Source organism: Schistocerca gregaria, chromosome 1, assembly GCF_023897955.1.
Source record: "Schistocerca gregaria isolate iqSchGreg1 chromosome 1, iqSchGreg1.2, whole genome shotgun sequence".
NCBI classification, from domain to species: Eukaryota; Metazoa; Arthropoda; class Insecta; order Orthoptera; family Acrididae; genus Schistocerca; species Schistocerca gregaria.
Window position 1 is genome coordinate 62474591 of NC_064920.1, and position 288358 is coordinate 62762948.

General features: G+C 42.9%; 1 protein-coding gene across 1 annotated transcript; it reads left to right on the top strand.

Moving 5' to 3' along the window:
* The first annotated feature begins 41412 nt into the window (after positions 1 to 41412).
* LOC126361403 (glypican-5-like) lies at positions 41413 to 210436 on the top strand. Its single transcript, XM_050007832.1, has 5 exons — positions 41413 to 41432; positions 41514 to 41808; positions 169770 to 169878; positions 183245 to 183407; positions 209538 to 210436. Exons 1-4 carry the CDS (start codon positions 41413 to 41415, stop codon positions 183394 to 183396), a joined length of 576 nt encoding a protein of 191 aa, XP_049863789.1. The 3' UTR covers positions 183397 to 183407; positions 209538 to 210436.
* Positions 210437 to 288358: the final 77922 nt, after the last annotated feature.

Consider the following 288358-nt stretch of genomic DNA (forward strand, 5'->3'; position numbering starts at 1 on the left):
TCTGCCATTTGCAGTTATTCGAGTATCATACTTGTCCATCTCCTTCTTCCCTTCTTGGTGTCCTGCCTCTCTCTCCGCCCTTTTCAGTTATTCCAGTGTCATACTAGTCCATCTCCTACTTCCCTTCTTGCTGTCCTGCCTCTCTCTCTGCCATTTGCAGTTATACCAATATCATACTAGTCCATCTCCTTCTTCCCTTCTTGCTGTCCTTCCTCTCTCTCTGCCATTTGCAGTTATTCCAGTATCGTACTAGTACATCTCCTTCTTCCCTTCTTGCTGTCCTGCCCCTCTCTCTGCCATTTGCAGTTATTCCAGTATCATACTAGTCCATCTCCTTCTTCCCTTCTTGCTGTCTTGCGTCTCTCTCTGCCATTTGCAGTTATTCCAGTATCATACTAGACCATCTCCTTCTTCCCTTCTTGGTGTCCTGCCTCTCTCTCCGCCCTTTTCAGTTATTCCAGTGTCTTACTAGTCCATCTCCTACTTCCCTTCTTGTTCTCCTGCCTCTCTCTCAGCCTTTTGCAGTCATTCCAGTATCATACTAGTCCATCTCCTTCTTCCTTTCTTGTTGTCCTGCATCTATCTCTGTCATTTGCAGTTATTCCAGTACTGTACTAGTCCTCCTCCTTCTTCCCTTCTTGCTCTCCTGCCTCTCTCTCTGCCATTTTCAGTTATTGCAGTATCATACAGGTCCACCTCCTTCTTCCCTTCTTGCTGTCCTGCCCGTCCCTCTGCCATTTGCAGTTATTCTAGTATCATACTAATCCATTTCCTTCTTCCCCTCTCTGAGTCCTGCCTCTCTCTCCGCCATTTTCAGTTATTCCAGTGTCATACTAGTCCATCTCCTTCTTCCCTTCTTGCTGTCCTGCCTCTCTCTCTGCCATTTGCAGTTATTCCAGTATCATACAAATCCATCTCCTTCTTCCCTTCTTGCTATCCTGCCTCTCTCTCTGCCATTTTGAGTTATCCAGTATCATATTAGTCCATCTGCTTCTTCCCTTCTTGGTCTTCTGACTCTCTCTCTCTGCCATTTGCAGTGATTCCAGTATCATACTAGTCCATCTCCTTTGTCACTTCTTGGAGTCCTACCACTCTCTACGCCATTTGCGGTTATTCCAGTATCAAACTAGCCTATCTCCTTCTTCCTTGTTGCTGTCCTTTCACTCTCTCTGCCATTTGCCGTTATTCCAGTATCATACTAGTCCATCTCCTTCTTCCCTTCTTGCTGTCCTGCCTCTCTCTCTGCCATTTACAGTTAATCCAGTATCTTACTACTCCATCTCCTTCTTCCCTTCTTGCTGTTCTGCCGGTCTGTCTGCCTTTTGCAGTTATTCCAGTATCATACAAATCCATCTCCTTCTTCCCTTCTTGCTGTTCTGCCTGCCTGTCTGCCATTTGCAGTTATTCCAGTATCATATTAGTCCATCTCCTTCTTCCCTTCTTGCTCTCCTGCCTCTCTCTTTGCCATTTGCAGTTATTCCAGTATCATACTAGTCCATCTCCTTCTTCCCTTCTTGCTGTCCTGCCTCTCTCTCTGCCATTTACAGTTAATCCCGTATAAGACTAGTCCATCTCCTTCTTCCCTTCTTGCTATCATGCCTCTCTCTCTGCCATTTGTAGTTATTCCAGTACCATACTAGTCCATCTCCTTCCTCCCTTTCTTCTGTTCAGCCTCCCTCTCTCTGCCATTTGCAGTTATTCCAGTATCATACTAGTCCATCTCCTTCTTCCCTTTATGCTGTCCTGTCTCTCTCTTCGTCAATCTTCAGTTATTCCAGTGTCATACTAGTCCATCTTCTACTACCCTTCTTGCTTTCCTGCCTCTCTCTCTGCCATTTGCAGTTATTGTAGTATCATACTAGTCCACCTCCTTCTTCCCTTCTTGCTGTCCTGCCTCTCTCTCTGCCATTTACAGTTAATCCAGTATAAGGCTAGTCCATCTCCTTCTTCCCTTCTTGCTATCATGCTTCACTCTCTGCCATCTGCAGTTATTCCAGTATCATAATAGTCCATCTCCTTCTTCCCTTCTTGCTGTCCTGCCTCTCACTCTGCCATTAGCATATATTCCAGTATCATACTAGTCCATCTCCTTCATCCCTCCTTGTTGTCTTGCCTCTCTCTGGCTGCCATTTGCATTTATTCCAGTATCGTACAAGTCCACCTCCTTCTTCCATTTTTGCTGTTCTGCCTCTCTCTCTGCCGTTTGCAGTTATTCCAATATCTTAGTAGTCCACCTCCTTCTTCACTTCTGGCTGTCCTGCCTCTCTCTCTGTCATTTTTTAGTTATTCCAGTATCATACTAGTCCATCTCCTTCTTCCTTTCTTGTTCTTCTGCCTCTATCTCTGACATTTGCAGTTATTCCAGTATCATACTAGTCCATCTCCTTCTTCCCTTCTTGCTGTTCTGCCCCTCTCTCTGCCATTTGCAGTTATTCCAATATCTTACTAGTCCATCTCCTTCTTACCTCCTTGCTGTCCTGCCTCTCTCACAGCCATTTTTAGTTATTCCACTATCATACTAGTCCATCTCCTTCTTCCCTTCTTGCTGTCTTGCCTCTCTCTCTGTCATTTGCAGTTATTCCAGTATCATACTAGTCTTTCTCCTTCTTCCCTTCTTGCTGTCCCGCCTCTCTCTCCGCCATTTGCAGATATTCCACTATCATACTAGTCCATCTCCTTCTTCAATTCTTGCAGTCCTGCCTCTCTCTGTGTCATTTGCAGTTATTCCAGTATCATACTAGTCCATCTCCTTCTTCCCTTCTTGCTGTACTGCCACTTTTTGCCATTTGCAGCTATTCCAGTGTCGTACTAGTCCACCTCCATCTTCCCCTCTTGCCTACCTGCCACTCACTCTTCCATTTGCAGTTATTCCAGTATCATACTACTCCATCACCTTCATCCCTTCTTGCTGTCCTGCCTCTATCTCTGCCTATTTCAGTTATTCCAGTATCATGCTAGTCAATCTCCTTCTTCCATCCTTGCTGTCCTGCCTCTCTCTCCGCCATTTGCAGTTATTCCAGTGTAATATTAGACCATCTCCTTCTTCCATTCTTGCTTTCCTGCCTCTCTGTCCGCCATTTGCAGTTATTCCAGTGTCATACTAGTCCACCTAGCTCTTCCCTTCTTGCTGTCCTGGAACTCTCTCTGCAATTTTCAGTTATTCCCACATCATACTAGTCCACCTCCTTCTTTCCTTCTGGCTGTCCTGCCTCTCTCTCCTCCATTTGTAGTTTTTCCTGTATCATACAAGTCCATCTCCTTCCTCCCTTCTTGCTGTCCTGGCCCTCTCTCTGCAATTTTCAGTTATTCCCACATCATACTAGTCCACCTCCTTCTCCCCTTCTTGCTGTCCTGCCTCTCTCTCCTCCATTTTCGGTTTTTCCTGTATCATACTAGTCCATCTCCTTCTTTCCTTCTTGCTGTTCTGCCTGTCTGTCTGCCATTTGCAGTTATTCCAGTATCATACTAGTCCATCTCCTTCTTCCCTTCTTGCTGTCTTGCCTCGATCTGTCTGCCATTTGCAGTTATTCCAGTATCTTACTACTCCATCTCCTTCTTCCCTTCTTGCTGTTCTGCCGGTCTGTCTGCCATTTGCAGTTATTCCAGTGTCATACTATTCCATCTCCTTCTTCCCTTCTTGCTGTCCTGCCTCTCCCTCTGCCATTTGCAGTTATTCCAGTATCATACTAGTCCATCTCCTTCTTCCCTACTTGCTGTCTTGCCTCTCTCTGTCTGCCATTTGCAGTTATTCCACAATCTTACTCCTCCATCTCCTTCTTCAATTCTTGCTGTTCTGCCTGTCTGTCTGCCATTTGCAGTTATTCCAGTATCATACTAGGACATCTCCTTCTTCCCTTCTTGCTGTCCTGTATCTCTCTATGCCATTTGCAGTTATTCCAGTGTCATACTAGTCCATCTCCTTCATCCCTCCTTGCTGTCCTGCCTCTCTCAGAGCCATTTTCAGTTATTCCACTATCATACTAGTCCATCTACTTCTTCCCTTCTTGCTGTCCTGCCTCTCTCTGTCTGCCATTTGCCGTTATTCCAGTATCTTACTACTCCATCTCCTTCTTCCCTTCTTGCTGTTCTGCCTGTCTGTCTGCCATTTGCAGTTATTCCAGTATCATACTAGGCCATCTCCTTCTTCCCTACTTGCTGTCCTGAATCTCTCTATGCTATTTGCAGTTATTCCAGTGTCATACTAGTCCATCTCCTTCCTCCCATCTTGCTGTCCTGCCTCCCTCTCCTGAATTTGAAGGTTTTTCCAGTGTCATGCTAGTCCATCTCCTTCTTCCCTCCTTGCTGTCCTGCCTCTCTCACAGCCATTTTCAGTTATTCCACTATCATACTAGTCCATCTCCTTCTACCCTTCTTGCTGCCCTGCCTCTCTCTCTGTCATTTGCAGTTATTCCTGTATCATACTAGTCCATCTCCTTCTTCCATCCTTGCTGTCCTGCCGCTCTCTCCGCCATTTGCAGTTATTCCAGTGTAATACTAGTCCATCTCCTTCTTCCCTTCTTGCTTTCCTGCCTCTCTCTCCGCCATATGCAGTTATTCCAGTGTCATACTAGTCCACCTAGCTCTTCCCTTCTAGCTGTCCTTTCCCTATCTCTGCAATTTTCAGTTATTCCCACATCATACTAGTCCACCTCTTTCTTCCATTCTTGCTGTCCTGCCTCTCTCTCCTCCATTTGCAGTTTTACTTGTATCATACTAGTCCATCTCCTTCTTCCCTTCTTGCTGTCCTGCCTCTCTCTCTGCCATTTGCTGTTATTCCAGTATTGTACAAGTCCATCTCCTTCTTCCCCTCTTGCAGACCTGCACCTCTCTCTTCCATTTGCAGTTATTCCAGTATCATTCTAGTCCATCTCCTTCTTCCCTTCTTGCTGTCCTGCCTCTCCCTCTGCCATTTGCAGTTATTCCAGTATCATACTAGTCCATTTCCTTCTTCCCTTTATGCTATCCTGTCTCTCTGCCATTTGCAGTTATTCCATTATTATACTAGTCCATCTCCTTCTTCAATTCTTGCTGTCTTGGATCTCTGTCTGCCATTTGCAGTTATTCCAGTATCATACTTCTCCAGCTCCTTCTTCTCTTCTTGCTGTTCTGCCTCTCTCTCTGCCGTTTGCAGTTATTTGAGTATCACAGTAGTCCATCTCCTTCTTCTCTTCCTGTTGTCCTGCCTCTCTCTCTGTCATTTTTTAGTTATTCCAGTATTATATTAGTCTATCTCCTTCTTCCTTTCTTGTTGTCCTGCCTCTATCACTGACATTTGCAGTTATTCCAGTACTGCACTAGTCCACCTCCTTCTTCCCTTCGTACTCTCCTGCCTCTCTCTCTGCCAATGGCAGTTATTCCAGTATCATACTAGTCCATCTCCTTCTTCCCTTCTTGCTGTCCTGCCTCTCTCTGTCTGCCATTTGCAGTTATTCCAGTATATTACTACTCCATCTCTTTCTTCCCTTCTTGCTGTTCTGCTTGTCTGTCTGCCATTTGCAGTTACTCCAGTATCATACTAGGCCATGTCCTTTTTCCCTTCTTGCTGTCCTGAATCTCTCTATGCCACTTGCAGTTATTCCAGTGTAATACTAGTCCATCTCCTTCCTCCCTTCTTGCTGTCCTCCCTCCCTCTCCTCCATTTGAGGATATTCCAGTGTCATACTAGTCCATCTCCTTCTTCCCTCATTGCTGTGTTGCCTCTCTCACAGCCATTTTCAGTTATTCCACTATCATACTAGTCCATCTCCTTCTTCCCTTCTTGCTGTCCTGCCTCTCTGTCTGTCATTTGCAGTTATTCCAGTCTCATACTAGTCCAACTCCTTCTTCACTTCTTGCTTTCCCGCCTCTCTCTCCGCCATTTGCAGATATTTCACTATCATACTAATCCATCTCCTTCTACCCTTCTTGCTGCCCTGCCTCTCTCTCTGTCATTTGCAGTTATTCCAGTATCATACTAGTCCATCTCCTTCTTCCCTTCTTGCTGTACTGCCTCTCTTTGCCATTTGCAGCTATTCCAGTATCGTACTAGTCCATCTCCTTCTTCCCCTCTTGCCGACCTGCCACTCTCTCTTCAATTTGCAGTTATTCAAGTATCATACTAGGCCATCTCCTTCTTCCATCCTTGCTGTCCTGCCTCTCTCTCCGCCATTTGCTGTTATTCCAGTGTAATACTAGTCCATCTCCTTCTTCACTTCTTGCTGGTCTGCCTCTCTCTCTGCCATTTGCAGTTATTCCAATATCGTACGAGTCCATCTCCTTCTTACCCTCTAGCAGTCCTGCCCCTCTCTCTTCCATTTGCAGTTATTCCAGTATCATACTAGTCCATCTCCTTCTTCCCTTCCTGCTGTCCTGCCTCTCTCTATGCAATTTGCAGTTATCCAGTGTCATACTAGTCCATCTCCTTCTTCCCTTCTTGCTTTCCTGCCTCTCTCTCCGCAATTTTCAGTTATTCCAATGCAATACCAGTCCATCTCCTTCTTCCCATTATGCTGTCTTGCCTCTCTCTCCGCCATTTTCAGGTATTCCGGGGTCATACTACTCCACCTCCTTCCTCCCTTCTTAATGTCCTTCCTCTCTCTCCGCCATTTTCAGTTATTCCAGTGTCATACTACTCCATCTCCATCTTTCCTTCTTGGTGTCCTGCCTCACTCTCCGCCATTTGCAGTTATTCCAATGTCATACTAGTCCATCTACTTCCTCCCTTCTTAGTGTCCTGCCTCTCTCTCTGCAATATTCAGTTATTCCCACATAATTCTAGTCCATCTCCTTCTTCCCTTCTTCCTGTCCTACTTTTCTCTCTTCCATTTGCAGTTATTCCAGTACCATACTAGTCCATCTCCTTCTCCCCTCCTTGCTGTCCAGCCTCTCTCTCTGCCATTTGCAGTTATTCCGGTATCATACTAGTGCATCTCCTTCTTCCCTTCTTGCTGTACTGCCTGTCTCTCTGCCATTTGCTGTTATTCCACTATGATACTAGTCATTCTCCTTCTTCCCTTCTTGCTGGCCTGATACTCCATCTGCCTTTTTCAGTTACTCCAGTATCATATTAGTCCATCTCCTTCTTCCCTTTTTGCTGTCCTGCCCCTCTCTCTGCCATTTGCAGTTGTTCCAGTATCATACTAGTCCATCTCCTTCTTCCTTTTGTGGGGCGGCGGAGAAGTTGTCGACTGAGTTGTTTGAATGTTCATTTCACGTAACAGACTATTGCCGATGCAACATATGTGGGACGGCGAAGAAGTCGTTGTTTAATGTTGAATGAAAGTTGAACATTGCCACCTTAAATCACGCGAGCCTGGCAACTAATTTGGTGGCCAGTCAGAAAGCGAAGGTAAACTTACTGACCTTAGTTCCCAGTCTGCATTGCCACATTCCTGTACAGCCCAGCTAAACGAAAAATATCCATAGTTCTTCACGGGGTTAGGGCTGCTTCAATAAAATTTAAAGTTCCAAACAAGATTTTATTATCTTAAAGGCTCACACAAATTACTCGAAACTTCTGAAAATGCTAAAGACATTAAATATTGTTAATTCAGCCAATCGTTTAATAGTTCAGAGGCGACTTCTACAGCAAGTTCCTCCCGAATAGTTCATTACTCTAACTAACGGTGCTCTATTAATAGTTCGCAATAATGTTAAAAAAAAAGATTAATGCTCGCCTTAAAAGTGGAGTTAGTCACCACTTGCCACGCGGAATTATACTTCACACGGACGGCACAATAACAGTTTGTTACCGAAGTCTAAACGATCCAGGACGGTGTACAGTCCTCGCGATTTTCAATGTCCGTTTACATTGCTAAGTACGCGCATGTCACAGCCCGCTATGACGTCACCCGAGGCGAGGCGCGATCGGACGTTAAGCTCGCGTGGACTAAGCGTTGGTCTAATGCGGAGTGAGCTTACTACTGCCTCTGCCGCTCTTTTTATATAGCTCCGGCGCGTACCGCCAAGAGAGCATCTGTTCTTTCCGTTCCTATGCAGATGCCTGCAGCCTCCAAATGATCGCTATCTCAGGCACATAATCTTAAATATCACATTTAATAATAGCTTTACAAACTTCTCAATTTTTGTATACATACATCTGAGCAGTACAGAAGCACGCAGAAAATCTCAGCCCGCTAAAATTAAAACTTTACTCTCTAGAATTTTTACAATGGAACTAACAGTAGATTGTTACCTCTAAACCATAGATTTATCAAGACTTGTATCAGCTGTTAATTATGCTACAAGACTAAAACTTGGTGTAGCTTAGTTAATTGTCCTATCTGATCATTGTTCTTAAAGAATTTGTTTTATCTTTAAAATTTAAAGTACTTAATCTATAATGCTTATGTACATTTTACTCACAAAAGTAGTTTTTACTAAATTACTAAAAAAACTAGAAGAGGTAACTGATTGTGGTATTTCCATTATTATTATTAGGGTGAACTGAAGCATCCTACCAATTTTCAATATTGTAGCTCTATTATTTCGCGCCTCTGATTTTTCCGAAAAACGCGGATTCTGGAGTCAATTTTAGTTTTATGGTTTTGGAAACCAGCACCACTCATTAATGACTTCTTACTGCACCTTCTCACCAAATTTTGGTTTCCTAGCGTCATTATTTAGCGCCTCCTATTTTTCTTTCAAAACGTGAATTTTACGTAAACTACTAATTTTATAACATTAAGATTTGTTACCTGAAACATTATTACATAGAACTATACTTTAACAAAGTTTTACACACAAATCTTAATTTTTACTTTTATGTTAAATGTGGTGCAATACTATATGCAGGCGCGTTACGATGACGTGACGCTACTAGCAGTGAACTAGGGTAAGTCCCGTGCACTCGCTCGCCTCTGTATCTTATACATGATACAGCGCTTGCTTTGCTTCATCACCCCCTTTTTAATTTTCGTGAAAATCTATTTTTGAACAAAATTAAATTTCTAAAAGAACGAACAAGCGATGGATTACTTTAGTATACCTCTTTCAACTTAAGTTGCTTCTTCTTAGGAAATTCCTTATTACTACATACACAAAATAACCATACTCATATACACATAGAAAACCTAGTACAGAAGACATTCACAAATTATTTACATACATTTACATGGAAATATAAATTTTTCAATGGTTACAAAATAGTTATTTTTTTTTCTTTAAAATCAGTCTCTTCCTGAAAAAGAAAATACACACGACTTTTATCACTGCAACGCACTCACATTTTTCTTTTACTATAATACTCGGCACTGTGGTGGGTGTCCTATTGTAACACTCATTTAATTTCACTGATTGACAAAATTGTGGGAGGAAATTGTATTCACTGTGGTTTGCGTCTCTACTTCCAATCTCCCTACCGCTTGTTGTCAGTCATTCATGCAGCCTGCATGTCCCTGAGAAACAGACAATACAGTCTAAGTTTCTGTTTTCAACTTATATCTAAGGTAGGACAAAGTACATTTTATAGTTTATATTCTGGCACTATTTTACTAATTGTGAAGTTGTCAGAAAGACATTTAGCACTATGTCGTATCTGATACAATAGCTCCTACTTTCTTCTTTCATAAATAATCTTTTAGGTTCCTAAATAGTGAAAATTCTTTTAGCAAATTAATATATTAAGATCTTGCTTCAACTTAGAAAATTGAGTAACCTTTTAGTTTTAATGTACTCTGGCTTAATTATCGTATGGATTAGTTCATCAAAGAAGTCATTTGCTGACCAGCACTTTGCTTTATTGTATGAATTACTAAAGAAATTAGTTATTTTCAGTATACCGATTCCAAATTTCTGCATTTTCCAATATTTGTGTGTTTCTGTTGTCTGTTTAACTATTTATTTGCCTCAAGCAAGATTTAGCGTTTTTCACCATTTCACGAGACGTGAGGGAATTATTCTTTAATCCTACATCATTTACTTCAATTTACTTACTTCACTTCTTCACCTTATTCATTTTCTCCCTTTTCTTCCAGATTCAAAATACTTCATTTCTCCACTTCTTTCTCCCTTTTCCTTTTGTCAGCCTATTGACGTCCTGTTTCTATATATTTGGTGCGATCCTCACACCACTTCCACACATCTCCATTTATTTAATTCTAAAACGCCATTGCTTGCCTCTATGAGCATTACCTTCTTACGCTGTTTTCCTTCAGACAACCTTATTTCTAGCAACATACTACCTTCTGCATAATCTCATGGATTATTCATATTCATACCGTACTTCGTATACTGCAAAGTGTCTCTCTTAGTTGTAGTTTCTAACCCTTTACAATTACATGAAATATTTTAATTTATTTATTTTAGCCATGTTTGCCTCTTATTGGTACTCAGACTTTTGTTTTGCCATTCACTAGGTAGATCCTTACTAAGAATACTTAAAACCTAATAGCATATATACAACATGAAGAAATATGTGATTCTTACCTGTTATGATAGACCAGAAGAAGGGAATGAAACTTGAAAAGGAAATAAAGTTTCACCCAGCTGGGACTGCACGGTACGCCAAACCGTGTATCCGCCAAAGAGTGGCAGACTCCCTACAGTAATTAATTACCGTTAATTTTAAATTCATTTAGATCCACAATATTTCTTAGACGTAGTTCTCTCTTACTCTTTGGATATTCCAAACGATAGGCATTTGCATGAGGTTTACTTACTATTCTAAATGGTCCATGATATACATGCATAAACTTTTTAGTTTCTGCAGAAATTTTCTTTGATTTTTCTTTTGTTTTGACCAGCACTAGCTCACCAATTTTAAAACTAGTGGGGGAAGCCCTTGCATCATGTATTGGATAAGGCTTCTTAAAAAATACCTTCCCTGGCTTGATATTCAAATGGCATTCATAACCTTTAACTTCACCAGGTGCGTTTGAGAATACATTACTATGCTTAGTTAACACACTCTTTAACTCTGATCTTTGTTCGTCAGCAATTTGCTTTGTTGATTGTACCTTTTCCTCTATTTCCTTTAGGATGTGTCTCTCTTCCACCTTAGCACTTTCCTCATTCTCACTGAAAACCAAATTTTCCTGCAAGTATCCTTTATTCTTTATTACTCTAATAGGCAGTTCCCAAGTTTCATTACTACCGTCTATATGACTTCCTATAAAAGACTCTCTTATCACTTTAGAGTCAGGTAAAGTTAAAATTAAGTTGTTCTGATCAAAATTGATCTTTCCCTGGTACTTTGATAAGAAATCAGTACCAATCAACATATCAACACTTAAGCCTAGCACAATCAAACAAGGATGATCTATTACTACGTCATTTATGCCAATGGGTATCAAAGCTTCGTGTTGAACTGGTCTAGAGACTTTTCCAGTAGCACCTATAATCTTTAAGCCACTTACTTTCATAACTGTTAACTTCTCTTTATTGGGTATGGTGTCAAAAAATGTTTGTGATAAAGCACTTGCTTCACTGCCACTGTCAAGCAGACAACGCACAGTGACTCCTGATATGTTTACTTTGATAACAGGGTGAGTTATTTTACATTGAACAGGTTGCTCACACACCTCGTCTAATAAATCTCGTTCTATGTTCTTCCAGCTAAAGTAATTCTGATCAGTTGCAATTACATTTACATTTACATCCTGGGGCTCATCATGCTCTATAATCTTAGCTGCTTTCTCTAATCTGTCCACTAACTTTAAATCGAAGCATCTGACGACTTTTTCTACTTTTGTTTGCTGCACATCAGCCAAACTATCCTCTACCTCTGAGCAACTGCGTCCCTGCGCAATATTGCTGTTCATAAGAATGTCGTCACCTTCAACCATTTGTGGCACGTTTACACAGCTACTAGATTCTTTCACCTCGTTACTATTTCTACCCCCTTCATTCATCATTTCCTCCTCTCTAAAGTTTTGCAGTACTGATTCTACTTCTGCTACTTCTACTTCAGCTTTTAGATTGCCATTTTCATCGAAGATGTAAGCTTTTACTTCATCATTATTCCCATCAGACTCAAACCCATTATCTATTTCTTCCCCATTATCTACCTTGAGTTCCTGTTCTTCCTTGACCCATTTTTCTAGTGTATCCAAAATACTATCCACTATTTTGTGAGAGTGGCTTAACACATCACTGGTATTATCTGTATTTATTTCGTCATCCATGTTGTCTGTCTGTGTATGTTGGCTGATTGTCTGTGTTTCCGTTACTGGCTGTGTTACTGTTACCGCCTGGTGAGCGCCAGTTTCCTCATAGACGGGATTTAGTTTCCCACACGCGGCCTGTTGTGTTCATCTGTGACACCACTAGATATAGTAGCATCATGACTCCCTTCTTGTCTTAATGGCATAGTATTTACTTCTCCACTTTCGTCATAGTAGTTGTTACGAAAGCGTGGTGAGTATCTACCCCCTCTTCCTCTGCCACGGCTTTGGTTTCGATAGTTTGTTCTGGTGTGCCTAACTTCCATATTTCTAACGTTCACGTTTCCATTATTTTGTACGTGATTGTTAGAAGATTTGTTATTCTGCTGCACCTGCTCCTCAGCAGCAGCTACTCTTTCCACTCTTTCCAGATATTCAATAAATTTGTCTATATTATCTCTAGGGGCGGAAATGATCCTCTTCTGCCAGTACCACGGCAGCTTACCTTCTAAACCCATAATGATCATATCTGGCTTCATCTTTTCTGTCAAATGTGACAGTCTTGAAACCCACTTCCTAGCGAAATCCTTTACTGATTCACGCCCTGGGAAAAACTTCTTACCACTCCAGAATTCCCTTAACACATCATTTTGTTTGTTATGTGACCAGTATTCGTTGAGAAATGCATACTTAAATTCAGACAAAGTTTTACATTTGATCATTACATCCGCTGACCATCGCAAAGCATCACCTGACAAATGACTTCTTATAAATGAAATTTTTTCTCTTTCTGACCAAGTGTTGGGGAGAACATCCTCAAAGTCATTCCAAAATTCAAGAGGGTGAATGTACTTATCAGGATCAAAGCGCAAAAACTGTCGACACCCTATAAAAGCGGCGTCAACTGAAGTCACATGCTGTACAGTAGAATGACTAGAATTAACAGAGGTTACTCTATTTTCTAGGTTAGCAATGTTAGTATTTAATTCCTCTACTTGTGACTCTACTGCTTCTATCCTGGCAGAACATCTTTGTTCCACTGCACCACGAATTTCGGTACAGGTTTCTTTTACTTTCTCAATGTTTTTCTGACAAGTATCTACTTTAATTTGTACCTCTTTAACTTTGTCAGAGCAAAGTTTGGACTCGTTGCTCAATCTTTCGGACAACCTCACTTCCAAAAGTTCATCTGCCTCTTGATAATTTTTTTGAATTTGATCTATTTCACATTTGAAAGTACTATGCATTTTAGTTAACTGTTGCCCTACTTTTACTTGAATGTCATGATGAATAGCATCTATCTTATAATTCAAACTATTCCATTTTGATTGCAGTTCTTCTTTTAGTTCTTTATTACTATTTTCAATTTTAGCCTCAATTTTATTTTGGTTTGATTCGAGTTTGGCAAACAGTATTTGCATCCAATCCGGAGCTTCTACCTTGATACTTTGTATCTCTTGACTTGACTGAGCTGGAGATATATTGAGCTCAGTTTCACTACCTGACAAAGTTAGCAACTCTACTGGCTCCCTTTTGACTTCTATTTCACTTATTGATTGCATCCCTGCACTCTCATTTAAATTAAAGTCATAATTTACTGGTGACAAATTACGTTCTAGTTCAATATTTGAGGGATTAATGGAACCATCCTCATTAAACTTAATTCCTGATCCTGAGGATTCTTGGTCAGAGACCGGTTCCCTTCTGAAATGTACACTACTTTCCATATCTTTTAGTTTGTTAGCAGCAGTTAATAAATATTTTAAAAGTCTTTGACTTAACTTAAATGCTTGATTTCGACGAATGATGTCGTCGCGGTGTACCAGCAATCGTGATGCGACGCGTCGCGACGTATTGAAGGCAGCAGCAGCAGCTGTAGCGTCGAGTACCGCCACAGGAATCGCCTACTGCAATAGCTCCAGGGGGGGGGGCAGCAAGGCACCGTTGACCGCTCGGCGCAGCCGGCAGCTGTCTCGCAGATCAGCGCAGCTCCGCGATGACGCACCGTCTTCCTTTAGTCTCAGCGCCGTCGGCAGCCGCGATCCAGCATCGTCGCCTTCCTCACCATCGTCACTAACCAACGTACAGAGGTAGACACTTATTGTTAATACACTACACCCGCCTTTACTGGTAACACTGTTCCCACACTAGTTCAATTCAGTGTCCTGTTATTGCCTACCGAGTTCGTTAATTTATACCAATCGCTTTCACACATCGAGCACTTTTATTTGCCTTTAATTCAGTTTTCCCGGCCGATAAGCACCATATGTGGGGCGGCGAAGAAGTTGTCGACTGAGTTGTTTGAATGTTCATTTCACGTAACAGACTATTGCCGATGCAACATATGTGGGACGGCGAAGAAGTCGTTGTTTAATGTTGAATGAAAGTTGAACATTGCCACCTTAAATCACGCGAGCCTGGCAACTAATTTGGTGGCCAGTCAGAAAGCGAAGGGAAACTTACTGACCTTAGTTCCCAGTCTGCACGGCCACATTCCTGTACAGCCCAGCTAAACGAAAAATATCCATAGTTCTTCACGGGGTTAGGGCTGCTTCAATAAAATTTAAAGTTCCAAACAAGATTTTATTATCTTAAAGGCTCACACAAATTACTCGAAACTTCTGAAAATGCTAAAGACATTAAATATTGTTAATTCAGCCAATCGTTTAATAGTTCAGAGGCGACATCTACAGCAAGTTCCTCCCGAATAGTTCATTACTCTAACTAACGGTGCTCTATTAATAGTTCGCAATAATGTTAAAAAAAATTAATGCTCGCCTTAAAAGTGGAGTTAGTCACCACTTGCCACGCGGAATTATACTTCACACGGACGGCACAATAACAGTTTGTTACCGAAGTCTAAACGATCCAGGACGGTGTACAGTCCTCGCGATTTTCAATGTCCGTTTACATTGCTAAGTACGCGAATGTCACAGCCCACTATGACGTCACCCGAGGCGAGGCGCGATCGGACGTTAAGCTCGCGTTGACTAGGCGTTGGTCTAATGCGGAGTGAGCTTACTACTGCCTCTGCCGCTCTTTTTATATAGCTCCGGCGCGTACCGCCAAGAGAGCATCTGTTCTTTCCGTTCCTATGCAGATGCCTGCAGCCTCCAAATGATCGCTATCTCAGGCACATAATCTTAAATATCACATTTAATAATAGCTTTACAAACTTCTCAATTTTTGTATACATACATCTGAGCAGTACAGAAGCACGTAGAAAATCTCAGCCCGCTAAAATTAAAACTTTACTCTCTAGAATTTTTACAATGGAACTAACGGTAGATGGTTACCTCTGAACCATAGCTTCATCAAGACTTGTATCAGCTGTTAATTATGCTACAAGACTAAAACTTGGTGTAGCTTTGTTAATTGTCCTATCTGATCATTGGTCTTAAAGAATTTGTTTTATCATAAAAATTTAAAGTACTTAATCTATAATGCTTATGTACATTTTACTCACAAAAGTAGTTTTTACTAACTTACTAAAAAAACTAGAAGAGGTAACTGATTGTGGTATTTCCATTATTATTATTAGGGTGAACTGAAGCATCCTACCAATTTTCAATATTGTAGCTCTATTATTTCGCGCCTCTGATTTTTCCGAAAAACGCGGATTCTGGAGTCAATTTTAGTTTTATGGTTTTGGAAACCAGCACCACTCATTAATGACTTCTTACTGCACCTTCTCACCAAATGTTGGCTTCCTAGCGTCATTATTTAGCGCCTCCTATATTTCTTTCAAAACGTGAATTTTACGTAAACTACTAATTTTATAACATTAAGATTTGTTACCTGAAACATTATTACATAGAACTATACTTTAACAAAGTTTTACACACAAATCTTAATTTTTACTTTTATGTTAAATGTGGTGCAATACTATATGCAGGCGCGTTACGATGACGTGACGCTACTAGCAGTGAACTAGGGTAAGTCCCGTGCACTCGCTCGCCTCTGTATCTTATACATGATACAGCACTTGCTTTGCTTCACCTTCTTGGTGTCCTGCCTCTCTCTCCGCCCTTTTCAGTTATTCCAGTGTCATACTAGTCCATCTCCTTCTTCCCTTCTTGCTGTCCTGCCGCTCTCTCTGTCATTTGCAGTTATTCCAGTATCATACTAGTCCATCTCCTTCTTCCCTTCTTGCTGTACTGCCTCTCTTTGCCATTTGCAGCTATTCCAATATCGTACTAGTCCATCTCCTTCTTCCCTTCTTGCTTTCCTGCCTCTCTCTCCGCCATTTTCATTTATTCCAGTGCAATACCAGTCCATCTCCTTCTTCCCATTATGCTGCCCTGCCTCTCTCTCCGCCATTTTCAGGTATTCCAGGGTCATACTACTCCACCTCCTTCTTCCCTTCTTAATGTCCTTGCTCTCTCTCCGCCATTTTCAGTTATTCCAGTGTCATACTACTCCACCTCCTTCTTTCCTTCTTGGTCTCCTGCCTCTCTCTCCGCCATTTGCAATTATTCCAATGTCATACTAGTCCATCTACTTCCTCCCTTCTTAGTGTCCTGCCTCTCTCTCTGCAATATTCAGTTATTCCCACATAATTCTAGTCCATCTCCTTCTTCCCTTCTTCCTGTCCTGCCTCTCTCTCTTCCATTTGCAGTTATTCCATTATCATACTAGTCAATCTCCTTCTTCCCTTCTTGCTGTCTTGCTTCTCTCTCTGTCTTTTGCAGTTATTCCAGTGTCATACTAGTGCATCTCCTTCTTCCCTTCTTGCTTGTCTGCCTCTCTCTCCGCCATTTTCAGTTTTTCCAGTGTCATACTAGTCCATCTCCTTCTTCCATCCTTGCTGTCCTGCCTCTCTCACCGCCATTTTCAGTTATTCCTGTTTCATACTACTCCACCTCCTTCTAACATTCTTATTGTCGTGCCTCTCTCTCCGCCATTTGCAGTTATTCCAGTATCATACTAGTCCACCTCCTTCTTCCCTCCTTGCAGTCCAGCCACTCTCTCTGATATTTGCAGTTATTCCAGTGTCATACTAGTCCACCTCCATCTTCCCTTCTTGCTTTCCTGCCTCTCTCTCCGCCATTTTCAGTCATACCAGTGTCATACTAGTCCATCTCCATCTACCCTTCTTGCTGTCCTGTCTCTATCAACGCACTTTGCAGTTATTCCAGTATCATACTAGTCCATCTCCTTGTCCCCTCCTTGCTGTCCAGCCTCTCTCTCTGCCATTTGCAGTTATTCCAGTATCATACTAGTGCATCTCCTTCTTCCCTTCTTGCTGTCCAGCCAGTCTGTCTGCCATTTGCTGTTATTCCACTATGATACTAGTCATTCTCATTCTTCCCTTCTTGCTGGCCTGATACTCCATCTGCCATTTTCAGTTACTCCAGTATCATATTAGTCCATCTCCTTCTTCCCTTCTTGCTGTCCTCAATCTCTCTCTGTCATTTGCAGTTATTTCAGTACCATACTAGTCCATTTCCTTCTTTCCTTCTAGCTGTACTGCCTCTCTTTGCCATTTGCAGCTATTCCAGTATCGTACTAGGCCATCTCCTTCTTCCCCTCTTGCCGACCTGCCACTCTCTCTACCATTTGCAGTTATTCCAGTACCATACTAGTCAATCTCCTTCTTCCCTTCTTGCTGCCCTGCCTCTATCTCTGCCATTTGCAGTTATTCCAGTATCATACTAGTCCATCTCCCTATTCACTTCTTGCTGTCCTGCCTCTCTCTCTGCCATTTGCAGTTATTCCAGTATCATGCTAGTCCATCTCCTTCTTCCCTTCTTGCTGTCCTGACTCACTCTCTGCCATTTGCAGTTATTCCAGTATCAAACTAGTACATTTTCTTCACCCCTTCTCGCTTTCCTGCCTCCCTCTCTGCCATTTGCAGTTATTCCACTTTCATACTAGTCCACCTCCTTCTTCCCTTCTTGCTGTCTTGCCCCTCTCTCTGCCATTTGCAATTGTTCTAGTATCATACTAGTCCATCTCCTTCTTCCCTTCTTGTAGTCCTGCCTCTCTCTCCGCCATTTTCAGTTATTCCAGTGTCATACTAGTCCATCTCCTTCTTCCCTTCTTGGAGTCCTGCCTCTCTCTCCGCCATTTTCAGTTATTCCAATGTCATACTAGTCCATCTCCTTCTTCCCTTCTTGCTGTCCTGCCTCTCTCTCTGCCATTTGCAGTTATTCCAGTATCATACAAATCCATCTCCTTCTTCCCTTCTTGCTGTCCTGCCTCTCTCTCTGACTTTTACAGTTAATCCAATATCAGACTAGTCCATCCCCTTATTCCATTCTTGCTATCATGCCTCTCTCTCTGCCATTTGTAGTTATTCCAGTACCATACTAGTCCATCTCCTTCTTCCCTTTCTTCTGTTCAGCCTCTCTCTCACTGCCATTTGCAGTTATTCCAGTATCATACTTGTCCATCTCCTTCTTCCGTTTACGCTGTCCTGTCTCTGTCTGTCTGCCATTTTCAGTTATTCCAGTATCTTACTACTCCATCTCCTTCTTCCCTTCTTGCTGTTCTGCCTGTCTCTCTGCCATTTGCAGTTATTCCAGTATCATACTAGTTCATATCCTTCTTCCCTTCTTGCTGTCCTGCCTCTCTCTCTGCAACTTTCAGTTATTCCCACATCATCCTAGTCCATCTCCTTCTTCCCTTCTTGGAGGCCTGCCTCTCTCTCCGCCATTTTCAGTTATTCCAGTGTCATACTAGTCCATCTCCTTCTTCCCTTCTTGCTGTCTTGCCTCTCTCTCTGCCATTTGCAGTTATTCCAGTATCTTACTACTCCATCTCCTTCTTCCCTTCTTGCTATCCTGCCTCTCCCTCTGCCATTTTCAGTTATTCCAGTATCATACTAGTCCAACTGCTTCTTCCTTTCTTGCTGTTCTGACTCTCTCTCTGCCATTTGCAGTGATTCCAGTATCATACTAGTCCATCTCCTTCGTCTCTTCTTGGAGTCCTACCACTCTCTACGCCATTTGCCGTTATTCCAGTATCAAACTAGTATATCTCCTACTTACCTTCTTGCTGTCCTTCCACTCTCTCTGCCATTTGCAGTTATTCCAGTATCCTACTAGTCCATCTCCTTCTTCCCTTCTTGCTGTCCTGCCTCTCTCTCTGCCATTTACACTTAATCCAGTATCAGACTAGTCCATCACCTTCTTCCCTTCTTGCTATCATGCCTCTCTCTCTGCCATTTGTAGTTACTCCAGTACCATACTAGTCCATCTCCTTCTTCCCTTTCTTCTGTTCAGCCTCCCAATCTCTGCCATTTGCAGTTGTTCCAGTATCATACTAGTCCATCTCCTTCTTCCCTTTATGATGTCCTGTCTCTCTCTTCGCCAATCTTCAGTTATTCCAGTGTCATACTAGTCCATCTCCTTCTTCCCTTTCTTCTGTTCAGCCTCCCTCTCACTGCCATTTGCAGTTATTCCAGTATCATACTAGTCCATCTCCTTCTTCCGTTTACGCTGTCCTGTCTCTGTCTGTCTGCCATTTTCAGTTATTCCAGTATCTTACTACTCCATCTCCTTCTTCACTTCTGGCTGTCCTGCTTCTCTCTCTGTCATTTTTTAGTTATTCCAGTATCATACTAGTCCATCTCCTTCTTCCTTTCTTGTTGTTCTGCCTCTATCTCTGACATTTGCAGTTATTCCAGTACTGTACTAGTCCACCTACTTCTTCCCTCCTTGCTCTCCTGCCTCTCCCTCTTCCTTTTGCAGGTTTTTCCAGTATCATACTAGTCCATCTACTTCTTCCCTCCTTGCTGTCCTGCCTCTATCACCGCCATTTTCAGTTATTCCAGTGTCATACTAGTCCATCTCCTTCTTCCCTTCTTGGAGTCCTGCCTCTCACTCCGCCATTTTCAGTTATTCCAGTGTCATACTAGTCCATCTCCTTCTTCCCTTCTTGCTGTCCTGCCTCTCTCTCTGCCATTTGCAGTTATTCCAGTATCATACAAATCCATCTCCTTCTTCCCTTCTTGCTGTCCTGCCTCTCTCTCTGCCATTTACAGTTAATCCAATATCAGACTAGTCCATCTCCTTATTCCCTTCTTGCTATCATGCCTCTCTCTCTGCCATTTGTAGTTATTCCAGTACCATACTAGTCCATCTCCTTCTTCCCTTTCTTCTGTTCAGCCTCCCTCTCACTGCCATTTGCAGTTATTCCAGTATCATACTAGTCCATCTCCTTCTTCCGTTTACGCTGTCCTTTCTCTGTCTGTCTGCCATTTTCAGTTATTCCAGTATCTTACTACTCCATCTCCTTCTTCCCTTCTTGCTGTTCTACCTGTCTCTCTGCCATTTGCAGTTATTCCAGTATCATACTAGTCCATCTCCTTCTTCCCTTCTTGCTGTCCTGCCTCTCTCTCTGCAATTTTCAGTTATTCCCACATCATACTAGTCCATCTCCTACTTCCCATCTTGGAGGCCTGCCTCTCTCTCCGCCATTTTCAGTTATTCCAGTGTCATTCTAGTCCATCTCCTTCTTCCCTTCTTGCTGTCTTGCCTCTCTCTCTGCCATTTGCAGTTATTCCAGTATCATACAAATCCATCTCCTTCTTCCCTTCTTGCTATCCTGCCTCTCTCTCTGCCATTTTCAGTTATTCCAGTATCATACTAGTCCAACTGCTTCTTCCTTTCTTGCTGTTCTGACTCTCTCTCTGCCATTTGCAGTGATTCCAGTATCATACTAGTCCATCTCCTTCGTCCCTTCTTGGAGTCCTACCACTCTCTACGCCATTTGCCGTTATTCCAGTAGCAAAATAGTCTATCTCCTTCTTACCTTCTTGCTGTCCTTCCACTCTCTCTGCCATTTGCAGTTATTCCAGTATCATACTAGTCCATCTCCTTCTTCTCTTCTTGCTGTCCTGCCTCTCTCTCTGCCATTTACACTTAATCCAGTATCAGACTAGTCCATCACCTTCTTCCCTTCTTGCTATCATGCCTCTCTCTCTGCCATTTGTAGTTATTCCAGTACCATACTAGTCCATCTCCTTCTTCCCTTTCTTCTGATCAGCCTCCCACTCTCTGCCATTTGCAGTTGTTCCAGTATCATACTAGTCCATCTCCTTCTTCCCTTTATGCTGTCCTGTCTCTCTCTTCGCCAATCTTCAGTTATTCCAGTGTCATACTAGTCCATCTTCTTCTACGCTTCTTGCTTTCCTGCCTCTCTCTCTGCCATTTGCAGTTATTGCAGTATCATACTAGTCCACCTCCTTCTTCTCTTCTGGCTGTTCTGCCTCTCTCTCTCTGTCATTTGCAGTTATTCCAGTATCATACTAGTCCATCTCCTTCTTCCCTTCTTGCTGTCCTGCCTCTCTCTCTGCCATTTGCAGTTCTTCCAGTATCATAGTAGTCCATCTCCTTCTTCACTTCTGGCTGTCCTGCTTCTCTCTCTGTCATTTTTTAGTTATTCCAGTATCATACTAGTCCATCTCCTTCTTCCGTTTGTGCTGTCCTGTCTCTGTCTGTCTGCCATTTGCAGTTATTCCAGTTACTTACTACTCCATCTACTTCTTCCTTCTTGCTGTTCTGCCTGTCTCTCTGCCATTTGCAGTTATTCCAATATCATACTAGTCCATCTCCTTCTTCCCTTCTTGCTGTCCTGCCTCTCTCTCTGCCATTTACAGTTATTCTAATACCATACAAATCCATCTCCTTCTTCCCTTCTTGCTATCCTGCCTCTCTCTCTGCCATTTTCAGTTATTCCAGAATCATACTAGTCCAACTGCTTCTTCCCTTCTTGCTGTTCTGACTCTCTCTTTGCCATTTGCAGTGATTCCAGTATCATACTAGTCCATCTCCTTCATCCCTTCTTGGAGTCCTACCACTCTCTACGCCATTTGCCGTTATTCCAGTATCAAACTAGTCTATCTCCTTCTTCCTTGTTGCTGTCCTTCCACTCTCTCTGCCATTTGCAGTTATTCCAGTATCTTACTAGTCCATCTCCTTCATCCCTTCTTGCTGTCTTGCCTCTCTCTGTCTGCCATTTGCATTTATTCCAGTATCGAACTAGAGATCTCCTTCTTCCATGCTTGCTGTTCTGCCTCTCTCTCTGCCGTTTGCTGTTATTCCAGTATCATAGTAGTCCATCTCCTTCTTCACTTCTGGCTGTACTGCCTCTCTCTCTGTCATTTTTTAATTATTCCAGTATCATACTAGTCCATCTCCTTCTTCCTTTCTTGTTCTTCTTCCTCTATCTCTGACATTTGCAGTTATTCCAGTACTCTACTAGTCCACCTCCTTCCCTTCCTGCTCTCCTGCCTCTCCCTCTTTTATTTGAAGGTTTTTCCAGTATCATACTAGTCCATCTCCTTCTTCCCTTCTTGCTGTCCTGCCTCTCTCTCTGTCATTTGCAGTTATTCCAGTATCATACTTGTCCATCTCCTTCTTCCCTTCTTGCTGTCCTGCCTCTCTCTCTGCAATTTTCAGTTATTCCCACACCATACTAGTCCATATCCTTATTCCCTTCTTGCTGTCCTGCGTCTCTCTCCTCCATTTGCAGATATTCCATTATCATACTAGTCCATCTCCTTCTTCCATTCTTGCTGTCCTGCCTCTCTCACTGCCATTAGCAGTTATTCCAGTATCGTACGAGTGCATCTTCTTCTTCTCCTCTTGCAGTCCTCCCACTCTCTCTTATATTTGCAGTTATTCCAGTATCATACAAGTCCATCTCCTTCTTCCCTTCTTGCGGTCCTGCTTCTCCCTCTGTCATTTGCAGTTATTCCAGTGTCATACTAGTCCATCTCCTTCTTCCCTTCTTACTTTCCTGCCTCTTTCTCCGCCATTTTCAGATATTCCAGTGTCATATTAGTCCATTTCCATTTTACCTTCTTGCTGTCCTGCCTCTCTCTCCTCTATATGCAGTTATTCCAGTACCATACTAGACCAACTCCTTCTTCCCTCCTTGCTGTCCAGCCTCTCTCTCTACCATTTGGAGTTATTCCAGTATCATACTAGTCCATCTCCTTCTTACCTTCTTGCTGTCCTGCCTGTCTGTCTGCCATTTGCTGTTATTCCACTATCATACTAGTCCATCCCCTTCTTCCCTTCTTGCTGTCCTGCCTCTCCATCTGCCATTTTCAATTATTCCAGTATCATACTAGTCCACCTCCTTCTTCCCTTCCTGCTCTCCTGCCTCTCGCTCTTCCATTTGAAGGTTTTTCCAGTATCATACTAGTCCATCTACTTCTTCCCTCCTTGCTGTCCTGCCTCTATCACCGCCATTTTCAGTTATTCCAGTATCATACTAGTCCATCTCCTTCTTCCCTTATTGCTGTCCTGCCTCTCTCTCTGCCATTTGCAGTTATTCCAGTATCATACTAGTCCATCTCCTTCATCACTTCTTGCTGTCTTGCCTCTCTCTGTCTGCCATTTGCATTTGTTCTAGTATCGTACTAGTCCATCTCCTTCTTCCATTCTTGCTGTTCTGCCTCTCTCTCTGCCGTTTGCAGTTATTCCAGTATCATAGTAGTCCATCTCCTTCTTCACTTCTGGCTGTCCTGCCTCTCTCTCTGTCATTTTATAGTTATTCCAGTATCATACTAGTCCATATCCTTCTTCCTTTCTTGTTGTCCTGCCTCTATCTCTGACATTTGCAGTTATTCCAGTACTGTACTAGTAAATCTCCTTCTTCCCTTCTTGCTCTCCTGCCTCTCCCTCTTCCATTTGAAGGTTTTCCAGTGTCATACTAGTCCATCTTTTTCTTCCCTTCTTGCTGTCCCGCCTCTCTCTCCGCCATTTGCAGTTATTCCACTATCATACTAGTCCATCTCGTTCTTCCCTTCTTGCTGTCCTGCCTCTCTCTCTCTGTCATTTGCAGTTATTCCAGTATCATACTAGTCCATCTCCTTCTTCCCTTCTTGCTGTCCTGCCTCTCTCTCCGCTATTTGCAGTTATTCCAGTATCATACTAGTCAATCTCCTTCTTCCCTTTATGCTGTCCTGTCTCTCTCTTCGCCAATCTTCAGTTATTCCAGTGTCATACCAATCCACCTTCTTCTTCCCTTCTTGCTGTCCTGCCTCTCTCTCTAAAATTTTCAGTTATTCCCACATCATACTAGTCCATTTCCTTCTTCCCTTTTTGCTGTCCTGCGTCTCTCTCCTCCATTTGCAGTTATTCCAGGATCAAACTACTCCATCTCCTTCTTCCCTTGTTGCTGTCCTGCCTTTCTTTGCCATTTGCAGTTATTCCAGTATCATACTAGTCCACCACCTTCTTCCCTCCTTGCTGTCCAGCCTCTCTCTCTGCCATATGCAGTTATTCCAGTATCATACTAGTCCATCTCCTTCTTCCCTTCTTGCTGTCCCTCCTCTCTCTCCGTCATTTGCAGTTATTCCACGGTCATACTAGTCCATCTCCTTCTTCCTTTCTTGTTGACCTGCCTCTATCTCTGACATTTGCAGTTATTCCAGTACTGTACTAGTCCACCACCTTCTTCCCTTCTTGCTCTCCTGTCTCTCCCTCTTCTATTTGAAGGTTTTTCCACTATCATACTAGTCCATCTCTTTCTTTCCTCCTTGCTGTCCTGCCTCTACCACCACCATTTTCAGTTATTCCAGTGTCATACTAGTCCATCTCCTTCTTCCCTTCTTGCTGTCCTGCCTCTCTCTCCGTCATTTGCAGTTATTCCACTATCATACTAGTCCATCTCCTTATTCCCTTCTTGCTGTCCTGCCTCTCTCTCTGTCATTTGCAGTTATTCCAGTATCATACTAGTCCATCTCCTACTTAATTTCCAGGTCTTCTGCCTCTCTCTGCCATTTGCAGTTATTCCAGTATCATACTAGTCCATCTCCTTCTTCTCATTATTCTGTCCTGCCTCTCTGTCCACCAATCTTCAGTTATTCCAGTTTCATACTGGTCCATCTTCCTCTTCCCTTCTTGCTGTCCTTCCTCTCTCTCTGCCATTTGCAGTTATTCCAGTATCAAAGTAGTCCTTCTCCTTCTTCCCTTCAGGCTGTCCTGCCTCTCTCTCCGTCATTTGCAGTTTTTCCAGTATCATACTAGTCCATCTCCTTCTTACCTTCTTGCTGTACTGCGTCTCTTTTGCCATTTGCAGTTATTCAAGTATCGTACCAGTCCATCTCCTTCTCCCCCTCATGCCGTCCTGCCTCTCTGTCTTCCATTTGCAGTTATTCCAGTATCATACTAGTCCATCTCCTTCTTCCCTTCTTGCTGTACTGCCTCTCTCTCCGCCATTTGCAGTTATTCCACTATAATACTAGTCCATCTCCTTCTTCCTTTCTTGTTGTCCTGCCTCTATCTCTGACATTTGCAGTTATTCCAGTACTGTACTAGTCCACATCCTTCTTCCCTTCTTGCTCTCCTGTCTCTCCCTCTTCCATTTGAAGGTTTTTCCAGTATCATACTAGTCCTTCTCCTTCGTTCCTCCTTGCTGTCCTGCCTCTATCACCGCCATTTTCAGTTATTCCAGTGTCATACTAGTCCATCTCCTTCTTCCCTTCTTGCTATCCTGCCTCTCTCTCTGCCATTTGCTGTTATTCCAGTGTCATACTAGTCCATCTGCCTCTTCCATTCTTGCCGTCCTGCCCCTCTCTCTGCCATTTGCGGTTATTCCAGTATAATACTAGTCCATCTCCTTCTTCCCTTCTTGCTGTCCTGCCTCTCTCTCTGTCACTTGCAGTTATTCCAGTATCATACTACTCCATCTCTTTCTTCTTTTCTTGCAGTCGTACCTCTCTCTCTGCCATTTGCAGCTATTCCAGTATCATACTAGTCCATCTCCTTCTTCCCTTCTTGCTGACCTGCCCCTCTCTCTGCCATTTGCAGTTATTCCAGTATCATACTAGTCAATCTCCTTCTTCCCTTTATGCTGTCCTGTCTCTCTCTTCGTAAATCTTCAGTTATTCCAGTGTCATACTAGTCCATCTCCTTCTTCCCCTCCTGCTGTCCTGCCTCTCTCTCTGTCATTTGCAGTCATTCCAGTATCATACTAGTCCATCTCCTTCTTCCCTTGTTGCAGTCCTGCCTTTCTCTCTCTGCCCTTTGCAGTTATTCCAGTACCTTACTAGTCCATCTCCTTCCTCCATTCTTGCTGTCTTGCCTCTCTCTCTCTCTGCCATTTGCAGTTATTCCAGTATCATACTAGTCCATCTCCTTCTTCATTTCCAGGTCTTCAGCCTCTCTCTGCCATTTGCAGTTATTCCAGTATCATACTAGTCCATCTCCTTCTTCCCATTATTCTGTCCTGCCTCTCTCTCCACCAATCGTCAGTTATTCCAGTTTCATACTGGTCCATCTTCCTCTTCCCTTCTTGCTGTCCTGCCTCTCTCTCTGCCATTTGCAGTTATTCCAGTATCATAGTAGTTCTTCTCCTTCTTCTCTTCAGGCTGTCCTGCCTCTCTCTCTGTCGTTTGCAGTTTTTCCAGTATCATACTAGTCCATCTCCTTCTTCCCTTCTTGCTGTACTGCGCCTCTTTTGCCATTTGCAGTTATTCCAGTATCGTACCAGTCCACCTCCTTCTCCCCCTCATGCCGTCCTGCCTCTCTGTCTTCCATTTGCACTTATTCCAGTATCATACTAGTCCATCTCCTTCTTCCCTTCTTGCTGTCCTGCCTCTCTCTCCGCCATTTTCAGTTATTCCAGTGTCATACTAGTCCATCTCCTTCTTTCTTTCTTGCTGTCCTGCCTGTCTCTCTGCCATTTGCAATTATTCCAGTATCATACTAGTCCATCTGCTTCTTCCCTTCTTGATGTCCTGCCTCTCACTCTGCCATTTGCAGTTATTCCAGTATCATACTAGTCCATCTCCTTCTTCCCTTCTTGATGTCCTACCTCTCTCTACGCCATTCGCCGTTATTCCAGTATCAAACTAGTCCATCTCCTTCTTCTTTCTTGCTGTCCTGCCACTATCTCTGCCATTTGCAGTTATTCCAGTATCATACTAGTCCAATTCCTTCTTCCCTTCTTGTTGTCCTGCCTCTCTCTCTGCCATTTGCAGTTATTCCAATTTCTACTAGTCCATCTCTTTCTTCCCTTCTTGTTGTCCTGCCACTCTCTCTCTCCCATTTGCAGTTAATCCAGTACCATTCTATTCCATCTCCTTCTTCCCTTCTTGCTGTCCTGCCTCTCTCTTTGCCCTTTGCAGTTATTCTAGTACCATTCTATTCCATCTCCTTCTTCCCTTCTTGCTGTCCTTCCTCTCTTCTTGACATTTGCAGTTATTCCAGTATCATACAAGTCCATCTCCTTCTTCCCTTCTTGCTGTCCTGAATCTCTCTATGCCATTTGCAGTTATTCCAGTGTCATACTAGTCCATCTCCTTCTACCCCTCTTGCTGTCCTGCCTTTCTCTCTGCCATTTGCAGTTATTGCAGTATCGTACGAGTCCATCTCCTTTTTACCCTCTTGCAGTCCTGCCTCTCTCTCTTATATTTGTAGTTACTCCAGTATCATACTAGTCCATCTCCTTCTTCCCTTCCAGCTGTTCTGCCTCTCTGCTATTTGCAGTTATTCCAGTATCATACTAGTCCATTTCCTTCTTCCCATTATTCTGTCCTGCCTCTCTCTCCACCAAGCTTCAGTTATTCCAGTATCATACTAGTCAATCTCCTTCTTCCCTTTATGCTCTCCTGTCTCTCTCTTCGCCAATCTTCAGTTATTCCAGTGTCATACTAGTCCATCTCCTTCTTCCCCTCCTGCTGTCCTGCCTCTCTCTCTGTCATTTGCAGTCATTCCAGTATCATACTAGTCCATCTCCTTCTTCCCTTGTTGCAGTCCTGCCTTTCTCACTCTGCCCTTTGCAGTTATTCCAGTATCATACTAGTCCATCTCCTTCCTCCCTTCTTGCTGTCTTCCCTCTCTCGATCTCTGCCATTTGCAGTTATTCCAGTATCATACTAGTCCATCTCCTTCTTCATTTCCAGGTCTTCAGCCTCTCTCTGCCATCTGCAGTTATTCCAGTATCATAATAGTCCATCTCCTTCTTCCCATTATTCTGTCCTGCCTCTCTCTCCACCAATCTTCAGTTATTCCAGTTTCATACTGGTCCATCTTCCTCTTCCCTTCTTGCTGTCCTGCCTCTCTCTCTGCCATTTGCAGTTATTCCTGTATCATAGTAGTCCTTCTTCTTCTTCTCTTCAGGCTGTCCTGCCTCTCTCTCTGTCATTTGCAGTTTTTCCAGTATCATACTAGTCCATCTCCTTCTTCCCTTCTTGCTGTACTGCGCCTCTTTTGCCATTTGCAGTTATTCCAGTATCGTACCAGTCCATCTCCTTCTCCCCCTCATGCCGTCCTGCCTCTCTGTCTTCCATTTGCAGTTATTCCAGTATCATACTAGTCCATCTCCTTCTTCCCTTCTTGCTTTCCTGCCTCTCTCTCCGCCATTTTCAGTTATTCCAGTGTCATACTAGTCCATCTCCTTCTTCCTTTCTTGCTGTCCTGCCTCTCTCTCTGCCATTTGCAGTTATTCCTTATCATATTAGTCCATCTCCTTCTTCCCTTCTTGCTATCCTGCCTCTCTCTCTGCATTTGCAATTATTCCAGTATCATACTAGTCCATCTGCTTCTTCCCTTCTTGATGTCCTGCCTCTCTCTCTGCCATTTGCAGTTATTCCAGTATCATACTAGTCCATCTCCTTCTTCCCTTCTTGATGTCCTACCTCTCTCTACGCCATTCGCCGTTATTCCAGTATCAAACTAGTCCATCTCCTTCTTCTTTCTTGCTGTCCTGCCACTATCTCTGCCATTTGCAGTTATTACTGTATCATACTAGTCCAATTCCTTCTTCCCTTCTTGCTGTCCTGCCTCTCTCCCTGCCATTTGCAGTTATTCCAATTTCTACTAGTCCAGCTCTTTCTTCCCTTCTTGTTGTCCTGCCACTCTCTCTCTCCCATTTGCAGTTAATCCAGTACCATTCTATTCCATCTCCTTCTTCCCTTCTTGCTGTCCTGCCTCTCTCTTTGCCCTTTGCAGTTATTCCAGTACCATTCTATTCCATCTCCTTCTTCCCTTCTTGCTGTCCTTCCTCTCTACTTGCCATTTGCAGATATTCCAGTATCATACAAGTCCATCTCCTTCTTCCCTTCTTGCTGTCCTGAATCTCTCTATGCCATTTGCAGTTATTCCAGTGTCATACTAGTCCATCTTCTTCTACCCTTCTTGCTGTCCTGCCTTTCTCTCTGCCATTTGCAGTTATTGCAGTATCGTACGAGTCCATCTCCTTTTTACCCTCTTGCAGTCCTGCCTCTCTCTCTTATATTTGTAGTTATTCCAGTATCATACTAGTCCATCTCCTTCTTCCCTTCCAGCTGTTCTGCCTCTCTCTGCTATTTGCAGTTATTCCAGTATCATACTAGTCCATTTCCTTCTTCCCTTTATTCTGTCCTGCCTCTCTCTCCACCAAGCTTCAGTTATTCCAGTATCATACCAGTCCATCTCCTTCTCCCCCTCATGCCGTCCTGCCTCTCTGTCTTCCATTTGCAGTTATTCCAGTATCATACTAGTCCATCTCCTTCTTCCCTTCTTGCTATCCTGCCTCTCTCTCTGCCATTTGCTGTTATTCCAGTGTCATACTAGTCCATCTGCCTCTTCCGTTCTTGCCGTCCTGCCCCTCTCTCTGCCATTTGCAGTTATTCCAGTATAATACTAGTCCATCTCCTTCTTCCCTTCTTGCTGTCCTGCCTCTCTCTCTGTCACTTGCAGTTATTCCAGTATCATACTAGTCCATCTCTTTCTTCCCTTCTTGCAGTCCTACCTCTCTTTCTGCCATTTGCAGCTATTCCAGTATCATACTAGTCCATCTCTTTCTTCCCTTCTTGCTGTCCTACCTCTCTCTCTGCCATTTGCAGCTATTCCAGTATCATACTAGTCCATCTCCTTCTTCCCTTCTTGCTGTTCTGCCTCTCTCTCTTCCCATTTCTTCCTCCACTTCTCTCTGTCCATCTGTTGCTCTACCTCAGTCTACCTGCTTCATCCCCTGTATCGAATCAACTCCTAAAGAAACTTTTGTAATTTTTCTTCTTCTGCAGAAAACTGAAATTAAGTGTTGATTCGTTATCCTAATGTAGAAAAAATTTGTTAGCCATGTGAATTGTGTAAACGTCTTTCAGTGTGGTATTATTTTCTGTAATTGTATTTTCTAGTGCGGAGTTTGGAGAGCACCCCAGCTCCTAGCGAGCATGGAAAATCACTTGATGACAACACTCAACAAGCTAGTAGATGGCACCTTAAGCTATCGGAAAAAGACTTGGAAAGTAACTCAGAAATATTAACACAATGGGAATATTATTTTATATTTTTTCTAGTAATGTCTGATGGACAGATATTAACTGCAACACATCTGTTTTGTGCAGGTAGGCAGATGCTTTCAGGTGTGGATTATATAACTGTCACATTAAGAAGTCATAGTTGCAAAATACTGACACGAATTTTTTACAGACGAATGGAAAATCTGGTAAAAGTCGACCTCTGGGAAGATGAGCTTGGGTTCGAGGGAAATGTAGGAAGACGCGAGGTAGCACTGACCCTATGTGTTAGAAGATGCATTAAAGAAATGCCAACATACGTTTATAGTATTTGTACATTAAGAGAAAGTTTTTGATCATTTTGACTGTAATAAACTCTGAAATTCTGATGGTACCAGAGGCGAAGTACAGGGAACGATCGGTTATATATAACTTGTACAGAAGCGATACTGTAGCCGAGCGGAAAGATATGAAAGAGAAGGAGCAGCTGAGAACGGAGTGACGCAGGGCAGTAGCCTCACCCGAAGTGGCGTTGACAGAAGACTTTAGGGGTACGATGAGCAGAAAGAAGAACTTAGCATCACAAGAAGAGTCATTCCATGCTTCTTCCAGGTCCTTTGGCGTATTTTGAGAAGACAAGATGCCAATTAATAAATGATCGTCTTCCAAGGCAAAATCGAAGTCAGGGGACCACAAGAAGGAGCAGCAAGTAGATGGTAGAATCAAGCGAAGATGATAACCTGCCTATATGACTTGACTGAAAAATGAAGAGCGACCTCTGCGTAATTTAAAGAAATTTTTTATAGGCAACATTGTGTTGAAAAATGTTTTCAGTGATTGAAGGTGACAGGCTTTCGTGTAGAAAGCAGTCATTAAAAACTGTATTGAACGTGATCTTGATTATAAAATATCCTTAAACCTTCTTATTTCTTCGCATTATACTAATAAGTGCTGAAGTTCGGTGTGGATGGAGAAGTTTAGTCGAAGAAATGAATGATGAAATGAGATCACGACCACCATCATCCACGAGCAAACCGACTAATGAAGATGAGCTTAACTGGCGACTGTGGAAGGTAGAGTATTCAACTACAAAAACAAAATTAAATTTGAGGGACAGGAAGATAAACATTAGGAAAGACAAGGAGCAGGGGAGGGAGAAGGGCTGGAGACGCCTTGTCCTGGCTGTTGAAACAGACAGAAGGGTGGTTGGGGACTTTTACGAAATGCTTTAGCGCACGTCATCGGCTGGTCGGTGCGTGGTGGAGACCTGACACTGACAGACACAAGGGTTGCACGAAAATATGGAAACACTGCGAGAAATGCGCACTTGAGCATAAAGGCAGACGCTAGGCAAGCCTGCTGGCGGCGGTATTGTATTTGACCACGAACGGCACCTGTGCTGTACTCTCAATAATTTGCAAGTGTCAGTCCTGTAGTTATGAGTGCGCTATGTCGAAGCTAAGTGAATTTAATCGTGAGAAAATTATTGGTGCTCGTATCGTAACCATGATAGCCGAAGTGCTTACTGTTGCAAGAGACACTGTATTGACGATTTATATCGCATAGGAGAAATCGAAAAAAAACATGATCTCCACTAAGTCACAACCCGGACGAAAGCGTAGCCTGCGTTGAACGATCGTGACAGACGATCAGCGACGAGAAACTTCCTGCCAGATTAAAACCGTGTGCCGGAGCGAGACTAATACTCGGGACCTTTGCCTTTCGCGGGCAAGTTGGCTCAAATGGCTCTGAGCACCATGAGACTTAACTTCTGAGGTCATCAGTCCCCTAGAACCTAGAACTACTTAAACCTAACTAAACTAAGGACATCACAAACATCCATGCCCGAGACAGGATTCGACACTTTGACCGTAGCGGTCTAGCGGTTCCAGACTGGAGCGCCTAGAACCACTCGGCCACTCTGGCCGGCCGCGGGCAAATGCTCTATCATCTGAGCTACCCAAGCACGAAACACCCCCGTCCTTACAGCTTTAATTCCGCCAGTACCTCGTCTACTGCTTTCCAAACTCCACATAATTTTCCTGCGAACCTTGCAGAACTATCACTCCTGGAAGAAAGGAACTAATACTATTTCTGAAAGGCCGCAATAACCTCTCTTCCAAGAGTGCTAGTTCTACAAGGATCGCAGGAGAGCTTCTGTGAAGTTTGGAAAGTAGGAGACGAGGTACTGGCGGAAGTAAAGTTGTGAGGACGGGGCGTGAGTCGTGCTTGAGTAGCTCAGATGGTAGAGCACTTGCCCGCGAAATGCAAAGGTTCCGAGTTCGAGGCTCGGTCCGGCACACGGTTTTAATCCGCCATGAAGTTTCAGCGCACACTCCGCTGCACAGTGAAAATCTCATTCTGGGTCAGCGAATAGGAGGGAAACAAAAATAAAAGGACGACAGCTGCAGAAGTCACTGGAGAACTAAATGCCGCACTCACGACTCCTGTAAGCACCAAAAGAACACGAAGGGAGCTGCATAAGCTGCGAACTGCAAGGCGAGCTGGAATCCCAAATCCACACATCAACTGCCCATAACAGGAAAGCATGTCACAGAAGTCATAAAACCACGACGAAGGAGCGATCAAACAAAGTCATTTGGTCGGAGGAACCTTGTTTCACACTATTTCCAACTTCTGGCCAAGTCTACGCTCGGTGTACGCCGTCCCAGGTCTATGATGCAGGCTGCTCTTGGCCAAAAGTGAAGTATGGCGGGCGGCGGCGAGGGGGAAGGGTGTTCGGTGATTACTGGGGCAGTCTTGTCGTGGCATTCCTTGGATCCCACGGTGACTTTCCAAGGTCGCATTCCTGTCAAATATTATGTGACCATTATGGCCGATAGGTGCATCCCAACGCACAGTACTTGATCCCCACTGGTGGTGACGTTCTCTCACCTCGCACCGGTTTTGTGAGCACCAGGAGAATTTCCCGCATCTTTCCTGGCCACCACAGTCATCAGATCTCAGCATTACTGAGCCCATATGGCCTGCTTGGAAGACAATGGTGTGTGATCACTGTCCACCATGATCACCATCTGAACTTGCCACTGCTCCGCAAGGCCTGTCGGAGTGGCCGTGCGGTTCTAGGCGCTTCAGTCTGGAACCGCGTGACCGCTACGGTCCGGGTTCGAATCCTGCGTCGGGCATGGATGTGGGTGATGTCCTTAGGCTAGTTAGGTTTAATTAGTTTTAAGTTCTAGGTGACTGATGACCTCAGAAATTAAGTCGCATAGTGCTCAGAGCCATTTGAACCATTTTGAACTACTCCGCAGGAAGAATGGTATCAGCTTTCCGTAAAAACCATCAAGACTTCCAATGCAACAACATCTGGAAGAATATCAACGATTGCTGTTGCCTAACAACTTAAGGGTAAAGCGGTACTATTTCGTCAACAGAAAATTCCCAACGAACTGAAAACTATACGAAGTCTGTTCAAAAAATTCCGGAACTTCGGCCACAAAATTTTTCCACGTTTACCTTTTACTTATTGTGCGTGTTTTCCTTCGAAATACCCTCCTCTACGATTGATACACCTCTCCCAACGCCGTTTCTTGATCCAGAAGCAGTCTCAATACGCCTCTTGTTGGATCGCGCAAAGTGACGTCTGCGAATTTTCTTGTATCTCATCTATCGTCCCAGATATTCGTCCCTTCAACGAAGTCTTCAACTCTGGAAATAAAAAAAAGTCCGCAGGGGCCTGGTCTGGAGAGCATGGAGGATGAGGCAGGACAGTGATTTCGTTTATTCTGCAAGTGTCGCGCGTGACTCATGAGCCGTGAGACGAACTTGACGTCAGCAGCATGTCATGAGATCCTGACGCTGCATCTTGGAAGATGCAGCGTCAGGATCTCATGACATGATCGAACCGGAATGTAACATTCTTCTGCAATCTCTCGGACAGTCAGTCTTCGATTGGCACAATTTCGTTGACGCTCCTCACACGACCGTCGGCAGTACATGTCGAAGGGCGTGCTGAATAAGGGTAATTTTTAACTTCCGTCCTGCCATTTTTAAACCGCGTTAACCATCCGTAACACCGAGCACTGCTAAATCAAATGGTTCAGAGCACTATGGGACTTAACTCCTAAGGTCATTAGTCCCCTACAACTTAGAACTACTTAAACCTAACTAACCTAAGGACATCACACACATCCATGCCCGAGGCAGGATTCGAACCTGCGACCGCAGCGGTCACGCGGTTCCAGATTGTAGCGCATAGAACCGCTCGGCCACCCCGGCCGCCACTGCTTAGTCACTCATCGTCTTAGGATTCTTGCATCATTTAGTGTGTGTCTGTAAAAATTTTCTTGAGTTCAAGTATAATGCAGATGCGTTGCTCCTCTACCTCTGCCAGCTCAACATTCGCAAACTGGGCGACACAACGTTCTACTCAATACAGCACTGAACAACAAGTAACAGATATACAACAATGATACTTCCGGCAGTTACACATTTAACACAGGCTTGTGCAGAGATGCCAATCGCATTTCACTCTAACACACCGCTGGCGCGAAATTACGAATGTTCTGAAACTTTTAGAAAGATCTCGTATTTCGTTCGTATGGCACATTCTCCGCTGTGTACCGCCTGGAACTAGATGACACCGAACAAAACCTATTTGTTTGTGGAAATGCAAACAACGTAGGTCTATGACTTGTCCATCTGAATTAAATTAGGAGGTATGCAAAGAACACGGAAAAGCAGGAAAATACAGAGGGACTAACCACATCCAGACGAAGAAACTTTCCCGAAAAGGAACAAAATGTTATCAATTACGTAATGGAACATACGATATTTTACATATTCTCAAAAACGGAGAAGAGTGAACAAGATTTCAGGTGGCACATGACTACTGATATGCAGCACCACGAACTACAATAAATGAGATATTATTATAAGAAATATGGATTCTTCCTTAACATAACTGTTGCGGATTCTACGCAAATGTCACCTATGAATTTACTCAACTGGAAATTTCTCACAGATCTCCGCTTGAAGACATAAAGATGAATATATTGTAACGTAAATAACTATTTATAAAATTCGTTTCGTTTTCTGATACGATTTCCTTTGTGATGTGATTTTATTAACTTTAACATTAAACTTTCATACAGTGTACCTGGTGCGTCACACGAGGCAGCATCATAGGGTAGAGTCCGCGCTTATGTTTTAACAGGTTTCACAGGGATGTTTATGGCGTTACATCTCACATCGTCTAAGTAAATTTGTAGGAGACCTATTGACCATACTAACACAAAAATCTGGGCAAGGAGGCTATGCAAACTGACCGCTGCATCATCCTCTCCTGATAGCTTTAAGTATGTCGGCAGAGGTACGGAGACGGGACAGTACAACACTCCCTCAAACATTACTATCAGCTGTTCAAAAGTGCATGTGGTATTACTTCTTCGCGTAGCGCCTCAGTTGTCAGTTATTCACACTGGAATGAGTGGACAGTGTTCTGGATGATGATGATGTTTGGTTTGTGAGGCACACAACGGCACGGTTATCAGCGCCCGTACAAATTTCCAACCTTTGCTCAGTCCAAACTCGCCACTTTCGCGAATGATGATGAAATGAAGCTGACAACACCAACACCCAGTCATCTCGAGGTAGGTGAAAATCCCTCACCCCACAGTTCTGAAAATGCCACCGAGGAAATAAACGCCCAGTCATCTCGAGGCAGGTGAAAATCCCTCATCCCACAGTTCTGGAAATGCCACCGAGGAAATAGGATTCAAACATATATCACTCTCAATGCTGTCATACTGACCACTTTTGTGGAGGCAAACGCAGGCCACATTCTGCACTCCTGCACTCTGCACTTCTGCTTCATTCTGCATTGTAAATGAGTATAGAATCTGCTGGTGACAGTAGTATCATCGGCGAGGAATGATTCCAAAATGGCAATCACTGATTGATACATAGCCACACATTGAATTGGCGCCATTTTTTGATGTACTATATTGTTTTTTACAGTAGTGGTTTGGAAGTCGTTGGTACTGCCATGCTGTAGTTAGCAAACTGTTTTCGTTAAGACAGGTACGTCACGCTAGCTAAAGTTTAATCTATATAGTTACGTTACATGTAAAAACCACGATTACCTGACAAATATGGTCACAGTAATTTAATTGTTCCTGTGCTGCCATAAGTAATCCTGTTCTTGTGACATAGAGATACGTGGCACTGCTGCACGTGTACTGCTCCTAGCGCTGCAATGCAGTGCTCTATCTAATGCAGGGACCATCTGCTGTAAGGGGTTGCAGTAACTGAAGTGCACCTCTGCTGCCACTCGCAGCCCACATACTGTGCCAGATGGTACTTTAGTGCTGTGTGTGTGTCCTACTACTTCTGGTATCATAGGCTGCAGCGGCTCAGTTAACTACCTTAGGCCATACATAAGTCTACGACACTTCTGCTCTCACAAGTGTGAAATGTCAGTGGACGCTCCAGGATAAAGGAACTACTAAACGGGGATGGAAAGGTGCAGGCCATTTATCACAAGTCGTTTGTTACTTCACAAGAGTCCAATAATATTTTATAGCATAGATAAATCTTATAATTCAGCTGCCTGGCAAAAAACACATTTCGTCTGAATTCTCTTATTACACCTTATCACCATAAACATTTTTCAAACATACATTAAAAATGGAAACTCTTCAATTCGTATTTAAAGATAAACAACACACAAATAGGTTCAAAATAAATAAATAGAAAAATGAATTTTTTATACCAGTTGCCAAGATTGAAAACATATATCATCAACCAGAGATTTTTTCTGAATTCTCTTACTGCACCTTACCACTATAAATATAGATTCTTCAAGCATACATTAAAAATACGAACTCTTCAATTCAGATTTACATGTAAACAGCACACAAATAGGTTCAATATAAATAAATTTTTTGTATCAGTGGCCAAAGTGAATGACGTAATTCGGAAAACGCACTTGCTCAATCAGGGAAGGATCTTGGGAATACTCAAGACACTGACGTGAAAAATAATAAAATACCATTTAACAATTGAGCACTACATCACTATTAAAACTATTACGTACAAAAACCGCAGAAGGGGCAGGTACGACAGTCATGGTCTCAGTAAGGTTGTTTAGAATAACAACACTCAAAGAAATACTATGGTAATCACATTTGGAACAATAAATATTAATTTTCGTGGGAAGACAAAATCTCACCAGAGTTATAAGACACAATTTCCCAAAAGAGCCAATATTCACTGGCCACAAGCGTCTGATTACCACCGCCGTAAGAACCTTTATAATCGTTCCATCACTCAGGGAAGGAACAACTTCCAGTACAAATCAGTTTCGACCTCAGTGTCAGTAACACACGACACGGCCTGGAAGACGTGACAGTTAATTTCAGGCACAGCTGACAAATAAGCAGACATTGAAGAATTTGTATTTAAACTAAGTTATGAGACAAATGTGGCGCTCAGTTTCAAACAGAGGCACCAAACGATAAATTCAATTCTTCAGACAGAGTGATGGACAACGGTAGGCAATCCAGCTTAGCGGGAGCATCTTGAACACGGCAGCACATGCGGCAATCAAGTAACGAGTACCTTACTCCTAAGGACAGAGCAGATGGTATAAAAAATGAACACCACTCCAACACCCATACCAGCGACTACACCTCCTTAATGCAGGGTAAGTTGGTTGCATCGACATTAGGCCCAAGTATTGCCGGCCAACACAACTCCAGCGACGACCGGCCGCTTAAACAACCGTGCGCCCCATAAGCTCCGTTAACAGCCCACCATACGTCACACGTGGCTGCTATCTCTCTGACGCCCTGACTGCGACCGAATGACCACCCAAGAGGTCAATAAGTTGCCCAAGGAACTGTAACCAAGACTCAACTAACAGGCCGCCGAAGCGCCACCTGGCGACTGACTACACAGAGACGGATGGCTCCAGTAAGGCAAAGACGTAAAACAGCTTCACAGCTCCGGCATATATGCCATACAGGTCATAGGACAGTGCTGCTGAAATGATTCAGTGTACTGTGTGACTACCTCCAGTTTCAGTTACTACATAGAACTGTCGCGCTGCCTACTCAACATGTTGGACACCTGCCTCAGGCTGCTGCAACTGAATAACACCTGTGTTGCTCATGCCGTACTGCTCAGAGTACCATACACTGTGCTGACACTGCGCTGCATCACTCTGTTGCATATCGGATCATCCCGCTGTAACTAAAATCTCCTATACAGTGTGCATAGCTGGACTGCACTGCTGCACATGTCACACTCCACATACTAGCTCCATGTGCTGTGCAGCTGCTGTAATGCTGTCACAGGCGGAGTAGCACCAGGCATCATGTCACGTGCTGCAGAAATCGAAGTGTTAGGTCTACCATATGCTTTGTTGACACCATACTGCCTGATGTGCTACTCTGCTACTTGAGACTGATGTATCTGAACGTCACCCCTGTTACTGCAGTTGCGGCGAAGCGGGGTTTTGTCGTCGTCTCTCGTTCGTTCTGTCTCATCTTAATTGTCCACCTACCTCAGTACGGCTTCACTCTGCAGCAGTGGCAGCAGGCCGTGTAAAGCAGCGTTGATGAAACCACGACCTAACACCTACTACACAGTGGATGCGTAATTTAAGTTGCAGACCAGTTCCAATAAGTTCATTTTAACCAATTTCGGGTGGTGGGGAAAATGCAGTTTTCCTGTAGTAAGCCTTCGGAACTTCTAGTAAATTGGTTTTTATTCTTATAGAAGCTATCAAGTCCAAATCTACTTTTATAACTGCTCTTTCATTTCAAGTACGAAGCTTGGCGAGCGACTCTCTCTATGGTCGCAGGTTCGAATCCTGCCTCGGGCATGGATGTGTGTGATATCATTAGGCTAGTTAGGTTTAAGTAGTTCTAAGTTCTAGGGGACTGATGACCTCGGAAGTTGAGGCCCATAGTGCTCAGAGACATTTGAACCATTTTTGAATCTCTCTATGCCACCCCATTCTCTGCCTACCTAACTTTCTGCGCGCAGGAACAGCTTAGTTCTAATTGGCCAATAGTCTTAATGACCAATCAGAATGATCCTTTTAGAGCACTCTCGCGGCAAATCTTGCCTGAGCCAATCGCTAATCAGAAAAATCATTTACTTCATTCCAGTGCCTATTTCTAATATAATGTTTAATAAAATAGACCGAAATACAAAATGATCTTTAAATTAATTTTAAAACTTATTCCACTTCGGACTTCTATTCTGCCTGCTTTCTTACAAAAGCAAGCACTCATCGACGTAAGTCATCACCTTCGTGGTTAAAACACCATTTTCCCACTGTTAAATATCATAAGCTTTTCGTAAAATAGTATTAAGTTTTTTTCGTATGTCCCACAGACCCTCTCTCATTCATTCCCATGTATTTACACAACAAAGTAATAAGCAGATAATAATTTTGAATGATTTTTACACTACGAAATTGCAGCATAATTAAAGTTTTGAAAAGATAAATTCCAGTTAAGTGATTTTGTAAATTGAGAACTCGGATTATGACTTTACATGATAATAAAAAACAAACTGCTGTTGTTCCTAACTGAGTTTTGAAACATAAGTGTCGGGTTTTTGGACATTTAAGTAATTTATTAAATCTCCAGAAATGTTGTTGTTGTGGTCTTCAGTGCTGAGACTGGTTTGATGCAGCTCTCCATACTACTCTATCCTGTACAAGCTTAGAGTATTCATCTCTTGGTCTCCTATGATTTTTACCCTCCACGCTGCCCTCCAGTTCTAAATTGGTGATCCCTAGATGCCTCAGACCATGTCCTACCAACCGATCGCTTCTTCTAGTCAAGTTGTGCCACAAACTCCTCTTCTCCCCAATTCTATTCAATACCTTCTCATTAGTTATGTGATTTTTCCCATCTAATCTTCAGCATTCTTCTGTAGCACCACATTTCGAAAGCTTCTATTCTCTTCTTATCCAAACTATTTATCGTCCACGTTTCAATTCCATACATGGCTATACTCCATACAAATACTTTCAGAAACGACTTCCTGCCACTTCAATCAATACTCGATGTTAACAAATCTCTGTTCTTCAGAAACGCTTTCCTTTCCATTGGCAGTCTACATTTTATATCCTCTCTAATTCGACCATCATCAGTCTTTTTGCTCCCCAAACAGCAAAATTGATCTATTACTTTAAGTGTCTCATTTCGTAAAGTAATTCCGTCAGCATCACCCTATTTAATTCGACTACATTCCAATATCCTCGTTTTTGTTTTTGATGATGTTCATCTTATATCCTCCTTTCAAGACACTGTCCATTGCGTTCAACTGCTCTTCGAAGTCCGTTGCTGCCTCTGACAGTACTATAAGAGATAAAAATCTGAAATTTTAACAGACTCTTTTACTTAATAACAAAAGATGGTATACCAAGTTTGAGCAAAATCGGATGATAATTACTATAGTTTATTTATATTCGTAGAGGGTATGAATTTACGTTCCTATTGGATGTCACTGGAGACCGCTCTCATGGCCGACAGCGTCAGCTGCGGTGTCAGTCATAGCGGAAAGGAAATCCTTGCAGCCACTGTGATACACGGCTGCGTGGTATATTGTACTGAGCCGGCCATGGTGGCCGAGCGGTTCTAGGCGGTACAGTCTGGAACCGCGCGACCGCTACGGTCGCAAGTTCGAACCCTGCCTCGTGCATGGATGTGTGTGATGTCCTTAGGTTAGTTAGGTTTAAGTAGTTCTAAGTTCTAGGGGACTGATGACCTCAGATGTTAAGTCCCATAGTGCTCAGACTCATTTGAACCATTTATACCGTAGTGAGTGTTATCCCGTAATAACTTGCTATGTTACATATTGGAGCTAGCATCTTGCCAGTCTTCGGTGCTGTGTGTGTCCTATTATTCATGATAGCGCACGCTGAATAATTCTAAATTGGGTGAATGTACTACATTGCTGATTCAGATTGAAGTAATAAATAGCATCCCTGCTGCCAATGGTGAAGTAGCGGCCCAGGCACAGTGCCACATCCTGTTTGCACTGCTCCATGCTGTGATGAGGTTGCACTGGCTCAATGTGCAGTAAGACCTGTCCCAGACCACTGTAACTAAGCACAACACCTGCTGTGTTATGAGAGGTGGAGAAGTGGCCGACGTGCTGTGACATATGGCGCTGCTGCATATGCGGTACTGCTCGCGCTACCACATGCTGTAACGATGTTGCCCTGTCTGTTCAGACTGAACACCGTTTCTTCTGTGTCGGCACAGGTGGGGCGGCGGCCACGCGGCGCTGGTGCGCATGTCTCACTCCTGGCGCTGCCGCGGGCTCCATAGGCGCGTCCGCCCCTGCGCCGGGCTCTGCCTGAACGTGCTGCGCGGCTGCCTGACGCAGCGCGCCGCCGAGCTGGACCTGCCGTGGAACGGCTACGTCGAGGCGGCCGAGAGGCTGCTCGCCGCCGTCCAGGGCCGCGCCGCCCTCGACGACGTGCTGTGCGCGCTCGACGCACGCATCGCTGAGGCGGCCGCGGCCGCCGTCGAGCGGAGCGCCACTCTGCAGCCACAGGTGCGCTGTCATTTGTCCTTTTCATATTGCTGTTGCATTAATCACGTACAAGCAGTGCCTAACACTTACAAGGATTGTATATTATGGTGTGCGTACTGTAAGAGCTGCGGTACACACACCATCAGAGTATCAGACTTGCGCTCTAACGAAGTAGGCGAGTGTCAGCAATATGTCTCGTGGTCTTACCGTGGCGTGTTTATCTTCTACCGTTAGGTCAGACGATAAAAATGCCACTTGGACGCTTAGAGTAGCACATTGACAGTGACCAACTTTCACACATATTTATTAAAATAATATCAAACATAGACATTACATAACTTGATCCTGGATGTTGTTTACAATTCACAATCTGAAGTTCCTTTGGGCTTGGTAAGTTAATCTTATTCTCACATAAATCTGATACTTGACAAAGTGTCTATACATTTCTCTTCATGGCTATGTACAGGAATACGATAATCTTATTAGGCGCAGACTGAAACTTGACTACAGACTGGTACAGACTGATGTAGACTGGTGCAGACCAATGCAGACTGACTAATCGGAGGTCTGTACACTCGTTATAATACCTCGCGCGTTCAGATATCACGGCGCGAGTGTGATCCGCGAGCAGTAAAACTTCTACGTTATCAGCAATCTCATTGGCTGCGTTACGTATTAATACGCGGATCGGCGGACGCAGAATTTGGTCCGTCTCTAAGTGCGTCCGTCTCTAGTGCTGAGACGGACGAGCGCTGCTCCTGCGCTGTTGTGTTTAATGGGGCGCGCTCGAGTGGGAAAGTTGTGTACGAGCTGACTACGCGGAACTATGTACACAACACATATGCAATATAATAAAGAAAGAAACTCTCAAGGATGATCAGAGTAGTTTCCTTTTTCAGAAGAACTGATGATACAACTTATGTGGCGCGCTGGGTAGCCGAGCGGTTGCAGGCGCTTTGCCACTGTTCGCGCAGCTCCGCGGCGCCCCCCCCCCCCCCCTCCCCCACCGCCGGAGGTTCGAGTCCTCGAACGGGAATGTGTGTGTGTGTGTGTGTGTGTGTGTGTGCGTGTGTGTGTGTTGTCAGCGAAAGTTAGTTTTAAGTTGGATTAAGTATTGTGTAAGCCTAGGGATCGATGACCTCAGCAGTTTCGTCCCATAGGAACTTACCACAAATTTCCAAATTTTATCAGTTAGGTCGACAAAAGATCACGATTAATGTATTCTCTTTAGCCTATTTCCGCCAAGTCTTGTCTGCACGCTGTCAAATAAGATAACAGTCAACAGAAACCGGCGAGGATCAAGAGGTTAGTCGTGAAAATACTGTTCACAGAAATGGACTCGTCATATTGACAAGAATGTGAGGTGATGTCTCGCAGGAGACATTAAAAATGGCCCAAGCCCCGCGGATTTTCATACTATGTTTTCTTCTGGGAACTTCTGACAGTCAACTCAGTCTCAGAGTCTATTCAGGGAAGTTTACACAATGATTCGATGCTTGTAGTCCTTTCACCGAGCTTGATATAGGTATGTTATAAATGTAGTGTTGACACGCCCTGCTAAACCCACAGCACAGGACAAGTAGTAGGAATTGTGGAAGGGGGCCAGAATGAGCGGCTGTCAATTACACTCCACACATAACACTTTCTTTAGTTGTCCAAAGATTACAGGGCAACTTCTAAGCTTGACTATCGACAGAAAACGTCTTTAATTCACAAACGGCTGGAAGCCCATGAGTTAAATACAACTGCTATAAATATTTCTTTTGAGACAGAAGGCTCTATGCTTTAACCTTAAATAGTATTTAATGCCAAGGTATGTAAGGCTCTGAGCACTATGGGACTCAACTGCTGTGGTCATCACTCCCCTAGAACTTAGAACTACTTAAACGTAACTAACCTAAGGACATCACACACATCCATGCCCGAGGCAGGAGTCGAACCTGCGACCGTAGCGGTCGCGCGGTTCCAGACTGAAGCGCCCAGGTACGACTCCTGCTTCGGGCATAGATGTGTATGATGTTCTGAGGTTAGCTAGGTTGACGTATTTCTAAGTTCTAGGGGACTGATGACCTCAGATGTTAATTACCACGCTTTCCACGCCCGGGTTCCCGGGTTCGATTCCCGGCGGGGTGAGGGATTTTCTCTGCCTCGTGTTGACTGGGTGTTGTGTAATGTCCTTAGGTTAGTTAGGTTTAAGTAGTTCTACGTTCTAGGGGACTGATGACCATAGATGTTAAGTCCCATAGTGCTCAGAGCCATTTGAACCATTTGTTAATTCCCTTAGTGTTCAGAGCCATTTGAACCATTTTTTTTAATTTCATCTCTCAAAGCTACCCATTCTTCCTCTACTGTATTTCTTTCCCCCATTCTTGTCAATCGTTCCCTAATGGTCGCCCTGAAACTCTCTACAACCTCTGGTTCTGTCAGTTTATCCAGGTCCCATTTCCTCAAATTCCAACATTTTTGCAGTTTCCCCAGTTTTAATCTACGGTTCATAACTAATAGATTGTGGTCAGAGTCCACATCTGCCCCTGGAAATTTCTTAGACATTTAGGAACCAGCTTTTCAATTGTGTCTTGCCATTATGTAATCTATCTGAAATCTTCCAGTATCTCCAGGTTTCTTCCATGTATACAGCCTTCTTTCATGATTCTTTAACCAAGTGTTAGCTATAATTAAGTTATGCAAAATTCTACCAGACGGCTTCCTCTTTCATTACTTACCCCTATTCCATATTCACCTACTACGTTTCCTTCTATTGCTTTTCCTACGATCGAATTCCAGTCACCCATGACTATTAAATTTTCATCTCCATTCACTATGTGAATAATTTCTTTATGCCATCAGACATCTCTTCGTCATCTGCAGAGCTAGTTGTCATATAAACTTGTACTACTGTGGTGGGCGTGGGCTTTGTATCTATCTTGGTCACAATAATGCGTTCACTCTGCTGTTTGTAGTAGCTTACCCACATTCCTATTTTTTTATTCATCATTAAACCTACTCCTTTCATTACCCCTATTTGATTTTGTATTTATAACCCTGTGGTCACCTGGCCAGAAGTCTTGTTCCTCATGCCACAAAACATCACCTATTCCCATTATATCTAACTTTAATCTATTTCCCTTTTTAAGTTTTCTAACCTACCTGCTCCGACACGTAGAACGCCAGTTTTCTATCTCCTGATAACAATGTCCTGCTGAGTTGTCGCCGCTCGAATGGGGGACTTTTTTACCTCCGGAATATTTTACCCAAGAGGACGCCATCTTCATTTAACCATACAGTAAAGCGGCATATCCTCGGGAAAAATTACGGCTGTAGTTTCCCCTGGCTTTCAGCCGTTCGCAGTACCGCAACAGCAAAGCCGTTTGTTTGGTGTTACAGGGCCAGATCAGTCAATCATAGTGACTGTTGCCCCTGCAACTACTGAAAAGGCTGCTGCCCCTCTTCAGGAACCACACGTTTGTCTGGCCTCTCAACACCTACGTTAGGGCTATCTGTATCGCTGAGGCACGCAAACCTCCCCACCAATGGCAAGGTCCATTGTTCATTGGGGGGGGGGGGGGGGGGGTTAATACTTGATAACTAAGATCCTCAAAACTTAAAGTGGCTGAAGGCTGATGCTTTAAAACAATACAATAAATTTTCAACAAGGAGAAGGTCCAATTTAGAAAAACTTACGTTCAAAATGGCTGAAGTCCTTTGATTTTAAAAACACAATTACAAACATACAAATTCCAACCATGGGCTGTGAGTCATCACAAAAAAAAGTTAAACGCCAACTAGAGAGGCAGATAGGCAACAGCGCTCAGATGTTTCCAGGGGGCTCGGTGTACCCTTGAAATCTTAACGTTCGCTTAGGTGAGACAAGAAGTCGGCCCCAACTATACTCGATCCGCCGGCAACACAACCAAGAGACAGTCAGGGACCCACCACGGACAAGACGACTTCTTAACCACCGACCATTAAACGAGAATTCCAAATCCAAAACGTTACAGAGATAGCCCCCCACAACCGAAAATACATTAAGCTGTCAAAAACTACACACCATGTTGGACAGCGACAATACATAAGGAAAGAACACTTCCTGAATTTACGTCAGCGACCAGGGCAGGTAACCGGAGCACTAACGGCCACAAGGCGTAAAATTCCGCTGGTGCAGTTGAATTTCAAACCGACAAATGTAGTTAATTCCACCAGATGGAGGTTAAATTTTCACCGACTCGACCACATGCTGTTGCTCCTAGGAATACCGCCAACAGCAAACCACCAACCAAGGAAGGGTACAACGTGAACAGACGTAGCTTCGGCAATTAAATCACCACTCAACTTTAATGTCCTGGGTCGGTGAGCCACGAACCGCGTAGAACTCGGAACAGCCCCCACCTGCTCCAACACTGCATAGACACAGCCAGCGGGCCCAGCCGACTGCGCTGCGCGGAGACTTGTTTGCTGACCCGCTCCAACAGACCAAATGGATGCAAACCGCCAAGCCTGAACTATAAACACCAGATTGAAGATGGTATACGGTGCAAATATGGATACACACCACTGCTGCCACACGTAGAAAGAGGAAGAACCGCAGCATAACCACAATAACCGCAGGAAACCAAACGCAGAATAACATCCAAGTTTTAAAGCAAAGCATAAGCTGGGGCCAGCACGGCTCAAGTGTCTTTGTAGCCATGAAATAGAATTTAATCTTTAGAATGAGTGACTCAGATATGAGCTGGACAATCGGGAGTTCGGGAAAACGGGAAACACCGGGCCCACAAATCAACAGGTTATTATTTCATGCAAATAACAATTTAATTATAAGTTAAAATGTAACTTAATATCAAAGAAATAAATACTGCAATTTAAATCTTAAGGCCACTTTTTAAATGAAATGTAACGTACTTTAGTAATAATAAAAATAATAATAGCTGAGGTGAAATTTGCAATTTAAATCTTAAGGCCACAGTTTGGAGAAATATGACTACAAGGTCATTCTTTTCAGACTGCTGCAATCAAACGAAGCCACACTTAACTCTTTGCCATCCGCACGTCTCATACAAATTTATTCGCATGGCCCCGGCAGCGCTAATTTGGATTACTTGGCTTGTCGGCGGCCGCTTCTCACCTTTCCGTTGATGACAAGCTTGGAACACACTGACTTTTGCGCGCTTTAATTTTCCCGGAAATCCTCTATTTTGCCGTATAGTTCCACAAACACGAATTTTCTTTTCAAGTAACTTCTCTGCAACTTGAGGTGATGCCACATTTCATCAGAAGATGTCAATAGTTCCATCACTGTTTTTGCTAAACGCTGTCTAGCGCTGGAATATTTCTTAAATGATGAAATGTATCCCGTACTCGATTCAGACAGCATCCAAATGAGTATGCCGTATGTCGTAGTTTTCGATGGACTGTAGACTTTAAAATTTAACCGTCCACGCCACGGTATCATTCCTTCGTTGAATGAGATGTTTTACTTAGTTTCAACTTTTTCGAAAAATAATCAATTACGAATTGCACCTTGAAAACCGGTCGGCATTATCCGGTTTAGTGTTATTGGAAAAATGTAAAAAGCATAATATTTGTCTGAATCGGTTGCAGGACATAGTTTTGCGAAATATCGATGTGTCTGTGAACCGATTCGTTGACCAATAATAATCGATCATTTTTTTTTTTTTTTTTTTTACAGTTCGCGTAAGGATAGCAAGTCCAAACCATATTCTGTGTTCGGGTCCCGTAACGTCGACAAATTTGGCATTTTTTAATCCAATTTCCTTCCATTGCAATTTTGACTGTAGTACTTGTTGGTTTCGTTGCTGATATATTCAAATAGATCGTTGCCAAAATGTAATTCTACGATATGCTCGACGCTCTGTCTCTGGGAAACATGTTTGTACCCAGAGATCCTTCAAATTTATTATTAGTCCTCAGTAAATCAGTATGACCACACTGCACTGTCTTCTTCGTAGCGTTCGCCAAATTCTTCTTGCAAGTATTTCACCATCTTCCGATAATTCTGCTTTGCCTTTTTTTTTTATCCAATGTCTTCTTCCTAATCGGCCAAAGTCGTCCGGAACATCAGACAAGACGTCCGCTCACACATCGTAAATCATCGTATCGTCTCTTTCGTCTGCCGTAATGAAAGGGCACAAGTACTTATACAAATAATACACTTGTTGATGTGTGTAACTTATTGTTACCTAAACAATACATCAACAGAATGCTAAAGATACTAAAGTGCTGTCGCCGGCCACTGCGCGATACTGCTCTCGCGACACCACTGTAGTGTTGCCGGCACTGACCAATAGTATGCAGTCGACACCGCTGTGGCGTCGCAGGCTGTTTACCGCTATTTCGCGCACGACAGCACTGTGGTCTCGCAGTCTCGTGAAGGCGGAAAGCCTCGCTCGCGGGGTGGAATCTGAGCTAACTATTTGTAGTATCGTTCCCAGAACCGATCGCAGTCCTCTGGTTTGGAGCCGAGTGAAAGGCTTAAACCAGAGGCTCAGACGATTCTGCGGAGATGTGGGTTCCAAATTTCTCGAACTCCGCTTCGGGTGGAGATATATAGGGTCCCCCTGAAGAGGGAAAGCGGCTACAAGTGTAGCGGAATATGTGTGGAGTGCACAGTGCCTTTCTTAGGTTAGAGAATTCCCTTCCTAGGCCTGACAAGACGCCTCCTGAGACGCGACAAGGTAGCAGTAGGCAAAACGCAACACGGAATGACAATATTAATGTGGTAATAGTAAACTGCAGGAGCGTCTATAGAAAGGTCCCAGAACTGCTCTCATTAATAAACGGTCACAATGCCCACATAGTAATAAGGACGGAAAGTTGGCAGAAACCAGATGTAAACTGTAATGAAATTCTAAACTCACATTGGAATGTATACCACAGAGGCAGGCTGGACAGTGAAGGGGGAGACGTGTTTATAGCGATAAGAAGTGCAATAGTATCGAAGGAAATTGACGGAGATCAGAAATGTGAAATAATTTGGATGAAGGTGACGGTTAAAGCAGGCTCAAACACGGTTATTGGATGTCTCTATAGGTCCCCCGGCTCAGCAGCTGTTGTGGCTGAGCACCTGAAGGAAAAATTTGAAAATATTTCGAGTAGTTTTCCCGACCATATTATAGTTTTGGGTGGAGATATGAATTTACCAGATATAGACTGGCAGACTCAAACGTTTATAACGGGTGGCAGGAACAATGAATACAGTGAAATTTTTTAAGTGCATTTTCTGAAAACTACCTTGAGCAGTTAAACAGAGAAACGACTCGTGGCGATAAGTTATTAGACCTTCCGGTGACAAACAGACCCGAACTATTTGAAACAGTTATCGCAGCACAGGGAACCAGCGATCATAAAACGGTTACAGCATCGGTGATTTCAGCAGTAAATAGAAATATTAAAGAAAAGGTAGGAAGATTTTTCTGTTTAGCACAAGTGACAAAAAGCAGATTTCAGAGTACTTGACGGCTCAACACAAAAGTTTTGTGTCAAGTACAGATAGTGCTGAGGATCATTGGACAAAGTTCAAAAGCATCGTACAATATGCATTAGATGAGTATGTGCCAATAGAGATTGTAAGGGATGGAAAAGAGCCACCGTGGCACAACAATCGAGTTAGAAAACTGCTACGGAAGCAAGGGGAAATTCACTGCAAACATAAACATAGCCAAAGCATTGCAGACAAGCAAAAATTACGCGAAGCGAAATGTAGTGTGTGGAGGGCTATGCGAGAGGCGTTCAACGAATTCGAAAGTGAAGTTCTGTGTACTGACTTGGCAGAAAAGCCTAAGAAAATTTTGGTCTCATGTCAAAGCGGTAGGTGGATCAAAACAAAATGTCGTGACACTCTGTGACCAAAATGGTACTGAAACAGAGGATAACAGACTAAAGACCGAAATACTAAAAGTCTTTTTCCGTCTGGAACCGAGCGACAGCTACGGTCGCAGGTTCGAATCCTACCTCGGGCATGGATGTGTGTGATGTCCTTAGGTTAGTTAGGTTTAATTACTTATACGTTCTAGGTGACTGATGACCTCAGAAGTTAAGTCGCTTAGTGATCAGAGCCATTTGAACCATTTTTTTCTCTTTTTCCAAAGCTGTTTCACAGACGAAGACTGCACTGTAGTTCCTTCTCTAGATTCTCCCACAGATGACAAAATCGCTCCAAAGACAAAAGGCCGCTGGACCTGATGGGATACCAGTTCGATTTTACACAGAGTACGGGAAGGAACGTGCCCCCTTCTGGCAGCGGCGTACCGTAGGAAATCTAGAAGAGCGTAGCGTTTCAAACGATTGGAAAAGGGTACAGAAGGTCATACCCGTTTTCAAGAAAGGACGACGAACAGATGTGCAGAAGTATAGACCTATATCTCTAACGTCGATCAGTTGTAGAATTTTGGAACACGTTTATGTTCGAGTATAATGACTTTTCTGGAGACTAGAAACCTACTCTGTAGGAAACAGCATGGGTTTCGGAAAAGGCGATCGTGTGAAACCCAGCTCGCGCTATTCGTCCACGAGACTCAAGGGGCCATAGACACGGGTACCCAGGTAGATGTCATGTTTCTTGACTTCCGCAAGGCCTTTGATACAGTTCCAAACAGTCGTTTAATGAACAAAGTAAGAGCATATGGACTATCAGACCAATTGTGTGATTGGATTGAAGAGTTCCTAGAAAACAGAAAGCAGCATGTCATTCTCAATGGAGAGAAGTCTTCCGAAGTAAGACTGATTTCAGGGGAGTGTCGTAGTGCTATTCACAACACATATAAATGACCTTATGGATAACACCGGAAGTTCAATGAGGCTTTTTGCGGATGATGCTGTAGTGTATCGAGAGGTTGTAACAATGGAAAATTGTACTGAAATGCAGGAGGATCTGCAATGAATTGACACATCGTGCAGGGAATGGCAATTGTATCTCAATGTAGAGAATTGTAATGTGCTGCGAATACATAGAAAGAAAGATCCTTTATCATTTAGCTAAAATATAGCAATTGGAAGCAGTTAATTCCATAAATTATCTGGGAGTACGCCTTAGGAGTGATTTAAAATGGAATGATCATATAAAGTTGATCGTCGGTAAAGCAGTTGCCAGACTGAGATCATTGGAAGAATCCTAAGGAAATGCAGTCCGAAAACAAAGGAAGTGGGTTATAGTACACTTGTTAGCCCACTGCTTGAATACTGCTCATCGGTGTGGGATCCGTACCAGATAGGGTTGATAGAAGAGATAGAGAAGATCCAACGGAGAGAAGCGCGCTTCGTTACACGATTATTTAGTAATGGCGAAAGCGCTACGCAGATGATAAACTCCATTAGAAGACTTTTCAGGACGCTCAGTAGTTCGGTACGGGCTTTTGTTGAAGTTTCGAGAACATACCTTCACCGAGGAGTCAAGCAGTATATTGCTCCCTCCTACGTATATTTCGCGAAGAGACCATGAGGATAAAACCAGAGAGATTAGAGCCCACACAGAGGCGTACCGACAATCTTTCTCTCCACGAACAATACCAGACTGGAATAGAAGAGAGACCCGATAGTGGTACTCAAGGTATCCTCCGCCACTCACCGTCAGGTGCCTTGCGGAGTATTGATGTAGACGTAAAAGTAAGAAGGATATCAAAAGCAGACTAGCAATGTCAAAAGGCGAACTCCTGGCCAATTCAAGTCTACTAGCTTCAAACATAGGCCTTAATTTGAGGAAGAAATTTCTGAGAACAACCACTCCTGGAAATTGAAATAAGAACACCGTGAATTCATTGTCCCAGGAAGGGGAAACTTTATTGACACATTCCTGGGGTCAGATACATCGCATGATCACACTGACAGAACCACAGGCACAAAGACACAGGCAACAGAGCATGCACAATGTCGGCACTAGTACAGCAATGCAAGCTGCTATTCTCTCATGGAGACGATCGTAGAGATGCTGGATGTAGTCCTGTGGAACGGCTTGCAATGCCATTTCCACCTGGCGCCTCAGTTGGACCAGCGTTCGTGCTGGACGTGCAGACCGCGTGAGACGACGCTTCATCCAGTCCCAAACATGCTCAATGGGGGACAGATCCGGAGATCTTGCTGGCCAGGGTAGTTGACTTACACCTCCTAGAGCACGTTGGGTGGCACGGGATACATGCGGACGTGCATTGTCCTGTTGGAACAGCAAGTCCCCTTGCCGGTCTAGGAATGGTAGAACGATGGGTTCGATGACGGTTTGGATGTACCGTGCACTATTCAGTGTCCCCTCGACGATCACCAGAGGTGTACGGCCAGTGTAGGAGATCGCTCCCCACACCATGATGCCGGGTGTTGGCCCTGTGTGCCTTGGTCATATGCAGTCCTGATTGTGGCGCTCACATGCACGGCGCCAAACACGCATACGACCATCATTGGCACCAAGGCAGAAGCGACTCTCATCGCTGAAGACAACGCGTCTCCATTCGTCCCTCCATTCACGCCTGTCGCGACACCACTGGAGGCGGGCTGCACGATGTTGGGGCGTGAGCGGAAGACGGCCTAACGGTGTGCGGGACCGTAGCCCAGCTTCATGGAGACGGTTGCGAATGGTCCTCGCCGATACCCCAGGAGCAACAGTGTCCCTAATTTGCTGGGAAGTGGCGGTGCGGTCCCCTGCGGCACTGCGTAGGATCCTACGGTCTTGGCGTGCACCCGTGCGCCGCTGCGGTCCGGTCCCAGGTCGACGGGCACGTGCACCTTCCGCCGACCACTGGCGACAACATCGATGTACTGTGGAGACCTCACGCCCCACGTGTTGAGCGATTCGGTGGTACGTCCACCCGGCCTCCCGCATGCCCACTATACGCCCTCGCTCAAAGTCCGTCAACTGCACATACGGTTCACGTCCACGCTGTCGCGGCATGCTACCAGTGTTAAAGACTGCGATGGAGCTCCGTATGCGACGGCAAACTGGCTGACACTGACGGCGGCGGTGCACAAATGCTGCGCAGCTAGCGCCATTCGACGGCCAACACCGCGGTTCCTGGTGTGTCCGCTGTGCCGTGCGTGTGATCATTGCTTGTACAGCCCTCTCGCAGTGTCCGGAGCAAGTATGGTGGGTCTGACGCACCGGTGTCAATGTGTTCTTTTTTCCATTTCCAGCAGTGTACGTATGGAGTATGACACTGTATGGTAGTGAAACATGGATTGTGGGTAAACCGGAATAGGAGAGAATCGAAGCATTTGAGATGTGGTGCTACAGCTGACTGTTGAAAACTAGGTGGAATGAGGAGGTTTTGCGCAGAATCGCAGAGGAAAGGAATACGTGGGAAACACTGACAATGAGAAGGCACAGGATGATACGACATCTGTTAAGATATAAGGGCATGACTTCCATGGTACCAGAGGGAGCTGCAGATGGCAAAAACTGTTGAGGAAGACAGCGATTGGAATACATCCAGTGTGGTGTGCGTACTGTAAGACCTTCAGTACACACGCCATCAGATTATTTGACGTGTCGCTCTAACAAAGTAGGCGAGTGTCAGCAATATGTCCCGTGGTGTTATCGTACAGTGTTTATCTTCTGCCGTTACGTCAGACGATAGTAATGCCACTTGCACGATTAGAGTAGCAGATTGACGGTGACCAATTTTAAACAGAACTTGATTAATTTTCACACACATTTATTAAAGTAATAACAAGCATTAAAATTACTTAACTTGGTTCTGGATGCTATTCACAACTGACAGTCTGAAGTTCGTTTTGTCTTGGTACATTAATCTTATTCTCACATATATCTCTGATACCTGACAATAGTGTCTATCCATTATCTTCATGGCTATGTACAGGAATATGGTAATCTTAATAGGCGCAGACTGAAACTTGACTATAGATTGGTACAGACAAATGTAGAGCTCGTACAGACTAATGCAGACTGGTACAGACCGGTGCAGACAAATGTAGACTGACTAATCGGGGGTCTGTACACTCGTTATAATACCTCGTGCGTTCATGTATCACTGTGCGAGTGTGATCCGTGAAGAGAAAAGGTTCTATGTTAGCAGCAATCTCATTGGCTGCGTCACATACTAATACGCGGATCGGCGGAAGCAGAATTTGGTCTGTCTCTATGGCAGCGCCATCTCGTAGTGTGGAGACGGACGAGCGCTGCGCCCTCGCTGTTGTGCTTAGCGGGGCGCGCTCTAGTGGGAAAGTTGTGTACGCTCTGATTACGTGGAACTATGTACACAACACGCAGAAAATAATTGATGACGCAGGTTTCAAGTGCTTCTCTGATATGAAGAGTTTGGCACAGGAGAGGAATTTGAAGCATGCCGCATCAAACCAGTCAGAACACCAATGACTCCCAAAAAACCAAAAAAGTCGAAATTATAAAAATATAAAACATAAAAGGATAAGCCCTAACTCGAACAATAAAGGAAAATAAAGAGTATGAGGAAACTGTAAATCCTAAATATAACTCATAATAAAGCTGATCTAGCAACTAAAATATAAAAAAGTACATAAACACTAGCGTGTAGTGGAGTCAGTACAAGAAGTTCCCTGGTAGCGTGGCGTTGACGGTTGCAAGTGAACAAGAATAGCCGTTTGTGTAACTTAACAACTCTGTGGCGTTGCCAACACAGGCGTTTACAAAATCGCGTTACGTGACTGGTTGAGGAACGCGCATGAAGCTGCGACACTCAGCCCGCTGCAACTATCAGGAACCAATTTAGGCTGACTCTGCTGCACCAGTTCCCTGTCGCTAACGTCACGGAAGCACCCCATGGGCTCCCTACCATTGGCCAGCTTTCATGCGACCATTCGTTGGTTTTAAGCCTGTCTTTTGGTTTGAGACACACTAACACATTTAGATTCAATTTTTCTTAATCTAGGACGAATTTTTATGTCTATTCCATTTAGATTTAAGCAACACACAATAAAATAAAGGTTTGCATTCTAACTTCACACTACAGTGTCTTCACAGGGGACACTTCCGCCATTTAGGTTCGTCCACGTGGCCTCGCCTGTAGCAGACATTTCCACGACCATATTGGGGAATGAAAACTTTGCCGAAATTTCGGGCGACTTGTGGCAGAGTATTACACAGTATTGCTCTTGTCTTCGACTATACTTTACCAGGCATACATACATTTGTAACAGTTTCACATTTTTATCGATGTTTCTTGTTTTTGTACATGTAAACTGGTTACCTATTCTTAACTTTCGTGTGTGTCTGTATGGCAACGTGAACCTGAACAACGCAAATCGTGTGCTTACGTCAACACTATTTAAAAGTGTTGCAAAATCCATTTAAAATGGTATAGATGTACTGCAATTAATTTACACTGAAAATAATTAGACTACGTGAAACTGTACATTAAATAGGCTATCCTGAGAAATTGTGTACTGTACAGTGCAGTGAACAGTGCTACAATGCGTGACGTCACAGTGCTTATGTTACAGTTCCAACACACAAAACTATCAGAATAAAGATTCTACATAAAATTACAAACCACACTCTGAAAGAATAACTATCCAAAATACTTCTGTGAAAATTTCGTGGAAATTTATGTTCCAAAAGTGACTAAATAAAATGGTACACACACGCTTTTATGACACTGCACTGTAAGTAAAAGATTGTCTGAGAAAGTAAATGAGATCTGAAGTAAACTTTACTGAACTGAACCTGATAATAATTTTCAAAGGCAAATATTGAATGTGAACATATTTACTGCTTCCTGACTGGTATTAAACTGCACCTAATAAATTTTGATGACTTAGCTAGTGGTAACGACAACTCGGTACCACTCGACAGTGGTGAACATTAAAGCGGTTTGAGCCGCCATGTCATGGATTGTGCGGCCGCTCCCGCCGGAGGTTCGAGTCCTCCCTCGAGCATGGGTGCATGTGTGTGTTGTTCTTAGCATAAGTTAGTTTAAAGTAGTGTGTAAGGGACCGATGACCACAGCAGTTGGTCCCTTAGGAATTCACACACATTTGAATTTTTTTTTTCAATATTAAAATACAGCGCAGCGGCAAACCAACGAAAGAAAAAACTTCACAAGTGCAATGTATGGAGAAGCAACTATGCTATGCACATCGTGCTTTATGTTTTGAGCAACTGTATTCCTTTAAATGCAGTGCTTTTACAAACAACTACAACAGTAAACTTTCGTCAGGAGACTGTGAAAGAAGCTCAACTTACTAAGAGAAAATAGCCTAGAATTCAAAATTGTGTTATGAATCTCATTCCTTAAGAATTACAACCATCTTAACAAAAATCACTTAAGACTCTGCCACAAAAAAGGGCCAATAAAATAGTAAAAGAATGTAGAATTTATGACTCTGAGTCCAAGTTACGTGAGCAGATAATTTTGTTTAATCCTGTCTCGGTAATAAAACTAACAGACCAGAACCAATAAAAAACATGCAAAAAAATTTGCCTTTCTCCAACTCGCGTTAAATTACGCGCGAGCAAGCATTGCTGCGACAACCATACGTGAGTACCTTCACACTTCTCAAATCAGTCTTCACAAAATCATGTTTCCAAAAAGCAACATCCTCTGCATTTTCATCTCTGTGTTTTGCTAGTTGTTTCCAGGCCGCTAAACTCTCTCACTTACTTCTCACTGAATGATATACTGGCAACGAAAAAAGCTACTGACACTCAAAGATCACATTGCTTGTACTCAGTACCTCTGTGCCGTAACATATCGACTACTGAAGACTTCTCGTTGAAAATATCCCGTGTACAAATATGAAGTATGACACATCGAATAAAAAGAGAGCTCAAGTCATTTTCATTTCCCGTACCAGTTAGTCACGTTAAATACTCCAGAAGAAATGGACAAACTGAGTGATAACCGCCAAGTATTTAAATCCAACTTGAAAGGTTCCCTCGTGGCACATTCCCATTCTGTACAGGAGTTCACAGAAATGGCTGAGAACGTCTCTCTGCAGTGAGTTTTTTCTTCGTATACTCTCTCTCGATCATCGGCATTTTATAAGCTGACTCGTCCATAACGAAGGAGCTGTGACTCCCACAGTCCCACGGAACCCGGCACATAAACAAATAAGATGAATGAATGTATAGTGATCGCTAAGCCATAGTTTTCCTCCCCCTATTCGCTTGCGCTATGTTTACAGTTCAGCAATTCACAGTCTATATTTACAATCCGCGTTCCACGGTACGGCGAGTGGTGGAGGGTGTCTCGTACCAGTACTTGTCGTTTCCCCTCCTGTTGACTCGCAAACAGAGCGAGGGAAAAACGACTGCCTGTACACCTCCCTGTCTTCGTGATCCTTACGCGCGATGTATGTTGACGACAGTAGAATCGTTCTGCAGTCACCTTCAAATGCCGGCTCTCTAAATTTTCTCAATAGCGCTTCTCGAAAATGAAACATCCCCTTAGAAAAATTAATGAATTACTGTGCTGATAAACCCCTTACGTTATTTGATTTTCAAACAGCTGAGCAAAACTGAACGTACTCAGATATTTCTCTCTTTAGTTATTCTGATCATCACTAAAGTGACACAAATATTTTTAGCGCAACGCAGTTTGACTTTCCATAATCCCTACAAAAGAAGGGCCCTGACTATCTCTAACCTATACCTTTCATTAACCGCTTACCTCACAAAAATCTTCGTTACTAGAACTACTGCAATAGAGCTAGCGCCAATACTGCCAGCTAAATAAAGGATTCTAACTACTGAAGGCAATAACTACTGATAGGCACAGTTAGCAAATGAAAGATTTTTATAGAGAACTAACAATGTATTTACCTTAATAGTTTTCAAAAGTCATTATATATATATATATATATATATATATATATATATATATATATATATATATATATATATATATCAATTCACGGCATCCAGTCTTACAAATTTCGTTTTTATGACGGAACGGACACATGCCCAGATCGTCCACTATCAGAACTCCGCCATCTCTCTCCCCACATCCACCACTGCTCGCGACTCACCTCAACAGGTTCACATCCAACTGCCCAACACAACAATAGCGAATATTCCAACAATGCCAACCAGCCACAGACTGCACACAGCACAGCCAGTGATTTTCATACAGAGCGCTACGTGGCGTTACCAACATAAAAACCTAAACAGCCAACTTACAAAAAGAACGTCGCCTTCCCTCCGGGGATTCCCACCTGAGTTCCCGAAGCATCTCCGTATCACTTAACGCGTTGCTCGAACCTACCGGTAACAAATCTAGCCGCCCGCCTCTCAATTGCTTCGATGTCCTCCTGCAATCCGACCTGGTACGCATCCCAAACACTGGAACAGTACTCAAGAGCAGGTTGCACAACCGTCCTATATGCGGTCTCCCTTACAAGTGAACCACTCTTTCCTAAAATTCTCCCAACGAACCGAAATGGACCATTTGCCTTCCTATCACAGTTTTCACGTGCTCGTTCCACATCATATCTCTTTGCAACCTTATAGCCAGACGTTTCAACGACTTGAGTACGTCAAGCAGAACACTAGTAATAATATATCCGATAATTAAAGGTCTGTTCTGCCCACTCATTTGCATTAACAAACATTTTTCCAGATTTAGAGCTAGCTGCCATTCATCAACCAACTGGAAATTTTGCCTAGATCGTCTTGTATCTTCCTACAGTCACTCAACTTCGAGAAATTACCGCACACCACGGCATCGTCAGCAAACAACCGCAGATTGCTGCTGCCCCCCCCCCCCCCTCCCCACCATCAGGCCGACAAATCATTTACGTATACAGAGAACAACAGCGGTCCTACCACACTTCCCTGGGACATTCCTAAGTCGTCGAACCACCCACATATCTGTGAACTTATTCAATAGGCTCATACCTCCCTCAACAGCCTTCAATGGGTCACCGTGTCAAATGATTTACGGAAATATAGAAATATGGAATCTGCCTCTTGCCCTTCATCTTCCTCAGAGTATCATGTGAGAGGAGGGCAAGCTGAGTTTCGCACGAGCAATGCTTTCTAAAACCATGCTGATCCCTGGGCATAAGGTTCTTAGTCTCATGATTACCTTGTTACATTCGAACTGAGAATATGTTCAAGGATTCTGCAGCAAACAGAAATTAAGGGTATTGGTCTGTAACTTGGCGGGACCGTACTTATATCTTTCTTTTATACTGGGGTCATCTGCTCTTTTTTCCAATTATATCTATAAGTGTCCCACAATACTGTAATGAGTAGGAAGGAGCTAATACCATTCTTACTGAGAGAGAGAGAGCGAAACATGTATTGCTACAAAGAATCTGCATGTCGGGATACGGGTTCCTCTACAGGCTGTTACAATAGGCATGAAGTTTAGTAAACTTTTTTCGTGAAAGTGACAGAGAGACGGGATTCCGCAGTCACAGATCGTTGCTTCGCCTGGACGGCGGGACGCGGCTGTGATCTCTGCGGCTGCTCTGTCTATCACGGCCGCCGCAGTTGGCCCGCTGTGCACCCGCGCGGGGAAAAGGACAAAAGAGGGCAGAATTAGGGAACAAACGAGCCATTGTTCCAGATTTAAAACAGCTCGTCCCTTCAAATAACATAAATTCAGTGTTCGGCATTGTGGGAGCGGCGCGGCACGGAGAGAGAGAGAGAGAGAGAGAGAGAGAGAGAGAGAGAGAGCTATGTGCGTGCGCGGGGTGGAGGAGCGGTAGTGGGGCAGGGGAATGCGACAGCGCACTAGGAATCTCGTCGTAAATAGAAATGGCCGGACACAAAAGAGTGGCGCCCTGGGTTCCGTGCGTCCTTCCCTCGCGTTGCCACGCCCTCTGCCGGCGACCGTCTTTTCTGTACGTTTCGCGGCTGACGTTAAGCAATCCTTCGTAATATGGATCTCAGCTTTGCTACATTTCGTAAATTAAAATCCACAAATCTTTATTCACTAAACTGTTATACCAGTGTTTATAAGTTTGTTCTGCAGTTTTCTTTATTATTGCTTTCGTTACAATTAATTAATTTGATCCACATAAATGTTTTGTTATTTCTCTATTCTTGATTCATTGGACTTGCAGTGCGATTTTCCCCTCTCAGCTTCGAAAATAAAGGTATTTATTTCTTCAAAATAAAATTGAGTCGTCGATTGCACAACGCGGTTACCTTATAGTACTTTATCGGTTTCGCAGATTAATCTGTCATCTTCGGAAGTCTACAAAATTTAAGAAAACACGAATCATCAGAACGCTGCCTTACGTGTATGTAAGGTACAAGAAACGTATTGAGTACACCGATAAGCAGACATCAAAATCAAGGAAGCATAATGATATTAAAATGTGTATGCCATTATTATAACTAAAGAATTAAGCTGGTGTGCATAAAAATGTAGGTAAGGCATATAATAAAGAAGTTATACAGTAGATAAAAAGGCTCAAGCGCTCATGAAGTGTCAGTACGGAGTTTACGTTAAGAGGTCCTACTCAAAGGCTGGTATAGAACCTTATTTATTAAAGGTTGATGGTATAGCGCCTGCCCACTCCACTTTCCACTACCCTGGAGACTTTTAGAAGCACCAGGTGAATCAACTGAACGCAAATTCGGTGTCAGCGAATGGAGAACGTAGAGGGTCACAATTATTGAACTATATGAAATAAAATCCTCATACCTCCTGAACAGTTTGCGTTAGGATATTCAACCTGCACTGTTGGCGGCGGGGCATCATAGGAATTAGTGTAGTTTGGTTTAAATAGTTCTAAGTTCTATGGGACTCATGACCACAGCTGTTGAGTCCCATAGTGCTCAGAGCCATTTGAACCATTTTTTGCAAAAACTTTCTGCTTTCGCTATTTAGTGGGAGATGTTATCGACAAAATGTTTCTAAAAGGCCTGAAATTATTTCTGAAGTTTATTGGAAGCCGTTAAGTGCTCACGTTCCCAAATACCAGTTGATTATAATCTGAGTAACTTATTCTCCGCTGGACCCACAGTTTGTACAAAGCCATAATGTGACAATTTCTTTACAATTGCTTATTTCTTATTGATAACATACGTTCACCACAAGCTTGTTCCGTTATGTGTCATGATGTAATGACGTCCATAAATCACCTTGCAACGTAAGTTCTTTTATGTACCAATTATGATTTGCCTCTCTGCGCGCCGTTTGCTAGGCAGCTTTAAGACATATACGAGGTTTCATTAAAAAAATTTTCTACGCTCATTTTTTACTTATTGTGCATGGTCTCCTTCGAAATACTCTTCTTCGCAATTGACACACCGCTCCCAAAGCGATTTGCACTTCCGGAAGCAGTCTTGGTACGCGTCTTGCTGGATCGAGCGAAGCCCAGCCTGAAAATTTCCTTTTATCTCGTCTCCCCTTTCAATGGGGTATTCAACTTTGGGAATACAATAAAGTCCACAGGAGCCAGGTCTGTAGAGAACGAATGGTGCGTCAACACAGTGGTTCCGTTTTTTGTACAACAGTCACGCACCAAGAAGTGTGAATGAATCCCTTGGCATGAATCCATGACGCTCTAATCCTTCAAAGTTAAAGAAAACTCTCAGCATTGCTTTGACTTAATTTGACGAACTCTTTGTTCTTGGAGAACCCAGTGACAAGATTGAGCCTTGGTTTCAACATCGTAACCATAGACGCACGTCTCATCACCAGTTATGGTTCTCTTAACGAAAATCTAATTCTAATTTGTGCGATCCAAAATCTTTTCACAGCTTCGAAGTGAAGGTCTTTCTGACCTTGACTTATGAGCCGTGGGACGAAGCTGTGTCAGGATTTCATGACATGATCCAGCTCAAATATTACATTCTTCTACAATCTCTCGGACAGCCAGCCTTCGATTGACATGCACAATTTCGTTGACATTCCTGGCATGAGCGTAGTCGGTAGACGTCAAAGAGGGTCCTGAACGAGGGTCCTTTAACTTCCATCCGGCCATTTTAACCAGTGTGAACCAGTCGTGACACTGAGTACTGCTTAAGCACTCATCATCGTAGGCTTCTCGCATCATTTAGTGTGTGTCTGTAAATGTTGCCCTGAGTTTCACGCAAAGTTTACAGCAGACGCGTTGCTCCACTAACTGTGCCATCTCGAAACCCGCAAACTGTGCGACAACGTTCAACTCAATACAGCACTGAACAATAACTAACAGACATGAAACAATGAAACTTCCAGCAGTTACATATTAAACACAGGCTGGTGCAAGAATGCCCCGCGCATTTCGCCAATGGGGAGAAATTATGAATGTTCCGGATATTTTTGAACAGACCTCGTACACTATTTCTCATTATAATATTTGATTTGTTGTGTTAAAGTCCGCCTCTATAGCTCAGTGGTATGCGGAGGATCTGGGTTCGATTTCTGGTACTGCCAGTGAAGTTTCCTCAATGGGAGAACTGGCGACGGGTGGACTCAGCCAACTGAGGGGTGACCTGACCTGATAGTAGCGCCTCCAAGGTGAAGAAAACCGTCAAGACCGTAAGCATGTAATAGTAGTTGTGGGGAAGGCGGATAGTCGTCTTCGGTTCACTGGTAGAATTTTGGGAAGATGTGGTTCATTTGTAAAGGAGACCGCTTATAAAACACTAATACGACCTATTCTTGAGTAGTGTTCTAGCGTTTGGGATCCCTATCATGTCGGATTGGAGGGCATAGAAGCAATTCAGAAGCGGGGTGCTAGATTTGTTACTGGTAGATTTGATCATCATGCGAGTGTTACGGATATGCTTAGGGAACTCGGGTGGGAGTCTCTAGAGGAAAGGAGGCATTCTTTTCGTGAATAGCTACTGAGGAAATTTAGAGAACCAGCATTTGAGGCTGACGGCAGTTCAGTTTTACTGCCGGCAACTTACATTTCGCGGAGAGACTACAAAGATAAGATAAGAGAGAGTAGGCCTTCTACAAAGGCATATAGGCAGTCATTTTTCCCTCGTTCTGTTTGGGAGTGGAACAGGGAGATAAGATGCTAGTTGTGGTACGAGGTACCCACCGCCACGCACCGTATGGTCGATTGCGGAGTATGTATGTAGATGTAGATGTAGAGAGCGGCGCGCTGGCCCCACGCTCCTCTGTACCGCATACAAGTAAGGCCACTGACAGAATGTCATCGATTCGCCCTTGTAGGCCAGAAAGCAGAGCATAACGAGGAAAATTTACTCGCAGTGTCTTTGTCTCACACGTGTTGCCTTACGCTAGGGTGCGCTACCGTGCTGATACAATGACTTGTGGAAAAAAGCGTTCCTGAAAATGGCTCGCCTGCCCAGAGACTTGGATTGGATTCATCCAATGAAACATCTTCGTGTGGAGTCATAACTTTGACTGTGCTCTAGATCCCAGCGTCCAACATCACTACCTCCACCGGTTTCGGCACTCGAGGGAGAACAGGCTGCCATGGGCAGACATTCAGACACCTCACTGAAAGTGTTCCCAGCAAAGTTTAAGCCGTCATAAAAGCGAAAGGGGGACGCACACCATATTAATGCTCTAACTGAAGGGAAGTCGTCGAGTAAGACAGAAGTGATTTCTGGCAATGCCCATGGTAGTGTTATAGGCCCACTGCTGTTCCTTGTCTGTATAAACTGTTGTGGTTGGCAGGAGTGCCAACACCGTGTTACTAGAGGGGGCCGATGGGCACGCGTTTTAGCTCACGCAGGCTGGCGTGTGGTCTGGAACAGGACAAGGAAATTAGAATTTAGAAACTACGGACGTAGCTGGTGGAATACTTAACTTTAATCCATTAATGACGAACGTCGCTCTTGATGGTAGATGATCACAATATCAATAGTAACTGGTAATGGCGCCTTGCTAGGTCGTAGCAAATACCGTAGCTGAAGGCGATGCTAACTATCGTCTCGGCACATAAGAGCGTATATTATCAGTGAACCATCGGTAGCATAGTCGGCTGTACAACTGGGGCGAGTGCTAGGAAGTCTCTCTAGACCTGCCGTGTGGCGGCGCTCGGTCTGCAATCACTGATAGTGGCGACACGCCGGTCCGACGTATACTACCGGACCGCGGTCGATTTAAAGGCTACCACCTAGCAAGTGTGGTGTCTGGCGGTGACACCACATAAACGATTTAGGAGACAATCTGAGCAGCCGTCTGAGGTTTTTTGCAGATGATTAAGTCGTTTATGGTTTGTTAAAATCGTCAGAACAAAACAGATTGCTAAACGTATTAGAAAAGGTATCTGTATGGTGCGAAAATTGGCAATTCACCCTAAGTAATGAAAAGTATTAGGTCCTACTTGTTATTGATAAAAGGAGTCTATTAAACTTCGGCTACACGATAACTCAATCGCATATAAAGGCCTTAATTTAACTAATACCTTGGAATTACGACTGCAAACAACTTAAATTGGAAAGAACAGATAGAAAATATCGTGGGAAAGGCAAACCAAAGACTGCCTTTCATTGGCAGGACACTTAGAAAATGTAACAGATCTATTAACGGGACTGCCAACACTACCCTTGGCCTTCCTCGTTTGGAGTACTGCTGAGCGGTGTGGGATCCTTACCATATAGGATTAGCGGAGTACATGGAGAATGTTCAAAGAAGAGCGGCACGTTTTGTGTTATCGAGAAATAGGGGAGAGAGTGTCAAGGATACAATACACGATTTGGGGTGGGCACCGTTAACACAAAGTCGTTTCTCATTGCGGCAGGCTCTTCTAACGAAACTTCATTCACCAGATCTCTCCTCCGAATGCGAAAACATTTTGTTAACGCCGACCTATATAGAGAGAAACGATCATCGCAATAAAATAAGGGGAATCAGAGCTCGCAACGAAAGATATGGATGTTCGTTTTTGCGGCGCGCTATTCGAGAGTGAAGTAACAGAGAATTATTGTGAAGGTGGTTCGATGAACTCTGTTCCAGGCACTTCAGTGTGGTTTGCGGAGCATGCATTTAGATATACATGTAGATGTATAAGTGTCCAGAAAACTTTTCGTCGGATAATGTACAACCGCTATTCTCCGAGTCACTTCCCACATCGGAATGGTGGGGTGTTTCACTCCAGTTCCCATCCTTCGTGTGTTTAACTGAACAGTGACAGGGTATCAGCAAAGGCAAGGAAAAAGAGGAAGGGAACGGAGCTCCTGATTTTAGAAACGATGGGAGTATCAAGTTGTATTTGATAACAGAGTTAAACATTTTCAGACATTCTGGCACCAGCAGAATGTGCTTGTATGCAAAAGTGTTTTCTAAATTGAAACTGTATGTCAAACCTGACTCATTTATCCATAATTAATCCTCACAGCGTCAATTTCGCAAGTACCTACCTTCCTTCGTTCGGAGGACCATTTCTGTATCCTTCTGTTTGATTTTTGTTCGTGTGAGAATTAGCGTCGCTGAGAAATGCTTTAATCATAATCTAGGCTTTGTTTCTAGGACGAATGTTTCACTCTACAACGACGTGTACACTCTTTTCAAACTTTCTGACAGACAATCTGTGTGCTGACCGCGATGTGAACCCAGCAAACCTCTCACCAGCTGAGCAATCCAGGCCCAACTCACGAACCGCCCTCACAATTTTAATTCTGCCAACGTATTCCTCCTACTTCACAAGCTCCACAGAAAGTACAGACGTCGGACTTTTGTACACTAGTGGCCAGGGCACCAACTTTACACATTAATTCCCTTTGTTTTATATGCGCAGCGGGAGGACGTTTGTGGGTAAGAATTCTGTTTCCATGACCGCAGCTCGTGGTCGTGCGGTAGCGTTCTCGCTTCCCACGCCCGGGTTCCCGGGTTCGATTCCCGGCGGGGTCAGGGATTTTCTCTACCTCGTGATGACTGGGTGTTGTGTGCTGTCCTTAGGTTAGTTAGGTTTAAGTAGTTCTACGTTCTAGGGGACTGATGACCATAGTGCTCAGAGCCATTTGAACCATTTGTTCCCACCGCCATTCGCGGCAATACTCGGCTTGACAGTAAAATCTTCCGTGCTGTTAAGCTGCGTCGTCTTCTCCTTCAGACTTCCTCAGTGCTCGGAATTTCGATCCCCGGACTGGGATTTTCAGATCCCACAGACGCGACTGCCGTTTTGCGTCCGCCTGCAGTCGAATAGCGAACGCCTCGATTTCCTCTTTCCGTAAGTTCGCTGAACAATAACATCCGTGTTGATTCCGCTACCTTTCGGCTGGCGGCGCTTAGGTACCGCATTCCACCGTCGCGCAGACAGATCAGTCAGTTTTGCAAATAGTCAGTGCGCTGTGTGTGAGCGGTGGAGGTTGATGTAACGACAAGTGAAAAGGGCAAGTTACTGTTAGTGACATACTGTTCAAACTTTTGTTTCCATAAGCCGCTCGTCGATGGCGTTGATAGATACAAGTGTACGGTTTGCTGTTAAATCACAGTCGTCAAAAGGGATGACACGTGTGTATTAAACCGGCAGAGAGTCGATAATATCGTGAAGAGAAAGGCTGAAAACAATTTGTGCTAGCGCCCCTCTAAACTTAGATGCCTCGAGTTAGCTAATGATGATATTGACAAAAATATTAATGCCACTCGATTATAGACACTTCCGAAGTTATCTAGCAAATTAGAGAATCCGTGAAGCACCCGTGAGAAATGTTTCCACAAATAAAGGAAAGAAAATATTTTATTTGTGAATAATCCTCAAAGAATATTATGGATTTCTCATGATAAAACAATTTGTATTTTCTGAAAGCGCGAAAGCTTTTTTTTTACAAACTGGGCCTTTAAGAGTTGCCCTTAGCTTTTCCACCAAATGTGTACAAATCATGGGCTAAATGAAAACGATTATTTCGCATCGTTTTTTTAATTCCAAACAGGAAAAAAATACATCTAAGGAAGATTTGTCCTTAGTTTAAAAATAACACCAATACCCACTTTATGTATGTTGATTTTGAGATGATAATTCACCAGGCAATTACTACGTTTAGCCCCAAACCAATATAAGCGGCTGTAGATTTCATCTCAGGCATATAAGTTATTTTAAATCAAAAGAATCTAAATCAGAATATTGTTGAAAACTTTTTTGGACTGTCTCTCCTGCCCCATGACCAAACTGAAGATTGCTTACTCCAAGACCTAATGTCCCGCAAACCTATCAATGAACATCTGGATGACTTTTTTGAATATTGGCATCATACAGATATTCTTGCAGGTAGCGACTTTCCAGCCTTTATGTGGGTCGACTTTAGTAGTAGTTCTCAGTGGACTACTAACTGCTCTGAGGAATTCCACGCTGAAATGGATGCTCAATTTTACTCTTTCCAGGCCAATATACTCCATCGGTGAGACATTAAACAGTTGCTCAGACTCAGACTTACGTTAAAACGAGACGCGAGAAGAAAACTACTCCCAAAAACGTGTGGGACAAAAAACATCGTATCAATACCTTCAAACATGTTCTCTCCCACCTATTTAATTTTGTTACTTATGATTGATAACTGCAACTTTGCTTGTAGTGTACTTACATTACGATAATATCATAAAGCCAAACATTTTTAACTATACATACTGCATCTAGACAGTCTGAGACGTGGCGCAAATCGTCAGGTCGCCCCACGCCCACATCTTTGGAACGTGGGCCGGGAGGCTTGGGAAGCCACGAGATATAGACATGCCATGAGATGGGTGACGTCAGCTTTGTCAAGGAGTGGTGGCAGTGAGGCGTTTGCAAACAACAGTTCTGAATTGGGCGTGTGTGCTGCATCCTATAGTTTGTTGCCGATTTGTCTTCTAAGCACGCGGGGCGTGTTTCCAAAGAGGTTGTAGGGACCAAAGATCTGAAACTTCGGGCTGATGCTAGAACAGAAACATCTATCCTAACCATAGCGACAGACAGCAAATATTGAATAGTGATATGGTTGAGGAATCCGATTCTGAGATCTGTAAAGAAAACGCTTCAGCGTTTGTTGTTGATAATTCTTCCGGGTTATGTGGCCGTGGTCCATGAAATTCTTCTATTCCTAACGTTTCGTCCAGTACTACGTTGGACATCTTCAGAGGTATGGCTGGTCCTGTCGACTCTGAAGATGTCCAACGTAGTATTGGACGCAACATTAGGAATAGAAGAATTCCATGGACCACGCCCACATAACCCGGAAGAATTATCAACAACAGTACCATCTGGTCGTGAAAGCCTTCATTGTATGCTTCAGCGTTTGTATACGTCAGCCGCGTTAGGCAGAGATCAACAGAAGTCACACTTTGTAAAAGTAAATTATTTTACAGACAAAATTCATGAAAATATTGTTTGGCTACTCAATGGTGTACTGAAGAAGATTGTCCAGCCGAAATTGGTATTACCACAGCAAAATTTACGCGCGTTTCGACTGTAACAAACTGTATTATTTTTCATTTGTTTCAAAGTTCCTAACTGTCTCATACAGATTTTGAGTTAAAAACATGCCAGTGTACTGCCGCAACGAAATGGACAATTTTGATGTGCTTTTAGGTACTAACGAACTTGCCTCAGGCATGGATGTGTGTGATGTACTTAGGTTAGTTAGGTTTACTAGTTCTACGTTATGGGGGACTGATGACCTTAAAAGTTAAGTCCCATAGTGCTCAGAGCTATTTGAACAATTTTTTTTTACTAACGAACTTTCTTCGATGTCCTAGACATCTCTATCAAAAGACAAATAGAGACAGGACTATTAATTTCGGGATAATAATTTTGAAATGAGACTTTTTCGAAATTAACATATTGTTATCTTACTCCATCCCTAAAATATTAATGTTGAGATAATAGCTGTTGTGAAAGATGAATGGATACTGTTCGTGTAGGAAACAACTGATAACGATTTGGAAGAGTATACGTACGGTATGCAAGAGAAAATCTTAGAAAGGTTTTTAACTGGAGTGATTTTGGACTGATACGTAGACAAAAGAGTTGTCAAACTGTGATTTCATTTCATTTAACTGCGCTGGACCGAAAACGTGCAGGTTTTTGCGGAATAACTGGCTAAAGAATACTAGACAAAGAGCAATACCACAATAGAGACGTGCTGTTCTTTGATCTTTACCTTCTTTGTCTGCCTCTTCAGGTGGATTGTGCTACGTTTCCATGAAAGCGGGTAGGAACTGGAACTCGCTAACTCAGCAGAAAAAGTTTGGTTAACGATTAAACGTCAGTTACTGAAAGTGTTATTTATTTTCTTTTCCCGTTACTACTTGCATCAAAGGACAACGTAATTGACCGTTACCTGAAGTCCGTTCGTGTTTCGGACAGCTTTTTCGCGAAAAGTACTCGTACCAGGCGCTTGTGTAACAAGTCTTTAACTATGTAAGTGCATGTTCTCATCTCCAATCGTAATTGTGTTTTATTTTGTTTGGCTTTCGGAGTGTAATGGCCGATTAGCTAGATAAAAGGTACTAAACACACATTGATTGATGACATTGTATCAGAATATATATATATATATATATATATATATATATATATATATATATATATATATATATATATATATAAGTTTAAAATGTGTGTGTGTGTTTTTTTTAAATGGCTCTGAGCACTATGGGACTTAACTGCTGAGGTCATCAGTCCTACACACATCCAAGCCGGAGCCAGGATTCGAACCTGCGGCCGTAGCGGTCGCACGGTTCCACACTGTAGCGCCTAGAACCTCTCGGCCACCCCGCCCCTCTGTGTTTTTCAGTCTGTTGTTGATTGACGTATAATTAAAGTATCGAACAATAGTTTTGGTTAATTTAAAGGATAAGATAGAGGAACGATATAAGAATATTAACGACTGCTAATGGTGTTGTGGAAGAAATATCCACTGGGGTGACGAAAGTTGTGGGATAAAGATATGCACATATACAGATGGTTACAGTATCGCTTACAAAACCTATAAAAGGGCAGTGCATTGGCGGAGCTATCATTTGTACTCAGGAGATTCACATGAAAATGGTTCCGACGTGATTATGGTCGTACGACGGAACTTAACAGACTTTGAACGCGGAATGGTGTTTTCATAGGACATGCAGTTTCGAAAATAATCAGATTTCAATATTTTGCACATGGTAGGCGTTAGCTCTCACCACGGATAAAAACTGTGGCCGACGGCCTTCACCTAACGACCGAAAGCAGCGGCGTTTGCGTAGTGGTGTCAGTATTAACAGACAAGCAGCACTGCGTGAAGTAATCGACGCCGTACGTCTCCATTAGGACAATGCAGCGAAATTCAGCATTTATGGTCTATGGGAGTACATGACCGACGCGATTCCCTTTGCTAACAGCACGACATCGCCTGCAGCGCCTCTCCTGGGCTCGTGACCATATCGAATGGAGCCCAAACGATTGGAAAATCGTAGCCTAGTGAGATGAGTCCCGGTAAAAGCTGATGGTTGGGTTCTAGTTTGGGACAGACCCCTCAAAGCCACGGACCCAAGTCGTCAAAAAGGAACTGCGCAAGCTGGTGGTGGCTCCATAACGGTGTGGGCCGTGCTTACGTGGAACTGACTGGGACCTGTGGTCAAATGGTTCATATGGACATCACATACATCTATGCCCGAGGCAGGATTCGAACCTGCGACCTTAGCGGGCTCGGCTCCAGACTGTAGCGCCCAGAACCGTACGGCCACTCCGGCCGGCACCTGTGCTCAAAATGTGCCGATAATTGACTTGAACGGTTATGTTAAGGTACTTGGACCCCATTAGCAGCCGTCCATGGACTTCATGTTCCCAAACAACGATTTAATTATTATGGATGGCACTGCTTCATGTCGCCGAGCCACAACTGTTGGCAATTGTGATGAGCATTCTGGAAAATTCGAGCGAATGATTAAGCCACCCGGATCGCCAGAAATGAGTCTTATCGAATATTTACGGGACATAATGGAGAGGTCAGTTCGCGCATAAAATCCTGCAGCGGCATCATTTTCGGAATTATGGACGGCTATTGAGGCAGCATGGCTCCAGATAGTTTCAGTTGACTGCTGACGACTCGTTCAGTCCACGCCACGTGGAGCTGCTGCACTACTCCAGGCAAAAGGAGGTCCGACACGATATCAGGTAGTGTCACGTGACTTTTGTCACCTCGGTGTGGGTGTACAAACACACGGCCGTAACAACTTGCAAAACGTCTTAAAAAGGCATTTCACCGCGAGTGATTCTGAACTGATATGTAACAAAAGAGAAGTGTTTTAGAGGGTAGAGAGGGTAGAGCGACTACGATAATTGTTCTAGCACAACACATCTGCGAAATAGAACGAAAAGGTGTAGGAACAATATCGATGTAAATGTTTGATGCTACAGTTGATCGTACATATAAAATACGTATTAGCATGGACCGACTTACGATTGTACGTACTTGATCAACTTATTGGCACTGTGTCATTACGGCTGGACGCGACATTCATTTGGTCTACATGCCACAAGAATTCCTCGGACAGTTTGTGTGCAGGTTAGACATTTTGTCCACAAAAATCATACCGTGCCACCTACTTCATGTTTGGAATACATTTGTGGCTGCCGTGCCATTTCACTACTATATTGTGGTGCACATGTTTTCAGTACTGCAAGAGAGCTGACTCTGTAAGAAACCCACAACACCCACTCTCTTGTGGCCGCCACTCATGATGGACAATTAGAGTGGAATCTTATAGTGGAACGACAAGTGCGACTAACTTTTTGAAGTCTCGTCGTATCATTCATTGAGTGACTGAGATACGTTCCAGTCCTCTTGCCATTGTTGAAAAGCATTCATAATGATCAGACGGTGCAATTCAGAGGGTGAAAGTAATGGTCGATATATGTTTCGAATTTTGTGGTTTCTTGGAAAAGAATATCTTCTTCTTCATCATGAGTGATACGACATTGAGATCTTACCCACAGGAATTCAATCGTCTGATTTTTGAATTTCACGCTGGATGTGCTGTCAAATGATAGCTTGTTTTCAAATTCCACTTCTTATGCCTTAGGGGTTATAAGACTGACTTCGAATCAGACAGAATGAGGACCTTGGAAATGTGAGGGAACTTACATATTTTAATACATATAGTAAGACAACAGTTTCCACAGAAAAATAATCTAAGTTTCTTTATGCAACTGAAACATTTTGAAGACATGCATTGGTATAAAAAGAAAAGCACAGCCCATATTTTATCCCTCCGAGAATTCGAAGCCATTGGAATACATGTGTAAAAAAAATAAAATAAAAAAAATAAACGATAATTCGTAGTTTGCTTGCTACAGTACATTGCGTCAGAAATGTGGATTTGATATTAGTTATGAGTTGTTTAAACGTACACGTACTCCTTGGGAGACTAATTATGCATATCTCCAAACGCAGTGCCGTAGGCGAGGGATGTTTCTTGTATTCTTCGCAGAACCACATCAGTACAGTAATGGAGTATTCTGAATCCATCGGGTAATTCTTAAGGTCTTGGAGAGTACCAGCCACAAGTGTGTGTGTGTGTGTGTGTGTGTGTGTGTGTGTGTGTGTGTGTGTGTGTTTGTGTGTAAGGTGAGGGGGGTGCCCTCGTCTACACCTTTAATGAGTCGAGTGAATATGTGAATACCGCGTTGCTAACTGTGTGTTGGTGAGTTGCAATGATACAAATAGTTCAAATGGCTCCGAGCACTATGGGACTTAACCTCTGAGGTTCAAATGGCTCTGATCACTATGCGACTTAGCTTTTGAGGTCATCAGTCCTCTAGAACTTAGAACTACTTAAACCTAACTAACCTAAGGACATCACACACATCCATGCCCGAGGCAGGATTCGAACCTGCCACGGTAGCGCGGTTCCCGACTGTAGCACCTAGAACCGCTCGGCCATCTCGGCCGGCTGCAATGATACCTTAGAACTTCAAGGCGCTGTAGGGGACGCCTAGGAGAACGGAGTGATCGCAGAAACCCATACCTGGAATTCTCACCTGATGACACTACAGTGCATCTAAACCACTTCTTTCCTGCATTTTGGTACGGCACTGCTTGTGAAAGTTTCAAATCCCGATCCAATACAAAAGTCTTACTTTTCGTATACAATAATCACATTACACACTACGCTCATAGTAACAGAATTCATTCTAAGGAGAAACCGAATGAGTTTGTACTGTTTTAAAGAGAGTGACTGAAGGCTTTAAGTTCTATCCTGCCTTCCTGATTTAGGTTATCTGTTGTTTCCCCAAATAGTTCAGCCAAGCACCGTAATGGTTTCTACTGAAAGATCGCGGTTGATAACCAATTTCATTCTTGTCACAATGGACTCGTAAGTAGGTACGTGCCTTTATCTCTAAATTGGATTGTTTTCAGAATGAAATTTTCACTCTGCTGTGGAGTTAGCGCTGATTTTGAAACTTGAACTTGGGTTGAAAACTTCCTGGCAGATGAAAACTGTGTGCCCGAACGAGACTCGAACTCGGGACCTTTGCCTTTCGCGGGCAAGTGCTCTACCATCTGAGCTACCGAAGCAGGACTCACGCCCAGTACTCACAGCTGTACTTCTGCCAGTATCTCGTCTGGCACATGTGAAATATCCTTGTAAATGAGAAAACAACCGGGGAATTCGCTTTTCAAGTATTATCGTAGCAAGTGTTCGATCTCATTTTCAAGATTATGCCTACCGTACGGCTACCAGCTCTCTTACAACATCAAAGGTAGACATGTCTGCATGTTCGCTACAGCTCACGGTAGGCTGAATGATGTTACGACGCGTGCACTCCATACGAATGCTGGCGGCAAGTACTTTGGAAAACATCATGTTACTGTTTTTTATTCGTAACAGGAAGTACTATAGTGGTAGTGGCTTTCTCTTTAATTTTGTTTTGTGGTACCTTGGGATTCCTTTCATTTTATTTTAATTTTCACGAGTGCTTATACTTTTTTCTTACTTGCGTATTTGAGATAAAATTCTGCAAGACCCAGTGGCGTAAAGGGCAGTAAATGCTATGTAGGCGGCGAAAGAACTTTCTCTCCCTCTAGCAGCAGATCGCTCGAAAAGCGAATAGTTCGAAGCGAATGGAAAACGACGCAGGTAACAAAACCAAAGAAGTTACTTGCATCTCACGTATCACAAACAGTACACATTTCAGACCTAATTCAGACCGCAACGTACGTATTTTCAGATGTGTTTACTTCCACGACGTTATCATGCACAATGGCCAGCCTACGTTCCGCTGGCGCTAGATTGTTACTTACGTATCGGGTAGGAGTTGCTGCGCTGGCTGTTGCGTTTGCAGGCAAGCTGCCGAGGCGGGCCGACCCAGAAGAGGTAGCGCTGCAGCTTGTTGATCTGATAAAACGCTGCGTTCGCGTGCCGACCGAGCCGTTATCTGCGGAATATACTGCTAAACGGCTGGCGACATCCCTCCTCAGCCGTTGTCATTCGTGACACTGAGCTTAATTTTGGCGTTGAAGTCATTAGTAACGGCCAACAGCCCTGATCCACTTTTGCTGAAATAAAAAAATACATAAAATTTAAGTAGTGAAGAAGCGATTCGTAAAGTAATTAAATAGTGTAGATGAAATGCATCAGGGACAAATACGGCTCAGAACTCTATCTAAAATTTCGCTTGCTGTAGCATTTCTAAATCGATTAACACGAACTGAAGGGTAAAAAACGGAGGAGCTGGGAGGGAAAGGGCTAGATCCGTGGTTGCTAAACTTAGAAGTTTTTAAATCCTCCCATGAGATACCAAAAAAAGTTGGACAGAAATAAGAACTTACTTTCTTTTAAAAAAAAAGTGCGATTGTTTATGGCCTGTAAACTTATACGTCTAATATATATGAAATGAAATTGAATTAAATATTATTTCCAAGACTATCACATAATGTTTCAATCTTCTAAAAGTGCAATTTTGATTAATTCACCACCTTCGTATGGTTTCTTATTCTGTGCAATAATTTTTGAAGCTTGGAATTACGCCTCAGTTGCTACATTATTCTTGTACAGTACTTTTAAAAAGTTGATTGTTGAGCCGCAAGTTTGGATTGTACCCTTGACGCAGAATACAGTGGGAAATCCTTTCCAATCAAATGGTTCAAATGGCTCTGAGCACTATGGGACTAAACATCTGTGGTCATCAGTCCCTAGAACTTAGAACTACTACCTAACGACATCACACACATCCATGCCCGAGGCAGGATTCGAACCTGCGACCGTAGCGGTCGCGCGGTTCCAGACTGAAGCGCCTAGAACCGCACGGCCACACAGGCCGGCTCCTTTTCAATCCCTGAGTGAAGGCGGGTTTGTAGAGACGTTCAATATTCCCTTTCTTCCCAACTGATACACTTGAATGACACACTAAACAAACACATCTGTCGTTCACCTGTGACAACTTTTTTGCTTTTTGCTTGAACACGCCATCATTAAAGAAAAAGGAAGCTTAGTATTAATGTTTAAATCAAACAATCCACGTTAGCAAATATCTTATATCCGCACGAAAAATATAACGTGCACGAGTGTGCAATGAGGTACGAGGCTGACACTGTAGTGTTCTTGATTGAAAATGGCAGTTGCGTGCGAGAAACAAGCAGTTGTTCCCATGAGCGCCGTCAAAGCTCAGTGGAACAATCAACATTGGCCAACCTGAGCGTTACCGGGGTCTACTGAAAAGGTCCCCGCGAGCTTCTAGGGGCTCGCGATCGACTGTTTGCCAGAGGAACTACCATACTTTTTATATCAAAAAAACTAGCACCGGAAAACTAAAACTTACACAAATTTATGGATGTAAAGGTTCATAATTGAGGCAATGAATGGTCACATGTCAAAATGACACCAGGAACTTAAAACAACGTGATTAAAGCAGGAAAAATACGCCAGGAGCCTGTCCCTGTCCTCTGGCAACAAGGCTGCACACTGCGTAGCAGCTTGGGGATATGCCCCACTAAATGGTAACAGGAATACAGAAATACAAGTCGCTGGGGAATGAAATAAATAGGAAGTGCAGGGAAGCTAAGACGAAATGGCTGCAGGAAAAATGTGAAGACATCCAAAAAGATATGATTGTCGGAAGGACAGACTCAGCATACAGGAAAGTCAAAACAACCTTTGGTGACATTAAAAGCAACGGTGGTAACATTAAGAGTGCAACGGGAATTCCACTATTAAATGCAGAGGAGAGAGCAGATAGGTGGAAAGATTACATTGAAAGCCTCTATGAGGGTGAAGATTTTTCTGATGTGATAGAAGAAGAAACAGGAGTCGATTTAGAAGAGATAGGTGATCCAGTATTAGAATCGGAATTTAAAAGAGCTTTGGAGGACTTACGGTAAAATAAGGCAGAAGGGATAGATAACATTCCATCAGCATTTCTAAAATCATTAGGGGAAGTGGCAACAAAACGACTATTCACTTTGGTGTGTAGAATATATGAGTCTGGCGACATACCATCTGACTTTCGGAAAAGCATCATCCACACAATTCCGAACATGGCAAGAGCTGACAAGTGCGAGAATTATCGCACAATCAGCTTAACAGCTCATGCATCGAAGCTGCTTACAAGAATAATATACAGAAGAATGGAAAAGAAAATTGAGAATGCGCTAGGTGACGATCAGTTTGGCTTTAGGAAAAGTAAAGGCACTAGAGAGGCAATTCTGACGTTACGCCTAATAATGGAAGCAAGGATTTGTCGACCTGGAAAAAGCGTTCGACATTATAAAATGGTGCAAGCTGTTCGAGGTACTGAAAAAAGTAGGGGTATGCTATAGGGAGAGACGGGTCATATACAATATAGAACAGCGAGAAACATAACATCAGGATTGATGGTCACGAAGTCAATGAAGTGAAGGAATTCTGCTACCTAGGCAGTAAAATAACCAATGACGGACGGAGCAAGGAGGACATCAAAAGCAGACTGGCTTGGCAAAAAAGGCATTTCTGGCCAAGAGAAGTCTACTAATATCAAATACCGGCCTTAATTTGAGGAAGAAATTTCTGAGGATGTACGTCTGGAGTACAGCATTGTATGGTAGTGAAACATGGACTGTGGGAAAACCGGAACAGAAGAGAATCGAATCATTTGAGATGTGGTGCTATAGCCGAATGTTGAAAATTAGGTGGACTGATAAGGTAAGGAATGAGGAGGTTCTACGCAGAATCGGAGAGGAAAGGAATATGTGGAAAACACTGATAAGGAGAAGGGACAGGATGATAGGACATCTGCTAAGACATGAGGGAATGACTTCCATGGTACTAGAGGGAGCTGTAGAGGGCAAAAACTGTAGAGGAAGACAGAGATTGGAATACATCCAGCAAATAATTGAGGACGTAGGTTGCAAGTGCTACTCTGAGATGAAGAGGTTAGCACAGGAAAGGAATTCATGGAGGGCCGCATCAAACCAGTCAGTAGACTGATGACTAAAAAAAAAAATGGTAACACTCGCAGACAGTCTCATTCAACACTAGTAATAAACCAGTTACAGAATAAACGGCATGAAATCAAACAACTTCATAAACAAAGTTAATCGAGATTATATATAAACCGATAATCTATACTAATATAAATGCAGAAGTGTGTTTGTTCGAATGGTTCTAATGGCTCTGAGCACTATGGGACTTAACTTCGGAGGTCATCAGTCCCCTAGAACTTAGAACTACTTAAACCTAACTAACCTAAGGACATCACACACATCCATCCCCGAGGCAGGATTCGAACCTGCGAACTTAGCGGTCTCTTGGTTCCAGACTGTAGCGCCTAGAACCGCTCGGGCACTCCGGCCGGCGAAGTGTGTTTGTCTCTTACCTTTCCACGGCTGAATCATTGACCCGATTTAATGAAATTTTGCTGTGTAGATAGTTTGAACACTGAGGAAGAACACTGTTGCTTTAGAAAGCTTGTAGTACAAGATTTGAAAGAATATTACGCGCATTAGAAAAAAAAATATTACTCCTTGAAAAAGCTGTTCACTATTTGCGACTTTATAATTCATGTCAAAATGCTTTTGTTGGTTTATATGTTCTACGTAATACGAATCAAAGTAATGAATACAATGCTTCACAGCCCGCAATCTGTTTAATCCATACTACTTACTGGTATTACAATAACGTCCAGAAAAAAAATAGAACACTTTTAACGGCTAGAGATAAGTCGTTCATATTCACAGTACATGTACATTAGTATCTTCTGCAGAAATGATTAGGATTTCAGTCACCTCGGTTCAGCGTGCGTCGTATTGCCTAGCAGACTCAAGTCTGCAACACTTTCGCCATCATGGATGGCGATAGAGGCAGCATGGCTCAGTACATCCGCAGGGGACTTCCAGCGATTTGACTTGACAGCACGTCGAGTTGTTGCACTACGTCAGGTGAAAGGAGGTTCGACACTAGGTTACGAGATATTCAGTGACTTCCGTTTCATCACTGTATAAAGCGAATAAATATGCACCTCCTGCGGAAAATCGCCATTCCAACAGACTTCCCGCACTCGGCAGTTTTTCTGGAAAGAAATGTTAAATACGTATAGTTAATTAGAGTTGTTCATACCACGATAATCAAGGGCAGAGGTTCAAAATTATCAGAGAGAATTACATGGGTGATACGCAGTACTGGTCCACTCTCCAGGCAAGTACACTACTAGCCATTAGAATTGCTACACGAGGAAGATATCCAGATAACAAACGGGTATTGATTGGACAAATATATTATACTAGAACTGACATGTGATTACATTTACACGCAGTTTGGGTGCATAGATCCTGAGAAATCAATACCCAGAACAACCACCTCTGGCCTTGGGCAATGAGTCAGAGATTGGATGGCGTGTACAGGTACAGCTGCCCATGCAGCTTCAACAGGAAACCACAGTTCATCATGGATAGTGACTGGCATATTGCGACGAGCCAGTTGCTCGGCCACCATTGACCAGACGTTTTCAGTTGGTGAGAGATCCGGAGAATGTGCTGGCCAGGGTAGCAGTCGAACATTATCTGTACCCAGAAAGGGCCGTACAGGGCCTGCAACGTGCAGTCGTGCATTATCCTGCTGAAATGTAGGGTTTCGCAGGGATCGAATGAAGGGTAGAGCCACGGGTCGTAACACATCTGAAATGTAACATCCACGGTTCAAAGTTCCGTCAATGTGAACAAGAGGTGACCGAGAGGTAACCAATGGCACCCCATACCATCACGCAGGGTGATACGCCAGTATGGCGATGGCGAATATATGCTTCCAATTTGCGTTCACCGCGATGTCGCCAAACACGGATGCGACCATCATGATGCTGTAAACAGAACCTGGATTCATCCGAAAAAATGACGTTTCCAATCGTGCACCCAGGTTCGTCGTTAAGTAGACCATCGCAGGCGCTCCTGTCTTTGATGCAGCGTCTAGGGTAACCGCAGCCAAGGTCTCCGAGATGATAGTCCATGCTGCTGCAAACGTCGTTGAACTGCTGGTGCAAATGGTTGTAGTCTTGCAAACGTCCCCATCTGTTGACTCAGGGATCGAGACGTGGCTGCACGATCCGTTACAGCCATGGGAATAAGATGCCTGTCATCTCGACTGCTAGTGATACGAGGCCGTTGGGATCCAGCATGGCGTTCTGTATTACCCTTGTGGACCCAGCGATTTCATATTCTGCTAACAGTCATTTGATCTTGACCGACGCGAGCAGCGATGTCGCGATACGATAAATCGCAATCGCGATAGGCTACAATCCGACCTTTATGAAAGTGGGAAACGTGATGGTAAGCATTTCTCCTCCTTACACGAGGCATAACAACAACGTTTCACCAGGCAAAGCCGGTCACCTGCTGTTTGTTATGAGAAATCGGTTGGAAAGTTCCCTCAGGTCAGCACGTTGTCGGTGTGAATGCTCTGAAAAGCTTTGCACATCACAGCATCTTCTTCCAGTCGGTTAAATTTCGTGTCTGTAGCACGTCGTCTTCTTGGTGTAGGAATTTTAATGGCCAGTAGTGTACTCCTGTGTCGCTGCAGACAGTCTAGTACTAATAAAGACTGCGTTGTAGGTTTTACTCTTACCAGTACACGACGCAAGCCTCGTATGGAACGCTGGAAGTGTGTAGACTCCTCAGCACAGACGAAATATTTGTGGGACGCTCTGGCTGGTTGAGCTCTAACGGAGCGCGCTTCGAGGTTGTCACAGAGTGGCCTGGTCCCTGCGACCCTCTCGTTCCCGCCGCCTCCCTGCTGCTGCCCCTGCGTGCCTAATGCGATTACCGACCCCGGCTTACACGGCCTCAGCCGGGGCCGCTGCCGCATCTGGCGGCCGGCCACACGAGCGCACTCCGGACGAGTAGCCTCTCATCTGCTGCTGCTGCTGCTGCCGCTGCCGCTGTGCTCGGTATCTACAGACGCAAGTGGCGCAAAGGCACGCACTGAGAAACACTGTACCCGGGGCACCGCCAGCGACACAAAGTGGTACAGCTTTTCCCGCTGTCACTGTCCTGCTTAACACGACGTGAAAACTCTTCAGTTTTCTAAGCCTTTCTTCATCTCTTGGCACCAAGGACTGAATTAATTATTATAAGTATATTGTATTTAACTTTGTTAGGCAGCATTGACCATACGACCAGTAATAACTCCAACAGCACAGACCTAATATAACCAATCACTTTAAGTGAGGTGACGAAAGAAACGTATTATCATGAATAGTAAAACAGTGTCAGTACTTTGATTTTCTTCTTGTGATTGCATGCAACCGGTAACAAGAATCATCAGTGCTGATTCGGCAGGGAACGGAGGGCGTCTACATCACTTTCAACGTGAGGTGTTTGAGAAAGTGCACGTACGTTGTTGATACATGAGAAGTCCGTCTTTTAGGTTTTCTGGAACTCTTACACTTGCACCCTGTTACCGACTTACCAACACCTGTCTCAGAAGTTACTCGTTGGTGTTTCCGCAGAAAACGTTGTAGATAGGGCAACGACAGCTATGACTAGTCATCTTGGGTATCAATAACAGCTTTAGCTGTATTTTAGTCCTTTATTATTGGATCATTATCAGTTTCGTGACACCTTCAGCTGAAGATGTGACAAAAACAGTAGAGAGCAAAAGTTCGGAACCTTTTTATCCAATATTCGTTTTCCTTCACAACAAGACTCCAGTAAAAAGCGATACTTCATAGAATAAAACAGTCGGATTCCATTATAGTGGATGGGTCATAAACAAATCGTACCATAGTGGTCCATTTGTAAGGGAAAAATAAATAAAAACTATCAATACCTAATTTTGGACCAGAATGAAAAACCAAGAAGTGATTGCCCCAAAATGTGGGTTTTAGTGCCACGAAACCGGTAATGATTCCATAATAAAGGACGAAATACAGCTGAAACGGTTATTAATGCCCCAAATCATTGCTGTTTCGTTCGCAGTAACAGTGGCCACTTGCGCAGTTACCAATAGCAGTCACAAAATAACCGGAAGGGTCTCCTAGAACACTTTATACACTGTAGTTTCCGCAACATTGTCAGGTTACTGTTTGTGTCACATACATCATATGTTCAATATAAAGCCAGTGGATGGTTCAAAGATCCTTCTAAATATACACTCTGAGACAAAAAACGACTCACGACGAAGGAGTCATCGGAATGAGACGAAAATCGGTAGCTGAGATGCAGATGTACAGACAAAGTAAAGATTACAATTTCAGAAAAACTCGATAATTTATTCAAGAAAAAGAGCTTTACAAATTCAGGAAGTCATCAACACGTTGGCCCACGTCCCGTCCTTACGCAAACGGCTATTCGACTTGGAGTTGTTGGATGTCCTCCTGAAGGATGTAGTGCCGGATTTTGTCCAATTGGCGCATTAGATCGTGAAAATTCCAACCCGTGACGATCCTTATGTTCGCAGTTGGGAGAGATCAGGCGAACTTCCTGAACAAAGTTGGGCAAGCGCGAAGACAAGTAATCGATATTCTCGCCGTGTTTGGTCAGGCATTACCTTGCTCAAATGTAAGCCAAGGATGGCTTGCCATGAAACACAACAAAACGGGGCGTAGAATATCGCTGTGCTCTAAAGGAACCGTGGGTGACAACCAAAGGGGTCCTGCTATGAAAAGAACTGACACACCAGACCATCACTCCTGGTTATCGGGTTGTATGGCGGGCAATAGTTGAGTTGTGGACACGTCTTCGGCTTGAAGTGTCATATACTGGAGTGGAGTTGTCTTCAGTCGTGAATCCCGCTTCGAACTGAGCCTAGATTGCCAGTGAAGACATATCTGGAGACGAACGGACTGACTGGCGTCCGCCTTGCGCCCGGATGGCCAGGAGTGATGGTCTGAGGTACCATCTCTTTTCATAGCAGGATCACTTGGTAGCCATCGGCGATTCCGCAACAGCACGGCGATACATCGACGATATTCTGTGTCCTGTTTTGTTGTCTTTCATGGCAAGCCATCCTAGGTTTACATGTCAGCAAGATACTGCCTGCCCGCACACGGCGGGTGCTCTCTGGTGCTTGTGTTCGTGCTTGCCAAAGCCTGCCTCGGCCAGCAACGTCGTTGGATCTCTCCCCGACTGAGAACGTTTGTATCATTATGAGCAGGGCCCTCCAACAAGCTCGGGAGTTTACCATCTAAAGCACCAGACGGACGGAATTTGGCACGGTATCTCTCAGGAAGACATCCAACAACTCTGTCAGTCAATGCTTGCTCGAGGCTTAGATATGGACCAATGCATAATTGATTCCCACAATTTATCAAGCTCTTTTTCTTGAATTAACCATCCACTTTTTCTGAAATTGTAATAATTTGTTTGTACATGTGCGTCGTATCTATCTATTTTCGTCACAGTTGGATAACTTCTTCTTAGTGCGTCATTTTTCTCGAATGTTAAGTGTGGGAAATAAATTTAACATTATGGTGAATTACTATTTACTTAAGTCTAAACAGTAAGTGACAACTTGTAAGACGACTTCATTTAACTTCCCAATATTGCGGTACTGGTCCGCAGAAACTATCACAAAATCCATTTAATGTGTTATGACAGGAAGTTCTATCTTACAGGACATTCTAAAATGTCATGAAGGAAGATCGGCCACTACATTCTTAGTTAACAGAATATAAATTACAAAGTCAATCTTTCGCCACATATACGAATAACATAGCGGATAACGTGATGAGGCTTTTAGCAGATGACGCTGTTGTGTGCAACAAAGTCGCAACGGTAGGAAACTGTAACGATGTGCAGGAAGGGAGGCGTGCGCATGATCGACGCCTGGCAGATACACAACAAACTGAAAGTGATGTGGTTGGCAGGAGAGCCATCACAGGGTTACTAAAGGAGGCCGAAATGCACGCGTTTTAGCTCACAAAGGCTGGCGTGAGGTCTGGAATATGACAAGGGAATTAGAGTTGATAAAAACGGACGTAGCTGGTGGAATACTTAACTTTAATCCATTAATGACGAACGTCGCTCTTGACATTACATGATTCACAGTATCAATAGAAACTGAATATGGCGCCTTGCTAGGTCGTAGCAAATAACGTAGCTGAAGGCTATGCTAACTATCGTCTCGGCAAATGAGAGCGTAGAAGTCAGTGAACCATCGGTAGCAAAGTCGGCTGTACAACTGGGGCGAGTGCTAGGAAGTCTCTCTAGACCTGCCGTGTGGCGGCGCTCGGTCTGCAATCACTGATAGTGGCGACACGCGGGTCCGACGTATAGTAATGGACCGCGGCCGATTTAAAGGCTACCACCTAGCAAGTGTGGTGTCTGGCGGTGACACCACAGAAAGTCTATAGGTTTGTATCGAATGCTTGTTCAATATTATGAAATAAATGAAAAAGTTGTAAAGTATATTATGGAACACTACAAATATTGTGCAGCGTGTGGCCATTACTGAGCAGTACTCTGCCACTTGCTTACAAGATTCATTTTCGTTCATAAAACTTTCAGAGGCCCCATATTTCGTTTTGGTATCTTTTATTATTATTACACTAGTTGGGAAATGTGCAAAAAATTAAGAAATTAAATAGGTTCGAATGACTCATGTAGGTGAACTGTCTCTTTGCTAGTATTTAAAATCAATTTTACCTTGTTTATATATATATATATATATATATATATATATATATATATATATATATATATATGAAATTTTCTTCTTTTATTTACCAGTGTATAAGTAAGAGTGATTTTTTTTTTCATTATTGGAGCATAAAGTGTTGGGTTGTATTCGGTTCTGCGAGGGTAAAGACAAAGGCTTTACTGATATTCCTCAGCCTTTTAAAAACGTCATTAAGTTAATTCGCGAGGAACAACATATTCCTATTTGAACTGCATATTAATTTTATTCTTTTCTGGCAGTCACTAGTCAAAGAGTTCCTTTAACTTATTGGGTAATTTTTCCTTATTTAACTTATGTAAGCCCTTTTTATTACAGTTTCTTATATACGTTTTACTACATTAGTTTTTTATATCGCGATGTGTGCTAGATGGTTACCAAATTTCACATTGTTCTTTACAATGTTCTTTGTATTCTGTTATTAAAATTCTTTCGTATGTAAGTTTAGCTGCGATTTTATTGTCTTTGATTTTTATTGGTACATTAGAGATTCTTCATTTCATAAATTAACTCCCTCAGTGTCACTATTTATTTTTCTTCAGCTCTAGGTTTTTTTGCTTCTTATTTTGGAGAAAATTCTTTTTCGATATTGCTGAGGTTGAATCTGTATATAAGACACAGAACAGCGAAAACTTTTACTAGGTTTAGGTAACATCAATGTGAATGAAAACGAAAGGACGAGAAAGCTAATGTGTGTTAATTACTGGTCAGTACATGCAAAGAAAGGTATCGAACATCTCTGAGGGAAGTTCTTATAAGGAAATTCTAATGCGACGGTTGTCCGTAAATTAAGGTCTCCAATGCTTTTTCACCTAGTAAACATCATTTTCTTGCAAAACCAATTACAGATTTTGAAAGACTGGACTGCTAGCTATTTTTCAACGTAGCCTCGTCACGATAGATGCACTTTTGGATACACTCCGAAAGCTTTTTCATACCCTCGTCGTACCAGTCTCACGCCGACTCTTGCAGGAAGAAATGGATGCCTTCTGCTCTTCGTTGCTTGAGAATATTATTTCCCGCCGTCAGTGGCAGCCAAATCAGGGCTGTGTGGAGGATGGTCAATGATTTTGCACCCAAATTTGCCAATGAGGTCTGTCGTTGGGCGGGTGACGTAAGGGCGGGCGTTGTCATGGTGCAAAGGAACTCCCTTTGTCAGCCGGCACTTGCTTTTGTTCTGTATAGCCCGCCGTAGCTTTGTTAGTGTCCCGCAGTCCCCTGCCACGTTAATTGCTGTACCTCTTCCCAGGTAGTCGGCCAGCAGAACGCATTTCCTCTTCCAGAGTATCGGATCCTTCACCTCACCCCTCGGCGGCGTTTGCTTGAATTTCCTCACATTTGGAGAACCGAAATTGTTCCTTAAGCTCTGGCGTGAAGTAGTGGACCAGAGTCTAATTCACGGTTGCAACTGAATCCATCCTCTTCCCCGTAACGGAGCAGAAAATTGCGTGCACTTTCCATGGAATCTTTTACGAATTTCCAGTCACCAACTTTCTCTTCCGAATGCGAAAATATTTTGCTGACGCCGACTTCTATAGGGAGGAACGATAACCAAGATAAAATCAGGGAAATCAGAGCTCATAGGCAAACGTATAGGTGTTCATTCTACCCGCGCGCTATACGAGATTGGAATAACAGAGAACTGTGAAGGTGGTTCGATAAACCCTCTGTCAAGTTCTTAAATGTAATTTGCAGAGTATCCATGTAGATGTAGATGTAGATGTGCTTCTTTTTGTGTTCATCAGTGAGCATCCGGTGACACCCACCTGGCGCACGCCTTGTGGTACTTCAAACTGTCCGCGAAAACCTTGTCGTAGGAAGTCTTAAAGACGTCCTCTGTCAGTTCGCCAATCTCTCGCACAGTCACACGCCGGTCCGGAATCAAAACTTCTTCAGCTTCCGTCACTGTCTCGTTCGAAACTGATGGACCCCTGTGGCCGGCCTTGTCGTGCTCATTTGCCCAGCCGTCTGCCAACTCCCCACACCATTTACGCACTTGTTTCACGTCTGTATACTTTTCTCCATACACACTTGTTAACTCGCGATGGATTTCAGTTGGAGTCGACCCCTTAAACCGCAGAAACTTTATCACAGAACGCAATCCACACTTGGTGGAAGCGTTGATCTTTCCCTTCCATGGGAAGCCGCCATCCGGATGGTTTCCGGCACACGCAGCTGTTTACCGATCGCAGCAGTGCTGAGCCAGGGGTGCCTCCAAACGGCGCCCAGAGACATTGCTCAGACGCTGGCCGAGCATTTTGCTCAAACTACTGCCAATGCAAGCCAGGATTCCGGGTTTTGTCGCTACCGTGCAAGTGTAGAGAGGAAAAAGTTGTACATCAGGTCCAACGGTTCTGAGGCCTACAACTTCCCTTTCTTTGTGTGGGAGCTAGAATCGGCTCTGGCTGAGGCTGCTGACACTGCATCCGGTCACGACAACATCCGGTGTTGCATGCTTCGTCATTTTCCAGCAGCGTCCCTGGAAATCCTCCTCGACTGTTTTAATCTAATATGGCAGGCAGGTAACTTCTCCAACTCGTGGAGGGAGGCAATTCTGATCCCTCTGCTCAAACCAGGAAAGGACCGCGCGTGTCCAAGTAGTAATCGGAGCATAGCCCTAACGAGCTGTATAGCAAATACCCTGGAACAGATGGTTAACCGTCGTCTGGTCTGGCTTTTGGAGACCAGGCAACTTCTTAGCCGCTCTCAGTGTGGATTCCGTAAATATCGGTCCACGGTTGATAAGCTGGCCCTCCTAGAGGCGGTTATTCAGCAGGCTTTCCACCATCAGCATCACTGTATCGTCATATTCTTTGATAACAGTAAGGCATATGATACTACTTGGAGACTGTATTCTTGCACAACTGCATGAATGGTTCTTTCGTGGGCACCTCCCCATTTTCATTCGGTCTTTGCTGTCTCAGTGGATTTTTCGGACCCAAGTTGGTAACACACAGTCTGGTCGGTTTGAACTGGAGAATGGTGTCCCTCAGAGCAGTGTTTTAAGTGTTACCCTTTTTGCCATAGCCATCAACAGTATAACGTCTACAGTGAGGAGTCCAGAACAGTGCTTCTTATACGTGAGCGACTTTGCTGTTTTCTGTTCCTGTGAACCGTCAGTTGCAGCTAACAGTGCGGCGGTTAGAGGAGTGGGCTGCAAAGAGGGGTTTTCAGTTTTCTGCCGAAAAGTCTATTTGTGTTCATTTTAATCGTTCTCGTCGACCTTTTAACCATCCGGCGGCAGCTCCTACTGGTGCGCCAGGCTTGTAAGTTTCTCGCAGCTCCAACCCCGCCTGCTCACCATATAGTTCCTCATCCGCCTCCGGACCGTCTTTTCCCCCACCATCCCCAGACTACGTTGCCGTTTGGAATCGGTGTGCAATGTGTGCTACAGTCCCTCGGTGTGGAGTCTGTACACCCCAAATCCACGGTTTTAACCACCTGCCACCCTGTTTACTGGAGAGTCCCAGTGTGATTTTAGGTCTGGTGCGGTACAGGAGAGATAGCACTCCTGCTTCCGTTTTTCATGGGGTCTTTTCTGCCGTTTTATCTGATCACCACGACCATGTAGCTGTTTCTACGGATGGGTCTAAGCAGGGTGACTCTGTTGGTTGCTATGTAGTCTTCCTGGATAGTGTCCTCGTCAGACTGACTCCCGAATTTACCACCTTTGACGCAGAATTGTATGCCATCTTGCGGGCACTGGAGAAGATGAGACTTTGTCCCAGTGTTCGATTTCTCGTCTGTTCAGATTCTTTGAGCGCCCTTTACTATCCCCATCGTTTGTACCCAGAAGATAAGGGAACCCAGACTATCCACGGCGCCCTCCTTCAACTACATCGATTGGGGAAGGAGGTGTCATTTTGCTGGAAACCAGGGCATGCGGGAATTCTGAGGAATTGAAGGACTGATCAAGAAGCCAAGGAGGCGTGTCGTGACGGTCAGGTCTTTTAGTGTGCCATCCCACTGCATGCCCTCACCTCGCTGTTGAGGTATAAAGTCCTGTGTCGTTGGGAACATGAGTGGCTAGAAGTGACCGACAACAAACCCCATGTGATCAAGCCCATAACTCGTTCCAGCCACGTCGACGGGACGAGGTCATTCTTACTCGTCTTCGCATCGGCTACAGCTATGAGGCATGGATTTTTACTCTGGCTAGACGACCCTCCGATGTGTTGTGCTTGTGTCGTGCAGATCACGGTGCACCACGTTTTATTGGACTGCATTTTATTTGCTGACAAGCGGACTGCAGCGGATTTGCCGGCGGATCTGCAGTCTATTTTATGCAATGCTCAAACGAATGTAGTTCGGATTTTGAAGTTCTGAGAATTGTCCCACATTTTAACAAGATTTCGGGGAGATGTTTTTAACGTGTCAACGGGGTGGGTGGCTCATCCAAATTTTTTCGTGAGTGGTCAGCCAGTTTCATTTCCCTGTGCTGTTCTTGTATCTCTTTTATGGTTTTTTTCCTCTTTTTTACTTTCTTGATTGACCCTTGGTTTTAGTGCACTAGAGAATACCGGTGCGGTAGTCATTGTGCGGTCGTTTCGTGTGCATGCGTGTACGACAGTTTTCATTCTTATCCGCATTCGTTTGTTTTCATTGGTGTCAGAGCGCTAGTAACCTCGCCGTTGGGCGCCCGTGAGATCCCAAACCACACACACACACACACACACACACACACACACACACACTCCATCGTTAACGGCTGTCTCGCCAAGAATGAGCGCCTCAGAGAGAAGGGGACTGGCAACAGTAGTGGAGAGGTTTGGGAAGCAAAGAACACAGTGTTGTTGTCAGATTTAAGCTAGCTCGGTCCTGCCCGACCGGAGCTCGTTGGAGACCTTACTTTACGGACAGCCCTCGTGTACGCGAGTTTTTGACACTCTTTTGCTAATTTTCCTTCCATTGTTTTTTTCCGAGAGTAATGTAAAGAAACTATGAAACAGCATCAACCACTTGAGCGTCAAACCTTTCGAAACGCAGTAAATGATACTCCATTTTAGTGTAGTTCAGTAACAGTGTATAATACCGATCCTCTAGGGGCCACTTCAGCCGGTGTGCCCTGACAGTGCAGCTACCGGCCCCGTGGGCCAGACACTCTCTCTCTCCTGGCCGCCCTGCTGCGGTGGCACTCGTCGGCTGCGGCTGTGCCCCGGCGTGCTATAGACACAGGCCCGGTGGCTGCGGTGCCCCTCCAGAGGAGGGCGTGTTAAGCGCGACCTGCGCACAAAGGCGCCGGCCGCCCTGTCCGCCTCTAACGCGACCGTTTTGTCTGCGCCCACGTCCGGCGAACAATCTCTTTGGGTGCAGCGCGACTCGACACGGCTTCTATCCACAGCAGGGCCCGACAGACGTTCCCAGCGACCACTACAGCTCTCGGCGTGTCCGCGAAACGAGGCCGCACTGTACAGCGATCCTCCGTACACACACAAACTGACTCACTGACAGAGTTCGGCTTTCCGCAAACGTTCGTTGTCTGTACACACAAAGCGCGTTTCAAAAAGATTCACCCGTTTTCAACAAGATTATATTTTCAACATGAATGAAGATAGGAACTTTCCAAAGAATCCTGATACAAAGATATATCATTTAGATGACAATCAGTTTGGCTTTTCGTAAGGTAAACTATACCATTAATAAGGCACGTCTGCAAAATACTGACACGAATTCTTTACAGACGAGTGGAGAAACTGGTGGAAGCCGGCCTCGGGGAAGATCAGTTTGGATTCCGTAGAAAAGTCGGAAAACGTGAGGCAATACTGACCCTACGACTAATATTAGAAGCTAGGTTAAGTAAAGGTAAACCTACGTTTCTAGCATGTGTAGACTTAGAGAAAGCTTTTGACAATGTTGACTGGAATACTATCTTTCATACTCTAAAAGTAGCAGCTGTAAAATACAGGGAGCGAAAGGCTATTTACAATTTATACAGAAACCAGATGGCACTTGTAAGAGTTGAGGGGCATGAAAGGGAAGCAGTGGTCGAGAAATGAGTGAGACAGGGCTGTAGCCGATCCCAGATGTTATTCAATCTGTATATTGAGCAAGCAGTAAAGGAAAGAAAACAAAAGATCGGAGTAGGTATTAAAATCCATGGAGAACAAATAAAAACTCTGAGGTTCGCTGATGACATTGTAATTCTGTCAGAGACAGCAGAGGACTTGGAAGAGCAGTTGAACGGAATTGACAGTGTCTTGAAATGGGGATATAAGATGAACATCAACAAAAGCAAAAAGAGGATAATGGAATGTAGTCGAATTTAAGTCAGGTGATTCTGAGGATATTAGATTAGAAAATCGGACGCTTAAAGTAGTAAATGAGTTTTGCTATTTGAGCAGCAAAATAACTCACTATGGTCGAAATAGAGAGGATATAAAATGTAGACTGGCAATGGCAAGGAAAGCGTTTCTGAAGAAGAGAAATTTGTTAACATCGAGTATAGATTTAAGTCTCAGGAAGTCATTTCTGAAAGTATTTGTATGGACTGTAGCCATGGAAGAAAGTCAAACGTGGACGATAAATAGTTTAGACAAGAAGTGCTACAGGAGGATGCTGAAGATTAGATGGGTAGATCACATAACTAATCAGGAGGTATCGAATAGCATTGGGGAGAAGAGAAATTTGTGGCGCAACCTGAATTGAAAAGGGATCGGTTGGTAGGACATATTTTGAGGCATCAGGGGATCACCAATTTAGTATAGGAGGTCAGCGTGGAGGGTAAAAATGGTAGAGGGAGATCAAGACATGAATACACTAAACAGATTCAGAAGGATGTAGGTTGCAGTAGGTACTGGGAGATGAAGAAGCTTGCACAGCGTAGAGTACCATGGAGAGCTTCATCAAACCTGTCTCTGGGCTGAAGACCACGATAACAACAAGGTAAAGGCACCAGACAGGCAGTTTTGACCAAATGCTTGGTAATAGTAACAAGACTAAGGAAAATCTAGAGACGCTCATAGGATTTGTGGACAATGTAAAGTGGGCCAAGATCTTTCAAAAATTCTGAGAAAAAAAGTGTTACCTATGGGGGAAGACGTATGTACAATATGTACAAGAACAAAAAGGTATAAAATAAGAATCGAAGACCAAGAATGAAATCCACAGTTTAAAAAAGGGTGTAAGACAGTCTTCCTCCTCTATTGTTTAATCTGTACATCGACAGAGCAGTGACGAAAATACAAGAATGATTCAAGAACAGAATTAAAATTGATGGTGAAGGGATGTGAATGATAAGGTCCGCTGATGACTTTGCTATCATCAGTAAAAGTGTGGAACAACTGTTGAAAGGAATGTACAGTAATGGTACAGGATATGGACTGAGGGCAACCGCGCGGCCTCTCCCGGCGGAGGTTCGAGTTCTCCCTCGGACATGGGTGTGTGTGTTGTTCTTAGCATAGGTTAGTTTAAGTTAGTTTACGTAGTGTGTAAGTCTAGGGACCGATGACCTCTGCAGTTTGGTCCCTTAAGAACTCACGTACATTTGAAAATTTTTTAGGGTAACCAGAAGAATTACTAGGAGTAGCACAAATCAGGCTAACCATAAAGCTAAAATCCTAGGGTTTATTTTCAGCATTAAAGTTTCCACAAAAATAAACAGGAAGTGAACAATAAATGAATAATGTATTGTCAACTGTTGTTAACAACTGGCTGGTGGAAGTGGCCGTGCGGTTCTAGGCGCTACAGTCTGGAGCCGAGCGACCGCTACAGTCGCAGGTTCACATCCTGCCTCGGGCATGGATGTGTGTGATGTCCTTACGTTAGTTGGGTTTAATTAGTTCTAAGTTCTAGCCGACTGATGACCTCAGAAGTTAAGTCGCATAGTGCTCAGAGCCATTTGAACAATTTTTGAGGAGGAGGAGGAGTAAAGGGTAAAGGAGGACATGGAGTGAAGGAAGAGGAGATGGACATATAAACAAAAACTTTTTCCGTCGGTCAACAAGCTGTTCACCTTCTCGGCGGTAGAAGTCAAGTTTTCAAGTCCACGTTATTACTGAGCGAAACAGTACGCAACGCATTCGAGAAAGATCAGAACAGATGGAAATCCGAAAGCGCCAAGTTGGAACAGTCTGGTGGATGTGTCAGCATGTCCGAGTCAAGCGTTTCAGTGGTTTCCTTGGGGATGTGAGGGTGTTGTCATATTGTAGAAGACGCCATGTCGCCGATCAGGTCGTTGTTCCTGGATAGTGTTATTGAGTCGATGCGTTTGTTGAATGTAAAGTTACGCATTCACGGTTTGGTTCCGTTCAAGCAATTCGTGCTCGATCATACACATCTTTGAAGTCGAAATTGCCGTCTTTTAATCGATTAACCAATTCTGAATCGTCCTAAGTGGCAATGCTTCTTCGTCATACGCTTCCCAAATCTCTTGGCACCTCGATTAAACGCAAAAAGCAGAAAGCATCGAAAAAGTGTCAACCTACACTCCATTTTAATGACCTGGAAAAGAACAGAAAGCATACCACCATCAGAAACAAAACACGCTGTTTTATACAGCACTTAATTCTGTACTGAATAACATAAAACGCAATGCCATAACATTTTATTCCTCACGCAATTTTTTCGCATAAAAAAGCAGAGAGACTTATGGGCCATCCCAATAGCTGAAGTTAGGGAACTCTGGTTCCTTGGAAGCAAAATACGTATGACGAACTAACCAAGGAGGACAAAAAAGTAAAATAGCAAAGTTGGAGAGGGTATTCGTGGCCAAAAGCAGTCTGTTAGTTTGAGCCATGGTCATTATTTAAGGAAGAACTTTCTGGGAATGTACCTGTGCTACACATCCTTGTGTGGAAGTGAATCATGGACTGTTGTGATACCGGAACCGAAGAGAATCTAAGCGTCTGTGTACTACAGAGGGCTCATGTGGGCTGATAAGGAATGAGGAGGTTCTCTGGAGTATAGGTGAGTGGTGGAATATGTGGAGAACACTGACTAGAAAAAGGGACAGGGTGATAGGACATACTTTAAAGCATCAGCTTCCGAACCGTAGAGAGTAAAAACTGCAGGGTAAGACAGAGAATCGAATATACCAAACAAATAATTGAGGACGTTGGGTGTAAATGCTACTTTCGCATCAAACCAGTCAGAGGACAGACGAAAAAAAAATTACATGCATACCCACATACACTTGTCGTACTTTCTGCAACTTCGCTTTGGACCAAAATTTTCCTTTACCGATCATAGATATTCAATGTGCTTTCCACCAGCTGTACAACAAATGGCCTTAGAGTGTCACACTACTTCTAGCATTCTGGAGTTGTTATATTTCATTGGTGGCCAGTGATGAAGTACTGATGTGCTACAGCATGCTGTAAATAACACTTTAAAATTATGCCAATGCGAACTGGAAATAGCACTAAAATTACGCTATTTGATTTAAAATGCGAACGAAATGGACGAAAACATGTTTTGCAGTTCTCTCGATGCAGTAACTAGAAACCACAGTGTCGGGTACCGAAATGATTTCAGCTGTGCTATGATCCAGAGAAGAGAGACAGCTGTCTTTGTGCGACTGCACAAGCTCTGTGTGACGTCATACCTGCCGGTACTAACTGTGCTACAATCCTCACAGTGCCACTGAAATAACACAGGTCTAGCAATATCTCCACCACACCACCTGAGCTCTAACCAAGCGACTAATGAAAAGTCAGAACTGGGAGGCCAAACGATAAGCGCTGTGTTTCACCCATGTATAGATTTTTATAGTGAATGCCGTTTTTGGCGCATAGAAGTTTTATCACAAACACGTACGATTTCTTACAATTAAGTGTCAGTTAATGATGCTTCAGCAATGTAAGCCTTCGGGAGATATTAACATGCATAATAATGCTGTTAAGTATTGTTAAATATTGCGTGTCTTCAGCGTGGACGTGAGGTTAGGAGACGTAGGGTTACAGAACAGAAAGAAGTAGTTTTACATTGTGTTGTATGAAATTATCACTTTTTCTCATCCTTCACGTTCGTAACAGATTCTGGGAGCAGCAACGGCATTTCTATTCTTCCTTGTCACATATATTTGACCGTTTCATCTGAAAATGTTGAGAATCCAGAGTCTGTGGCTAGACAGAATAATTGAGAAGTATATGGTAGCCTACGTTGGCAGTTTGAGCTACAAAGTTATAGATACTCATAAATTCGGAGGCAGAAAACAACGATGTATGAGTTCTACTTTTTATTTAATACGTTTTTTGTGCACTTCTTTTCTGTTTATTTTTTTAGTAGTGTACCACACTGGCTAAATTTTGCATGCAGCGTCAGTGTTGTATTTATTGTTATTGCTATGAAGCGTCACAATTCGTCCCAAGTTGTTGGAAGGTGAGGCATACAGACAGCGTCCTTCACAACACAAAAATTACGACATACGGTGAGATCAGGCAACATTAGAGATAAATGGTGCAATGAGGATCTGTGCACCCCTTTATGCTGTGAGGCAGTGAAGAGTCGCATCTCAACGAAAATCACGCGAGCAGTGATTTCACGTCAGAGCAGCACTTGCAACGTACTTCCTCAGTTATTTGCTGGACGTATTCCGACCTCTGTCTTCCTATACTGTTTTTACAATGTACAGCTCCCTCTAGTAAACTGGAAGCTATTCCCTGATAGTTTCGCAGATGTCCTATCACCGTGTCCCTTCTTCGTTTCAGTGTTTTGCACAGATTCTTCTCCTCTCCGATTCTGCGCACCACCTCCTCATTCCTTACTCTATCAGTGTACCTAATTTTCAACGTTCGTCAAATGCTTCGATTCTCTTCGGTTCCGGTTTTCTCACAGTTCACGTTTCACTAACATACTATGCTGTCCTCCAGGCATACATTCTCAAAAAAATTATCCTCAATCAAATTAGGTGCTATGGTTGATACTAGTAGACTTCTCTTGGCCAGGGAGTCCCTTTCTGCCAGTCCGTCCGTCACTGGTTATTTTGCTGCCTAGGAAGTAATATTCCTTAACGTCACTTACGTCGGGAGCATCAATTCTGATGTTAAGTTTCCGCTGTTCTCGTTTCTGCTACTTCTCTTTATTTTCGTCTTTTTCGATTTACTCTCAATCTATATTCAGTGCTCTTTAGACTATTCATTCGATTCAGCAGAACTAGTAATTGTTCATCACTTTCACTGAGGATAGATATATCATCAACAAATCGTATCTTTGATATCCTTTCAGTTTGAATTTTAACTCCACTCCTAAAGCTTCCTTTTATTTCTCTCATTGCTTCTTCGTCTTGTCGATGAATAGTAGGGCGAAAGACTGCATCCCTGAATGAAATTTTCAATGTGCATCAGAGGGTGCGCTGATATGAAACTTCCTGGCAGATTAAAACTGTTTGCCGGACTCAGACTCGAACTCGGGACCTTTGCCTTTCGCGGGCAAGTACACTTGCACGCGGAAGGCTGAGTTCCCGACTTCGAGTCTCGGTCCCGCACACAGTTTTAATCTGCCAGGAAGTGACTACATCTCTTTCTTACGTCATTTTTAATCTGAGCACTTCGTTTTTGGTCTTCCATTTTTACTATTCGCTCTTGGCGCATGTACGTGTTGTGTATTTCCAGTCTATCCAAGTATTTTACCCCTAAGTGCCTCAGAACGTCTAACATCTTATATCATTTTGCACTGTCGAGCGCTTTTTGCAGGTCAACAAATCCAAAGAACGTGTCTTGATTTTTCTTCAGTCTTGCTTCCAATTTTATCCGCAACGTCACAACAACCTCTCTGGTGCCTTTATCTTTCCTTAAATACAAACTGACTGTCATCTAACACATCCTCAGTTTTCTTTTCTATTCTCTTGTATATTATTCTTGTCAACAACTTGGATTCGTGATTATGCAATAATTCTTACACTCGTAGGCTCTTTCAATCTTCGGAATTGTGTGAACGATGTTTTTCTGAAAGTCACGTGATATATCATCAGACTTGTACATTCTACACAACAACGTAAATAGTAATTTTGTTGCCAATTCCACCAATGCTTTTAGAAATTCTGATTGAATGTTATCTGTCCCTTCTGCCTTATTCGATCTCAAATCTTCAAAAGTTCCTTTAAATTGTGATTCTAATACTGGATAACCTGTCTCTTCTAAATCGACTCTTGATTCTTCTTCTATCCCGTCATCTATCCCATAGTGAGACTTTCAATGTGCTATTTTAACATATCCGCTCACTCCTTTCCATTTATAAGTGGAATTCCCATTGCGCTCTTAATGTTACCATACTACCCTTGCTTTTAATTTCACCGAAGATAGGCCTTCCTGTATGGTGAGTCGGCCCTTCTATTAATTTATTTTTCGATTTCTTCACATTTTTCATGTATCCATTTCATCTTAGCTTCCCTACAAATCCTATTCATTTCATTTTTCAGCGATATGTATTTGTATTCCTGAATTTCCCCTGAACATTTTTGTACTTCCTTGTTTCTTCTTTGTACCTACGTTTCTTTTCCAACTTCTGTGATTGCCTTGATTGAGTTGTCCATTCCTCTTCAGCTGGACTGACTACTGAGCTATTCGTCACTGTAGTACCTATAGCCCCAGAGACCTTGAAGCGTATCTCTTCATTACTTAGTACTTCCGCATCCAATTTCTTTGCTTAATGATTCTTCCTGAGTAATCTATTAACCTTCAGCCTACTCACCATCACTACTAAATTGTTTCATGATTCTATATCTGCTCCTGGGTACGCCTTACAATTCCGTATCTGATTTCCAAAGCTCTGTCTGACCATGATATAATGTACCTGAAATCTTCCCGTATCTCCCGGCCTTTATCAAATATACTTCCTCCTCTAGGGATTCTTGAACAGAGTATTTGCTACAACTAGCTGAAATTTATAATAGAAGTCAAATTATTCACTATTATCATCCGAATGTTATTGCAGAACTAAATACTCTTTCACGTCTCACATTCCTAGTACCAAGCCCATATTCCCATGTAATCCTTTCTTCTGCTCCTTTCCCTACCACCACATTCCAATCCCCCATGACTATTAGATTTTCGTCTCCCTTCCCTACTGAATTACCCGTTCGATATCCTCACATACTTTCTGCACCTCTTCATACTCAGCATGCAACGTCGGAATGTATACCTCAACCATCGTTGTCGTTGTTGGTTTGCTGTCGATTCTGATGAGAAAAACAGTATCAGCGAACTGTTCTCAGTAACACACACTCTGCACCACCTTCCCATTCATAACGAATCCTACTCCTGTTATACCATTTTCTGCTGCGGTTACTATTACCCTATACTCATCTGACCGGTAATCCTCCTTTCCATTTCACTTAGCTGTACCTAGATTGAGCTTTAGCATTTATTGTTTCAGATTTTCTAGCTTTGCTACCATGTTGAAATTTCTAATATTCGATGCTTCGACTCGTGGGACCTTATTCTTTCGTTGGTTACTCGATATTTATCTCATGGTCACCTTCCCCTTGGCAGACCCCTGCCGTAGTGCGGAATGGGGGACTATTTCGTAATCTTTTGCTAATGGAGAGATGATCACGACACTTTTCAATTACAGATCAAATGACCTGTGGATACAGATTATGTGTCTTTGATGTAGTGTTTCCCACTGCCCTCTGCGTCCTCATGCCGTTGAACATCGCTGATTCTTCCCCCTTTAGGGACAGTTTCCCAGCCCAGTGGCAAGAGAGTGCCCTGAACCGCTGTCCACTCCTCCGCCCTCTATGACGAGGGGGTCCAAGTCCTCTCTCACAGCCATGAAGTGTTCTTTCTTTTTTTTTTTTACCGTGCTTAAAATTGCTCGCATTAAAATGTGTCAGCTCTTAGCTGTAATGAATATGAGATTAAGTTTTGCCTGTTGAGCACTTACAACGGCTGCAGTGAGTAAGGAGACTGCACAGTTTGGCGGCAGTGAGAATTACTACGATGTCTATAAAGTTGCAATGCTATGTTGAGCTTCGACTCACTACTGGTTAGTACACTTCTTGGTGACTGTCTTTTCTGTTTTGGCTCTGCCAAGTAGAGTAAATTAAAAGCAGTAGCTTTATAGTGGCATGACGAACTTGTACTGTGTCTGTCAACCGAAAAATTAACAACGTAACGATTGTGTCTGAACATGAGCAACTCTGTGATACCCGTCACATAACCTTGTTACTGCAATGTGTAATTTATATCATAGCAGCATATTATCTGCTCTCATGCATGCATAAAGCAGCAACATTATGTGGCAGAGAGAGTCCCCTTCTTACGTTCCTCCTGAACATGGAAACAAAATTCTCTTTCTGCTTCCTTCACACCTCACTTTCCACTGAAGTTGAACCATAACTTAGCACCGACATCTTATATCGGCTTCTGTTAGTATCTACAGAGTGGGACGATGGAGCTTGAGATCACGAAAACGAAAAATCAAAAGAAAAAGAACATAGTTCAAACCTGATAGTGATTACCAAAAACTAGAACGCTTTTATGGCTTCAGAATTCAGAACGTCTCAGAGTTTAATCTGTAGTGATGTAACAGCAGTGTACACATAGGCATTGCGTGCTCTCAAATAAAATGGTGAAAGGATGTGAGGTGTTGGCCCTCAAGTACGCATCCACAGACTCAACATTGCAGTATTAAAAGTTTCGGCTGGTTTCGTTGTCTAGAGGCTGGGATGCGTAGTTTCCGCTTTACATGTCAAATACTGCTGAGTCTACCGTATACAATATGAATATACACATGAACCGAATGGTCGAAGAGTCCTATTACTCGGCAATCGCGAATGTAACGTAGAAATTTATAAATAAAAGAGTGCAATAAACAAAATCTGCAGGTACTATCTTAACGACTTTACATGATGAGTACAATAGTAGAAGTAATTTTGAGAAGGTGGTATATTTCTGCAAAACACTTATTGGTGTTGATCGTCCAGCAATTAAATAGAATGTCAGTTGAATATCAGGGAAACCATAGATTCCCACTGCACCTAATTAGTTATGAACTACCACATAGCTTGCGAGATATTCACTTCTAAACGCATACTATATCGTCACTGTAGAAACCGCGGAAATCTCACAAGTTAACAAGTCCGCATTCCGAAGTATTTATAGCTCTCGCGACCACGCGCAAACTGCTCCACACTCCAAGTCTCTCTCGCGACTGTACCTGTGACACGCCATTGTGTCCAGCACCTCTCGTGTCCTGTGCAGTGCTGCCCACAACTCCCCTCTCCTCACTCCACTTCGGTAGTCGCCTGCTGTAGTAACGAGCGCTGTGTTTGGCTAGAGCACTCCCGCCATGTCTTCAAGCCAATGCACACTCACAAACAAAGAAACATATTCGAAATACTGGATTTAATTTAAATAACTTGATATTAAGTGAATATTTCTACGGCTAGACCATAAACACGCTCTAACATACATTTTTAAATACATAAACAAATTAAATAAACATATATCAAAGGAATACAAGGTAGGCCTAATGTCTCTATGCTTTCTATAACACAGTAAATATTTAACCAATTTCTTCATGAATGGTATGTATCTGATATAAACAAAGACAGAGACGAATAAATATATTTATAAGCATGCTGCTACCGTATTTTCGTGTAACTGTGGGTTATTTATGGCCTGATGCTATCGATAGTAATCAGCCACTTTGCCCTCCAATAATTCATGTACTATTCAAGTTATATGCCTATAATTTATACTAATTTAGGTTTACACTAATAGCTTTCTAAAGAGATGTCGCTCGATACAATCGGGTGAACCGTTTAGATTTTGGGAATTCGTTGCTGGATGTTACTTGTATACATTACTGGCTATTCAAATTGCTACACCAAGAGGAAATGCAAATGATAAACGGGCATTCAATGGAAAATATATTATACTAGAACTGACATGTCATTACATTTTCAGACAATTTGCGTGCATAGATCCTGAGAAATCAGTATCCAGAACAACCACCTCTGGCCGTAAAAACGGCCTTGATACGCCTGGGCATAGAGTCAACCAGAGCTTGGATGGCGTATAAGGTACAGCTGCCCATGCAGCTTCAACACGATACCATAGTTCATCAATAGTAGTGACTGGTGTATTGTGACCAACCAGTTGCTCGGACACCATTGACCACACGCTTTCAGTTAGTGAGATATCTGGAGAATGTGCTGGTCAGGGCAGCAGTCGAACATTTTCTGTGTCCAGAAAGGCCCGTACAGGACCTGCAACATGCGGTCGTGCATTATCCTGCTGAAATGTAGGGTTTCGCAGGAATCGAATGAAGGGTAGAGTCACGGATCGTAACACATATGAAATGTATCGTCCACTGTTCAAAGTGCCGTCAATGCGAACAAGAGGTGACCGAGACGTGTAATTAATGGCACCTCATACCACAACGACGGGTGATACGCCAGTATGACGATGACGAATACACGCTTCCAATGTGCGTTCACCGCGATGTCGCCATACACGGATACGGCCATCATGATGCTGTAAACAGAACCTGGATTCATCTGAAAAAATGACGTTTTGCCATTCGTGCACCCAGGTTCCTCGTTAAGTACACCATCGCATGCGCTCCTATCAGTGATGCAGCGTCAAGGGTAACTGGAGCCATGGTCTCCGAGCTGATAGTCCATGCTGCTGCAAACGTCGTGGAACTGTTCTTGCAGATGGTTGTTGTCTTGCAAACGTCCCCATCTGTTCACTCTGGGATCGAGACGTGGCTGCACAATCCGTTACAGCCACGCGGTTAAGATGGCTGTCACCTCGACTGCAGGTGATACGAGGCCAATGGGATCCAGCACAGCGTTTCGTATTACCCTCCTGAATCCACCGATTCCATATTCTGCTAACAGTCCTTGGATCTCGACCAACACGAGCAGCAATGTCGCGATACGATAAACCACAATTGCGATAGGCTACAATCCGAGCTTTATCAAATTCCGAAAGTTGATGGTACACATTTCTCCTCCTTACACGAGGCATCACAACAACGTTTCACCAGGCAACGCCGCTCAACTGCTGTGTGTGTATGAGAAATCGGTTGGATACTTTCCTCATGTCAGCACGTTGTATGAGTCGCCAACTGCCCCAACCTTGTGTGAATGCTCTGTGAAGCTAATCATTTGCATATCACAGCATCTTCTTCCAGTAGGTTGAATTTCGCGCCTGTAGCACGTCATCTCCGTGGTGTAGCAATTTTAAAGGCCAGTAGTGTAATTTATTGTCAGATACTAAACTTTAAGGTAATACAGATATTGAAAATCTGATTACACTGTCAGAATCTCCATGCATGGTAATGTACATGTTTCTTTTTTAGGTATAATGATTCCTCTGGCTACTATTAATTTCTATACAAACTGTGAAATGTCTGCCATTAAGGTTTCACAAAGTCCGCCGTCTTTGGCAGTGCCGGCATGTCTCCTTCATCGATACAGTGTCACCATTGAATTCCCAGCCACGCGGCTGGATCATACGCTCGGGCTACCCCTGAAGCTCGGATAATCTGCACCACGTGGTTGCTGCCGGACGGCGGCCCGCCTAGGGGCCCAGCACGGCCACGCCAATTCCGAACTTAAAAAATATTTTCAGGGCGCCACAACTCGCCCGTTACCTCACAGCATGCACAACAGGAAGCATTAGGGGGTCTTGCCTCCTGCTCCCTCCCCTCGAAACTGGGCTACAGAATTTTCATTCATATATTGTGGATAACAGCGAAGTCTCTGTGATATGTTTTCTGTGCCAGCTATTCAGTTTGTCTCTTATGGCATGATATGTCTCGAAACTGTACAGCTCATTTGTATAAAAAAACTGGAATCATAAAGCCCCCCCCCCCCCCAACCCACCGCCTCCTGCAAAAATTTCTGTGAGTGCTCATGAACATACCTGATACATAGGTTGAACCTATTTCCAATGGCATAGCAATATATGAAGGTGTCATTGGTCAAATACTGGGAGCGAAAGGCTATTTACAATTTGTACAGAAACCAGATGGCAGTTATGAAAGTCGAGGGACACGAAAGGGAAGCAGCGGTTGGGAAGGGAGTGAGACACGGTTGTAGCCTCTCCCTGATGTTATTCAATCTGTATATTGAGCAAGCAGTGAAGGAAACAAAACAAAAATTTGGATTAGGTATTAAAATCCATGGAGAAGAAATAAAAACTTTAAGGTTAAGGCCGATGACAGTGTACTTCTGTCAGAGACTCCAAAGGACTTGGAAGATCAGTTGATCGGAATGGATAGTGTCTTGAAAGGAGGATATAATACGAACATCAACAAAAGCAAAACGAGGATAATCGAATGTAGTCGACTTAAATCGAGTGATCCTGCGGAATTAGATTAGGAAATGAGACACTTAAAGTAGTAATGGAATTTTGCTATTTGGGGAGCAAAATAACTGATGATGCTCGAAGTAGAGAGGATATAAAATATAGACTGGCAATGGCAACGAAAGCGTTTCTGAAGAAGAGAAATTTTTTAACATCGAGTATACATTTAAGTGTCAGGAAGTCGTTTCTGAAAGTATTTGTATGGAGTGTAGCCATGTATGGAAGTGAAACATGGACGATAAATAGTTTAGACAAAAAGAGAATAGAATTCGAAATGTGGTGGTACAGAAGAATGCTGAAGATTAGGTGGGTAGATCACATAACTAATGATGAGGTATTGAATAGAATTGGGGAGAAGAGAACTTTGTGGCACAACTAGACTAGAAGAAGGGATCAGTTGGTAGGACATGTTTTGAGGCATCAAGGGATACCAATTTAGTATTTGAGGACAGCATGAAGGGTAAAAATGGTAGAGGGAGACCAAGAGATGAATACACTAAGTAGATTCAGAAGGATGTAGGTTGCAGTAGGTACTGGGAGATGAAGAAGCTTGCACAGAATAGAGTAGCATGGAGAGCTGCATCAAACCAGTCTTAGGACTTACGACCACAACAACAACAACAGCAGCATATGGGGACTGTGTCATAGGGTTACTGACCAATCACTGAGCGTATGTTTGTTTACTTGTAGGTTAAACAAAAATACGATTATAGTCTGTGGTAGTTTTAAAACATTTCGTCACACTGATAGCAAGAAGGAAGTTACAGTACTTTGCGTGGCAATTCGTGTTGTTTGACAATAAATAAGGCTTTAGAATCATCCATTCAGTATTAAGGGTAGGGGTTAACACTTTTACGCCATAGTCTGCTTCTTTAAGACTGGAAATGTGACTGTACAAAACACAGAATGAATTTCGCAAACAAATGGAAAACGTTTCATTACTCAATTATGGAGATGTAATTATCATACCCACGAGGCTTGCTATATGGGGGAAGGGAGAAGGCACAGAGAAGTCATCCTGTAGTTTGGTATGTACCAAATACATAATGTTGCTTTTGATTCATATTTCGCTTCTGTAATAGTTCTAAAGGATTGCCCATCCTTTCCTGATAGTCACACCTGCAAATTATGCCTTAAAATATACATCTTTGAGAGTAATGTCAAACTGTGATCATCCAGAAAACAGCAAAAATTAATAACATGGCGAAGGAAACTGAAAACTACTTAAACCGGCGAAATAACGTAATTCAAGAATGCCGTCTGTATTGAAACGTCCCCTTTCAAAAATTATTACAAGACTGTGCTTAAACTGACACACAATAGTTTTTAGCGCAACACAATCTGACTTCCAAAAATCCCTACGAAAGAATGGCCCTGACTAACATTAACCTATACGTTTCACAAATCACTTACCTCACAAAATTCTTCGTTACTCAATACAGCGAGCGCCACTACTGCCAGCTAAATAAAAGATTAAACTACAGAAGGCACTAACTACTGATAGGTATAGTTAGCAAATGAAAGATTTTAATAGAGAACAAACAATGTATTTACCTTAATAGTCATAATATATATATCAATTCGTGACACCAATTCTTACAAATTTCAAAACTCCGCCATCTCTCTCCCCACGTCCACCACTGCTGGCGGCTCACCACCAACTGCACAACACTACGCGCTGTTAACATCCAGCTGCCCAACATTACAATGGCAGACAACAATGCAGACCAGCCACAGACTGCACAGGGCATAGCCAGTGATTTTTATACAGAGCGCTACGTGGCGGCGGCGTTACCAATAAAAAAACTAAACAGCCTACTTACATAGCCCCCTTGCTCCCCACAAAAAAATTACAAATTGTTTTGGGCAGTGGCCAATACAGATTTGAAATTTTTTTTCATAATTACAATGACAAAGAAATGAAATGCACACACTTATCGATACAATGTTGGTCAAAAGCTAAAATTTTCTCACAGTCCATAAAGACAGTCCTGATCATTCATCAAAGTAAAATTGCAGTGTTTTTCTCAAAGTCTGAGTAGTAAAAGAAAATGCACACAGAAGTAGTGGATTTCCATGCAGTCTTGAAGAAGTAGTGTTGTCCTTTCAACGGAAAGACAGTGCTGACTCTTGACATGCAGACAGGTAATGGACCACAGCAGAGTCAGTCGACGTTGAAGACTATCGGTAGGTAGGTCGTCACAGAGCAGACCCACTGTAGTCCTGGTAGAAATTACTATTGGGGGGCCACCAGAGGTGCAGACCCACTGCAGTCCTTGTAGAAATAATGGTATTGGTGGGTCATCAAAGGTGTAGACCCACTGCAATCCTTGTAGAGATAGCCAGCAGCCATCTGTTTGACTGTGCAGGCGCACAATCACCATTGAAGAGTCTTGCGGATAATATAGCAAGTCCACTTGTGCACTCTCAAAAATTGTTTTTGAAATGTCCTTACAACCAGCAATGCTGTTAACCAGTCCCTTACTGAATTATTAACACACGTGCAAACACTATCAGCCCCTTCTTCTCACGTATTGTCCATATACTATGACCAACAGAAACGTGTGTAGTGAAATGTAATTTACAAGTTACTTAACTTGATGAACTGGTGTCAATTACAATATTATAACATAAGAATACAATAACAAAGGTACAAAATACATCTTTAAAGAACATAACAATACATACAATATTTGCAGTAGTACAGGCTTTACAAAAGAATCGAAATAGCAAATACATCAGTGTTACAAAAATTACGACATAAGTACATACATAAAGGATCAGAATAACTTTTGAAACATCAACTTCACACATGAGCATCAAAACAAAACAGAATAAATAATGTGTAAATATCTTTACAAAGTAAATACCATGTTATTAATGCAAGTTGTATTTGAGGATAACAGTATTCCTCATCATAGTGAATGTAGCTTAGTATTAGAAAAATTCTGCAACATAAGTCTTATCAGGTAAACATATAAAGACAGGAAGAACATAAATACACAAGGGTACGCAAACATAGTGGGATAACACAAGGAAAGGGCATGGTTTGTTTTACTGCAGTATTTTGCAAACAAAACTTTCTTTACTTCTCGGAGATCTCCCTTTGTTGTGCATTATTTCCAAAAAGTCCTATCTATACCTGCTCCCTGTACTTTTCTCATATAACCTCTCGCTGCATTTCTTCAAATCCATCGCAACTCATTCTCTTATATAGGCTACCCCCTCTTAAGCTGACTTAAATCTACTGAGCTCAGATGCTTAACTAAGGGACGAGGCAATGCAGCGGCACAAAACAATTAATACAAACAGCAATGACAAAAAAATGCAAGTAAGCATAACGAGCAGCAATAAATGTAATAATTTATATCTAAACATGACTAACCCACAAACAGAAAAAATAGTACACTGAAGACAACAACGCAGATAAGGGAAATGTATATTCACATCTTAATGCCTGTGTAATTAAAATGGTGCACCACTACTTATTCAATGAAATAAATTACCAAGTACTTGAAAAGAAAATTATGTATGCAGTTCCTGTGAACGGCAATGTCTTGTTGTGCTCCCTCATTTTTTTGGAAGTATATCACGAAGTTATTCTTTACTGGGTCTGTAGGCATAAAGTATTTATATTAGTACATCTATAAAATTTTACTTTAAGCAATGCTGCAGGGCAGCTAGAAACTAGATATTCAACAAAGTAGGCAAAGCAAGCGTGAAACGTCATTCAGAATACTGGCAAGTGATCTTTCAAAGAACACAAATTCTGGTCATATGTAAAGGCTGTTAGTGGCACCACAATTAGTGTTCAGTCCATCATGAATGAGAAAGGAACTTAAATTGAAGGGATCAAAGCAAAAGCTGAAACGTCATTCGCTAGCCATAAGGCATTACATAATGCAGTAAACAGTCCTCCAACAAGCAAGACAATAGACGTGAAATGTTTCTCATCATTTCATGTCAGTAAATATCATAAATTAAGAGCTCCACAGTGTAATCATATGTTTTCAAGTTTGGGCGTGTCGTATTTGCGATGCTTTCTATAAAGGAATTAATGTCAATAGCGAGGATAATGGCCTTTTTTTTTACCTGTGTCTCTGAAAGGCACACACTAATGGCTTTCTTTTTGTCAGGTGGCTGTTGCGCAGCTGGATGCCCACGACGCATTATGTGCAGGTGGTCACTTAACTGTCTTGTCGAAATATTTACGACACCAGTTTCCGCTACAGTGGCAGTCTCATATAAAAAAATTCACAGGTCAAGAATTTGCGTTACACATCAGTAGAAACAAAATCCTATTGATATAACAGTGTCCAAAAAATTTTCGTCGGCATTGTAATACATTCACGCATTTACATACATTTCATAACTCTTAAAGTACGATTCATGGTTTCCAACAACCTTTTTCACAAACTAGGGTCCCTAACCTCTACTCATTATTTCTTACCTTATTCATTGACACTTCTTCAATATTCCATCATAACACATAAGTAGCATAATCAAATAACTCATATAGCATCAGCTTCTTGACCATAAACATACCACAATAGCATAATACACATAGTCATCGTAATAATAACATCATAACAGATCAGTCAAATCTCAATCGTCGTAGCTTCCTCCAATAATTTCAAAACCTAAAAAAAATTCTCTCGTTATGTCAAGTGTCATCTGCCTCAAACGTACTTTAAAAATCATGATCTCATACCAAATATGTCATTCAAAGCTCCTATAGTATCACAATGGTTCTGAAAAAATATGAACAGTTCACAAAGTACAGACAAAATACAATTTCGTAAGTGTGAAGTTATCCAACTGTGTAATTCGTAAACATCTGTCACTGATGTAGTAAAATGAATGTTTGTCTCTCCCAGTTAAATAATCAGATAGCTGTGTAATTAATGTGTTAGAGAAATACCGGACCAATGTGTAAAGTTGTATAAGCAAATACCATATTACCTAGGGCTCTTTGTGCTTGCCACACACATGGTACACGATGTAGGCGTGTACCCCCCTGAGGATTAATGTAATTATATTCTCAGGTGTTACAGATTACAGCAATGGAATGAAATGTATCACGGAAAACCTTTGTATCATTGAACTTCAAATATCTTCAAAAATAAATGTTTTAAGTACAAAATTAGTCAGTCAAATACGCGTACTGTAGCACTAAACTGTGCGTTTTGTTGTAAGTTAATCTCTGTGGAAGTGTCGTAGTTATCGTCCTCCGAAAGCTAAGTTCTACAGAAGTCAATGTACTGACCTCATGATAAACAAAAGTGAAATGCTTTGCGTATAGATATCGTAGTTACTACGCTTATTGCTGTGATGAAGTAAGTACTGTACTGTAACCTATTGTTGTGCTACAGAGAAGGCTGTCTCATTGTAGCTGTACCACAGTTACTACTAAAACATGTTTTCCTTTCCAGAAGAATTCAGAAAAACTGTGCAGATATAAAACAGATACACCGCAAAAGCACAATGTAAATTATCACACATTAGTAGCGTCGTGATAAAATCGTGTAGCAGCCAAATAAACCAAATACTAAGCCATCTTTAATCGCACATTAAGCACTTCAAATAAAGAATGTCTTTACAACTAAACCAAAATGTTGCATTGAAACCTCATTAACAGTATATATGTTCTAAGTATGCCAGCCTTATAGTTGTTACGTAATCGTGCAACTAACAAGTAAGAATGTACACGCACAATAACACTGTGATGTCTGTTCACTATAACAAAGCATTCGTAATTTCTGTTTAAATAAGTTATCTTGGTTCTTGACTGGATATTTAACTTCAAACATGGTTGCATGTTAACAGATTCTAAGTCTGACAAATTGTACTAGTAGTGTGAAGTGAAAAATTTTATGGCAAAGACAAAGTTAAAAGGCAGATTATATTTCAATAAACGGTTTTACATGTGAAATGAGGTGTAAACCTTTACTCTTCCTAGAACGCAGAGTTTCAACTTGAACGCAATTATCATGCGTTATATGTCGGTAAAGAATACTAGAATTTCTCCCAAGGTTAGCGTCTATGTTATTTTTCTCTGAGCCAGCCGGCGCACGCGGTTGCCTGCGGTGCGAGTCATTGTCTGTCTCTTTGTTGGCGCGCGCCGTTATTGGGATTAGGAGACCTAACATCAACAAATTCACCTTGCCGAGAGGGCCCAGCTCTGTTTGAATCCCGCCAGTTCTGATGAAATTCCGGTCGGTCGTTATGATTATATCGTCTGTCGTCATGTCGGTAGTTTCTGTAGTTTCTTTCTTGTCGGTTAAGTGGTGGAGACTTTCTCCCTGAATAGTAACTGCGTGCTGGACCGTTGCGTCTTAAGTTATTCTGTCTCCCTTGATAATAATTATATTGGTTTCCATATTGTCTGTTTCTATGGTTGTCTCTGTTACATTCATTACTTTGGAAAAACGATCTTTCTCTGTTACTATTATTATTCCAACGGTTGTCATACGGCTGGTGTCTGTTTTGGTCACGATTTGTGTTGTGAGAATAGCCTTGTAGTGTCCAATTATTGTTTCTGTCTTCAAGGAATTGTGACGGATGTGAACTGTAGTGATTGTTTTCCTGTTTTCGCATCCCACGACTGCCTGTGTCAATTTCTAATTCTTGTAAGAGTCCCTGAAAAGCTTCAATGTCGTCTTTGCAACGCCCTGCCAAAATAATATTCCTTAAATGTTTGGGCAATTTCATTATGCAAATGCGGATGAGTTCTGAAAGGCTATATGGGTTTGAAAGATATTGATTCTTAAATTCAGATTGTTCAAAGTGTTTCATCATGATGATGCTATGTTTTACTCGGTCTTGTGCAGCTTGAGACCAATATGCTGAGAGGAAGGCATGATAAAATTCTCCTTCACTGTGGCAATCGTGAATGACCGATCGCATTCTTACAGCTGGGTCATTCTCCAAGTAGCCACACATAAATTCTAATCTGTGCTCTAATGACCAGTTGGGAGGAAAAAAGAATGAGAGAATTGATTGAGCCACGCTTGTGGATGAATGTCGTTGCCAGAATTCTTAAATATTTTGAATTTACGTGCAGTAATGAACAGCTTATAGTTAAAATCATCGTGTCGGCGAGTAGCACATCGGTCATTGTCACGTCGTGTCGGCGGTTCCATCTCAAAATTCGGTGCACCTTGCCAATTTCTTTCACAATTTCCGAAATGCCCTGTGTTATTATTTTGTGGTTTTTCCGTATTTCTAAGTCCCTCTTCCCTTGTTGGAGCGCGAGTGTCCTCTGAAATACGTAATTGTTGTATTACCTGTGTCAGCTGATCTTGCACTTCCCGGATTTCTCTTTGGTGTTGTGTATTAATTTGATTCTGATCTTGTTTGAATTTCCTAATTTTTTCGCACTCTTCTGTATCATTCAGATCATCATCTACCTTTGTAGATAAGTTAGTGAACTGATCTGAAAGTTCGGCTACTTTCTCCGATTGTGAACACATTCCTCAGTGTGTTTTTCTGAACCAAGTTTCAGAGTGTCCATTTGTGTTGAAATCGAATCTACTGTGACCTTTAAGTTTTCCTGAGTTCTTGCAAGTTGCGTAACCGAATCGGTGGATGCAACTGAGAGCATTTTAGCTTGCAAGGTGTCGTGATTTTCACGAACAATAGTTTGCAGTTCTTTTATGGCTGCTTCATGATTCTGTAATGCATTTTCATGCCGCGAAAAAATAGGTTGAAAATGCTCACAAATTTGTGTTTTTACGTCATTGCAGATTTTTTGGCATTTCGATTCAATGTTATGTAACTCAGTAGTTAAATCGTCACGTGTTTGTTCAAGTGTGCTCTCGAACTTCCGAAGATTTTGTTCCATTGTGTCTAACTGTTGCTGTGTTTGTCTCTGGTGTTGTTCCATTGTGTCTAACTGTTGCTGTGTTTGTCTCTGGTGTTGTTCCATTGTGTCCAACTTTTGAAGATTTTGTTCCATTCCGTCTAACTTCTGAAGCTTTTGTCCCATTTGTTGCATTAATTGTAATAACAGTGCACTGGTGTCTGAAACATATTCCTTAGAGCTATTCGGCAATGCATTTCAACCGGCAATATTCGCAGTTTCAAAAAACAGAAAATGTGTCCTGACTTATTTGAGAAAACGGTGAGGACGCAAAACCTGAATCTACAGTATTTGCAAGAATGTGTCCTCTCATTTCGGAATCCTGAGGCGAGCTGTTGCCGACTGATCGATCGATAATTGTTACCTGTTCAGTACTTGTTTCACTGTCTACACCACTGTTTGCAGCCCGCTCCATTTCCCTATGTACAATTACCAAGTTACTACATTGAACATTAGTTAATTCATTCCTCGGTGGCGCTAACACACTGCTTTCGTCTTCACTGTCATATCTCAGTTTACTTTGGAGCCTAGTATTACGTTTTTCACACGCCTTTATTGTCACAATATTTCACACGACAACACAGAAAAGCACAATTTGAAGAGCAAAAATAAGGGAACACATTAACGTAGCACTGAAAATAATATGTAGTCAATTGCAAGCGCAGCTGCGAAATACTTGGTGAACTCTACATGCATGCCACAACTGTTGCACTGAACAACAATGAAAGACTACAACTACAAAGGAGATTCTCTCTACAATTACGCGCTAGCAATAAACAAAAGCTACACTAACCACACAAACTACAAGAAAAAATCAGAAGATTCCAGTGAGGTATCCTTGGCTAAGGGTCGACATATGAAACGTCCCCTTTGAAAAATTGTTACAAGACTGTGCTTAAACTGACACACAATAATTTTTAGCGCAACGCAATCTGACTTCCAAAAATCCCTACGAAAGAATGGCCATGACTAACATTAACCTATACGTTTCACAAATCACTTACCTCACAAAAATCTTCGTTACTCAAGCTACTGCAATATAGCGAGCGCCACTACTGCCAGCTAAATAAAAGATTCAAACTACGGAAGGCACTAACTACTGATAGGTATAGTTAGCAAATGAAAGATTTTAATAGAGAACAAACAATGTATTTACCTTAATAGTCATAATATATATATCAATTCGTGACACCAATTCTTACAAATTTCAAAACTCCACCATCTCTCTCCCCACGTCCACCACTGCTGGCGGCTCACCTCCAACTGCGCAATGCTACGCGCTGTTAACATTCAGCTGCCCAACACTACAATGGCAGACAACAATGCGAACCAGCCACAGACTGCACATGGCACAGCCAGTGATTTTTATACAGAGCGCTACGTGGCGGCGGCGTTACCACTAAAAAAAACCTAAACAGCCTACTTACAGTATTTCTATTATAAGTCAAGAGTAGTAAAGCTTGTTCAGTGGAATGTTATGGAGGAAATCTCCCACAATGTTGTCATTTGCAGCTCGTGTTGTGATCTCACCACTTAGGGACCGAAATGATGGAAGGAAGTAGCAACTGCAAATTTGTGGAAAGGTCTTAAGGTACCAAACTGTTTAGACAATCGGTCCCTAAGCTGACACACTACTTACTCTAACTTAAACTAACCTACGCTATGGCCAACACACACACCCATGCGAGAGCGACGACTGAAACCTCTGGCGGGGCAGCAGCGCGGACCGTCACAAGACGCCCCAGACCGCGTGGCTACCCGGCTTGGTGTAAGTAAAAATGTTTCGTGAAAGCACGTTAACGCTTGGTTCATGTTCACATCTGGTACTTCCTTGTATCTGTGAATACGAAATTAAATTAATGAAACAGCTCAAGGTCAACCAAATCACTGCGTAATGGCTAGCACAATACCACTTACAATTAGTGTCACTTCGTGTAGATTGGCGAGCACGATGACAAGGGTCACGAAAGATACCGAATTCTGTCGATGACTTCTTGATTGTACTAGGGGGTATTGCCTCAAGAAACGTTGGTCGAGCTGTATGGTACGGTTACATTACGTGAATGCGGTTGGCAATGAAGTACAAGGTAAGAGGCAGCAAGGTTAGTTGACGTAAACATTACCGTATGATGCGGATCAGTTGCTTAGAGTGTGAAAGGAATGGGAAATGTACGGTATATGTACACTACTTTCCCTTAGCTAGGGACGCTTTCCGTTTTCAAATTTAAAAAGAAGAGGAAATTACGTGTGCACTTTGCCACGGCAATGACACTTTTCAATTTAAAGCCAAAAAACTTCAAAATAGTAGTGTCAGTCATGGTAGTACCATAATTCGCCACAACCCAGTCACTCTCTTCAATTTGCCTGATGTGGCTAATGAAATAACCAATCCACTGAACTGCCATAATAATACCTTCAACGTTAATAGTTGTCTCGTAATAAATAAAACATTGCAGTGATGCCATTTTATGAGCGGGTCTCTTATGTTGTGGTACGCGTAGCACTGGTGGTATGCAATGGCATCTCCAATACTTCGGTTACAAGTAAACAAAGCACGTACTGTTATAAGTACAATCATTCGTTTACGTTACTTAATTTGACATGGGAAACCGACTGATGAAATGGATTTACCGCGGACAGTACGCAGAACACAGGACGGTCGGATTGTCCCCGCCCAAGACGTTCCTTCGTCATGCGCCGTCGCTTTGTCCGGGAATGAATGGTATCGTTTCGACGATAGCGATAGTTTGATCGAATCTTCTCTGTGGTTGTAAGAAAGTTCTCGTGCCGCTTTGCAACTGCTGCCAATTTGTGCAGCGCAGCAGTAGTCATTCGCAGTGAACGGTTTATTGTTGTTGTTGTTACTTTGTTGGCCGTTACATTGAGTGGTATCGTGATATTGCGTCAAGAACCTGAGTTTGCTATTACAACGAGTTTGTTCTTAAATACTATAGTGTTGTCATGCAAAATCTAACTTGTGTGGCTTATAAGTCGCTGTGCTTGAAGTCAGGAAATTCCTTCAGCCTCCAAAGGTGCAGTTAAAAATCCTAAAACAACTCCAACTGTAAGAATGACGGCGTCTAGACTCTGTCCACCACCGTGGATTTCGTTCAGCGTCTGGAGCTTTTTTACAATAACCCCGTGGTGAGCCTTTACGCTGATACTGCTGGACCTCCACTGTCCAATCGGCTAGATGTCCAGAGGCGTTACGCTAGTCATCTGCTCATCCGACCCATGCCCTTTTTTTCGACGCCTCCTTGGATTTAGGTCATGCAGATAGCCCTTCCTCTCTAGTACCACCGTCAATCCGCTTCCGTCAACTACACATTCACTTTCCTTCCAATTTCCTAGAACTTTCTTGACAAATGAGGGTACAACGGCACCTTGGCTTCGCCCCGGACCTGCCTTCTCTGTCAGCTTCCCAAGGATAGTACTCCCCCTATAGTTTATCGTCGGGCATTTGCTACTCTACACTCACAAATAGAGGATGCCACGTTTATTTACACCGGCAGCTACAAGACCACCTTTGGTGTCCTCAGTGCCTATATTCCTGACGACATCCTTATTAGATTTCGGCTTCCCGACCAGTGTTCGGTATTTACTGGGAGCTTTACGCTGTTCTCCAGGCTTTCCAATACATCCGTCGCCATCAGCGGATACAGTGTAGTGCACCACTGGCCATTAATATTGCTACACCACGATGATGACGTGCTGCAGGCGCGAAATTTAAGCGACAGGAAGAAGATGCTGTGATATGCAAATGATTAGCTTCTCAGAGCATTAACACAAGGCTGGCGACGGTGGCGACACCTACAACGTGCTGACATGAGGAAACTTCCCAACCGATTTCTCATACATATGCAGCAGTTGACCAGCGTTGCCTGCTGAAACATTGTTCTCATGCCTCGTGTAAGGAAGACAAATGCGTACCATCACGTTTCCGATTTTGATAAAGGTCGGATTGAAGTCTATCGCGATTGCGCTTTATCGTATCGCGATATTGCTTTGGTCGAGATCCAATGACTGTTAGCAGAATATGGAATCTGTAGGTTCAGGAGGGTAATACGGAACACCGTGCTGGATCCCAACGGCCTCGTATCACTAGCAGCCAAGATGAAAGGCATCTTATCAGCATGGCTGTAACGGATCGTGCAGCCACATCTCGATCCCTGTGTCAACAGATGTGGACGTTTGCAAGGCAACAACCATCTGCACGAACAGTTCGACGACGTTTGCAGCAGCATGTACTATCAGCTGAGACCATGGCCTGCGATTGTCTACTCGACGATCAACCTGGTTGGACGAATGGCAAAAAGTCATTTTTTCGGATGAATCAAGGTTCTGTTTACGGCATCATGATGGTCGCATCCGTGTTTGACGACATCGCGGTGACCGCACATTGGAAGCGTGTATTCGTCATCGACATACTGGCGTGATGGTATGGGGTGCCATTGGTTACACGTCTCGGTCACCTCTAGTTCGCACTGACGGCACTTTGATCTGTGGATGTTACGTTTGAGATGTGTTACGACCCGTGACTCTACCCTTCGTTCAATCCCTGCGAAAGCCTACATTTCAGCGCGATAAAGCACGACCGCATGTTGCAGGTCCTGGACGGGCCTTTCTGGATACAGAAAATGTTCGACTGCTGCCCTGGCCAGCACATACTCCAAATGTCTCACCAATTGGAAACATGTGGCCAATGGTGGCCGAGCAACTGGCTCGTCACAGTACGCCAGTCACTACTCTTGATGAACTATGGTATTGCGTTGAAGCTGCATGGGCAGCTGTACCTTACACGCCATCCAAGCACTGGTTGACTCAATGCCCAGGCGTATCAAGGCCGTTAGTAGCGCCAGAGGTGGTTGTTCTGGGTACTGATTTCTCAGGATCTATGCACTCAAACTGCGTGAAAATGTAATCACATGTCAGTTCTAGTATAGTATATTTGTCCAATGAATACCCGTTTATCATCTGCATTTCCTCTTGGTGTAGCAATTTTAATAGCCAGTAGTGTATATGCTCAGTATCCCTCAGCTCTCTTCTAAACCTCGAAGCCCTTTATCCCGTCCACCCTCTGGTCCACCGGATTCAGCACAGCCTCCACTTGCTCCACTTGGGAAGCATCTCTGTGACATTTCTCTGAATCCCAGAGAATGTTGATAAACGCGGAAACGAGGCAGCCGATTCAGCGGCAAAGGCTGCAGTGTCCCTCCCTCGGCCCGCTGTTCGCATCGTTTCCTTTCCCGATCTACAGAGGGTTTTATGTCGTCGTGTTGCTCTTTTATGGTACACTCATTGGTCTGCGCTTCAGGATAATAAATTACGGGACATAAAACCACTTTGCTGTGCTTGGTTCCTTTCCTCCCGCCCCCTGTCGTCAGGAGAAGGCAATTTTAAGTAGACTCCGGATGGGGCACTTTCTTTTTAACCAGCGACATCTCTTAAGTGGCGATCCTCCCCCGCTTTTTCCCCACTGGTCTCAGCCGTGGATGGTGAGACATCTTTTACTTCAGTGCCCCTGTTTCAATCCGCTACACGCCCGTTTACAGCTGTCACCTGGCATATCTTCCCTTTTAGCAGATGACACGCGCTTAAGTCCCCAGCTCCTGGTTGTGCGGTAGCGTTCTCGCTTCCCACGCCCGGGTTCCCAGGTTCGATTCCCGGCGGGGACAGCGATTTTCTCTGCCTCGTGATGACTCAGTGTTGTGTGATGTCCTTAGGTTAGTTAGGTTTAAGTAGTTCTAAGTTCTAGGGGACTGATGACCATAGATGTTAAGTCCCATAGTGCTCAGAGCCGTTTGAACACGCCCTCAGCCGACCGTGTCCTTGAGTTAATAAATGTCAGTGAGATGACATCGGTCGTTTGAAGCTCTTTTCGGGAAAAACAAGCCCTCTTGAACAGCACTTTTCTAAGACTTCCTTCCGTTTTTAGTTTACCTCCTTCTTGAGTTTCGTTCCCATCGCTGCTGATTAAAATTCCTGTTTTTATCATTCATTAAGCCACAGAATGACCATAGCTGTTTTGCGCCCTAAAACCATAGTGCATAATCCAAAAAAAGATAATGTACCAGCAAAATTAAAACAATTGCACCCTAGGTCGCGAAAACGAAGTCTTTTTGAGCTAGGTTTCTATCACTTCTAAGAGTTTAAATGATTTATTTCTGGTGAAGACAAAGACATGTCACTTATAAAATAGCTTCGAAGTGATACCGCTGTAGTCACGAAATATTAAAACAGAACCCACTGAGGCCTGCACCAGATGCCGAGCTCCCGCAGCTCGACGTCAGCTAAACGTCAACCACATTGAAAATGTTTTCTGTTGTAGCATTTGACTTAAGCGGTTTAAAAATAAAAAACTTCTCTTATAGCTAGAGCATGGTCAAAAAGTACAAAAACGAGTAACTGCGCTATATTAGTGACCTCTTTACAGTACTATATTTGCAGAGCAAAATAAGTGCACTGTTGCAGTTTGCAATAACAACGTTTCTTCGAAATTAGAAGACAAGCCTGTCGTTTACCTTATTGCTGGATAACGGTACTTGTTATTATTTTGCAATTCTAAAACTAGCCAGGTGTGATGTTTTTATCAACTTACTTGTTAGTATCAGTGTTTATGAAATTTGCGATTCATTTCGAGTATTTTTTATAATACTCCGATTTCCTTTAAAACCGTTGAAAGATTTGCCAACTAATTCAGACTGCTTGGAACTTTGATAAAGTTTTAATAAAGAAGGCTTAGATTGAATTAAATAAATGGAAGACAATAGATTAGCATATTCACAGGGTGTTTCAAAAATGACCGGGATATTTGAAACGGCAATAAAAACTAAACGAGCAGCGATAGAAATACACCATTTGTTGCAATATGCTTGGGACAACAGTACATTTTCAGGCGGACAAACTTTCGAAATTAAAGTAGTTACAATTTTCAACAACTGATGGCACTGCGGTCTGGGAAACATGGTTTATTCCTTAGAACAGAGGATTTTTCTGGTGTTGGAATTCCACCGCCTAGAACACAGTGTTGTTGCAACAAGACGAAGTTTTCAACCGAGGTTTAATGTAACCAAAGGACCGAAAAGCGATACAATAAAGGATCTGTTTGAAAAATTTCAACGGACTGGGAACGTGACGGTTGAACATGCTGGAAAGGTAGGGCGACCACGTACGGCAACCACAGAGGGCAACGCGCAGCTAGTGCAGCAGGTGATCCAACAGCAGCCTTGGGTTTCCTTTCTCCGTGTTGCAGCTGCGGTCCAAATGACGCCAACGTCTACGTATCGTCTCATGCGCCAGAGTTTACACCTCTATCCATACAAAATTCAAACGCGGCAACCCCTCAGCGCCGCTACCACTGCTGCACGAGAGACATTCGCTAACAATATAGTGCACAGGTTTGATGACGGCGATATGCCTGTGGGCAGCATTTGGTTTACTGACGAAGCTTATTTTTACCTGGACGGCTTCATCAATAAACAGAACTGGCGTATATGGGGAACCGAAAGGCCCCATGTTGCAGTCCCATCGTCCCTGCATCCTCAAAAAGTACTGGTCTGGACATTCTTCGTGAATTTGTGGCGGTACAAACTGCCTTAGACGACACTGCGAACACCTCGTGGTTTATGCAAGATGGTGCCCGGCCACATCGAACGGCCGACGTCTTTAATTTCCTGAATGAATATTTCGATGATCGTGTGATTGCTTTGGGCTATCCGAAACATACAGGAGGCGGCGTGGATTGGCCTTCCTATTCGCCAGACATGAACCCCTGTCACTTCTTTCTGTGGGGACACTTGAAAGACCAGGTGTACCGCCAGAATCCAGAAACAATTGAACAGCTGAAGCAGTACATCTCATCTGCATGTGAAGCCATTCCGCCAGACACGTTGTCAAAGGTTTCGGGTAATTTCATTCTGAGACTACGCCATATTATTGCTACGCATGGTGGATATGTGGAAAATATCGTACTATAGAGTTTCACAGACAGGAGCGCCAACTGTTGTTGACAATTGTAACTACTGTAATTTCGAAAGTTTGTCTGCCTGAAAATGTACTGTTGTCCCAAGCATATTGCAACAAGCCGTATATTTCTATCGCTGCTCGTTTAGTTTTTATTGCCGTTTCAAATATACCGGTCATTTTTGAAACACCCTGTAGGAAGGCAACGGCGACTGACAAAATGCGTGATCCTGTCACCCCAGGAAGCATAAATGGGCACACTTCAGGGCTATGATCAAGAGGATGCTAGACGGGGTGTAGAATATCTCTTATATTGGAGGCGGGTCGGTTACTGGTCTCAGTCCATTTCTCTTCAGCATGTGTCCTATCTTGCTAGCAGTTACTCCGAAGGAAGAAATGCATCTGGCTTGGCTTCTTCCACCTATGTCCTTAGTAGAGCATGAGGCGGGATTTGGACATAAGCGAAAGTAAGGGCGTAGGCTTGACGCTTGTAGGACGCGGGAGCCGTAGTTTCAAACGTGGTGCCATCCCCTCGCGCCATGTGACGTCACTCGGTCCCGCGCGAAGCCCAATGAGTAGACAGGTCGTTACACTACGGGTTACGAATGACAGTAGCCGTCTCCGGCGGGAAGCGAATAACTATTGCAGACGCATTTAATAATTCTTGATGGCGTATTTAACTGCGTTCGCGACAGAATTAAGATTTTAGTGGTTACCTTTCAATGAAATACTTATTTTCCATGGGTCCTGCACAGACCACAGCGTCCACGAAGCCAACTAGAGTGATGTCACAAGCTCGTTGCAGAGCCCGTATCTCTCTTTGGCCGCGGTTCCGCGGCGGTAAGGAGCTGTTGGGAGTTTGTCCTCCGCGCATACGTCACTGCGGCCCTCTCTGAAAGGTTCCAGACGCTGCCATTACATCTACTCGTATATAAGCAGAACACCGAGCTGGCACCGCCAGTCAGTGATTTTAGCTCCTGGTGACGGTGGCAGAGACAGCTATTGAAAGCCAGAGTGTCTTATTCGGAGTGACGCGGCTTGAACATACAGTCTACGGGGAGGACATAATACGCAATGTGCGAGTGTTAGAAAAACTGCGGAGGAAGAAATCACAACTGCTGGGTTCTTTAGCATTATTACAACTCTTCCTGAACAAGGAGGTAATTCCTTGTTTAGCTGTTGTCGAGCATTCTGATGCATTGGGTAGTATTATGAAGTATATTAATGACCGCCTTAGTGAAGCAGTGAATACGATAGACAAGGTATGGACTTGATGTTAATGCCAGAAACCTACTCGGTTGTCATCTACTTCAGGCATCAAACTGTCGTCACTCGATTACGACTGGGTAGACGTAGCAGTGTGTGAGTTTGTGCAAGACGACATCTAAGCAATGTTGGGTTCTAACGCTTAAGTAGCGGAGGTGTCGATCGAAAGTCCAGTAAGACTCACAGAACAGTCGTTAATCATTTCAAACAAAACCTGGATGACGGCTCTGCGGCAGCGCTGAGGTAATGCTATACTTCTCTCCAGCACCACGACGTCTGCTGAATATTGGATACTGTTTGTGGAATAGAGCAGTGCGTTAGTCATCTCTTGCATGACGCGGCTGATGACGTCAGACGAATAACTAGCCGTATCCTACCGAAAGCTAAGCCACCGAGAACCAATATTATGAGGGAGGAACGACATGGCAAGCTGCTAGGAAGAGAAAGAAGTTAATAAAGGACTCCGGTGTGCTAGAAGAACTGACGACGAAATTAATACCACCTGCCGCCAGACCTCCGGCGCTTTATTTATTGCTGAAGATGCACAAGGATGTTACTCTGAGGCATGTAGTTAGTGCGATCAGTTCATCACCTACAGATTGGTAAAACATCTGACAGGGTTATTAGCACCCAAACTGAGACACTCGAATATCACGCTATCAACTCGCAAACATTCGTTGGCACCCTTAGGAATATAGAGATAGGCCAGTATGTTATGTCACTTTTCACGAGAACGTCGTTACAAGACACGCTGGATTGGGTAGGATTGATTTGGTGGAGGAGTCCAAACAACGAGGTCATGGGTCACATTGAATTTGGGAAGCATGCGGTAGGAAGTCGGCCGCGCCCTTTCAAAGGAACCATCCCGGCGTTTGCCTGAAGCGATTTAGGGAAAACACGGAAAACGTAAATGAGGATGGCCGGATGCGGGATTGAACCGCCGTCCTCCGGAATGCGAGTCCAGTGTGCTAAACACTGCGCCACCTCGCTCGGTCACGCTGGATCTTTTCGCTCAACAGTTTACATCTGAGATCATTAAGCTGTTCAGTGTTGCCTTAACTGTAACGTACTGTACGTAGATCAACGGATATTATGAGATAACAAATGGCACAGCCATAGGATCTCCACTGCATCCGGCCGCCTTAAAATTCTTCATGGAACGCTTTAAGGAGCAACCTCTGTACTCTGCGATGTAGCGTACATCTTAATTCCTAGTGTACACTGACTACACCTTCTTGATGTGGCCTCCCCGCGGAAATACACTGCGTCACTGCATCGGCCACATGGACGGTGCCCATCCCAGCAATACAGGGAGGGAAAACTCCGTTACTGGATATTTCAGTTGAGCGCCCGGCAGGACGCAGGCTGATCATTCTGTGTATAGGAAATCTACGCGCACTGGCCGGTACTTGAAGGCCAGCAGTTTTCGTCACCCTGTACATAAGATAGCGAACCTGAACACGCTAGTACACAAGTCAAGGAATATCCTGACGACGACCATCTAGAGTCTTAATTTCAGTATTTCAAGTGCGTATTCAGAGCAAATGGCTACAGAAAGTGAGAAAATGTGGAACCTTTCACGTGTCACCTGCGAAAGACGGCTCGCGAATGGGTGGAAGAGGCTAAGCCAGATGCATTTCTTCCACACCGCAGTGCAACTGCTAGCAAGATTGGATGAGTGCTAGAGAGACATGGGCTGAGACCAGAGTTCTGGGTCGCCTCCAAGATAGAAATATGCTACACTCTGTTAAAGACAACGTAGGTCTTAGAGTTCCTGTCGCGTATAGCGTTCCCTGTGAATGTGGTGGAATTTACAAAGGTCAAACTGTTCACACTGCTTCTGAGCGTTGTGCAGAGTATTCAACACTTATCAAACAAAGGGAACTTGAGAATGCGGCCGTGGCTGAACATTGCCGAGAAAACTGGCACAAAATACAATTAGAAAAGACGAGAGTTTTCGCTGAAACACCATCGTACTGGGATTCTGTAGCGGCCGAAATTAGAACAAACAGCGACAATTTTAATACAGACCAGGGTACGCACTCAGTAGGGCATGGGGCGAGCTTTGGACCCTCAGCAAAGGCAAAGGCGTCGGCCTGACGCTTGTAGGGACGCGGGAGCCGCAGTTTCAAACGTGGCACCATCCATTATCACGTCACTCGGTGCTGCGGCGGGACGGATTTGCTAGGAGCTGCCCAACTTGCGTTCGTATTATTCGAAGTGACAAGGCTTGTAAACTGATTTTTTATTGATGTCGGGATATGGACAGACGGAGACAATTTCATAGAATTCCGCACTCAAGTTTGCACGTAATTGCGACGTGTTTATTTTCATAATCGAGTAAAAGATCTCCCACACTTAAGTTGATCGAAATGTTGCTCCACTTCCGCAAGCTCGTTATGGAGACGTGGAAACTCTAACTGAGGAAAGCAATGTAGACGTCCTGGGCAGTTTTAGAGTATTAGGATTTGTCATTAAAATGGGAATTGTCTTGTAGGTGGATACGTTACATCTGTACGTGCACAGAGAAGCATTCAGCTGAAACATCAAATGGTGTGAGACTGGCAGTGTCCTCAAAACATTTAGGAAACTATCCTCATAATTCTTTCAAAGCGACAATGAATTATTCAAATTCGCGTTTTCTTTAACGCCAATAAGCTTAGGGAACTGGATTGTGCTTACAAGACTTTGTTCCATCTACAATTAGATTTTCTTTTTAAGTGCATCCCCACCAAATCAGAAATAATTTGTTTCTCACCTTGGAATGTCTTACTGTAAACAGTCCACGTAAAATGTGAGGTCTGCAATCCAGTCCGGGTATTGTAATTTTCCTTCCTGTACAACTTTTTCCTTCTTAAATTCAACATTAGCGGGTTTTAAAACGAAACTCGTTCCATATATTCTCCTTAACTCAACCAGTTTGCTCTGTAATAATATATAAAATGTCCGTACTCTTTGTTCAATTCAATCCGTAAATATTGTAAATGGCAGTGGAATAGTTCGTACCACCAATTTCTTCACGTGCTCCGTGGCTGCAAATTTAGCGGATAAGTGTTTCTTAATGTACAGAACCATGAACCCTGACTGTCGATCGTTGTAATTTTTTGTTCTTTTATTATCTACTAAACCCTTAAATTCTTTGTGCATGATATTTTGAACAGCCACTGGACCTGTAAACGTCCTTGATATCACCAACAAATACTGAGGGACAAACAGCGCTGACAGTGCGTCACAGCTGAATGAAGACACGAGTGCCGACAGAAAAATGTGGCTCTGGCGCTACCGAGGAGGACCGAGCAAAGCCGACGCAGGCCGAGACTCAGCCCACACATCCGGCTGGCGAGCGTTTGGTCGGCCCTGTTTCAGATGATACAGATCGTCGCTAATGAACACTTCGCTGCTAGACAGGTCAACAAGATTTTAAGTGCCAGAGCGGTATTTGACCTCTACAGACTAAGCAGCTTCTAAGTGATAGCAGCTGTTCTCCCCTACATCAGGGGCACCAACGAGACTTCAAAGCAGAGAGTGTCATCTCGGTCGTGCGAAGTAACTGGGGAGACAGCCTCAAATCACTTACAGGCATTTGCGTCAACCTCTGTAGATGTTGGTGGTGACGTAGGATGGCCAGAGGACGCAAGATTGACAGCGCTATACATAATGGCTCTGAGCACTATCGGACTTAACATCTGAGGTCATCAGTCCCCTAGAACTTAGAACTACTTAAACCTAACTAACTTAAGGACATCACACACATCCATGCCTGAGGCAGGATTCGAACCTGCGACCGTAGCAGTCGCGCTGTTCCGAACTGAAGCGTCCAGAACCTCTCGGTCACCGCAGCCGGCGTTATCCATCATGTCGTGCACCGCCAAATGAGTGTGAAAGAAAAGAACATCCCAGATAAGGAAAAAAGGGTAAGCAGTGCAATAACAGCAATTTTACAGAATTGTTTTCACTTTCCGCTGGTTGGTGCACTATTTTGAAATTTCTTCCAGGATTACAGTTGTACAGCACACCGGAACTATAGTGCCCTTGACGCGTGTCATTTGCGGATAGTATTCTGCCCATTCTGTTAACTAGGTGAAACATTTATTATAACCGAAATCATTTTGAAATATTAACACTAGAGGCCTACATATGATACAAAACAATATTTTATTCAGACGAGATACATTTCTGAACTGTACATAACTAAGGACAGCAGCAGCACTATGTCATGCAACATGCTGCAGCTAGTTACCCTCAGCAACATGTTTCCACGTAAAAAAGTGTCCGATGATGTACAGCCACAGTCATGCAACAATTTTTAATTAGTCAACCGCTATTTGTCTGTGTATCACTGTATTGATCTTCTGTACTATCTAGTTTCTGGCTTTTATGCCATTATCAAGTACAATGCAGAAAGTTGTTAGACCATTGTTATGTCATATTTCTTAAAGCACATAGACTTCCTTAACACATATGACATGATAATCGTCTAACAGTCTAAACAAGGCCCCGGCAGTATACAGCATTACATTACAACTACTGACGGCCTTGGGAGAGCCAGTCCTGACAAAACTCTACCATCTGGTGAGCAAGGTGTATGAGACAGGCGAAATACCCTCAGACTTCAAGAAGAATATAATAATTCCAATCCCAAAGAAAGCAGGTGTTGACAGATGTGAAAACTACTGAACAATCAGTTTAATAAATCACGGCTGCAAAATACTTACGCGAATTCTTTACAGACGAATAGAAAAACTGGTAGAAGCCCACCTCGGGGAGGATAAGTTTGAATTCCGTAGAAATATTGGAACACGTGAGGCTTACTGACCCTACGCCTTATCCTAGAATATAGATTAAGGAAAGGTAAAAATACGTCTCAAGGATTTGTAGACTTAGAGAAAGCTTTTGTCAATGTTGACTGGAATACCCTCTTTCAAATCCTGAAGGTGGCAGGGGTAAAATACAGGGAGCGAAAAGCTATTTACAATTTGTACAGAAATCAAATGACAGCTATAAGAGTCGAGGTACATGAAGGGGAATCAGTGGGTGGTAAGGGAGTGAGATAGCGTTGTAGCCTCTCCCCGAAGTTATTCAATCTGTATATTGAGCAAGCAGTAAAGGAAACAAAAGAAAAGTTCGGAGTAGGTATTAAAATCCATGGAGAAGAAATAAAAACTTTGAGGTTTGCCGATGACATTGCAATTCTGTCAGATGGCGCAAAGGACTTGGAAGAGCAGTTGAACTGAATGGACAGTGTCTTGAAAGGAGGATATAAGATGAATACCAACAAAAGCAAAACGAGGATAATGGAATGTAGTCGAAGTAAGTCGGGTGGTGCTGAGGGAATTAGATTAGGAATTGAGACACTTAAAGTAGTAAAGGAGTTTTGCTATTTGCGGAGCAAAATAACTGATGATGATCGAATTAGAGAGGATACAAAATGTAGATTGGCAATGGCAAGGAACGCGTTTCTGAAGAAGGGAAATTTGTTAACATCGAGTATAGATTTAAGTGTCAGGAAGTCATTTCTGAAAGTATTTGTATGGAGTGTAGCCATGTATGGAAGTGAAACATGGACGATAAATAGTTTGGACAAAAAGAGAATAGAAGCTTTGGAAATGTGGTGCTACAGAAGATTAGATGGGTAGATCACATAACTAATGAGGAGGTATTGAATAGAATTGGGGGGTAGAGGAGTTTGTAGCACAACTTGACTAGAAGAAGGGATCAGTTGGTAGGACATGTTCTGGGGCATCAAGGGATCACCAGTTTTATATTGGAGGGCAGCGTGGAGGGTAAAAATCATAGAGAGAGACCAAGAGATGAATACACTAAGCAGATTCAGAAGGATGTCGGTTGCAGTAGGTGTTGGGAGATGAAGAAGTTTGCACAGGATAGAGTAGAATGGAGAGCTGCATCAAATCAGTCTCAGGACTGAAGACCACAACAATAACAACAACAACAATGGACTAACAAAAGAAATGGGTTCCCAGATCATCATTTTAGGTTGTCGGGTAGTATGGGTGGCGATAGTGAGTTTGGTAACCCACCACTGTCGTAGGCGTCCTCAGGTGCCTACAGTCTGATTGACTGAGTAAAAGTATCTTCAGTGATGAGTTTCTCTTCGAACTGGACCTTGATGACAAGCGAAGGCGTATCTGGACAGGTCTGGGATACGAACCTGTCTACCGCCCACCATATGGCCCAACAACCACTTTCTTAATTTACGAAAAGTATTTTGAATAGGGTATACGTGGTCGTCTCACATATGAATGGCCATTATTATGCAAAACACAAAATTACATAAGACAATGCAACAGCAAATATTAGGTTCGTTTTTGTACGAAACAACTTCGATGTAATAAATGCAAAAACGGGAAAACGGTATTTCAGTCAGCTTTAGGAGTTTAGTTAATATCTTCGACTGTTACTAGATGGCACAACTTGTTTCACGTCCACGTTGTGGCAACCTCGTCGTTTGAGCCTCTTAGTCTGGTGTCTCCTCCAGTGACTGTTTACCTCTTCCAGCCATTTGCGGCGTGTCCTGTACTATAGTTTTACTGCAAGTTACCTGCTTATGACAGTTTCAATAACTCTCATTTAATGTGGTTTTAAAATTAACTTCTTAAGGAAATATTTTATGTGGCGCTTGGGTTGTTGCTCTTACATTTTTTCATCAGTTGTTACATGTGAGTACAATCTTCTTACAAATGTGTTCGGAAAAAAAACTATTTATTAGTTAGTTTTTCTCCATGTTAACATTTATTTATAATCCTTTTAAGTAACTGGAATTTCTGACGATGTCGCTGGGACAACATGTGAATACGTAGGGGTGGTTTGCTGCAGAGCTTCATGTCCAACGATGTAAGATGAACGGTGTGCTACGAAACACTTGCCCTTTCGGCAAAGACGGCACAGATCACCATCTGTCATACTTTATAGAGCAGGCAAACCTCTGAACGTTCTACGAAGAGTCGTCGACATCCAACCATTCAGCGACTAGTGGTAGTTTCACTGTCTACCTCTTTCCGCAGATGCTCGCGACAGCAGCACGTGAACATCCAACCAACTTTGCAGTTTTCGAGATTCTTGTGCACAGGGTCACTGTTATAATAAGCTGTCCTTTGTCAAAGTCGCTTACCTCAATGGATTTTCTCATTTGCACCCTAGATCTTCGATAGGGTGATCCCTCGCCCGCTTGTGCTGCGCTTACATACTCGTACTTCTGGTACTGCGCAAGTGCTCGGAACGTCACCAGGCGTAAACCAGCGTCGCCGTATGCAGTGATCGTACTGTTTGGGCTTATCAGCGTATTAATCCTCTGTTACAAACCTGCACTAATACACTACGACAATATCATTTATTCCCGTGATAAAAAAAGAACGCTCCTGAAATTTGTGTCTTTTGTCTACATATTACACCATAACCACTGTGGGGGAAAGGATCAGAGAGCTAAGCAAGGGAACTGGACAAGATACGAGAGTTGTCCAGAAAATAAGTTCCGATCGGTCGCGAAATGGAAACCACAGTGAAAACCAGAAATGTTTCATTACAACAGTTAGGTACACCTTCCACCTACTTCTCTGCATAGTTGCCGCTCCAACTTCGAGTTTTGCCCTAGTGTTGTATCAACTTTCCAATACCCTCGTCATAGAAAGCAGCCGCCTGGGCTCTCGGCTAGTTATCTGTACTGGTTTGCAGCTCATTGTCTGTGGAAAAATTTTGTCTTCATAGCCAGTTGCTCTTGTGAGCAGGTATGAGACTCACAGGGAGCCAATTACGGACTGTATTGTGGGTGATCAAACACTTCTCATCGGAAATGCTGCAGGAGCGTCTTCACTAACTCTGCAATGTGCGGCCGGGAATTGGCATGAAGAAAAAACTGCTCGGCAGTTGTGTTATGTAGGTGCATGACACAGGCGAAATCTCTAACCAGGCCTCATTTCGCGACCGATCTGAACTTACTTTCTGGACAACCCTAGTATTTAGTGACTAAGCAAACAAACGTAAGAGGAAAATTATAAAGAGTACAGAAAATAGATTAACGACATGTTTAAAATTAAAACCAAGAAGAAACAGAAAAAGGCAAGAATTCTCTTATGTAATGAACTACATTAAGGGGTGTCGTCGAAGCAGAAAACATTTCAGAAATAAATCGGCACAGCCGAAGACAGCTTTCTTCTACGAAAAAGATGTATTATTGGAGAATAGAGGAGCAAACCCTTGAGAGCGAACGTGAGGAGGAAAGCCTTGACTCGCAGTCAAACTGACAGCACGGGAGCTCCAACGTTAGGCGGGTGATGGAGCCCCTTAGGGAAATAGCGGAAAGGTCGGGGAAGAAGGCCAGTGTTCACTCTGTCTGCTTGCCGGGGGGTCTCATCCGAGAAGTGGAGGAGGCCCTACCGGCGGCGATAGAGAGCACTGGGTGCACCCGACTGCAAATTGTTGCTCATGTTGGCACCAATGACTCCAGCCGTCTGGGTTCAAAGGTCATCCTCAGTTCGTACAGGCGGTTGGCGGAGTTGGTGAAGGCGGAAAGCCTCGCTCGCGGGGTGGAATCAGAGCTAACTATTTGTAGTATCGTTCCCAGAACCGATCGCGGTCCTCTGGTTTGGAGCCGAGTGGAAGGCTTAAACCAGACGATTCTGCGGAGGGCTGGGGTGCAAATTTCTCGACCTCCGCTATCGGGTGGAGAAATGTAGGGTCCCCCTGAATAGGTCAGGCGTGCACTACACGCCGGAAGCGGCTACGAGGGTAGCGGAGTACGTGTGGAGTGCACATGGGTTTTTTTTAGGTTAGAGAATTCCCTCCCTAGGCCCGACAAGACGCCTCCTGAGACGCGGCAAGGCAGGAGTAGGCAAAATGCAACAAGGAATAACAATATTAATGTGCTTATAGTAAACTGCAGGAGCGTCTATTGAAAGGCCCCAGAACTGCTCTCACTAATAAACGGTCACAACGCCCATATAGTACTAGGAACAGAAAGTTGGCTGAAACCAGACGTAAACAGTAATGAAATCCTAAACTCGGATTGGAACGTATACCGCAGAGATAGGCTCGACAGTGAAAGGGGAGGCGTGTTTATAGTGATAAGAAGTGCAATAGTATCGAAGGAAATTGACGGAGATTCGAATTGTGAAATGATTTGGGTGAAGGTCACGGTTAAAGAAGGCTCAGACATGGTAATTGGATGTCTCTATAGGCCCCCGGGCTCAGCAGCTGTTGTGGCTCAGCAGCTGAAGAATAATTTGGAAAATATTTCGAGTAGATTTCCCCACCATATTATAGTTCTGGGTGGAGATTTTAATTTGCCGGATATAGACTTGGAGACTCAAACGTTCGTAACGGGTGGCAGGGACAAAGAATCCAGTGAAATATTTTTACGTGCTTTATCTGAAAACTACCTTGAGCAGTTAAACAGAAAACCGACTCGTGGCGATAACATATTAGACCTTCTGGTGACAAACAGACCCGAACTATTTGAATCAGTTAATGCAGAACAGGGAATCAGCGATCATAAAGCGGTTACTGCATCGATGATTTCAGCCGTAAATAGAAATATTAAAAAAGGTAGGAAGATTTTTCTGTTTAGCAAAAGTGACAAAAAGCAGATTTCAGAGTACTTGGCGGCTCAACACAAAAGTTTTGTCTCAAGTACAGACAGTGTTGACGATCAGTGGACCAAGTTCAAAACCATGGTACAATACGCGTTAGATGAGTATGTGCCAAGCAAGATCGTAAGAGATGGGAAAGAGCCACCGTGGTACAACAACCGAGTTAGAAAACTGCTGCGGAAGCAAAGGGAACTTCACAGCAAACATAAACATGGCCAAAGCCTTGCAGACAAACAAAAATTACGCGAAGCGGAATGCAGTGTGAGGAGGGCTATGCGAGAGGCTTTCAATGAATTCGAAAGTAAAGTTCTATGTACTGACTTGGCAGAAAATCCTAACAAATTTTGGTCCTATGTCAAAGCGGTAGGTGGATCAAAACAAAATGTCCAGACACTCTGTGACCAAAATGGTACTGAAACAGAGGATGACAGACTAAAGGCCGAATTACTAAATGTCTTCTTCCAAAGCTGTTTCACAGAGGAAGACTGCACTGTGCTTCCTTCTCTAGATTGTCGCACAGTTGACAAAATGGTAGATATCGAAGTAGACGACAGAGGGATAGAGAAACAATTAAAATCGCTCAAAAGAGGAAAGGCCGCTGGTCCTGACGGAATACCAGTTCGATTTTACACAGAGTACGCAAAGGAACTTGCCCCCTTCTTGCAGCGGTGTACCGTAGGTCTCTAGAAGAGCGAAGCGTTCCAAAGGATTGGAAAAGGGCACTGGTCATCCCCGTTTTCAAGAAGGGACGTCGAACAGATGTGCAGAACTATAGACCTATATCTCTAACGTCGATCAGTTGTAGAATTTTGGAACACGTATTATGTTAGAGTATAATGACTTTTCTGGAGACTAGAAATCTACTCTGTAGGAATCAGCATGGGTTTCGAAAAAGACGGTCGTGTGAAAACCAGCTCGCGCTATTCGTCCACGGGACTCGGAGGGCCGTAGACACGGGTTCACAGGTGGACGCCGTGTTAAATGACTTCCGCAGGGCGTTCGATACAGTTCTCCACGGTCGTTTAGTGTACAAAGTAAGAGCATATGAACTATCAGACCAATTGTGTGATTGGATTGAGGAGTTCCTAGGTAACAGAACGCAGCATGTCATTCTCAATGGAGATAAGTCTTTCGATGTAAGAGTGATTTCATGTGTGCCGCAGGGGAGTGTCATAGGATCGTTGCTATTCACAATATACATAAATGACCTGGTGGATGACATCGGAAGTTCACTGAGGCTTTTTGCAGATGATGCTGTGGTGTATCGAGAGGTTGCAACAATGGAAAATTGTACTGAAATGCAGGAGGATCTGCAGCGAATTGACGCATGGTGCAAGGAATGGCAATTGAATCTCAATGTAGACAAGTGTAATGTGATGCGAATACATAGAATTATAGGTCCCTTATCATTTAGCTACAAAATAGCAGGTCAGCAACTGGAAGCAGTTAATTCCATAAATTATCTGGGAGTACTCATTAGGAGTGATTTAAAATGGAATGATCATATAAAGTTGATCGTCGGTAAAGCAGATGCCAGACTGAGATTCATTGGAAGAATCATAAGGAAATGCAATCCGACAACAAAGGAAGTAGGTTACAGTACGCTTCTTCGCCCAATGCTTGAATACTGCTCAGCAGTGTGGGATCCGCACCAGGTAGGGTTGATAGAAGAGATAGAGAAGATCCAACGGAGAACAGCGCGCTTCGTTACAGGATCATTTAGTAATTGCGAAAGCGTTACGGAGATGATAGATAAACTCCAGTGGAAGACTCTGCAGGAGAGACGCTCAGTAGCTCGGTACGGGCTTTTGTTAAAGTTTCGAGAACATACCTTCACCGAAGAGTCAAGCAGTATATTGCTCCCTCCTACCTATATCTCGCGAAGAGACCATGAGGATAAAATCAGAGAGATTAGAGCCCACACAGAAGCATACCGACAATCCTTCTTTCCACGTACAATACGAGACGGGACTAGAAGGGAGAACCGATAGAGGTACTCAGGGTACCCTCCGCCACACACCGTCAGGTGGCCTGCGGAGTATGGATGTAGATGTAAATGTAGAACTGAATAACATAGCAATATTTGAAATGTGTGGCATAAAAATGTTAAAAATTACTTTAATAGATATACTACGGCGAACTATTTGAAACAAATGGTGACAAAACTCATATATGAGACAACCGTTGCCACAAGAAGGGGCTGGTTAGCCGGTCATCTGCTAAAACAGCCAGACATAGTTAAATGTTCACTGTAAACAGCAACATACGGACATTGTGCAGCTCGTGGTTGTAGTTGTGAAGCACGGGCGGCAGCAACAGGGCCCATGGAAGGCCTGCAGCCGCGGCCTGCGAGGACCCCCGTGGCCGGCAGGGGGTGCAGGAGTTCAGCGGTCGATTCCCGGAGCGATCTATCAACACGAGGGAACGCGCCTGCTGTGCTTACCGAATCAATACGTGCCGCTATCCACCCTGCTCTGTGCTAATCTTGCACGGAGCCTCGCACTATTTTCGGCACATGCAACTAATGCAACAACATTCGCCGAAAGAAGATAATCTGTTTTCTTTGTATTAGCTCTAATTTCTCGAGTTTTTTTGCCGTGGTCTTTTCGGGAGATGTATGTTGGAGGTCGTAATGTGTTGTCTGACTTTTCGCGAAAAGTGCTCTCTCGAAATTTGAATGATAAACATCTTCGTGATGCGTAATGCCTCTCTTGTAGCGTCTGCCACTGAAGGTGTTGAGCATCTCTGTAATGCTCCCGAGCCGACTAAGCGATCTCGTGCCGCTCTTAGTTGGTACTTCTCCATTTCTTCTATCAGTCCTGCCTGAGAAGACTCCCAGATTGATTAACAATACTGAAGAATCGGTCGAACAAGCGCATTATAAGCCACTTCCTTCGAGGATGAGTTATATTTCTTTAAGATTTCTTCTATGAATCTGTCTGGCATCTCATTTTCCTACTATTTGTTTTTTGTTCTTATTCCACTTACGGTCGATCTGGATAGTTCCTCCTGTATATTTTACGGTAGACGCTGTTTCCAGGAATTTGTCATCAACAGTGTGGCTGTACAGCAGTGGATTTCTTTTGCTATGTATACACAATATGTTAAGTGTTTTTGCGTTCAGGCTCAATTGCTAAAACCTGCACCATTCTCAGTCCGCTGGAGGTCGTTCTGCAAATCGATAGTGTGTAATGGCGTTGCTACTTTCTTATAGATAGCCACATCACCTGTGAACAGTCTTAAGTAGCTTATGAGGCTTGCTACTAAATCACTTATATACATTGTAATCAGTAATGAACGTATCACACTTCCATGGGGTACTCCGGAAATTTCCTCTTCATTTGTCGATTTTGTTTCGTTAAGAGCGACGAGTTGACTCCGTAATCTCGTTTCTTTCTTTTTTTTCTTTTCTGAAATCAAGGAACACGGCACCCACCTTGGCGGCGTTATCCACAGCGCAATGGGTCTCATGGAGGAACAGACCGTGCTGAGTTGTTTCCCAAGATTCCTGTTTGTGGAGTGGATTTTTTTAACACGATGCAAGCTCGAGAAATTAGAGCTAATACAAAGGCTTAGCGACAATTATTCTTCCCACGCGTAATTCGGGACTGCAACAGGGGAGGGGGAATCAGTCAGTGGTAACAGAAGTACCTCCGACACGTACTGCTGGGTGGCTTGCGGAGTATGATGCACGATGTAGATGTAGATATAGATGCATCAATGAATCAACAGCTAACCATAAAGAATATATTGGTAACACTAAACCTCGTTTTCAACATACACACGCCGAATAAAAATTGATCGGCCCAGAATATGTGTCACGCTAATCCCGTATAACACCCCGTCTGTCCTTTGAAATGGGATCAACAGGCCGTAGAAGAGAGTCCACAAGATTCTTCAGGTATACCGCATGAGGCTGAAGCCACTAACTGGTGATTAGATCCTGTAAAATTATCAGATTCTGGAGATTTTTAATTGCCACATTCCATCAGCTGTTTTAAATAGCAAGAGAAATTTTTATGCGATTAAGATCGGGAAATTTAGCATACCTGACGAGGTTCGATTCGTGTTCCTTAGCGTTCGTCAATCCGGCCCAGTGAACACGGCTGATGCCCTCTTGGAACATGGAAGCGTCTATAGTACATTCATTATGAAGATGTAGAAGAAAAGACTGGACTTAATTACCAAGAATGTTCAAATAAATACTTTACTTCGGAACCTCCACTTTCGGTCTGACTATGTACAACTGAATGAAACGAATTTTGTCACCACTTTATTAACTAAAAGACACCATCGGTGGCAAGGTTTGTAGTTCAAACTGTAGAAGTTTTCTCGTTCTGGTTCTGCAGTCGTTCTTCTGCTTTCTGTTGGTTGCTTTGTTTGCGGGAGGGGACCAAACAGCAAAGTCATCGGTCCAGTCAGGTTAGGGAAGGATGGGGAAGGAAGTTTGCCGTGCCCTCTCACAGGAAATATCCTTACATCTGCCTGAAGCGATTTAGGGAAATCACGGAAAACTTAAATCAGGACGGCCGGACGCGGGTTTGAAGCGCCGTCCTCCCGAATGCGCGTCCAGTGTGCTAACCACTGCGGCACCTCGCTCGGTCTGCTATTCGAATAGCACAAAGAATGTAAATATGTGTAATGGGAACTGATCGAGATAGAAAGGTTTATTCGTACATCCACGACGACCGTACCCGACTGTTCGCCATGCCGCCACGATCCAAGAATCCTGCATCGAGAACATCGAAGCAGACAACAATAACTTACGTGCGCTGAAGAGGGGTGGTACGCAACCAGTATTTTCATACCAAGCGCTATGCACAATGGCGGTCACAAGAAAAAGAAGTTCGTAAAGTTAAATACTGCATATATGTATTGAATATTGAGGGGCTGCTGATATTAATGCCAGTTAATGTTCACTCAGGATACGTGTACCTTCCAATTTCTTTCAGTTATTCTTTCAATATTTCCGTTTTAATTATTTAAGCAGCAATTTTTGATCAGTTTACATTATACAGGGTGTTACAAAAAGGTACGGCCAAACTTTCAGGAAACATTCCTCACACACAAAGAAAGAAAATATGTTATGTGGACATGTGTCCGAAAACGCTTACTTTCCATGTTAGAGCTCATTTTATTATCTATCTTCAAATCACATTAATCATGGAATGGAAACACACAGCAACAGAACGTACCAGCGTGACTGCAAACACTTTGTTACAGGAAATGTTCAAAATGTCCTCCGTTAGCGAGGATACATGCATCCACCCTCCGTCGCTTGGAATCCCTGATGCGCTGATGCAGCCCTGGAGAATGGCGTATTGTATCACAGCCGTCCAAAATACGAGCACGAAGTGTCTCTACATTTGCTACCGCGGCTTTCGAATGCCCCCATAAATGAAAGTCAAGAAGGTTGAGGTCAGGAGAGCGTGGAGGCCATCGAATTGGTCCGCCTCTAACAATCCATCGGTCACACTTCGACTGAAATGTGCAGGAGCTCCATCGTGCATGAACCACATGTTGTGTCTTACTTGTAAAGGCACATGTTCTAGCAGCACAGGTAGAGTATCCCGTATGAAATCATGATAACGTGCTCCATTGAGCGTAGGTGGAAGAAAATAGGGCCCAATCAAGACATGCCAGCCCAAACGTTCACAGAAAATCTGTGTTGATGACGTGATTGCACAATTGCGTGCGGACTCTCGTCAGCCCACACATGTTGATTTTGAAAATTTACAATTTATCTCGTCCATTGCAGGTGTTCTAGGTCTTCCCCAGTCGCGAGTCATACGCTGGAATGTTCCGTGCTCCCTAAGACGCCGATCAATTGCTTCGAACGTCTTCCTGTCGGGACACCTTCGTTCTGGAAATCTGTCTCGATACAAACGTACCGCGCCACGGCCATTGCCCCGTGCTAATCCATACGTCAAATTGGCATCTGCCAACTCTGCATTTGTAAACATCGCACTGACTACAAAACCACGTTTGTGATGAACACTAACCTGTTGATGCTACGAACTGATGTGCTTGATGCTAGTACTATAGAGTAATGAGTCGCATGTTCAAAAATGGCTCAAATGGCTCTGAGCACTATGGGAGTCAACTGCTGTGGTCATCAGTCCCCTAGAACTTAGAACTACTTAAACCTAACTAACGTAAGGCAATCACACACATCCATGCCCGAGGCAGAATTCGAACCTGCGACCGTAGCAGTCGCACGGTTCCTGACTGCGCGCCTAGAACCGCGAGACCACCGCAGCCGGCGAGTCGCATGTCAACACAAACATAGAAGTCAACATTACCTTCCTTCAATTGCGCCAACTGGCGGTGAATCGAGGAAGTATAGCACATACATCTTTTCAAGATATTATAACGTCAATGGTACTAACACCTAAGTTTTTAAAAGCCCTGGGCGAGGCAGAGCAGAGAGCGTACCAGCGAATTAGTTGAGTACAGTATGTTTCCTTCTTTTGAACTATTGGTGACACTATCACTAAGAAATAGATCATGAGACGAAAGAACATTGTTTAGGTAGGAGTACTGGTGTGGTGGCCACAAGACTGGGTTTGCCCTATATTGAACATTTAACAGCTCATTAACAGCTGCTAAATTAGCCACAGACAATTTCCTCCACTAATAAAATTCGAGAGCTAATTTCACAGCTCAAGTGTCTGGAAATTAATCGGTGGAAATTTAGGAAGAATGCGGAAAATGTGCCAGGGAACGTTAACTTCGAGAGTCACACTCGATTGCTCGCTAATTAGTAACTGGATATCTTGTGACTAGAGAGATCCACTGTGAAACGCGTCATTATAAGGCACTCTGAGCTTGTTTTCTTCAGGTGATACACGGTACGAACGTACCGAATTTTACATTCATAAACTTCGCAAACAGGAAGAGCCAGGTGTTTCCTTCATATTTATTACCTATCACTAAATCGAAAGTACTTTTTATTGGCACAGATAAATATGCAGCACACTTGAGTTTAGTGTTCCGAGATAAGCGGAAGCCATAGGGAACAAAGAAAGATGAAACTTAATCAGTTGTTAAATCACTAAAGGCATGATGAAGCTTCAAGTAATATTATAAAGTTCAGTGCACCACATTTAGTTCTGTAGCCAGTCACCTTCAGTTGCGGTCAGTTTCGAACACACTGAAATATGCGTTAGCAAAAACACTTTAAAACTTTTGTGTAGAATGGTAGAGAATAACTTGGCCAGAATTTGTGTACATCATCTCTTTCACCCCTTTTATAAAGAAATCAATGGACAAGTTAGTGGCCTATATCTCACTATACGTAATTTGCTATCAGACTCGCAGTTTGAGGCACCAACAGAGGGAAATAATTGGTCGCGGACATTAGGCTTTGTTAGACCAAGCAATAAACTGTAGCTTAAGTTGGAACATTACGGTGTTAGGGAAAGAGCTCAGCAGTAGTTCACTTATATCTGGAAAATACGAAGCAGAAGGCTGTGCTGCAGTGTCAGTAAACAGGAAAGAGGTTGTCCCTAATGGTGCCACGTAAAGTGGGTGCGGGCGGGAGGGGGTTTTCCATAGGGTTCAATACTGGATCTGTTGCTTTTCGTGATATAATTCGATGCTCAGCCATTTTACTGTCCCACGACGATCAATCAGTCAGTGAAGTCGACTGTTTCAAACTCCTAGGACTGATGATAGAAGGAAGCTTTCTGCGAAGTACCATGTTCAAGATCTTGTGCGGAAACTGAAAGATACAATCTTCACTATGCAGATTCGAACATAGATGTAATTATTTATTTACAACTTATACAAAACAAATACATGTTTTAAAATTTTACTGTCCTTCAAAATAATCATCAGTATTGTACACAACCCTTTGCAAATGTTATGGAAGTCGTAGCATATCCTTAGCAGTGCCGGTTGTGTTGATAGTTTGGGTAGAGCAGACTAGTACCTGACAAATCTCTCTACGAGTTCTAAAGTGAATGCCACGAATTACTTACTTCAGTTTAGGAATCACGTTGAAATCTCTCTCTAAGCTAGTCGCAGGCTGCATTCCAAAAATGAACAGGTTAGAGAACGAAGTGACGACACTTTCTGCAAGACCCACCCATCATTTTGTAGGACAGTGATCGGCCGTGTATGGAGTAAGTTGCAACATATTTCGCCGATCGATAGGACTGGGAAGTGCTGTACTATCCACCACCCTACTCGGAGACTTCAACTTGTTTAATAAACTGAAAGAAGCACTTCATGGCATTCGCTTCACAACTGTTACAGAGATTCGTTGGGAAATAGATCGCTTCTCTCGAACTCTCAACACTACTGACGATGCTGACGATATCCTACGACTTCCACATCGCTGGCATCTGGTTATACACGCTTCTGGTGACTGCTATGAATGATGGCCAAAGCTTGAAACAGGTGCCTCTTTTTTATAAGTTGTAAATTAATAGTTGTCACTTTTAAAATTCCAACCCTCGTATGAGAATGATTTACGCTGGCTCTAAGACTGAAACGTGCACGCATGTTTACTTTGGTTCCTTTTACTCTGTTATCTCGTATGGACCTTTATTTAGGGGCAACTGTTCGCCATTTTCTGGACTAAGGGTATTCTTGGTGAGGACAATCAGTCTTATCTGCAATGTCAGTTCGCGAACTTAGCGTAGGTCGTTGGTCAGGTGTTTCGGAATTCTGCCTCTGCCATTCCTGTACATACACTTGATCGCGGGATTTGTTGACAATATTGACTCATTCTCAATAAAAAAAAAAAGCAACATTCATTCAATGAACACTAGCCGGAAAAACGATATACACTTAGATAACACTTCCTTAATCACTGTACAGAAAAGCGTACAGTTTTATTAAGAGGTTTCAGGCTTCCAGCATAACGAAAAAAATTGAGTGATAAGCCCGAAGTATTCAACTCAAGGAAAAAAGGTTCCTATTCTGTGCAACAGTTGCTCGCAGTAGCTGATAACTTTTTAATGTAATATATTATTTATTTGAATACTCTCACTTTTTCGTGCTTCATTAATTCTTACTAATCAGTGCTCTGGAAACAACGTACTGACTCGTCCAACTACACTCCTGGAAATTGAAATAAGAACACCGTGAATTCATTGTCCCAGGAAGGGGAAACTTTATTGACACATTCCTGGGTCAGATACATCACAAGATCACACTGACAGAACCACAGGCACATAGACACAGGCAACAGAGCATGCACAATATCGGCATTAGTACAGTGTATATCCACCTTTCGCAGCAATGCAGGCTGCTATTCTCCCATGGAGACGATCGTAGAGATGCTGGATGTAGTCCTGTGGAACGGCTTGCCATGCCATTTCCACCTGGCGCCTCAGTTGGACCAGCATTCGTGCTGGACGTGCAGACCGCGTGAGACGACGCTTCATCCAGTCCCAAACATGCTCAATGGGGGACAGATCCGGAGATCTTGCTGGCCAGGGTAGTTGACTTACACCTTCTAGAGCACGTTGGGTGGCACGTGATACATGCGGACGTGCATTGTCCTGTTGGAACAGCAAGTTCCCTTGCCGGTCTAGGAATGGTAGAACGATGGGTTCGATGACGGTTTGGATGTACCGTGCACAATTCCGTGTCCCCTCGACGATCACCAGAGGTGTACGGCCAGTGTAGGAGATCGCTCCCCACACCATGATGCCGGGTGTTGGCCCTGTGTGCCTCGGTCGTATGCAGTCCTGATTGTGGCGCTCACCTGCACGGCGCCAAACACGCATACGACCATCATTGGCACCAAGGCAGAAGCGGCTCTCATCGCTGAAGACGACACGTCTCCATTCGTCCCTCCATTCACGCCTGTCGCGACACCACTGGAGGCGGGCTGCACGATGTTGGGGCGTGAGCGGAAGACGGCCTAACGGTGTGCGGGACCGTAGCCCAGCTTCATGGAGACGGTTGCGAATGGTCCTCGCCGATACCCCATGAGCAACAGTGTCCCTAATTTGATGGGAAGTGGCGGTGCGGTCCCCTACGGCACTGCGCAGGATCCTACGGTCTTGGCGTGCATCCGTGCGTTGCTGCGGTCCGGTCCCAGGTCGACGGGCACGTGCACCTTCCGCCGACCACTGGCGACAACATCGATGTACTGTGGAGACCTCACGCCCCACGTGTTGAGTAATTCGGCGGTACGTCCACCCGGCCTCCCGCATGCCCACTATACGCCCTCGCTCAAAGTCCGTCAACTGCACATACGGTTCACGTCCACGCTGTCGCGGCTTGCTACCAGTGTTAAAGACTGCGATGGAGCTCCGTATGCCACATCAAACTGGCTGACACTGACGGCGGCGGTGCACAAATGCTGCGCACCTAGCGCCATTCGACGGCCAACACCGCGGTTCCTGGTGTGTCCGCTGTGCCGTGCGTGTGATCATTGCTTGTACAGCCCTCTCGCAGTGTCCGGAGCAAGTATGGTGGGTCTGACACACCGGTGTCAATGTGTTCTTTTTTTCCATTTCCAGGAGTGTATAAAGCAGCTTTGACTCGCACACTCGGAGGGAACCTGTTAAATGAAAATACATAAAAACTTGGTATTACGCACTCTGGTGGATCTAAAACTACTTCGAAAATTACTATAATGTAGAAAGCACTCCGTACATACAAGTCTGGGAAGTCCCCCACATTTCGTAACTACAAGAAGATTTTGGATTATTGCCTCACGGGATAAGCTGTTTTTCATGTAACTGAAATTTTAAATGAAATTGCCTGATGTAGTGATACATTAAATAATGGTACTGTATTACTAATAAATAAACTGCTTAAAATTATGTATCAGCGAAATTAAACACAGCAATATTAATGCAGCACAAGTTGGTTTAATACCAGTTTGTGAGATTTATTTATATAAAAAAGTGCAGAGCTGTAACAATTTCACGAAGTGTAATCATGGAAGTCAAGGAACAATGATACAGACGTTGAATGACGCTGTGAGTGTAGGGGATGCACTACGTCCCTAATTTCATTTTTCTCGTATGTGTCACAGTTAACAAATAGAACGTGAAATAACGAGTTGAAAATGTTTACGATTGCACCGAAAAAAACTACAGAGTTCATTGACAGGCAGCACTTTGCTACGAGGTACGATAATATCAGCTGTATGTATGCTCATCACGATACCGTCTATTTTGGCTCCATTCATCACCTCCTTCTTCCCTCTATAGTGCTGATAACCTTTCTACTCGTGTGGGACTAGACAACTGAGATCAATAGTATGTGAGTAGAGCACCCCAATTTCCATGCACTGTAACAGTGAATATTACAAGTTCGCTGAAAATAATGTAACACTTTAATATCTTCCACATTTCGCGACCCTGTCAGCAACTGTATGTATATTAATTTTAATTTTAATAAACAACAGCCTCAGTTGCACCGTTTACCTAGAATTTACCTAGGTTTCAGTCGGGATAACCCAACCTTCTTCAGAATAACAGTAACTACCGTTTGTAGACAACAGAGGCTGTTGGTTATTAAAATTAAAATTAATTTAACACTTTGTCTAGCCGGCCGATGTGGCCGAGCGGTTCTAGGCGCTAAAGTCTGGAACTCATTAGCCTAATGGGCCTAATATCAATAGCGCAACGACTGGAATTCCTTTTCAGAGCCAAGTTTTTAAACGTGAACTATATAAGTAATTACATCATTATTTACTTATTTAGGCTACTCCTAATCTGGCGTTTGCTGAAAACGTTCTCAGTCTGAAAGAGGTAATTTCAGTAACGCAGACTCCTTCCAGCTGCCCCATCGACAGTCGTCTCACATACTAGTTTCGTCTGTCCGCCTTCGTTCACCCTCTCCGTATGTCCGGGCCACCTCAAAGTGCCTTTCTCAATACTCGACAACACAACTTCTTTCTCTCCACAATACTTCGTAAAATTAAATTAATATACTTTATTTGAGGTTCTATGGCTCAGTTAAACTTTGGGTGCCTTGGACGGAACTTGATATCGTACGTAACAAGTATATTATTTACTGATAAAGCTAAACTTAATATATTCATGCAGATAACTATCTGTATACGCTATAACTGTTTGTTGGATATTTTTTACACGGTTTTCACGTCTTCGGCAATACCATTTTGACTATGTCACGATGATTTGAAAATGGGTCTTGGCCCGAAACAAGTGAATAACAGTAAAAAAAAAAAAAACCTTAAAATTTTTCAACTTTGGACTGGTCTTTTGTTGTACTGAGGTTTGTATGTTGCTTTTAATTTTAGGCACGATTCCAGATTCTCATCAATATGAGGTCTTCTCAGTTCACTCTTGATAGAAGTCCCGCTTGAAAATGATTGGTCTCGTGAAAAAGTACACCCGAATACGGAAATAACTAATTTTTGCAGCTAATTGTAAGTCGGAAATATTACTCCAAGCGTTAAAAATAATACCTACGCTTCCGAGCAACCTCCAAAAGATAAAAACACACCATCTAAATAAGTAAAAAAAAAAAAAAAAGAGTTCCAGTCGAATCTAAGATACCTGTTATTGCACAAGCTTCTTGCTATCATCGTCTGTTTTATTTCCGACTCAGACTTGTTGTTAAATCCCTTCGAAATGATCCCTTGTTAGTTCATTAAAACGTAATTGCCTTCATCTGATTATGCGGTCTTCGACACACTTCATGAAAACCTGTTCCACACCCTTCAGCCGAATAGATATTCCTTCAGTTGCTTCATTTTGCACCAACTTCAACACGTTAAGGATTTTCCCATGTACATTACTTTGAAGCATTGTCCACACCACAGTTTCGAAGCGAAGAGCAAAAACAATACGAGTTTTAGCGAGAGTACCGCACGTGGTTCAAATGGTTCAAATGGATCTGAGCACTATGGGACTCAACATCTGAGGTAATCAGTCCTCTAGACTTAGAACTAATTAAACCTAAGGACATCACACACATCCATGCCCGAGGCAGGATTCGAACCTGCGACCGTAGCAGCAGCGCGGTTCCGGACTGGAGCGCCTAGAACCGTACGTGGTCTGATTGACCTACACCTGCATCTAACGCCACTTCTTCCGAACAGAGGCGCGCATGGGCCATACAGTTTCATTCGCACTCCACACGAGTCGCAGTATGTGCATTTTCTGCAAGAGTCGAACTCAGGGAGCAAAAGAGGGGTACGTGGCTCGCGAACTGCGGTTTGCCGTCCACCGGTCTATATCACTGCTTATCCAAACACGACTATCGATCTCGTGTAAGAGACAACGTTATTCATCCGATCAGCCCTCACGTTTGCATTGATCCAATGTGAAATTTAGATGATCCGATGCCTACTGCAGTTTTAAATGAGGACATCGTTGGGTCAACATGGATAAACATGTGGGTCATCTGCTACGGGGCTCTTACGTTCGACACTGTGCGGTGAACGTTGTATTCTGAAGCGACTGCGCCTTCACCAGCATTGCAGCCTGTCGCCAAAGCTGCCGCAGGTCGCCTGCTGCTCTGACTTACAGAGCGGGGAAGCCTCTGATCTCTGCATTCCTTGGGCATCCGACGCACTGAAGCCTCTTATGATTTCATCGCCCTTCAGCCAGTTCCCATAGACGCTCGTGACAATCATCGGTCTTCTGACTTGTTTGACGCGGCCGCCAGGTTTTCTTCTCTTGTGCCACCACGTATTCTTCTCTTGTGTGAACCTCTTCATTTTACAAGGAAAACTCCCCGTCGGAACCTTCTTAGATTTCGTGATAAGATGGCCGAGTGGACAGCCCGTCAGAAACAGTAAAAATAAATAAAGAAACAAAATTTGGGTGCACGAGAAAGAATTGAAAGCGGGTCTCCCATTCGCAATCCCACACCGTAACCACATAACCACGAAGCCGTGACTATAGAAGTTCGCTTGATGTCACATCTTGAGCTTGAACAGTTCACTGTTTCAATTTTGCTTCTATTTTATCGCAGTTCAGTACACCTTCTTCCTGTTTTCGTGATTGATATGTGTTTAAAGTTACAAAGTGTTCGTCCGCTTGTTGACGCCTCTGTTTGCTGGGTTCACATCTGAGTCTGTATCGTGGTGTAACGTCCGTTTGCAATAGAGACGTGTAAGGGAGGGACCTCCAGACATACGCACCTCCTGTTTGTTGTACACAAGTACCATATTTTATGGCTCTTGCGTTCCATTTTGGAAGTCTTGACTCTTGAATTTCTTTGTTGTAACGTGGTTCACACCCTTTCATTTGTTGTTTTCATTTCTGTGGGAGTTCTGTGTGGCATCTCGCCTGCTCTCACACTTCATAACATATACCTGAGACGGTAATGTATTCTTAACACAGAAGGAGAACAGGCACGTCAATAACAGGATGGAATGTTCATACTTTTGTGGAAAAAATGGGACAAGTGGAAGATCTGAACTCGGATCTCCTGCTTTACAGTCCAACACCGTGATCACAAAGCTACGACTCCGTGGTTCCTGCATTTCGTTCGATGGTGAACATCTTGAGACCGTTCACTGTTCCTATTTTGCTTCCATTTCCACAGTTCAGTACACCTTCTTCCTGTTTCCGTGTTTGATCTGTGTTCAGTTTTTGACGTACGATCCACTGGACCACTTTACCGCTATATCTGAGGGGGGAGGGGGGGGGGGGTTGCGATAGAGAGTTTGCCTTGTCAGAGTACCGCTTGCTGTCTTCGTCCTCAGCTGTTGTCAGATGTACTCTAATACTCATTTGTGTCATCGTCTACATCTCTCTCCAGTACCATGGACGTTCTTCCCTAATGTCCTTACATATGTCCTGTCATCTGCCTCTTCTTCCTGTCCGTGTTTTCCATATGTCCCTTTCTTTGGCGATTCAGCAGAGAACCTCTTTCCACTTAATTTTCAACATAATTCTCTAGCACAATATCTCAGACACTTCGATTCTCTTCTTTTATGGTTTCACCGCAGCGCATGATTCACTGTGTTACAAACACTCCTTTTCAGATTAACGTCTGTGTAGTTGTAGGCGTCTCTTGTCCAAGACTGCTCTCTTTGCCTTTTCTAGTGTGTTTTTTGTGTTATTCTTCTTTCTTTATTTTGCTTCGAAGATTTCACACTTCGTCTGCTTCGTGGTCAACACTTTGATGTTAAATTTGTCACTAACTGACGTAATCCACTGATAAAGTGGAGTGTTCATGTTAGTTGTCGGCACTGAACGGAAGCAACGCACCAACAAATGACACAGTGGTTACGCGTCATCAGATCACTCTGAATGACAACGATCGAAGTGGGAGACCATTTCTTAGTGGAGCGCCGAATTCGAGAGAAGTAGAGGCCCTGCAACTTTCAGTCCGGCATATCACAGTCGGGATAGCAATAAAAAAGTGAAATCAGTCATCGGACAAGTTTTCAGCATTTTGCACAAAATTTCAAGACGAAAAAAGTCATCGCCCGCTGTGTTCTGTGACTGCTCACATCCATTCAAAAAGACGACCAAATCCACGAAGCAATGAAAATGTTGCAGCTGCGTCAGGTGATTCTATATGGTTTCTTTAGTAGCCTCATCGCCACGTACGAGGTTAGTGCGCGCAGAATGCCGTGCCCGCTAGATGTGCAGACGGCGGGGCACGCATGGGGTGAGCCGTATGGTGGGAGGGGGGGGATTGGTTACGGTCACGCGCTGTAGGGAAGACGCCGAACGCTGGAGCGGATGTGCCTTTCTAAACTGCTAAAGCCTACGTTCTTATTTTCTGCAGATATTAAGTGGGGACCCTCCACTCCCACACTTGCATGGTGGCCATTCAAAAAGGTCTACTCTCATGTCTTCAAAAAAGAATTTCACCAAAAAAGCTTGTTGACCATTTGTAACTTTCAGAGCAGCATCATGAGTGGCAAATTTTGAGTGAGAGCTGCATATTTCTCTGGCTGACGCGTTCAAATTTGCTTCTTTTGCCACAGCACAACGGAGTTTACAGTCTCACTTGACTAACATGTAATGCAGATGCAGTTGCAAAAGAATTCAGAAAAAGCGGTTTATTAAGTTTATTACATGAGGAACTGAGGAAAGGTAAGGTCAGTAGCTTATGAAAAAGAGCATTCTCGATACACAGTAAACGTGTAAAGTCTTCACTTATGTTGTTGCAAAACCCTCTTCGGAAAAGTCTGTAGTCAGTGAAATAACATGGTAGATAATTGAGTTTTGCATAATAACCGTATTTACAAAATACTTTCCTTTTTGTGTGGTACTATTTGCCAAAATCTCATTTTGATATCTCAAACCGTCTATGAAATATTACGAATGTTGCGGATATTTCACTCTGGGTTTACTGCTCGCGTGGCGCTGCTACATCAGATCAATTTTTTCGAGATTGGTGACAGAGACCTCCAGCCAAGACTGAAGAAAAATTCCAAGTGTTACCTAAAATTCACAAGCTGCAACCTATAATGTAGCACGCACCAAACGCAAAATCGTTGCGACCTCTTGTTTTTTTAGTTTCGCGCAGCGTCTTACAGGTAAATATCACAATAACTGTGACCATTAACGAAATCTACATCTACATCCACATCCATGCTCCGTAAGCCACCTGACTGTGTGTGGCGGAGGGTACCCTGAGTACCTCTATCGGTTCTCTCTTCTATTCCAGTCTCGTATTGTTCGTCGAAAGGAGGATTGTCAGTATGCTTCTGTGTGGGCTCTAATCTCTCTGGTTTTATCCTCATGGTCTCTTCGCGAGATATAGGTAGGAGGGAGCAATATACTGCTTGACTCTTCGGTGCAGGTATGTTTTCGAAACTTTAACAAAAGACCGTACCGAGCTACTGAGCGTCTCTCCTGCAGAGTCTTCCACTGGAGTTTATCTATCATCTCCGTAACTCTTTCGCGATTACTAAATGATCCTGTAACGAAGCGCGCTGTTCTCCGTTGGATCTCCTCTATCTCTTCTATCAATCCTATCTGGTACGGACCCCACACTGCTGAGCAGTATTCAAGCAGTGGGCGAACAAGCGTACTGTAACCTACTTCCTTTGTTTTCGGATTGTATTTCCTTAGGATTCTTTCAATGAATCTCAGTCTGGCATCTGCTTTACCGACGATCAACTTTATATGATCATTCCATTTTAAATCACACCTAATGCGTACTCCCAGATAATTTATGGAATTAACTGCTTCCAGATGCTGACCTGCTATTTTGTAGCTAAATGACAAGGGATCTATCTTTCTATGTATTCGCAGCACATTACACTTGTCTACATTGAGATTCAATTGCCATTCTCTGCACCATGCGTCAATTCGCTGCAGATCCTCCTGCATTTCAGTAGAATTTTCCATTGTTACAGCCTCTCGATACACCACAGCATCATTTGCAAAAAGCCTCAGTGAACTTCCGATGTCATCCACCAGGTCATTTATGTATATTGTGAATAGCAACGATCCTATGACACTCCCCTGCGGCACACATGAAATCACTCTTACATCGAAAGACTTATCTCCATTGAGAATGACATGCTGCGTTCTGTTACCTAGGAACTCCTCAATCCAATCACACAATTGGTCTGATAGTTCATATGCTCTTACTTTGTACACTAAACGACCGTGGAGAACTGTATCGAACGCCCTGCGGAAGTCATTTAACACGGCGTCCACCTGTGAACCCGTGTCTACGGCCCTCCGAGTCCCGTGGACGAATAGCGCGAGCTGGTTTTCACACGACCGTCTTTTTCGCAAGGGGGTGTTTCTGCTGCACAACGTTGTCCCAGGCCTTTCCGCACAGGACACAGTCAAATAGGCTGCTCCTCTCGACTGTCGCGTTGTGCCTTTTCCTTTTGCTTCGGATGAAGAAACCATTGCCTGGTAGACATTTCCAGAGTGAGGACGACGCGATTTTCGAGACGTAACTTTCCCTACACAGCCAAAATGGAGACTTCTCACCCCTTTGCCAAGTCACTCATCGTTGCGAAAAACGTGTCGTGTTGAAGGCTAAATAGGCAGAGAATGACTAACGCCTCATGTCATGGTCGTAGCTTGATTTTCTGGAAGTGGCACTCAAAAGTTATGATTTTAAATGGTCTTGATCGTCATAAAATATAGCTACAGCTTTATGATTACCGGTTTCCGGTGAGCAGCGACCTCCTTCAGCTATGCTTACTGACTAGTCTGTACAACACCGGCCGCATTAACAGCAGAAGACTAACTGATGTGCTTGTTGTGTGCGCCAACAGTCATGCTTTGACCACTTTTTTTAATGTTAAAAAGTTATACTTGGTACCGATACTGTTGGGGCAACATTGTACTTAGGTACCATCTCTATAGTAAGCATGATTTGAAGATGGTTGCTAGTCAACTGAAACCGGTGATCATCAAGTTATAATTATATTTTATTGTTATTAGCACTATTAAAATTTATAACAAGTAATGCAGATCGCTGTGTGTCCTTCCTCCGATTGTGTCAGATAGTACTGATTATTAAGACTTTATGACCATCCACCGTCTTGTGTCACACACTGTGGGGAACACGATATCCAAATATTCGTGTAACTTGTAACAAGAATGACTCGTAATGATACACATTGTCTGGGAGAACAAACCTGATTGATTTAACGACACAAAAGTTGTGGGAACTGTAAAGCTGCTGTTGCGCGTAAAGAGAGTTTTTTAAGCGAAATTATTTTTGTCGAATACAGACTTGCTGTAATATGAGATGTTTTTAACACAGATAGTGGCGGCAGACGCAGTGATATGTGGCGAGGTGGAGTCCCTTCAGTTGCTATAATATCATTCGGTAAATACAATTTTTTCCTTATATGTTTATCTACACGTAAAGTTAATACCGTGATTACACAGAATTGTTAAATTCTTATTCACTCCGTATTTTGCTAAAATATATTACTCAATGTATAGTTTTAATACCACTAGTGATAACAATTAATTAGTATATTTTTCGATAGTTTACTTAGAGCTATATCAAACACATGATCTTCAAAATACGACCCCAGTGATAATCATTTGATAATATGTATTGAATATTTCGTCGGTTGTTGGAGGAACATAGACGTAATAATAACTTTACTACAAAGTGTTAATGTTTCACAATAATACTTATTAGTTCGTTATGAACTGGCATTCGGCTTCTTAGGTCATCGTAGGATACCTTAATGCTAAACACGTAGTCCATACAATTTTAGCGAGAATTCAGAACTGTACAGAGTCAAGTACTGCTGTTAATTTTATGTCATTTGTTGTGATGTGAATTACAGGATATGCAGTATTGTTCTGTTTCACGTCATGATCCTCGAGTAATATGTCCCGAATGTCTTCCATTTTCACGTACTTGATAGTCACGGCAGCTACGTCGTCTGCTTCATAAGTACGTTTTGTGGCTGCCTGCATTGCGAGTCATTGTCTATTATCTCATTGTTGTCGTGTGTCGTTGCTGTGACTTAGAGGTCTAATTTCTACAATTTCAGCTTGCCGAGAGGGCCCTGCCCAATTTGAATCACGCCAGTTCTGATTATATTCAGGTCTGTTGTCATGACTATAGCGTCCGTCGTCTTGTCGGTAATTTCTGTTACTTCTTTCTTGTCGATTAGGTGGTGGAGAATTTCTCCTGGAATCGTAAATACGAGGTGGACTGTTGCGTCTCAAGTCATTTTTTCTCCGTTGATAATAATTATTCTGGTTCCTATACTGTCTATTTATACGGTTGTCTCTGTAATATGATGTTTCTCTGTTAAATATTGTTATTCTGCCAATGGTTGTCATATGGGTGGTGTTTGTTTTGGTCACGATTTGCGTTATAACAGTAGCCTTGTCGTGCCCGGTTATTATTTCTGCCGTCACGAAATTGTGATGGATGTGATATGTAACTGTTGTTGTTTTCCTGTTTCCGCATCATGTGATTGTCTGTGTCGATTTCCAATTCCTGCAAAAGTCCCTGAAAAGCTCCGATATCATCTTTACAACGCCCAGCAAAAATAATATGTTATTTAAGAAACTATCAGCCTCGATTGCGGTAATGAAACCAACCTTTACCTAGGTTTCAGCCCAAGTAATTGAGCCTTCTTCAGAAGATAAACCTGATTCTATAATATTACGAGGGCATGGTCTAGAAATAAAACTAAAACAGGCTGAACAGGCGTAGTCACATTTTATTCACTCTGTTTTAGTTTCATTTCTGGACCATGCCCTCTTAGACATATTATAGAACCAGGTTATCTTCTGAAGAAGGCTCAATTACTTGGGCTGAAACCTCGGTAAATGTTGGTCTCATTACCGAAATCGAGGCTGATCGTTTCTTATATAATGTATTATTTTGGTACTTTCAACGTTGCAGCCCAGTCAGAAATCATGATAATCTGTCTTAAGTGTCCAAGCAAATGCGAATAAGTTCTGAGGGCTGTACGGGTTTGACAAAAACTGATTCTTGTGTAACATATCTTCCCAATATTTGAAAGGGCTGCAAAATTCAGACTGTTCGAAATGCTTCATCATTATAATGCTGTATTTTACTCGATCTTGAGTAGCTTGAGAGCAATATGCGGAAAGGAAGGCATAATAAAAATCTCCTTCACTGTGATAGTCGTGAATAACCGAACTCATTCTTACAGCTGGTTCATTTTCTGAATAGACACATACAAATTATAATCTACGTCCTAATGACCAATTAGTAGGAAAACAATGAAAAAAACTGATGAAGCCAAGCTCGTGGATGTATGTAATTACTAAAGTCCTTGAATGTTTTAAATTTACGCGTTGTGATGAAGAGCTTAAAGTCATCGTGTCGCCGAGTTGTAAATCGGTCGTTGTTACGTCGTGTCGGCCATTCCATCACAAGACTCGTGACTTTTCGATATTTCTAAATCCCTCTTCCTGTGTCACACCGCGAGTATCCACCTAAATATGAAGTTCTTGCATCACATGTGCCAACTGATCTTGCACTTCCCACATTTCTCTTTAGTGTTTCTGATTGATTTGTTTCTGGCTTTGCTTGAATTTCCTAATTTCCTCGTACTCCTCTGTTAATAAAGTCTACTGGTCTTGTATCATTCAAATCATCATCTACCTTCATAGATAAATTTGTTAACTGATCCGAAAGTGCTGCTACTTTTTCCGATAATGTGCTGTTTTCCTCCGTGTGTTATACTGAGCCAAGTTTTAGAATGTCCATTTGTGTCGTAATCGTATATACTGTGTCCTTTAACTTTTCCTGATTTTTTACAAGTTGTGCGACCAAATCGGTAGATGCAAAAGAGTCATTTTAGCCTGCAAGGTGGCATGATTTTCGTGTACGATGATCTGCAGTTCTCTTATGGGTGCTTCATGATTTTGTAATGTGTTTTCATGCCGCGAAAAAATAGGCTGAAAATGCTCACAAATTTGTGTTTTTAAATCTTCATAAATGTTTTAATATTTCGATTCGATTTTGAGTACCCCAGCGGTTAAATCTTCACGCGTTTGTTCAAGTGCCTGTTTACTTTTGTCAATTATGTCTAACGTTTGGAGTTGTTGCTGTGTTTGTTGCTGCGTTTGTTTCTGATTTTGTTCCATTTGTTGCTGTATTTGTTCCTGATTTAGTTCCATTTGTTCCTATATTCGTTTCTTATTGTGTTCCATTGTGTCTAACTTTTGTTCTGTTTGATTTTTGAATTAGTTGCAGTAACAATGTACCAGTGACTGAAACATGTTCCTTTGTGTTTTTCGTCAGTGCGTTTGCACCGGCAATATTCGTATTTTGAAAAGCAGAGAGTGTTTCTTGACGTAATTGAGAAAAGCGTAATGACGAAAAACCTGAAGCTACAGTATTGTAAGATTTTGTTCTGTTATTTCAAATTCCTGTGCGAACTGTTACCGACCGATCGTTCGACAATAGTCCCCTGTTCACTGATTGTTTCAATTTGTACCCCCTCTATTTACTGTCTGGTCCATGTCCCTATACACTATTACCAAATTATTGTCTTGAACGTTTGTCAGTTCGTTACTAGGTGCTGTCATTTCTCAATTTGCTTTGCAGCCTAGTTTCAAGCTTTTCACTCGCCATGATTATCACACTGTTTTGCACAATTAAAAAAAAGCTTTGACAAGTACAAATAGGAAGAAACACTAAAATAGCACTGAAAATAATCAATATCTAATTAGTCGCAATAGCGTCTGGGAGATACTTCGTGCAAATTTACATGCATGACACAACTACTTCGCTCATGACAATACAGAACAACGATAAGAAACTACAACTACAAAGGATATTCCATATACACAATTATGCACTAGCAGTAAACAGTAACTAATTTCTAATCATGTGCAAATTAGCCGAGGATACTTCAGTGGAACCTTCTGATCCCTCTTCTAGTTTGAATAAGGGTTGACAGGTGAAACTTCTTAGTGTTTGCTTATTTTTATCATTTCAAAGACAGACCTACAGTATTTTCCCTGATAAAGACAACTCAGACTTAACATACTCATTTATTACCCACAATATACAAGCCCAATGCAATCTTACTGCTATACATTGACAACATGGCTTCAAATAATTAACACATAAGAATGGAGCTGAACTGGAAGGAATCCTAACAGTAACCTATACTTTTCATAAGTCACTTACCTCATAGAAAATCTTCATAACACGAACTACAGCAATTACAGCAAGCAGCAACTACAGCCAGCTACATGCAAGTATTCTTACTACTGTAGGCTCGAACTACTAGGAGGCATATGGTTAGCAAAAGAAAGATTTTGTCGAAGAGCAAACCATGTGTTTAGCAGATTTTACCTTATTCATGTGACATCCAGTTCCAAAAGTCATGCAGTTGTCAATAATTCCACTACTCAAACATTACCAACTAAATCCTTGCTCATTTTACAATGTATGTCCTACCAACACTGTCTTCACGAAGGACACATGTCCAAGCCATCCGTTCGCTGACTGCTCACTGCTAGAATGAAATTATCGCCCTACAGCGGATCGTGCGCGGGTATTAAACTTCCTGGCAGATTAAAACTGTGTGCCGGACAGGGACTCGAACTCGGAACCTTCACCATTCGCGGTCAAGTGCTCTGCCTACTGAGCTACCCAAGCACGACTCACGCCCCGTCCACACAGCTTTAATTCCGTAGGAGACGAGATACTGGCGGAATTAAAGCTGTGAGGACGGGGCGTGAGTCGTGCTTGGGTAGCTCAGTAGGTAGAGCACTTACCGGTGAAAGGCAAAGGTCCCGACATCGAGTCTCGGTCCGGCACACAGTTTTAATCTGCCAGTAACCTTCATATCTGCTCACTGCTAGTCCATCCAGCCACAAACTCTCTTATCGAGGACGCAGAGCGCTGTTAGCGATATTAATACAGTCGATAGTGCTGCCAACATACAAAAATATAAACAGGCTACTTGCACATGGACTGTGGGAAAACCGGAAAGGAAGAGAATAGCATTATTCGAGATGTGATATTAGAGACAAATGTTGAAAAGATTGAAGACGTTCTCCGGAGAATCGAAGAGGAGAGAAATATTTGGATAACACCGACAAGAAGAAAGGTCTGGATGAGAGGACATTTGTTAAGACATTAGGAAATATATTTACATGGTACTAGAGGGAGCTGAAGAGAGTATAAACTATAGAGAAAGGCAGAGATTGAAATACATCCAGCAAATAATTGAGTATGTAAGTTGTAAGTGCTACTCTGTGATGAAGAGGATGGCGCAAGAGAGGAGTACGTAGCGGACCACATCAAACCAGTCAGAAGACTGATGAGCCAAGAGAAAGAAAAAAAAAGTGATTTCTGAAGTGCTACGAAGAGTTCAGCTGACACAAGTACGGAGCTACAACGAATGTGTCGAGTAGCTCCTCGCAAGCCATACATCTCTTAGTCAAGCCTAAGCGACGCTCGAGGTGGTGGAACGAGCGACTTAACTGCATAGTGGATGAGTGGAAAGGAGAGATTTCGAGTTTTTAATCGCTCTATATCTGTGTTATGTGCCATCTTATGTAGTGCCAACAGTGACATACGGGGAAAGGGGTTATACGGTGTCGACTGTTTTCGTGGTTAAGGTGCGGCCGCCTTAGTTCAGTTAAGAAAACGGGCAGTTATGAACACTTTCTACGGCATTTTGCACTGCGTACAATAGAAGAACAGCTCGGAGACGATGACTGTTTGTCTCATACACGCTACTTCATGATGACACAAAGTTTTGTGGACAATAACATTCCTGAGATGAAATGACGTGCCCAGAACCCAATGGATGAGTTAGAACTTCGATTTCGTTCCAGACGCCAGCGGCACAAATTCCCTGTCTGCTCTACTTTCGGGATTTGAGTAAGAGTGGGCTACAATTCGTCCACAGATAATCATACAACACACTGGAAACGTCCCGAGGAGATTTGAAGCCGTAATTAGGTGATCATACCGCTTGTTAATGTCCACTAATGGAAGTCTGGATACTTTTGATCAGATAGTGTAGCTTAGCGAGCTGTAGTGTTAAATGTAGAGAATAACACAGACAAGTTTATCATGGTGAATGTTGTTAATGATAATAAAAGCGAATGAAATGAAAAGTAGACTTGCCAATGTTATGTCGAATTATTTAATAACCATCAGGGAGATGGCGGCAGGAGGATCTCTGCGAGACTTACGAGAAGCGTGAACAGGTCGGCCTGTTTTTAGCCTTTGAAAATGGGGTCACGTTTAGCATCGGACTGACGTGTCTACTCTTTCGTCGGTTTGCTGAGTTTGGGGCGCACACACAGCACCGGGGCAGCGCAGTCCGTCGTGAATAGAGGGCGCTGCTCACAGCATTGATCCCGGCGCGGGCTGAGTGATTTATCCGCGGACGGCGTGCCGGCGTTGTGTACACGCGCGTTGATATGCGCGGCGGGTCCGCGTGATGGAGTGCCGCCGCCGCCGCCGCCGCCGCCGCCGCCGCCGCCGCCGCCTTCCTGCCGTCACCTGTTGGCGCCCTGAGGGACGCGGGGCTGTAGCACAGTGCCGTCCGAGAACTCGTAGCGGCGTGCCCGTGCCCGCTGGGGACTAGTACTCCTGCAAAAAAATTGATGCTCACATTGTTACACAGATAAGAGCAGCGCTTCAGTTATTAATAGCGTTCCTAAAATAATGAATGGTGTAATGTATCTTTGCAACAGTAACTTTGAATAAAATGTTCTCGGGTTTCCAACTCGTGTAGTTTTAAGCAATTGACGCGGCTGGAAACCCGAGAACATTTTATTCAATGTTATCGCTGTGAGACTTTGCATTCTTACTGTAAGTAGGCTGTTTAGGTTTTTATATTGGTAACGCCACGTAGCGCTCTGTATGAAAATCACTGGCTGTGCTGTGTGCAGTCCGTGGCTGGTTTGCATTTTGTTGGCTATTGTAGTGTTGGGCAGTTGGCTGTTAACAGCGCGTAGCGTTTCGCAGTTGGAGGTGAGCCGCCAGCAGTGGTAGACGTGGGGAGTGAGATGGCGGAGTTTTGAGAGCGGATGATCTGGATAGAGACAGTAAATTTGTAAGACTGGATCTCATGAACCGATAGTATGACTTTTGAAAACTATCAAGGTAAATACATTGTTTGTTGTCTATCAAAATCTTTCATTTGCTGACTATGCCTATCAGTAGTTAGTGCCTTCAGTCGTTTGAATCTTTTATTTAGCTGCCAGTAGTGGCGCTCGCTCTATTGCAGTAGCTTGAGTAACGAAGATTTTTGTGAGGTAAGTGATTTGTGAAAGGTATAGGCTAGTGTCAGTCAGGGCCATTCCTTTGTAGAGATTATTGAAAGTCAGATTCCGATGCGCTAAAAATATTGTGTGTCAGTTTAAGCACAGTCATGTGTAATTTTTCTAAGGGGACGTTACAATACAACAGTAACTTTGATTAATCACAGCCATTCTTTACTTTGAAGCCGAAATTTAACGTCATTGCACAAAATATACTCCAAGCAGAAAAAAATGTACAAATGATTACAATTTCAGAAAACTGGATGATTTATTTAAGAGAAAGAGCTTCTCATATCGAGCAAATCAGTAACACGTTGGTTGACCTCTGGCCGTAATGCAAGATGTTTTTCGGTTTCGATGTCTTTCTGAGGGATATCGTGCGGCATTCTGTCCAAATGGCGAGTTAGACTGTCAGAAATCTGAGCTGGTTGAAGGACACTGCCCATAATGTTCCAATCGTTCAAAAGTGGAGAAAGATCCGGTGACCAAGGTAGTATTTGGCAAGCACGGAGGCGAGCAATAGAAACTCTCGCTATGTACGGGCGGGTATTATCTTGCTAAAATTGAAGCCCATGATGACATGCCACGAAGGGCAGCGAAACGGGTCGCAGGATACCGGCTACGTATTGGTGTGTTGTAAGGGTGCCGCTGATGACAAAATGGCTCTGAGCACTATGGGACTTAACATCTATGGTCATCAGTCCCCTAGAACTTAGAACTACTTAAACCTAACTAACCTAAGGACAGCACACAACACCCAGCCATCACGAGGCAGAGAAAATCCCTGACCCCGCCGGGAATCGAACCCGGGAACCCGTGCGTGGGAAGCGAGAACGCTGCCGCACGACCATGAGCTGCGGGCAACGCTGATGAACATCGGTCTTGAATCTTATCGACTAGAGTAGAATTGTTTTCAGCGATGAGTTCAATTTAGAAATGAGCCTTGATGACCAGCGAAGACGTGTCTAGAGACGGTCCGGACAGTGGTGGGGTACGGACCGAGCACTGCCAGCCGTGTGGTCGACAACTGGGAGTAATGATCTGTGGTGTCATTTCTTTTCATAGCCGGTCCCCTTGGATTGTAATCTGTGGCACCATTACTTCACAGCGGTACGTCGACTACATTCCACGCCCCGCTTTGTTGCTCTTCATGGGAAGCCATCCTGGGACTACATTTTCAGAAAGAAAATGGCCGCCCGCACAAGACGAGAGTTTCTACTGCTTGCCTCCGTGCTTGCCAGACGCTATCTCGGCCGGCAAGGTTGCCGGATTGGAGCGTTATGGGCGGGGCCCTCTAACCAGCTCGGGATTTTGAGGATCTAACGCATCAATTGGACATAATTTGGCACGATATCCATCAGAACATGCAACAACTATCCGTCAACGCGAAGGCCAATAAGCGCTTGCACTGAAGAGTTTCCTCATGGGTCACTCCTTCTATTCTGTCGAGGAGTTCCTTGAAAAATTAAGCTGATTCTTGTTGTATTGTTGATTGCGTTTACTTAAACCTATGACTTGACTTTTTCGGGTTCATAAAAAATATATTTTTATCTGTTACTAGTTTTATGTTATAATATCATATACTGACACTTTCCATGACCTTGGAGATTTGCTTCTCAATTTGGTCCTACGGAACTACACGTGCAAGTAAATAAATAAGGTAGAAGAAGCATTATGGTCCTTTTCAATAATCTCACTTTGTTAATTAGGAGTTTCAAATAAGTTACGTGGGACAGGAAATTCAGCAAGAACATACAGATTGTCTACATATTCCGCGCTAGCACTTACTTAACGTAACCATTTTAGTAAAACAAGAGCACTAATGTTTAATAACTGTACAATTAGTGACCACAAGTACAATGTTCTACAAGAAATTTCAATCTGATGGTGCGGTTAAGCTGAGAGTTACTGCTATAAGCAATATCGAATGAATCACATCTAACAAACACCGAAATCACCGAGAGTCTTAATATGGTCGGAAACCTACCTTTGACCTTCTAGAAGCGTTAGATTTGTCACTACTCCTATGTTACTAATCACCACCCGGTAGCATTACAGGTGCTTTCAAAAGACTCAAATCAGACGGCTGCATTGAGAAAAGAGCGGCGAAAACAGTGTAGCATCTCCGCCATAAACCAAACTTGATGTGTAAAGTTAAAACGGAGGAGGACGCTCACAAAAACACCACACGTTGCCACAAAGAAAAATGTAATACACAACGCGTAAGACCTCGACAACTGGGTCTCGTTGTTATCAAACACTTTCTGCAGCTAACTGACGCCTTCGAGTTCTGACGCGAAACCACTGTATATCTAGCGTGCTCCAATATTGTGTTAGACCCTTACTCACAAAAACTGGAAAACAACTAAGTCGTTCACACACACGCTCTGAAAAAGCACTTGCTCCCTTTTTCACTGTAGTAGAAGTTCACTTATCACTGACAATAACTCACTTTCAACGCTTAATACCTCGGCTCTGCCCCTCAGGGACCACCAATTCCCACAATTCCCACATGCCCTCACGAGCGCTGTCGGCTGTTCGCCATTTTGTGAGCTACTAAAATCACTCCACGAAATTCTTTTAACAGGTAGACTTTCGGCCAGTCAGATTCCAGAGTCGAATGTAGGCATTTCAGTTAGCCATTTCGTGCTGACACGTATAGTAATTGCTGTTATGTGCTGCATTCTGCCAACACTCAGAGCAGCTTCGCTCAGCAAGGGTATTAGAAAACACTACCATTCTGTGGAAGTCACTCGCCTCTGAAAGCAGCTGGGTTGTGTCAGGGGGTCAGACCCGACCATTTATCTGGATTAAGGAAAGACCAGAGAACAGACCCCGTGCCCCGGAAACCGGTAAACCGACTGTGACTTTCACAATAGCCACCATAAGTTACAGAGCATGTCTACAACGAATGGTGTATCACTTACAGCGACCACAAAAACAGTGGTACTAAAAGACTCTAACTGAAGGGGAAAACAGGCGAGTCAAACGCCTTACACCGAGAGTCGATTTCAAACCTAACAGGAACTGTTCGCGTCCTTGAACGCAGGACCAGTTTCCGAGGGAACAATGCGAGGGGAGCTGCGTAAATAATTATTCAGGGATGGGTATCTCGCAATATGCAATTGTTCACAGACGCACATTACGATGCACGTCTTCATTGCACCGAAGTGGAATGGCGCAGCTAGCGGGGAGCTTGCAGCGGTAAGGTGCTCGGAAACAAAACTTGACGTTTGTTCCAGAAAGGCGTTTATTTGAAAAAAGTACTTAGAATTACTATAAAAATTCAGTTAATCCAGTTTGCTTTCTTACGAAAAGCTTGCTTGCAGCAGCAGCAGGATGAATGACTATCGTACTTCAAACAATTTTTTTTTAAAGCGCTGAAAGACTGAAAACGCTAGTTAGTGAGTAATAATAATTTAGCAAAAAGACTTCTGTATTAAAACACTATTTAAGCAAATGGGCAACAGGTTAAATCGATTAAGATATCAATAACACAATTGCAGGAATTATGTATAGGTGAGATGAAATTAGTTGTAGCCTTCGTTGCTCCTGGTTGAAACTGTATCAGACATAGAATACTAAAATCTGGAAAAAAAATTATATTAGATATATCGATGAAAAGCAGCAGTCAAGAGGGATCAAGAATCAGCCCTGATCAACTAGTGAGCCGTCATAATGTATGATTATGGGAACGAGTGAGAGCAGAACAAATTATAAGAACGATTAAGAAAATGGGGCTCCGGCCACTGCACGAACAAATGAGTCAAAATACTGAAATTCAAACAAATCTACAGTACACATTCAATAATATCTTTTCAGTAATTGTAAACTTCGAGCAAATGCCCTCATTACACAGAAGATTTAGAAATGGCAATTATTGGGCAAATAGAATTTACACTTTAAATTGGAAGATCATATTTAACAGTATTTCAACAAATGCTTTACAAATGTGCCAATGACTTAGAGCCCTAAAGACTCAACTGGCTCATGATAAACGAGACGACTTCATCACACCGAGCAAACATAAATGTGGCCAATAGAAACGAGTCCAATGGGCTACGAAATATGTCCTACACTTGTTAATCACGTACGCGCCAGAAGGGAAGCGCTGCAGTCGCACGTCGTCAAAACAACCCTGTAACGACACTACCGGTACACTTCCCTTGAAAATGGGTACGCTTAATCCACTGAGCGCAAGCACGCCACAGGAGCAAATAAGATGCGCAGCAAACAAATCTATCTGCGTCCGCTGCTTCGTTCTGTTCGTAGACCCACGGACCAAACAGCAGAGGTGAACCAAGGTCGTGTTCGAACTCTGCCGTCGTGTGAGCCTATCAGTTCAAAGGCCCGCTCACAAGTCAGCGCAACGGCAAGAAATGCTTGTCCGTTTACAGTCCCACGGAACGATCATTTCTGGTTGCTCAGGAACTTGGTTCTCCAGCCAGCGGCAAGACGGAATTGACCGAGAGTTAGAGCAGCTGAGTGTTGTCACGGCCGCTGCTCGCTCGCAAGCCCTCTCGCGAGGCGCCAGGAGGAGGGTGCTCAGCGACCGCCGGGGAAGGTGTGGGCTCGCGCTGTCGATGAGGCGTAGGTAGCGGGAGTGGCTCACAAACGGTACAGAAACAGAACAGTAGCTGACTGGAGACGTAGGGTATAGCGTGGTCTGAAGAGTCGCGAATTTGGCTCCGTAAGTGGTATAAGTCGACGTGTGCACCGACGACTTAATGTCGTGTTTAACCCTTTGTGCGTTGACGATGTGGTTCATGTTGGACGTGGTTCTCTTACGTTTTTGTAGCGGCTTACGTACCGCGATGTCCTCACTAGCAAAATAACATGTACGAAGTGACTCTCTGGTTAGGACAGTGTACTACCATTTGCTAGGAGAAGCCTTAAAGTGGCATCCAGCGATCAAGAATGAGGTTCTCTACTTTTTCCCTTAATCCTTCTCGTGAGACTCCTTGGAAAAGGCAACCGTCGACTTCTTGCTACATTGAAACTTCTTGGCAGATTAAAACTGATTGCCGGACCGAGACTCGAACTCGGGACCGTTCACGGGCAAGTGATCTACCATCTGAGCCACCAAGCACGACTCACGCTCCGTCCTCACAGCTTTACTTCCGCCAGTACCTCGTCTCCTGCTTCCCAAACTTCCCCTTGCTACATTACTGTTCAGGTTGAAAGTGTCCTCAACCTCTGTGGAGCTCGTCCGGAAGTAAATCCTAATGTCCGCTCCTCTTCAAAATAAGAGTTGTCACTACAGCATTTGCACTTGTAGCCGGGGGGCGTTCCGAAGGTAAGTTTCGTCATTATTTTTCACACGGGAACTTTATCCCCAAAAACAAATGCACCACAGCATCATAAACTATACATCTTTCGCTAGTTTTCGACATAGTCTCCACCAACATTGAGAAATCTTTCGTAGGGTGCAGTCAGTTTCAAAAAACTACAGTGCTAAAGCTCGATGCCCTGTGATTCCAGGAATTACCCCACTGTCAGCTGCATATCAGCATAGTTTTGGAAGTGACGTCCTGAGAGTGCAGCTTTCAATGCAGGTCACAAGTCAAAGACCGATGGCGTAAGATCGGGGCTTTAGGTCCGGTGATCCAATTGCTCCCATCCGAAGCGCCGAGTCCGATCCTGTGTGAGCCTTCATCTGTACGGATTTGCATTGTCGTCCAACAGCACGAGGGTGAGGGTGCCCCAGTACATCTACATCTACATTTGTACTCCGCAAGACACCCAACGGTGTGTGGCGCAGGGCACTTTACGTGCCACTGTCATTACCTCCTTTTCCTGTTCCAGTCGCCTATGGTCCGCGGGAAGAACGACTGCCGGAAAGCCTCAGTGCGCGCTCGAATCTCTCTCTAATTTTACATTCTTGATCTCCTCGGGAGGTATAAGCAGGGCGAAGCAATATATTCGATACCTCATCCAGATACGCACCCTCTAGAAACCTGGAGAGCAAGCTACACCGCGATGCAGAGCGCCTCTCCTGCAGAGTCTGCCACTTGACTTTGCTAAACATGTCCATAGCGCTTTCACGCTTACCAAATAACCCTGTGACGAAACGCGCCGCTCTTCTTTGGTTCTTCTCTATCTCCTCTGTCAACCCGACCTGGTACAGCACTGATTAGCAATACTCAAGTATAGGTCGAACGAGTGTTTTGTAAGCCACCTCCTTTGTTGATCATTTTCTAAGGACTCTCCCAATGAATCTCAACCTGGTACCCGACTTACCAACAATTAATTTTATATGATCATTCCACTTCAAATCGTTCCGCACACATACTCCCAGATATTTTACAGAAGTAACTGCCACCAGTGTTTGTTCCGCTATCATATAATTATACAATAAAGGATCCTTCTATCTATGTATTCGCAATACATTACATTTGTCTACGTTAAGGGTCAGTTGCCACTCCCTGTACTAAGTGCCTATCCGCTGCAGATCTTCCTGAATTTCGCTGCAATTTTCTAATGCTGCAACTTCTTGTATACTACAGCATCATCCGCGAAAATCATCATGGAACTTCCGACACTATCTACTAGGTCATTTATATATATTGTGAAAAGCAATGGTCCCATAACACTCCCCTGTGGCACGCCAGAGGTTACTTTAACGTCTGTAGACGTCTCTTAATTGAGAACAACATGCTGTGTTCCGTTTGATAAAAACTCTTCAATACAGCCACAAAGCTGATCTGATATTCCGTAGACTCTTACTTTATCAAGCGACAGTGCGGAACTGTATCGAACGCCTTCCGGAAATCAAGGAAAATGGCATCTACCTGGGAGCCTGTATCTAATATTTTCTGGGTCTCATGAGCAAATAAAGAGAGTTGGGTCTCACACGATCGCTGTTTCTGGAATCCATGTTGATTCCTACAGAGTAGATTCTGGGTTTCCAGAAATGACATGATACGCGAGCAAAATTTTTGCAGTTCTACAACAGATCGATGTCAGAGATATAGGCATATAGTTTTGCGCATCTGCTCGACGACCCTTCTTAAAAACTGGAACTACCTGTGCTCTTTTCCAATGATTTGTAACCTAAAGTTCTTCTAGACATTTGCCGTACACGGCTGATAGAAGGGGGGCAAGTTCTTTCGCGTACTCTATGTAGAATCGAAATTGGTATTCCGTCAGGACCAGTAGACTTTCCTCTGTTGAGTGATTTCAGTTGCTTTTCTATTCCTTGGACACTTATTTCGATGTCAGCCATTTCTCCGTTCGTGTGAGGATTTATAGAAGGAACTGCAGTGCTGTCTTCCTCTGTGAAACTGCTATGGAAAAAGGTGTTTATTGTTTCAGCTTTAGGTGTGTCATCCTCTGTTTCAATGCCATTATCAGCCCAAAGTGTCGGGATATGCTGTTTCGATCCACTTACTGATTTAACGTAAGACCAGAACTTCCTAGGATTCTCTGTCAAGGCGTGCCGCGTTGATGGTCCCTTTCCAAAAATGCAACAGGAGCGCAATACGTAGAAACTCGTCCACGCAACCTGTAAATACAGTTCAAAATATTACTACTTAATAGGGAATACCAACCACCTATAGGTACAGTTACCAAAATGTAAATTAAATAGCAAACATATGTATATTCCAGGCCACTGAAGATGTCGTGCACAAAATAATGGCGAAACGCGTGTGACACTAAAATTGTGTTTTATTCAGTTGCTCTCGGATGGTCCATAAAATAAAAATTATCACTATACCGTAATATTACAGGCAACTCAGGAAGACAGGACTACAAAAGTTGAAGTTGTCCTCGTGAGGTTCAAGTTGTAATGCAGCTCTTTGCTTGAGTGAGCGCTTCAAAACATACTACACTCAGACAAGTTGTGAGTAAAAATTCTGGCTACAAGTTTTTTTCGGAATAAAAATAATATTCACTAAAACATTTTATATATCTGTTAATTTCATTACTTCGTAATAAGGTTCTTAAGAACAGATAAACACGTAAAATCTTTTCAAATGAAACATAACACACATAGATGTCACATCCACGATGAATGAGGCCAGTCCTGAAGGTGTTAAATATTCACTTCTTTTATAGCGGTAATCAGTACCCTGTAGCACTCCAACTAATTTAAATTGTCTCTGAGATACGACCACTGGATTGGAAAACGAGAACCGTAAATAGTCAGTAATACAGGATAACATACTGAATTAGAAACGAGAAAGGCACATCCAAAACCACCAGAATTTTCCAATGGAAAAAATGGATTTTATGTCATTTGTAACACCGGTGGTAAAGGGGTGGCGTTTTCGATTAGTAAATAAAACGTCCTCGGGCCCAGGTTCGAACTCCATCGTAGTCTAAATTTTGCTTAAAAATCATCAAAAATGGCCGCCGAAGACCTCCGGGACAAGAAGTCACCCTCATTCTGACAACTGCCATTACAAAGTGAGCGAAGGAGCGGCCAGAGGTTAAGAAGAGCACTCTCTTCTCCGTGCGGTGGAAAACTACCCTTAAAGACAGAAGAATCAGTCATGATCAACAACATGAGGATGCAGAAGGCAATGGAAGCCACTGCTGTATCCACCGTACGAGTTGATTGTAATTCAAAAAGTTCATGATGGTCTCTCAATTGGCAAATTCGTATCACCAGAGGGGACTTTCAAGTGGGTGGTGACAATGAGAAAACGACGGGATAATCAACGGAAGAATAACGTTCTACCAGTAGGGTCGTGGAATGCCCTAAGTTTGAACATGGTAGGGAAGCCTGAAAATCTGGAAAGGTAAATACTAAGGTCCAGGCTAGATGTAGCGGCGGTTGGTGAAGTCAAAGACAAACATGACAAGAATTTCTGGTCAAATGAGTATAGGGTAATACCAACAACAGCAGAAAATTGTATAACGGGAGCAAGGTTCGTTATGAATAGAAAGATATGGAAGAGAGTCAGTTACTGTGAATAGTTCAGTGATAGGGTTGTTCTCATCAGAATCGACAGCAAACCAACACCGACAACGGTACTTCAGGTATACACCCCGACGTCGCAAGCCAACAGAGGAAATAATGAGGATATTGAACGCGTAATTTAGTACGTAAAGGGGAGATGAATATCTAATAGTCTTGGGGGACTAGAAAGAATTACGGGAGAATATGGGCTTTGTAGTAGGAATGAGAGAAGAGAAAGACTAATTGGACCCTGCAATTAATTTTAGCTAGTAATAGCGAATACTCTTTTCAGGAATCACAAGAGGAAGAGGTATATTTTGGATAGCTCGGGAGATACGAAAAGATTTCAATTAGATTACAACACGTTCAGGCAGAAAATCCGAAGTCTGATACTTGATTGTAAGGGGTATCCAGGAGCAGATATAGACTCAGATCACAGTTTAGTAGCGATGAAGAGTAGGCTGAAGTTTAAGAGATTAGTTAGGAAAAACTAATGCACAAAGAAGTGGAATAAGGAAGCATTAAGGAATCAGGAGATACACTTGAAGTTCTCAGAGGCTACAGCTACTGCGATAAGGAATAGCTGTGTAGGCATTACAGTTAAAGAGGAATGGACATCTCTAAAAAGAGCAATCACAAAAGTTTGAAAGGAAACCACAGGTACAGAGAAGGAAACTGGGAAGAATCCATGGGTAACATAAGAAATAATTAAGTTATCGATGCAAGAAGGAAGTACAAAAATGTTCAGAGAAATTCAGCAATACAGAAATACAAGTCAATTAGGAATGAAATAAATAAGAAGCGTAGGGAAGCTGAGGCGAAGTACACTCCTGGAAATGGAAAAAAGAACACATTGACACCGGTGTGTCAGACCCACCATACTTGCTCCGGACACTGCGAGAGGGCTGTACAAGCAATGATCAAACGCACGGCACAGCGGACACACCAGGAACCGCGGTGTTGGCCGTCGAATGGCGCTAGGTGCGCAGCATTTGTGCACCGCCGCCGTCAGTGTCAGCCAGTTTGCCGTGGCATACGGAGCTCCATCGCAGTCTTTAACACTGGTAGCATGCCGCGACAGCGTGGACGTGAACCGTATGTGCAGTTGACGGACTTTGAGCGAGGGCGTATAGTGGGCATGCGGGAGGCCGGGTGGACGTACCGCCGAATTGCTCAACACGTGGGGCGTGAGGTCTCCACAGTACATCGATGTTGTCGCCGGTGGTCGGCGGAAGGTGCACGTGCCCGTCGACCTGGGACCGGACCGCAGCGACGCACGGATGCACGCCAAGACCGTAGGATCCTACGCAGTGCCGTAGGGGACCGCACCGCCACTTCCCAGCAAATTAGGGACACTGTTGCTCATGGGGTATCGGCGAGGACCATTCGCAACCGTCTCCATGATGCTGGGCTACGGTCCCGCACACCGTTAGGCCGTCTTCCGCTCACGAACCAACATCGTGCAGCCCACCTCCAGTGGTTTCGCGACAGGCGTGAATGGAGGGACGAATGGAGACGTGTCGTCAGCGATGAGAGTCGCTTCTGCCTTGGTGCCAATGATGGTCGTATGCGTGTTTGGCGCCGTGCAGGTGAGCGCCACAATCAGGACTGCATACGACCGAGGCACACAGGGCCAACACCCGGCATCATGGTGTGGGGAGCGATCTCCTACACTGGCCGTACACCTCTGGTGATCGTCGAGGGGACACTGAATAGTGCACGGTACATCCAAACCGTCATCGAACCCATCGTTCTACCATTCCTAGACCGGCAAGGGAACTTGCTGTTCCCACAGGACAATGTACGTCCGCATGTATCCTGTGCCACCCAACGTGCTCTAGAAGTTGTAAGTCAACTACCCTGACCTGCAAGATCTCCGGATCTGTCCCCCATTGAGCATGTTTGGGACAAGCGTCGTCTCACGCGGTCTGCACGTCCAGTACGAACGCTGGTCCAACTGAGGCGCCAGGTGGAAATGGCATGGCAAGCCGTTCCACAGGACTACATCCAGCATCTCTACGATCGTCTCCATGGGAGAATAGCAGCCTGCATTGCTGTGAAAGTTGGATATACACTGTACTAGTGCCGACATTGTGCATGCTCTGTTGCCTGTGTCTATGTTGCTGTGGTTCTGTCAGTGTGATCATGTGATGTATATGACCCCAGGAATGTGTCAATACTGTTTCCCCTTCCTGGGACAATGAATTCACGGTGTTCTTATTTCAATTTCCAGGAGTGTAGTTACAGGAAAAATATGAAGAAATTAAAAAAGAAATGATCTTCTGAAGGACTGACTCAGCATATAGAAAAATCAAAACAGCCTTCGATTAAATTAAAAGCAAGAGTGGTAGCATTAAAAATGCAACGAGAATTCCAATGTTAAATGCAGAGGAGAGATAAAATAGCTGGAAAAGCACACTGAAGACGTCTATCGGTTTCTGTGAGGGGGGAAGTCTTGTCTGGTGGCGTGATAGGCGAAGAACCAGGAGTGGACACAGAAGGGATAGAGGATCCAGTATTAGAATCAGAAAATTTAGAAAAAACTTTTCTAAGACTTAAGATCGAATAAAGCAGGAGGGGTAGACAACATCCCATTAGAATTTCTAAAATCACTGGGGGAAATGACAAGAAAACGACAACGTTCATTCCATAGATTGCAAGAGCCAACATGTTCCAGAATTATCGCACAGTCAGCTTAATAGCTCATGCATCCAAGTAGCTGACAAGAATAGTATACAGAAGAATGGAAAAGAAAATTGAGGATGCGTTAGATGACGACCAGTTTGGGTTTAGGAAAGGTAAAGGCATCAGGGAGGCGATTATTTAAAGGGAGCAAGACTGAAGAAAAAACAAGACACGTTCATAGGATCTGTCGACGTCGAAAAAGCGTCGACAATGAAAAATCGTGCAAGTTGTTCGAAATTCTGAAAAAATAGGAGTAAACTGTAGGGGAAGACAGGTAATATACAATGTGTATAAGAACCGAGAGGGAACAACAAGAGTGGGAGGCGAAGAACAAAGTGCTCGGATTAAAAAGGGTGTAACACAGGGATGTGGATACCGTTCAAACTATAAGCCGAAGAAGTAATTAAGGAAATAAAAGGAAGTTTAAAGAGTGGAATTAAAATTCGAGGTAAAAAGATATCAATGATAAGATTCCCTGATGACATTGCTGTCCTCAGTGGGCCCGTAGCTCGTGGTCTTGCGGTAGCGTTCTCGCTTCCCGCGCATGGGGTCCCGGGTTTGATTCCTGGCGGGGTCAGGAATTTTTCCTGCATCGAGATGACTGGGTGTTGTTGTGTCGTTGTCGTCATCATCATTCATCCTCATTACGGTTGGAGGAAGGCAATGGCAAACCACCTCCACTAGGACCTTGCCTAGTAGAGGATCTGCTAAACTGAATGAACAGCCTAACGAGTACGGAATATAACTCAGAGTAAATAGAAGAAAGACGAAAGTAATGAGAAGTAGCAGAAATGAGAACAGCGAGAAACTTAACATCAGGATTGGTGATCACGAAGTAGATGAAGTTAAGGAATTCTGCTACGTAGGCTGCAAAATAACGTATAATGAACGGAGCAAGGAGGACATAAAAAGCAGACTATCACTGGCCAAAGTGAATTCCTGGTCCATTCTACTAGTATCAAAAAAGGTCTTAATTTGAGGAACAAATTTGTGAGAATGTGCGTTTAGAGCACAGCATTGAATGGTAGCGAAACATGATTTGTGGGAAATACAGACAAGAAGAGAATAGAAGCATTTGAGATGTGGTGTTTCCGAAGAATGTTGAAAATAAGGTGGACAGGTAAGGTCAGTTATAAGGAGCTTCTCCAGAGAATCTGCGAGGAAAGGAATATGTAGAAAACTGTCAAGAAGAAGGGACAGGGTGGTAGGAAACCTGTTAAGACCTGACAGAATAACTAGAGGAAACTGTGGAGGATGACAGATACTGGAAAATAATTGAGGACGTATGTTGTTCGTACTACTCTGACATGAACAGTTTGGCACATTACAGGAATTCGCAGCGGGCCGCATCAAACCAATCAGAAGGCTTACGACTAAAAACAGTGATCATCAAGTCCTCATTGTTATCAAATACTAAGACTGGCTAGCTGATATCTTCATATTCTGTGACTTCTGTGCATCTAACAACTGCACGCTCATATAGTCGCATCTTTCCTCGCAGAAATCGAGAAGCAGCTGAGCCCTTCAGGCATGTGAGCGGGCAGCGTGCCTGTTGCCTCTTCCACTTTTCCATTGCAGAACAACTACTTCACATATACGAGATACTCTTGAAACCTGTACTCTGCCCAGAAGGGCTCACGACTCCCGTCCTGCCTGCCACCTGACTTCACGAGATACAATCCCCTCCATGCAGGCCTTTCGGTCAGTGAGCCTCCAGGGCAGAATGTGGACAGACACTTCAATCGTCCATAGTACTCGCTGTCAGGTATTGCATTCTACCGCACTCTCAGAAGTTTGTATCCCAAAGGGTGAAAACTCTCGTTTTTGGAAACAGTACGGTCGACACTGACCTGCAGCCACTTAGTGGGATTGAGGAAAGACCGACCTGTTATCTCCAGGTTGGAGATCACTTCCCGTCCACTGGAAATCACAAAACTGACGCTGACATTCACAACCGTGACCAGCCCTAGCCGAGGTTACAAACGTTGTATCTGATATCATGTCACACTTTAATTGTTAATATCATTCTGAATTATCACATTTCCCTTACGTTCAATTTCTTGTGCAGAGGTTTTCCCTCTGTCCCCAGTTTCCTGGGACTCAGCGTCGTATTCTCCAAGTACAGGACGAAGGACTTCTTCCTCAGTTTCAAGTTCGCTATTGGTACCAATACACATCTTTATTTGGAGAAACTTTTCTGCCCCTTCGTGAGTCTGTTTCTCATAGCTTACTTACGGCGATTTATGCCATATTTCTTGTTGCATAGCAGAATCCTTCCACTTCTTAAATAATTTGATAGGTCACCAAAACCTACTCTTTGGCTTTGCTTTGTTCGTACTTAACCCTAGTCATGTGCTAAGTAGATTGGCAGTTGAATTCAGCAGTTCATCTACGACCGTAAACGTATTCGGAAGGAAGCGGTGATCGAATTCCCTTCAGTTCTTGATTTTCTCTAGTTATTTCATCTGCTGTTTCGTTTTATTGTTTTTGTTTTCTAAGCTTTTTCTTCAATTATGAGTTAATATAATGCCATAAGACATTAGTGAATAGGAAAAGTAAGTTTAGTTTGACATTTTCATCTCCTACATTTGATTTTACCAGTAACACAATAGAGTTCAGTCGTTTGAATGATCTGTAAAACGTGGCGATTTCAGGTTCTCATAAATACAAATTTATCATAGTATCATATTTATTTATTCACTCTAATGTATTATTTATAGTGGTGTGATCAGTTTCTTTGCAGTAGAGAACTGAATGTATTCTGCTTTTCTATGTTCACTGACAGTCCATCAGCAGAGCATCAGTTAGTAGTTTTCGATAACATTTTATTTACACATTCAAATGAACTTTTTCCATTAGGTTTTATTTACTTATTTATTTATTTATTCACTCTTCACAGCCACTTTCTATTATCTCTAAAGGTAAATTAGGTCACACTACTGACATTTTAGTGTACAATAAAAAGTGAATATAATAAGTTCAAATGGCTCTGAGCACTATGCGACTTAACTTCTGAGGTCATCAGTCGCCTAGAACTTAGAACTAATTAAACCTAAATAACCTAAGGACATCACACACATCCATGCCCGAGGCAGACTGTACCGCCTAGAACCGCACGGCCACTACGGTCGGCTGAATAAATAAGGACCAGACACTTTGTCAGTGAACCACAAAACTGTTTCCCGCTACATAACTATGAATATCCATCTTTACACATGTTACAGAATTTCCCTTCTTTCGTCTTTCCATTCCTAATCCATGGCTTTAAATTCTGTCGCCCTTCAGGGCTCAGTCAGTTTGCACCTCCAAATAACCCTTGCGTGTAAACCACGTCATATTTCCATTTTCTCCAAAGCAATACCTACAAGAGAACTTTATTTCCATCCTTACTACCAGCTCCATTATATGCAAAACTTCTTATTCTAAGATAAAATCAAAATAATTCGACAACACTACAAATTCTACAGAGGGAAAACCCTAACTATACAACAAATAAACACAAGAAAAAATTTCTACCACTGCAAAATTACTATTAAACCCTTAACCAATTACCCAGCAACTGATACTGCTGTCGGCACTACCATTTCTATGATTAAAATCGGTATATTTTTCTTTTTGTTCATTGATCAGAGCACATAATCTTGTAGAGCTTTATCAGACTTGATTACAATACTTTCATCTTCAGCAAAGCGAATTGTTTCTGAATCATTTATATATGATCAAAGATCATTTTTACACAGTAAGAACAAAAGCGACCCCAATATTATTCTCCAGTCTGAAGATGGTTCTTCATTGTCGCACCTGCAGATTGTGCTTCTGGTAATTAAAGCAGTTTCCAATCAAGTTTTTAATTATTCTTATTTCTTGTACCCTAAGTATGTCTATTAGCTGTACCTTAACTACATACAAATTCCTTTCTCAGGTGAAGAGAGTGTGCGGACCACACATGTGGGACTACGGTGTTACGGACGAGAACACTGCACACGATGGCGTCCGGTGCAACGGCACTGCGTTCCAGCAGAGCTTGCCTGGTGAGTACGTGGCTCCATCCAGTTGTCTCAACTTTTCTCCTGCCTCAAAAATCTCAACACTCAGGTTATCCCTCTAATACATGCAATACAATAGGGTTTCTCTATCAATAGGTATTTCGAGGTGAGCGAGCGCCGTTACGATCAGTGTACAAACTTTACTGCCGTGACCCACAGCGCTTCTTAACAACGGTGTCGTTTCTTTCCGAAACCTAATTGCGGTTTAACTGAGTCGTTTCGACTGCACAGATTTCTGATGTCGACGAAAAGGCAACACTTGCAGCGACATCGCAAATACAAGTAAAACGATGAGTTCAAAATTATTATTACCGTTATTATTTATTATTTCTGTTAATCGATCAATAACGCCAAATTATGTCGATATTATTGTCGTCACCACACCAGATCATAAACTTAAATTAACTTTAACTACAAAGTTACTGCACAAGCTATCCAGTTCACCCACTTTCAGTTACCAAATCAGGAAGTTTATTTATACCAGTGGCTGAACTTACAAAAATTACTGTATCCTACTACAGATAAAAATAAACAAGGACAGTTACGATGCCACAATAATAACAGCTGTAATGAACAAATAGAGTGATAATTAAAGGATTTCAGTTTTCACTAGTACTTCCATAAACATGGTATAGTACAACAAAAGATGTTTTTCAGAATCAGACGCCACTGTTGCTGATGTTGCCGATCAGTGAGGCAATGTTGAACGACAGCGACGATAATGACTTTGCCGGGCTCACCGATTCGCTTCTGTCTGCGGTGTACTGTTTCTTGCGATTACAGGCTGATTCATAAGTTTCCCGCCCGCTTGCGACGTCTACTCACTGTTTTTACTCGTTTACATAATTTACTGGAGAACGCTAGATGAACTGATGAAAAATAAACATTGTTAAATCAGGTTTTAGTTACCAGTGCTGCATTAAAATTGTCAGAGAGGAAAAAGGAAAATGCGTATTGGCATTTAATACTTAGATGCCATTCTTCGTCATATGTCTGCGCTTTCCTGTAGGATCATTTACCCGCTTTTCTTATCAGAACGTAATACTTCGCATTCTAGATCAATGAGTGGTTTTGTGTTAAAAGGTGATCTGCAAAAGTTGTATGCTCCTTTCTTAATCTCCAATTTCTTTCATGGAAGGCTATATTTTTCATAACCTGTTAATTCTATCTCCACTTAAACTATAGTTTTCCTGTTGTAGTTAATGTAACTGTTTCCGTGTGAGAAAAAATTAATAGTTTTCTATCTATCTTCATTTATGTGCCTTTTGTGTCTTCTGTTGAAATGACGTCTGCTTAAAGTCGCACGCCATTTTATTTGCCTTTGCTACACTCACTTGTGACCTGAAGATGGCGTAAGACAATGAAAGCCAGTTCGTTACCAAATAAATATAATTTTCTAGAGTATCAAAAAATTGAAACGTCCCCTTAGAAAATTTTACAAGACTGGTCTATGTGAAACGTCTCCTTTGAACAATTATACACGAATGTGCTTAAGCTGACACACAATATTTTTTGCGCAACGCAATCTGACTTTCAATAATCCCTACAAAAGCATGGCCCTGACTAACATTAACCTATACCTTTCACAAATCACTTACCTCACAAAAAATCTTCGTTACTCGAACTACTGCAATACAGCGAGCACCACTACTGCCAGCTAAATAAAAGATTCAAACTACGGAAGGCACTAACTACTGATAGGCATAGTTAGCGAATGAAAGATTTTAATAGAGAACAAACAATGTATTTACCTTAATAGTCATAATATATATATATATATATATATATATATATATATATATATATCAGTTCATGACACCAATTCTTACATATTTCAAAACTCCTCCATCTCTCTCCCCACATCCACCACTGCTGGCGGCTCACCTCCAACTGCGCAACGCTACGCGCTGTTAGCATCCAGCTGCCGCTGCCCAACACTACAATGGCAGACAACAATGCAGACTAAACACAGACTGCACACGGCACAGTCAGTGATTTTTTTTATACCGAGCGCTATGTGGCGTTACCAATAAGAAAACCTAAACAGCCTACTTACATAGCCCCCATGCTCCCCACAAAAAATTTTTACAAATTTTTTTGGGCAGTGGCCAATAATGATTTGATGAAATTTTTCATAATTACTATAACAAAGATATCAAATACACACACTTATTGATACAATGTTGGTCAGAAGCTAAAATTTTCTCACAGTCCATAAAGACAGTCCTGCTCGTTCATCACCGTAAAATTGCAGTGTTTTTTTCAAAGTCTGAGCAGTAAAAGAAATTGCACTTGGAAGTAGTGGATTTCTAAGTAGTCTTGAAGAAGTAGTGTTGTCCTTCCAACGAAAGACAGTGCTGACTCTTGACATGCAGACAGGTAATGGGCCTCAGCAGAGTCAGTCAACGTTGAAGACTATCGGTAGGTAGGTCATCACAGAGCAGACCCACTGTAGTCCTGGTAGAAATTACTATTGGTGGGCCACCAGAGGTGCAGACCCATTGCAGTCCTTGTAGAAATAATGGTATCGGTGGGTCGTCAAAGGTGTAGACCCACTGTAGTCCTTGTAGAGATGGCCAGCAGCCATTTTGTTTGACTGTGCAGGTGCACAATCACCATTGAAGAGTCTTGCGGATAATATAGCAAGTCCGTAACCACCACTTGTGCACTCACAAAAATTGTTTTTGAAATGTTCTTACAATCAGCAATGCTGTTATCCAGTCCCTTACTGAATTATTAACACACGTGCAAACACTATCAGTCCCTACTTCTCACATATTGTCCATATACTATGAGCAACAGAAACGTGTGCAGTGAAATGTAATTTACAAGTTACTGAATTTGATGAACTGGTGTCAATTACAATTTTATAACATAAGAATGCAATAACAAAGGTACAAAATACATCTTTAAAGAACATAACAATACAGAGAACATTTGCAGTAGTACAGGCTTTACAAAAGAATCGAAATAACAAATTCATAGGAGTTGCAAAAATTATGACATAAGTACATACATAAAAGATCAGAATAATTATTGAAACATCAACTTCACACATTAGCATTAAAATAAAAGAGAATAAATAATGTCTAAACATCAGAAAAATTCTACAATGTAAATATTATTAGCTAAACACATAAAGACAGGAAGAACACAAATATACAAGAGTACACAAACACATAGCGGAATAATAGAAAGGGAAAGGACAGGGTTGGTTTTACTGCAGTATCTTGCAAACAAAACTTTCTTTACTTCTTGGAGATCTCCATTATTTCTTCATTATTTCCAGAAAGTCCTATCTATACATGCTGTCTGTACTTTTCTCATATAACCTCTCAGTGCATTTCTTCAAATTCATCGCAGCTCATTCTCTTATATAGGCTACCCCCTCTTAAGCTAACTTAAATCTACTGAGCTCAGATGCTTAACTAAGGGATGAGGCAATGCAGCAGCACAAAACAATTTACACAAAAAGGAATGATAAAAAAAATGGAAATTGGCAAAAAAAGGCAGCAATATTACAACTAATATAAGGCAATGCGCAGCAAACAAGAAAAATAAATCAGTAGTAAAACTAGCTTCACAGAGTAATACAAAGTGATATTTAGTAGCACTATGCCAGGAAAACAGCAGCAGCAAATGCAGTAACTTATATCTAAACATGGTAAAGCTCAAGCATAAAAATATTACACTAAAGACAACAATGCAGATAAGGGAAATGTATATTCACATCTTAATATCTATGTAATTAAACTGGTGCACCACAACAACTTATTGTAAAAAAAAATATTACCATGTACTTGAAAAGAAAGTTATGTATGCAGTTACTGTTACTAGTCCCTTCTTATTGTTCTTTCCTTTCCAAGTGCTCCTTTTTGAAGAATGTGGATCATAAAATCGTTATTTAATAGATCTGTTGACAGAAAGTGTTCACATTAGCAAATGCATTTAATTTTATTTTATAAACCCAATGCTGCAACACAGCTGGAAATTAGATATCAAATGGAATAAGCAAATATGGACAAAGCATAAAAATATCATTCAATAGTCATGTGACATTTCATAAGTTAGTAGAATTCTCTCAACTCTCGTAGAAAGAGGTTTGTTATAATCAGGTGTCAGATGTAAGTATCTTTCTCAGTAATGAGCGTGTCGTATTTGCGGTGCTTTCTACAAAGGAATGTCAATAGCGAGGATAATGGGACCCTTTTTTACCTGTGCCTCTGAAAGGCACACACTAATGGCTTGTTTCCAGGTGGCTGTCACCCAGCTGGGTGCCCACGACGCATTACGTGCAGGTGGTCACTTAACTTTCTTACCGAAATATTTACGACACCAGTTTCCGCTACAGTGGCAGTCTCATATAAAAATATTTTCACAGGTTGAGAATTTGCGTTACAAATGTGTAGAAAATAAATTCTTGTTGATATAACAGTGTCCAAAAATTTTTCGTCGGCATTGTAATACATTCACGCATTTACACACATTTCATAGCTCTTAAAGTACGATTATAGGTTTACAACAACCTTTTTCACAAACCAGAGTCCCTAACCACTACTCATTATTCCTTACCTTATTCGTCGACACTTCTTCAATATATCATCATAACAAATAAGTAGCATAATCAAATTCTTCATATAGCATCTTCTTATTGATCATAAACATACCGCAACAGCATAATACACATTGTCATCGTCTTAGTAACTTTATAAAATCTCAGCTAAATCTCAAAATCATCGTAGCTTTCTGCAATAACTTCAAAACCTAAAAAATATTCTCTGCTCATTTCAATAGTGTCATCTACGTCAAACGTACTTTAAAAATCATGATCTCATACCAAATACATCATTCAAAGCTCTCATAGTGTCACAACGGTTCCGAAAAAGTATGAAAATTTCACAAAGTACAGACAAAATACAATTTCATAAGTGTGAAGTTATCCAACTGTATAATTACGTAAACATCTGTCACTGATGTAGTAAAATAAATATTGGTCTCTCTCAGTTAAATGATCAGATAGCTGTGTAATTTATGTGTTAGAGAAATATGGTACCAATGTGTAAAATTGTATAAGCAAATACCATATTAGCTAGGGCTCCTTGTGCTTGCCACACACATGGTATACAAAGTAAGCATGTACCCCCCTGAGGATTAATGTAATTATATCCTCAGGTGTTGCAGATTACAGCAATGGAATGAAATGTATCATGGAAAACCTTTGTATCATTGTACTTCAAATATCTTTAAGAATAAATGTTTAAGTACAAAATTAATCACTCAAATACGTGTACTGTAGCGCTAAACTGTGCGCCTTGTTGTAAGACAATCTCTGTGGAAGTGTCGTAGTTATCGTCCTCCAAAAACTAAGTTCTGCAGAAGTCAATGTACTTACCTCATGATAAAGAAAAGTGAAATGCTTTGCGTATAGATATCGTAGTTACTACACTTATTGCCGTGATGAAGTAAGTACTGTACTGTAACGTATTGTTGGGCTACAGAAAAGGCTGTCTCATTGTAGCTATACCACAAATGTTACTAGTAAAACATGTTTTACTTTCGAGAATTATTCAGAAAAACAGCAGATATAAAACAGATACACCGCAAAAGCACAATGTAAATTGTGTCACACATAAGTAGCGTCGTGACATAATCGTGTAGCTATCAAAGAAACCAATTGCTAAGTCATCTTTAATCTCACAGAAATTACTTCAAATAAAGAATGTCTTTTCAACTAAACCAAAATGTTGCATTAAAATCTCATTAACAGTATTGGTAAATGTTCTAAGCATGTGAGCCTTATGGTCATTACGTAATCCTGCCACTAACAAGCAAGAATGTACACACACACAATGACACTGTGTCGTCTGTTCACTATAACAATGCATTCGTAATTTATGTTTAAATAAGTTCTCTTGGTTCTTGACTGGATATTTAACTTCAGACATTGTTGCATGTTAACAATTTCTTAAGTCTGACAAAGGATACAAGTAATGTAAAGTGAAAAATTTTATAGCAAAGACTAAGTTAAAAAGCAGATTATCTTTCAATGAACGGTTTTACATGTGAAATGTGGTGTAAACCTTTAATCTTCCTAGTATGCAGACTGTCAACTGAAAAGCAATTATCATGTGATTACGTCGGTAAGGAACACTGGAATTTTGCTCAAGGTTAACTTATGTTATTTTTCTGTGAGCCAGCCGGCGCACGCGGCTGCTTGCAGTGCGAGTCATTGTCTGTTTCTTTGTTGGCGCGCGTTGTTATTGGGATTAGGAGACCTAACTTCTACAAATTCACCTTGACGAGAAGGCCCTGCCCTGTTTGAAGTTCGCCAGTTCTGATGGATTTCAGGTCTGTCGTTTTGTCGGTAGTTTCCATAGTTCCTTTCTTGTCGGTCACGTGGTGGACAATTTCTCCCTGAATCATAACTGCGCGCTGGACCGTTGCGTCTTAAGTTATTCCGTCTCCCTTGATAATAATTATTTTGATTCCCATATTGTCTGTGTCTCTGATTGTTTCTGTGATAGTCATTACCGCGCAGAGTTGATCTTTCCCTGTAATAATTACTACTCTGCCAACGGTTGTCATACGGGTGGTGTCTGTTTTTGTCACGATTTACGTTGTACGAATAGCCTTGTCGTGTATTATTTCTGTTATCGCGGAATTGTGACAGGTGTGACCTGTAATTGTTGTGCTCCTGTTTTCGCGTTCCGCGATTGTCAGTGTCAATTTCCAGTTCTTGTAACTGTCCCTGAAAAGCTTCAATGTAGTCTTTGCATCGTCCTGCTAAAATAATCTGTCGTAAATGTTCAGGTAATTTGATTAAGCAAATGCGGATGAGTTCTGACGGGCTGTATGGGTTTGAAAGATACTGATTCTTATGTAACATGTCTTCAATATATTTGACAAGACTGGAAAATTCAGATTGTTCGAAATGTTTCATCATTATGATGCTATATTTTACTCGGTCTTGTGTGGCTTGGGACCAATATGCTGAGAGGAAGGCATGGTAAAATTCTCCTTCACTGTGGCAATCGTGAATGACCGATCGCATTCTTACAGCTGGTTCATTCTCTAAGTAGCCACACATAAATTCTAATCTGTGTTCTAATGACCAGTTGGGAGGAAAACAATGAGAGAATTGATGGAGCCACGCTTGTGGATGAATGTCGTTGCCAGAATTCTTAAATGTTTTGAATTTACGTGCAGTAATGAACAGCTTATAGTCAAAATCATCGTGTCGGCGGGTAGCATATCGGTCATTGTTACGTCGTTCGGCGGTTCCATCTCAAAATTCGGTGTACCTTGCCAATTTCTTTCATAATTTCCGAAGTGCCCTGTGTTATTATTTTGTGGCTGTTCCGTATTTCTATGTCCCTCTTCCCGTATTGCAGCGCGAGTGTCCTCTGAAATACGTAATTGTTGTATTACCTGTGTCAGCTGATCTTGTACTTCCCGGATTTCTCTTTGGTGTTGCGTACTAATTTGATTCAGACTTTGTTTGAATTTCCTAATTTGTTCGCACTCTTCTGTGTCATTAAAGGCTACCGGTTTTGTGTCATTCAAATTATCATCTACCTTCGTAGATAAATTAGTGAACTGATCCGAAAGTTCGGCTACTTTCTCCGATAGTGAACACATTTCCTCAGTGTGTTTTTCTGAACCAAGTTTCAGAGTGTCCATTTGTGTTGAAATCGACTCAACTGTGTCCTTTAAGTTTTCCTGAGTTCTTGCAAGTTGCGTAACCGAATCGGTGGATGCAACTGAGTCCAATTTAGCTTGCAAGGTGTCGTGATTTTCACGAACAATAGTTTGCAATTCTTTTATGGCTGCTTCGTGATTCTGTAATGCATTTTCATGCCGCGAAAAAATGGGTTGGAAATGCTCACAAATTTGTGTTTTTACGTCATTACAGATTTTTTGACATTTCGATTCAATGTTATGTAACTCAGTAGTTAAATCTTCACGTGTTTGTTCAAGTGTGGTGTCTAACTTCCGAAGATTTTGTTCCATTGTGTCTAACTTTTGAAGATTCTGTCCCATTTGTTTCTGATTTTGTTCAAGCGTTGTGTCTAACTTTTGAAGATTTTGTTCCATTGTGTCTAACTTTTGAAGCTTTTGTCCCATTTGTTGCATTAATTGTAATAACAATGCACTGGTGTCTGAAACATGTTCCTTAGTCCTATTCGGCAATGCATTTGCACCGGCACTATTCGCAGTTTGAAAAACAGAAAATGTGTCTTGACTTATTTGAGAAAACGGTGAGGACGCAAAACCTGAATCTACAGTATTTGCAATATTGTTTCCTGTCATTTCGGAATCCTGAGGCGAGCTGTTGCCAACCGATCGATCGATAATGCTTCCCTGTTTACTAATTGTTTCACTGCTTACACCATTATTTGCAACCCGCTCCATTTCTCTATGCACAATTACCAAATTACTACTTTGAACATTAGTTAATTCATTACATGGTGGCGCTAACACACTGCTTTCGTCTTCACTGTCATTTCTCAGTTTACTTTGGAGCCTAGTATTACGTTTGTCACAATATTTCACACGACAACACAGAAAAAAACACAATTTGAACAGCAAAAATAAGAGAATACATTAACATAGAAAATAATATCTAGTTAATGGCAAGCGCAGCTGCGAAATACTTGGTGCAACTCTACATGCATGCCACAACTGTTTTACTGTACAACAATGAAAGACTGCAACTACAAAGGAATTCTCTCCATGATAAGGCGCTAGCAATAAACAAAGGCTACACTAACTACACAAACTACAAGAAAAAATGAGAAGATTCCAGTGAGGTATCCTTGGCTAAGGGTCGACATATGAAACGTCCCCTTAGAAAAATTATACAAGACTGGTCTATGTGAAACGTCTCCTTTGAACAATTATACACGAATGTGCTTAAGCTGACACACAATATTTTTAGCGCAACGCAATCTGACTTCCAAAAATCCCTACTAAAGAATGGCCCTGATTAACATTAACCTATATGTTTCACAAATCACTTACCTCACAAAAATCTTCGTTACTCGAACTACTGCAATACAGCGAGCACCACTACTGCCAGCTAAATAAAAGATTCAAACTACGGAAGGCACTAACTACTGATAGGCATAGTTAGCGAATGAAAGATTTTAATAGAGAACAAACAAAGTATTTACCTTAATAGTCATAAAATATATATATATATATATATATATATATATATATATATATATATATATATATATATATATATATATCAGTTCATGACACCAATTCTTACATATTTCAAAACTCCGCCATCTCTCTCCCCACGTCCACCACTGCTGGCGGCTCACCTCCAACTGCGCAACGCTACGCGCTGTTAGCATCCAGCTGCCGCTGCCCAACACTACAATGGCAGACAACAATGCAGACTAAACACAGACTGCACACGGCACAGCCAGTGATTTTTTTTATACCGAGCGCTATGTGGCGTTACCAATAAGAAAACCTAAACAGCCTACTTACAAAATGTTTCCTGATTAACATTCTAAACATTACACCATAAATGGTTTTTTATGTTTCAAAAGAGAGGAAAAAATAAAAAATGTAATCACCCGTCAAACGTCGTGATTCAGCACGCTCTAGTACTGTGGAAGTTAATCTGTGATGTCTTAACAGAGGTCCTGTCATGCGGTCCTTTCTTCTTGTCAGTGTTTTCCATAAACTCCTTTCCTCGCCCTGTCCCCGGAGAGCCTACTCATTCCTCACCCTATCAGTCCACCTAATTTTCAACATTCGTCTGTAGCACCACATCTCAAATGCTTCTATTCTCTTCTGTTCCGGTTTTCGCCCAGTATATGCTACAGTGCCATAAAATGCTGTGCTCCATACCACATTCTCAGAAATTTCTTCGTCAAATTAAGGTTCAAATGGTTCTAATGGATCTGAGCACTACGGGACTTAACATCTGAGGTCATCAGTCCCATAGAACCTTGTGATGTCCACAGGTTAGTTAGGTTTAAGTATTTCATACATCCATGCCCGAGGCAGGATTCGAACCTGCGACCGTATCGCTGGCGCGGTTCCAGACTGAAGCGCCTAGAACCGCTTGGCCACAACGACCAGCGTCAAATTAAGGCCTATGTTCGATACTAGTAGACTTATCTTGGCCAGGAATGCACTGTTTGCCATTGCTAGTCTCTTTTGATGTCCTCCTTGCTTCGTCCGTCACAGGACCGAGCGAGGTGGTGCAGTGGTTAGCACACTGGACTCACATTCGGGAGGACGACGGTTCAGTCCCGTATCCAGCCATCCTGATTTAGATTTTCCGTGATTTCCCTAAATGGCTTCAGGCAAATGCCGGGATGGTTCCTCTAAAAGGGCGCGGACGATTTCCTTCCCCTTCCTTCCCTTACCTGAGCGTGCGCTCCGTCTCTAATGACGTTGTCGACGGGACGTTAAACACTAATCTCCTCCTCCTCCTCGTCCGTCACGGGTTATTTTGCTGCCTTGGTAGCAGATTTCCATGACTTCATTTTCTTCGTGATCACAAATACTGATGTTAAGTTTTTCGTTCTTGTCATTTCTGCTCCTTCGCAGTGCTTTCGTCTTTCTTCTATTTGGTCTCAATCAGTATTCTGCACTCATTAGACAGTTCATTCCATTCAGCATGTCCTGTAATTCTTGAACCTTCCTTTTCTTTCTTTTATTTGCTTAATCGATATATAAATTGAACTGGATGGGATAAAAGACTACATCCCTTACACCCCTTTTAAACCGAGAACTTCGTTCTTCTTGTCCCATTCTTATTGTTCTGTCTTGTATCTTGCACATACTACACGTCACTCGTCTTTCACTACAGCTTGCCCACATTTTTCTCAGAATGCGGGATGTCTTCCCTATTTTACATTGTCGAATGCTTTTTCCATGGTGGCTAATCGTATGAACGTGATTTCATTTTTCTGGAGTCTTGCTTTCATTATCATCCGCAATGTTATAACTGCCTCTCTTATGCATTTACCGTTTCCAAAGCGAAACTGATCGTCATTCATGAGATCCTGTTTTCGTTTCCAAGCTTCAGCATATTATTCTTATTAACAAAATGGATGCACGAGCTCTTAAGCTGACTGTGGGATAATGTCGCGCTTGTAGGGTTTTGCAGTCTTCGGAATTGTTTGGAGGACGTTTTTCCATGTGTCTGATGGTACATCGCAAGTCTGACATTCTACACACCAACGATACTGGATCCTTTATCCCTTCCCCATCGAGTTTTGTTTCTTCTTTCATCACGTCATCAAACAATTCTTCCCTTCTAAGGGGTCTTCAATGTAGTCTTTCCATCTATCCGCTATCTCCTCTGCGGTTAACAGTGAAATTCCCATTGCACTGTAAATGTTACCGCCCTTCCTTTAAATTCGCTGAAGATTGTTTTGACTTTTCTATATTGTAAGTCAGTCCTTCCTACAATCATTATTTTTTTTTCATGCAACCATTTCCTCCTATTTTCCGTACACTTCGTATTTATTTCATAACTGACTGACGTATTTCTATATTCCTGAATTTCTCTGAATATTTTTGCACCTGCTTCTTTCGTAGAACAGCAGAACTGTTTGCTCTTGGTTTTCTCGCAGTTGCCTTCCTTGTATCTATGTTTTCCCTTCCACCTTCAGCTGTTGCCTTTTTAGAGATGTTCATTTCGCTTCAGCTGAATTTCCTACTGAGCTATGCATTATATCAGTATCTGTAGTCTCTGAGAACTTACGGTGTATCTATTTACAGTGTACTGCTTTCATATTCCATTTCTTTGCATGTTGGTAATTCCTGACTAGTCTCATGTAGGCGACTCCAGACTTGTAAAGCGGAGATGCTATTGATGAGTGCTCACGTAAAGTACCTAGCCCTGGCATCTTACCTTACTCTATATAAGGTGTATGTCCTCATTAGATTTTATCATATGGTGTTTCATAAAGCACACGGGTTGTGGAAGGTCAGTAGAATCCAGGCAGCAACTGTTTCATAGGTTCTGGTTGCCGGTCTCATTTTACTGCACACAAAGAGGTTAGTTTATTGCGCGCGATGAAATGTAATGCGCCGGTGTGATTAATGGTCGTCTCTTTGAACAATCGCTATGAGGTTAAGGTGCTGCTGTAAACTGTAATTTGTTTATGTCGATCAAAATCTAAACATTCATTTCTACCCATTATGTCCTAATCTTGATGTTATCAAAGTATAATCCTCTTCCACTTAAATAATTTTGGCCCTAAATATTTTGGACCTTCATATACTATATGCTACACTGTGTATACAAATGTAAAACTTTTGTCATTTTGAGAGCTCAAAAGCCGTAACTTACGAAAAAAGAGAAAGATTTATAAAATTCACTTCAAGACAAAAAAAAAATGCACAACGAAAGAATTATTCTCATGGGCTGAAAATCGAGAAATGTGTTGTACCGGTACAGAGAAACAAATCGTTGCATTTTCAGAAAAATTGGATGATTTATCCAGTAGAAAGAGCTGCGCAAACTGAGCAAATCAATTACGCATTGGTCCACCTCTGTCCCTTATGAAAGCAGCTATTCGGCTTGGGACCGGCTGATAGATTTCTTGGATGCCCTCCTGAGGAATATGGCACCAAATTCTGTCTCATTGGCGAGTTAGATCGTCAAAAACCCTGAGCTAGCTGGAGGGCACCAAGCCACCACTTGCCTGGACACAGCCTTGTTGGCAAGTGGGAGCTGGATGCAAGCCGGGACTCGTTACACGCCGCCGCTGATCTGGGGTCCAGTGTGGTTGTTCACAGGCCCATGCCAGTAGCTAAGCTCCGTGTCGAAGTGTCAGAATTTGTGTTCGTAGAGTCCTAGTTGAAAGAGGTTTCTCAAGTCAGGAGAGCCTCAGCCGCCATGTATGAAGAGAAGTAACGCCCGTTCGTCAAAAATTTGACGAATTCCTGTGTGGCGGTTTACGCGTGGGAATACACTGTGTCCCTGATAGTGAACATCAGCTCTGGACACAGCTGACCTACGCATCTCTATCTGTAATGTCTGATATTCTATGACGGATTCATGCTTCGGTTGTCATGCCACATTCACAGCCGGTTAACTCACAACGTACTGCCACGCTCAGTACACAACTGTCTGTAACAGACTGCGTAGATATCATGTCTACACTCTAACCACACCCAGCATCTAGCTGCGACGTTCGGATGTCAACAAGGCATATCACACCCTCCCTGTGACTTCATACAACCCAACTAATATCCCCAAAGTTCACGAGTGACGTGCTTTATATTAATCAAGCAATAAATACAATTTAGAATGGAGTTCTACTAAGTCCGAGTACCTAAAGATAAATGCACTTTGGTTTGTTGACAGCACCAGACAGTGATCAGCTTTCGTCGAAGCTGCAGCCCTTCATGGCGAGCCTAAGAAAGAGCCGCGGCTTCTACGCCATCCTAGCCGAGTCGCTGTGTTCCGACGAGAGCTTCGCTGAGACCAGAGACACGGCACACTGCTGGAACGGCTAGCGCGTCGGAAAGTAAGTACCCTCCAGCAACCTGCACACAACCATGTCCCAGGGCAGGCTGTCGCTGGCTCTGAGAACATGGTGCCTTGTAGGCTCTCCTCCAACAGTGTGTGTGTGTGTGTGTGTGTGTGTGTGTGTGTGTGTGTGTGTGTGTGAGAGAGAGAGAGAGAGAGAGAGAGAGAGAGAGAGAGAGAGAGAGAGAGAGAGAGAGAGAGAGAGAGAGAGAGGGGGGGGGGGATGGAGAGGTAGAGAGAGAGGGTGCGCGTGAGAGGGAGACGGATTTAGAGAGAGAGAGAGAGAGAGAGAGAGAGAGAGAGAGAGAGAGAGAGAGAGAGGGGGGGGAGGGAGAGATAGAGAGAGGGGGTGCGGATGAGAGGGAGAGGGATTTAGAGAGAGAGAGAGAGAGAGAGAGAGCTAGAGACGAGACAGAGACAGACAGACACATAGAGCACCAACTGGAACACAAAGAAAGCTGTTGGAACATTCAATTTGGGTCTGAGAGATGCCTTCTATTGACAGAACCAGTCAGTTACTGGCAGTAATCACACTTGATAATGAGAATAAATTTTCGAAATGTGTCATGCTCAGCATGAAGAAATTGTAACTGGTGCGGCGTTTTAGTATTTAAATCGCATAGTTTTTATCATTTGCAATATCTATTACTCACACATCCGTCCATTGTCTTATACATATTTTTCTTTTAGTCACTAAGTGCACGAACTGTCAGTCCATTGCACTGTTCCGCATATTGTCTCACCAAAGCAGTACCATAAACTAGGATGAGACAGTATGAGGAACAGTTCAACTGACTATCGATCTGTCCACCTAGTGACCAATAGAATAACTGGTAATGGACGGATGAGTGACAGATTCTCTAACTCAGGGGTTCCCAACAAAGTTTTCTCGAGGACCCCCTCATCAAGCATGGTTGGTACCTTGTCATATCACAGTATCAAGTACCTAAAAAAGCCAAGTTAAGAGTCTTTTTATACGTTTTCTATTTTTGGTACTTAGAAAAAATATTGGCATATTCATTATTGAAAATATATCGAGCTTAAAACTGCTCATGCAGGAAGCGGCCAAAACAAAAAATCTGATGTCATATGAAATATATTTAATATATCTTTTATTCTAATAGCATCTCGCGGACCCCTCTGGCATAGCTCGCGGACCTCTGGGGGTCCACGGACCATCTGTTGGGAACCACTGCTCTAACTGATAATAATTACTTCCTTTAAGCTATAAAAGCTTCCTTAACCTGAAGTAATGGTATCCGAGACTTGAAGGAAGAAGGAAGATCAGAATCGGACGTTCCGTCGACGACGCGGGTGTTAGAGACGGAACGCAAGCACGGATTACGAAAGGATGGGTAAGGACATCGGTCTTGTCAAAGGAACCATCTGGGAATTTGTCTTGAGCGCCTTAGGAAAATCACGGAAGCCTAAAATGTGTATGATTGGGCGGGGATTTGAACCGTCATCCCCCCTAATCATTGTCTAGTGTGCTAACCACGGCGACACCTCCGTGACTCGAATCTGATTGCTCGTTCGAAACTTTTTGTCGATAAATAAACATAAATTACAGCGGCTTTTGCTTGTTTCGTGACTCCGCCCGAACAGGCCTTGGAAGGCCCAACGATACCGACCGGCCGCCGCGTCATCATCAGATCACAGGCGTCACTGGATGCGGACATGGAGGGGCATGTGGTCAGGACACCGCTCTCCCGGCCGTATGTCAGTTTACGAGACCAGAGCCGCTACTTCACAATCAAGTAGCTCCTCAGTTTGCTTCGCAATGGCTGAGTCGCTTGCCAACAGCGCTCGAGAGACCGGATGGTCACTCATCCAAGAAGCTAGCCCAGCCCGACAGTGCTTAACTTCGGTGATCTAACGGGTACAGCTGTTACCACTGTGGCAAGCCGTTGGCTATACTGTTGTTTGAATAATGTGAAATGTTGCTGACCTCCAGCTGCAGTATTAACAGGGCATCCAATCTAGCGTATGGATCTCGTGAAACTAACACGAGACACAGCACATATTACTTTCATCTTAGTTTATTGACTATGTGAGAAGTGGAACAGTAATAACAAAATATGTTTCAGTTTATAATTGTTTAAAGAAATTAGCTCTTCACCAAGACATGAAGGTCCAAGGGATACCTATCTCCGGCACGTCGTGTGGATACGGCATGGAGGATCATGTGGTCAGCACACCAATCTCTCCCAGTTGTTTTGCAGACTTTCTAGACCCTGCAGGCGCTACTACTCGGTACAGTAGCTACACAGTTGGCATCATGAGCCTCAGTGCACCCTGTACTACTCCTTCAGAAGGAAAAATCCATGGCAGTACCAGGAATCGAACTCGTGTCCTCTGCATGGCAGCAATTAACACTGATCAGACAGAACATTATAACCACTTACCTAATACCCGCTATATCCACCTGAGCCGTGCTGGACCCCACTTATGCTTTGGTTTAAACCTTGACTGTTACTCTGCATTTGGTTTCCCGCGGTTATGCTGCGGTTCTTCCTCTTTCTACGTGTGGCAGCAGCGGCGTGTATCGATATTCGCACCTTGTAATATCTTTGGTCTGGTGCATATAGTTTCCGGCTGGCCGGTGTGCGGCAGTCGGTCGGTTGGTGTGGATCAGGCAGGAAATGTCCGCGCGTCACAATGGACCGGGCCCGCTGCCGGTCCCTACGGTGTGTCGGAGTGTGTGCGAGCTGTTCTGATTGCTTTGAGGTTCGTGGCTCAGCGACCCAGGACATCAAAGTTGAGTCGTGATTTCATTACCGAAGCCACTCTGTTCACATTGTGCCGTTGGTTTTCATGGTTGGCTGTTGGGGTATTCCCGTGAGCAACAGCGAGTTGGCAAAAGTTTGGCCACCATCCGGTGGAGTTTAACCGTATTTTGGTTATTTGAAGTCTAAGTACCCCAGCGGAATTTTCTGCCTTGTGGCCGTTAGCGTTCCGGTTACCTGCCCTGGCCGCTGACGTAAAATTCAGGCAGTGTCCTTTCCTCGCCGTGTTATCGCTGTCCAACACGTGTGTGTAGTTTTGACAGCTTATATATACTTGGTTGTGGGCGGCTATCCCTTTTATGTTTTGGCACTGGAGTTCCTTTTGTACTGGCCGGGTGGAAAGCAAGTCGTTTTGTGTGGAAAGCAAGTCGTCGGTGGGTCCGTTGACTGTCTCTTGGTTGGGTTGCCGGCGGATCGGGTATAGTTGGGCCGACTATCTCTCTCCCCTTAGTGAACGTTAATATTTCAAGTGCAGACCGACCCACGGAAACTTCTGAGCGCCGCTGGCTGTGATGCCTTTTCTTATTGGTGTTTAATTGTGCATTTTAACGGTTCATAGCCGATGGTTTGAATTTGAATTCTTTTAGTTGGGTTTTAAATAATGGGCCTTCAGCCGTTTTAAAATTAAAACTTCCTTACTTGTCAAGTCTTATATTGTTTGGGCCTTAGCGTCATTTGAAATATTATTTAAGGATAAAACCTTGCACAACCTGCCTTTTGAAAATTTATTGTACTTGTGTTTTAAATTATGGGCCTTCAGTCGTTTCAAAAGTGAAAGAGGCTGTGCTCTTAAGCCATAAGGTTGTGTGACATACTCAGTCGATAGTTAAGCTCGGAAATTTCTCTGTAATGTTTGGGTAACTAAATAAAGTTATATGTGTTCTAGTGCAACTGACAGCCGCTCATTTTGGCCCTCTTCCACAATTCCAACTACTTGTTCTGTCCTGTGGATTTAACCAGGCGGTTTCACCGCCTTTGGCACGGATAACAGCGCCGAGGCATCGTGACACGGAAGCAACGTGGCCTTGGAAGGTCGTTGGAGGAGGAGGGTACACAAGTCGTCTAATTCCCATAAAATCCGGGCTGGGGGCTGTGGAGGTCTGACGCCAGGTTCAGTCACATTCCACAGGTATACAATAAGGTTCAAATTTGGCGAGCTGAGTCGCCAGCACATCAGCTGGTTCTCGCCGCTGTCTTCCTCGAACCACTATCACACTCGCGGTCTTGTGACATGACGCATTATCTTGTTGAAAAATGCCACTGCCGTCGCATAAAATTACCGTCATGAAGGGGTGTACGTGGCCAGCAACCAGTCTACGATACTCCTTGGCCGTCACGGTGCCTTGCACGAGCTCCACTGGACCCGTGGATCCCCACGTGAATGGCCCCCAGAGAATAACGCAGCCGCTCTCTCACACGATGAAGATGGTGTCGGGATTAATGAGACCATCGAACTGCGCTCTTCCACTGTGCCAAAATTCAGTGCCAACGGTCACGCGCGCATTTCAGTCGTAGTTGCCGATTCCGTGGTGCTAACGTTGGCACATGCATGAGCCATCAGTTGCCGAGGCATAGCGTTTGGAGTGCACTATTTGTTGAGACACACTTATACCCTCCCCATCTTTCAAGTCTCACGTTAGTTCCGCCAAAGTTCAGCGGGTGGCCTGTTACCAGTCTGACCAGCATAACGTCCAACTTCTGTATTGAATGGTCGCTACCCAATCCCAAGACGTCTGAACGTGGTTTCGCCTTGGTTTCGCCACGTCTTGAACAGCATTCCTAGAACGCCCGACTAGTCGTTCTGCTCCCGAAATGCTCGTGCGCAGCCTCCGAGCCATCACAATCTACCCTCGGTCAAAGTCACAAGGGAATGGTCCAATATGACTTCGCGAATCACTCACGCAGCGCCGCGTAGCGGAATTATCCAGAGTTCACAGACACCAATATTAAGCAACTAAAGCCTGCTTTACAATGGAGCGAATGGAAGCGAACACATGCGAAAGAGCATTTGCAGAAAATTCACTATCATTCACTTGAATATAGATAGAAATGTTTGGGCTAGAGGGATCGGAAGAGAACACGAGGTAGCGAACATTGCCTATGAACGCTGTCTTCTTAATTTTTAGTTTTTGGAGCTAACATGCGGCATACTCCCCCACCCCTTGAACCATGGACCTTGTCGTTGGTGGAGAGCCTTGCGTGCCTCAGCGATACAGATAGCCGTACCGTAGGTACAACCACAACGAAGGGGTATCTGTTGAGGGACGGCAGCCTTTTCAGTAGTTGCAAGGGCAACAGTCTGGATGATTGACTGACCTGGCCTTGTAACACTAACCAAAAAGGCCTTGCTGTGCTGGTACTGCAAACGGCTGAAAGCAAGGGGAAACTACAGCCGTAATTTTTCCCGAGGTATGGTTAGCAGAACTAGCATTGCTGAAAGAAAGGATATAGCTTAGCCACAGCCTGGGGGATGTTTCCAGAATGAGATTTTCACTCTGCAGCGGAGTGTGCGCTGATATGAAACTGCCAGGAAGTTTCATATCAGCGCACACTCCGCTGCAGAGTGAAAATCTCATTCTGGAAACATCCCCCAGGATGTGGCGCAGCCGTGTGTCTCCGCAATATCCTTTCTTTCAGGAGTGCTAGTTCTGCAAGGTTCGCAGGAGAGCTTCTGCAAAGTTTGGAAGGTAGGAGACGAGATACTGGCAGAAGTAAAGCTGTGAGTACCGGGCGTGAGTCGTGCTTCGGTAGCTCAGATGGTAGAGCACTTGCCCGCGAAAGACAAAGGTCCCGAGTTCGAGTCTCGGTCGGGCACACAGTTTTAATCTGCCACGAAGTTTCAAGAATTTAAGTGTCTCAATTTGTATGGAAGAGTGACTTTCGTGGAGATCGTGCACTTTACACTGAATTGCATCCCATCTCTCCTTAGCACTGGTCCAAAACGTTTCCTCTATGTCGGCTGCCATTTTTCCCTGGTTTCTCATTAACATTGAGGAGAAATTTATAAACAGAACACTAATTACCGTCGTCGAGCGTCATCTCAAGAGGTGATACAACTAGCGTTTCCACTACGCATGTAAGGTCTAATAGTGATACGCTATTTTTTTTTTTTTTCTAAAGCAAAAATGGTCTAGTCGAAAATCGCACGCTTCGTGATCCATGGAGCGCGGGACCAAATCCCGTTCAGACCACAAATTTTTCACTATGATTTTAACCGAGCATTCACTTTTCACAGATGTAGGACTGGCCACTAAAGGCATTTGGTTCAGATTCCATGTTAAACTGCAGATCTCCATTTTCCGATTAGCAACTAGGGAAGGTTAGGGACACATAAGTAGGTGCAGCGACGTCGTGTTAAATAACATGCAAGAGGAAACCGGGTACACCACACAGAGTTCTCTTTTGTTCGCTCTTGTTAGCTTGTTTGCTCCGGAGGAAGCCTGGCTTAAACTATACAAACACTTTTAGAATTACTTCATATCGACAGTTCAATTCTTGCACATGTAATTCTGATAAAAGTGGCTACCAGAGAAAATAAATTCATGGCAGTGTTTGATGTCACAGACGACTTCCATCAATGAGGACTTGTAATTTGTTGAAATTAAATGTGTCTTGCAGTACCACATTTCATAAAAATTCCTGTAGGCCATTCCTTATAATAATGTTTGAATGTTGTACATTTGCCTATCAGTGAAACAGTTCTTTGTTTATTTTCCATGTAGTCGTCACAAAAATGCGAAGTGTCTATTGAATGACAAAAACAAACATTTTTCTTGCACCAGGCACACCGGAAAAAGGAAAAACTTATGCAGTCAGACACTTCGCAGTAACCACTAGCTTTATTTAGACAGAACTGGGATGGATTCAGAAATGGTCCTGGTCGTTATTCTGCATATTGCGCTGGATACCCAGGCACACTTCATCAAATTCATAACGCGTTGCGAAGCGAAGAAAACTGGTGATGCACAAATAACTGGAGCTTAAGAACAGTGTTCCGCTGATAAACCCGAAATAAATGAGAGGTATAGGAAATTGTGTTGTCTGATAATTTCCTGGCGAATGCTTTCCACTGTCGAAAAAATTCTTTATCGAGTGGTTGAATCGCACTAATAGTTCCAGGTGTAATCCACATTACATCTGAAGATTTTTCGTTGCCCTCCACAAACACAGAGGCGTCGTTATCTCCAGAGCCCAACAGAAGCAATGAATTAGTTTTGCAGCTGGTAGGCATACGCTTCGACCGAAACGTCTAAAATTTTTCTTTCACATTTTTCCAGATTCTGATACGTCGATTACAAGATGTTTGATACTAAATAGATCTTTTTTTATTTTTGACCCTAATTTGCCTTGCGGTTCTTGAAGACAGTATACAGCTGCGGAAACAGTAAACTGTTCATGCTTATCACTAGCATTATTGTATATGAATGTGTCATTGCATTCATTGTTTGGACAACCGACTGCGTCTCTTTTTTTCATCCCCAAATGATAGAGCGCCGTAGGAATGCCGTTCTTTCACGAAACCTGACTTACCAGCGCTATAAACAGCAGTTGCGGGGACAACAGAAAGTTTTGTCTTTACCTCAGCTATGAGTTTCTCTGTAGCATAGTTTATCACTGGCAGCAGCTCTACACGTTTCCGTGACGTAAACTTGGTAATTATGCGAATTTATATTCTGTACGATTTCTTGAACCTGCATAGCCCTGTCGACGAACCCTGGAAATTAGCAATGTTCATGTCAGATGCAATTCGAAGAGCTCAGTCTCGTCGATCTTCATCTGTGACGGTGCATAGCCTCTCAAGAGCAGTTCTAAATCTTTCGAACAGTTTTTCATTCAGATGGTTTTTGGTTTCCGTTTGGTGCAAATTTCTTACTTCATATAATTCATTCTTCCATTTGTACAGTTCACGCTCATATTTTACGGAACAAAAACGCCACTGCATAACTGCAAGCATATTCTCCCACCTACATTTAACCAATATTACACTGCCTTTTCCTTGTCGCTGAATGCTGTTGCAGTACGTGTAACTTTTTTAGGCTTGGAAGGTATTCTTCTTCTCCTGAACTGTTACTTGCGCAACTGACGTCCTCAGAACCACAATTCATGGAATCGTCAAACGAAATGTCGATATCATTCGAATGAATGTCAAGGAAATCAACAAACAAATGACACATATATACTCCCTCATGAGAAGCGAGTGATTTCGGCTGGGAACCACGTTCTTCATATTTCATCATTCCTAAATTGACAACGTTTAATGGATTCCATATTACTGTGAAACAGGAAGGAAAAAAAGTAATATTAGCAGGCATTCCCTTCGAAAGGACAATAAGTACTAATTCAACTTTATCTGTATTGTCAATACTTACCAGTATTGCAAAAAGCAACTTTGTAGTAGATGTTACTTGAGTGGCTAATCCGAGAGAGTAATAACTATGTACTGTAGCGTCAGAGAAACAATCAACGAACGGCAACGCGAAACGCCCTTTACAAATTATGATCGGGTTGTGTTGTGTTTCCTGTTTAGAAATGTACCGCCGACCTCGGCTGTGTGTGTGTGTGTTTGTGTTCTACAGCCGCCTGGCGAGCTACGAATTTGGCTATTTTTAGCTATTTTTTTAATACTTTCAGTGTCTCTCAGCAGCTATAGTTTTCACAGTGAATTTCTTTCGTTTTACTCTTCCTGTGTAAAAAATTTCAGAGTAGGTTTCGACATGTTAAAATATTGAACCATTCCCTTGTCAGATTGCGCTCCTTCCCCAGTCTACACACGACAGCACGCTCACTGATACTGTATGCACCGTGCATATGTCTTGACTAGAGGTTACTCCTCAGGAGATGACGCTGCTATCGCCTGGACGGGACTATATCGATAGGGTGTTGATGGTCTTTATGTTCTGGCTTATCACTGTATGCTGACCACTCGGCTACGGAAGCGAACTATAAATATTTAATTACGCTCGACGCCCTTAGGAGAGAAACAGGGTAACACTTAAAAAGGTAAATACGTCTGTTGCTGTTGCGTAGGATGAGCCCTTTTACTTATTCACGAGTAGGCATTCAGTTTCATGGATCGGACCGTCCTTTGTATGAAATCTGCACGTAACGTCAACTTTACATTTGTAAATGCCGCAACTTTTCAGCATCGTCATCAACAGGCGTTCGTCATTCACCTAACCTCCCACTGGTTCCTGCAGCCATTAGGCCTTCAGCTATACCTGCATGGCACCGGGTCGTCTTCTCGGCCTTTCCGTGTCTCTGACATACTAAAGAGCTTTATTGATCTATCCACCATCCATTCGCTTAGCTACATGTCTCCTCACCTTTAGTTCTCATTATCTGTCAGTAATTGTTTGTTCCTACCCAGTCTATTCCCTGATCTCCAAGTGATTCCCGAAATGCATCTTTCCATTATCCACCGCAACCCTGAGTTTTTGAATGGTTTTCACATTAAAAGTCGTGTCTCACTGTCGAAAGCCAAAACTGGAAGTACAAACTCATTACAAAATTTTCTGTTCGGGCGCATCGGAAACTTAGCTTTGAAAATGATATTTAGTTTACGAAAAGCGCTGTAGACCAGTTTTACTCTTCTATTTATTTTTTGAGGTAAGGCATTTTTGGCATAATTGACAGAAGGAAGGGATAGGTTGGCAGGAAACCTTCTGAGGAAACAAGAATTTTCGTAACAAAAAGCTGTGTGCAAATAACTGTAAATGAATATCAAGGTTTGAGTACAATATGTCAAGTGTGTGCAATGGCAGTACTCACCCAGAAGATTCGAATGGATGTGAGTTGCAGTAGTTATCTGGAGATGGAGAGGCTTCCACAGGACAGAGTATCGTGGACAGCTGTGGCAAACGAGTCTTCAGACTAAAAACCACGAGGACATTTCTTTTCCTGTCCGTCCTGTTGTTCTCTTAATCAGCGCTAAATACACAAAAGTCTTCACCCGTTTTTTTGGCATAGTTGTTAATGTGTATGCTGATGTTTTCTTTTACGTGCGCTGATTATACGAAGGGCTTCCAATAAGGAATGCAACACACTTTTTGCCGACCAATTTCGGTTGCAAAAATGCGAGGCTTGTGGGACATCGTGAAATATTCCGGCTTCAGCGCCCGTAGTTTCATGAAGTTCCGCTAGGTGGTGACGCTGTACGTTGCCTTCAAAATGGAGTCTGTAACGGATGTGCCACCTAATAGAGAGATGTCATTGATTTTCTTTTTTGGTGGAAAACCATAGCATTGCAGATATTCATATTGCAGATATTCATGCCGTTTGCAGAACGTCTACGCAGACCTAGCACTGAACAAAACCACGGTGAGTGGTTGGACGAGGCGTACGTCATCATAGCAAACAAGGTCATGCAAACTCGTCCGATCTCCCACGCGCTGGCCGGCCGCACACAGCTGTGGCTCCTGCAGTGCTGGAACGTGCGGACACTCTCATTCGAGGCGATCGACAGATCACAATCAAACGCCTAGCTGCGCAACTGGACGTCCCTGTTGGGACTGCTGACGCACTCGTCCACCAGTTGGGGCACTCAAAGGTTTGTCATTTCTCGTCTACACTACAGCCCGGCTCTCGCACCTTCCTCCGACTTTCATCTGTTTGGCCCAATGAAGGATGCATTCCGCGGGAAACAGTACGCGGATGACGAGGAGGTCATTGATCTAGCAAGACGTTGGTTCCCACGTCGACCAGTAGGGTGGTATCGTGCGGGCATTCTGGGAGCCAGTAAGGCGGCGTAAGGTCTTCGCACTGAACGAAGATTATGTTGATCATTAGGATTTTGTGATCGCAAGAGTGGAGAATAATATGGTGCACTGGAAACCTAACCAACTGCTTTCAGAAGAGAAATGTCTCACATTACTTACTGAACGACCCTCGTACATTAACGGGGGCTCTACATAGAAATTCTAAACTACCTTTATGTCAAACTTCCTGGCAAATTAAAACTGTGCTGGACCAAAACTTGAAACGGAGATCTTTGTCTTTCGCGAGCAAGTTCTCTACCGAATGATCCATACAGCGCGGTCGTGACACGTTCTCGAATAGTTCACTTGATATATTGCTCGTCCTGCGAACAGCAAAGTTCCCAATATCGAGTCCCGGTCCGGCACATACTTTTAATCCGTCGCTAAGTTTCATATTAGCAGAGTAAAAATTCATCCTTGCTCTATTACGTTCTTCAACTGGTGTATGAAATCTATCTCCAAGAGGTGTAAACTGTACAATATTATGGGAAAAACCTATGTTCCATTAGCACGTGTTCCTTATTCTTTTTCTCATTCAAGCGATCTGATTGCTTGTATAAGGCTCCAGAAGTTGGTTTTGGTGATACAGAACTTCTTTGCCTGACAGCTGTTTTCAACTCAGAATTTTTCATTATTTGTGGAAGTTTAATGGAAGCTGTAGCATTTATGTTGATATATCTGTCTCGCGTGTCGTAGACTGAATCATCGCCTGAGCAGGTTAGTAGAATTTTCGTTGAAATTTAGTTCATTATTTGGTTTTTCTGTCACTCCAGTGGCTCTTTTATCTGCTGTTGAGAAAGTCAGTTGTCACGAGATGATGGCCTAAGAATCCTGTAAGTAGTTAGTGGTTAACTAAAAGCAGTCGCTGGGCAACGAGGCAAATGTAAATATTTAAACTTATTTTTAGGATCCGATGAACGACGCTTTTATGAAAAACGGCAAAAGGTGATGAAAACTTTATTATACTGTAATTGGTTTCGACAGTTTGTGATATCTTGCAGTCCGCAGCTCGTGGTCGTGCGGTAGCGTTCTCACTTCCCGCGCCCGGGTTCCGGGGTTCGATTCCCGGCGGGAATTTTCTCTGCCTCGTGATGACTGGGTGTTGTGTGACGTCCTTAGGTTAGTTAGGTTTAAGTAGTTCTAAGTTCTCGGGGACTGATGACCATAGACGTTAAGTCCCATATACCCCCGACGGCGAAACATTGCACTTGACAGTTCGCTTTTTGTCTAGTTAGGTTGGCTATACTGTAATAGCGATGTTGGAACAGCAGCCTCTATATACACAGCAGACGATACAGTTTTCCGTTCCGTCTCGTAAATGCAAGCGATTGAGCAATTACAATGTATATAAAAACTCGTTTTTAGTTGTACTACAATGACAGGAAGTAAACAACCGTATAATAATGCATGTTAAAGCATAACAATGCGCACCCTTTCGATAACGGAGCAAAGAAATACAAAAAACAAGCATTTGACGACTGGTACTTTAAAATCAGTAATGTACGTAGTTTACAAAATAAATAATAACCGAGATTGCAATAAATAACCAATATCAGAATTTTTTCACTAACCAATTTACAGCGATAATGGCGCAATTCCATCCAGCTCGCCATCGTCACTGTTGTCCGATTCATCGCTAAAACCGTCTTCAACGTCGTCATCGGCAAGAAAAATCATTAATTGTTCATGGCCACTGATAATACCTTCTATTGTCTGTGCTGCTCGTATAAGCTTCTCGACGTGCTCTACTTTTTTTCTCCATGGGGCTGCATCCACAGTCACAAGAGCTTCATGCAACAGCTTTTCGACCTCTGTTATTGTAAAGGACTTGTTGTTGTTCCTTACATACATTTTTACGTCACTCCATACTAACACAATAGGGTTGAAATGGCAGTGATATGGTGGCAGCCTTATTACAGTATGACCCTGCTCCTTGGCAATTTCGTCTACTACGTATGTAGGTGTCGTAGGCTTATTTTCTTTAACAAGAGAATATAACAGAACCTTTGTCATACCCATATCCGCTGCAATATTTCGAGCCTGTAACCACTGCACCATAACTTCTTTCCGATCATTTGTAGTTGGGGCTTTGTTCTGTATCACCGAATGATATGGAGCATTGTAAGTTACACTTGTTGTAGGGACAGGAAATTGTTTTAAAAGGTTCCTGAACCACTCAACAAATCGTGTGTGATCCATATCTTCATGGTAATCACCAGTCTTTTTTTATCTAAAAACTAAAAGTGCGTCAGGGACAAAACCACTGGAGGAGCCTGCATGGACCACAATTAATCTAGCTCCTCTTCCCGTCGGCTGATGGCCGCTACTGCTGGGTGTGTTATCCGTCCAACATTTACTGACAGCTTCCCCGGCATTAACCCACGTTTCGTCTAGCCAAATTATGGAATGAATGTCTCTGCCCACAATTTTGTGCAAGAAAATGCTACGAGCGGTAACAATATGTGCCCTCTCTAACAGTACTTTGCGTCCGTCTAGCGTTTTGTAACGGAAACCCATATTTTTAGCACAATTTTTAGTGATGTTTTTCCACCCCTGAAGAGTTCACTTTCTTTTAAAGAGATTAATAACTTAGCTACAGTCGGATACTCTTTTCTGCTGTAGTAAGCATAAACATGCCTACGAACTGCATCAGTCTGGAAAGAATCTAAATCTGTGATAGGACTACGCCGCTTTTTCTTCTTTCCCGGGGTTGATAAAAATGTATTATTTGATCCAGACAGCTCGGAATCATTACGGCTCACTTCAGTATCTTCCAAGTTTTGTAGTAATACTCCCTTACTTACTACCGTTCTTGCACTAATACCAAGAGTTTTCGATGTACGTTCCACCACTTTGTCGGCAGGAATTGATGGCTGTCCATGAATGCTTAGGTAGTTTTTCTCCTGCTCGTAAAACTCACGAGTTCTGCGCAGCAACTCCAGTGCCTGGCTGTTTAGCGGCACCCCTCGACGCAAAGGATTGTCACTAGGTGAACGAAGTCTTTTCGGTGGCATTTTCCAAGTAAATAAACTCACAACGTAACAAAAGTCACAACGATATAGCACACAGTACAACGGAAACACGCGGTAGACAACACACAACTCACGTTGTATACACATTTACTAAACAAAGCCGGCAACGCGGGAACTTTGACGTCACAGCACGTGAGTAACAGCAGTGCTCACTGCACTGTGATTGGCTGGCGCCCCAGGCTGAACGCCTAGCGCCTATCGTTCTTCACTTGTGACTCTGTTACGCTGCCAACTTCATACGCAAACGTCAAGTGCAATGTTTCAGTAGCCCGGGTATAGTGCTCAGAGCCATTTGAACCATTTGATATCTTGCAGACTTCACACCTGAAAATGGTGTATTCAATATGCCCTGTATTCTCAAATACACTGTAAGATGAAAAAAATGACGCACCGTGGTGGAGTAATACGAATTGGTCACAAATTAATAGTCATACAGATATCGATGGAAATTGCAAAACTGTAATCTTTGGCGGCTGATAGATGAATAAAGGACATAGACTCTTTGCGAATTTCATTCTGTGTACTCACTTGGACAGTAATTGTACCTCTTAGACAGGCGCGTGAAGAATATTCTCAAAAGTCGTCATTTAAGAGAGTACGAGCAGTTGGGCTCAAAGAAGCCCGTTGGAGTAATCGGCGAATCGCACCACATTTGAATAGGAGCAATGCCACTATTCGACGCTGTTGGCAGGAATGGGTGAACCATGTCCAAACACAGCGTCAAGAAGGAAGCAGTCGTGGTGGAGAGATCCGGCCCTCAGCTGGAGAGATCCGGCGTGCAGCCGGTGCTCCAGTGACAGCAGGGACCACTAACAGGCGGCTCACAGGAACGGCGCTGAAGTCATGGCGCCCCTTACGCCGACTGCCATTGACCTCTCTACACGAACAAGCACGCTTGCCGTGGCGTCGGGCACTGTCAGCCTAGAAGCTCATTGACTGGAGCAGAATTGTCTTTAGTGATGAGTCCCGCTTCGAATTTAGCCCCTATGATCATGTATGACGTGTCTAGAAATGCGCCGCTCAGGGGCGGAGACGACTGTCGTCCACCTTTGGACCGACGGCCTCGAATAGGGTGCCATTTATTTCCATAGCAGGACCCCCTTCGGTTGTCAACCGCGGTATCCTTGCAGTACAGCGGTACATCGACGCTATTCGACGCCCCGTTTTGTTGTCCTTCATGGCAAGCCATTATGGGCTTATATTTCAGCAAGATAACGGCCGCCCGCACACGACGAGAGTATCTACTGCCTGTCTCCTTGCTTGCCAAACCCTGCTTTGAGCGGGAAGATTTCCGGATCTCTCCCCATTTGAGAAAGTTCTGAGACTACCGGCGTGATCCAACCATCTCTGAATTTTGACGATCTAAAGAGGCAACTGGACAGAATTTGGCACGAAATCCATCAAGAGGGCGTCCAACATCTCTTCGAGTTCGAGTCGCGGTCCGGCACACAGTTTTAATCTGCCAGGAATTTTCATATCAGTGCCCACTCCGCTGCAGAGTGAAAATCTCATTCTGGATCTCTTAATTAATGCACAACCGAATAACTGATGGCATAAGGGCCAGAGGTGGGCCGTCGTTTTACTCATTTGCTCAGTTTGCAATATCAGAAAAACTGTGTGATTTATTCAAGAGAGAGAGCTTCACAATCATTAGTTTGTGTACATCACATCTACCTATTTCCGTGCAATTCTGGTAATTCCTTCGTGTTCCGTCATTTTTCTCAGAGTGTATGTTACGTAACAGATTTCGCAATAATACGCCATTGATGTACACCACTTTAAGTCGACTAGCTCACTCCAGCAGTAGCAACGGTAGTCGTGTGTTGTAATTTAAATTAGAAAATTGCCAGTTCGGCAGAAACCGGTAATAATAGTGTAGTAAAAACGTGATGTAGATAGTTTTGTTCATAAAATGGAATGATCGTATGGATGTATTGGTCGAAAGACCACATCTGGTCAATTAGGCCTCCTAGTGCAAGTTTTTCTGTTTGATGCTACTTCGGCAAATTGCATGTCGGTGATGAGATGAAAATGACGAACAGAAACAACTAGTCCACAAGGGCAGAAAATTTCTGACCCGGTCGGACATCGAACCCGGGACCCGACGACCTAGCGGCAGCAACGATTAACATTAGATCACGGCACCATTATCATCTTGCTTCTGTATACAGACAAGGAGACATCGTCCTTCGGTGGGAGAGTTAACTTACAGCAAATCATACCACTGTACTTAATTATGGATATTGAAAAATTGTTTAAGATATTGAAAGCCTCTCTTTCCAAAGTGGATAGGCACCTGTTCACAAAAATGATAGGTGCATCTGTAACACAGTTGGGTTCTGAGATCCAAAGTGACATCATGCTTCTAAGCGCACCTCGAATAACTGAAAATGGTAATTCTCTGTGTCATATTTGAAAATTCTCATTTTCACTGTGACATTGGATGGAGAGGCTCCTGCTGGTGGATAGCTGATCGCCACTAATACTACAGGTGTTGATGATGTTGTTTGCTCACGACGGTGATGACATTGATGTTGATGGCTCTACTGCTGTTCATGACAGAGCAGCCACTAGGGATGCTCACGATACCAGCTGCAGAAGTCAGCTGTCATCGAGGCAGACCTCAGGCTGCAGCAATGCTGATCACAAAGGCGTTATTATAGGCAATAGGAGCAAAAGCTCTAATTTGTCGAGAAAAACCACAGCACAACAGTGTATAATTGTCAGAAAATTTATGGCAATCTACCCACCTAAACACACAAGAACAGCGTGGTCAATTGATCGTGACTGGGCCAAAAATCTCACGAAATAAGCGTCAAACGAAAAAACTACAAAGAACGAAATTTGTCTTGCTTGAAGGGGGAAACCAGATAGCGCTATGGTTGGCCCGCTAGATGGCGCTGCCATTGGTCAAACGGATATCAACTGCGTATTTTAAAATAGGAACCCCTATATTTCATTACATATTCGTGTAGTACGTAAAGAAACATGAATGTTTTAATTGGACCACTTTTTTCGCTTTGTGATAGACGGCGCTGTAATAGTCACAAACGTATAAGTACGTGGTATCATGTAACATTCCGCCAGTGCGGACGGTATTTGCTTCATGATACATTACCCTTGTTGAAATTTACCAACTGTGGGAAAGGTTGATATCGTATTGAGGTATGGCTATTGTGATCAAAATGCCCAACGGGCGTGTGCTATGTATGCTGCTCAGTATCCTGGATGACATCATCCATGTGTCCGGACCGTTCGCCGGGTGGTAGGAGGGAGTATCATTAGCAACATAATAAAAATCCCCAGAGTAATTTGAAGGTTTTTAATGTTTCCTCTGAAAAACTCAAAAACCGTGATTTCTAGCGAAAGTATATACCAGTAGAAAATTGAACTACATTAAATTCCTACAAAAAAGGTCTCACTCAATTTTTCTCTATCATTAATAATTTCCGCATTTCAGTTGATAGAAAAATCGTAGATTATTAAGAATGTAGTTTTAATAGTATAAAATTACTGTTTATTGTTAAATGAAGTGGGTTGGCAATAAATATTAAATATGAGTACCACATCTAACTGCAGTACGACCATATTAAGGGAAAATATGGACTCTGGCTGTGTAACAGAGAGGGTAATCACCTGCTCACATTTCAGTGTATGGGCAGATGAGGCAGGGAAGTGCATCACCACAGTCCGTAAACTTAACTTTACTCGTACTTCGCACCTTTACCTACTCCATCCTATTTACCCCACTACAGAACAAGAAGCAACTAATGTTGCATCTTAGAAGATGTTTTCTGTGTGCGTGGTGAGTGGCTCCACTCAGTACAGACCACTCTACAGCTGCCAGCAATTCCTGAGTAGAAGAGGATCAGACAGTCTACTAGCAACTCAATTAATGATGAGAGAATCTAGTAACTTTCTGCTCATTCAGTAATTCACTACCAAAAAACGGAAACCCACTTACATGGTTTTACAATACTGTGTTAGTAATAGACAGCAGCAAGGAGGTACATTTACCAATCCAGCCCCTATTCCACCAACATAACAGCAAGAGATTTTACATACTAGCTCATTTAACAACAGCAAATACGTATTCTGATTTAATAATCTGAAAATAACTTGTTTATATCACCACAGGCTTAGTGAAGTTTCTTTGTCTATGCACACAAGAGAAATGAGCAGGATATGCTGGGAAGGTATAGTCTGTCTGCAAAATGAAAGTTTAGTGGCGGTTGTGGTGGGGGAAGTTGCCTTTTCTAGAAGAACGCTACAGCTGCCATATAAGATGCCTAAGAACCAGTTTTCACTCTAGTAGACTGGAATAGTGTGCTGGGAATTTACGTAGGGCCTGTCCATGTGCGTTTCTTTTCTTAGTAGTATTCTTAGTAATTCGTGTCTGTATTCCATGTATTGTGTACCTGATTAGCTGAATGATAACGTCCTTGCCTACCATGCAGCGGGCCTGGCTTTGATCCACAGTCGGCTTGGAGACTTACTCCACCCGTGGACTGGATGCTGTGTTTTCTTAATCATCACGGATGCGCAACTTGCCCGATGTGGTGCCACCTGAAAAAAGACACTCCCTGGCTGGAGCCTCCTGACCATCAATGCCGAACGATCATTATTTTTCCATGTATTTTTAACGCACTTTGAGGAAAATAAACCCCCACTGGGCATGTCTGCACACTGTGTTGCCAGTGATTCACAAGGTGTGCTTTGGAGGGTCAGTACAACTTTGTGAAACATCTTTTATTTGCTCCTTGTGATGTACTGGCATAGACAGAGTGGGGAGTCACCTGCTCGCTCTTCAGTTTTCTGACCTATGAAAGAGGGAAGAGCATGACCACGATCTGGCGATCTAACTCCGCTTGAGCTTATAATCTTCTACCCCCACTCCCTCCACCCTGCTACACCCCTAGAATACTATTTATCCCTTAATGCGGCCCTACCGCACTTAGAAATTGCGCAGACATTCATTACTTATTCTTAACTCACTTCGTTTGAGAGTAAACAGTAATTTTATACAGTTACATACTATTTTTAATGATCTGACCTTTTCCATCTCCTGCAACGCAGAAGCTATTAGTGCTAGAGAAAAAATGAATATGACCTTTTTTGTAGGAATTTTGATGAAGTGTAATTTTGTATCGGCCCATATTTTCGCTAGAAGCCGCAGTTTACTTTTTTCTTGAATAACTCGAAAAAAGTGACATATAAACACCATCCCAACATGCCCCCCATTCTCACGCTCACACCCCGTTGGTGGAATTTTTCGTTACGTCGTTCGTGAAACTCCCTCTTACTACTGCACAGCGGTTGATGACTATGCGATTTTTCCCCCAGTGTTCCTTCGTGGCCTGTTCACATGCGTGACAGTTCGGAAATCATGCTATGCTGGCATCAGTTGCAAAGTGATCGTCAGCAACGTAAAATGCATGAAACTACGACATACTATGAGGATATAGACAAATGCATAGCAGTGGTGTTTGATGTGTGAAATTACACACCAGGTTGCACTAATCCTATGAACAGAACACAGTCTCTTCTGCACACACAACATTCATGAAGGAAATGTGCACACAGGTATTTCAGTATCTGACATCCCCCTGTCACTATCTGAGAACCACTGCAGTTATGAAACTGAAAACTTGATTTACACTATATAATACAAAGTATCCGGACACCTGACTGATGACTTAACAAGTTCGTGGCGTCCTCCATCGGTAATGCTGGAATTAAATATCGTGCTGGTCCACCCTTAACCTTGATGACAGCTTCCACTCTTGCACACATACGTTCAATCAGGTGCTGGAAGATTTCTTGGGGAGGCCTGGCACGAAGTCGGCGTTCCAAAGCATCCCAAAGGTGTTCTGTAGGATTCAGGTCGGGACTCTGTGCAGGCCAGTCAATTACAGGGGTCTTATTGTTGTGTAACCACTCCGCTACATGGCGTGCATTATGAACATGTGGTCGATTATTTTGAAAGATTCAATCGCCATCCCCAAATTGCTCTTCAACAATGGGAAGCAAGAAGGTGCTTAAAACATCAATGTAGGCCTGTGCTGTGATAGTGCCACGCAAAACGACAAGGGGTGCAAGACCCCTCCATGAAAAACACGACCACACCATACCACTACTGCCTCCAAATCTTACTGTTGGAACTACACGCACTGGCTGATGATGAACATCTGGCATTCGCCATACTCACACCCTGCCATCAGATCACCACATTGTGAACCGTGATTCGTCATTCCACAAACCGTGATTTGTCACTCCACGCAACGTTTTTCTATTGTTCAGTTGTCCAATTTTTACGCTCCTTATAGCAAGCGAAGCGTCGTTGGCATTTACTAGCGTGATGAGTGGCTTATGAGCAGCCACTCGACCATGAAATCTAAGTTTTCACCTTCCACCTAACTGTCATAGTACTTGCCGTGGATCTGATGCAGTTTGGAATTCCTGTGTGATGGTCAGGAAAGATGTCTGCTTATTACGCATTATGACCCTCTTCTACTGTCGGCGGTCCCTGTCAGTCAACTGACGAGGTCGGCCTGTAAGCTTCTGTGCTGTATGTGTTCCTTCACGTTTCCACTTCACTATCACGTCGGAAACAGAGGACTTAGGGATGTCTAGGAGTGTGGAAATCTCGCGTACAGAAGTATGACACATGTGACACCCGATCACCTGACTACATTCGAAGTCCATGACTTCCGCAGGGCGCCCCATTCTGCACTCTCACGATGTCTAATGACTACTGAGATCGTTGATATGGAGTACCCGTCAGTAGGTGGCAGCAGAACGCATCTAACATGAAAAACGAATGTTTTTGGGTGTCTCCAGATACTTTTGATCACATAGTATATGTCCGATATGTGGCAGGGGAGTGGAATACTTCATATACATGTTCGTTCGTCTAGAGGAGGGTGCCGAAATGGGCTGTCCATCGGTTTGATGCACGTGATTAATCACGCATGTGCTGGATATTCTCTGTTGTCTGTGGTATGGGGTGGTTTGCTGTTAGCAATTGCAGTTGTATATGAGTCGAATGCAGGGTATGCTAAACAATTGATACACCCCAAGAGAAGAACGGAAAAAAGTGGTTACATACGTGATAAATGACTTACCACAACATCTCCTCCTCTCTAGAATCCATCATCAGTCTACCATTAAATCATCCCTCATTACAACCCCTCTCAACCGATTACTCCATCTACTTTCTATCACTATTTGACGCAGATCCATGTGAATTTACAGACAGTTGGTTCTGTTTACCAAGAAAGCATCTAAGACAGTAGCGGCTGGTATGTATTCCTATTACCTCAATAGACATACAGCAGAATATCGTTAAAAACCATACAGCAGTTTTTCTGTAAGGCATTTGTTAACTGATACCTCATGGTTGTGACTGGAAGAGAGTACAGAGAAGCACATTGCAAATACTGTCCGTTAGAGTTTACAATACATAGTCTTCGATAGGGTCAAATACACGATCCTTTCTGAAGTTGTATATTACACTCCCCAAGATGGTAACATGAAGCTGTTTGACTAAGACACTTTATAAAAGCCTGTAAGGTGGTTCCCAATAGCTTTGGGGGTGACACCTGGATAGTAGTAGGGCAACCTGTGTACCACCCCACTTTCCATTGTTGCCAAATTTATTCAAGATGCGGCGATGACGTCATCTAGGATGGCGGCGTGTAGACTTGGCAACAACGCATGACATCATCCAAGATGGCAGCTTTTGGCGGGAAAATAGGCCAATTGTGCTACGTCCACTAACCTAAGTCTCCAGAAGAAAAAATAGTGGGAAGTTTGACAATAAATGACAATAAATGGTAATGAGAAGCCTGCCATTATCCTGTTGGAATTCATTTATTAACATTTATTGTCATTTATTAACATTTATTATACCATACACATGTGTTTGCTATGAGGTCCAGGTTGGTTCATACCCATGACAGCACAGAGTGCCCACTGTGACGTCATTAAAGATGGTGGGGGAAAAGTCAGTTGAGCCACTCAACTTATGTTATGAAGTTAAATGCACATTCAGTCTTTGCTGAGCTGTCGTTGCCATGTGTTCAATCATTGAGATGAAAGTTAGCGATAGAGCAGCTTTCAATAGCTGCATTACATGTAGACATTCGAGAAATGACTATAGCCACACTTCACTACATCAGGTATGGAAGAGCATAACAATGGACGAGTGTCGTGGTAATAAGCACAAGAATTCAGTTCACCAGCTTTCGGCAATGCAGAGGGATCGAGTCAGGATGCATCTCGTAACCAGTACATGCTCATGTGCATGCGCCAACTGCCGAGACATTCATCATTAAGCATTCACTCTCCCAAATCGCTAGAGATGTTCAGTTGACATCAGTTCGCTTCAGCATAAGCATAATCATGTACTCGATATGTACCATTGAAGACCATCCTGCAGAATGTCTTCTATCCACGAGTTATTGGTGTTTGACTGCGATGAGTTTAATAGCAGTGTAGTTTGCAAGCATACAGCCAAGGACTGCCCCCATAGCCTCCTACATGCTGAATGGAAACGTGCATTAATCCTGGAATATATGAATAAGAACAAGAACACAGTCCTCCAAATAAATTCTCTCCAACGTGATGATTTAAAAATACATTACCCATCTCATGGGAACATCTGCTACTGTTGGAACTGTCTACCTTTTCTAAAGCCAACATATAAGCTCCCAGCCCACAAGAGACAACTGCCTCCGATTCAGCAGGGCGGCGAACTGATCTAGTCCACGTGTTCCCCACTAGAGAGCACTTCAATAGATCAAGTGTTCACCTCATCCAAACAATAAGAACCCAGCATCATGGTGACGTAGTTGGCTTCTATATAAGGAGCACTCAGCAGCTCCTTGATCTCTGTTCCAGTCAGTCAAGATGAAGCAGGAGGAGGAGCAAGCGGCATCAGAAAAGTAAGTCCCCAAATTATTATTATTATTATTATTATTATTACTTTCCTTTCTCAGACATTATGTCTGCTTAAAAATGGAACGTGATGCAGACACTGATCAAGTGTGACTTCCTTTTAACAGTATGGTATGTGTTACATTGCATTTAGGAATTTTCGGGTAACTGAACATGTATCAATAATTACAGATTTCTGTAGTTGTATATATACGTTTGGATGTAGCTTTATTGCGTTGATGTACTGGTGGATAATGTGTGGTATGACTGCTGTAGTTGATAGTATCATTGGTATATTGTCAACTTTATCCTGATGCCACATGGCCTTGACTTCCTCAGCCAGTTGCGAGTATTTTTCAATTTTTTCTCCTGTTTTTTTTCTGTATACTTGTATTCGGTATAGATATTTCGATTAGTTGTGTAAATTTCTTTTTATTGGTGAGTGATGTCAGGTTTGTTGTACTGGAGAATGAGGAATACAAATTATACTGGAACAGAATCATTGTAACAGATAAAACACCACCACATTTTGTGGTGCATACTTGTGTCTGGGAACGTGTTGTTTTATTACTTTATGTTGTATGGCTAGTTGTTCATATATTATTTTTGCTACATTGTCATGTCTTCTGGTGTATTCTGTATTTGCTAGTATTGTAAATCCGCTTGTGATATGATCTAATGTTTCTATTTGTTGTTTGCAAAGTCTGCATTTGTCTGGTGTGATCTTAGGATCTTTAATAATATGCTTGCTGTGATATCTCGTGTTTATTGTTTCATCCTGTGTTGCAATCATGAATCCATCCGTCTCACTGTATATATTGCCTTTTCATAGCCATGTGTTGGATGCGTCTTGATCGATGTCTGGCTGTGTTACATGACGCGGGAGCTTGCCATGTAGTGTTTTCTTTTTCCAATTTACGTTCTTTGTATCTGTTGATGTTATGTGATCTAAATGGTTGTAGAAGTGGTTATGAAATTGCAATGGTGTAGCCGATTTACTTATATGAGTGATTGCTTTGTGTATTTTGCTAGTTTCTGTTCGTTCTATAAAGAATTTTCTTAAATTGTCTACCTGTCCATAATGTAGGTTTTTATGTCCATAAATCCCCTTACTCCTTCCTCCTTCCTTTCTGCTTAATGTGAATCTTTGTTGCTAAATGTGGGTGATGTATTCTATATTTGTGGCATTGTGATCGTGTAAGTGTATTGTGTGCTTCTAGTTCTGTGTTATTCCATTTCACTACTCCAAATGAGTAGGTCAATATTGGTATAGCGTAAGTATTTATAGCTTTTGTTTTGTTTCTTGCTGTCAATTCTGTTTTCAGTATTTTTGTTAGTCTTTGTATTTTTATTTTTATTCTTCTTTAATATTTGTATTATTTATTCCTATTTTTTGCCTGTATCTTAGATATTTATAGGCATCTGTTTTTTTCCATCGCTTCTATGCTGTCGCTGTGGTTATCCAATAAGTAATCTTCTTGCTTAGTGTGTTTTCCCTTGACTAAGCTATTTTTCTTACATTTATCTGTTCCAAAAGCCATATTTATATCATTGCTTAATACTTCTGTTATTTTTAGTAATTGGTTGAGTTGTTGCTGCCAGTAGTTTTAGCTCATCCATGTATAGCAAATGTGTGATTTTGTGTTGTATGTACCAGTAATATTATATCCATAATTTGTATTATTTAGTATGTTGGACAGTGGGTTCAGAGTAAAGCAGAACCAGAAAGGACTTAATGAGTCTCCTTGGTACATTCCACGCTTAATCTGTATTGGCTGTGATGTGATATTTGAATTTGTTTGGATATTAAGTGTGGTTTTCCAATTTTTCATTACTATGTTTAGGAACTTTATCAATTTGTGATCAACTTTGTATATTTCCAATCATGAGTAGGGTACACTATCAAAAGCTTTTTGGTAATCAATGTATGCATAGTGTAGCGACCTTTGTTTAGTTTTCGCTTGATATGTCACATCTGCATCTATTATCAGCTGCCCTTTGCATCCTCATGCTCCTTTGCAGCAACCTTTTTGTTCTTCATTTATAATTTTGTTCTGTGTTGAATGTCATTAATTTCTGTGTAATGACTGAAGTTAATATTTTGTATATTGTTGGTAGGCATGTTATGGGGCGGTATTTAGCTGGGTTTGCTGTGTGTGCTTGATCTTTAGGTTTCATGTAAGTTATTCCATGTGTAAGTGTGTAAGTGTATCAGGAAATGTGTATGGGTCTGCAATGTAACTGTTAAATAATTTAGTTAGATGTGAATATGTTGAGGTGAATTTCATTAGCCACAAATTTGCTATTTTATCTTTTCCAGGGGCTTTTCAATTGTGAGTAGAATTAATTGCTTTGGTGACTTCATGTTGCAAAATTATCACTTCAGGCATTTGTGGTATCATCTTGTATGTGTGTTTCTGCTTCTATGCACCGTGCATGCCTGTTATGTTGTACCGGGTTTGACCATATGTCGCTCCAGAAGTGTTCCATGTCTGTTATGTTTGGTGGATTATCTATTACAATGTGTGTGTTATCTATCGTCTGGTAAAATTTCTTTTCGTTCATGTTGAATGTTTGGTTTTGTTGCCTTGCCTTCTATTTCCACATTTTTGTATCGTCTACGTCGTTTGGGCAATGCTTGTAATTTCTGCTTCTTTTCATCTAATTGCTCTATCGCTTCTTGTTGTGAGATTTTACCTAACCTTTTCCGTTTTTTGTCTGATATTTCATTTCTTATAAATTGTGTTAGCTGTCCGATGTTTTTCTCGGTTTTTCTGTTCTGATCTGTAGCCTGTGTTGCCATGCTGGTTTTGTCGGTTTCTTGTGTGTATTGGTTGGTTGGTTCTGATCTCTGCCTAGTGTGCATATGTAGTGTAGTGAGTGCTCCTATATAAACCAGTAGTTTTAACTCTTCCATAGTTGTATAGACCCCCAAATAACCCACAAGTCGAAACAACAACAATAACTATCAACACAATCATACACAACAAAATAAATGAAAATACAAGAATGGTCTAATGTCTCTATTTGTGTTTTTATATTCTATATATGTCAGCTGAAATTTTTCTTCTATATCTAACATGCGTGTCACTTCGTGTTCTATTTGTGCTTGTTCTGGTGGTTGTCTTAAGATTTCGTTTTCCTCTGTTTAATTGATGTGTGTTCTTTGTTTCTTTGCTATGGGATGTTTGAGTCCATTAACTTATTTTCTTCTTCTTCTGATTGCACATTATTTTGTTCCAGTATTTGTTGTACTTGTTGTTTGATGTTTTCTAATTCTGACTGGGGTATCCTGTTATTTTTTATTATTACACAGATCTGATCAGCTAGTCGTTGTTCTGTTAAAAATTTTAACTCTGGAACCTGCTGATGCTGACGTCACAGGTGGAGCTGCTGGAGGACAAAGGCAAATATTCATAAGAAATTATGTGATGTTGATAGAGAAATAGTAACAGTAATAATAGCAATAATAATAATAAGTATACAAGTATACACAACATTTATTACCAGATATCCAATTTGTCCCAGTCCTGTCCTGTAGCTCCACCCATGGCACCAGCATCAGCAGGTTCCAACCTGCCCCAGTCTACTCACGCAAAGACCTCGGACTTGTCCACAGAGGATCTTGTAGCACAGCTCCTCAGCATGCTGGAGCAGGATAGCGAGGTGTTGTCGGTGACGGAGGCTACACTTGATGGAGCTTCACAGTACTGGGCTCCATATGCACCATCCATTGATCATCGCCCAAAAGACCTGCCGCCTTCAGTGAAAGAATAGCAGGCTAACCACGCTGGTGTGGATGTCGTCGGTGAGAAGATACTGACTGCTAGTGCACATCAACCTTTACTATTCGCCTCAAGCTATGTGTTAACAGTTAGTGCTTCAAAACGTTTTCATGTAGAACTTGAAGTTTCACATTACAGTGGCTTGTCAATTGTTTTAGTGCTGGAAAATGTACTCAAAAATATAAAAGTGAAATTTTCTGATGAGTGGTATGAACTGTGTCGTGTAAAATCACAGATAAAGAAAGATATGACTACCGAATATTATCCATCCCAATCCTACCAGGAGATGTACTGTGGCACTCTAACTGTGAGTATTCTATCAATGTATGATTATGCTACACTAAGAATTAAAAGTGCACATGGTTATAGTATATTCATGCAGCACTCGATTGTTGATAAATTGTTCAATGTAGATGTGGCTGTAACTAGTACGATGGAGAGACTAAATAGATGGTATCCATGTGTTCAAGCAGTATACAGTGATATCATTAGCTGGCTTCACACATGTAGCATCCACGTACAAGATATAGAACATGGTTTTAGTACCTGTATAACACCAGTGCCCAAGTCTTGTGCTATTCTTCGAATAGGTGTTAAAAATGTTGAACTCAAATTTACTGATGGAATACTCGATTATTGCAATTCACCAATAACATTACGTTATATACCTGCTGAATTTGAAGCATACAAAAAGCAACTATTTTCCAAATACTGTACTTCCCCTGTACCATTTTAAAAAGAACCAACTAATTTTTTCTCATGCTGATCATATTTTTAAACATTTTAATTAATAAATATATCATTTTATAATATTAAATTTGTGATTGTGTTTTTTATTTGTCAAGACAAAATGTCACCTACGTTAATCTATATGACAGCCTTCCCTTTAAATATACCACCTGGAGTTTATTCTATTGTGTAGCTGTTGTAGCTCAGTTGGTAAGATGATTGCGCTATAGTGGCTACACACACACACACACACACACACACACACACACACACACACACTGTTCATCATATAAAAGCCTGTTGCACGCCAGGACCTAGCACAGAAGGTATCATGGCAGGATGGTTGAAACAACCTCGCCACAGGGACTTTGTTGTAGGGGACTGGTCCTGTGATGATCAAGACCAGAAGACCAATAAGAATGGACCACTCCTACTTTACAGCATATGAGCTATAATTGTAGGTCCTTACAATTGTGGTAAGACAAATGTCCTCGTGGCTCTGTTAACGCACATAGACGGAGTCCGCTTCGAGTATCTTTTCGTCTTCTCTAAAACACTCTTTCAGACCAAATACTAGTTACTGAAGAAAATATTAGATAGAGTAGACGAATGTACAGATCATTCAGCGAAAGCGACGATATCCCCCCACCTGAAGAGGTAAAGCGTAACACTGTCTTCATGTTTGACGATGTCACTGTTGAAAAGCAAGATCAAATCCGTCAATATTTCTGCTTCGGGTGTCATATGGGTGTTGATGTATTTTGTCTGAGTCAGACGTATTCCAGGATCCCAAAACAGCTGGTAAGGGATAACGCCAACCTCATTATAGCATTCAAACAAGACAATCTCAATTTAAAGCACATTTACCATGCTCACATAGGGACCGACATGTCATACAATAAATTTGTTAAGACATACACTGATTGTTCGAACCACTTACAACTTTCTCGATGTTGATAAAACTCGCAAACTGAATGACGGTAGGTATAGCTTTCTCCATACGTGAAAAAAAGCTTAGTTCGTCAGTTGACACTACAGTGTGGACAAATTCGCACCCATGGCGCACGCTCAGTCTGAGAGGTTAGGTGTGCAGAGACAGAATGCACGCATATACACCGATATCAAATTTAACAATTGTAAGTAGGCTGTTTAGGTTTTTTTATTGGTAACGTCGCCGCCACATTGCACACGGCACAGCCAGTGATTTTTATACAGAGCGCTGTCTGTGGCTGGTTTGCATTGTTATCTGCCATTGCAGTGTTGGGCAGCGGCAGCTGGATGCTAACAGCGCGTAGCGTTGCGCAGTTGGAGGTGAGCCGCCAGCAGTGGTGGACGTGGGGAGAGAGATGGTGGAGTTTTGTAATTTGTAAGACTGGATGTCATGAACTATCATATATATTTTGACTATTAAGGTAAATACACTGTTTGTTCTCTATTAAAATCTTTCATTCGCTAACTATGCCTATCAGTAGTTAGTGCCGACCCTAGTTTGAATCTTTTATTTAGCTGGCAGTAGTGGTGCTCGCTGTATTGCAGTAGTTCGAGTAACGAAGATTTTTTTGTGAGGTAAGTGATTTGTGAAAGGTATAGGTTAATGTTAGTCAGGGCCATTCTTTTGTAGGGATTATTGAAAGTCAGATTGCGTTGCGCTAAAAATATTGTGTGTCAGTTTAAGCACAGTCGTGTATAATTTTTCTAAGGGGCTTTTCATATGTTGACCCTTAGAAGTTTCCAGTGAGGTATCCTCGGCTGATTTTTTTCCTTGAAGTTTGTGTAGTTAGTGTAGATTTTGTTTATTGCTAGAGCGTAATTGTAGAGAGAATTTCTTCTGTAGTTGCAGTCTTTCATTGTTGTACAGTAAAATAGTTGTGGCATGCATGTAGTTTTGCACGAAGAATTTCGCAGCTGCGCTTGCAATTAACTAGATATTATTTTCAGTGCTATGTTAATGTGTTCTCTTATTTTTGCTCTTCAAATTGTGCTTTTATGTGTTATCGTGTGAAATATTGTGACAATAATGGCGTGTGAAAAACGTAACACTAGGCTCCAAAGTAAACAGAGAAATAATAGTGACGACGAGCGTCGCTTATCAGCACCACTGTGTAGTGAATTAAGAGACATTCGAAGTAGTAATTTGGTAATTGTGCATAGGGAAATGGAGCGGGCGGCAAACAATGGTGTAGACAATGAAACAATTAGTGAACAGGGAACAATTATCGATCGATCAGTCGGCAACAGCTCGCCTCAGGTATCCGAAATGACAGAACACAATATTGCAAATACTGTAGACTTAGGTTATGGCTCCTCACCGTTTTCTCAAATGAGTCAAGACATTTTCTGCCTGTCAAAATGTAAATGTTGCCGGTGAAAATGCACTGCCAAAAAGCATAGAAAAACAGATTCCAGACACTAATACATTATTATTGCAATTAATGCAACAAATGGAACAAAATCGGAAACAAATGGGACCAAAGCTTCAAAAGTTAGACACAATGGAACATACGCTTGAACAAACACGTGAAGATTTAACTACTGAATTACATAAAATCGAATCGAAATGTCAAAAAGTCTCTAATGACGTAAAAATACAAATTTGTGAGCATTTCCAACCTATTTTTTCGCGTCATGAAAATGCATTACAGAATCACGAAGCAGCCATAAAAGAACTGCAAACAATTGTTCATGAAAATCATGAGACCTTGCAAGCTAAAATTGACTCAGTTGCATCTACCGATTCGGTTACGCAACTTGCAAGAACTCAGGAAAACTTAAAGGACACAGTAGATTCGATTTCAACACAAATGGACACTCTGAAACTTGGTTCAGAAAAACACACCGAGGAAATGTGTTCACTATCGGAGAAAGTAGCCGAACTTTCGGATCAGTTCACTAATTTATCTACGAAGGTAGATGATAATCTGAATGACACAAAACCGGTAGTCTTTAATGACACAGAAGAGTGCGAACAAATTAGGAAAATCATACAAAGTCTGAATCAAATTAGTACGCAACACTAAAGAGAGATCCGGGAAGTACAAGATCAGCTGACACAGGTAATACAAGAATTACGTATTTCTGAGGACTCTCGCACACCAATACGGGAAGAGGGACATAAAAATACGGAACTGCCACAAAATAATAACACAGGGCACTTTGGAGATTCTGAAAGAAATTGGCAAAGTACACCGAATTTTGAAATGGAACCGCCGAAACGGCGTAACAATGACTGACATTCGACCCGCCGACACGATGATTTTGACTATAAGCTGTTCGTTACTACACGTAAATTCAAAACATTTAAGAATTCTGGCAACGACATTCATCCACAAGCGTGGCTTCACCAATTCTCTCATTGTTTCCCCCCCAACTGGTCATTAGAACACAGATTAGAATTTATGTGTGGCTACTTAGAGAATGAACCAGCTGTAAGAATGCGATCGGTCATTCACGATTGCCACAGTAAGGGAGAATTTTACCATGCCTTCCTCTCAGCATATTGGTCTCAAGCCACACAAGACCGAGTAAAACATGGCATCATAATGATGAAAAATTTCGAACAATCTGAATTTTCAAGTCTTGTGAAATATTTTGAAGACATGTTACATAAGAATCGGTATCTTTCAAACCCATACAGCCCCTCAGAACTCATCCGCATTTGCTTAATCAAATTACCTGAACATTTACGACAGATTATTTTAGCACGACGATGCAAAGCCGACATTGAAGCTTTTCAGGGACTCTTACAAGAATTAGAAATTGACACTGACAATCGCGGAACGCGAAAACAGGAACACAACAATTACAGGTCATATCCGTCGCAATTCCGCGATGATAGAAATAATAACTGGACACGACAAGGCTATTCTCACAACACAAATCGTGACCAAAACACATACCACCCGTATGACAACCGTTAGCAGAGTAGTAATAATTACAGGGAAAGATCACCTCTCCGCAGTAGTGACTATCACAGAGACAATCAGAGAAACAGAAAATATGGGAACCAAAATTATTATCAAGGGAGACTGAATCGTAACTGCGCGCTAGACCGTTGCGTCTTAAGTTATTCTGAGAAAAATTCTCCACCACGTGACCGACAAGAAACTATGGAAACTACCGACATGACGACAAACGATATGATCGTAACGACAGACCTGAATTGCAGCAGAACTGGCGGAATTCAAACAGAGCAGGGCCCTCTCGACAAGGTGAATTTGTAGAAGTTAGGTCTCCAAATCCCAATAACGACGCGCGCCAACAAAGACACAATAGGCAATGACTCATACCGCTGGCAGCCACAAAAAGTACTTATGAAACTGACGATGCAGCTGCCGTAGCTAGTAATTACGTTAAAATGGAAGACATTAGGGACATATTACTCCAGGAACACGACGTAAAACATAACATTGCATATCCTGTGATTCACATTACTGTAAATGACGTAAAATTTACGGCCGTACTTGACTCAGGCAGTCCCATTTCAGTAATTAGTGAAACAGCTTTTAGCAAATGCAACAAATCGAACGATTGCCCCACACTTCCGTTACGCAAGATTAAATTACAAGGTGCAGTCATTGGAAAAAGTGTAGATGTACGCCAACAAACCAACTTAGAATTCTTTTGTCAAAGCCACAGCTTCTCTATGAACTTTCTTATTATTCCATTATTGTCGACGGAAGTTATACTGGGGGTAGACTTTTTGAATGAATACAAAGCAATCTTAAACTGTCACGATGCTGAAATAAGTTTAGAGAAAGAAGGTAAGTCAATAGCTTTGAAATTTGAAGATTGGCTCTCAAACCATGACGAGGAAATTAATCGGCTTTACCTTCTGTTAGACAACAGTTCGGAATTTTCTACGGAACTATATACTAACAGTCGCTCTGCAAGTACTGACATGGATGATATCGACGGCACATTTGAAACTAATGAGTTAATTCAGAATAAAATTCAAACAATTGAGAATTGTAATGACACTGATAGGCAGGACCTTTTTGAGATTTTACAAGCACATTCCACAGTTTTTACTCACAAAACAGGAACAATCAAGGGATTTCAATACCAATTTCGTGTTCGTGAGCATACTAAATTTTGTGTTAGACCATACGTAATTCCAGCACATTATAGGGACCGTGTTAGAACAGAAATACACTCTATGCTTGACGAGGGCATTATTGAGCCTGCAGTAAGCTCATACAACAATCCATTACATGTTGTTGAGAAGAAAAATGGATCGATCAGGCTTGTCTTAGATTCGAGACAAATCAATACTATCATTATTCCTGAAACAGACAGGCCGCAAACGTTGGAAGAACTTCTTCAAAATTTTAATGGTGTAAAAGTGTTGTCTTCCATTGATCTCAGATTCAGCTTTTATCAGATCGAACTTCATCCAGAATGTAGAAAATACACCGCTTTCCTTTGTTTCGGCGTTTGTTATCAGTTTCGGAAACTTCCTTTTGGTTTGAACATTTCCTTGGCAGCATTCATTCGCGGGCTAAATTCCATATTACCTGAGCTCTTAAAACGTCACATCACCTTATATGTGGACGATATTCTGATAGCAGAAGCCTCATGGGAACAACATAATCGCAGCCTCAACAGCGTGTTACATATTTTTGCAGAATCTGGAATTACAGTTAACTTGGAGAAGTCTGAATTCGATAGGACAAAGGTGAAGTTTTTGGGACATATTATTTCTTCTGAAGGCATTCAGCCGGATCCTGAAAAGTTAGAAGCAATCAGAGCCATTCCAGTTCCATCCACAAAAAAACAAGTCCGCAGTTTTCTAGGTCTCGTAAATTTTTAACGTCGTTTTCTGAATATGCAAATTCTAGCTACACCAAAACTTTGTTCTCTCACTGGAAAAAATACTATTTGGAACTGGGACGAACAAACACACTTGGAATTCAATTCTTTGAAAGAATCGCTACTTAACGCGCCAATACTAGCTCATCCAGATCTGTCACAAGATTTCTGCCTTAGCACAGATTCTTCTAAAGTCAGTCTTGGTGCCCATTTATTTCAAGAAGCCATAGAAAATGACACTACCGTTCAGAAAACCATTCCTTTTGCTAGCCGAGTGCTAACAAAATCTGAAAAAAATTATTCCGTTACTGAATTAGAAGCTTTAGCTATCGTTTGGGCATTTAACAAATTCCGTTTCTTTCTTTATGGTAAGCACGTAAAAGTATACAGTGATCATCGTGCATTACAGTTTCTTATGTTTTCAAAATTAAATCATGACAGGTTAAAACGTTGGGCATTGTTTCTGCAAGAATTCCACTTCACAATACTCTACATTCTCGGCAAGGAGAACATTGTTGCGGACGCACTGTCACGCGCACCTGCTGGGCTTGAGAAAAGTAACACAGAAGGCAACCTCGAGAAAAATTTCAGTATTCTTTACATTCAGAAAGTCGCCTTTGAAAACTTCATCACCACATCTTTAAAGGACATTGCTCATGAACAAGATAAAGATCCGATTTGGAAAGACATCAAAAGTAAATGGCATGAAAAGTCACACACACAGATTCGGCATTATTATATGGTTAGAAACAACATACTGTTCAAACGATGCTCTGTTGATGACAAGCTATGGGTACTTTGCATTCCAGACGATTTTGTTAATAAGCTCATTTGGTACATTCATTTCAGCTATGCACATTTTGGTCCACGAAAATGTTATCATATTCTTCGAACGACTTGTTATTTTAACAATATGGAAAAGTTAATTCAAAGAGTCTTGTCTATTTGTAAACTCTGTCAAAATTCGAAACCATCTACTGTCTCGCATCGTGCTCCATTGTTTCCTATCATTCCTACTAAATTAAAAGAATTTGCTGCTGTTGATCTCTTGGGACCGCTTGCTAGAACATCTAATGGATTTTCGTACGTTCTAGTCGCTGTTGAACTTACTTCAAAATTTGTTTCTTTCACTACGTTACGTAAAGCCACTGGACAGTCTGTATCCATCGCCTTTGTTAAAAATTTCTTACGTGAAGTTGGACACGTTAGTAAAGTCATTTCAGGTAACGGACCGCAATTCAGATCTGCTGTTTGCTCACGCATGCATCGTAACCATAAAATCAAATCTGTTTTAATTTCATTGTACTCACCACATTGTAACCCGTCTGAACGGATTATGAAAGAAATCAATAAGCTTTGCAGACTTTATTGTCACAGAAAGCATCAGCATTGGGACAGATATTTACACTTATTTCAAACGTGCTGAATGAAATGCCTCATGACTCCACTGCTTTACCACCTGTTCTTGTACTGAAGAATAAAGAACCACCGAACAGAATCAGAGAACTTGTACCTTTTCCGAATACACGTAAACTTCGACACAAAGACATTATTGACTTGGCTATTAAAAATATAAATTCTGTTGCAGACAAAAGGAGAAAATTACACGGTATAGCAAATGCAAAGAAATTATATGTTGGTCAGAAAGTTCTCATTAAAGCTCATTCATTGTCACATAAGAAGAAACACTTGAGTCACAAATTCTTTCTAGTTTACAATGGACCTTACAGAGTCCGACTTATACCACATGATAATTGCGTTGAAGTTGAAACTCTGCGTACTAGGAAGAGTAAAGGTTTACACCACATTTCACATGTAAAACCGTTTATTGAAATATAATCTGCTTTTTAACTTTGTTGCATGTTAACAGTTTCTCAATGTGCCAAAGCATACTAGAAATGTGAAGTGAAATGTTTTATGGCAAAGACAATGTTTTGAAGTTAACTATACAGTTTAGAACCTAGGGAACATTTTTAAACAGAAATTACTAATGCATTGTTATAGTGAACAGACGACACAGTGTTGTTATTTGTACATTCTTGCTTGTTAGTTGCACGATTACATAACGACTATAAGGCTTACATACTTAGAACGTATGCTGTTAATGAGGTTTTACTGCAACATTTTGGTTCAGTTGAAAAGACATTCTTTATTTGAAGTACTTTCTGTGAGATTAAAAATGACTTAGCGTTTGGTTTATTTGATAGCTACACGACTATATCACGACGCTACTAATGTGTGACACAATTTACATTGTGCTTTTGCGGTGTATCTGTTTTATATCTGCACAGTTTTTCTGAATTATTCTGGAAAGTAAAACATGTTTTAGTGGTAACTTTTGTGGTGTAGCTACAATTAGACAGCCTTTTCCATAGCACAGCAATACGTTACAGCACAGCACTTTCTTCATCACGGCAATAAGCGTAATAACTAAGATATTTATACCCAAAGCAATTCACTTCGTTTATTATGAGGTAAGTACATTGACTTCAGCCGAACTTTGCTTACAGAGGACGATAACTACGACACTTCCACATAATTATCTTACAACAAGACGCACAGTTTATCGCTACAGTACACGTATTTGAGTGATTAAAAATAAATGTTTTAAGTACAGAATTAAAGATATTTGAAGTACAATGATACAAAGGTTTTCCGTGATACATTTCATTCCATTGCTGTAATCTGTAACACCTGAGGATATAATTACATTAATCCTCAGCGGGGTACACGCCTACTTTGTGTACCATGTGTGTGGCAAGCACAAAGAGCCCTAGCTAATATGGTATTTGCTTATACAACTTTACACATCGGCACCGTATTTCTTTAACACATTAATTACACAGCTATCTGATCATTTAACTGGGAGAGACAAACATTCATTTTACTACATCAGTGACAGATGTTTACGTAATTACACAGTTGGATAACTTCACACTTACGAAATTGTATTTTGTCTGTACTTTGTGAACTGTTCATATTTTTTCAGAACCATTGTGATACTATAGGAGCTTTGAATGACATATTTGGTATGAGATTATGATTTTTAAAGTACGTTTGAGGCAGATGACACTTGACATGAGCAGAGAATTTTTTTTTTTAGGTTTAGAAATTATTGGAGGAAGCTACGACGATTTTTAGATTTGACTGAGGTGTTATGATATTATTACGATGACTATGTGTATTATGCTGTTGTGGTATGTTTATGGTCAATAAGTTGATGCTATATGAGTTATTTGATTATGCTATCTATCTGTTATGATGAAATATTGAAGAAGTGTCGACGAATAAGGTAAGGAATAAAGAGTAGTGGTTAGGGACTCTGGTTTGTGAAAAAGGATGTCTGAAACCGAGAATCGTACTTTAAGAGTTATGAAATGTATGTAAATGCGTGAATGTATTACAATGCCGACGAAAATTTTTTTGGACACTGTTATATTTATAGGATTTTGTTTCTACAGATTTGTAAAGCAAATTCTTGACCTGTGAATTTTTCTTTATATGAGACTGCCACTGTAGCGGAAACTGGTGTCGTAAATATTTCGATAAGACAGGTGACCACCTGCACGTCGTGGGCGCCTAGCTGGGCGACAGCCACCAGGAAACAAGCCATTAGTGTGTGCCTTTCAGAGGCACAAGAAAACAAAAAGAGGAGGCCATTATCCTCGCTATTGACATTCCTTTGTAGAAAGCACCGCAAATACGACACGCTCATTACTGAGAAAGATACTTACATCTGACACCTGATTATAACAAACGTCTTTCTACGAGAGTTGAGAGATTTCTACTAACTTATGAAATGTCACATGACTATTGAATGATATTTTTATGCTTTGTCCATAGTTGCTTATTTCATTTGATATCTGTTTTCCAGCTGTGTTGCATCATTGACTTTATAAAATAAAAGTAAATGCATTTGCTAATGTGAAAACTTTCTGTCAACAGATCCTCTTTTTTTTTTTGAAGATTGTGGATCATAAAATTATTATTTAACAGATCACTTGGAAAGGAAAGAACAATAAGAAGGGACTAGTAACAGGAACTGCATACATAATTTTCTTTTCAAGTACTTGGTAATTTATTTCATAGAATAAGTTGTGGTCCACCACTTTAATGACATAGATATTAATATGTGAATAGACATTTCCCTTTTCTGCATTGTTGTCTTTACTGTAATATTTTCTTCTGCTTGAGCTTTATCATGTTTAGTTATAAGCTATTGCATTTGCTGCTGCTGTGTGCCAGGCGTAATGTTACTGAATTTGACTTTTTATTACTCTGTTAAGCCAGTTTTACTAGGGATTTGTTTCTCTTGTTTGCTGCACAGCGCCTTATATTAGTTGTAATATTGCAATTGCTTTACCAATTTCCATTTTTTGGGGACTTTGCTGTTTGTATTAATTTGTTTTGTGCTGCTGCTTTGCCTCGTCCCTTAGTTTAGCATCTGAGCTCAGTAGATTTAAGTTAGCTTAAGAGGGGGTTACTATATAAGAATCTAACTATGATGAATTGGAAGAAAAGCATTGAGAAGCTATAAGAAAATTGTTTGGCCAAAAAAGTAGTGTACAGTGGAGAAAAACTATTTTTGAGAGAGGATGAGAACAGAATACAGAAAGCATGCTTGGATAGGATTTTTTTGGCTGGAGCAAATGTTGAAATAAGAGGGGCAATCTATGGAATGAAGTTTTGGGTTGAACTGCAGTACCAAATGTTACACTGAAAAAAAACCCTGTCCTTTCTTTGTGTTATCCCACTATGTGTTTGTAGCTTAGTATTATAAGAGAAAAAATTCTATGAAACAGTACACAGAGACAGGAAGAAAACAAATAAACAAGGTACACATTCACTGATGAGGAATACTGTTATCCTCAAATATAATTTGCATTAATAAAATGTTATTTACTTCATAAAGATGTTTACACATTATTCTGTTTTGTTCTAATGCTAATGTGTGAAGTTGATGTTTCAAAAGTTATTCTGATCTTTTATGTATGTACTTATAATTTTTGTAACACTGATGTATTTGCTATTTCGATTCTTTTGTAAAGCCTGTACTACTGCAAATGTTATCTGTATTGTTATGTTCTTTAAAGATGTATTTTGTATCTTTGTTATTGTATTCTTATGTTATAAAATTGTAATTGACACCAGTTCATCAAATTAAGTAACTTGTAAATTACATTTCACTGCACACGTTTCTGTTGGTCATAGTATATGGACAATATGTGAGAAGTAGGGACTGATAGTGTTTGCACGTGTGTTAATAATTCAGTAAGGGACTGGATAACAGCATTGCTGGTTCTAAGGACATTTCAAAAACAATTTTTGTGAGTGCACAAGTGGTGGTTATGGACTTGTTATATTATCCGCAAGACTCTTCAATGGTGATTGTGCGCCTGCACAGTCAAACAGTTGGCTGCTGGCCATCTCTACAAGGACTACATGGGTCTACACCTTTGATGACCCACAAATACCATTATTTCTACAAGGACTACAGTGGGTCTACACCTTTGATGACCCACCAATACCATTATTTCTACAAGGTCTACAGTGGGTCTGCATCTCTAGTGGCCCACCAATACCGTAATCTCTACCAGGACTACAAGGGGTCTACTCTGTGATGACCTACCTACCAATATTCTTCAAAACTTCGACTGACTCTGCTGTGGGTTTGCTCTGTTGTGGCCCATTACCTGTCTGCATGTCAAGAGTCAGCACTGTCTTTCCGTTGGAAGGACAACACTACTTCTTCAAGACTGCATGGAAATCCACTACTTCAGTGTGCATTTTCTTTTACTACTCAGACTTTGAGAAAAACACTGCAATTTTACTTTGATGAATAATCAGGACTGTCTTTAAGGACTGTGAGAAAATTTTAGCTTTTGACCAACATTGTATCGATAAGTGTGTGGATTTCATTTCTTTGTCATTGTAATTATGAAAAAAAATTTCAAATCTGTATTGGCCACTGACCAAAAAAATTTTTAAATTTTTTTGTGGGGAGCATGGGGGCTATTTAAGTAGGCTGTTTAGGTTTTTTTTATTGGTAACGCCGCCGCCACATAGCGCTCTGTATAAAAATCACTGGTTGTGCCGTGTGCAGTCTGTGGCTGGTTTGCATTGTTGTCTGCCATTGTAGTGTTGGGCAGCGGCAGCTGGATGTTAACAGCGCGTAGCGTTGCGCACTTGGAGGTGAGCCGCCAGCAGTGGTGGATGTGGGGAGAGAGATGGCGGAGTTTTGTAATTTGTAACACTGGATGTCATGAACTATCATATATATTTTGACTATTAAGGTAAATACACTGTTTGTTCTCTATTAAAATCTTTCATTTGCTAACTATACCTATCAGTAGTTAGTGCCTTCCGTAGTTTGAATCTTTTATTTAGCTGGCAGTAGTGGTGCTCGCTGTATTGCAGTAGTTCGAGTAACGAAGATTTTTTGTGAGGTAAGTGATATGTGAAAGGTATAGGTTAATGTTAGTCAGGGCCATTCTTTTGTAGGGATTATTGAAAGTCAGATTGCGTTGCGCTAAAAATATTGTGTGTCAGTTTAAGCACGGTCGTGTATAATTTTTCTAAGGGGCGTTTCACAATCTTGAAGCGAGACTCGTTAAGGTTGTAAGGGAATTAAAGGACACTCAAACTTCTTGTGATTACCCAAAGTCGGATAAAGAACAGAATTAGCGTAATTGAGCAGCAGATAGAAGCCGACGCTGTTATTGAAGAAGGTAGTGTAGGAAACATGAGAAAGAAGAACAACAAAGCATATATAAAACCACGTGATATTCAGAGCTGTCATTAGTATCCTTCGAGATGTCGACAAGCATAAAGTCATTCAGGTGGGCAAAGCAGTTCGACATAAATTACGTTTCCTGAATTTGGGACATATCGATCGCGAGTAAACTCTAAAAGAAACTTTTAAACCCGTTACCAAATCTATCACCAAGATGGCTTCGCGTGATAATGATCCAATAGCAGATTTCAAAAACCTGTATCCACCCGTTAAGATAGATAGAACATTTGGTGTCAGCAGGGAGACACCATACATGCTAGGCTCTCCAACTATAAATTTATCCGATAGCACAATACGCATCGGGTATACAGAGTTTTAAAGAACTCCTGGCTTAATGAACCTTATCTTACTAAGGCCATCAAAAAACTTAAAATACTCTGCTGATGATCGCAAAGTCTATCGTGAAATACTTCACTTGACTGATTTGTATAAAAATCCTGACGGAACACTGAGAATGCCGGAAAACTCTATATTCCCAACCATTATACAACCTTTACTGAATGAAGAACCTAAAAGCATCGGTAAGGGTGTAGACTTCCAGTATAAAGGAGTGAGCAATCCACCCCCTCAATATATATATTACGATGAGCCAGATGAACTAATAGACAGACTTCGACTGTTGATGGCTTCGGCTGCTGCGGGCAATATAGCTCATTAGAATGAGGTTGTATCCATAATCTCCGAGCTTCGAGTGAGAGGTATCATCGAATAAGTATGGAGACCGTGGTTTGAGAACTGCACAAGCCAGCAAGCAAAACACACCCTTCTAGGCATGTCATGATTAAAGGGCTGGATGACTTGTGGCAAGCTGATCTTTTAGATATGAATCGATATTCACCTCATAGTAATGGATTCAAATACATTTTAATGGTTATTGATACATACTCTAAATTCGCATGGGCATTACTTGTGAAAACGAAAACTGGTAGAGATGTTGCTGTGGTGTTTGAGCGTTTGGCTGGGCATCGATTCGTTCCTGTCTTTAGCAATCTTCAAACCAATCACGGTGGAGAGTTTTACAACGAACATTTCAAGACCGTGACTGAGCGGTATGGCATACACTACTGCTCCACGTTTACCCACCTTAAAGCTAGTATCGTCGAGCGGTTGAACAGAACAGACAAGGCTCAAATGTGGAAGCAGTTTAATCTTCGCGGTTCGTACAAGTGGGTAGATATCCTCCCACAGATAATTGCAAATTATAATCGAACCAAACATAGTACAATAAAAATGAGAGCAATCGATGTTTGCGATAATTCACTCGTGGACACAGTGTATTTTCGGATTAAAAAGCTGGACCCTCGCAAACAGAGGTCCAATATAGGCGACTTAGTACGTATTTCAAAACACAAGACAGCGTTCGAGAAATCGTACTTACCAAATTGGTCGGCTGAGATATTCACAGTAGCCAAAGTACAGAGAACCAACCCTAGGACATACATCTTAAAGGACGGCAAGGGCGAAGAAATTGATGGATGATTTTACACGGAGGAATTGCAGAACCACATATTTCTCATCGAGCGCGTGATAAGACATCGTGGGAATAGAGCCCTGGTTAAATGGCTACGACTTCCATCATCAGAAAATAGTTGGATCGAAGCTGACAAGTTAGTAATAACAGGGAGAGTAGACCTCTATCTCCTCAGTAGCGTACCATGCACGATAAAAGGCACATCATGATAAGAGGGGGAGGTGGTGTTCTCGACAAGTTGCCTGTTGAATTACACATTCCCGGATATAACTTCTGTGGGCCTGGAACAAAGCTTCAGAAGCGCCTGGCACGAGCTGATAAAGGTATTAACCTACTAGACGAAGCCTGCCTCGAGCACGACCTCGCATACGCAGCAAATAAGGATCTCGCAGCACGCCACGTTGCCGACCGGATGTTAGCAGATAAAGCCAAGCAAATAAGGGGAAGTAAAGATCTCAGAATAGGCCAACGCGTTCCTGCATTCATGGTTCATAAAACCATGCGCGGAAAAATTAAGTTGGGCTTGGGTGTGATGAATTTTAAACAAATTATGAAAGAAGCGCGAACAGCGTTGAGGGCGAAGAACAATAAGAACAAACGCGGTTCTTTGAAAAACTGTATTCTCACTTCAATGTCTGCAGCTAAACGTGTGTTGAATCGTGGGAACAAGAAGAAAAACACGACTTCAATTAAACTGCCTAGGGTCCTACCACTATCAAAGACTTCCGGCGGAATTATCCCGTTGCTCGTTCCAGCCCTTGCAGCCCTGTCCGCTGTAGGTTCGCTCACAGGCGGGGCCGCAGCTGTCGCCAAAACGGTCAAAAACGCACAGAATGCACAGGCCCAACTAGAGGAAGCCAGAAGACATAATAGCGCCATGTAGGCAGCAGCTATCAGAAAAGGCCTCTACGTGAAACCATACAGGAAAGGACTAGGTCTCTTCATAAATAAAAGTCCGTTAGTTATCATACCTGACCGAGCGCTCACAAATAAAGATCTATAATTTTTAACATTTTTATGCAGCGGAAGCAACTGATATTGATTATATAAGAATATACAGCCTACAGTTGCAGGTTAACTTTATCGTTTACCTAGGTTTCAACGTTAGTAATAACGTCTTCTTCAGAACCTGCAAAAAGTTAATATTATAATTTACTACCAGACAAATATTAACTTTTTGCAGGTTCTGACGAAGACGTTATTACTAACGTTGAAACCTAGGTAAACGATATAAAGTTAACCTGCAACTGTAGGCTGTACATTCTTATATAGTTAAAATTCTCAAAGAAAAACTTCACATTCGCGGATTCCGCGGCGTCTTTATGCGGAGTACATTACCGAAGACCATGTGGCGGACTAATGATTGTGGAATTGTAAATTTAGATGTTGCTGGTGGTGCAGGGACCCATTGGGTGGAGTATGTTAAGAAAAGTGCGAATACAGTGCAGTATTTCCATTCATTCGGCGATTTACAGCCACCTGAAAAATTACAACGCTACTTCACCAGCAAAAGACGCATCTTCTACCATTTCCGGCGGTATCAGCACTTTAACACCTTTGTGGGCATCTATGCGTTATGTTCCTCATCACAGCGACGGCGAACCCCCGGAATGCGCGCTATATTTAGACCGAGAAGGCCCGAATGCGAGCTGTCTCCTATCCTCGTCAGAGCAGGTGTGCGAGATATAAAAGAGATGTCACTGAACGGATGGGCACCAGTTGATGTTTAGATGCAATGTCGTACACTCTGACATTAAAAGAGCGAGGATCAGTATTACGTGCAAATTACATTCCACCGTTTGATTTAAGTGCAGGGGTGTGGAGTATTACACTGATTGGTCCAGAGACATATAACAGCATTCCAAATATCACAAAAACCAACAATAAACTTCATCTTGAGATTGACAGCCGGAACGAGATTCTACAAATACAACCTGGTGCCTACGATGTTGATGATTTAAACGAAGTCTTAAAACAGTCAGGAAAAGGTATTGAACTACGAGCAAACATTAATACCCTTAAACCTGAAATACCAAAAGAGAGTGCCACGATTGACTTTAGACAGAAAGATTCAATAGGTCCACCGCTAGGTTTTGCAAAGGATCGTGTTTTGGTGAAGGACGCCAGTACATTTTACTCATCGGATCAAGCTGTTGATATACTCCCAGTGAGCACAATCCACGTTGAATGTAATATTGCCATAAACTCATGCCTGAACGATAACTTGATTCACTCAATTTACAGATTCTTTCCTACAGTCGGTACAGGGTATACAATATTTCAAGCTCCCACACACGCTATGTATCTCCCGGTGACAATTCAAACATTGGACTACCTAGAACTACGTAATGTGGACCAGAATAAACAGCTTGTTAACTTTAGGGGAGATAAGACCATTGTACGCTTGCATCGCTGAAGGGCAAGGTAATAACACGCCTTAATTACGAATTCCTCATTTCAGCAGGTTTAAAACCGCGGAATGACGTTGCTCAACGTAATTCAGTCAGTAGAATATGACGACTGAATTATACGTCATGAATACCACTCACACAAACCCTACGCCTCAAGCATATTTAACAAAAATGTTGAAATTATGATTGTTATCCAGCATCAGGATGCAGTAACACTGCCTTGCAAGAACTTCCTGTTTCTGGACTGCTGACGGGGCTGCGGTAGAGCTCTCGATGCTCACTCGAAATGCTGTAGCATTCCTGTTTCAAGATATATGTTATGAACTTAACGGAATTGAACTCGACCAGACACGCCATGTCGGTCTTACGTCAATCCTTAAGACGTACATTTCAGCCTCACCCTCTAATTCGAACAGTTTCGATAATGCTGGGTGGTTCATAGATGCGCCGGATGGTGAGGGGGGACAGCGAATTTACCGCGTGCGTACCACTAAAAATGCTTATGGGTTATTTTGAGCATACGCAGCGGATTATTATCAACACTAAACAGGAGCTTATTTTGGTGTGGATAGCACGTGATGTGAATTCATTCCCTCAAACAGCTGCAGAGAATGTTTAAATCAAGATTAATAACATAGTATGGAAAATGCCTCATATCACCATTGCCGACGAGGAGCGCTTTAAGATCTTAAAAGTTCTGAGTGCCGGCACCTACCTACCGCTAACCTTTCGATCATGGGAGCTTTTTGAATAACCAGTCCTACCTACAGCATCGGCACATACTTGGGCTATTAAAACATCAGTGCAGTTGGAAGCACCTCGATTCACCATACTCGCATTTCAAACTCAAATGCGTGGTAATGTATCAAAGGAATCAACTGAATTTGACCACAGCAAGTTAACGAACGCCAGAGTTTGAATCTTCGGCAAACTTCCATGATCAGACTTCGGCATATGCTCTCGTTCTGCATGATTGTCTATTCATTTATACAACTCGTTGCACTACACCCCTGAGCGGGCAGTAGTTAACAAGACGCTCTTAGATCACAATCAAGGTGTGAGGATCATAGCTGATATTCAGGGATTTTTGTACCATGACTGCAGGTGATTCATAATTAAAGACTTTGCGTTAATAGCATTCATGCGAAGTGATGGAGTAACAGGAACATTTGCATGGAGAGTTGAGTCGCTGAAACCATTCAGAGACGTCAAGTGCAATAAGACGGTTAGAAGTGCGATGTGGTTAACAAGATTGTATCATGGAATTCACTGGGATGACCCTGGCATCTCTTATAAAGATTTGGTGCAATTGCTGCGAGTATTTGATCACAAGGAGACAATCATCTACGCTAAAGACGTTGAGAAGATTACCTGGATGCGTCCAATCTTCAAGTATGCAGCTACTGGGAACATGGAACACTACGATTGCCCATCTCTCCATCAGCTTCGACGGCGAACGTGTGAAGGAGAGAAAATAGTGTTGTGTCTGTTGTGGTTGGCAGGAGAGCCAACCGTATGGTTAAAGGAGGCCGAAATGCACGCGTTTTAGCTCACGCAGGCTGGCGTGAGGTCTGGAACATGACAAGGGAATTAGAATTGAGAAAAACGGACGTAGCTGGTGGAATACTTTAATCCATTAATGGAGAACGTAGCTCTTTATGGTACATGATTCACAATATCAATAGTACAGATACAGGCGCCTTGCTAGGTGTAGCAAATAACGTAGCTGAAGGCTATGCTAACTATCGTCTCGGCAAATGAGAGAGTATTTCGTCAGTGAACCATCGCTAGCAAAGTCGGCTGTAGAGCTGGGGCGAGTGCTAGGAAGTCTCTCTAGACCTGCAGTGTGGTGGCGCTCGGTGTGCAATCATTGGTAGTGGCGACACGCGGGTCCGACGTATACTAACGGACCGCGGCCGATTTAAAGGCTACCACCTAGCAAGTGTGGTGTCTGGCGGTGACACCACATTCCTCCCCCGCAAATAAATCGTACGGTTGTGGCATAAGGCTTCCCCCGCCGTGGGGAGGACCGCATGTTGACGTATGCGACGAGATGGGGAGCCTAACAACAGGCGACGCTGTGCCACCCGCACCCTGCCGTTCGGACCGCGGGCAGCTAGGAAACGCCTGAAAACCTGCTCCAGGGTGCACGCCAACATGCGGTGTATGCGCCCGTAGAGAGACAGGAGGGGCCGAAGGGTCAACCTCCCTCGGGCCGGGGCACCCGACGGGCGAAGACGACATATGGTCCGGAGCGGGCAGGAGTTTCATGTCGGAGGACAAATGGCCACGGGAAATGATCGGCGGCACGTGACCCAGGGAGGCGCCCGGCGCCTGCAGCGACGCGTCCACTGCGGGCGGCGGCGGCGGCGGCGGCGGCGGCGGCGACGGCGCGTCGCCATGGGGCAAAATGGAAGGCAGCGTCGGTGACACCTGGGGCTGAGGAGAGCCAGTAGATGGGTCCCCTGGGCCCTGACCGGACGGCACCGTCGCTGAAAGCAGACGGCGAGCGGCAGATCCCGTGCAACGACAGAGGTGCAGCTGATTGAGATGCCGACGCACCTCACCAGAGGCCCCCAAAAACCAGATACATAGCGCGTCCGAGGCAGCGAAGAATGCGCCCTTCGAGCCAACGTCGGGAACCTCGATAGTGGCTATAGTATACAACGTCGCCTGGAGAAAAATCAGGTGTGCCTCTGCTACATCCGCCGCATCAGGTTCCTGTGCAAAGACAATCAAGGTTCGATGAGGACGACCATGGAGCAACTCAGCTGGCGAGCGACCATCTCGGGGCTCAGAGCGATAAGAGGACAAAAAGAGCAATAACACGTCCTCCCGAGAATGCGTCTCTTTCAACTTCTACATCTGTGACTTGAAAGTCCTGACCAATCTTTCAGCGGCACCGTTTGACTGTGGCGAGAACGGCGCGGACGTCTGATGTTGAATACCATTGGCCGTGCTGAATGACAAATTCTGCAGACATTAATTGTGGGCCATTGTCGGAAACAATAGTCTGTGGAAGACCTTCAATGCAAAAGATAGCGGATAACGCTTGGATGGTGGCAGAGGACGTCGTGGAAGACATCCTGACAACAAAAGGAAAATTACTGAATGAATCTACCACAACCAACCATCGAGCATTCCAGAATGGACCAGCAAAATCGATGTGTAAGCGTTACCTAGGGGAAGTGGCTTTTGGCCATGGAAAGAATTTCCGCGCTGGTGCTGACTGTTGTGCTCTTCTTGTATGGCGTGTGCCGAACATGTTCGTAATCGCGGCATCGATTCCGAACCAAATACAGTGCTGACCAGCAAGTTGTTTCGTTCTCACTATACCCCAATGTCCTTTGTGGAGAAGCTGTAAGACAGAGGACTGCAACGAACGTGGCACCACGACCCAGGACTGATCATTATCAGAACGCAACAGCAAAACATTACGTCGTACAAAAAGCCTCTCCTTAAGAGCAAAAAATCGGCGAACCAACGTGTCCCCGATCCGCGACTTTGACAAAGGCCATTGCGTAGCAACAAAACGCAGAACGGGAGCAAGGACAGAGTCGGTAGCTGTGGTGTAGCTACACGACGAAAATCAATCGGAAACTATTCGACCACATCATCGGTTTCCGCATCAATGAACATGCAAGCAAGTTCGGAGGAATCGAATGCCCTATCCTCAGCATCAGGCAAGCGGGACAACGCATCGGCGTTTCCGTGCTTAGCAGTGGACCGATAGAAGATATTGTAGCGGTACCGCGAGAGGAAAATAGACCAGCGAATGAATTTCTGCGCTGTACGTGGAGGTACAGGCGTGGTCGGATGAAAAAGCGATGTCAATGCTTTGTGGTCTGTGATTATGGTAAAGTGACGACTTCACAAGAAATCATGAAACTTTATTCACAGATCGAGAAAGAAGCATTGGCTCTTGTATTTGGTGTTACAATTTATTTCAGCAGACGAGAGAAATTTGGACACTAAGGCAATAGGGCGATCGTGCGATCCATCTTTGTGCGCAAGCACAGCACCGATCCCGAAATCCGATGCATCCACTATCAACAAGAGGGGCTTGTGGGGATCGAATGGCGTAAGGCAAGTATTGGAAAGCAACGCCGATTTCAACTGGCGAAAGGCGCGTTCGCATTCCGTCGTCCAGACGAACGGAACACCCTTACGGCGTAAGCGATGAAGCGGAGCTGAAATGGAAGAGGCGTGCGGCACATTTATTATAATAGTTGATTTTTCCCAGCACACACTGTAGCTGCTTCAAATTCTGCGGCGAAGTCAAGTCTTGTATGGCAAGAAGGTGCGTGGGACTGGGATGTATGCCTTGGGCATTGAGTACATGTTCCAAGTATGGTAAGTCCCGAGCAAAAATACACACATTTGTCCTTCCGCAAGCGAATACCATTTTGTCGCAAGACCTGAAATAATGTTCTGAGATTGGCCAAATGTTGTTCTTCCGTCTTTCCGGGGATCACAATATCGTCCAGATAATTTGCTGCAGTAGGGACCGACGCACAAACAGTTTGTAGATATTGCTGAAACAATGAAGGGGCGGATGCACACTCGAATGGCAGTCGTTTGAATCGATACAAACCAAGATGCGTGTTAATCACCAAAATGCGCTGGGATTCTTTGTCCACCGGTGTTTGCAAGTACGCATCTGCTAGGTCCAACTTCGAAAAATATTTACCCGGGCACAGTTTGTCGAAAAGATCTTCCGGGCGGGGTAAAGGAAAAGTTGCAATCACTTGTTGTGGATTCACTGTTGCCTTGAAGTCCACACAAAGTCTCAATTTTCCGGAAAGTTTTGGCAAAATTACTAAGGGTGATGCCCAGAGAGAAGCCTGCACACGTTCAATTACACCTTGTGATTCCAAATCGTGTAATGTTTTTGCGACATCATCACGCAATGCGTGGGGAACACTGCGCGCTCTGAAAAATTTCGGTTGCGCGTTTACTTTCAGTTCCAAATGTGCTTTATAGTTCTTAGCGCAACCGAGGCACGGTGCAAAAATGTCTGCAAATTCTTCACATAGACGAGAAACACTGTCTGAAAGCACAGTCTGGTTCACTGATAGGACCTGATTTACTATAGACAAGTTAAACAACTGAAATAAACCGAAACCAAACAAGTTAACTGCAGAAGAAGAAGAAGAACGAAGGGCGTAAAATGACAAGTTTTGTTTCTCCTTTGCATGTTGCAAGAAGGCTGCACTGTCCTAGCACAGGGATATCTAGACCGGAATAGCTAGTTAACTTGCGTCACACAACGGAGATGTGTCCAGCAGTCTGTAAGTGTCTTGATTGATCAGTGAAACTGCAGCTCCGGTATCGAGCTGGAATGGTATCACTGTGCCGTTAATGTCCAAGTCTACAAAAAGTTTATTGTCCTGCTGACGACAAGAGCGACTGTCTCGTGCAACGTGAACTGACACTGGTACAGAATCACTTGCGACTTGACGTGAGTTCCGGCGATGTCGACGCACACTATTTTTGGGACTAACACAGTCAGTGGCACTGCGCGGAGTGGAATGAACTACATGAATTTCCATGGGCGAACGTTCGCGAGCCTGAGTATCCTTGGTTCGATTCCGATACCGGCGCGGAGCAAAGGGCCTGGAACGGTTTTGAGCTTCCGATCTGAGCTTTATCTGGCAAACACTCTGAACATGTCCTTTCTTATTACAATAAAAACAAATAGCTTGGCGTGACGGGCAATTCTCACGCGAATGTTAAGTAGCACACCGCGGGCATGATTTGATCACTGCATGTGTTTGCCGGCGTGGTAGACGAGGCTGAGAGCCTGGCGGCAGCGGCGCGGCCGGGCTGTTTACTGCTACGTGCAGATCGCACGGCGGGCCGGTTAACCTGACACTGCTGGCGAAGTTTCAAATTAATCCTGGGCAAAGTCAAGTGTGTCCTGCCGATCTAATATGTCCATCACTTGTTGAAGGGAGGGATTTACTAGTTTCAAAATCTGTTCCCTTATACGAACATCAGAAACGTTCTGTGCAATTGCATCACGTACCATAGTATCTGAATAAGGGAGTCCACATTGACACTCAAAAGCACAATTCCCAGTAAGGTCTTTCAAGGTTGCAACCCACTGCCGATTAGTCTGACCTGCCATACGTTTTTACGAAAGAAGGTATACCGTTTCGCAACTACATTGACTGATTCTTTGAAATATGCATCTAATGCAGACAAAATTTCTTCGTAGGACAGAGTTGCTACGTCGCGTCGGGGAAATAATTTGACTATCACACGGTACGTGTTCACGTCGACGGAAGACAACAGAAATGGCTGCCGCACGTTACCTTGAATTCTGTAGGCGGCGAGATGGAATCCAAATTGGCGTGACCACTCCGTCCAGCTTTCCAGTGCAGCATCAAAAGGTCGAAAAGTGGGTGCAACAGCGTGTTGTGGCTGCGTTAGCGGTGAAGCGGCTGCCGCCGCATCGTTTTGCATCGCACGTTGACCCTGGACGAGCTGTCCAAGGGCATCCAGTAAGGCCTGCGTCTGCTGATTCTGTAAGCGATAAAATTCGGACAGTACATCTGGAGATTGTGGCGAAGCCATTACACAAGCAAATCAGGGCAATTTAGAAAAGAACGTGGTATTGTCTCGTCGCCAATATTATGGTTGTCAGGAGAGCCAACCGTGTTCCTAAAGGAGGCCGAAATGCACGCGTTTTAGCTCACGCAGGCTGGCGTGAGGTCTGGAACATGACAAGGGAATTAGAATTGAGAAAAACGGACGTAGCTGGTGGAATACTTTAATCCATTAATGGAGAACGTAGCTCTTTATGGTACATGATTCACAATATCAATAGTACAGATACAGGCGCCTTGCTAGGTGTAGCAAATAACGTAGCTGAAGGCTATGCTAACTATCGTCTCGGCAAATGAGAGAGTATTTCGTCAGTGAACCATCGCTAGCAAAGTCGGCTGTACAACTGGGGCGAGTGTTAGGAAGTCTCTCTAGACCTGCCGTGTGGTGGCGCTCGGTCTGCAATCATTGGTAGTGGCGACACGCGGGTCCGACGTATACTAACGGACCGCGGCCGATTTAAAGGCTACCACCTAGCAAGTGTGGTGTCTGGCGGTGACACCACAGTCTCTGCATGTGAAAATGTAAAATTACTTTACTTACGTGAAGCACATTCCACTGGAGCTGTCTGAGCCAGTTTACCTGCTTCCACCTCACCTGCTCGGCGATGAAGTGGCAGGACCTGAAAGAGGGAAAGTGGTAGGGTCCAATTCGTCAGATGTCTGCCATTTAAAGTGACAGGACCAGAAAGAGAGTGCTGCTGTCTGTCTGCGACTGCCGGACGAAGTCCAGAACTCATCATTCAGAAATCATTTCTGTCTTTAAAGCAGTAAAAACATTATACCTCTCTCTGCAGTGCACTGTGGCTCTACCAACGTTTTGTATATATTTATCATTTTTTAAAATATTATTTCACACTCAATCTTATCATACATTTATAAGTTTTTTTACAATAAAATAAGTTAGTTTATTATTGAATTCAGAATTTTTTTACAGTGTTTGCGAAATATCAGTATAATCATTGAGTTTTTTTCACATTATATGAGTTTACAGATACATTATTTCTGTTCATGAAAAATACAAAATTTCTGCTCTTTTGCAGATAGGTGTTTTACATTATTCATAAGCAGTGTGCTGAGACAACTATATATATGTGTGTTACAAATAAAGCAGAAGTATCAGAAGCTAATTACAGTATCTTACAAGGTAAATAATAGTATCGCTTTTTTAACTAATGGCACACATATTCTTACTTCAAGTTAGTGGTTCTAAAACATTTTCGACTACAAAGACCAATTGAAAATACATTTCATTCAAGTAAGTTGGTCTAAACTTTTTTTTTCCACTACAATAACCAGGTGAACATATGTGTCATTATAAACATTTGATACAATAGGATGAAATATATATTTGCCTCTGTGTCCAGATCAACTAGTTCCGTGAGGAGGTTCCACACCAAAACTGATGACAACGTGTGTGTGAATTTAATTTGTGGAACTCACGAACTCAAATACTTAAAACTAGTTCTGACTGGATAGCTAGTGGTAGGTGAAACTTACAAACTAAAATCTATAACAACTACTCAGATCAAAGCAGATATGAACTGCGCAAAATTGTATTTTCTTCTTCTTCATTATAAAAGAAGGAATTGAAGGCCTAAAATTTCATCTTTTTGCTCATATATACATTAACTAGTAAAACTCATTAAGAAATATACATAAAAATATGTATAAACGCTTCTTTAATAATTTTATTTTTAGTTTTCTGTTTTTTAATTTTTTGTGTTTATGATTTTTTTCCTTTCGTAGAATAAATAATATTTACATTTACACACAGATACACTTAACACAGGCTCGCACAGATTCACACACTCAGACATACACAGAAGCACACAAGCTGATACACACTACAAAACACACTCATCCAATATTTACACTATAATAAAAGGGTCGTACTACTACTCTGCAGACACTCTCGCTATATCTCTCTCCCTCTCTGTCTCTCTCCCTCTCTGTCTGTCTGTCTCTCTCTCTCTCTCTCTCTCTCTCTCTCTCTCTCTCTCTCTCTCTCTATCTCTCTCACTATCTCCCTCTCTCTATCAGAGTGCCCCACCCCTTCTCTCCCTACAAGTGAGTAGTGTGAGTATGGGCGAGCTTCAATGCCATCATCTCAGATGACCCTTTTACCATCATGAGGCGACAGACCGATTTTAAACTGCAGCACAGTGAACACCTCGTGCGCTATCGATCGCATACTTGTTTGTCGTACCATATGCGGTGGCTGCGGTTCAGCACCGCAAACACCTTCGCGTAGGCACTGCAAATAGTCTTCGATAGACAGAGCTCGCAATGCCATGCGTCCTACCTCCTTAGCACGTCTATGAGTGGAACCTTTCAATGTGCAGTATGCATACATCTTGGCCCGAAGACCCACAAACTCCACAATCGGCAATGCTTTCGACTCGTCTTTCATGAGGCCGATAACCTTCTTTTTCTGTGAAACAATACCGTAAGGATTATCGGCCGCATAAGAAGACGTGTCGAATTCATTGCCGTGGTACCTAATTACTTCATATGGATCGCAGTTCTTCATCCAATATATGAAGCTATCTGTATCCTTATAAGGTAATTTAGGATCTGCGAAATGAGTTTTCGCGAACTCTTAAGGAAAGCGGTATATGTGGAGTTTAGTGAGGTCTGGTATGGACATACCCACATAGATAGGTTTAGTAAACTCTACTGCAGTTTTCGCCATCTATACAGCAACAAAGTTCTGATTGAAAATGGTGACCCGTTTAAAATTTTGTCTGACAATGCATTTTCTTACCCCATAACGCCCATCCCATTGCGTTCTAATAAAAATTTCACGTCGCGCCCTCAAATTCTCTATAGTTTTACCGAAAATTTAATTGTTCATTAAATTATAAAAATCCTTCTCAAAATCACACATCACGGAAGCTGTCTGTCTCGTGTTCAAATCAGGGGGACTGTTTGAAGGAGATGGCCGGGGTGATTCTAACTAGTTCCATGCCTAAGGTGACGCATTGCTGGAGGCTAGGATAGTGAATTATAAACCTCTGGTTATCCCCCAGCGTTGTCATCAGTTTTTGTCCAGAGCAACTAATTCCGTGAGGAGGTTCCACACCCAGAGGCAAATCGCTATGCACACCTTGCAACCCAATAGGGTATTTGAGTTCTGCCTCCACAACATACCCTACATCAGAATCAGCTGCTATATCCCCGATGATTTTTCCACCTAATCCCTTGCATTCATTTTCGGACAGCCACCGAAACTCGCCAACATCGAGATACAATATACAACTTGTATCAAGGGATGCACTGAATCTGTCGTCCATCCGTGGGTTATTTGCTTTCGCATGTCTATGAATACAGTGGCAGAGCCCTCCACGGATCCCTCGCTCAAAGAAAAGAGGCATGTCAGGATCGGTCAATAATTAGATACTGCACTACGTTTGCTTGAGCATCGTGTCCCAAGACAACCGAGGTGCCGTGTAATAAAAGGCGGGGTCCAGAGAATATGTGGTTATACATAGACTCCGGAACTTCTCGAAAACGTCCACAAGCAAACACACATCTGTGTCCATGTAAAGACGTGCATACTCCCCTAAATTAGAAATATTTAATTCCCGCCAGACATTCACGGCATGCTCATACTCTGCATTCGTTATGGTGTCGCCTGTGAGATTGCTGGAGAATGCAGTTATGTCGGGTAGCCTGGTTTCGTCGAGTTTGTCCATACTATCCACATATTCGTATGGGAAAACTCCCTTCCTAGTCACAAGTTGAAACTTTTCATCGTAGGGGTATGCAGCTCGAGTGATATGCATATCCGCCGGAGGTAGAGTTTCAACAAGTTTCTGAAGTGGTGCCTGCATAAAACGTAGGGTATCGAGGAAGTGGGGCGTAATTCATGGGGTCATTCGTTTGGAGAATGATACATACTTCTCGATGCTCTGAGGTAGGACACTGACCTGATTTTTGTCCCAACCGAAATCCGCCAAATACTCGACTAGAAAATGAGCATCATACCCACTTAAATTATGAAAGAAAACCGGTATGTGTCTGGGTAATTGGTACTTCAAATTGCATTCATTGTGATATGCGCCACCGAATTTTCCCATAAGATGACAGTGGTCCCTACGAGGAGTTTCCGCTTTTCTATCCAACGGCAGCCCACAAATATGACACTCAGCGGCGTTATTACACAAATCTTCATTCTCCTTCGATTTGTTCATTGGAACGTTGTCGCCGTACAGCTTATCAACTTCCAGTGAAAATTTTTCAAGCTAGAGAGCAACCAAATCGATGGATTAGCTGTGATGTAAGATTTGTATCGGTTAAGGTTGGAGTCATATGACGATACAAATTGGTATGCTGCCGCATATGGTACGTGTTTCTCTGTAAAGGCAGTGTGTGATGTCGTAGGATCGCCTTCACAGCGGGTCACAGGAGTGAGAAGGCATTCAAAGTCGGCGTACACTACAAACGAACACCACTCCTGGTGGTGGTCATTGCTAAACTTAATGAGTTTGTTTTCCTAGGTAGGCATGATAACACGCACTGCATCCTTGGAGGTACAGTCTACTAGATGCGCAGCTAATAACTGTTCAGATGAGAAATAATTGAGGCACCTTAAACAAATATATTTTACACGACAATCAGTTGATAGTTGGGAGGAAATGAGTCGGGGCATGACTTTGGTCCAGACATAGTGATAATTGTCACTTTCAGAAAAGAGAAGCATATTTACATGCAGCTTTCGCTCACCGGCAAATTTTGAGAAATCGAAGGAGCCGACTACGATATGCTTGTCTTGCTCGTCTGACTTGCTTTTCTTCTCCAGACCATAAACGTGTACCGATATTCCAGTATTCTGCATCTCAAATTTAGGTATGTCCTGGATACTGACGGGGAACTCGATAATATTCATTCGTGTTATAACTTCAATGGTATTACCTACACTGTATGTACTTGGACGTACAGGATGAGCTCTGTAATTATACTTTCTTTCAGGATTGATCATGCAAAACAAGCGTGATCTTTTCTATTTTCGACATTAATGCATGCTTGTTTAATAGCTATATCTTTAGGGAGGTTACTATAGCTAGACCCTCCATTTAACGGATCGTGGCAATGAATATGCACATCCAGGTGTAGAATTCGGCTGAGTGCCTTAGCAGAGCCATTGACTTCCATCTCGGAAAACCGGCCCAATATGACACTCAAGGTGGATCTATGAAACCATTCGGCGATTGATGTGCTCCGCATTATCACGCCATTATCCCCCCAAAGATAATTAATGCTGGTCTCTCCATCACCAGAATGATCTTTGAGGGGGGGGGGGGGGGTGCGATAATTCAATGCATAGCACTGCACTGCACTGCACTGCACTTAATGGCACGATAACACGGGTTATCGACTACCTTGGGGAGCTCGGTCTCCAGGACAGGGAGGCACACTTTTAAAAATCCAACAAGATCGCGGTACCCCGCTGCTGGGTTTTCGATCCTAGTGAGCGAGATTCGCTCCTCAAAGGCGTCGGCAATCGCCGAGTAGTGCAACTACTGTATGGTGCCACCGACCTGATCTACTTGACTACAAGGGCGGCTGAGAGAGCTGGGTGGTACACAGGCTGCCCTGCTACTCTGGATTTGTGATCCAACATACATAAATCCCTTACTCTACATTTATTTGTCATCCACATTAAACATTGTATACCATGCATCCTATCGATGTCCACAAAAATTACTGTTTTCCTGTCTCCTGGTGCTTCCATGTCAACTTTTTCTTGTGTTCCTCTTGCTGTCACATACTCACTCCCATGTTGAAGAATTTTCCTGTTCCAAGCAGACACGTCAGTATTCCCTCATTTTCCCTCAATTTCCACGCATATTGGCGTTTTTCCCTCATTTTGTACGTATTTTCCCTCAATTTTCGTAATGTTTGCGATTTTATGTCACCTCTGCTCACATCATTATGACATCACTTCTCGCCAAGTGTTCTGATATTGCTTGTAAATGTAGTACAGTTATCAACACCTAGAGCGGGGAGAGAGAGAGAGAGAGAGAGAGAGAGAGAGAGAGAGAGAGAGAGAGAGAGACACTGTGGTGCCAACGAAGTCTCTGACGCCATTACACTGTCGTACTTCCAAAGTAGTGATCATAGGAATACGATAAACGAGATCGGGACATATTTATAGACTATCATTCGAATCGATGTTACACTTCTAAATTTCTTTGTGATGTCCGTGTATACTCTGCATGATTGTGGATTTCCACCCATTGTTATTGTGCTATTTTTCTTGTTGTGATAGCTGTCTATCTAGACAGCCTTCTAACTAATGGAACAGAGCTGTGGAACAATGATTGGATTTCGAGAGAATCAGCAGGGGTCTGTGACTTGGCAGGGGACGTCCCTTGCTCGCGGAACTCACGTGGATTCAAGTAATACATAGCGAAGACTGGAAGGTTCCTGAGAATACTGCAGGTAAGCGACACTCTGACGAAAGTGGGTTTGAGAGGCGAGCCCTATACTGCTTCTTCTAAGTATTGTGGGCAAACGTATTGAAACGTTTCACACACGTCTCATGAAGCGAATGCAGTGAGAACGATGGGAGCTAATGTGAAGATTTTTACTGAGATACAATCAGCAGCAGAAGTTCTGTCTTTTGTATTCTGAATAAATAAGAGACAACATGCTTCCCTGAGGTTTGCGTGCCTATAAATGATAGGAGTCACATTTTAATAGGTAGACTACATTTACATTTACTGCTATATGCTTACTTCGCAAGCTAACGTCCGGTGTATCAACTACTAGCCACACTGCCCTTTCCTATTCCACTCACAAATAGAGCGAGGGAAAACGACTGCCTATATGCCTTCTAATAGGCGCTAATTACTGGGAAAACCAAGTGAAAAACTGGACAGAGAGTGCACACCCACACCCACATCCAGAAGTGGAGCAGCAAATGGAGACATGTTGATGACTGCAGAATGACCTGAGGCTGTAGCGTTTGGGACATTTGCTATGAGGTGGGGACCATCCCTAGATAACAGTCGCTGTAACGACAGTGACAACTGCGAAAGGGCATCGACTTCTGTTGGCTCAGGGACTGGTGCTGACAGCGGGTGTCTCACAGGACTGAGATGCAGCGAGGGCTGCTGTGAATCTGAGTGCACAAAGCATGCAACATAATCACATAATTCACATGGAAAATATCATTATGGTGTCTTCTCAGCAATCCTGTCTGTGCCTGTGGTATAAACATAGAATTTCCGAGAAAACGTACAAGGGTGGTTTGCTCCCAGCACCTCTGTACGCCATAGAATCTGTAAAAGACTGAATCATTAAACTGATACTTCGTCTCTCTGGGCAGAGAGGGTGCTGCAGATGCCACGTGTCCAGCAACTGAAGCAAGGCGTGGTGGCGCCGCCCCTGTAACAACTGCAATGTTGATGATCCATTGTGTGGCTGGGTATGGTAGGAAGACAAGAATAGCAAAAGATTTTGATTAGGGATGGGCGCAGATGTTTAAGGGTATTGTATATATTGTATTCAATATTGATTAAAAATGTCGATATTATCATGACAAAAATATCGATATTTCGATTTATCGATAGATATATTCAATATTTACAGGAAATTTAAAAAACTGATTGAAGCCGCAAAAATGGTTAACAGACATTTAAAAAGTAACAAATACTTTATTATATCCAACATTAACCAATAAGAGATGCACAATAACATACAAACAAACTATTTAATGAAACTAATAATCATCACTAATAGACATCAACAGAACCCTCTGTTTAATATGTATCTCTACAGACATAGTTGTATTCGAAACTCAGATCGACTTGAAGCCAAACCAAACACCGCTATTAAAACATTAACGCTTTTGCACACAATCACAAGCACACATTTACCAGTGCACTGACACTGCATTCAGTTCAACTACATACATTATGTCACATAGTGATAACCAGCTAACAGTAGCAGAGCACTTAAACCCCTACAGATGTAGCTGGCAATAGGGCATTAAGTCGTGTCATTCTTCAGTGTATGTCCTAAGTACTGCGTGAATATTTTGGCCATATCGTTGATAGGCGGCATGCACCACACACGTTACACTGAGCCGCACTGTTCTTGGTAATACTGTTTGGGACAGACGTTTCTGACAAATGACAAGAGCAGCAGACGTGAAACGGCCCACGGAGACACATATCACCTTCTTGGGAGTGAAATACGTCTGATACATGTTCAGAGCATTAAATATTGGATTTACCATAATCATTCCAGGCAACAGTGTCCATTTCCCATTAAACACCAGTGCAATAATGTGTGTGATTTTTGTGCCAAGAATACGTTTCTTTTACGGTGCGTAGAAATAACAAAATCAGAGACATTTAGGCACTGCAGGTCAGATATACTACATCCAACAAATGGCGTCCCCCAGGGATCTGTCCCTGGCCCTGTTCTTTTCATATTGTTCATAAATGATCTCCCGGAACACATACCAAATGGCAACTCCTTTCTGCATGCAGATAACACAAATATTCTAATAACCAGTAGAGGTGACACATTGTAAATGGCAAGTAGTTTCGTTAACTGCATCTTGCAATCATGGTTTGAAGAAAATAGATTTTGTCTAGTATGGAATTCATACTTACAGTTTTTTGAGTATTTATGAGTAGTCTACCCCCTTCAATGCAGTTACAGTTATCAGCAAAGATGACGTTACGAACAGGCAGGACACCAAATTTCTAGGACTTACCATCAGTAACACACTAAATTGGAAAACACATATTGAGGCATTGTCACAAAAGCTTAGTGAAACCTGCTATGTATTACAATCATTAAAAGACACTGCCAGTGTAGATACCTTGAAGATGGTGTACCATGCCCTTTTTGAATCTGTCTTGAGCTATGGCCTAATCTTCTGGGGAAAGAGCTCTGATTCTCTCACAATTTTCAAGTTACAAAAACAAGTAGTAAGAATAATGAAATGTAAAAAAAGAACTGAACGCTGTAAACCACTATTTCAAAAGCTCAAAATCCTGCCACTGCCATGTCTCTATATATTGAAACTAGCTTGTTTTACAGCACAGCACTTGGACGCCCTCGACAGAAATGCAGACAGCCACATACATGACACCAGAAACAAAACACAGTTACAAATTATAGCCCACAACATAAAATTATATGCAAATGGGGTTAAATGTATGGGCATCAAAATATACAACCACCTCCCAACAGACATAAAAACGAGCAAAAAAACCCAAATTAATGAGAATTAAATCAAAGGAATTGCTACTAAATCACTGTTTCTATTCCTTACATAAATTTCTGGAAACACAATAATTAAATTATCTTACTAAGTAGAAACATCTACAACTGAATAAACAGCTTATTGGAAGTAATTAAAATTTTATCTTATCTATATTCTGTCTGTATCTCATATATGTATTCTGCTATGTGAACTATGTACCACAATATTTTCATTACTTGTAATAAGCTGTATATTCACTTGTAGATATTTCTACTTAGTAAGATAATTTAATTTTTGTTTGTTACTCATATTCTGCCTGTATCTCTTATATGCATTCTGCTGTGTGCAGTATGCACCACTGACATCTCTCATCACACACCGCCTTTTTTATATTTTGTCTATATATCCTATATGTATTCTGTTATGTGAGTTATGTGCCACTACTGTCATCTCTTGTCATATACCATCTTAACATAATTTTTCAATTTACATTAATCTTGCTTTGGTGCATCGGATTTAAGCTACTGGCCCACCAGGTGACTCTCCATGATTCCACTGCTGTCTTTGCAGATAAGTAATCTTGGAGACTAAAGTTCTACATTGCGACGAAATTTCTGGGTTACATTCTCACTAGGAAGCTTCGAGAGTTACAGTAAACTTGCTTTGGGGCATCGGGTTTATGCTACTTGTCCACCAGGTGATGCTCCATGATTCCACTGCTGACCATGCAGATAAGTAGTTTTGGAGATTAAAATTCTAAATTGCAACGACATTTCTGGGTTACATTCTCATTAGGAAGCTTCGAGAGCTACAGAAAACTTGCCTAGGTGATTCGGATTTAAGATACTGGTCCAGCAGGTGATGTTTAATTGTTCCACTGTTGACCTTGCAGATAAGTAGGCTTGGAGACTAATATTCGGAATTGCAACGAACTTTCTGTGTTATATTCTCACTAGGAAGTTTCGAGAGTTACAGTAAAAGTGCTTCGGTGCATCGGATTCAAGGTATTAGTTCACTAGGTGATGCTCCATGGTTCCACTGCAGCCCTTGCAGATAAGTGCGCTTGGAGACTATAACGCAGAAATTTCGTCGCAATTCAGAAGTTCAGTCTATAAGCATACTTATCTGCAAGGTCAGCAGTGGAACCATGGAGCATCACCTGGATGACACGTAGCTTAAATCCGTTGCACCAAAACAAGTTTACTGTAACTCTCTAAGCTTACTAGTGAGAATGTAACAAGAAATTTCGTATCAATTCAGAACTTTAGTCTCCAGGCCTACTGATCTGCGAGGTCAGCAGTGGAACCTTGGAGCATCACTTGGTCGACCAGTAGCTTAAATCCGATGCACCAAAGCAAGTTTTCTGTAACTCTTGAAGTTTCCTAGTGAGAATATAATACAAAAATATCGTCGCAATTCTGAACGTTAGTCTCCAAGCCTACTTATCTGCAAGGGCAGCAGTGGAAACGTAGAGCATCACCTGTTGGACCACTACCTTGAATCCCTTGCACCAAAGCAAAATTTACTGTAACTCTCGAAGCATCCTAAGTAGAATATAACCCAGATATTTCGTCGCACCCCCCCATGAACCATGGACCTTGTCGTTGGTGGGGAGGCTTGCGTGCCTCAGCGATACAGATAACCGTACAGATTGGTATCTGTTGAGAGGCCAGACAAACGTGTGGTTCCTGATGAGGGGCAGCAGCCTTTTCAGTAGTTGCAAGGGCAACAGTCTGGATGATTGACTGATCTGGCTTTGTAACAATAACCAAAACGGAATTGCAGTGCTGGTACTGCGAACGGCTTAAAGCAAGGGGAAACTACGGCCGTAATTCTTCCCGAGGGCATGCAGCTTTACTGTGTGATTAAATGATGATGGCGTCCTCTTGGGTAAAATACTCCAGAGGTTTAATAGTCCCCCATTCGGATCTCCGGGCGGGGACTACTCAAGAGGATGCCGTTATCAGGAGAAAGAAAGCTGGCGTTCTACGGATCGGAGAGTGGAATGTCAGATCCCTTAATCGGGCAGGTAGGTTAGAAAATTTAAAAAGGGAAATGGATAGGTTAAAGTTACATATAGTGGGTATTAGTGAAGTTCGGTGGCAGGAGGAACAAGACTTTTAGTCAGGCGAATACAGGGTTATTAATACAAAATCAAATAGGGGTAATGAAGGAGTCAGTTTAATAATGAATAAAAAATAGGAATGCGGGTAAGCTACTACAAACAACATAGTGAACGCATTATTGTGGCCAAGATAGATACGAAGCCCACACCTACTACAGTAGTACAAGTTTATATGCCAACTAGCTCTGCAGATGACGAAGAAATTGAAGAAATGTCTGATGAAATAAAAGAAATTATTCAGATAGTGAAGGGAGACGAAAATTTAATAGTCATGGGTGATTGGAATTCAAGTGTAGGAAAATGGAGAGAAGGAAACATAGTAGGTGAATATGGATTGGGGCTAAGAAATGAAAGAGGAAGCCGCCTGGTAGAATTTTGCACAGATCACAACTTAATCATAACTAACACTTGGTTTAAGAATCATGAAAGAAGGTTGTATACATGGAAGAACCCTGGAGATACTAAAAAGTATCAGATAGATTATATATTGGTAAGACAGAGATTTAGGAAACAGGTTTTAAATTGTAAGGCATTTCCAGGGGCAGATGTGGACTCTGTCCACAATCTATTGGTTATGAACTGTAGATTAAAACTGAAGAAACTGCAAAAGTTGGGAATTTAAGGAGATTGGACCTGGATAAACTGACTAAACCTGAGGTTGTACAGAGTTTCAGGGAGAGCATAAGGGAACAATTGACAGAAACAGGGGAAAGAAATACAGTAGAAGAAGAATGGGTAGCTTTGAGGGATGAAGTAGTGAAGGCAGCAGAGGATCAGATAGGTAAAAAGACGAGGGCTAGTAGAAATACTTGGATAACAGAAGAAATATTGAATTTAATTGATGACAGGGGAAAATATAAAAATGCAGTAAATGAAGCAGGCAAATAGGAATACAAACGTCTCAAAAATGTGATCGACGGGAAGTGCAAAATGGCTAAGCAGGGATGGCTAGAGGACAAGTGTAAGGATGTAGAGGCTTATCTCACTAGGGGTAAGATAGATACAGCCTACAGGAAAATTAGAGAGACCTTTGGAGAAAAGAGAACCACTTGTATGAATATCAAGAGCTCAGATGGAAATCCAGTTCTAACAAAGAGGGGAAAGCAGAAACGTGGAAGGAGTATATAGAGGGTCTTTACAAGGGCGATGTACTTAAGGACAATATTATGGAAATCGAAGAGGATGTAGATGAAGACGAAACGGGAGGTAAGATACTGCGTGAAGAGTTTGACAGAGCACTGAAAGACCTGAGTCGAAACAAGGCCCCCGGAGTAGACAGCATTCCATTGGAACTACTGACTGCCTTGGGAGAGCCAGTCCTGACAAAAACTGTACCATCTGGTGAGCAAGATGTATGAAACAGGCGAAATACCCTCAGACTTCAAGAAGAATATAATAATTCCAATCCCAAGGAAAGCAGGTGTTGACAGATGTGAAAATTACCGAACAATCAGTTTAATAAGCCACAGCTACAAAATACTAACTTGAATTCTTTACAGACGAATGGAAAAAGTAGTGGAAGCATACCTCGGGGAAGATCAGTTAGGATTCCGTAGAAATACTGGAACACGTGAGGCAATACTGACCTTACGACTTATCTTAGAATATTGGAATGACTCCTTACCCTCTCCCTTAAAACCCACATCCTTTCATTTTTCCCTCTCCTTCCCTCTTTCCTGATGAAGCAACTGTCAGTTGCGAAAGCTCGTAATTATGTGTGTGTGTTTGTGCGTTTTGTTCATGTGCCTGTCTGCCGGCGCTTTCCCGCTTGGTAAGTCTTGGAATCTTTGTTTCTATTACATCATTCTGTATATCTGGAGAAGTTCCTTTAAAGGATGAAGATAATGAAAGGTGGTCTCAGGTTAACTGCTCTCCTTAAGCTAGTAAATCCAACAATCCAGACAGTTACCGTAGTTGCTAGAGGATTCGTCTTCTCCATGGCTGCAAAAGCCTAGATCTTGTTTACAAAAAAATAAAATATTCTGAATAAGATGTGCCAATATTCTCCTGTTGGATGCAAGTAGTTCATTTTATTTCGTTGCCGGCAGACAAGCAGCTTCAGTAAGGGCGTGCTCAATTCTACTTTTGTCCAATAACTGAAATGATTCTTTGACAGTAGAGAACAAAAGCATCAGATATTAAAATGTGACCTGCAGAACAAAGTTCTTTTTTGTATGAATGCCCACACTGCACCATTCCTTTTCACCACCGAGCAGAAGACATACTTAACAATATAATCAGTTGTTAACTGCATTCACAGTCAGCCAAGTATACTTTTCATACCAGGCTGTCTGAAAAGTGCGTTTTTGTTTGGCTTCACTTAAAACTACACTGAGTGTAGGAGTAGGTTATTTGTTCTCCAATTCACACTCTATTTCATACATAAGTGTAGAAAAAGGCATTCTTAATAAAAATTCTCTAAGGTGTTCAGTTGCTGGCTCACTCATGTTGGCGACACAACGAAAACATGCACTAAAATCACACTAGAATGACGAAGAACACAAACGGCATGACTGTTCACTTTCATGTTAAAAGCCAGCATAGAATCGCCAGAGACTAGTCTCGATACCTGCTAGCAAGTGCAGCGCACCAGCCTTTGTGGAGGGGCAAGAGGAGGGCAGTGGAGAATGCTCAGGCGCACACAGCCATGTAAGGGAAGGGAGGTAGAGACTGGGAGCAGCAGAGTCTCAAGCAGGCAAATACACCAATACTCGAGGTGTGGCACGGGCTACAAAACTGATGTCTTTGCATGTTTAGAGCTCTTAGTAGAAAATTATTTATATTTTTGTTATGAATTACTATTGCATATTTTTTAATCAGGAATACAGGGGAGACTAAGTCTGTTTCCCCTCGCGCTACGCCACTGCACAGTTGTAAACCAGTTCAATGTTCCTAAAATTGCCATTTAATGGATGTTGATGGGAAGGAACCTAATGTAATGGGAAAGGAGAGAAAGTGTCATATAGTACTGACATTTCATTTCACCAAAGAGCCTGAAATCTCCAAGAAACAGAAGACATGTTTATGAAGTTGGTCAATAATAAATTGTTGCCAAAATGTTGTAAGCTTTGTTACAATGGTTTGAGTTGTACGGATACAGTAATATCATTGAAAATTATCACTGTAATAATATTGAACAAAAAATAGTGTCTTGTAATAACAACACTTTGTATAGTACCTACATCGAAACAGGTCTCATTGATTAAAAGATAGTCGCACAAACAATGGTCAGCAAACTACAGAGGGCAACAAAAACAGATAGAAAATTTTTTCAGAGAGTGGAAATCCAGGACTGGGTAATGACTATATTATAAAAACTATAAATTGCTACTCACCATACAGTTGTGATATTGAGTCGCAATAATGCACAATAAAAAACTACAAAACCCAGAAGCTTCTGGCCAGAAGGCCATCTTATGAAGTAGCGTGCACACATGCATGCGTGGATGTGCACGCGTACATGCATTAGATTTGGTGTATGTGTTGTCTCTATCACATGATGTAGCAAGGCTCTCTGAGAAAATACAGAAGTGGCTGCCAGTCAACAATAGCATGCTGGGATGGCTATGCCAAGAATTAGATTATTGTATTGATGTCTGCTCAGTCACTCATGGTTTGCGTATCAAATGTCTGTATTTTTTTTTTTTTTAAATCGTAGTTTATCTTCAAAATGCAGTATGTATGACAACTGTGCAATGTTTAATTCTTCTGCAATAAATAATTAAAAGTGTTCCCGGATGTTATGTACACCTTGTAAGATGGTTACATGGCCGCTGACACTGCAAGTTCTCAATAGTCAATCTGCTGGCAACATTTTTGGCCTGGATACTTTGTTGCTGTTTGTATTCTACATCGCAAATGAAGTTCAGATTTTCTCTGACACAACCTCCATTTTTTCCAAATTTTCCCAAAGAGCAAGCCAATATAAGAAGGGCACCTTATCTGGTGCATCATGTGCTTTCATCATTCCTCATTATCACAGCTTTGCAGTTGTGCTCACACTCAATCTTTTGGGTGAGGATACCTTCCTGTGTGCAATTTCCTCCATCCACTATGCAGTGCCGGTTTCTGTACTGACGACGACAGTGGACTTCTTTGCACCTCATATCTAGCAAGGTAGCCAGTTAATTGTGGTGGGTCCGCCGTGTACCCTGTTGGTTGTAGCCTCCTAACTATGTAGGGATTGCTCTGATGCTGCCTGTGCTGTTAACTCCCCATGTAGACCAAGAAGTAGATGAACCTCTCCCTGGGGCATTATCGGGACTCCCGACAATGGCCATCCTGCAGCTGGGTGGTGTCCTTGGGGAGGGCCCTGGTCGGAGTGGGTGGTGTCAGGGCAGATGACGTGCCGTGAAGTGTACCATGTCATCACTTCCTGGTGATGAAACACCAGCAGTCTCTAAGCACTCCAGGTCTCAATTTAATGCAAGGAAGTGTGACCCAAACTTGTTCCCCTCCCTGGCCACACCATGGGAGGAATGCTAGGCTAAGGATGGCAGTGAACCTAACTCACACTGGTTCCTCATATGTATGCGAGCTGATGGGGAATCCTTCATGTTGACAAAACTGGTTTTTTGTAGAGCATTTAGAGAACAATTTTAGGGAGGTGGAGGGCTTGTCAAAAATGCGATCTGGGTCAGTCTCGATAAAACCAGCATCATTTTCCCAGTCACAGGCATTACTCACCTGTGACAAGCTGGGGATGTTTCTATTACCATTGGGCCCCATAAGTGCTTAAATATGGTGCAGGGTATTACATTGCTCAGGGACTTTCTTTTGCAGTCTAATGTTCAGCTGTGCACCAATTTAGAGTAGTAAAGTGTCAATTTCATGTGGTGGGTCCATTGGGGTCTGAGGGATAATCAGGTTGCCACCAGTGCCTTCACCTCAACCTTCAAGGGTGACACATTACCTGAGAAGGTTGAGGTGATGGTCTATCACTATGATGTCGAGCCATATACCTACCCCAATGCAGTGCTCTAAGGGCAGGAGGTTTGAGCATGTCTTCCCACCGTACTTCCCACATCACCTGTCAACATTGTAGACATCCTTCACATCCCTACACTCTGTGTGCCCCACCTTCCATTTGTGCCAGCTGAAGAGAGCACTGTGCTCCTAGCTCGCCACAGGATTTTACAGAAAGAAAGGAAAATTGTGGAATACGAGACACTGAACCAATTGACCTACACTGAGGCTAAGATGAAATTTGAATTCCTGCATTCTGTGCATATGACATCCCCTTATGCCACCGCTATGAGAACAGTTCTAGCCCCATTAGTTCTGCCAATTCCTGTTAGCTCCCAGAGCCATAAGACTACCCCTGCTCCCTTGCTGGTTGGGGGGGGCGGGGGCGGGGGGTGTTAGGGGGGAGGCGGCCTGCGGTCCCTGGCATTAACATCAATTGCGTGTTATCTACTGATGCAAATGTCATTGCTGAGCACCTTTCTGTGCACTATGCCCGAGCCTCTGCGACAGAGAACTAACCCCCCCCCCAGTCTTTGGCACCCTCAAACGATAGATAGAGGGGAATGTCCTGTCATTCACTGAACGTCACAGTGAACCCTATAATGCTCCATTTACAGAGTGGAAGCTTCTCAGCGCCCTTGCACATTGCCCTGACTCAGCTGCTGGGCCAGATTGGATCCACAGTCAGATGATAACACCTCCCTCATCGGATTGCAAGGGACATCTAGTCATTTCCAACCAGATCTGGTGCGATGGCATCTTTCCATCACAATGGCAGGAGAGGACCATTATTCTGGTGCTCATATTGGGTAAAAACCCATTAGATATGGACAGCTATCAGCCTCACCAATGTTTTTTTGTAAGCTGTTAGAATGCGTTGTAAGTTGGCACTTGTGTTAGCCCTGGAATGGAGCCAGTAGGCCCCATGACTCCAGGAGCCATTTCCACCAGGATTACTCTACCACTGATAATCTTGTGTCCCTAGTCTGCCATCTGAACAGCCTTTTCCAGATGGCAACACCTGATTGTCGTCTTTTTTGATTTACTAGAAGCATACGAAACGACCTGGTGACATCATATCTTTGCCACTTTACGCGAGTGGGGTCTCCATGGCCCACTCCAGATTTTTATCCAAAACTTCCGGTCACTCCGTGCATTTGTGTGTCCAATAGATCTCTCCCCCCCCTCCCCTCTATCGACAAAAACGTAGTCCCGTAGGTCTTTGTATTGAATGTGTCTCTATTTTTAGTGGCCATTAACAGCCTAGCAACAGCTTTAGGTCCATCAGTCTCACCTTCTCTGCATGCAGACCACTTCTGCATTTTGTACTGCTCCTCCAGTACTGGTGCTGCTGAGTAGCATCGACAGGGAGCCATCCAAAAGGCGCAGTAATGGGTTCTAGATCAAAGCTTGTAGTTTTCAGCCATGAATTCCTGTGTCCTGCATGTCTGTTGGCATCGTACCATTCATCCTGAACCAGAACTTCTCCAAAATGAAGATCCACTCACAGTAGTGGAGGCATATCGATTCTTAGGACTGGTTTTCGACACCCAGTTGACTTTGCTCCCTCTTCTTCATCAACTCAAGTGGAAATGCTGGCAGCATCTCAATGCCCCCCACTGCCTGAGCAACACCAAGTGAGGTGCAGATCGTTCTACGCTGCTGCAGCTCTATAGATCCCTTGTTCAATCCTGCCTTGACTACAGGAGTGTGGTTTATTCTTTGGCGGCACCCTTAGCATTGTGTTTACTTGACCCGGTGCAGCGCTGCGGAATTAGACTAGCGAGAGTAGCTTTTAGGATGAGTCAAGTGACCAGTGTACTGGTGGAGGCTGGAGTCCCTCCATTTTAGATCAGACATGCATAACTGCTCGCCATTTACATTTCACATATTCATAGCTCTCCTGAGCATTAGAATTACCGTCTCCTTTTCCCAACCACTATGATTCATCTCCCGCATCAGCAGCCCAGGTTGGGGGCTTAAGATTGCTGTTCATGTCCAATAACTTCTCTCTGAATTGGAGTCCTTCCCCTTACTACTCCTCGTGGTCCATTTGTGTACTTTTCCATGATGTAAACCTAGGCCAAAGCTTCGTCTGGAACTTATGTATGGCCCTAAGGGTTCAGTTAAACTCATGGCTCTCTGCTCTAACTTCCTTTTGATTCTTGACATGTCCTGGGGCTATGAAGTGGTTTACAGAGACAGCTTAATGGTGACAGTCGTGTTGCCTTCGCCTGTGTTCACAGAGGATATATTGAACAGCACTTACTGCCAGATGGCTGCAGTGTTCTCACTGCAAAGCTGGTGGCCATATCTCATACTCTTGACCACATCTGTTCTGGTCACGGTGAGTCATTTCCTCTCTGTAGTGACTCCCTGAACAGCCCACAAGCTAAGTAGCAACCATCCAGGTGCCCATGTATACCCTGGAACAGTCCGTTCATTCAGTGGTGTATTTCTGGACCCTGGGATATGACGGAATCCGAGGTGACGAACCTGTCGACAGGCTGACCAAGTGGGCTGGCCAAGCAGGCTATGTGGAAACTGCTTATGGAGAAGGGCATCTGTAAAACTGAAATGTGTTCAGCATTACACCACGAGGTTGTTGGGCTTTGAGACGAAATGACATAACCTCAGTACACATGACAAACTGTGTGCCACTAAGTAGACTACAAATGTGGGGAAGTCTTCCACGCGGTCCTCTCACAGGGATTCCGTGGTTCTCTGGCCGTCATCAGTTGATCCATAGCTATATCCTGTGCCACACAGACCCACCTCAGTGTTGGTGCGGTGCCCGGTTAATAGTGGCCCATATGCTGTCGAGCTATCCTGCTTTGGCTGCCTGCATCGTAATCTTTGTTTACCAGACTGGTTGTAGCTAATTTTAGCAGACAGCACCTCATGAGCTGAGTTAGCTTTAAGTTTTATAAGTGAAGGGGTTTTTATTGTTCTAAGTTTCAACACATCCTTTGTCCGTCTGTGTCCTCCACTCTGGTGTTTTTAGGCTGGAGGTCTTTCTGTGGTTCTTTTGGTTTTTCCTTCCTTGCAGTATTGTGCTGCTTATCTTGTGTGTTTTATTCTTTCCTTTGTGGGATTGTTTTAACAGGAACAAGGGACCGATGACTGAGTAGTTCGGTCCCTTTCCCCACTTTTAAACCAACTGACTAACCCTTCCAGGAACTTCATGACCTCTGTGCTTTCACACCTGTTTGAGCCTGGCTTAGTGTGTGCCACAGATTTCTTTACATCCAGATGTAGTGCCCCGGTCCTGTTGTGCACATCATCTTCCATTCTCCTAATGGATGCCTGTCAAGCTAGAACTCGATCACCTTAAAGATGATGGGATCCTAGAATTGGTCAAATCTAGTGCTTTGGCCACTCCTCTGGTTGTAGTCAAGAAGTCAAATGGTTCCCTCTGGCTGTGCGAAGATTTTACTTTGATAAACAATGCCCAAGATGTGATGGAAACCAACCCCATACTATGTCAAGCGGACCTCCTCTCAAAGCTTGTTGAAGGTGATTTTTTTTCTAAAATAGACCTTGCTGATCCTTGTTTACAGATTCTACTCGATGAGGAACCACAATACATTGTCATCAGTATTCCTTTTGGCTTATATGAATACAAGAGTTTGCCTATTGGTATCTCTTCTCCTCAAGTGATCTTCCAGAGATACCTGTACAGTATACTGTGTCAGTCCCAGCTTGTTCCAGTTACCTGGATAACTTAATTGTTATGGGTGCTATGCACCAAGACCACCTACATAACCTCTTTTCTACATTGCATGATGCAGGGGTCAACTGATGTTTACACAAATGCCAGTTTTTCCAGGAACACTTTCTCAGCAAGAACAGGATTCAGTTTGCTGATTCTAATGTTTCTGCTACTGATTCTGTCCTGTGTCCACAAAACTGTCAACCGTTACAGGCTTTTTTGGGAAAGTGAATTATTACTCAAAGTTCCTTCTGTAAGCAGCATACATCACTCATCTTCTCAACCAGTTGTGGAAGAAAAGGAATTCTGTTTCACTGTCAGCATCCTGTGAGCAGGCCTTAACACAGCTGAAGCATATGTTAAATTGGGCACTCTCCATTACAATCTTCTCTCTGTCATGCTCCCTTGTTTTGGCTGTGGACATTTCTCACAATGGCAGTGGTGCAGTGCAGCCACACCATAAGGATGATGGTACAGAGCAATCCATCCCTCATGTATCCAAAATACTGGTGCCTGCATAATGTAATTTTTCCCGTACCTTAGAAACAGAAGTTGGCAATCATCTTTGCTATGAAGAAATTTCATGTTTATCTCTTTGAGTCCCAATTTGCACTCCTTACAGACCACAAACTGCTTTTAGCACTATTACACACACACACACACACACACACACACACACACACCACACACACACACACACACACACACACACACACCACAATTCTATCTTGCAGAATGTCATACATTATGTCCTTAATAGGTAGCCAACTTATTTTTCAAACTCTGCTGCTTACAAGCTCTGGACCTGGACCTGGGCTCACCACTCTGTTTTCCCATCATCTCTGATGTGCTCCTGGTGGATGGAGAGGCTCGGTACCCCTCATGTTGTCATTCCGACTACCTTACACACTCAGGTCTGGGAACTCCTCCATCGTGGACACTGAGGTATGTCCCAGATGCCAGTCGGAGTGGCCGAGCAGTTCTCTGTGCTACAGTCTGGAACAGCGCAACAGCGCAACAGCTACGGTCGCAGGTTCGAGTCCTGCCTCAGGCATGGATGTGTGTGTTGTTCTTAGGTTAGTTAGGTTTAAGTAGTTCTAAGTTCTAGGGGACTGATGACCTCAGATGTTTAGTTCCATAGTGCTCAGAGCCATTTTGTCCCAGATGAAAGCCTGTGCCAGGTGATGTGCCTGTTGGCCAGGTCTGACAGAGGATGTGGAGGTTGTGGTGCACTGCTGTTCTGCCTCTGCTAACCAACAGGCTGCTCCACTCCAGTCTTTCACCTCTGGCTGACTGTCACCCGTGGGATGACATTCGTTTAGATTTCACTGGCCCATTCCTCAGCTCGATTCTGACTACCCCTACATGGCCAGCAAGGTGTCCACCACCACTGCGGCCATGCCCAGTACCCTTCAACAGATTCTCTGCACCATTGTCACTGAAAATGGGGCCCCAATTTACTTCTACAGCATGGGAACAGTTCTGTACCACTAATTGCATCAAATGCCTGTGTAAACCTTCATTTCATTCTTCCTCTAATGAAATTCAGAATGGATGGCATGCGCACTTAAGCTGCAAATGTTGAAGGCAGTGGTGGCATCTAGGAAGATAGCACCTCTCAAAATGTTCAGGAGCACTAGCAGGTCCACTCCTATGCATGGCCACAGCCTAGCAGAACTCCTTAACGATTGTCAGCTGTGTATTATCCTCCATCTCCTGGCACCCCAAACCAAAGAAGCCCAGACCTTACACATTGGATGACACGCTCCTGGTACAGCTGTTAAGGTATGTTCCTATGGGACAAATCCCTTGTGGATGCCAGCTGTGGTGGTGGCAGCTCACTGGTGGCCCCTTAAAATGGTCGATACCCAGAGAGGTTTGGTGTGTCAGTGCATTGACCGGCTCCAGCCCCTCCTCCACCCTCCACCCTAAACCTTCAGCAGTGGAGTTGGTGTCGCTGCCCTCACACTTCACTCCTCCTCACACGTGCAATTTCCATTCGAGGACAGCAGCTCCCATACACCGAGGTACGGAGGTCAGAACATCACGATTGCCTCAGTCTGTGCCTTGGTCATCCGTCATACTGCCGTTTCCCATTGTAGAGCCCAATTTCCCACTTTCTTTCTCCCAGCTGGTGGCATCCACTGACAGCATACAACCTGTGCACCTCACAAGGCATCGACCGGGGCCGTTCGATCCCTGTGTGCCCATTTCGGGAGGAGGCATGTGGTTTCTGATTTGACAATTTGGATAGCTTGCCAGAAGGCAAGGACATGGATGGAAGCTATTACATGGTACCCTTGTTACTAGTGAACGCTGCCATCGCCACGATGACTATCGGTACTCGTAGGGACCCTCTAAAGCTGGCAGTGGAGGGGCTCTGTGTCAGTCGAGTTCTGACTGAGCACTTGTGTTGTATACATTCCTCATTATTATCAGTTCAGGAGTCTTGCCACATATTTGCCCTTGGTTTGGTTTACTCTGTGGACTTGTCTAGTTTCATATCCATTCATAGTACAGCTCCAAATTTCAGTTGATCACAGATCATAAACTGTTGGTATAATTGTTGAAACATAAGGCTAGACTTCCTGACCGTATGGCCCACATGACAGTGTTCAGAATATTTGTCAACAATTATTTTGATGATACCTGTTTTTGGCCCACCAACCAGCACGCTAAGGCCAATATGTTGTCCTAGTTGCTCGTGGGTCCTGATACGGAGTTTGATAGGGAAGAAATATTGGTTTTGTCATTGACAATACTTTAGAAACAACATTGAAATACTTATCACCAAAGAAGTATCAGTAGACACAAGTCATAGCTCAGTGTTGTGCAGTATTGTTGTAGCAGATCAATTGTCATGACCTGCTCACCTTCCTAAGAAAGCCCATCGCAATTTTTTACCTTGTTGCAGTATGAAACAGGGAATCAGTCTGTCAGGCAATATTGTTGCTCGCAATGGATGATCAATGTCACATTGTAGTTCCACCTTCACCTTCACCTTGTCCACACATCCTCCAGTTGCTGCACACTTATCACTGAGTGTGACACGCATGAAAGCATTAGCTTGATGGCACATATATTGGCCCGAGATACGCTGCTGTATTGAATGTCAGGTTAGGCTGTGTCACACTTGTTCATGGTACTCAGTGACCACTCCCAGGAAGTTTTCACCTTGCACTCAACTGGCTTACACACAGATTTTCTGGTACCTTTCCTGGGAAAATGTGGTTGATACTGTTGGACCTCCAGTCCTACTTCCCCTGTATAGCATGGATGTCCACAACAACAGCACAAAACAGTGAGATCCACCAGCAAGAAGAGGGTGCACCAGCTATGCTACTCTGACACCCAAGGTTTGATGCATTCATTCACTGCAGTGGTATATAGCCCCTGGCCACCACTATCTTCCATCAAATATTGAACTTGGAGGTTGAGTGGAAAGTCAGGATATTTGAGACGCAAATGTGGAATGTTGTGCAAACAGTGACAGTAAATGATGATTTTCCACAATTCTTAGCCATGAACTGTGCCTATTGAGTAAATGAGTATAGTCAGATGGAATTTCTACACAGATGACAGCTCTGTATGTTGTCAGATCTTTTGCACCACTAGCAGCCATGTTCTATGCCCAGTTTCCTGGTGTGTGTTCAGAGTGTACCGGCAGTGGGGAGTCCGGTGCACCACGTGGTACACCCCAGGTGTTACATGGCTCACCCACTATCCCTGCTGTCGAGAGATATTTGTGGGTACTGGGTGCAGTTGGGCCACCCTCTCAACAAGGTAAATGGTGGGTTCAGCAGCATTCGCAGTACACGAGGCGGAGGGTCAATGTGGAGGCTGGCCATGTGGCATTGCCCACTCTGCCTGTGAGTGGACATGTGGCTGATCCTTCAGCAAGGTCCAAAGAGGCCCAAGGGAGGAGGGGTTTGTTAGTGATTGGGAGCTCCAACGTTATGCGGGTGATCGAGCACCTTACAAAAATAGCGGAAAGTTCGGGGAAGAAGGCCAGTCTTCACACTGTCTGCTGGCCGGGGGGTCTCATCCAAGATGTGGAGGAGGCCCTGCCTGCGGTGATAGTGAGCACTGGGTTCATAGGTCATCCTCAGTTTGTATAGGAGCTGGTGAAGGCAGAAAGCCTCGCTCATGGAGTGGAATCTGAGCTAACTATTTTTAGCATTGTTCCCAGAACTGAGCACGGTCCTCTGGTTTGGAGCCGAGTAGAAGGCTTAAACCAGAGGCTCAGACGATTCTGTGGAGATCTGGGGGTGCAAATTTCTCGACCTCTGCTATTGTGTGGAGAAATGTAGGGGCCCCTGAATAGGTCAGGCACGCACTACATGCAGGAAGTGGCTACAAGGGTAGCGGAGTACGTGTGGAGTGCACAAGTGGGCTTTTCAGGTTACAGAATTCCCTCACTAGGCCTGACAAGATGCCTTCTGAGACGCGGCATGGTAGGAGTAGGCAAAATGAAACACGGAATAACAATATTAATGTGCTAATAGTAAACTGCAGGAGCATCTATCGAAAGGTACCAGAACTGCTCTCACTAACAAACGGTCACAGTGCCCACATAGTACTAGGGACAGAAAGTTGGCTGAAATCAGATGTAAACAGTAATGAAATTCTAAACTCAGATTGGAATGTATACCACAGAGACAGGCTGGACAGTGAAGAAGAAGGCATGTTTATAGGGATAAGAAGTGTGATAGTATCGAAGGAAATTGGAGATCTGAAATGTGAAATAATTTGGGTGAAGGTCACGGTTAAAGCAGGCTCAGCCATGAAATTTGGATGTTTCTATACGCCCCCTGGCTCAGCAGCTGTTGTGGCTGAGCACCTGAAGAATATTTTGGAAAATATTTCCAGCAGGTTTCCCCACCATGTTATAGTTGTGGGTGGAGATTTTAATTTGCCTGATATAGACTGGGAGACTCAAATGTTCATAATTGGTGGCAGGGACAAAGAATCCAGTGAATTTTTTTAAGTGTTTTCTCTGAAAAGTACCTTGAGCAGTTAAACAGCGAACCAACTCGTGGCAATAACATATTAGACCTTCTGGTGACATAAAGATCTGAACTATTTGAAACAGTTAATGGAGAACAGAGAATCAGCTATCATAAAGCGCTTACTGCATCAATGATTTCAGCAGTGAATAGAAATATTAAAGAAGGTAGGAATATTTTTCTGTTTAGCAAAAGTGACATAATGCAGATATCAGAGTACCTGATGGCTCAACACAAAAGTTTTATTTTAAGTATAGATAGTGTTGAGGATCAGTGAACAAAGTTCAAAACCATTGTACCATATGTGTTAGATGAGTATGTGCCAAGCAAGATGGTAAGAGATGGAAAAGAGTCACCGTCGTACAACCACCAAGTTAGAAAACTGCTGCGGAAGCAAAGGGAGCTTCACAGCAAACGCAAACATAGCCAATGCCGTGCAGATAAACAAAAATTATGCAAAGTGAAATTTAATGTGAGGGGGGCCATGCAAGAGGCATTCAATGAATTTGAAAGTAAAGTTCTATGTACTGAAATGGCACAAAATGGTAGTGAAAAGGAATATGACAGACTAAAGGCCGAAATACTAAATGTCTTTTTCCAAAGCTGTTTCACAGAGGAAGATTGCACTGTGCTTCCTTCTCTAGATTGTCGCACAGATAACAAAATGGTAGATATCAAAACAGATGAGAGAGGGATAGAGAAACAATTAAAATCACTCAAAAGAGGAAAGGTCACTGGACCTGATGGAATACCAGTTTGATTTTACACAGAGTACGCAAAGATACTTGCCCCCTTTCTTGCAGCGGTGTACCGTAGCTCTCTAGAAGACCGTAGCATTCCAAAGGATTGGAAAAGGGCACAGGTCATCCCTGTTTTCAAGAAGGGATGTCGAACAGATGTGTAAAACTATAACATAATACGTGTTCCAGAATTCTACTACTGATAGACGTTAGAGATACAGGTCTAGAGTATAATGACTATTCTGGAAACTAGAAATCTAGTCGGTTGGAATCAGCATCGGATTTGAAAAAGACAATCATGTGAAACCCAGCTTGTGCTATTCATCCACGAGACTCAGAGGGCCATAGACATGGGTTCCCAGGCAGATGCCATGTTTCTTGACTTCTGCAAGGTGTTCGATACAGTTCCCCACAGTCGTTCAATGAACAAAGTAAGAGCATATGGACTATCAGACCAATTGTGTGATTGGATTGAGGAGTTCCTAGATAACAGAACGCATCATGTCATTTTCAATGGAGAGAAGTCTTCCGAAGTAAGAGTGATTTCAGGTGTGCCACAGGGGAGTGTCGTAGGACCGTTGCTATTCACAAAATACATAAATGACCTTGTGGATGATATCAGATTCACTGAGGCTTTTTGCAGATAATACTGTGGTATACAATGGAAAATTGTACTGAAATGCAGGAGAGTCTGCAGCGAATTGATGCATGGTGTAGGGAATGGCAATTGAATCTCTATGTAGACAAGTGTAATGTGCTGCGAATACATAGAAAGAAAGATCCCTTACCATTTAGCTATGATATAGCAGGTCAGCAAATAGTTAATTCCATGAATTATTTGGGAGTATGCATTAGGAGTGATTTAAAATGGAATGATCATATAAAGTTGATCATCGGTAAAGCAAATGCCGGACTGAGATTCATTGGAAGAATTCTAAGGAAAAGCAATCCGGAAACAAATAACATAGGTTACAGTACGCATGTTCGCCCACTGCTTAAATACTGCCTACCAGTGTGGGATCCATACCAGATAGGGTTGATAGAAGAGATAGAGAAGATCTAACGGAGAGCAGTGCACTCCATTACAGGATCATTCAGTAAACGTGAAAGCATTACAGACATGATAGATGAACTCCAGTGGAAGACCCTGCAGGAGAGATGCTCAGTATCTTGGTGTGGGCTTTTGTTGAAGTTTCGAGAACATACCATCACTGAGGAGTCAAGCAGTATATTGCTCCCTCCTACGTATATCTCGTGAAGAGATCAAGAGGATAAAATCAGAGAGATTGGAGCCCACACAGAAGCATGCCGACAATCCTTATTTCCACGAACAATACGATACTGGAATAGAAGGGAGAACCGATATAGGTACTCAAGGTACCCTCCGCAACACACTGTCAGGTGGCTTACTGAGTATGGATGTAGATGTAGAAGTGTGTGTAGATGTGTCTTCCCATGCCAACCAGAAAGGCTCCAAGAAATCATAGAAAGGCAAATGATATGCTTCTTTATCAGCTCGGAGATCCTCCGTGATGGTGTCAGTACAAGATATCCATCACTGGCTGGCCAACTTGTTGCCAATATGCACCACCAGCCATTTCTCTGCTTTGAATTCCACGGAGAGACCAAATGAGAATGCTGACACCTCTGTAGATCTCATGGAGGTGGAATCTTCAGCCTCTTTGCCCTGTTGCAGTGAACTGCCACTCGATATCCACTGAGATGACACCCCCTCCATTATTTCCCTTTCCCCTTTCCTAATCATTGCACTCTTCCAGTGGAATGTTTGTGGCCTTTGATCCAACAAAGAGGATTTATTGCTGCTCTTGGAATCACAGCCTCTACTGCTTTTCTGCTTCCAGGAAACAAAATTGCATGCTCACGACCTGCTTTGAACTCTCTCATTTATTTCCAGTCTGCTTTGACATGCCCCCAACCTCACACGATCACCCAGGGAAAGATTCCATTCATGCAGTGGAGTTATGCTGCTCATTAAGGATGATGTTCATAGTCTTCCTGACAACCCATCTTCAAGCTATTCCTGTCTGCCTTTTGCTTCCTCTGCTGGACTTTTCCATTTCTACTGTTTACATCCCTGTCACTGGACAGTCTACATCCATTTGCTGTCCATTTTCTGTCTCATCCCCACCTACATGCAAATGGCAGCATTGCAAGGATGGCTAGAGATTTTATGGTCCATGGCACCTGCTGAGAAACATTATTTCTGCAGTTAGAAATGTATTCATTACTGCCAACAAAGTTCACTTCATCTTTACCATTCCATGTCACAGTCACTCGATTGACTGAGTCATGTTTGGATTGAACTCGCATGCAGAGATGTGCTCTCCATGTTTTTAATCATCATTCTATGATGGCAAACAACGTTCATTATAAACAGTTGCACACACAGTGTCTTCGCACCGTTCAGGATGGAGAAAAGGCCAGATTTAATTTACTAGTTCTTTTAACAGTTCTGCTCCATTTTCTGTTGTGTGGCTCAACATCAGATTGCTCTCTGGGACCATGATCCATTCACAAAGTCCTGGCCTGATAGCAGCAGGTGGAGTGATGATGGATTTAATCACTCTTTCTATGATCTGTGATTTTATGCCAGACGTAGTGGCAGAGTGATTCTAGGCGATACAGTCAGGAACCGCACAACCGCTACGGTCGCAGGTTCGAATCCTGCCATGGGCATGGATCTGTGTGATGTCCTTATGTTAGTTAAGTTCAATAAGTTCTAAGTTCTAGGGGACTGATGCCCTCAGCAGTTACGTCCCATAGTGCTCAGAGCCATTTGTATTATTGTGACATTTTATAATGGTATGTTACTCATTTCCTCTTCCATGATCCTTTGGACTACTACACCAGGTCATAGCTGAGGCATGTTTGATTCAGCAAACTATGCTGTACTTCTATTTTGATCACTGGCAGTATCCTTATACCAGCCTTCAAACATCCAGCAGCTATGGTTTGCATTCCCACCGTGCTGACATGCATTTTGTGGGCACCTTTGTCCTATTAGGCAACAGTGGCTGTATGTGGCAGCTGGCAGCTCTAGTGAATTCACACCGTTAAGCTCAATTAAAATTAAAATATATTGTGTTTCTTAACTTGGATTGTTATGGTGTTTTCATCAGTCTCACATCAATAATATTCCTTATCTATCTACTCGTCACTGCACCTGATTCCTAATCGCTATCAACATTTAATTTACCAACATATCAACACTTAGATGAACATGTGCAGTGAGATGACACACCACTGACACATTTCGAGGTGTTCGATTGACACTTAAAATAATTGATGTAAAATTATTCAGCTTTTTAATTTTTTTTTTGCAGGAGCCACTACAGGTGCAGGCAGAGGAGGTAGTAGCAGGTGAGAGTTTCACTTTCTTCAGTAACTTAAATACATGTTAAAGTTATCACTTTAATGTTGTCTTGTGTGGCACATCTTTTTCTTTGACATTAATTCTTCATTGGTCGTGTGCTAAAGTATATCAGTGAAACGGTTGTTCAGAATTTTATGCTTGAACCTGACACTGGATATTAATTACGTAGTACATAATTCATACTGATAATTGGCACTGTTTTTGTAACTACAAGAGATTGGTCACAAACATGAAGTTGTGTTTCAAATGTGTACTTTGGTAGATTGTGTGGGAAATGTGATAAAAAAGAATGAAGACAAATTTTTAGGTACCAAATTTACATTTAAAAATAAGTCATTGTATAGGTAAGCTATCATTAAAAATTGGCACACCACAATAAGTACTAATGTTTAGATCAGTCCCCTTATTTCATAGTCATGGCTCATATTAAAAGCATCATCCTTGGATGAATATAGTACTAACATGGTTCACATTTTCTATTGCATTTCACATAGAGTAGACTCGGAACTGTCTCCTAGGCATGCCTAATGTGAACTGACTGGGCACAGCCCGTGCTGCCTGAGTTGTTGTTGTTCCACCAGCAGAGGTCGCTGTCAAATTCTTGTGTGCCTCTGATGGATGAGACTCTACTTGCAGCAACTACTGTCCATAACACGCCCGCAATCTTTTTGGTGGCTACTGCACACCTTCTCCTTCAGGGGGTGACGCCACTGTGATGAAGGTGGAGCGTTGTGCAGGAGTGATGACCTCCACATCCATCAGAAGGCTGGAGTCAAGGGGATATGCCAACCCTTGAGCTGGAACCTTCAAATGTGGCTGGAAGTGACCCACATGAAGAGGCCCCCGTCTTCCCACCACCGGAACCCATGACAGAACTGGAGACAAGCTGTCGAATTCCGGATCCTGGTCCACCTTGGGAGGGGCAAGACCCAGTGGCAGGGACGAGAAACCAGGTCTGCGAGGGGGGCCGGCTCTCACTAGGGATCTCGAATGATGGCTGTGGCGGTGTTTGCGATGGTTCTCAGCCTTGGCAGCCTCCAGTAGCTCAGTGTGGAGGAGTCACAGGGGGGGAGGGGTGGTAGTGTCCACTGAGAAACCAACATGGCTGCCAGCAATGGGGAAGCCAGTGCATGAGGGGTCGTAGGGTGGGTGCCCACACGTGGACGTAGCTGATGTCAAATCCTCCTCCGCAGGAAATTTGCACACATACTTTTTCATCTGTGTCTTAAATGTGCACACCATGCACTCGGCTTCCCCATTCGATTGTGGATGAAACGGGGGAGAGCAAACGTGCCGAATACCAAAGTTCCTACAAAAATCCTGGAAGGTCTGCGAAATAAACTGGGGACCATTGTCAGAGACCAGGTTGACTGGCAGATCTTCCACAGAAAAGATTTTTGTCAGTGCCTGGATTGCAGCTTCTGAAGTGGTTGAGGAGCAGCAAACCACATATTGAAATAGGGAATAAGCATCACTGACAATGAGCCAAAAGCCATTGAGAAACGGTCCCACGAAATTGATGTGAACACGTTCCCATTCCTGGGTTACAGGCGGCTATGAAGAGAACGCTGACCTGGCAGTTGCCTGTCGGCAGACCTTCGCAAACTTGCAGGAACAACCATGTGAGGAGCTGTATCACCAGTAGCTAGAAGGAGAAATCCTTCCAAGACAGAGGCAGTCTCATAGAACAAAATAATTACGAAGAGAATCAGAGGCCCGGCCTGGAGATCGGGATGACCACCCCTGCTGAATGAAGTGAACTACTTGCTGGAGAACCGGGTCAGCTGCCATTTCGCTGGCGACTCTAGAACCAGTGATTGGGAAGCCATCTACAGCTCAGAAGGAAGCCACATCCAAATGAAAACACATAATCTTCTCTCGTACGAACTTACGATCCGGGCCCACCAGAAGATGGGAAAGAGCGTCTGTGTTGGCATGCTGTCCAGTAGGTCGAAAATGAATGTCATAATGGTACTTCCAGAGGAACAAGTCCCAGCGCTGTAGTGAGTGGGATGCCCTATCCGGAATCTGAGATGCAGGGCCAAATAATGATATGAATGGTCAGTGATTAACTGAAACTTCATGCCATACAAAAAAGGGTGAAACTTGGTAACAGCATAGACAATGGCCAAAGCCCCTTTCTCCACCTGGGAGTAATGGGCCTGTGCGAGATTAAGAGTTTTAGATGCAAACGCTAGTGGCTGCTCGGAACCATCCGTGTTTCAATGGGCCAGGACCACCCCAACCCCATACTGTGAAGCATCTGTAGCCAGGACCAATGGCTTATGGGGGTCAAAAATAGCCAAACACAGCGCTGACATGAGAAGGCCTTTCAATGACGTGAATGCTCTCACATGCAGGTGACCAATCAAAATGAACACCCTTGTGCAGAAGGCAGTACAGGGGGGAGGTTATGGTGGAAGCCCTGGGAATGAACCGGTGGTAATAGGCAGTCGTGCCTAAAAATGCTTGTAACTCCTTCAGTGAAGCGGGCCTTGGAAGGTCGACGGCAACTTGGACTAAACTTTCTAGACGCTGGACACTGTGCCAAGAGATGGTGTAGCTCACATACTCAATGGATGGTTGGAAGAATTTCGACTTACGCAAGGCCACGGATCTGAATTTGAGAAAGAGGTTAAGAAGGTTGTGCAGGTGTTCCCCCATGCTGCGACCTGTGACAATTACATAATCCAGTTAATTAATACAATGAGGGATTTTTGACGTGACTTGCTCAAGATAACGCTGGAATATCGCCAGGGCACAGGATATTCCGAAGGCCAAACGGGGTGTTGACAACTGGCAACCGTTTATAGTCCTCATCGAGTGACATCTGATAAGCCTTCGAAAGATTGATTTTTCGAAAAATATTGGCCTCCGGCAACGGTGGAGAACAATTCATCAGCATGAGGCAAAGGATAGGTGTCCACCACCAATTGGGAATTAATGGTGGCCTTGAAATCGCCACAAATACGTAATTTTCCTGAGGGTTTCCTGACAGTAACGAGGGGCGAAGCCCACTTACTAGAAGAAATGGGAACAACATCCCTGAGGGCTATCAGCCAGTCTAGCTCTTCTTTTACCTGAGTGTGGAGAACCAAGGGGATCTTCCTCGCGATTAGAAAATGTTAAGTGAGCTTCAAAGTCTGAAACACAATCCAGGCCCTCCTCAAAGATATCCAGAAAGTCCTACATCAAAGATCCCAATAATTGATAGGGAATGTCTTTGGAGACCAGCTGTATGCTGTCAGCGATAGTAAAACCGAAAGCTTGAAAGGCATCCAAACCAAAAAGGTTAGTGGAGATCGCATCACTGACAACAATAAAAGTAATAGGCCGAGTAACTGATTAGTAATTCACGTTGGTAGTGAATTGACCCAGTAGGGGAATGAACTGTTTACCATAACCGTGTAGACATTGGTGAACTGGTGCCAATGGAGGCGACCCAAGGTTGGAGTAAGTCTGTGCATTCAACATAGTAACTGCAGCCCCCATATCTACTTGCAGTTATAATGGGTGAGATCAAACCAACACCTCAAAAAAGAGTTTGTGTGCCGATGCATCGGGAGCCTGGCCTGATGAAACTTCCTGAATGTCAACGTCCGTGTCCTCTGTACTCGCTTCTTTCAATTCTTTTGAGGCTGAGCGGCAAACTTTAGAAATTTTATTACATCTGTGACAAACGGCTTAATGCTGTGGGCTCTCTGACCGATAATGATGTATATATCGCGACGCACAGTACAGTAACAGGGGCCGGCGGCCGGAACTCTGTTCACGCGCCGTGTGGGAGCGGCCGTAACGGCTGGATTGTACCGCTCGCACGTCGCCATCCCGGACGCAGTGGACGTGTGCGCGCCATCCTGAACTGCCGCGACGCCGCATGACACTTCCAACTGTTGACCTGCAGCGTGAGAGGCTTCGTACGATTGGGCAATGGACAGGACTTCCTCAAGGAAAAGGTCTTCTAACTGCAGGGCCCATTGCGGGACCTCTCTATCAGGGGCCGAATGAACAATGACGTCACGCACCATAATGTGGCATACAACTATGCAACAGCTCCGTGACAAAATTACACTTGTGACTAAGACCGTGCAGGGTAGCGGCCCATGCCAGGTAAGACTGATGGGGCTGCTATTTAAGTATACAACTAACGCTTAACATAGTTGAGCTTCTTAAATAGAAAAACTGCCAATGTTATTGGGGACTGGAACAAGTTAACCACACTCATGGCCAGTGATTTGAAACCTCATCATCATGTCTTGGAATGAAGAATATTGCACCTGTAATGCTTCTTCTCTCCCAAAGTCATATTTTGCCACCTGACTATTGTGTGAAATAGCCTGACACATCTGGGTGCCACAGTTATCCCTCGCCTGCCAAGAGGTTAATTGACTATCAAATGACAACATGCTACAGAGTACAAGGTGCCTGACTTGTTGGTAGCTCCACAATATGTATACTGCATTCTCATGACCTGTTTTGGTTGAAAAGGAGAAAAGTGAAGACTGGAAGTGATGGTGAAATGAGGGCTGAGCAGTGCTGGAATAAGAAAGTATGGATGTATGAGAAAAGTGAATAACCAAGGTGGAGGCCAGGAGGGTCGTAGGAACGTACAATATGTTTGCAGGGAGGGTTCCCACCTTCACATTTTGGAAAAGCTGGTGTTTGTGGGCATGATCTGTATGTCTCAGGCAGTGAAGCAGTCACTGAAATGAAGGATGTCGTGTTGGGCAGCCTGCCCAGCACCACGGTATTAACTTGTTTCTTGCTGCAAACTTGTTTCTTGCCCTGTTTATAGGTGGCCCTTTATATGGACAGACAGCTTGTTTGTTGTCATGCCAACATAGAATGTAGCACAATGGTTGCATCTCAGCTTATATATCACATGACTGGTATCACAGGTAGCCCTGCCTTTTATGGGATACGTGGTGAATGTGACCGGACTGGAGCAGTAGGTGGTGGTGGTGGTGGTGGTGGTGGTGGTGGTGGTGGTGGTGGTGGTGGTGGTGGTGGTGGTGGTGCTGGTGGTATGTATGGGACAGGTCTTGCATCTACGTCTGTTACATGGATATGAATTATGAGGTAATGGTTTGAAAATACTTCCTAAACACTCGTCTCGTTCAGGTTCACTGAAGAGATCTTTGTGATCTGGATGGAGATTGAAGACACCCTATTCACATCCCACAGAACTTCAACAGCTTCTCTCCCTTTGCTTCACCTGGGCCTTCTCAAGCCAACATGACACCTTCATAGAAGTTGACATCCACTTCAAAGATGGCTACATCACTGCTTCTGTCTATATCACACCTAATAACCACAAGTTATGCCTCCATTTTGACGACTGTCACCCATTCCATACCTAGAAGTTCCTTCCATACAGCCTATCCACCCACAGTTCTCACATCTACAGTGATCAGCATTACTCCGTGAAATATACTGTGTGTCTCAATAAAGCTTACAAAAACCAATCTCTTGTGCCTTATCTTTGCAGTCTCCCACAACCCCCCAAATCTGTCTGTCTGTCTGTCGACAAAGGAGCATTTCCCTCATAATTCAGTACCATCCAGAATTGGAACAACTGAATTACAGTGTCCACCAAGGTTTTGACTACCTGTCATTGTGTTCTCCCAAAGTGGTTTTGGTCCATCCATCAACCTACATTATATAATTGGCCATCTGAACACAGCCCCTACTCCCAACCCCTTACATCATGGCTCATATCTCTATAACAGAACTAAAAGGGGACCTGTCCCATACATCCTTCCACCATCACCTACTCCAATCAGGTTACATACATCACCTACCCACCAAAGGCACGGTTTCCTGTGAAACCAGTCATTTGATTTACAAAGTAAACTGCAACCACTGTGCACCTTTTTGCATGGGACTGACAAGCAAGAAGCTGCCTGAAACTTCCTGGAAGACTGAAACTATGTGCCCGATCGAGACTTGAACTCGGGACCTTTGCCTTTGGCGGGGAAGTGCTCTACCATCTGAGCTACCAAAGCTCGACTCACACCCGGTTCTCACAGCCTTACTTCTGCCAGCACCTCATCTCCTACCTTCAAAACTTTACAGAAGCTATCCTGCGAACCAAGTAGAACTAGCACTCCTGAAAGAAAGGATACTGTGGAGACATGGCTTAGCCACATCCTGGGGGATGTTTCCAGAATGAGATTTTCACTCTGCAGGAGAGCTTCTGTAAAGTTTGGAAGATAGGAGACGAGGTACTGTCAGAAGTAATGCTGTGAGAACCGTGAGTCGTTCTTCGGTTGCTCAGATGGTAGAGCACTTGCCCATGAAAGGCAAAAGTCCCGAGTTTGAGTCTCAGTTGGGCACACGGTTTTAATCTTCCAGGAAGTTTCATATCAGCGCACACTCCGCTGCAGAGTCAAAATCTCATTCTGGAAACAAGTTTTCTGTCTGCAGGAAAGGCCACTTACAAACTGTTGCCAGTAAACAAGTGGACCACCCTGTTGCTGCGCATGCTGCCCAACATTACATCATTCACTTCAATGACTGCTTGAGAGCCTGTGCCATTATGGATCCTTCTCACCAACCCCAGCTTTTCTGAACTGTAAAAGTGGGAACCCTGCCTGCAGTACATCCTTCGTCCCCATAACACTCCTGGCCTCAACCTTGCGTAGTCAGTTTCCTCACCCATTCTGACCCTTCCCTGTCTCCATAGAAGAAATGTTTTCACACATGTGGAGAGAATGGCTGATAATAAGTATCCAACAATAATGCAAGTACAGTATCACCATCCCTTTGTTCATAAAATATTTGCCATTAAGAGTTTTGCTACAGTTTGTTCCCAGACCAATCTGTTTTTGTTTTATTTGCTTACTCTGGGTGATCTGATGGTACACAGTGTGTTGCAGATGTCGGAAAATGTGAGTTAACGTTGTTAACATGTATTAACATGGGCCCATAGTATCCTAATGTATTATATTGCTCAATGTTTTCAATTTAATAGAAACAGCAAGATTACTGTTGTAAGTATTCATTTACAGAGTAAAAACAGTGACACAACAAATATGACTTCACAGCTTTGCTAAATTTTATGTTGTCTTCGATGAACTCAACACTTGTGAGAAGATTGTTGAACAGTTGGAGGTCCATGTGGAAATCTCCCTTTTTACACAGTTAAGTGTTTGTACATATAACATGCAGATTTGCATTTCTCCCAGTGTTGTGTTCATGTATTTCATTATTTTTTACGACTCTGGGGTCAGTTGGCACTATGTGGTTTCTGAAAAATTTTAGTCTCGAGAATGTAGAGGCAAGGCAGTGTAAGGATTTCCAACTTTCTGAAGTTGGGTTTGCAGGAGTCTCTGGGTTTGCTCCCAGTAATAATCTTCATTGCTCTCTTCTGGATTCTGAATGTGCTCCAAGCAGTTGGAGAATTTCCCCAGAATATTACACCATATTTTAGGTGGGCTCGTATGTAATCACAGTACGTGCTGGTTAATGTTTTCAGGCTCGCACATTTTCAGTACACTCAATGCAAAACAGCCAGTACAAATCCTGGCATTTACCTCTCCTGTATGTGTATTCCACTTCAGGTTATCTTGAACCCACAGACACAGGAATCTGAAAACAGTGTTGGTATATATTTGCTGGTTATTTACAGTGACAAATTTCTGAGAGGAATTTGTGCTTTGTGTTGTGTGAAAGTTCATGGAATCTGTCTTTTTGGTATTAATAGTTAATCTGTCGATTTTAGCCCATATGCTGAGTTGTTCAGTGGCCAAGTTCTCAGCTTTTTGCACAGCCTCTGTATTCTCCCCTTTGAGGAGTACAGTCAGCAAATATTATTGTTCTGTGTGCGTCAACATTCAGGCTCAAGTCATTAATATACAGGAGGAAAACTAGAGGTCCCGATACTGAGACCTGTGGAACATCTTGCTTTACAGTTTTATTACTTGATAGTATTTCGGTTATTGAGTTGCTTTGTCTATTAGTGTATTTCATGCTGACTCTCTGCATCTGATTGGTTAGGAATGTAGCAATCCAGTTGTTCGCAATTCCTCTGATACCATAGTGTTCTATTTTATCCAGTAATACTTTGTGATCAACAGTGTCAAAAGCCTTTGGAATATCCAGAAATCTGTCTGTTATGGGTTGTTTTCTATCTAACAGTTCTAATAGCATATTCATCCAATCACATACTGCAATTTCAGTAGATTTGTTGCTTCAGAACCCATGTTGAGCTAAACTTAATAAACTTTTTGTTTGTTTGTTTGTTTTTCAATGAAGTTCATCTTTTTTTTGTACATTCTTTTTTCAAAAACGATAGAAAAGCAGTATGAGACTGAGATAAGCCTGTAGTTATTCATGTATTTATCACCACCGTTTTTGAAGACAGGAATTACTGTAGAAAATTTCAGAGCTTCAGGGAAGATACCTGCCTGAAAAGAAAAGCCACAGAGGTGAGTTAATGGTCCAGCAATTGTGTGTTCACAATTTTTTATTACAGCTGCTGGGATACCATCAATTCCAGCTAAATATGAATTTTTTAACTCTCTGGGGGCTTTAGCAACATCATTTTCAGTGACTTTGGTAATTAAAGTTGACTCTGCACATGTGTGATATTTTTGGTTTGCTGGTTGGTAATTTGTGTTAGGATTCTTTTCAACAATTTTTCAGCTATGCTCGTAAAGAAATTGTTGAGAGTTCACCACAATGTTGGGATTAGATACAGATTCATTGTCGACTTTAATTTCTATGTTAGTGTGTGAAGCTTTCATTTCCCCTCTTTACCTTTTTATGATATTCCACATTGCTTTCACTTTATTGCTGGATTTGTCATTGTTCTCATCATTTTGCATCTTTTTTGCTTGTCCTATCACTCTTCTTAGAATAAATGTGTAGCTTTTATAATAGTCTGTTAGTTCGGGAGTCACTACTTTGTTTCATAACATATGGAGTATTCTTTTATGTTTGCAAGAGATTGTTATAGCCGGTGTAAACCAACTCTTGTTTCTATTATTATTATTATTATTATTATTATTATTATTATTATTATTATTACTATTTATTCTTACTGGTTTTTGTTGAAAGGCCTCTTCAAAGTGGTGGATAATTTTGTCAAGAAATATGTTGAATTTCATGTTGACATCATTGGCTGTCTACCTATCTGTCCACTTTTCTTTACTAAGGAGGGCATTTAGTTTGTTGAAGTTCTCTTGGGTGAAAAACTTTAAAGTTTTAGGTGGGACTGGGTATGAGGTATCTTTGCTCACATCAGCCTATAGAATGACAGCTTGGTGGTTGCTGAATCCTGCACTGTATACTCGTAGAGTTGGGTTAAGTTTATTTCTATTTGCAAAAATTTGATCTAGAGCTGTCTTGGATGTAGGTGTTATTCTAGTGGGCTCATTTACAAGGCCATGCATTTTAAAAGTTTTTGCACTGTTAATCAATATTCCCTGTGTCTGTTGTGAGTGCAAAAGTCTATATTAAAGTCAACACATATAATCACATCTTGTTTCCACTGACTTATTTTGGATAGAAACAAGTCCATTTGTAACAGAAAATCAATAATACGACTGGAAGGGGGATGGTAAACTGTAGCTACAATTAGATTTAGATTTGTAAGCATTATGGCTGCACATTCAAAGATCTTGTCTGTTCCTATTTCCTTTAAAGTAGGAAGTGGGCTATATTCAATGTGTCGATTGATGGAGATGGCGACACCACCTTGTCCTTCATTTGATCTGGAGTAGTGTTAAGCTAATTTGAAGTTTAGTAGTGAGATTAACTTAACTACAGGAGTTCAGAGCCAGTGTTCTGCTAGGCATACTACTGAGATATCACTGAGTTCACTGGACAGCAAAATGCTTAAGTCATCAGTTTTGTTGCTCAAAGATTGTACATTGTGATAACAGATTTTCAGGTCTGAGTGGGTTTTACTCAGAGGGGCTCGAAGTCATATTTACTGTGTCACTGACCTTTAGTTTAAATTGTGCTGTATTCCAGGTATGTTGACATCTGAGCAGCTATGCTGGTTCTGTTGGTTGTCCTTGGCAGCCGACTTATCTTCCAGGTGGGCCTGAAAAGTGTCCACATGCACTTCACACTGCTGAGGCATCACATTGACATTTTGGAGGGACGTATTCATAATATTCACTATCACATTATTGATCCTTTTTGAGGCGTCAGGGGGTTTTGTGTTTCATCTCTGTGACTTCATGACCCATTTGTGTAGTGCAGTTTGCACATTATGGTCGCTATTACTCTTTTTTATTTCCCATCTTGTTTGTCTTTATCCAATTGCATATTAGCATCTGTTTATGGTTTCTGAATTTTGGTTTCTTATTGTCCCCCAAAGTTGTCAGGAAGGCCAATCTACTGCAGGTAATCTCCTTGCCACATTTGTTTAGGTGTAAACCATGTGTTGTGAGGTGGTTTCTGGCTATTCTCTCTATTTCAAAGTTTGCAGCAGTTCTTCTTTTGTATGCATGTTTTTCTAAATTCAGGTGGAGGTTTGCAGTATCAACTTTACTACTTAAATTTTGAACATCATATGTCCTGGGTATAGAATGGATAATGATATTCATTTTGTGACTTAGAGTGAGTATTGGTGCCAATGGTTCTACCACATGTTTCAACATTAGATTCAGAGGTTTGTCTATGTCGTTAGAACCCCCTATTATGTTCAAAGTACGAGGGCTATCCACAAAGTACATTACGTTTTGGAATTATATACAAATAAAGTACTGGAAAAGTTTTTTATTATATACAGATGAAAGCCACACTTAAATACTACTTCTCTACATAGTTGACATTTCAATTAAGGTACTTATCATAGCGAGGGACGAGCTTGGAAATTCCTTAGTCGTAAAATTCTGCCACCTGCGCCTTCTACCACTTGGTTACCTCATTTAGGACAGAAAAGGTGTGATTTTTGTGGATTTCCCAGAAAGAGGCACTACAATAAACTCTCAAAAGTATTGCCAAACTCTGCACAACCTCATGAAGAGCAATACAAAACAAGCGCAGGGGAAAGTTGGGCTCAAAGATCTTGCTGATTCATGAGAACACCCAGGCCCACACGGCAAATGTCGCTCGTGAAGTTCTCGAATCTTTTAACTAGGACTTGTTTCCTCATCCACCTGACAGTTCTAACCTGGCACTGAGCCAGCAATGAAGAACTGGTTGGCTATGCAGTGTTTTGATGACGACGCATAGCTTCAAGAAGAGGTAACCTCGTGTTTGAAGGTGCAGGCGGCCGAATTTTATAATGAGGGAATGTCAAAGCTTGTCCATCGCTACAAGTTCCTTAATTTAAATGGCAACTAAGTAGAATAGTAGTATTTAAGTGTGGCTTTCATCTGTATCTAATAAAAAAATTTCCAATGCTTTATTTTTAATTGCAAATCATATTGTACTTTGGGGATAGACCTCGTATCTACATCTACATGACTACTCTGCAATTCACATTTAAGTGCTTGGCAGAGGGTTCATTTAACCACAATCATACTATCTCTCTACCATTCCACTCCCGATCAGCGAGCGGGAAAAACGAACACCTAAATCTTACAGTTCGAGCTCTAATTTATCTTAATTTATTTTGATGATCATTCCTTCCTATGTAGGTTGGGCTCAACAAAATATTTTCGCATTAGGAAGAGAAAGTTGGTGACCGAAATTTCGTAAGTAGATCTCGCCGCGATCGAACACGTCTTTGCTTTAATAAGTTCCATCCCAACTCGCGTATCATATCTGCCACCCTCTCTCCCCTATTACGCGATGATACAAAAGGAGCTGCCCTTTTTTGCACCCTTTCGATGTCCTCCGTCAAACCCACCTGGTAAGGATCCCACACCGCGCAGCAATATTATAACAGTGGACGAACAAGTGTAGTGTAAGCTGTCTCTTTTGTGGACTTTTTGCATCTTCTAAGTGTCCTGCCAATGAAACGCAACCTTTGGCTCGCCTTCCCGACAATATTACATATGTGGTCCTTCCAACTGAAGTTGTTCGTAATTTTAACACCCAGGTACTTAGTTGAATGGACAGCCTTGAGAATTGTACTATTCATCGAGTAATCGAATTCCAACGGATTTCTTTTGGAACTCCTGTGGATCATCTCACACTTTTCGTTATTTATCGTCAACTGCCACCTGACACACCATACAGCAATCTTTTCTAAATCGCTTTGCAACTGATACTGGTCTTCGGATGACCTTACTAGACGGTAAATTACAGCATCATCTGCGAACAACCTAAGAGAACTGCTCAGATTGTCACCCAGGTCATTTATATAGATCAGGAACAGCAGAGGTCCCAGGACGCTTCCCTGGGGAACACCTGACATCACTTCAGTTTTACTCGATGATTTACCGTCTATTACTACGAACTGCGACCTTCCTGACAGGAAATCACGAATCCAGTCGCACAACTGAGACGATACCCCATAGCTCCGCAGCTTGATTAGATGTCGCTTGTGAGGAACAGTGTCAAAAGCTTTCCGGAAATCTAGAAATACGGAATCAACTTGAGATCCCCTGTTGATAGCGGCCATTACTTCGTGCGAATAAAGAGCTAGCTGCGTTGCTCAAGAGCGATGTTTTCTGAAGCCATGCTGATTATGTGTCAATAGATCGTTCCCTTCGAGCTGATTCATTATGTTTGAATACAGTATATGCTCCAAAACCCTACTGCAGACCGACGTCAACGATATAGGTCTGTAGTTAAATGGATTACTCCTACTACCCTTCTTGAACACTGGTGCGACCTGCGCAATTTTCCAATCTGTAGGTACAGATCTATCGGCGAGTGAGCGATTGTATATGAGTGCTAAGTAGGGAGCTATAGTATCAGTGTAATCTGAAAGGAACCTAATCTGTATACAATCTGGACATAAAGACTTGCCCGTATCAAACGATTTGAGTTGCTTTGCAACCCCTAAGGTATCTACTTCTAAGAAACTCATGCTAGCAGCTATTCGTGTTTCAAATTCTGGAATATTCCATTCGTCTTCCCTGGTGAAGGAATTTTGGAAAACTGAGTTCAATAACTCCGCTTTAGCGGCACAATCATCGATAACAGTACCATCGGCACTACGCAGCGAAGGTATTGACTGCGTGTTGCCGCTTGTGTACTTTACATACGACCGGAATTTCTTTGGATTTTCTACCAAATTTCGAGACAATGTTTCGTTGTAGAACCTATTAAAGGCATCTCGCATCGAAGTACGTTCCAAATTTCGCGCGTCTGTAAGTTTTAGCCCATCTTCGAGATTTCGCGTTCTTCTGAACTTCGCATGCTTTTTCCGTTGCCTCTGCAACAGCGTTCGGACCTTTTTTGTGTACCACGGGGGATCCGTTCCATCTCTTACCAATTTATGAGGTATGAATATCTCAATTGCTGTTGCTACTATATCTTTGAATTTGAGCCACATCTCGTCTACATTCTCATAGTCAGTTCAGAAGGAATGGAAATTGTCTTTTAGGAAGGCTTCTAGTGACACTTTATCCGCTTTTTTAAATAAAATTATTTTGCGTTTGTTTCTGATGGATTTGGAAGAAATGGTATTGAGCCTAGCTGCAACGACCTTGTGATCACTAATCCCTGTATCAGTCATGATGCTCTCTATCAGCTCTGGATTGTTTGTGGCTAAGAGGTCAAGTGTGTTTTCGTAACCATTTACAATTCGCGTGGGTTCGTGGACTAACTGCTCGAAATAATTTTCGGAGAAAACATTTAGGACAATGTCGGAAGACGTTTTCTGAATACCACCGGATTTGAACAAGTATTTTTGCCAATATACCGAGGGTAGGTTGAAGTCCCCACCAACTATAACCGTATGAGTGGGGTATTTATTTGTTACGAGACTCAAACTTTCTCTGAACTGTTCCGCAACTGTATCATAGGAGTCTGGGGGTCGATGGAAGGAGCCAATTATTAACTTAATTCGGCTGTTAAGTATAACCTCCTCCCATACCAATTCGCACGGAGTATCTACTTCGACTTCACTACAAGATAAACCACTACTGACAGACACAAACACTCCACCACCAATTCGGCCTAATCTATCTTTCCTGAACACCGTCTGAGACTTCGTAAAAATTTCTGCAGAACTTATTTCAGGCTTTAGCCAGCTTTCTGTACCTATAACGATATCAGCTTCTGTGCTTTCTATTAGTGCTTGAAGCTCAGGGACTTTTCCAGCGCAACTACAACAATTTACAACTATAATTCCGACTGTTCCTTGATCCAAGCACGTCCTGTAATTGTCATGCACCCTTTGACATTGCAGCCCACCCCATAATTTCCCGAGGCCTTCTAACCTAAAAAACCGACCAGTCCACGCCACACAGCCTCCGCTACCCGTGTAGCTGCCAGCTGAGTGTAGTGAACTCCTGACCTATTCAGCGGAACCCGAAACCCCACCACCCTATGGCACAAGTCAAGGAATCTGCAGCCAACATGGTCGCAAAACCGTCTGAGCCTCTGATTCAGACCATCCACCCGGCTCTGCACCAAAGGTCCGCAGTCGGTTCTGTCAACGATGCTGCAGGTGGTGAGCACTGCCTTCATCTTGTAAGCAAGACTAGCAGCCTTCACCAAATCAGATAGGCGCGTAATGGGGCCCCTTAGGGATACGGCGGCTAAGGAGGGGAAGAAATCAAGAGTGCACTCCGTGTGCATTCCGGGAGGAGTCATTCCTGATGTGGAAAGGGTCCTTCTGGATGCCATGAAGAGCACAGGGTGCAGCCAGCTGCAGGTGGTTGCACATGTCGGCACTAATGACGTGTGTCACTTTGGATCTGAGGAAATTCTCTCTGGATTCCAGCGGCTAACATTGGAGCTGCCAACTACCAGTAAGCCCACCCTCTGCGATTGCCCGGACCTTGAAGGCTGAGAATGATCCTCTGAAACAGAGCAGGCAGCTGCATCTGGCTCAGCCAGAGACAGTGCCTGAAACCGGTTTGTCAGACGCACCGGGGAGGCTTTCTGATCAGCCCCCGGGGACGCCTTTCGCTGCCTGCCACGCCTTGGAACGACCTCCCAATCAACCACAGGCGAGGGCTCAGCCCCACTGCGGGCAGCAACCGGGGCAACCACAGCGGCAGACCGATCTGGGGACTTACGGGACGAGGTTGACATCCCCATGATACCCAAGTCCGGCTCCCCACAGTGGTGCCCATTGGCAACAGCCTCAAGCTGCGCGACTGAAGTCAGCGCCGATTGCAGCTGTGAGCGAAGGGATGCCAAGTCAGCCCTCATCCGAACACAGCAATCGCAGTCCCTGTCCATTCTAATCGATGTTGAACAACAGTTACTGAAACACGAGTCCATGCCTAGATAACGCAAGCAAAACACGCAAAGAATATATCAACTAACCTGTACAAATACCTAACGATTGCGCTACAATCTGCTGAATTTACGATTACAGTAACAAACTCGAAATTGCACCTCCTATACGAAACTCACACGCAATTTAAATAAGAATCTACCAAGTAAACACTAAAGCGCGATGCTACCACTGTCAAATACTATAATACGCCTGAAATACATGAATTAAACAATGCAAGTACCCCAAAACATGCAAAGAAATTAATTAAACTATCTAACAAATAAGTAAGCTAGGGTTATACGACTTTCTGCTGCAGCTGCTGATCAAACGGCGGCAGGGAGCACGTGTACTGAAGTTTCTTGTCAAATTTTCTGCGTTTTTATCACCTTTTTAGTGGGGCACCAGGTTTACTATGCTTTTTACCTGATACAAGGGCCCTAGTTTGTCTTACAGTATTTGAGCACAGGCCCCTCCATCACTGTCACTTAATGTTATTACTTTCATTTTTTCCGAAATTTTCTTGCTCTGTAACATTCCGGAATTTCTTTCACTTTTGTCCTGCACATACATTGGTGCTTGAGAAACAGTTCATCAGTGGATTACTCGTACACTTTGTGGCAGATTGTTCACTGTGGGTTAATTTTTGTGTAAGATATTGTGCAACGTTAGACTGTAAATTGATCTTGCTAGCATATTGCACCTGGTGGTTATCAGAAGTTACACTTTTAAAATCACTTTCTGGAACCATTTCGCATAGGTCTTCGTTTTCCATTGCAGTTTGTTTACATGCAGACTTTACAGAGCTATGATCACATGTGGTGCTAGACAACGCATGATTTCTGAGCATTGCATTCTGAGCATGATTTACAGCTTGACTATTTCTTGTACTACGCTGTCCTGTCAAACGCCAGTTTTTGTTACCGATATTTACATTCAAGGTGCGGATAAAGAGTTCATTGTTTGTTTTTTTACTGGTTACTGCCACTTCAAATTCATTACACTTCACTAATAGTTCATGATACTTAACCAGTAGGCATTTATCCTTGTGGTTGAGGTCAATTGTTTCTTGTTTCAGCAACGTAATTATATGATCCTGCATTTTTAGAGTATTGTTTACTTTGGATTCAGTTGCTAGTATGATGCACTGGTGGCATGTCCACTGTTCTTGTCTGTTAAAGTATTTCAGGTTAACTTTAATGCATTTTTTGTGGTACCAGTAATTACAGTTAATACACAGAATACCTCGTATAACTCTTTCTGAACATATTTTGCACTTAGTACGGTCGAAATTCGTTAGAGCTGTTTGTATTCCTGCTTCACCTCTCTACAGGGAGTGCAGCAGGGAGCTGCTATTGGCCACCCAAACCCATGGTCATTTGTCCCACCTAATGTGGATGATCCATGCACAAGGGGAGAAATGTTGCTCAGGTAGCAATAACGTTAGTACTTCGTTGCAACACAAAAGGCACATGATAATGTTGCGCAAATGAATCAGCTTCCTAGTGCAAGCAATGTAAAAATGGTTCTTATATGATCTAAGGTTGTCACTAATATGAGAATCATTCTTTAAGGTGTCAGGTGAGCCCTGCAAATTGGACTGGTGATGTCCTCGATTCCAATGTTGTTGATGTGCTCAGCGGAAAAGTTGTCTATATAGCAGCAAAAAATATGGCAGTGCCATCCAGGAGGCACAGACCTGGAAGAATAATACAGTAATAAGGCCACATCATCATTGAAGAAGGATGGTGAGATGGAATGACACTGCTAATAAGTTTCCAGAAACAAAGATGTAATGAAAATAACACAAGAACAGAGATGTTCCTGAGCAGTCAAATTTAATAGTGTTTCTTTGCAACACAGATTGTGAGTAACAACATGCAGCTAATGAAACACACTTCTAGTGAAGGCAAGATAGAGAATGCCTTGTTCCACTGGAAGATATTTGCTACAATGAGAACTATTCTTGAATCTCCAGTTCAGCCCTCAGTCGGTAACAACTGAGAAGCACTGCTGTAGGCACCTAAAGTGTAGGTTGCACTGGTGACGCCAATATTGAGGGCTGCATTCTTATTAAAACAGCCATGGCACACCGAAGTAGATAGTTGATATAGAGTTTGTGACCTGGGTTGGCTGGTAAGCTACTGTGCAGTGATCTATGAAGGCCGTACAGTGCAGGAATACTGGAAAATTGTCCAGTGTTATGGGCATCTGTACAGAAACTATAAAGAGCCTGTCATGGACAAGATGAGCTGCACTGAGTTTGTTTCAGGACCCCTAACATGCCAGCAACAAAGCCCTTTGTCGAATTCCACAAGAAGGCATTGTAAGGTGCCATCCAGATGGTACACCACCCACTTCCTCCTCATTCCTATTATGTCTCCTACTCCATCCTGTTGCCATACCCATCAAAGTACTTCCTGCCTCACCTCTATGAAGAAAGCACCTGAGAAATGCCCCACATTATCTGCCATGCCTGCTTGTGGCTGTATGTACCCATTTGTAAGTAAAGAATGAAGGGTTGCAGTGTATTTGTTTCATGTGGCAGTTTGACTGCATGAACAGCAAATATGTGGTAAGTGATAAACATTTCTTCTGTTACTTTGTGTGAGGTATTGCTGAGAAATATTCATAATAAGTTGAAATTGGGGATGAAGTTTTCTGCAAGTAACTAAGTGCTCTCGTTATAAAATACTTGATGAATATAATATTTGCATATGCCTAAAGTGAGTGATGCTTTGTATACAGCCATACACACAGTTCCTAACTTTCCACAGTGAATTAATCCTGTAACATAAAGTTGTATTTTTCAATAAGCACGTTACTACAGGATTGTAAAATTTGGTCAATAATTATGTGAAATGTTGACTCAAAATTTATTTGCTCCTGGAAGTCTTCAGACAGCAGCCACGAACTGGAATAAAGTTTTGGCTTTATGGAACTTGGTTAGTAATGTTCACTGCTGTACATAATTGAGTGGATCAGATGCTCAGTTATTCACTGATCAGTAGGCACATTAAAAGATTGAAATTATTCTTTTCTTTATCATGCTATATAGTAACATTCTTAGTGAATCACCTGTTCGTTTTACCTTTGGAGACAAGGTTGTTTTTATATTAACATGCAATTTCTTTTCTTGTCAATCAGGCCCTGTCGAGGAGCAAGGTCCACCTCCTATTGCTCAGGTGAGTGAAACTAGAGGGTAGAACCTGTGAGACTGGCAGAGCATGCATGGGTGAGTTTCACCAGTAGCAAAACAAGTCTGGTTTTGTGGCATGTAATGAACATCACACTGTTTCCTGGCCTCCTCCTAGGGTGCTCACTAATTTCATCGGCCAAGGGTTTTCATCTCTTGTGTGTGCTGCCCTACACAACGTCATTTTAATTAATCAAATCCTATCTATGTATCCTATTCATCTCCACTTACTTTCTCATTGTTTTTTGCACTCCACACCTTTCTGGCCCCTACAACATATGCAACTTCGTTTACACTGGTTACCAAAATGTTATCTCAAATCCATTAACACAATAAAATTGTATACTGAACAATCCTAAAACTTTCTCAGACAATACTTTCATACTGGCTAATGACAGCTCAACTTCATGTTTTTCTCCTGATACAATGACAGTTGCCACTGTGCTTACGGATCTATGGGCTAGGCACATCACTGAACAAGAATGACGTAGCAAGGAATAAACCAAAAATGAGCAGGTACGGTGAAGCCTAATAATGCAACTATCGTTTTCCCATTATGTAGAAATTCTTCATAAATTTGCAACAGAATTCATCCACAACAGAAAAAAAAAATTCTGAAGTGAATAAAAGTTTAAATCAACTGTTTGAACTAAAATATGACTATTATTGCAGCCATTGTTTATTGGTACCATAGACATTGTGAAATATGTAGCTTTACCCAAGTTTTAGGTTACACAGCAGTAGATATGATAACTAATTTGTCTAAAATATTTAGTTATTGCAACTACACAAGACGTACCTTCCTACATTGATAGCAGAGTCACTCTTCTTGCTATTATCATAGCCAGACAAACTTAAAAAAATCTTCTTTTGATAGTTGTGTGGCTATTTAATAGATATCTTGTGATTTTCATAGAGAGGTCATCTTGGCTCTGGGTGTGAAGATTTTAACAAATGTAGCTTAATAATTCAATAAAACTAACTTCATGTTTGGTAGCTCATGTATCACGGATTGTGCTGAGTGAAGTAAAAGTAAGTATGTAGCTACTTTTGTTTTTTGGGATTTGTTTCCAGTAATATTCAGATAGGTCTCTGATACATGAAATAGAATCAAGTGATAAATATTTGGATGATCATCCAAATCTTGTACTGATTCTGTTTGCTGATAGGTGACCCTCCTGCAATGACTATACAATCAATGTGCATGCTGTCTGTCATAAGAATTTGACTGTACAGTGTCTGCCACAAGGAGTGAAACTCTGAGGGCAAGGGTCCAATTCACATTAACCTATGCTGCCATAGATATTGCAAACATATCTCAAATGTGATGACAATGTGTCTAATTAATCCAAAGGGATCAAAAATGTGATGTGTCACACAGTAGTGTGTGTTTTGTGAAGCTGTAGATATTAGGTGCTGCTTTGACATTGTTTACAATTTTAAAATGATCATCAGCTGGGTGCTAGAATAAAACCGAAGTTCTAATATCCTCATCATTTTCAAGCAGAAAAAAAAAGTTGTCGCTTGCACCACTGAGGGGATACTTTTAAATAGTGTGGCACTGTTTCTGCACCATTTCCATAGTGAAAATCCACTTCTGATCAATATGTTCACGAGATCTTCCTGGAGCTCAATTTCAGCCCTTACTGTATCACAACCTGAGATAAAGTGGTCCATATTGAAATAAGTGAGAATCTTTGCTGCCTCACTCTGCTCACTCTCTTCGTGAGCTAATCGTATCAGACACTGTGCTGCAAGGAAGGGGGCACAAGTCATTGTGTATGTGATGGTCCTTCATTGGTATTCCTGAGGTGGTGCAGATCTATCACACCTCCACAATATTCATTGGAATGTGTAATCTTCAATTAGAACCATAACTTGTCGATACATGTTCTCCATCTACTGTGAAGTCAATGCGTTCCATGTGAAAGTATAACCATGCAGAGGACAAATAATATTTCGTGGTTGTTCTACATCTACATCCATACTCCGCAAGCCACCTGACGGTGTACCCTGAGTACCTCTATCGTTTCTCCCTTCTATTCCACTCTCATATTGTTCGTAGAAAGAAGGATTGTCGGTATGCTTCTGTGTGGGTTCTAATCTCTCTCATTTTATCCTCATAGTCTCTTATCGAGATATACATAGGAGGCAGCAATATACTGTTTGACACTTCGGTGAAGGTATGGGCTTTTGTTAAAGTTTCGAGAACATACCAAGTTACTGAGCGTCACTCCTGCAGAGTCTTCCACTGGAGTTTATCTATCATCTTAGTAATGCTTTCACGATTACTAAATGATCCTGTAAAGAAGCGCGCTGTTCTCCGTTGGATCTTCTCTATCTCTTCTATCAACCCTATCTGATGTGGATCCCACACTGCTGAGCAGTATTCAAGCAGTGGGTGAACAAGCGTACTGTAACCTACTTCCTTTGTTGTTGGATTGCATTTCCTTAGCATTCTTCCAATGAATCTCAGTCTGGCATTTGTTTTACCGATGATCAACTTTATATGATCATCCCATTTTAAATCACTACTAATGCGTACTCCCAGATAATTTATGAAATTAACTGCTTCCAGTTGCTGACCTGCTATTTTGTAGCTAAATAAGGGATCTATCTTTCTATGTATTCGCAGCACATTACACTTGTCTACATTGAGATTCAATTGCCATTCCGTGCACCATGCGTCAATTTGCTGCAGATCCTTCTGCATTTCAATACAATTTTTCATTGTTACAACCTCTTGATACACCACAGCATCATCTGCAAAGAGCCTCAGTGAACTTCCGATATCATCCACCAGGTCATTTATGTATATTGTGAATAGCAACGGTCCTATGACACTCCCCTGCAGCACACCTGAAATCACTCTTACTTCGGAAGACTTCTTTCCATTGAGAATGACATATTGCGTTCTGTTATCTAGGAACTCCTCAATCCAATCACACAATTGGTCTGATAGTCCATATACTCTTACTTTGTTCATTAAACAACTGTCAGGAACTGTGTCAAACACATTGCGGAAGTCAAGAAACACGGCATCTACCTGTGAACCCGTGTCTATGGCCCTCTGAGTCTCGTGGATGAATAGCGCGAGCTGGGTTTCACACGACTGTCTTTTTCCAAACCCATGCTGATTCCTACCGACTACTTTTCTAGTCTCCATAAAAGTGATTATACTCAAACATAATACATGTTCTAAAATTCTAGAACTGATCAACGTTAGAGATATAGGTCTATAGTTCTGCACATCTGTTTGACGTCCCTTCTTGAAAACGGCAATGACGTGTGCCCTTTCCAATCCTTTGGAATGCTTCACTCTTCTAGAGAACTATGGTACACCACTGCAATAAGGGGGGCAAGTTCCTTCGCGTACTCTGTGTAAAATCGAACTGGTATCCCATCAGGACCAGCGGCCTTTCCTCTTTTGAGCAATTTTAATTGTTTCTCTATCACTCTGTCGTCTATTTTGATATCTACCATTTTGTCAACTGTGTGACAATCTAGAGAAGGAAGTACAGTGCAGTCTTTCTCTGTGAAACAGCTTTGGAAGAAGACATTTAGTATTTCGGCCTTTAGTCTGTCATCCTCTGTTTCAGTACCATTTTCTGCCATTTCAGTACATAGAACTTTACTTTCAAATTAATTGAATGCCTCTTGCATGGCCCCCCTCACATTAAATTTCGCTTCACATAATTTTTGTTTGTCTGGAATGCTTTGGCTATGTTTATGTTTGCTGTGAAGTTCCCTTTGCTTCTGCAGCAGTTTTCTAACTCGGTTGTTGTACCTCGGTGGGTGTTTTCCATCTCTTACGATCTTGCTTGGCACATACTCATGTAACGCATATGGATGATGGTTTTGAACTTTGTCCACTGATCCTCAAAATTATCTGTACTGGAGACAAAACTTGTGTGTTGAGCTGCAGGTACTCTGAAATCTGCTTTTTGTCACTTTCGCTGAACAGAAAAATCTTCTTACCTTTTTTAATATTTCTATTTACAGCTGAAATTATCGATGCAGAAACCACTTTATAATCGCTGATTCCCTGTTCTGTGTTAACTGTTTAAAATGCTTCGGGTCTGTTTGTCACCAAAGGTCCAATATGTTGTTGCCACAAGTTGGTTCTCTGTTTATCTGAAAACTACAGGCAGCAGTTAAAGCACTTTAAAGAATTTCACTATATTCTTTGTCCCAGCCACCCGTTATGAACATTTGAGTCTCCCAGTCTATATCCGGCAAATTAAAATCTCCACCCAGAACTATAACATGGTAGGGAAATCTACTCGAAACATTTTCCAAATTATTCTTCAGGTGTTGAGCCACAACAGCTGCTGAGCCCGGGGGCCTATAGAGACATCCAATTACCATCTCTGAGCCTGCTTTAACTGTGACCTTCACCCAGATCATTTCACAATTCGAATCTCCGTCAATTTCTTTCGATACTATCGCACTTCTTATCACTATAAACATGCCTCCCCCTTCACTGTCCAGCCTGTTTCTGCAGTATACATTCCAATCTGTGTTTAGGATTCCATTACTGTTTACATGTGGTTTTAGCCACCTTTCTGTCCCTAGTACTATATGGGCTTTGTGACCGTTTATTAATGAAAGCAGTTCTGGGACCTTTCTATAGACGCTCCTGCAGTTTACTATTACCACATTAATAATGTTATTCCCTGTTGCATTTTGCCTACTCCTGCCATGCCGCGTCTCAGGTGGTGTCTTGTCAGGAATTCTCTAACCTAGAAAAACCCCATGTGCACTCCACACGTACTCCGCTTCCAGTGTGTAGTGCATGCCTGACCTATTCATGGGGACCCTACATTTCTTCACCCGATAGCAGAGGTCGAGAAATTTGCACCCAAGCTCTCCACAGAATCGTCTGAGCATCTGGTTTAAGCCTTCCACTCGACTCCAAACCAGAGGACCGCGATCGGTTCTGGGAACGATACTACAAATAGTTAGCTGTGATTCTGCCCCGTGAGCAAGGCTTTCCGCCTTCACCAACTCCGCCAACCGCCTGTATGAACTGAGGATGACCTCTGAACCCAGACAGCAGGAGTCATTGGTGCGGACATGAGCAACAATTTGCAATCGGGTGCACCCAATGCTCTCTATCGCTGCCGGTAGGGCCGCCTCCACATCTCAAATGAGACCCCCCAGCAAGCAGACAGGGAAATAGCAGAAAGGTCGGGGAAGGAGGTCAGTGTTCACTCTAAGGGGCTCCATCACCCGCCTAATGTTGGAGCTCCCAATAACTAATAAACCCCTCCACCCGTGTGCCTGCTTGGACCTTGCTGAAGGAGCAGCCACATGTCCACTCACAGGCAGAGCGGGCGATGCCACATGGCCAGCCTCCACATTGACCCTCCGCCTCGTGCACCGTGAACGTCGCTTAACCCGCCACTCCCCTTAGGGAGAGGGTGGCCCAACCGCGCCCGGTACCCGCGGAGATGTCTCGACAGCAGGGACAGTGGGTGAAGCATGTAACACCTGGGGTGTACCTTGCAATGCACCAGACTCCCCACTGCCACTACACTCTGAGGCAGCAGCCTGAAAACGGCTGACGGCGGCCATCAACATGCCCAGCTGTTCGCAAAGAGTGGCCAGCTCCTCCTGTGTCCGTACACAGCTGTCACACATCATATTCATCCTAAGGAATCAATTTACTGAAGAGAGTTAATCAACTTTTATCGAGACTGCTAATTCACTAAAGGCAGCTGATTATTGACTAAACTGTGATTGCTAGACACTTCTTGTAGAAAACAATGAAAATAGTACTACCTGTCTCTGACCTGTATTGAAAACAAACACAAAATCTGTGGAACACTATTACTAGCACTCGACAATTAAAAAGCTTCTTAAAAGCAAAAACACACCGAAGAAGAAGTGACAAGAAAGAAAAATACAGTTATTTCTTATATTAAGGTAGCTAGCTGCACAGCAGACGTGAAGCAGATGGCGGTTAAGGCGACACTGTTCCTACCACTGGAAGACTGTTCCTACCACTGGAAGACTGTTCCTACCACTGGAAGACTGTTCCTACCACTGGAAGACTGTTCCTACCACTGGAAGACTGTTCCTACCACTGGAAGACTGTTCCTACCACTGGAAGACTGTTCCTACCACTGGAAGACTGTTCCTACCACTGGAAGACTGTTCCTACCACTGGAAGACTGTTCCTACCACTGGAAGACTGTTCCTACCACTGGAAGACTGTTCCTACCACTGGAAGACTGTTCCTACCACTGGAAGACTGTTCCTACCACTGGAAGACTGTTCCTACCACTGGAAGACTGTTCCTACCACTGGAAGACTGTTCCTACCACTGGAAGACTGTTCCTACCACTGGAAGACTGTTCCTACCACTGGAAGACTGTTCCTACCACTGGAAGACTGTTCCTACCACTGGAAGACTGTTCCTACCACTGGAAGACTGTTCCTACCACTGGAAGACTGTTCCTACCACTGGAAGACTGTTCCTACCACTGGAAGACTGTTCCTACCACTGGAAGACTGTTCCTACCACTGGAAGACTGTTCCTACCACTGGAAGACTGTTCCTACCACTGGAAGACTGTTCCTACCACTGGAAGACTGTTCCTACCACTGGAAGACTGTTCCTACCACTGGAAGACTGTTCCTACCACTGGAAGACTGTTCCTACCACTGGAAGACTGTTCCTACCACTGGAAGACTGTTCCTACCACTGGAAGACTGTTCCTACCACTGGAAGACTGTTCCTACCACTGGAAGACTGTTCCTACCACTGGAAGACTGTTCCTACCACTGGAAGACTGTTCCTACCACTGGAAGACTGTTCCTACCACTGGAAGACTGTTCCTACCACTGGAAGACTGTTCCTACCACTGGAAGACTGTTCCTACCACTGGAAGACTGTTCCTACCACTGGAAGACTGTTCCTACCACTGGAAGACTGTTCCTACCACTGGAAGACTGTTCCTACCACTGGAAGACTGTTCCTACCACTGGAAGACTGTTCCTACCACTGGAAGACTGTTCCTACCACTGGAAGACTGTTCCTACCACTGGAAGACTGTTCCTACCACTGGAAGACTGTTCCTACCACTGGAAGACTGTTCCTACCACTGGAAGACTGTTCCTACCACTGGAAGACTGTTCCTACCACTGGAAGACTGTTCCTACC

Coding starts and splice junctions, on each gene's coding strand:
- LOC126361403 (XM_050007832.1), top strand. CDS start 41,413: ATGGCGCTGCTGCATATGCG. Junction 41,433..41,513: donor ATGGCGCTGCTGCATATGCG/GTACTGCTCGCG, acceptor GTGTCGGCACAG/GTGGGGCGGCGGCCACGCGG. Junction 41,809..169,769: donor GCGCCACTCTGCAGCCACAG/GTGCGCTGTCAT, acceptor TTCCTTTCTCAG/GTGAAGAGAGTGTGCGGACC.